The sequence below is a fragment of the Syngnathus leptorhynchus genome, chromosome 9 (genome assembly GCF_054491065.1).
Source record: "Syngnathus leptorhynchus isolate UIUO chromosome 9, UIUO_Slep, whole genome shotgun sequence".
Classification (NCBI taxonomy): domain Eukaryota; kingdom Metazoa; phylum Chordata; class Actinopteri; order Syngnathiformes; family Syngnathidae; genus Syngnathus; species Syngnathus leptorhynchus.
The window spans coordinates 13772293-14030553 of record NC_141203.1 but is presented as its reverse complement, the minus strand read 5'-3'; the positions used below and the strand labels follow the sequence as shown (position 1 = coordinate 14030553).

General features: G+C 54.2%; 34 protein-coding genes and 1 long non-coding RNA gene across 57 annotated transcripts in view; 18 read left to right on the top strand and 17 right to left on the bottom strand.

The window, feature by feature from the left end:
• The window catches only part of cerkl (CERK like autophagy regulator), a 6931-nt gene extending 1151 nt beyond the window's left edge, over positions 1–5780 (top strand). Inside the window, exons 3-14 of the mRNA XM_085920998.1 lie at positions 464–694; positions 1462–1593; positions 2146–2209; positions 2681–2811; positions 2896–2970; positions 3101–3278; positions 3353–3400; positions 3532–3572; positions 3638–3746; positions 3894–3990; positions 5095–5312; positions 5591–5780. Of these exons, the coding sequence (XP_085777124.1) occupies positions 464–694; positions 1462–1593; positions 2146–2209; positions 2681–2811; positions 2896–2970; positions 3101–3278; positions 3353–3400; positions 3532–3572; positions 3638–3746; positions 3894–3990; positions 5095–5312; positions 5591–5675 (1409 nt within the window). The 3' untranslated portion in view covers positions 5676–5780. The remainder of the gene's footprint in view (positions 1–463; positions 695–1461; positions 1594–2145; positions 2210–2680; positions 2812–2895; positions 2971–3100; positions 3279–3352; positions 3401–3531; positions 3573–3637; positions 3747–3893; positions 3991–5094; positions 5313–5590) is intronic.
• itga4 (integrin alpha 4) lies at positions 5725–13051 on the bottom strand. 5 transcript variants are annotated; one of them, XM_085920992.1, is made up of 29 exons: positions 12580–13051; positions 11748–11912; positions 11558–11670; positions 11401–11489; positions 11143–11275; positions 11000–11067; positions 10792–10921; positions 10550–10635; positions 10347–10484; positions 10125–10265; positions 9953–10061; positions 9797–9891; positions 9641–9731; positions 9503–9548; positions 9304–9428; positions 8931–9088; positions 8641–8799; positions 8439–8515; positions 8224–8365; positions 8042–8137; positions 7904–7980; positions 7744–7833; positions 7582–7669; positions 7393–7500; positions 7179–7304; positions 6976–7101; positions 6811–6909; positions 6500–6619; positions 5725–6427 (listed from the first exon to the last, which is right to left on the bottom strand). In XM_085920992.1, exons 2-29 carry the CDS (start codon positions 11906–11908, stop codon positions 6323–6325), a joined length of 3096 nt encoding a protein of 1031 aa, XP_085777118.1. In that variant the 5' UTR covers positions 11909–11912; positions 12580–13051; the 3' UTR covers positions 5725–6322. The 5 variants fall into 5 exon arrangements, with proteins under 5 accessions (XP_085777118.1, XP_085777119.1, XP_085777120.1 ...); XM_085920993.1 differs by having other exon boundaries at positions 8931–9085; XM_085920994.1 differs by having other exon boundaries at positions 10422–10484.
• Positions 13052–15198: 2147 nt separating this feature from the next.
• Positions 15199–24008, top strand: dnajc10 (DnaJ (Hsp40) homolog, subfamily C, member 10). Of its 4 annotated transcripts, XM_085920014.1 has the most exons (26): positions 15199–15581; positions 18542–18685; positions 19040–19402; positions 19605–19767; positions 19840–19890; positions 20028–20110; positions 20182–20313; positions 20380–20473; positions 20536–20613; positions 20688–20731; positions 20806–20871; positions 20937–21002; positions 21068–21157; positions 21379–21489; positions 21569–21683; positions 21765–21892; positions 21967–22083; positions 22147–22248; positions 22320–22380; positions 22507–22601; positions 22701–22834; positions 22907–22960; positions 23025–23172; positions 23253–23375; positions 23459–23566; positions 23767–24008. In XM_085920014.1, the coding sequence occupies exons 3-26, from the start codon at positions 19106–19108 to the stop codon at positions 23776–23778; spliced, it is 2472 nt and encodes an 823-aa protein (XP_085776140.1). In that variant the 5' UTR covers positions 15199–15581; positions 18542–18685; positions 19040–19105; the 3' UTR covers positions 23779–24008. The 4 variants fall into 4 exon arrangements, with proteins under 4 accessions (XP_085776140.1, XP_085776143.1, XP_085776139.1 ...); XM_085920017.1 differs by lacking the exon at positions 15199–15581 and having other exon boundaries at positions 17492–18685; positions 23253–23342; XM_085920013.1 differs by lacking the exon at positions 15199–15581 and having other exon boundaries at positions 17499–18685.
• Positions 15805–18236, bottom strand: nup35 (nucleoporin 35). The gene is made up of 9 exons (XM_085920020.1): positions 17861–18236; positions 17290–17454; positions 17100–17221; positions 16971–17022; positions 16787–16898; positions 16637–16706; positions 16430–16558; positions 16075–16197; positions 15805–15951 (listed from the first exon to the last, which is right to left on the bottom strand). The coding sequence occupies exons 1-9, from the start codon at positions 17871–17873 to the stop codon at positions 15874–15876; spliced, it is 864 nt and encodes a 287-aa protein (XP_085776146.1). The 5' UTR covers positions 17874–18236; the 3' UTR covers positions 15805–15873.
• A 1092-nt stretch (positions 24009–25100) lies between the features above and the next one.
• frzb (frizzled related protein) lies at positions 25101–28538 on the bottom strand. Of its 2 annotated transcripts, XR_015067248.1 has the most exons (9): positions 27673–28538; positions 26791–27039; positions 26509–26544; positions 26379–26432; positions 26257–26322; positions 25942–26149; positions 25727–25790; positions 25462–25587; positions 25101–25320 (listed from the first exon to the last, which is right to left on the bottom strand). XR_015067248.1 is itself a non-coding variant. In XM_085920019.1 (8 exons), the coding sequence occupies exons 1-8, from the start codon at positions 27866–27868 to the stop codon at positions 25528–25530; spliced, it is 933 nt and encodes a 310-aa protein (XP_085776145.1). In that variant the 5' UTR covers positions 27869–28537; the 3' UTR covers positions 25101–25527. The 2 variants fall into 2 exon arrangements, 1 of the variants encoding a protein (XP_085776145.1); XM_085920019.1 differs by having other exon boundaries at positions 25101–25587; positions 27673–28537.
• Positions 28539–28902: 364 nt separating this feature from the next.
• Positions 28903–31692, top strand: LOC147051445 (dual specificity protein phosphatase 19-like). Its single transcript, XM_085920021.1, has 4 exons — positions 28903–30487; positions 30570–30631; positions 30699–30851; positions 31303–31692. The coding sequence occupies exons 1-4, from the start codon at positions 30265–30267 to the stop codon at positions 31516–31518; spliced, it is 654 nt and encodes a 217-aa protein (XP_085776147.1). The 5' UTR covers positions 28903–30264; the 3' UTR covers positions 31519–31692.
• A 1883-nt stretch (positions 31693–33575) lies between these two features.
• pde1a (phosphodiesterase 1A, calmodulin-dependent) lies at positions 33576–38793 on the top strand. Its single transcript, XM_085920018.1, has 16 exons — positions 33576–34186; positions 34917–34943; positions 35131–35247; positions 35320–35502; positions 35673–35739; positions 35819–35935; positions 36166–36306; positions 36373–36473; positions 36646–36771; positions 36851–36952; positions 37032–37152; positions 37273–37354; positions 37421–37541; positions 37657–37847; positions 37977–38150; positions 38247–38793. The coding sequence occupies exons 1-16, from the start codon at positions 33576–33578 to the stop codon at positions 38282–38284; spliced, it is 2319 nt and encodes a 772-aa protein (XP_085776144.1). The 3' UTR covers positions 38285–38793.
• A 987-nt stretch (positions 38794–39780) lies between these two features.
• On the top strand, positions 39781–46481 carry LOC147051443 (SH3 domain-binding protein 4-like). 4 transcript variants are annotated; one of them, XM_085921000.1, is made up of 5 exons: positions 39781–39925; positions 42518–42664; positions 43020–45364; positions 45827–46015; positions 46097–46481. In XM_085921000.1, the coding sequence occupies exons 2-5, from the start codon at positions 42541–42543 to the stop codon at positions 46325–46327; spliced, it is 2889 nt and encodes a 962-aa protein (XP_085777126.1). In that variant the 5' UTR covers positions 39781–39925; positions 42518–42540; the 3' UTR covers positions 46328–46481. The 4 variants fall into 4 exon arrangements, with proteins under 4 accessions (XP_085777126.1, XP_085777127.1, XP_085777125.1 ...); XM_085921001.1 differs by having other exon boundaries at positions 39820–39925; positions 42521–42664; XM_085920999.1 differs by lacking the exon at positions 39781–39925 and adding an exon at positions 41088–42117 and having other exon boundaries at positions 42521–42664.
• Positions 46482–48242: 1761 nt separating this feature from the next.
• On the bottom strand, positions 48243–49258 carry LOC147051442 (trace amine-associated receptor 1-like). The gene is made up of 2 exons (XM_085920774.1): positions 49104–49258; positions 48243–49038 (listed from the first exon to the last, which is right to left on the bottom strand). Exons 1-2 carry the CDS (start codon positions 49256–49258, stop codon positions 48243–48245), a joined length of 951 nt encoding a protein of 316 aa, XP_085776900.1.
• A 2000-nt stretch (positions 49259–51258) lies between these two features.
• LOC147051441 (trace amine-associated receptor 13c-like) lies at positions 51259–53370 on the top strand. The gene is made up of 2 exons (XM_085920888.1): positions 51259–51422; positions 51502–53370. The coding sequence occupies exons 1-2, from the start codon at positions 51259–51261 to the stop codon at positions 52304–52306; spliced, it is 969 nt and encodes a 322-aa protein (XP_085777014.1). The 3' UTR covers positions 52307–53370.
• Positions 52919–56189, bottom strand: itm2bb (integral membrane protein 2Bb). Its single transcript, XM_085920891.1, has 7 exons — positions 55942–56189; positions 54240–54380; positions 54100–54168; positions 53838–53981; positions 53593–53703; positions 53367–53517; positions 52919–53267 (listed from the first exon to the last, which is right to left on the bottom strand). The coding sequence occupies exons 1-7, from the start codon at positions 56023–56025 to the stop codon at positions 53179–53181; spliced, it is 789 nt and encodes a 262-aa protein (XP_085777017.1). The 5' UTR covers positions 56026–56189; the 3' UTR covers positions 52919–53178.
• Positions 56190–56654: 465 nt separating this feature from the next.
• Positions 56655–58387, top strand: med4 (mediator complex subunit 4). The gene is made up of 7 exons (XM_085920892.1): positions 56655–56941; positions 57080–57146; positions 57238–57408; positions 57534–57591; positions 57669–57755; positions 57864–57995; positions 58075–58387. Exons 1-7 carry the CDS (start codon positions 56865–56867, stop codon positions 58245–58247), a joined length of 765 nt encoding a protein of 254 aa, XP_085777018.1. The 5' UTR covers positions 56655–56864; the 3' UTR covers positions 58248–58387.
• A 644-nt stretch (positions 58388–59031) lies between these two features.
• sucla2 (succinate-CoA ligase ADP-forming subunit beta) lies at positions 59032–63879 on the top strand. The gene is made up of 11 exons (XM_085920886.1): positions 59032–59200; positions 60312–60504; positions 60686–60785; positions 60872–61034; positions 61358–61486; positions 61660–61798; positions 61863–62024; positions 62141–62283; positions 62357–62477; positions 62557–62645; positions 62715–63879. Exons 1-11 carry the CDS (start codon positions 59117–59119, stop codon positions 62787–62789), a joined length of 1398 nt encoding a protein of 465 aa, XP_085777012.1. The 5' UTR covers positions 59032–59116; the 3' UTR covers positions 62790–63879.
• On the bottom strand, positions 63485–67051 carry htr2aa (5-hydroxytryptamine (serotonin) receptor 2A, genome duplicate a). The gene is made up of 3 exons (XM_085920893.1): positions 66682–67051; positions 65781–65981; positions 63485–65211 (listed from the first exon to the last, which is right to left on the bottom strand). Exons 1-3 carry the CDS (start codon positions 67049–67051, stop codon positions 64484–64486), a joined length of 1299 nt encoding a protein of 432 aa, XP_085777019.1. The 3' UTR covers positions 63485–64483.
• Positions 67052–73206: 6155 nt separating this feature from the next.
• Positions 73207–75427, top strand: esd (esterase D/formylglutathione hydrolase). 2 transcript variants are annotated; one of them, XM_085920889.1, is made up of 9 exons: positions 73207–73517; positions 73964–74031; positions 74109–74197; positions 74290–74388; positions 74472–74596; positions 74675–74794; positions 74892–74990; positions 75056–75223; positions 75287–75427. In XM_085920889.1, exons 2-9 carry the CDS (start codon positions 73964–73966, stop codon positions 75365–75367), a joined length of 849 nt encoding a protein of 282 aa, XP_085777015.1. In that variant the 5' UTR covers positions 73207–73517; the 3' UTR covers positions 75368–75427. The 2 variants fall into 2 exon arrangements, with proteins under 2 accessions (XP_085777015.1, XP_085777016.1); XM_085920890.1 differs by lacking the exon at positions 73207–73517 and adding an exon at positions 73543–73870.
• A 62-nt stretch (positions 75428–75489) lies between these two features.
• Positions 75490–85307, bottom strand: lrch1 (leucine-rich repeats and calponin homology (CH) domain containing 1). Of its 3 annotated transcripts, none has more exons than XM_085920884.1 (20): positions 84380–85293; positions 83910–84306; positions 81229–81373; positions 81034–81160; positions 80843–80948; positions 80446–80582; positions 80250–80365; positions 80095–80182; positions 79915–80020; positions 79759–79835; positions 79584–79657; positions 79439–79516; positions 79297–79374; positions 79184–79229; positions 79050–79119; positions 78342–78451; positions 78120–78257; positions 77969–78046; positions 75817–75903; positions 75490–75727 (listed from the first exon to the last, which is right to left on the bottom strand). In XM_085920884.1, exons 1-20 carry the CDS (start codon positions 84425–84427, stop codon positions 75722–75724), a joined length of 2112 nt encoding a protein of 703 aa, XP_085777010.1. In that variant the 5' UTR covers positions 84428–85293; the 3' UTR covers positions 75490–75721. The 3 variants fall into 3 exon arrangements, with proteins under 3 accessions (XP_085777010.1, XP_085777009.1, XP_085777011.1); XM_085920885.1 differs by lacking the exons at positions 75490–75727; positions 75817–75903 and adding exons at positions 75923–77148; positions 78639–78728 and having other exon boundaries at positions 84380–85307; XM_085920883.1 differs by lacking the exon at positions 84380–85293 and having other exon boundaries at positions 75490–75903.
• Positions 85308–105357: 20050 nt separating this feature from the next.
• Positions 105358–114885, bottom strand: tbx15 (T-box transcription factor 15). Its single transcript, XM_085921099.1, has 8 exons — positions 114461–114885; positions 111465–111729; positions 110338–110439; positions 109095–109266; positions 108728–108895; positions 108588–108652; positions 107639–107736; positions 105358–106701 (listed from the first exon to the last, which is right to left on the bottom strand). Exons 1-8 carry the CDS (start codon positions 114678–114680, stop codon positions 105881–105883), a joined length of 1911 nt encoding a protein of 636 aa, XP_085777225.1. The 5' UTR covers positions 114681–114885; the 3' UTR covers positions 105358–105880.
• A 1859-nt stretch (positions 114886–116744) lies between these two features.
• On the bottom strand, positions 116745–125067 carry wars2 (tryptophanyl tRNA synthetase 2, mitochondrial). The gene is made up of 6 exons (XM_085920638.1): positions 124725–125067; positions 119949–120203; positions 119379–119459; positions 118910–118992; positions 118645–118766; positions 116745–118063 (listed from the first exon to the last, which is right to left on the bottom strand). The coding sequence occupies exons 1-6, from the start codon at positions 124827–124829 to the stop codon at positions 117615–117617; spliced, it is 1095 nt and encodes a 364-aa protein (XP_085776764.1). The 5' UTR covers positions 124830–125067; the 3' UTR covers positions 116745–117614.
• Positions 125068–127438: 2371 nt separating this feature from the next.
• Positions 127439–133562, bottom strand: wdr3 (WD repeat domain 3). The gene is made up of 27 exons (XM_085920651.1): positions 133474–133562; positions 132549–132751; positions 132176–132385; positions 131971–132089; positions 131821–131899; positions 131580–131675; positions 131392–131499; positions 131215–131316; positions 131053–131141; positions 130867–130965; positions 130569–130796; positions 130379–130472; positions 130204–130305; positions 130019–130101; positions 129723–129861; positions 129593–129649; positions 129426–129526; positions 129234–129345; positions 129026–129160; positions 128905–128955; positions 128748–128813; positions 128572–128664; positions 128437–128487; positions 128288–128331; positions 128090–128218; positions 127777–127870; positions 127439–127677 (listed from the first exon to the last, which is right to left on the bottom strand). Exons 2-27 carry the CDS (start codon positions 132720–132722, stop codon positions 127522–127524), a joined length of 2811 nt encoding a protein of 936 aa, XP_085776777.1. The 5' UTR covers positions 132723–132751; positions 133474–133562; the 3' UTR covers positions 127439–127521.
• Positions 133312–134389, top strand: asdurf (ASNSD1 upstream open reading frame). The gene is made up of 4 exons (XM_085920663.1): positions 133312–133904; positions 133977–134030; positions 134097–134172; positions 134240–134389. The coding sequence occupies exons 1-4, from the start codon at positions 133827–133829 to the stop codon at positions 134278–134280; spliced, it is 249 nt and encodes an 82-aa protein (XP_085776789.1). The 5' UTR covers positions 133312–133826; the 3' UTR covers positions 134281–134389.
• On the top strand, positions 134301–136474 carry asnsd1 (asparagine synthetase domain containing 1). Its single transcript, XM_085920652.1, has 3 exons — positions 134301–135734; positions 135826–136007; positions 136137–136474. The coding sequence occupies exons 1-3, from the start codon at positions 134301–134303 to the stop codon at positions 136441–136443; spliced, it is 1923 nt and encodes a 640-aa protein (XP_085776778.1). The 3' UTR covers positions 136444–136474.
• LOC147051429 (uncharacterized) lies at positions 136325–138090 on the bottom strand. Its single transcript, XM_085920662.1, has 8 exons — positions 137839–138090; positions 137508–137597; positions 137274–137353; positions 137088–137203; positions 136925–137022; positions 136790–136858; positions 136664–136722; positions 136325–136593 (listed from the first exon to the last, which is right to left on the bottom strand). The coding sequence occupies exons 1-8, from the start codon at positions 138028–138030 to the stop codon at positions 136473–136475; spliced, it is 825 nt and encodes a 274-aa protein (XP_085776788.1). The 5' UTR covers positions 138031–138090; the 3' UTR covers positions 136325–136472.
• LOC147051428 (uncharacterized) lies at positions 137126–140224 on the top strand. Its single transcript, XR_015067277.1, has 3 exons — positions 137126–137946; positions 138054–138190; positions 138256–140224. It is a non-coding gene; the product is annotated as an uncharacterized LOC147051428 (long non-coding RNA).
• sympk (symplekin) lies at positions 138346–145187 on the bottom strand. The gene is made up of 25 exons (XM_085920650.1): positions 144764–145187; positions 144416–144525; positions 144276–144341; positions 144105–144158; positions 143953–144026; positions 143748–143874; positions 143407–143656; positions 143095–143265; positions 142795–143034; positions 142565–142716; positions 142341–142491; positions 141918–142122; positions 141702–141852; positions 141337–141572; positions 141181–141262; positions 140843–141104; positions 140615–140775; positions 140425–140533; positions 140254–140354; positions 139987–140077; positions 139783–139884; positions 139524–139711; positions 139235–139411; positions 138840–139133; positions 138346–138695 (listed from the first exon to the last, which is right to left on the bottom strand). The coding sequence occupies exons 2-25, from the start codon at positions 144476–144478 to the stop codon at positions 138453–138455; spliced, it is 3750 nt and encodes a 1249-aa protein (XP_085776776.1). The 5' UTR covers positions 144479–144525; positions 144764–145187; the 3' UTR covers positions 138346–138452.
• Positions 145005–148930, top strand: LOC147051426 (solute carrier family 35 member F5-like). Of its 3 annotated transcripts, XM_085920655.1 has the most exons (15): positions 145016–145546; positions 145620–145764; positions 145882–146031; positions 146098–146160; positions 146244–146328; positions 146404–146597; positions 146692–146773; positions 146857–146944; positions 147018–147082; positions 147151–147255; positions 147344–147503; positions 147586–147676; positions 147734–147888; positions 147963–148050; positions 148475–148930. In XM_085920655.1, the coding sequence occupies exons 2-14, from the start codon at positions 145627–145629 to the stop codon at positions 148042–148044; spliced, it is 1458 nt and encodes a 485-aa protein (XP_085776781.1). In that variant the 5' UTR covers positions 145016–145546; positions 145620–145626; the 3' UTR covers positions 148045–148050; positions 148475–148930. The 3 variants fall into 3 exon arrangements, with proteins under 3 accessions (XP_085776780.1, XP_085776779.1, XP_085776781.1); XM_085920654.1 differs by having other exon boundaries at positions 145005–145546; positions 147586–147888; XM_085920653.1 differs by having other exon boundaries at positions 145008–145546; positions 145882–146160.
• A 305-nt stretch (positions 148931–149235) lies between these two features.
• Positions 149236–151880, top strand: gpr39 (G protein-coupled receptor 39). Its single transcript, XM_085920656.1, has 2 exons — positions 149236–150353; positions 150517–151880. Exons 1-2 carry the CDS (start codon positions 149555–149557, stop codon positions 150891–150893), a joined length of 1176 nt encoding a protein of 391 aa, XP_085776782.1. The 5' UTR covers positions 149236–149554; the 3' UTR covers positions 150894–151880.
• On the bottom strand, positions 151511–163544 carry LOC147051424 (uncharacterized). Its single transcript, XM_085920773.1, has 14 exons — positions 163392–163544; positions 162051–162190; positions 158534–158624; positions 158334–158468; positions 158157–158225; positions 158049–158087; positions 157850–157975; positions 157619–157780; positions 155373–157543; positions 155173–155287; positions 155006–155063; positions 153331–153693; positions 153022–153111; positions 151511–152957 (listed from the first exon to the last, which is right to left on the bottom strand). Coding segments are annotated over exons 3-14 (3420 nt in total). The 5' UTR covers position 158624; positions 162051–162190; positions 163392–163544; the 3' UTR covers positions 151511–152955.
• On the bottom strand, positions 163538–166528 carry ftcdnl1 (formiminotransferase cyclodeaminase N-terminal like 1). 2 transcript variants are annotated; one of them, XM_085920659.1, is made up of 6 exons: positions 166388–166528; positions 165297–166311; positions 164801–164921; positions 164564–164659; positions 164339–164499; positions 163538–164245 (listed from the first exon to the last, which is right to left on the bottom strand). In XM_085920659.1, the coding sequence occupies exons 2-6, from the start codon at positions 165303–165305 to the stop codon at positions 163601–163603; spliced, it is 1032 nt and encodes a 343-aa protein (XP_085776785.1). In that variant the 5' UTR covers positions 165306–166311; positions 166388–166528; the 3' UTR covers positions 163538–163600. The 2 variants fall into 2 exon arrangements, with proteins under 2 accessions (XP_085776785.1, XP_085776786.1); XM_085920660.1 differs by having other exon boundaries at positions 166030–166311.
• Positions 165590–167732, top strand: c9h2orf69 (chromosome 9 C2orf69 homolog). The gene is made up of 3 exons (XM_085920661.1): positions 165590–166296; positions 166446–166684; positions 166958–167732. The coding sequence occupies exons 1-3, from the start codon at positions 166066–166068 to the stop codon at positions 167418–167420; spliced, it is 933 nt and encodes a 310-aa protein (XP_085776787.1). The 5' UTR covers positions 165590–166065; the 3' UTR covers positions 167421–167732.
• Positions 167571–172575, bottom strand: stk17b (serine/threonine kinase 17b (apoptosis-inducing)). The gene is made up of 7 exons (XM_085920658.1): positions 171678–172575; positions 170654–170866; positions 170451–170589; positions 170227–170353; positions 169953–170001; positions 169685–169864; positions 167571–169270 (listed from the first exon to the last, which is right to left on the bottom strand). The coding sequence occupies exons 1-7, from the start codon at positions 171797–171799 to the stop codon at positions 169033–169035; spliced, it is 1068 nt and encodes a 355-aa protein (XP_085776784.1). The 5' UTR covers positions 171800–172575; the 3' UTR covers positions 167571–169032.
• Positions 172576–172707: 132 nt separating this feature from the next.
• Positions 172708–182306, bottom strand: hecw2a (HECT, C2 and WW domain containing E3 ubiquitin protein ligase 2a). 3 transcript variants are annotated; one of them, XM_085920648.1, is made up of 29 exons: positions 181910–182306; positions 181091–181198; positions 180933–181027; positions 180787–180853; positions 180557–180726; positions 180322–180461; positions 180152–180252; positions 179218–180062; positions 178829–179105; positions 178659–178751; positions 178341–178491; positions 178022–178134; positions 177813–177937; positions 177563–177748; positions 176967–177101; positions 176771–176891; positions 176596–176692; positions 176449–176532; positions 176272–176357; positions 176060–176180; positions 175879–175992; positions 175665–175817; positions 175489–175587; positions 175123–175252; positions 174813–174959; positions 174588–174702; positions 174254–174339; positions 174034–174146; positions 172708–173892 (listed from the first exon to the last, which is right to left on the bottom strand). In XM_085920648.1, exons 1-29 carry the CDS (start codon positions 182304–182306, stop codon positions 173781–173783), a joined length of 4581 nt encoding a protein of 1526 aa, XP_085776774.1. In that variant the 3' UTR covers positions 172708–173780. The 3 variants fall into 3 exon arrangements, with proteins under 3 accessions (XP_085776774.1, XP_085776775.1, XP_085776773.1); XM_085920649.1 differs by having other exon boundaries at positions 176771–176876; XM_085920647.1 differs by having other exon boundaries at positions 176771–176894; positions 177813–178134.
• A 2992-nt stretch (positions 182307–185298) lies between these two features.
• On the bottom strand, positions 185299–187427 carry faima (Fas apoptotic inhibitory molecule a). Its single transcript, XM_085920546.1, has 5 exons — positions 187252–187427; positions 186708–186884; positions 186422–186650; positions 186296–186345; positions 185299–186042 (listed from the first exon to the last, which is right to left on the bottom strand). Exons 1-5 carry the CDS (start codon positions 187399–187401, stop codon positions 185893–185895), a joined length of 756 nt encoding a protein of 251 aa, XP_085776672.1. The 5' UTR covers positions 187402–187427; the 3' UTR covers positions 185299–185892.
• A 4797-nt stretch (positions 187428–192224) lies between these two features.
• Positions 192225–197404, top strand: gjc4b (gap junction protein gamma 4b). Of its 2 annotated transcripts, none has more exons than XM_085919759.1 (3): positions 192225–192611; positions 194953–196132; positions 196273–197404. In XM_085919759.1, exons 2-3 carry the CDS (start codon positions 194977–194979, stop codon positions 196287–196289), a joined length of 1173 nt encoding a protein of 390 aa, XP_085775885.1. In that variant the 5' UTR covers positions 192225–192611; positions 194953–194976; the 3' UTR covers positions 196290–197404. The 2 variants fall into 2 exon arrangements, with proteins under 2 accessions (XP_085775885.1, XP_085775886.1); XM_085919760.1 differs by lacking the exon at positions 192225–192611 and adding an exon at positions 193252–194831.
• A 306-nt stretch (positions 197405–197710) lies between these two features.
• Positions 197711–203115, top strand: esyt3 (extended synaptotagmin-like protein 3). The gene is made up of 23 exons (XM_085919758.1): positions 197711–198305; positions 198735–198776; positions 198842–198976; positions 199050–199126; positions 199183–199252; positions 199341–199430; positions 199503–199558; positions 199632–199752; positions 199819–199995; positions 200055–200137; positions 200211–200259; positions 200355–200444; positions 200531–200593; positions 200660–200716; positions 201086–201157; positions 201285–201371; positions 201437–201586; positions 201682–201980; positions 202116–202214; positions 202296–202427; positions 202505–202610; positions 202678–202727; positions 202859–203115. The coding sequence occupies exons 1-23, from the start codon at positions 197907–197909 to the stop codon at positions 202938–202940; spliced, it is 2586 nt and encodes an 861-aa protein (XP_085775884.1). The 5' UTR covers positions 197711–197906; the 3' UTR covers positions 202941–203115.
• Positions 203116–203359: 244 nt separating this feature from the next.
• Positions 203360–236047, top strand: tns1b (tensin 1b). Of its 3 annotated transcripts, XM_085919755.1 has the most exons (32): positions 203360–203602; positions 210746–210860; positions 213095–213132; positions 217928–217966; positions 220783–220824; positions 222355–222404; positions 223288–223453; positions 223512–223562; positions 223636–223758; positions 223949–224013; positions 224101–224184; positions 224283–224395; positions 224486–224546; positions 224650–224725; positions 225107–225236; positions 225318–225383; positions 225472–225588; positions 228275–229564; positions 229660–229844; positions 230046–230175; positions 230627–230722; positions 231118–231298; positions 231365–232248; positions 232345–232431; positions 232509–232637; positions 232709–232801; positions 232883–232960; positions 233035–233103; positions 233172–233337; positions 233424–233492; positions 233569–233598; positions 233665–236047. In XM_085919755.1, the coding sequence occupies exons 1-32, from the start codon at positions 203480–203482 to the stop codon at positions 233801–233803; spliced, it is 5085 nt and encodes a 1694-aa protein (XP_085775881.1). In that variant the 5' UTR covers positions 203360–203479; the 3' UTR covers positions 233804–236047. The 3 variants fall into 3 exon arrangements, with proteins under 3 accessions (XP_085775881.1, XP_085775883.1, XP_085775882.1); XM_085919757.1 differs by lacking the exons at positions 203360–203602; positions 210746–210860; positions 213095–213132 and adding an exon at positions 215142–215666 and having other exon boundaries at positions 223291–223453; XM_085919756.1 differs by lacking the exons at positions 203360–203602; positions 210746–210860; positions 213095–213132 and adding an exon at positions 215142–215666.
• The last annotated feature ends 22214 nt before the right edge of the window (positions 236048–258261 follow it).

Here is a 258261-nt window from a genome sequence, read left to right as displayed (position 1 = left end):
AAGTTCTTCCTGTCAATCTGCTCGAGGATGTGCGACATGTTGTTTACCTGCAGGGAGCTTCTACATTTTTTCTTTTTTTTTGTGGTTCACGATGAGCCTAGTTAGCTTTCGTTAGCTCGCAGCGCCCCCAGTGTGGCTGGATATGGCACCATAGTTAGCGTTGAGGCGTCGAGTCAGACAAACAACACGATGGGGCCTAATATTTGGAGGCGTGTGCCTGCACGCCTCAGTGTGTCACCAAGCCCGAGATGGGAGCTTTTGCTCCATCTGGACACAGTGACATGCTGTCACTTCACATCTCTTTCCATCTGGTTGTTGCCCAATCTGTGCGTCTCTGTGTGATCATTTCACACGACTGGACGGACATGTTTGCCAATCGCTGCTGCCTCCTAACGGCTGCTGTTTGCTCTCCGTTAGTCGCGTGAGCGCTGGCCAGTGACCTTTGCGCGACGCTTTGGTGCAGGTGAGGCGTGGCCGGCGCCGCCCGCCGCGTTGATGCTGCGCGACGTCCTGGCGGTGAAGGTGAAGCGGCGGCGGTCGGCGGGGCGGCGCTCCGGCGGCCCCGTGCTGGGCCTGGCTTTGTTCTTCTGCAAGCGACGGGGCCGCCGGCTGGAGGAGGACACGCTGCACCTCCACAACGCGTCCTCGGAGCACGCCCGCGTCTGGTACGACGCCTTGAGGGAGCTTCTCGCAGGTAAGGAAGGCCCAATCTGGGGCCAAAGCCAAATTCAGCTTGTGTTGTCCCATCTGGGCAGGCAGGTTAGCTCGTCTGTCAGCTGAGACAAAATGTAGGGCTTCCCAGAACAAAGGCCCTCGCTCGCTCGCTCGCTCGCTCGCTCGCGCCCATCTTGACTGGAGCGCACGTGTGAGCGAAACCCAAGTTGTTGACATGATGGCCCGCGACTCGGGATTGTTTACCATGGCGACGCTGCGTTGCCACGGCAACCGCCCGCCCGCTACCCCGCGTGCGGGAAACCCGATCTCGGTGTGTGTGTGTGTGTGTGTGTGTGTGTGTGTGTCTGCACCTTCACGTTTTTGTCCTCATCTACATGGGCGCTCTCTGCCACAAAATGGCCGCCAAAGCCGAGTCTGCAGAATGCCCGTCGTTGACTGGCAAACGTGCCAAAGCGACGTCAGGCAGATGCGAAAGGTCGTCACGAGGCGTCGAGAAACGTCAGCGTGGACTTGGCTTCCTTTGCCTTTGTGTCCACTTGCAAGCCTCCGGTCCTGCCGGTGTGCGTGAAAGGTCATCGACAGGGTGGGAGAAGATGACATATGGAGAGAGAGCGTGTATGTGTGTGCGCGTATCGATCGGCGCGATTCTAGCGGGATCCACAACGTGGTGGCCTCTAAATCTGCCTCATGATGGGCGCCCGCGCACACCCGGCGTAACCTTTCCGAGGCTGAGCTGAGTGAAAGGGAAGCAGAATGAGAAGGAGGGAGTGACTTTGGCCTTTCCAGGTTTGTGCGGGCGGCCCAGGCGCTTGAAGGTGTTCATCAACCCCAGCAGCCACAAGAAGGAGGCCGTTCACGTCTACAGAGAGCACGTGGCGCCCCTCTTCAAGATGGCCGACGTCTGCACTGACATCACCGGTGGGTCTGCTCCTGCCTGCCTGCCTGCGTGGCTGCCTGCCTGCGTGGCTGCCTACCTGCGTGGCTGCCTACCTGCGTGGCTGCCTACCTGCCTGCCTGCCTGCCCGCCTGCCTGCGTGGCCGCCTACCTGCGTGGCTGCCTGCCTGCCTGCCTGCCTTCCTGCCTTCCTGCTTGCGTGCGTGCGTGCGTGCGTGCGTGTAGGTCCATAGGTCAGAGTTAATGGCAGTCTCTGGTTGCTAGGTAACCTGAGACAGGAGGTGGAAAGTCCATCTGTTGCCATCTGGTCTTCTCCATCATTTTTTCTTCACCTTGCAAGATCTCGTCCTTCTCGTGCTCTCCTCTCCCGTCTACGCCCATCTTGTCCTCTCCTCTGTCCGTCTGTCCAGTCCCGGCATTCTTTCCTTTCTTGTGCTCCTCGTCCTTTTCCTTCCAACAGATGGCATGGTATCTGTTGTCACATTTTTGAGGCAAACGCCACCACCGTGCTCACTTTCAACATGTCTCCATCTGTCCCCCTCCCGTGTGACCGACTGACCTGCACGTGTGTGCAGTGACAGAGAAGAGGGGCCACGCCCTGTCGGTGATGAAGGAGCTCAATGTGGATGACTTTGATGGGTCAGTTGTATATTTCTTGACTTATAAAATGGAACATCTCAAGGTGGACTTCCTATGATGTCATCACCTCACCTTCACACAGACAAAAGCAAGCTTTCAATTGGGAAGGTCCCTCCCATTTTGGGCCTCCCGCTCCCTCCCTCCCTCCCGTAATGTGCTTATGGTGCCGAGAGAAGCTTAGCCCCGGCCGGCTATCGGGCGGATTAGCGCGTCGGCGGCCGAAACCTGCATTGACCAATTAGGGCCGCTTGACGTGATGTAGGAAATTATGAAACGGGAGGGTTAGCTTGGCCATCTTACGAAGTAACACGCAAACACTTATGCGGGTGAGCCAAACGAGCACTTGCACCACGTGGAAGGAGACACTTAATATGGCTTTTACTTTGGAGTGCTTTGTCAAAAAGTCAAGCGCAAGCCACAGCCAGCCAGAAGCTGCCAGTGCGTGCGTGCGTGCGTGCGTGTGTGTGTTAGGCTGGTGTGCGTGGGCGGCGACGGCTTTGTGGCGGAGCTCTGCCACGCCGTGGTTCTGCGAGCCCAACTGGACGCCGACTATCCCCGTGTTCCAGTCAGGGCGGCGCTTCCTCTGGGGATCATCCCGGCGGGTAAGACTACCCGGCCCCGCCTCGCCTCGCTGGTACTCATCATTTTGTTGTTGTTGCCTTCCTGATGACTTGTTGTGTGTTCAGGTTCTACGGACGTGGTTTCCTGTTCTGTTCACGGAGTGAGAGATCCAGTCACCGCTGCCATGCACATCATCCTCGGTCTCATTCCCACTTTTAATCGTCTTACTCCGATTGGTTCTGCCTGCTATATGATGACAATGAAGGCATTGGCATGGGCTCATTTCCAAATGATTCAAGTTGAACCTGTGCTGTGATTTCTTGCTCTCAGGCCACGTGCAGCGGGCGGACATGTGCAGCTTGCGCTCGGCGGGTCAGCCGCCGCGCTTCGGCTTCGCCGCCATGTTCGGCTTCGGGGCGCGCAGCCTGGCTCGGGCCGAAAAGAAGCGCTGGATGGCGCCGGCGCGGCGCCGCCACTACGCGCTGCTCAAGACCCTGGCCCGCTTGAGGTCCACGCAGGTCCACACAGAGCGCCCCCTATGGCTGCGTTGACGCGTGACGTCTTTGTCTGTCCCGAATGCAGAGCGGAGGACTGTCAGCTGTCTTTTCTCACGAGCCGCGCAAACGACCAGTGAGATGCGCGCGAGCGCACACACGCACACGCACACGCACACACACACACACACACACACACACACACACACACACACACACACACACACACACACACTGTGTTCCTAAAATGTTGCATGTCTTTGCCAGGGACCCCGATCATGATGATGATGATCCAGACACCGACTCAGGTGATCAATCACATGATGAATGATATGTGTCTCAGTCAAAATGTCTGATCCATTCTTTGGCGCAGAGGGGGCGGAGTCTTGGAGCAGCGCCGAGGGCCCGTTCCTGAGCATCGGCGTGATGGCCATCCCCTGCCTGAGTCCTCACGCGCCCCGAGGGCTGGCCCCCAACACCGAGTAGGAATCGCACCCACGGCCGCGGGGGTCACCCGCGGCTTAAAATAGCACCCCCCAAAAGAAGACCGCTACGGTTCTGTTTCTAGCAGCCGCCTTGACTTTTGCGCGTCTGTGTTCTCTCCGGTCCGTCTCCTGCCCTGGCGCCAGACTGGCAAACGGCAGCGCGGCCTTGATCGCGGTGAGAGCCACGTCCAGGTCGGAGTTTGTCAAACATCTCAAGAGGTACGGCGCCCCCGGTGGCCAGGTGAGCCAAACTGGATGACCCGCTTGCGCCGCTTCCGCTAACGAGGGAGCGGATTAGCTGGCTCGCTCGCTCGCTCGCTCGCGCACACTAACCCATTTTGCAAATAGACGCTCTAAATATACCACTCAGCCACAGCGTTGACTCACTGACCCGCTTCCTGGCCCACGTAAGCAAGCACGACTGGACCGACCCGACCCGACCGGACCGGTGGGGGAAAAGAATCGTCCTAGTTCCACTTTGGGCTTCTTTTCAACGTTGTCACAAAAACGCGTCTCGGAAACCGTTCCCCCGGGGCGCCCCTCCCTCCCTCCCTCCCTCGTTGAATCTTTGCGAATGATGCACGCTCGGTACCTCTGTGGGCCACTGCCGATAACAGAACTCGGATTTTCGGAGCAAATGACTCTGCAGAGTCAAATAGAAGGTGCAAAAATGCACTCAGGTTATTAACTCGGGTTACCATTGGAAAAGGCTGACACGTTTGTTTTCAAAGTAGACAATGCACGTTCAAATAGCTAGTAAATGGGAGTATGAGGTGTGGCCCGTCTGGAATCTGCTCAAAAACGAGACGTGTTTTAAAATACTCAATTTGATGTGTGAAAAGACATCAATTGGACTGAAATGGCTTTTGAATGTCGTCCAATTGGCCTGCTGCGTTCAACCGCCCGCAACTTGCTTGCTCGCTTGCTTGTCGTGCCTTGTAGCTGCTGCCCCCTGGTGACGCTTCAATTAATTACAGGCAGTAAAGTCAACAGGAAGTCGCTGCATATGAACGAGACCGTGCTCTCACTCACTCACTCACTCACTCAGTCAGTCAGTCAGTCACTCACTCACTCACTCACTCAGTCACTCACTCAGTCACTCACTCAGTCAGTCACTCAGTCAGTCAGTCACTCACTCAGTCACTCACTCACTCACTCACTCACTCACTCACTCACTCACTCACTCACTCACTAAGTGGATGGCCATTTGTATCGTGTGTCCGGCCCTTTTGTTTGCCAATAAGTCACGTCGTCGTCATCGCCTGAGCGTCTTTCTGTGCTCGTGTGCGAGCTCGACCCAAGTGCTCCACGCTCGTTCAGCCTCGACTTTGGTGTGCGTGTGCAGTTGGACTTTTCCTTCGTGGAGACGCACGCCGTGACAGCAGTGAGGCTCCGCCCCCGTGGGTCGACCGCTTGCACGGAGGACGAAAGCGAGGACGGTGCCACGGCCCCGGCCCCGGCCACGGCCCCGTCCCCGTCCGTCATCCAGTCGGACGCCGCCCCCAGCTTCCCTTGGAACATTGACGGAGAGCTGCTGGAGTTCCCCAACGAAGTGCTCATCAGGTAAGAAAACAACTTGCAACTTCTTTTCGTACTTAGTCCCGTCGAGTGGCGAAAGTAATGCCGGCCGGAGATTCAAAGCAGGTGCACACCTTTGCCATTCACTGGGTTTGACCCCGTCGGGGATCCGCGGCCACCTTGGAATCATGACGTTATTGAAAAAGTACCGACTCATCACACTGAAAGTGATCGTGTTGTTGACGTGAAAATCAAAATCAGTGTCAGTAGTGAGAACCTGAACGCATCAGAGGCAATGGTAGGTGCGCGTGTGTCGCATTCAGGGTCCACGGGCGACTCATCGGCTTGTACGGCGAGGACGTGGATGAGGCCGAGGCCGAGTCAGCGGCGCCCTGCGGCTGCATCTGACCCAGGACGTGTCGTTTGGCCCCGTTTCCACGGCAACACAACACTCCCAAGTACTTTTTTGTAAACAAAACGAAACAGCTTTTTGTATTTTACTAGCGCTTTCCAAGAAACTCCCTGATAGCGTTTGATTTTTTTTACTGTTTTCAAAATTGCCACTTTTCACCATCAGTTGTTGTCTTTTTTAAATAGAAAATACATCAGTAGACACACCAGCAAGACTTAACAGGGGCGCAACACGGAGGGAGCATAGAATACAAATAGAACTTTGACCGTGAGGATACAAAAAGTCTGGACGTACGTACGGAGTGACGGGAAGTGGCAAGGAAGGAAAGGAAAGGAAAAGAAAGGAGGCTTGAATGAAAGCGCTGGCTGGAACGGAAGCAAAGGCGGCGGCAGCGGGCCGGACAGGCGGCGGACGTCCTCCGAAGGCCGCATTTTCTTTTTGGTGTCAAGTTGGAAATGACGTCACGCGTGTGGCCGTCGGAGGTGAGTTGCATGGCTCAGCGGGAGGTCCTGGACTCAACAAGCACGGAGGCTCTCTGGGCAAGAGATGAAAGTCACAGGACCGACCGATGATGCCAAAGACTCGCCACGGCTCCGTCTCGCTTCCCTCCCTGGTCTTCAAAAAGCGGCCCGGCCGTGGCTCCTTAGGACTCGCTCTCCCAGTTTCTGCGTTTGGGGACGTAGTCCCAGCTGTCACGCTTCAACTCCTCCTCCTTCTTCTTCTGCGAGTGGCGCTTGAAGAAACCGGCCTGCGCCCAGCACGCGCGCGCTCAGGATTAGGAGAAAACGCCTTGATGGTTTGGTTTGGAAAGCGAGCGCACCTTCCACAAGCACCAGATGAGCGCCGCCAGGATCATCAGACCCAGCAGCAAACTGAGCACGATGATCAACACCTTGATCGGCACCGAAGGTTTTTGGCTGTAGTGCCCTTCCACCAGCACCTGCGCACGCACAGGTGACGTCACGTGGGCTGACGTCACGTGGGCTGACGTCACGTGGGCTGACGTCACGTGGGCTGACGTCACGTGGGCTGACGTCACGTGGGCTGACGTCACGTGGGCTGACGTCACGTGGGCTGACGTCACGTGGGCTGACGTCACGTGGGCTGGCGTCACCGGTGCGAGTGGCCTACCTGCGCGACGGGTCGCTCCCGCTCTAGGACGGTGTGTTGGTCGTTCCTAGGCGATGACATCACCGCCCTGCTCTCCAGCTTGACCACGCCCTGGCGACCCTAAAACAAACAGCGATGAACGGCGACCCCGGCGGCGGCGCCCCGGCGCCCTTGCGACTCACTCACGGGCGCTTGCAGCAGGACGTTGGGGTTGAGTTGCACTCGCAGCCCAACGGTGGCATCTCCACCGGCCTCCACGGTGCCCAGACGACACAGCAGACGCTCGCACAGCGGGTCGCCGCGCCCGCAGAACTAGGCGCGCGCGGGCAGGCGGGCGCACGCCTGCCTCGTCAGCCACGCTAGAGGCTAATGTTGTCGGGTGCACTCACCATGTTGCGCGTGGAGGTGGACGAGAAGAAGAAGATGATTTGTTTGATAAAGGAGGCCCGTGGGACGTCGCAGTCGTCCGTGACGGGGACGGTGGCTTGGCTGACTGTGCAGGCGCCTTGCGATGACTGCAAAGCAAACGCCAGCCAGCCAGCGCATGACGACTCAGGCTAGTTTGAGCGTTAGTGTGACAAGCCCGCTAACTTTGGCCGCTACCTGCCAGTCCACCACCTGCAGCAAGCGGTGCGGGTACGGCGTCAACAGCTTTGGCAGCGTAATCTCCAGCAAAGTGTCCACCGACTTGCTGGGACCTGAATTCACCACCTGCGCAAGCACGCACGCACGCACGCACAGCTCGATTGCTGAAGCCGACGAGTGAACCGGGCTGAATGACGGACGGATGACCTTGTAAGTGTAGTTGAAGGTCTGCGAGTAGCATTGGACCGGTTTGGCGTCTTCGTCCCCAAACACAAACGACGTGGGAGTCACGAAACTAGGCAACGGAAATGAAGGCGCCGTGAATGACACTCATCTGTTTGTCTTCTCGTCGAACCGACGAGCGCTCACCCGTGGACGTTGACGTCGATGCCGTACTTGAGTGGAAGTAGCAAGGAGACGGCGTTGTCGCGGAGATACTCGGAGCTTTCCGGGTTTCGGCTGAGGACGCGCCGCGTGTTAGCGTCACGCTCGCTTCCGCCGGCGAGTCAGAAAGACGGCTTTCCCTCACCTGCTGGCGTTGGCCAGGACGACCAGGTTGCCAGGCGCGGCGCGACGGTCCACGTCCAACAGGAAGCTGACGTTCACCTGGCGGCGATGGCATTTAGTGATGAATGAAATGGCGCAACGGAGCCGGTTGAAAGCTTGCCTGGGAGCCGGACGGCAAGATGTGGCCGGAGAAGTGGCAGCTGACTTCGGTGCCGTTGGCTTCTTCCGTCACATCGCAGCTCACCACCTTGTCCTCCTGCGAGCGAGCGAGCGAGCGCAACGGTCAAGTCCGGGCGGTACCGCCACGGAGGACTCGGCCGGGCCCGGCCGGCGCTCGCTCACGTTCTCCAGCACTTTGACGTAGTGAAGGTCGCGGTGGAAACGCAGCGCCAGACGCGGCAGGAAGGCGTCGTCTCCGGCCACCGCCAGGCTGGTGTTGAGCATCACGCTTTGCCCGGCGCCCAGCGCAAAGTAGCCGCCGCTCCTGCGCACATCCCAGTCCGGGAGCTTTTCATCCTGTTCCGCGGCAACGGCGATACGGCGCGTCCGTTCCTTACCGCGGCAGGACCAGCGTGGCGCCCAGTCGCACGTCCGTCGAGCAGTTGGCCAGGAAACAGCGGCGAGCGAACAGCGTCTGATCCCGCAAAGGTGTGGCCGTATTAGCGCTAGCTCCCCTTACCCGATTGCTTGCTGACGGTATTGCGTCTGATCCCACAAAGGCGTGACGATGGTGGCCGTATTGGCGCTAGCTCCCCTTACCTGATTGCTGACGGTACGGCGGCTGCCCGCCACCTTCTGCAGGACGGGCCCGAGCGCCGCCCAAACACGCCGTTTGCCGGCGTGTTTGGGAGGCTCGCCGTCCGGGAGGCTGTAGGAAACTTGGAATCGGACCGGCGTGAAAATGTCCCGCGTGTCCTTCTGCCAGCGCAGACAAACGTGCGCCCACGTCAGCGTCGGCAAATTACTGTCAAACATCCACGTCTCTCGTGCTAACAGCTAGCAGCGTGATCATCGTGCCGACGACAGTCAGTTAGCGGAGCGGCATTTACCCTCCGCCGCGCAACGTGATTGGTGCAGCCCAGATGGCCGAGGCGCACTCTCGCGCGAGCCCTCGTACTATTGGACGAGCCGTTGCCGTGGAAATAGAAACGGTGCGGGAAGGATGGCGGGTGGAGGAGGTCGGAAGTCAGGTCGTACTGCAGATCTGCTGACAAAACAAGAAAACAAAAACGCTTGTTCACCAAAAGCCGTGATCCGACGTTAAGTCGGCTAGCTCACGCAGAATATTCATAGTCGTTATTCAATGCTTAGCATGAATGAAGGGTGCAAAGCTCAGGCTATTTATGCTACGCTCGTTTATCCGTCTTGAAGCTAACCAAGAACAAGCAGTAGCTGCTAAGTATTTGCCAAACGCTAACCAACCGACGGCTCCTTTGTAGTGTCTGGAGGTGACTCGGAAGCAGACGGTGACGTCGATGGCGGTCGCCCGCTGTTGAATGCTCTCGGGCAGGACGAGCGAGGCCGCCACCCGCAGGACGGGACGAGACCTGCGCCGCGCACAATCCTGACGTAAACGCCACGTTGCGTTCCCCGTTGGCTAACGTCTCGTTTTTTTGTTCACCTGAGAACCACGGCGGCGTCTGAGAGGAACGCACCCACGGCCACGTCTGTGGAGACACGCGTGCGTGCAAGCGTGCACACGTAATACGTCATAGGCGTGGTACGACACGAAAAGGGCAGTCCAGAAGCGCAGCATTACCTTGGTACCCGTTGTCGTCGACATCCACGCCCGAGCTCAGCGATTGGCCAAACATGCGCAGGTCGCGACCCAGCGCCGCCCCGCTGATTCTCTGTCAACACGACGACGTCATTGTTTGCGTCAGCGCCTCATCCGTGAATATGTGCGTATGTATACCTGTGAGGGTTTTGGCGAGATGCCCCGATTTCCGCTGTTGTAGATGTACACGGCCCCTTTGAGGTCGTCCTCCTGGGGGGCACCGACCGCCACTTCTACACGCAGGAGAGTTAGCAAAGCGTCGGAGCCGACATAAGGGCGAGCCGAGACGGTTACCGGGGTAACCGTCGTCGTCCAGGTCTCCCAAGTCTGCGATGGCCTCCCCGAATCGAGCGGCGTGGGCGTTGCCCCCGCTCAGCTGAAACTCCGCCTCCACTAGCTTGGCCTGAGTTAGCACGATGTCATCGCACCGTGCGTCGAGTGAGATAATGGCGGACGGCCAACTCACCTGTCCCTGGTTGAGGAAGACGTGAACGCGCCCCTCCTCCCTGCTAGCGCCCGTTGCCATGGGAGCGCCCACCAAGAGATCTGATAGGTTGTCGCCGTTCAGGTCCACCGCACGCAGGCTAGCGCCAAAATAGGAGCCCAGCTATACACGTACACGAACGATAACACCGTTTGCATCGCTTGTAAATGGCACCTGGTCAGTTAGCTGGAGCAGCGCGGCTACCACCCGTCGGAGTTTGCGTTGATGTGTGGTGCGGTGCGGTGCGGTGCGGTTTGAAATGAAGCAGCGCTGGGTCACCTCTGTTCCTGACACGTGAGCGAGCACGCGTAGCATGTGGCCGTCCATTGAGAAGACAAACACCTTGGGAGAAAAACAATATCCATATGTACACGTAGCGTATAGATGGGAAAGAACATTTGCATTACTTTTCCCCTCTGGTTGTACTGCGGGGCGCCTCCCACCACCTCCAAGCTCACAGCATCCAGGAAGTGGCCTGCGTCCACTGAGTAGCCTGAAACGTTTCATCCATTTGAATCACGAATGACAAGAAAAGTCCAAAATAGCCATCCGTGATCTGAAGCGCTTCTCCTCTAGAGGGCAAGGCAGGCTTGCGCGGGCATCCCTGCTCAACATAAGCGCTGGCCCGCTCTCTCGCTCGCTCGCTCACCCAAGTAGCTTCCGAAGCCCACCGCGTCGTCGTCGTCCAGGTAGACGGACACGCCGCCGCCGGACGTGTTGTAGACCAGCACGGAACCCGTCCAGTACGACGTCCCCGGGGCGCCCATGATGATCAGGTCCTGAACGCCGCCGCAACGTTTTGCAGCGCTCGTCATTTTGTCACAGCAAAACGTCCTTTTCTTTTTTGTTGCGCACACCTGAAAGAGTCGGTTGGACATCCCGGCCTGACAGGAACCGTACTCGTAACCAAACTTCCTCTGGTGGTCTGCGAGGCGCACGTCAAGCAATGAGCAAAGCCAACCGTCGGCGAGAGCGCTTTTGCTGGAGCGTCTCTTCGTACCTCTGTAGCAGGGGATGATGGCCTGCGCGTGGGACAGCTTGTCGTCATAGCGATAGCAAACCCCGTGCGGAAGTTTGTTGTTCTGCCCGTCCACGCTGGAGTAGAAGACGTTCTTCCAGCGGTGGGCGCACGCCTGTGCCCCCAAAACAAACGTTTGAAGATGGCAATTTAGCGCTCCAGCAGAGACGGGTTACGTATGTATGTATCTTTGGTATTTGTCGGCTAAGCTACGGAAGGCGGGCTTCCCGGGGTACCCACCAGGACGTGTCCTCCCGCTCGAGACAGGCTGACGCCCAACCACTGGTGGTCGCTCTCGGGCCGGCACGTCTTCCCGCACTGCGACACGTCTGCGCGCTAAAGCCTGTTAGCCTCCGCCGGCGTGGTGACGCAATTTCAAAAGAAAAAACGTCCTTACCGGCGGGCATGGGCTGGCACTTTTGCTCATCTGTCGCTATGGGGCAACGGTAGACGCCGCCCGGAGACGACCCAGACGAAGACGAGTTGTCCACCGGAGCTCCCGCCACCAACCTAGCACGTGGGTTGTGCGTGAGCGTGCGAATCAAAAACACCGCAAGGCAAGGCGAGGCAAGGAGACGCCCGCTCACCAGCTCCGCTTGCCGTGCCGGTGGAGCAGCACAGAGTAGCCGAACATGGAAGCGGGAGCGCCGGAGAAGAGCATGGCCTGATCCACATCCAAGGTATAGCCGCAGATGGGGAGCGGCACCAGGATCAGGACCAGGACCGCCGCCAGGACCGGCCTTATCATCTGGCTGCAGGACGTGACAAAACGCAGCCCAGTTGATTTCCCATTGGGAGGCCGAGCCATGACAAAGTGAAGCCATGACCGCCGAGTGAAGCGCACCTGCCAAAGCTAACGTGAGCGCAAACGCAAGCCAAAGCGACACCTAGCCGTAAGCGTCCAAATGACTTGACTTCCCGAGACATGGTTGCAAACATGTAGCTACAAGAATGGATTGATTGGAGGGCTCCACCCAGGCTTCTCACACCACAAAGGTCACCCAAAAACAGCATTCTGTTTGCTGAAGGCCAAAGAAACCCAAGTTAACAATGACTTGCCAAAAGTCGACAAATGTTAACTTTGTTATTTAAGCTTCGCCGTGAGCAGATGTCATTCGTGTGTCACGTGGTGCGGAGGCACAATTGAATGGGACGGCCAATCAAACAAATTTGGCCAATATTCACACGAGGTGGACACGAGTAGAGTACGTTTTGGGGCAGGGGAGCTTGGAGAATGGCCTTGAATTGAAATCAATCAATAGAAATGAAAGAAAAGGTCCCAAGCCATTCCGAGGTGTCACATGTTTCCCCTCGGGGATTCACATGGGACTTAAAATAGACGTATTTCTTGTCGTATCCAAAACTCCAGCCTAACCGAATTGGGATCATCTTAACATGCGCGCCTGCGCGTCATCTTACCGCTCCTTGTCGTGACGTACGTGTGCCGGTTCGCTTTCGGACTCCCAAAAAGTTCTGCCGGTTGGTCCCGAAGAGCCAGCCAGCCAGCCAGCCACACTTGGCGCGTGTGTGTGTCGAAGTGAAATGCGCGCGGCGCGGAGGCTCGACTCGATCCCACCCTTCTTCGGCTGCGCGTCCGCGCCCCCAACTGTGTAACACGCACACGCACGCACACACACACCGACGCGATGCGATGCGATGCGATGCGCGCGGGTGTTTCCTCTTCCACAGCCGAGCGTGTCGACGTAATCTGATTACATGGCAGACAACACTCATGACATTACATTGGGGCTGAATGGATGGATGGAAGGAAGGAATAGCCCAATATTGAGCGTACTCTCCAAAACCCCTGAAAGAAATACCCCTGACTCAAATCTGAAAATCACTCCAGAAACGCGTCAATAGTCTCAAAGGGACGAGAGTGAGTAGCCAAGTTAGATGCCCGCCCAAAGCCTCCGTCAAGTAACTCGGGATGAAAACACAGAGCGGCTCTTCTAAGTCTTGTGAAACTCTTCATTGTTCCCCATTTTAAATTTTAAAAAAAAGTTTAGCTCTCCATCTTTGAAAGAAACTCAAGTGACATCCGGTCCGCTTTAGTTCCGGTTGCCAGCGTGAATGAGATGAGTGCAGATGGGGGGAAAGGAAGTTGCAAGATTGGAAACAAAAACATGCAGCTCGCGCACTTCAAGGTAAACAACGGGTCGAGGGAGAGCCAGACACAAAAGCGTCTCTCGTCATTTCCCAAACGTCAAATGTGTGTGTGTGTCAAAAGAGGGAGCGCGACTTTTCTCCACCAGTGCCAGATGGGAAGGCCAGAAAGCGAGCGGCGCGTGGGAGGAGCTCACTTCCTGTTGACTTCCTGTTTACCATCCCGCAGGGACACGTTTCCGTCCACGACGGGGCGTCTGAGCTCGAGCCAAGCTGACGTTTGTCTCCTGGTCGCCGTGCCGAGGCCGGCGGGTTTGATTGGCCCAAAACCAGGCAAGCCCTGCAGTTGGGCTGACGGCAAAGGAATATTCTGGAACTGCGCCTCAAACAGGGCTCAACCTCGTTAGGCCGCAAAAGTGCCACCGACGGCTCCTGTTTGCTGCAGCGGACACCCACAATCCACTGAGCTGGCCTTTCTGCGCCAAGTCTGACGGCTAGCGAGCCACAGATCTACTTTTCAACCATGCGCTAGCTAGTCCTTTGAGAAAACACCGACAAGAGTAAACGATATTTTGGGACTTTGGTGTGGTTTGTCTCATTGCAGTTGCCGTAGCATGGCCTCCTCAACAGGCGCAGGCAGCCCCTTAGCAGATCCAGTACCTACACCAGCGTCATCTGACTACCACCTTTTATCTGAGGAATGTCAGTAGGTACTACCTGCTGTGTCCCTGCTCTTTTCACATCTATTGACCGCTGATTAGTCTGATCAGATGCAGACCACTGATGTGTGTGTGTGTGTGTGTGTGTGCTGAGTGTGAAAGGAAGCTTGTGTGTTGGGAGGGGCTTTTCATCCTGAATTTTATCTTTCTGAGCTTGCGACTTGCTTATCTATCTCGCTCTCCATAAACACACGCTCACGCACGCGCTCACGCACACGCTGCTCGTAACGGTCCGTTGAGCACATGCATCCGTTTCTTTCATCTGCTTTCTGGTTGGCCACCATGAGCACTTTTAGCTCCGTCTGCTGCTTGTGTATTTGAAGGCATGCAAACGCAGTTGACCTTTTGGCAAATTTCACTTCTGCGTTTGAGCATCAGAGGACACGCCAATTTATTTCTGACAAAAACATCAGGCCGCTTAAACATACGCACGTATGCGCGCGCGCACGCACGCACGCACACACACAAACACGGCCCTCAGAGCACACCATCATAGAAGTCGTGATGACTTCTTGTGGATAGCAACATGTCAAAACAGTTGCTTGCTTGACGCTAACCAGAGCGCATACTTTGCACACGCTAAGGCACATGCTAACGCACGCTGAGGACGACTAGCAACATCTGATCAGCAACTGACATCCTCAACCTGTTGACTAGTTCATGTCACATCTAGCATCACCAGGCTAACTGGAGCAAGCAAGTTAGCTGCTTGCATTTCCTGAGCTAAAAACAAAACTAAACATCCTCAAACTAAGTACTAGCCTAACATGTTCCAGCTAACCACCAGTATGTTCGGGCTCCTCGCGACCTCAGCGTGCTCATAACACACATTGGCACGTTAACAAGCGGCAGCAGCAGACTGACACCAAATCGTCACGTCTACCAAGAAAAAAAACAACCAACACAAACTGTCAGTGCGGACAAGGCTTTGCTCTAACAGGCATCAACTTTCTCACACTCACACACACACACACACACACACACACACACACACACACACACACACACACACACACACACACACAGTTGCTTTGTTCGTGTGCGCGCAGTGTGTCTGTGTGTGCAAAGGATGCAAAATGTTTCCATGGCGATAAAAACTCAAGGACATGGGAGGGAAGCATGACAGGATGTCAGAGGTCGCCACTTCCTGTTTGCGGTCAAGCGTCAAATTGCTGACATCCAATCAGAGCCTACTTCCTGTCTGTTAGGGGACGCTCCCACACGTCCGATGCAGAGGAGCGCTTGTGTTGCTGGTGTGACCAGAGGCGTTGCCAAGGCGACACACTCACACTTAAACGTCGTGTAAAACAACAACAACAACAACAACAACAACAACAACAACAACGTCCGGTGCGGTGTCACTTGACCGGACGTGACGTAGCCGCAACGTCTTTAGCTGTAATAGCCAATCAAGCAGACAGAGCTCAAAGACCGGCCGCCACGCAATGCTTCAAAAATGCCATGCGCATGTTTGTCTGTAGGAGTTGTATTCACGTGATAACAAAAGCGAGCTACTTGTAATTAATCGCCATCCTTTCGTTGACATTGATATGTCTTTGGGACATTATTTCTGGAACTTTGGCTCTTCTACCATGGGTAAGTACGTTTTGTATTTGTATAAGTGTTATTTAGCCATGAGCGTGTTTTTTTTTGCCTATTAAATGTCCGACTCGTGCCAAGCTATGTAGTTAGCTGAAATAGAAGGTCTGTAGGTTGGAGTTTTCAGAAATGAAGAGTTCGGAGAACGGCTTTATTTTGAAATGTACCGGTCATTAGCACCCTCTGGTGGCCATCAATCAAACACTCTCGCGGCATGAGCTCAAGTACAAACTTTATTGAAACATGAACAAAATGACACGAAAAGTGACACATCCATCTAGTGATGACATCACCATCCAAACATATACTCCATGGCCTTAGACACAAAGCTGTCGTCCTTTCTGGGTGTGTGTCTGTCAGTCACCACCTACACACACACACACACACACACGCACACACACACACACACACACACACACACACTCGGTTAGTTAGAAAACTTGCATTAGCACACGTGCATTTCAATACGCACACACAGATGTTGTTTCACCTGGTAATCGCTGGGGTAGTTCCTGTAGGTGGCACTAAGCGGTCTGATGGCCGAGCGTGGAGTGCAGGGGAGGGCGGAGGCGGCCAGAGGGGAGGCGGCTGCCTCGCCGCTGTCCATCACGCTCTGGCACCCAAAACACAACATGCGGAAGGAAGGTCACGTGAGCGGAAGCCATGTACATACATGGGCTCCAAAACGTGAAAGGACACAAGAATAAGCCTTTCCAATTTGCCACACATTTCTTATCAATGGAGCGACTGCTTTTGTTTTGTGGCTCAGTGGGGCAAAGCTAAAAAAGCTTTTCTGAGGAAAAGTGCGTCAGAAGCGGGAGGGCGGTCGGGTGGCTTGCGCCGACCTTGTCGATGCAGGGCTTGACGCCCACCATGATGGCGTCCCCAAAGACCTTGCCGTCTTTGGACAAGGCTTTACGAGCCTGAAGTCTCGACTGGTACTGAAGATGCATCCAGTTGCCGGGAGAGGCCATCTACACGCACGCACGCACACAATTAGGATGAGCTCACAAGTTACACCGCGTGCATGCGCGCGCGTTTGTGCATCTTACAACGTGCTTGAGGATGTTTCCATACTGAGCAAACTGCAGCAAGATGTAGGAGGCCGAAGCCGGCGGGAACCTGACGGGACGAAACGGGACACCCACGCAAAATTTGAGTGGGAAAATGTTTCCTCGGAGAAAAATACCATATTGGCAGACCCAAAGACGGTGACCCAGGTCTGGTCCAGAAGGTCCTCAGAGGACAGCGCTTCTCCCTGACTGTAGAAAGGATCCACCTGAGCGGGGGACAGGCACAGCGACGTCGGCAGCCCTGGAAAGGCGCGGGCGGGCAGGCGGGCGGGTGACTTCATGGCTCAGGCGACATCGCGGCCCGACGACGTACCTGGAGTGGACGCCTGGCGCGCCGACGGCGGAGACGACATGCTGGGGAAAGACTGCACACGGCGGTTAGGTACGCAGCGCCACGGCGAGCGGAGGGAAGCGCGCGCGCGCCGCTTTGTCGCCCGCCAACCTGTCTGTGGGGTGTGCGGAGGGGCGTTGCCACGGTAACCGGCCCATCGTGGATGCTGCGCACAGGCGGGGCGCCGCTCTTGTCCTTGGGGGTGGGGACCACCGGCTGCGGGCTGGACCCTCCTGCGCCGCACGCACGCACCCACGCTCATCAGCCTCTCATTGTGTTTGTGTCGCAGGTACGCACGCACCTTTGAGCACGGCGCTTTCCAGAAGAGACGCGGTGGCGCCGAAGGGGCGGGGCTGCGGACTGGCGGGCGCGGGCGGGTCGCCCATCAGGAAGCCCGGCAGGAACTGAGCGCCGTGGGCGGCCTTGGGGGACGTCGGGGAGCCCAGAGTCATGGGCTCCGATCCCACTGTGAGCACGCGCGCAATTCACACTCGCATTGGTTTCTCGCCGGGGTGGAATTGGCTCGCCAAGCTAACCGTGGCCAAAAAGGTAATTGCGACAAGACAATCAATCCATCCATCCATCAGTCGTCAGAAGCCAATTTGTGATAACCCGTAGCCAAACAATATCCTGCTAATCTGCAGCTCTGCTCAGCTTGTGGCTTCGGCGTGACAGTGGTTCCGTGCTGCAAAACTAAGTCTGCAATTCTTGCTCTTTGGAGACGAAAGCGTCCCACTGGGCCAGCCAGGGAGCTCTTTAAAATGAGGACGAACATGCATAGTGTCTCCTTAAAGCTGACCAACTCCGACTGATGAAATGTTAGGCTAAGGACGAGTGTGCAAATTGTTTCTTGATGTTCGAAGTTGACTTACCTTGGAGCTCCATCAGGGCTTGGTCAACTTTGGGCTGTTTGGGGCCGCGGATTTCAAATGCCGGAAGTGACGCCGGGCTAACGCCGAGCTAACGCGGCTAGCGGCGCGTTAAAACGCGTCAAAGCGTGAGACGTGGGGCGGCTTTTGGGGCCGGAACGTTGTCACCCTAGTGTCTTTGCAACCCAATTGCTACAAGTCTAGATAGGTCGGAGTTTGGAAGGCGTGTCGGTCGGGCGGGCGAGCGCGACATATACGCACACTTCTCGCCCGTGCTCCAGCCGGAAAAAAATGCCAGTTGAAAAGATTGCTTACGTTCATGGACCCACCGCACTTCCATGTTTCACTACAAAAGCCCAAGAAGGACTCAAAAAAAAAAAAAAAAAAACCAGTGTCAATTTTCACTTGTCCGTAGATCACATTGCGGTGGTCATCATGTTTTCTGTGAGAAAATATTACGATCTCTCTCGCTCTGTCTTTCATTTTTTGTTTTTTTAAATCAAATTTGAGACGAGCCTCACCGGGAAACAATCGACTGTCGAAAGAAAGTGAAGCTATACCAAGCACTGTGTATTTTCCTAGAAATGAGATTTGGCAGCCAAAAGGAACGCTTTTGTTCAGTCATTGAAGAAATGTCCATTCATTGGTCTCGCTCGGCAAAAAGACTTTCTTTTATTTTGAAAGGCTCTCAAGGGAAAATGAAGCGCGCGCGTGGCTACCGTGAACTTGCTACCGGCGAGATCCGTGTGTCTGCTGTCCAGGAGGATCTTCCCAACTTGAACTTTTTCCCAGCCTGGAGACCTCAGCGGCGATCAAGCCTCACCTTAGGTAAGCTCGCCCAGCCAAAACGTAATGTATCATGACGTCCATAGATTTCGCTTTGGTCAAACGGCCTTCCAAGCCGCCAAGCTAATTAGTTAGCTCCAAGTGGATGTTTTCACTTGTTAGCTCACTTTGGCCAGTCTTGTTCATTTGAAAGGCAACAGTAGCGAGTCGCTCGAGAACGATGAATGTATTCATTTGTATCCTTGGATGTAAGGAGTTCGGGAAACGAGCTAAAAGATCTTCCCACAAACAACATTGTAAAAAGTGTTCATTGCTTCCTGACGGACGACCGACCTGTTCAATGCTGTCACATCCGGGCTCATGTCATCTTCCCTTTTATTGAATCAACAACATCAGTGACAGCCTACCTCTGCCAAACATCATTCCCCCCTCCTTGTCTCCATTTCCCGGGAATGTCCATCCATGAAAAAGTTGGGTCCGATTGCAGTGAAGATGTCAGCTCCGCACGACGGCGTCCTCACTCCCACGCGTCGCAATTGTTCATCTCCGGCGTGCTCGGAGACGCGGGCCCCGAGAGCCGGTCCCGTCGCCGCCCTTCTGGCCCTGCTGCTCCTCGGCCCCGCCCTGCCGCCGGCCTGGAGCGACGCGGCCGGCCGGGACTACTACCAGCTGCTGGGGGTGGGCAGGGACGTCAACACGCGCCAGATCCGACAGGCCTTCAAGAAACTGGCGCTCACCATGCACCCCGACAAGAACCCGGTGAGAAATAAACCTTGTGAGAAACCGCAACTGCTCTTGAAATGAAGCTCCTCAATTCTTGATCAAGTGCTTCTGCCAAGGCTGAGTTGCCACCGCGAAGAGCGTGATGAGTTTCATCGTATTTAGTCATTGGCGTTTGGATTCCGAGCGGTTCCTCGAAAGCATTTAGCGAGCGGCGGCGGGCCGTCCAACATGTGGGCAGGGAGACGCTGAGGCCCACGACAAGTTCCTGCACATCAACAGAGCCTACGAGGTCCTGAAGGACGACGACCTGCGTCAGAAATACGACAAGTACGGCGAGAAAGGGTTGGAGCGGCCGCAAGGGGGGCGATACGAGAGCTGGAACTTCTACCGCTACGACTTTGGTGAGTCGGCGCCGCCTCATCCGTCAAAATCCAAAGCGTCCGTCGTGACCCAGCCTGAATTGTTTTGGCCAGGCATCTACGACGACGACCTGGAGATCATCACGCTGGACACTGGCGACTTTGGTAAGAAGCAATGTCGGCAGACATGACTCCCACCTTGGTTCGATCCCCAAAGAAAAACAGAATTGCATCAAATCATTCTTAGTTGGAGACGGAACGGACTTGTCATAATTGTTGCTTGCACATGGGCGTGTGTTCAGAGGCGGCGGTGAATTCCGGGGAGATCTGGTTCATCAACTTTTACTCGCCACGTTGTTCACACTGCCACCAGCTCGCTCCCACGGTAATGTCCCGCCCCCTTGGCATGCGGGCAGGCGCGCGCACAAGTGATCATGCAATATGTGCGTGCGTCAGTGGCGGGAGTTTGCCAAGGAGATGGAGGGCGCCATCCGCATCGGGGCGGTCAACTGCGGCGACGAGCACGGCTTGTGTCGACGCCAAGGCATCGGCAGCTACCCCAGCCTGTACATCTTCACGGGGGGACAAGTAGGCCAACCGCCGCGCTGCTCACACTTGCGCTCTTCTCGCAACTTTGCCGGTGACCTTCTTCAGAAAGCGGAGAAGTTCCACGGCGAGCGCCTCAAAGACAATCTGGTGACCTTCAGCATGCGCTTTATCAAGACCAGCGACGTGCAGCTGCAGCAAGGTGAGCAAAGGGCCGCTCTTGGCGTTTCCCCTCAGTTCGCTGACGGCCGCCGTCGTCGCCAGGAAACGTGTTTGGAGAGATGGAGAGCGCCTTCGCCGCCGGCCTGAGCTGGCTGGTCACCTTCTGCGCCGACACGGGAGGTAACCAACCGCTGCGCTGCGTGCTAGCCGCTAGCTTAGCCCGCGCTGACGAGGCACCTCTGCCGCTTTGACAGACTGTCTGGAGCGCGGGACGCGACAGAAGTTAGCCGCCATGCTGGTGAGGGTTGCGGCACGCGCACGCCTCCGGACAAAGGGCCACAAGCACCGACGGGCACGCGTGTGTTTGCGCAGGACGGCCTGGTGAGGGTGGGCTGGATGGACTGCGACGCTCAGCCGCAACTTTGCCAGAGTTTCCAGGTGAAAATCACCTTTGTCGCCTCATCAAAATGAGCAGCACAAAAGCGTCTGCTTGCTGTGGCCAGGTCACCGGCGGAGCCACCGCCCTCTTCCTGCCGGAAAGCGCTTTGGATAAGGAAGCCGGCGTGCTGGTGAGCATGGCCTCAGCGTGCTCTTAGCCCGGACGCGACGACCCGAGCGTCTTTTGCGCTTGCAGTGGCTCCGCACTCTGGACAGCCGGGAGATCTACACTCAGGTCCTGCGCCGCCTGCCCGACTTGCAGCTGCTCACGGCGGACCGCTTCCACGTAAGTAGCCCTGCCTGCCTGTGTGGCTGGCTGGCGGGCGGGCTGGCTGGCGGGCTGGCGGGCGGGCGGGCTGGCTGGCTGGCTGGCTGGCTGGCGGGCGGGCTGGCGGGCGGGCGGGCGGGCTGGCTGGCTGGCTGGCAGGCAGCCCGCCAGTCCGCCCGCGTGAAAGCTGCCACTCGATGTCACTTTGTGTACCCCGCCCTCCCCCTTTCTTTCCTCAGTCCAAGCTGGCCCGCCACCGCTGGTTGATCGCGTTCACGTTTGGAGAGCGCGGGCGAGACGCCGACGAGTACAAGAAGCTGCGGGCCTTCCTGCGCGACGACCACATCCAGGTGGCCGGCCTTGCGCCTTCCGGCCGCCTCGCTCGGCCGCCGTCCGCGTCTGAGCGCCTCGCCTCGCTCGTGTGTTCAGGTGGGCCGGGTGGACTGCCTCGCCGAGCCGCAGCTGTGCCGCTCCTTGTACATCCACCGAGCCTGCGTGGCCGTCTTCAAAGGCCTGGGAGTCCACGACTTTGAGATCCATCACGGTCAGTCGCTCGGCATTTGTCCTGCTGGCGCGGGCGGGGCTCCCGGCCCGCTCATCTGCCCGCCTCTGTCCCCGCCCGCAGGCAAGGACGCCGTCTACAATGTGGTGGCCTTTGCCCGGGACAGCGTGCGGGCTCAAGTGACCACGCTGAGACCCGACAACTTTCCGTCCGGCGCCAGCGAGCCGTGGCTGGTGGACTTCTTCGCCCCCGTGAGTCCCGGTCCCGGGAGAGCCTCGTGGCGCCGCCCGCTCTTTTGAGCAGTAATATGATTGTTTTGCGACAGTGGTGCCCGCCGTGTCGCGCTCTGCTTCCCGAGTTGAGGAAAGCGTCCATCCGGCTAGCGGGACGGCTCAAGTTTGGCACCTTGGACTGCACCGTCCACCGGGACCTCTGCTCCGCGGTGAGGCCGGTCCCGGCCGGTCCCGCCCCAAATATACTAAATATCCGCCCTCCGTGTCGGCAGCACAACATCGGAGCGTACCCCACCACCGTCATCTTCAACGGCTCGGCCGTTCACCGCTACGAAGGACGACACTCGGCCGACGACATCCTGGAGTTCGTCCAGGTGCGAGCGCCCCCCGTCTCCGTCGGCGCGAGAGCGCCTTCACCCTCGCCCGCTTGTTTGTGCGCCCGCAGGACCTGGTCGACCCGTCCGTGGTGGTTCTCGATCCGTCCGGCTTTGCCGAGAAAGTGACGGGTGAGCGCCGTGCTGTGCCGAGCCGTGCCGTGCCGCGCCGAGCCACGTTGTGCCACTTGCTTTGTCCCTCCCTCCCTTTGTCACTCTGCCTTTATCTTCCCCTCCGCACTCGACTCTGTCCTTTAGGTTTAGGCCAGGGTGAAATCTGGGCCATTGATTTTTTTGCACCCTGGTGCGGTCCGTGTCAGGCTCTGCTGCCCGAATGGAGACGCATGGCACGGGTACTGTACACGCACAGACGGAAAGACACGAAGCATGCTCCGCTCTGCTCTGCTCCGCTCTGCTCTGCTCCGCTCCGCTCAGTCTGTGTGTTTTTGCAGATGGTGTCGGGCCACATTCTGGTGGGCTCCGTGGACTGCCAGCGCTTCCAGTCCTTTTGCCAAAGTCAAAACGTGCGCTCGTACCCTGAACTGCGCTTGTACTCCGGCGGCGGGAGGACGGCCTATCGCCACACGTATGGCGCGACGGCCGCCGCCTCACACGCTGCCCCGCCCGCCCCGCCCATCACGTTTTGCTTTATGTGCAGGAGTTACGGCGGCTATCACAGAGACGCGCACACGCTGCGAAAGTGGGCACTCAGGTAAGTGCGCGGAAACAACTTCCAAAAAGCAAGAGAGCTCGCTTCACTCTGGGCCGCTTTCCAGCGCGTTGCCCCGAGCGTCGTCGGACCTGACGCCGAGCTCCTTTGGCGCTCTGCTGCTGGAGGCTCGCGACCCCTGGGTGGTGGACTTCTATGCCCCGTGGTGTGGACCCTGCAAGCACTTCTCCCCCGAGTTTGAGCTTCTGGCTCGGGTGAGTGTCCGCTCTTCTTATCCACCCAAAAGAAAGCGGGGGGAGGGGGGGAGCGCTCTCATTGGCAGCGTGATTGACAGGTCCTGAAAGGAGAAGTCCGGGCCGCTAAGATTGACTGCCAGGCTCATTATCAGACCTGTCAGTCGGCCGGAATCGCCGCCTACCCCACGGTACGCTTCTACCCGAGCCAGGACACCGACAGGGTGAGGACATGCGCTCGCGCGTGCGCTCGGGCGGGCGCTCGGGCGGGCGGGCGGCACATGAACCGTGAGGCGTGTGTCGACAGCGGGCGCACGACGGCGAGAACATCAACAGCCGCGACGCCACGGTAATAGCAGACGTCATCAGACAGAGACTGCGAGCCTCGTCGTCACGTTGGCACAACAACAGAAAGGTGGGTGGGCGGCTTCGCTCGGCAACGGCGTTCTCGCCAAATGCTTTCAGACGTTGTGACCTCTGTCGATCGCAGCAAATAACATGTTAGCTTGATGCTAACAGAGTAAGAAAGCCCATAAAATTAGCGTGACACATACGAAACGAGGCATACGCTGCCGCCACCACCCGACCGGCGTGACGCAGGCTTTGTCCCCTCAGGACGAACTCTGACGGACGGACGGAACGGGACGGGAGCGGAGCGAGCCACAAACACTACCGAGGCGTGCGCCGATGACACACTGGACTCTGTTATAGGCGGCTTCTGCCTCGTTTTCATGTCTTAGTTAGTTTTGTTTTTTCAACGTGGATGTACGTCTCCGTGGTCGCTATTAACTCTGTGAGCTAAAACTAAGAGACACTGTTACTGATGTGCGCAAATAAACCCCCAATCTTGTCAACTATTCCTTTCGCCATCTTTGCACGCTCGCGATGTCGACAGAAGAGCAAGCGGCACGGCACGTCAGGTCAGGTCAGGTCAGGTGAGTTGACTTCATAGGAAGGAATGAAGTTCATGAATGAAGGCTTTATGCGTTTGACAAAAAGCCTTTGAAATTTCGGAAAGACCTCCTTCCCATAAAAAAACAAATTGTTGTCTTCTCCACACATCAGCACGTGGCCAGCAGGGGGCGCCGGTGCCCTGGAACGACGCGTTGGAGCGCGTCAGCTGGGATCAAATTGGCGTTCGTGTGTTGAAGGCCGACGTCCTGGCGTCAAGCCTCCTTCCACAGGCCCGCACGGCGGCTCCACGTCCCGTGCACAAGTTCACGCGGTGTCTTCCGATCCACCTTCGATGTCCAAGAACTATAGTGCCCCCCCCCCGGGGGCCTCCAAACACGTCAAGTACGTCGCAGAGCACAATGTTGATGTCTAAAACGTTGTCACGCGTCTAAACGCAGCTAAAAGCGACACGAGCACGAGCGGAAGCTGGAGCCATCTCGAGGACGATGGCAAGGATGGATGAGGAGGCGGCGAGCATGGCCGGCCGTAAATCCCCATGCACTCAAAAACATTTGCTCTACCTCGGCGCGGCCAAGACGCAGCTGAGAAAACACGGCTCTGGGCTGGGCCGGAGGCAGGGAGGGAAATGAAGGCGGTAGGAACGGCTGGACTTGAGCCCGTACTGGCTCGCACACTCGCACGCTGGCGTTTTGCAAGCCGAATGGAGGCGGGGCAGATGTGAGCATGCGAGCTAAAACTCAAAACACAAGCTCGGGGCTTTGGTTGGGTTGGGCTGGGATAGCGCTTCATCGTCAATTTGACTGCGGCCGTTCATAAAGAAATAGATGGGAAAAAAACGCCATCTTTTTATTTCGCATGCGTTTGTTTGGCAACGAGTTGGCTCAATTTGTGAAAAAGGCCATTTTTCATTCACGGCCTCGTCAAAGCCGTTTGGGAAGCACAAACGACATATCCGACCGACCGACCGACCGCGAACCAATTTGGAATCCGCCCGCCGCCACATTGGTGGCAAATGACAATCGTGGGAACTGACAGCGATTCCAAACGAAAGCTTTATTTTTGATTTTTAAGGTTTGATTTTCATTGGGTTTCTTCCGCCTCATCCATCGTCTTTCGAAATTCAAGAGCAGCGGCGGTTCTTCCGTTTCAGAAGCAAAAGAAAAGAGTGCCCGGCCGGGTGTGTAGTGTTGTTGTTGTATGATATTGTTCAGACTGCCAAATTAAGGGTTCAACCGATGCCTTTGCTGTCTTGCTCTGTTGTCAGCACGACAGCATTTGTGAAAAGGCACAGACGAGAAAAAAAGATCCAGGGTAAGAGGCCTCTCACACGCACGCACGCACGCACGCACGCACCCAAAGTAAATGTGCAAAGATAAGTGAAGTACATTCAGCAACCTGTGCTAGTGCAATATAGACGCACGCGCGCGCGCACGCACGCACGCAGCGTTGCTCTCCTTCCTATCAGTGGCGGTTCCTGCGCTGAGCTGCTCGGGCTTTTCCCTGCAGGATCTGATCCCAACGCTACACACACACAAAGATGAGCAGCCATTAAGGAAGGCAGATGTTGTCTAATCAACAATGATCGAGCGTGACTATGGTGAGGGCGCCGGTTGGTGCTGCTCCGGACAAATAGTACACAGCAAGCCTACGGGTGCGCTACCTTGACTTTGCGTCCCATCTTGTCCTTCCACTTCTGCGCCACCGAGCCGTCAATCAGCAGCAACCTGCAATGCAGGCCCCGCCCCCCAACCCAGCGCGTGAGCCGCGCCGGTGCCAAACGCCGGTGCCAAACGCCGGCCATGCACGCACGCACGCGCGCATGCACGCACGCAAGCTAGCCAGCCAGCCAGCCAGCCAGGTGGCGCGAGCACCCACCTGGACGTCTCCTCGTTCTCGTAGCCCATGATGAGGTACTCGTCTCCGGCCGTGAGGGGCGGACACTGGCACGACGACGTGTAGTGAAGGCTCAGCGTGTCTCGCGGGATGCGCACCAGCGAAGACTTGAGGACCTCGCGAACCTCCACCACCGCCGCTGCCGGCTCCATGCCGCGTGCGCGCACCTCACGCACGCGCGCGCGGATCACTGCCACCGTGACGCGCGCGCACACACACACACACGCGCGCTCTCGCAATGACGGCCTGCGGTCCAGCAAATGGTGGTCGGTCGGCGCCGGCTGCAAATGTACTCACCGTAGTTGTAGTTGTTCTTCAGGTAGCTTTTCAGACCCATCTTGACCGTCTTGCATTTGCAGCGATCTAAATGCACGGGAGAGTGGCCGTTATCCGGGACCCCCCCAAATGTGTGATCTTACCTGCGTCCCTGCAGTGAAGGTTGTTGGCATCCAAGGGGAAGTCGGGACTGGACTCTGTCAATCACAGCGACAATTGATTTTGCCATGCGACGGCAAAGCAAACTTAGTCATTTTGGGCTGTTGAAGCGACCTGGGCTGCAGCGGCCCGGTTCCTGGGACGACGGGTCTGCAAACGCACAAAGATTTCATGTTCAAATGTGCGAGATTGAGATGGCTTATCTCATTTGAAATCTTTTGCTCCACTTTCATTTGAATTGCTCTTTTGCATTTGCACTTGATTTGGGGTGAATTTGGAAATGTCAACATACATACATGCATGCATGCCTTTCTTAGTCCAAATCATTTGAATGTTCTATTTTTTTTTTATTATTTTTTTTTGCGACTTCAGGGCGGCGGCGGCGGCGGTACCGACCGGCGGCGTCGGCCTTGACGATGGCCTCGGGCGAGATGCAGACGCCGCGGTCGTAGAGGGGCAGCTCGCCGCAGTGGAGGCTGTCGGGCCAGCTGTGGTTGTAGCGGCGCATGACGGGCTCGCAGCCGCGCCGGGCGCGCTCGCACACCGCCTTGCACGGCTTGATGGGCTCGTGCTGGAAGTCGATGGTGCAGATGGGCGCGTACATGGCGCACAGGAAGAAGAGCAGGTCGGCGCTGCAGCCAGTCCCTGCGAGAGGTGAGTGCCACGTTTCAGTCTTTCTACGTGTGTTGCGCCTGCATTTGTGTTCACGTGTCCTGCTGAGAGTTGTGAGCCCTGCGTAGTGGCTGCATCCTTTTGTGACCGATCTGGAAGTGAGCACATCCGGACGGACGGACGCGTGCGCGCGCGCGCGCGCTCTGTGCACGCTCAAAGCCAGCAACGTGACCAAACACAATATTCTGTGACTCTTTGAAGTCGCTCCAAATGTTGCAAGGCGAGAAGGGCCGTTGAGTCTGAGTTAAGAAAGCGCTGGCGCCGTCCGCACTTGGACCCACACGAGACGGTGTTTGTGCAGCGCAGGAATGTGGCAAACGTGCCGGCGAGCGGACGGGCTAATCGCCAGCGCACAAAAGCAGGCCACGTGGTATCGTCAAGCCGCAACCGGGACAAAAAGAGGACAAGTTGAGGTGGAGGCTGGCCACCGCTAAAAAAAGAAGCCCTTCTCTGGTTTGCCGTGGGCGTGGCCGTCTGAAACCACGCAAGCATGCGGCCGCAGACAGTCCAGGATGACAACCATTAGGAGGCGGACATAGCGGATGAAAGCAGCGTCCGCAAGCCTACAGTGGAAAATGTCAGCCAGGCGCTGCGCGGCATACTGACCTAGCAGTCCCTCGAACTGTTCGATGGCGAGCACGGCGTTGTCCTGCGTGCTGTGGTGCAGATGGTTGGGCATCTTGGTCATGTTCCAGGGCATGGAGCGGCACAGCGGGATCCGGACCGGCTCGCAGGCCGCCGCCCCCGCCGGCGCGGGGCACAGCGCGCAGCAGGCGGCCAGCGCCGCCAACAAGGCCAACATGGCCGGAGAGCGCCGACTTGGGACTTGGATTGGAGACTGCCAAGCGGCTCCTGTTGCTGCTGCTGCTGCTCAAGCTCAAGCTCAAGTTTGTCCTCAACTATCCGCTGGCTGCCTGTTGTAATGACGGCCAGTCTGCTCACACCCGGGATACAAGCCAGGGAGGGAGGAAGGGAGGGAGGTTGGGGAGGGGCACTGTCTGACTCTCCTCCTCAGCCCTCCCTCCTCTTCCTCCTCCCTCATTCACCTCTGCCCTCTTCCTTCCCTCCTTTCCTCACGCTACCTGCTTTCCTCTCGTTTGTCTCTCTGCTTGTCTTCTTTGCCCCAATTCACCAACGTCCGCCTTCCTTCCTTCCTTCCTTCCTTCCTTCCTTCCTTCCTTCCTTCCTTCCTTCCTTCCTTCCTTCCTTCCTTCCTTCCTTGAAACTAGTCACGTCATTGATGACTTACTGTAAGCGGCGTGGCGCGCGTCACCAACTGATCCAAGTCTGAAATGATCACTTGCAGGCAAGGCAACGCAATCTTCCGATTGCGCAAAGCCAAGGCCGTGCCATCAGACGCGGGCGGGAAGCAATTGAGCGCACCGACCGACTGACGGAAGTGTGACACCAGCCGTATTGTTTCTTTATTCGAGCAATTCGGAAGTGGGCCAAAATGCCCCGATCGAGAGAAGCGCACTTGCCACCTTGCTGGCATGCCTCATCCTTTTAGTTCAAGGAAGCCCGGCGCGTCAACGCCTGCGCTCGCTCTGTTAGTCATCCCACCGAGTGCAGAGTGCGTGCGTGCGTGCGTGCGTGCGTGCGTGCGTGCGTGCGTGCGTGCGTGCGGTAGCATAATGCTTGTCAGATGTTGCAGCAGCCGCAGCGGCAGCGGCAGAGGCAGAGGCAGCGGCTGGTGTTTGCCTTGACTTAGTGCCAACCAACACGCACGCACGCACGCACGCACGCACGGGTGCACGGGTGCACGTGCACGCTGGGTTTTCTGACTCATGCGTCAACACGCAGAAGGGAGCCAGCCGTCAGCACTTTTTGCTTCTTGCCTTGCGTCCTTCCTTCCTTCCTTCCTTCCTTCCTTCCTTCCTTCCTTCCTTCCTTCCTTCCTTCCTTCCTTCCTTCCTTCCTTCCTTCCTTCCTCTTGCGGATTTGAACAACATGGCGTCTAGAAACGGTCGGCCTTCTCCGCCTCGGACGATGCAAGTACGCAACTTGGGTGGCTAAGATGACTGTGACGACGTGTGCCCGCCGAGGACGTGGCAAGGTCCAGTTGAAGGCACTAAAGTTGCTTTCCTTCGTGGAAATAAGCGGAATGTTTCCCAAGGTAAACATGAGCACAGCTGCGCGCGCGCACGCGCGCGCGCACCCCGAGAGGCCGCTCCGAAAGGCAAGGAACGCAAAGGCGGTGCAAATGTGGCGCAGTTTATAAACAAGCGTGCGAGCGCGCGCCCTGCAAGATGTGACGTCGCAACGCACCCTCATCTGGCACAATGACATGATGGGGACGCACACGGGCTGTGACGCCATTGCACTCGATTGCGACACAATCTTGAGGGCCGGAATATGCAAAAGTGACCGCATCGCATGCAGCCAATCACGACATTGCCATCGAGACGAATCCGACTCCAGGCGTGCGTGGGTCTGTCTGTCTGTCTGTCTGTCTGTCTGTCTTCAGCTCGGTTCACGTGCCGTGGTCATTTTGGTCAGGCGCCTGCGTTTGTTTCTCGTCAGAATTTGAGGATGTGGCGCCCTCCAGTGGACACTCACCATCCGCGCATGTCTCTCTCTATTGTCATCTTTTATTTTTCCAACCGAGAATCGGACCGTGACGCTCGGGACCTGGCATCCGTTTCACATGTCATATTTTGCCTTGAGTTTGTCAAGATTAATTTGAGTTGAAGGAATACCTGAGCAGGCCGAGTCTCTCGTGTCGATGCACGTGTCATTTGTGTCGGCGGCGTCGGGTGTCACTTGCGCCGCCTCCGGGCTCGGTGTTTTCTCCCGGCCGGCCGGAGGCACAGACGGCACAAGCACCGGGGAGTACTCTCAGCCGAATCCAAAAGCTCCGGTGGCCTGCTGCTGGAACTTTCTTGCCAAAGAGTGACGCGAGCGTCCTCAGGAACGACGCGTGTCCGCCGCTTCGCTCCGGCGGTTGTTCTCGCTAACGTGATCTCTGACCTGCGGATCGGGTCGGGTCGGGCCAAGTGAGTTTTTTCCAGCTGACGGCCATCAGCATCAAGTGGGACAAAAGGGTCGAGAACGAACGGCGAGGTACGCCTGGGAGCTCCGTCGTGTTCCAGTCGCTATGCCACCTTATTTTTACGCCTACCTGCCCAATCCTTTCAGAAGTTGCGCGCACGCACGCACGCACGCACGCACGCACGCACGCACGCACGCACGACGGCCATGCAGTCCCTGGCAGAGGAGATCAGGAGTTTCTCGCGCACGCGGCTCAAGCGACAGTGCACTCGCGTGACGTCCCTGAGCGGTCGCCGCATCATCGAAACCTGGAAGGGCTCCGTGGTGACCACGCTGGAGGAGCCCGCCCCCCCGGACACGGCGCCGGGGTACGTCCCCGACACCGCCTGGGACCTCCAGGTGGGCGCCGTCCGACCTGACCTGCTGCTGGGTGAGTTGCACGCACGCAAAGCCAAGATGACGTCACCCAAATTGAGTGTGAGAGCGCGTCCTAACGGGCTGCTTGCTTGCAGGTTGCCAGGACGCGGCGCACCACTTTGACACGCTGAGGAAGCACAAGGGGAGTGCGCGTGCCGTGTGGTCCCGCCACCTGCTTGGGGCTGAGACGTCTGTCTGTCTATCTGTCTGTCTGTTCCGTGCAGGTGTCTCACATCCTGAACGTGGCCTTCGGGGTGGACGAGGCCTTTCCCGACCTCTTTGTCTACAAGACTCTGAGCATCCTGGACCGGCCCGACGCCTCGCTCCTCCCGCACCTGGCCGAATGCTGCCGCTTCATCCGGCAGGCGCGACGTGAGGTAACGCTAGCGCTAAGGCCTGGCTGCCTGGCTGCCTGGCTGCCTGGCTGCCTGGCTGCCTGGCTGCCTGGCTGCCTGGCTGCCTGGCTGCCTGCCTGCCTGGCTGCCTGCCTGCCTGCCTGCCTGCCTGCCTGCCTGCCTGCCTGCCTGCCTGCCTGCCTGCCTGCCTGCCTGCCTGCCTGCCTGCCTGCCTGCCTGCCTGCCTGCCTGCCTGCCTGACAGCGGCTCTTCCAAAGGCGTTCAACGTGTGCGTGCGTGCGTGCCTGACTGAGGGCTTTGGAAGGCTTTGTTTTTAGTCCACAAGGGCCCACTTGCATCGGCTTACAGGTGATGTGACCCTGGTTAATAATGCACTGACGTCCGCTTGCGTGTGCAGATCACATGACACCCTAACATAACAAGGCCTTGCAAGCTGAGTAGTTAAGCAACGGGGGTTGCGTTTGTGTGTCAGAAGGGCGTGGTGCTGGTCCACAGCAACGCGGGCGTGTCGCGAGCGCCGGCCGTGGCCATCGGCTACCTGATGACGTGCGAGCGGCGCTCCTTTGACTCGGCCCTGGCGTGCGTCCTCGCCGCCCGACCTGCCGCGCGCCCCAACCCTGGTTTCGTGCGCCAACTCAGGAGCGTGGACGCAGACCAAAACCAAAACCAAGACCAAGACCAGCAGTGAAGGAAAGCGCTTTTTGTCGATGGTCTTTTTTTGGCCTCGTCTTTAACCTGCTGTTCATTCATTCATTCATTCATTCATTCATTCATATTCATGCGCAATTTTGGCCGAATGCCAAATTCAAGCTGACGGCATCAGTCCGTTCTCCTGGATGTCATTGAAAATCAAATAAAATGTGTCATCAATTGAAAGGTTAACATTCAATAGGGCCTGCGCGAAAGTCAAATGATGTCATGTATCATATCGGAAGTCATTGCTTTCTATCTGGATCTGAACTCCAATGAAATGTCCATTGAAACAAAACAAAATGTCATAAGTTTGACTCAACGCAAGTGAGCTGATTTCAACGCCAAGACTCGGCAAGTTAAAATTCCAAATGATTATGAGCTCCAGACATTTCCAGACACGTGTTGCTGTTGTAGTCGTGATTACCAAGTGCCTGTTGGCAGCACATCCCATAATATGCGGCCAAGCACCCCCCCCCCCCCCCCCTCGTTTTTCGCTTCTTCCTCCTCCTCCTCCTCCTCCTCCTCTTGGTCGACTGAGGTCCTCCAACATCGGCGTTAAAGCGGCCTATTCCGCCACCTTGACCTCCGCTCGACCATGGGATCCTTCTGCTCCGGCCTAGACCCCGAGACGCACGTCACGGCCGCCCCCGCTGCACCCGGCACAGGTCAGATCTCATCATAGCGCCTCCTGTCGGGCTTCGCTGCTCGTGCACGTCCTGAACGCGTGTGCGGTCGCCGATGTTTAGACCTGTCCGTCCGTCCATCTTTTTTGGAATGAGCTTAATGTACACGATAAACAAAGACAAAGTGCGTCTTTGAGGAGTCGGCCCCTGAAGCCTAATTAACGTTATCTCGATTGGAGAGCGTCATCAACGGCCCGACCGAGCCGTCCTGCGGTTGCCACGACGATTCCTTGCCCACTAAAACAGAAAAGGGCATCATTGAGGATAGCTGCGGAATGAAAATCTCAGCAGAGAATATCTGGAGATATCAAAATGATTGCCATCACGCTTCCTTTTTCTTCATTTCCACTCAAAAACACGTGGTCTCCGGCAGGCGACCTTCTCCGGCCAACGGGAGGGCGTGGACGCAAGCGGGAGAGCAGGCGCGGCGTGAGGAGGCGGGGCCACACGCCGCCAGCCAATCACAGCGCAGAGAAAAAGTTCCAGACAAGGTGCCCGCGCCGCGTCAAACGAGAGGATGGAAAGGGCCACGACGGGAGCTTCGTGAGGAAGCCGACAAAAGAGCACTTTAGTCCAAGTCAAAGTCTGCTTTATTGTCAATTTCTTCACGTTAAGACACACAAAGACATCCATATTACGTACATTTAGCGACGGAATGAGGAAGGGGACGGGACGGGACGGGACGGGAGAGAGAGAGAAGGATGCAAGCAACAGGGAAGCAACAAAGGGGGCGAGTGCATATGGCAGGAAAGGGAGCAGATGAGAACGCAGGCGGGAAAGACCGAGTCAGCTCAGCTCAGGTCAGGAGGAAGTTTGGCAAAGTGAAAGAAAAGGAGCTGAAGGAACAAGTCACAAAGCACGTAGGAGAGCTGAAAGAAGGACAAGTGCACGCCGCCACAGTGACTGCAGGATTCCATCACTCTTAGCAACCGGCCGCTTTGGCGTTGCCATAGTAACGCCGTCCACCGTGCTCCGCTGCCGCCCACCCCCTCACTCTCTCTCTCTCCTCTCTCTTCTCTTCTCTCCTCTCCTCTCTCTCTCTCGTTGTCCGTCCTCACCGCCGTGCGCTTCCTGCCCGCGTTGCCACGGCGACACGTTCCTGGACGAGGAGTCCGACACTCGGGTGCGTCCAGACCGGTGCGAAGTCCGCAGCTCCTGGTTCTTCTTACCGATCCCTCCTCGTTTCTTTCCGCCTGTCAACTTTGACGCCTCCTCGCCTCCTCCTTGTTGTCGTGGCGATCCGTCTGTTTGTCCATCCGTCCATCCGTCCGTCCGTCCATCCGTCCCCTGACAGGAAGTTGATGAACTTCCGACATTCCTTCCTGGACTCCCCTTCCTCCTCCTTCTACGCCTCCTCCCGCACACCCGCATGAACGCCCACGGCCAAGAGGAGGCCGTGCCGCCGCCGCCGCCGCCGAAAGAGGAGGAGATGAAAGCCCAGGAGGACTCCCAGGAGCGGTCGCAACCCGCCGAGGAGGAGCGAGGCGTCCGAGAGGAACGAGTCGGAGAGGAGGGCCGACGGGCTCCGGGCGCCGAAGATGTGCAGCCAGAGGCGCAGCACGTGACGGCCGAGGAGCGCGTCCAGGAGATGCCGCAGGACGCCGGTGTGGAGCAGCTGGACCTAAATGAGGAGGCGCAGGTGGAGGATGAAGGAGAAGAGGCGCAAGAAATAAAGGCGCTGGCCCAGGAGGAGGTGCAACAGGAGGAGGCTCACAGCATGGAGCCAGAGGGGCAAGAGCATGAGGAGCGGCGGGGGCTCAAGGAGATGCCGCAGGAGGGAGAGCGGCACACGGAGGAGATGCAGGAGATTGAGGAGGAGGAGCAGCAGCAGCAGCAACAAATAGGGGACTTGCCGCAGGAGGAAGAGCAAAGGAACGCCACGGCGCAGGAAGAGGAGCAACCGATGGACGAGGAGCCGGGCTTTGTGGACCCTCTGGAGCAAAACCACAACAGTCAGGTTCTCGCTCGCCTCAGAGGAATGTAAGTAAAGAGCGGGACTGATGATGTCACGCCGTGATGTCATAGCTGGCCGCGCGCACGCGCTTGCCGTGGCGGGCGGGCGCAGGCGGGCCCAGGCGGGCGCAGGCGCTACACGCAAAAGACAAAGTTACGCGGGAGGGAGACGCATTTGGGACACCAGCGGCCCGAGTACAACTGAGATTCAGAGCAGATCCGCTACGGATTAGGTGGAGGGAGCTGCAGATACGCTTTCTGCTAGCTAGACAAGACACAGGACAGGACAGGACAGGACAGGACAGGACAGGACAAGGGCAGCTTAGCAGAACAAAGCTAACCAACATCGGAGAGCTCCACGTCATGCCGGAGGTCAGCGTTAGCGATAAGGTCATGGGCGGCGGCCACGTCGGCGCATCTTGCTCGGCACACCTGCCGTGCGGTGGCCATCTTGTCGCCTTTTTTTTTTTACATTCATGAAACAAACACATGCAACAGGCTGAGGAGGCCTGTTCTCGTTGTGCACGCACGCACGCACGGTGACTGGCTCACATCAACGTGTGAGAAACAAACAGTGAGGGAGACGCATTTGCTTCAAGCGTCTCTCACTTCCAAATGTGCCGCAGAAGTCAGCCACTTCTAAGCAAACCCGGCATGGAGAGCGCTTCAATGGACACGTGTGATGCGGCGATTGGCGTCCCGTGCCTTTTGAACAAGTCTGCCTGACGCACGCCGTTTCTTTTCTTTGTCTTCACAGGCAAAAATACAAAAGCACATCACAGAGGTAAGAAACGGTTGCTCATTTGGACTTTGGAAAAGTCTCCTTGTTGCCATGGAAACTCAAGCAGATTGCATCCAGCTCTGTCACCGTGACAACGACACAACGCCTTTGCCACGGTCCAAAGCCGTCCAGCCTCTGGGCATTCCAATTTGGAAATTGGGCTGAGCGCGCACTTTGCTTTTCTTGGCAGGCTGAAAGCGGCCACGGCGGTGTTGGACGGCGGCGGCGCACTGGACCTGGCCGAGCTGCGCCGGAACCTGCAGCTGGCCGCCGCCATGCTGGACGCCGTCTACGCCGACGAGACCAAGTCAGAATCCCCGGCCGGCCGGCCGGCTCGCGCCCGCCCGCCCGCCACCTTTCTCACGCGCGCTCTCGCCAGACGTCTGCTGGACCCCGAGGACGATCTGAGCGAGCTGCCGGCCGAGTCGGTGCCCAGGGAGGTCCGCGATTGGCTGGCGTGCACCTTCAGCCGCAAGACGGGCGTAGCCAAGCGCCGCCCCGAGGAGAAGCCGCGCTTCAGGAGCATCGTGCACGCCGTGCAGGCCGGGATCTTTGTCGAGAGGTGAGTTGCCGTCGTTGTCCCTTTTCGACAAAATGGCCTCAAAGTGGAAGCCAAAGAGGATGGGGAAGGGAAGGAAGCGGCGGCGCGCCTAATGAGGCGTGAAACGTGCGGTGCGTTTGCAGCCCGGTTGCCGTGGCAACTGACAATCGCACAATCTTCTTTCACCCCAGGATGTATCGCCGGACGTCCAACATGGCCGGCCTGACGTACCCGCCCACGGCCATCGCCGCTCTCAAGGTAACAAAGAGGACCTTTTCAAATTGAAAATCGCATTTGTGATCTGACGGCATCTCTTGTTCTCTTTTTGTTTTGCTAGAAGGTGGACCAGTGGTCCTTTGACGTGTTTTTGCTTCACGAGGGCACGGGCGAGCACGCCCTCAAGTTTCTGGTCTATGAGCTCCTGACGCGCTATGACCTCATCAACAGGTTCAGGGTACACGCGTCTTTGTGCGTGGAGTGTGCCGAGCGAGCCAGCGAGCGAGCCAGCGAGCGAGCCGGCCGGCCTGCCTGCCAGCCGCCCGGCGAGCGAGCCGGCGAGCTTGCCGACCTCGGCTCAGAAGACAAAATGGATGCGATTGTTTTCTTTCTTTCAATTGGTTCAATTTCTCACGAGCAAGCGAGGCGGCGGCGGCGGCCGCGTAGTCACATTTGCGTGTGCTTCAGATTCCGGTGCCGGCGCTAGTTCAGTTTGTGGAGGCTCTGGAGAACGGCTACAGCAAACACAAGAACCCCTACCACAACCTGGTCCACGCCGCCGATGTCACGCAGACGGCGCACTTCCTCATGCTGCACACCGGAACCATGGTAACACACACACACACACACACACACACTCAGGCATGACCTCCGGTGACTGTCCTGCGTGTGTAGCACTGGCTGAGCGAGCTGGAAATCCTGGCCATGGTTTTTGCAGCGGCCATTCACGACTTTGAGCACACGGGTACCACAAACAACTTCCACATACACACGAGGTACGCCGGACACATTTTGCGTGCGCTCGTCGTGTTTTGTCCTCTTTTGTGGCCACGCGAGCCGCCGTGTGTGTGTGTGTGTGTGTGTGTGTGTGTGTGTGTGTGTGTGTGTGTGTGTGTGTGTGTGTGTGTGTGTGTGTGTGTGTGTGCGTGTACGCACGCGCGCGCCCAGGTCGGAGGTGGCCATCTTGTACAATGACCGTTCGGTTCTGGAGAACCATCATGTGAGCGCCGCCTACAGGCTGATGGCGGAGGAAGACACCAACATCCTGGTCAACCTCAACAAGGATGACTGGAGGTAAGCGTGCGTGCGCGCGTGCGTATAGCAAGACGATAGCGCACCGACGCGTCTCGTATCGCACGTGTGTGGCGCGCAGGGAGCTTCGTGCCCTGGTCATCGAGATGGTGATGTCGACGGACATGTCGTGTCACTTCCAGCAGATCAAGACCATGCGGAACACCCTTGCGCAGTCGCACAGGTGCCGCCCCGCCCGCCCACACTGCCCAGCAAATACAAGCCCAATGCTTGATTTTCTCTGTGTGCGCGCGTGCGCGCAGCATGGACAAGGTGAAGGTCTTGTCGCTGATGCTGCACGCCGCCGACATCAGCCACCCCGCCAAAGGCTGGCCGCTGCACTACCGCTGGACGCACAGCCTCATGGAGGAATTCTTCAGACAGGTCGGCGGGCGCGCACGCAGGCGCACACAGAGGCAGCGGCGGCCGGGCCGGGCCGGGCCGGGCCAGGCCGGGCCGGGCCGGGCCAGCCCACGAATCCTGAACAGGTGCTTTGTGTGGCAGGGCGACAAAGAAGTGGAACTGGGTCTTCCCTTTTCTCCTCTTTGTGACCGCAAAGCCACCATGATCGCTCAGTCGCAGATCGGTAAGAAAGCCAGCAAGACGTTTACTGACCGGACCGGCGACGCTAACCCAATGGATTGACGCTCAGGTTTTATCGACTTCATCGTGGAGCCGACGTTCGGCGTCCTGGTGGACGTGACGGAGAAGGTGATGGGCCCCCTGATAGACGAGGAGAGGAAGGCTCGCGAGACGGGAAACCGACGGCCCAGGTGAAGCCTGGCCTGGCCTGGCCTGGCCTGGCCGGGCCGGGCCGGGCCTGGCCTGGCCTGGCCTGGCATGGCGACGTTCCCTAACGTGCAACCGCTAACACGCGCCTCTGTCCAGCCTGACAGGCAGCGGCTCGGTCACCGTGGAGTCCGTCCAGAGATGCGGCGGCGGCGGCGGTCGCCACGGCGGCCGCGATGACCGACAGACAGACTTTTCCCTGAGCGCCATTGACCTGCCTGCGCTCAGGAAGCACCTGAGCGATGTCATCGGCAGGAACAAGGACAGGTGGAAGGAGCTCTCTGTGGACGGTACGCGTCATTTACACGTATGAATCCTCCACGCATCGTACGTCAACTCGAGCAAAGGCACACGTGCGCACGCCATAACACACAGGCAATGCAAAGTGAAGCTCAAGCGTCTTCTCGTCGGCTGGACAGAATTGGCCGATAAGAAGCAAGAAGGTCAAGAGGAGGCGGAGTCCGAGAGCAAAAGCTGCTCAAACGACCAATCGCAGGGCACGGCTCGCCGCCCACCGAATGAAACGCGTAACCACGACGACCGCGAGCACAACTCATCTGACATCCAATCTGAAGACCACTCCAGACGTAACGGTAGAGCACGCACGCACGCACGCACGCACGCACGCTACACACGTGCACATTGAGTAAGTTCAACTGTCTGACGTGATGTCATAATGACTGCTGCAGGGGCGGGGCCGGGAGATGAGGAGCAGGAAAGTGCCTGAAAGCCGGACGTCTGGCCACGGCGACACATTGTAAGGCGTCGCTCGTCCCTCAAGGACCTTTGGAACTTTTGTTTTTTCCGACTGACCTTGAAGGCCTCGCAGCGCCTGGCCGGCCGGCTCCTTGTGCAAACGATGCGTTTGGCACCACACGTCGGAAGCTCGGCAGGCATTTAGCCCCTCGAGCTAGCTTAGCATGAGTGAGCCGTGACAGTGTCGTTTGGATCTTTGTCAATCATTGCATCGCTGTGGCAACCCTCTCAAAAACACTTTCAAGCCAATGAAGTGAGCACTGTGTGTGCGCGCGCGTGTTTGTGTGGGTGCGTGCGTGCGTGCGTGCGTGAATGTGTGGTACAGATATTTTGAGGTTCAAACAAAATAAACATTGTCAACGGATTGACAAGCAAGGTCGTGACGTCACTCATCCGCGAAGCTGCCACGTCATTAGCTGCTCGCGCCTAACCCGCAGGCAGCGCGCTCACGTACACGTCATGACACTCACTCAACGCTTCCACACATAAGGCAAAGTTGTACTACTGTTAGTGACCACTAGGTGCCTGTAGAGCGTCAATCACCCGAAAGAGGGAGGGCGAGGGGGAGGCCAAAGACTGCGCCTCCCTCCCTCCCTCCCTCCCTCCCGTCAGTTCAATCACGTCGTGTTTGTTGCAAAATTGCGATTTCCTGGCGTTGCTATCAAACTTGTGAAGTCATTTTCATGTGCTCAAAGCAAAACCAATTGTCTTCGTTGAGGCGCAAGAAATCATCATGACGTGTTTATCAAATCAATCGCCAGCTATTTTACTCTTCAAGTTGAATTGTCAGATTCCAGCCTCTCAAGGAGAATGAACATTTTGGAAGCTTTTCTGACGGGCCGAACCGAACCGGGAAGCGTCTTTTGTTTCGGACGCTTCCTGTCTTTCTTTGACCGACCGCAGCTGGAAGCGACGCCAACAACAACAAGAAGGTGCGCGTCATTGGGAGCCCTCCCCCCTCGAGGAGAGGAGCGCTTTGAAAAAGATGGCTGCTTTGCTTCCCGTTACCGTGACGACGCCTGTTGATCCACAAACGAGGACAACGAAGAAGCCATCCCGAGTGGACTGTCAACGCGTCTTATTGCCCTAGCAACCAAATTGGCTTCAAGCCCGTCCAAATTGGCCGGCCACGTTCCACGGAAAGGGAAGGGAAGCTCGCTTGGCAAACAAGTGGAGGAGGCAAGGCGAGCCGTTTGTCAACTTTGCAATTGCTGCTGCAATGCAACAACTGCTTTTGGACCTTTGAGGACATCACAACCAAATGGTTGACGCCATTTCACATTTGCTACGTGCCTGCCGGCCGGCCGGCCGATTGACGTCCTGCCGGGAGCCTCGCCCCCCCTCCTCCAGGAGGGGCCTCAGCCCCTCCTCTTTGGACGGGTGACATCAGCCGGGCTGGCCGCTTCTGGCCTGGCGGGCGGGCGGGAGCCCCCCCACCCCGCCCCGGTCCCTCCCACTCACTCGCTCGCTCGCTCGCTCGCTCGCTCGCTCGCTCGCTCGCTCACTCGCTCGTCCGCGGAGACTACAGCAGAAGCAGACCGACAGGCGAAGCTCCACGGCGGCGTTGTCGGCGGCGGCTTCGCTGGCGGGACGCGACGCTACGTGCTCGCCGGTGAGCTGCCATCTTTTTTCATCTTCTTCTTCTCGCCGTCGTCGTGGCGGCGGGCGTCGCGGCCGGCGCGGCGCGTTTAGCGGATTCATGGAAAGTTTGCCAGTCCGGGATCAAAGTGGGGAGGCAGGAAGACTTCCAAAACCGGACTTTGTTTGATGCACTTTGACTTGTGGTGGGTGGGGGAGTCGTGGCTACCGAAGCCGAGCCCAGCCGAGCCCAGCCGAGCCGAGCCGAGCCGAGCTTCGGCTGCTCCTCGTCCAACACGTCACGGTGTCGGAAGGTTAAGATCGCGGCGGTTGCCATAGAGATTAGGAACGCGGATGCTCCGCAGGCTTCCTCGGGCTCGTCCGGCCTTGTTCGATCCGCGATTAGCTTGATTGGAAATCGATATTTCCCGAGATGAAACGGGACGCGTCGCTTCCAGATGCTTTGGAGTGGAACGCGTCGTGTTCACTCCAGGCCAGCAGGGGGCCACCGAATGCCGCCTTCGCCATGGAAAGCAAGCTCAAACAAGCTAGTTTCGGGCTTGAGAGCAAAGAAACATGAAATATGCACGAGTGATTCGACTTCAATAAGCAACTGGTCGACGCAATTCGTCAATGATTACAATGGCTCACTTCAAATGGCAACGACGTTTTCTGCTTTTTTTACGCGTTGAGTGGGAGGAAACAATTTGACCGAACGTAATTGCGATCATGAACTCATAATTACAATGTATCTGTTTTATGTGCTCATTCGCTTTTTATGGCTTTACAACAGAAATGATCATTTTGTAGAAAAAAATAAGAAAACAAAGTCAAATAAAATACATGCCATGCCAACAATTTATGGTAGGTCAGATCAGTATCACTGACCTGAAAAGGAGTTGTTGTGCCATTGGAAGTGATGTCTCAATCAATTCAAAGGTCAATAGGTAGTGTGATTTCAGATGATCACTGAAGGCAACACGAGCAGAACATATTTGTTGGAACGGCGGTAACTCCAATCTTGTCGGATGAAAGATCGCAGACAGATGGATTCAATTCAAGCAAAAGTGCATTTAAGGCATGAAATAACAACCTACAGTTGGCATGGTGTGGTGTGAGAAAAAAAAAGGCAGTAGCAGAAAACTTTGCTTTTTGGGGAGGTGGGGGGGGGGGGGGGGGTCTGACATAGGCGTTGATCTCGGGTTGCTTCTTGAATGAGTTTCATTGTTTCCGTCAGCGCACGTGATCTTAGATAAGCCCGGTCGGAGCCTCGGCGCCCGGTCGGAGCCTCGGCGCCCTCCCTCGGGGTAGACCCCGCGTCACGGGCTGGTGTCAGCCGGCGAGCATGTGACAACCTGGCATGCAAATGTTTGTTTGCTCGCCGACGGCGCGCCTTTTGCCGGACGCGCACGCTGACCAAGCGCTTGTTGCACCAACGGCGAACACCGATTGGATTGGCCACTGCATTTTCCCGCTCTGGGCAAAGCCAGACTTTATTCCCCCACTCGACCCTCAGGTGCTTTCTTGTTGTGGCGGTGGTGGTGATATTTTTCCATCCCTAAACAATCATCAGTTCAGAAACAGTCGTCCTTAGTTTTGGAAGAATTTGAATCTCGGTGGGAGCGTGGCTGCGGCCGCTTTGCCAGCTCCTCCTAAAGAATTCATGATGTCATTCCAGGGACTGACATTCCTGGCATTCCTCCCGTCCAGATCCCACAATCTCAGAATCACACCTGGGAACGGAAGATCCGGTCAGGGCATAAAAACAAAACTCTTCCGAGGAATGCACAAGCCTTTTTTGGAAAAGGGTTAGTCGCGATTTTTTGGGTGGTTTGTTCGTCTTGGCCGAGGGCTTGTTGTAATTCCGTCCCTCCAAGAGAGGGGGCGCCACGTGGTGCGCAAAGTGCAGCTTTCAGTTCAAGGCTGATAAGTGCCTGCCTGCCCAGGGAGGAAGGGAGGGAGGGAGCGAGCGAGCGAGGGAGGATCTACCTTCCAGTGGTCTCAGACTGTCATCACAAAGGCATTTCCTCCTCAGCCGCTCACTTCCTGCTTGCCGGCCCACTGGCTTGGACGGATGGATGGATGCTTCTACTACTGCGGTGGGGGTGAAAAAAAGGATGACATTTTGGAAACATGACACTTGCAATCGGAATGAAAATAATGGCGCCACCTTTCAACTCAACAATTTGACTGCCAATCATGCGCAGACAGACAGAGGAATAAAAAGTACGTTCGGGAATGCCGCCGCAATCCAAATGATCCCAACAGAATGTATTGGCGCCGACAGAATATACGGTGCCCGAAGCGTCTCGAAAAGGAAGGTGTGCCGGCCGGCCGGCCGTCAGCGGGGCGGGGCGCGGCGCGGCGCACTTGGCCGCGGACGTCCGCTCCCGTCCCGCTGCGCACGGACACTGGGAACATTCCCCAAAAGCCGTTTCTTCTCTCTCTTTTCTTTTGCGGCCGGCCGTTGCTGAGCGGGCGGGCCAGCACGAACGACTCCCTACCACAAATGGGGGGCAAAATGCAAGCACGTAAGCCGTTCGGTGACCAGGCGGGCGCCACGACACTGTTCCAGCTCATTTTATGCAGCCTTTGCCCTCTGCTCAGCTCTGCTCTGCTCTGCCAGCAGGGAATCCATCCGCTGCGGTCATGGCCGCCCATCGAATCAGAACCACGGCCAATAGCAACGCTTTGCTGCCTCGCTGCAGGTCCGAGGGGACGCTGATCGACCTCGGTGACGGCGTGTCCGAGTCCGGCCTCGTCGATGTCAAAGGTAAGCTCGGGCCGCCGGCCGCGCAGCATTAGCGTTGGAATTGGTATTAGCGTTAGCAGGGCTCCGAGTCCAAGTCTGCTTTATTGTCAATTTCTTCACATGTCAAGACACACAAAGAGATGTCACTTCAAGTTTTTGCCACAGTCTGCTTTTTATTTCTCGTCCAAGAAAATAATGGACCTGTTGCAGACAAGTTCTTGTCTGTCCATACAAATTGAGCCGCCCGCAGCAAACAAAGTAAAAGCGTTTGAGACGAGGATCCATCGGCAAATGCGCTGCAAAAGTTGCTCGGCACGGAGCCGCTCTTGACATAGTCGCTGACTGACGACGCGGCTCGCCCTTCTTGTGTCGCCAGTGCCTTCTCCCAGTGCCTTACGCTCGGACGCCGGCGCCTGCTTGGGCACGGCCCGAGAGGTGGTGGCCATCAAGGACTACTGCCCGTCCAGCTTCACCACGCTCAAGTTCTCCAAAGGCGACCGACTCTACGTTCTGGACGCGTCGGGCGGCGAGTGGTGGTACGCCCACAACAACACGGAGATGGGCTACATCCCGGCCGCCTACGTGGAGCCCGTGGGTCTCCGAGACTCATCCTTCAGCGACAGCGGCATGATCGACGGCGACGCCAGGGAGGAGACGGCTTCGGAAATGGACCTTCTCGGAGAGTGGGCCGGCGGCGTCATCCTGACGCCTACCGCTTTCCATCCCAGAAATCCTTTTGCCGGCCCGGCACAGACCTCCACCAACCCCTTCCTGCACGGCGATCCTCAAAAGCGGCTGGACCAAAACGACAACGAGAAGTCCGCCGATCTTCTTCTCTTTGACGCTGCGTCCGCGGTGGGCTGGAACGGCTCTGGCGGGAGTGTTTTTAACCCGGCGGGGAACGGGCTGGCCAGGGATAACCCCTTTTTCAGAAGCAAGCGCTCCTACAGTTTGTCCGACATGTCGGTCCTGCAGGCCCAGTCGGACAACCCTCCGACGTGCGGCGGCGGCGGCGGCGGTTTCTTCGGCGGCGGCCTCAAAGCGCCGGCCCCGGAGCAGTTCCAGAGCAGGGAGGCTTTCCGGACAGCGTGGCTTAGCCATCGCAAGCTGGCCAGGTCCTGCCACGACTTGGACTCTCTGGGCCAAAGTCCCGGCTGGGGTCAGACGCAGCCGGTGGAGACCAACATCGTGTGCCGGCTGGACAGCTCGGGAGGCGCCGTGCGGCTACCGGACACCGACATCGGCGTCCACGTCCCCGAGGGACACGTGGCCGAGGGAGACAGCCAGCAGATCTCCATCAAGGCGCTGTTAGATCCGCCTCTGGAACTGAACACCGATCGCTGCACCATCTCTGGCCCGGTGGTGGAGCTCAAGCTCAGCAACATGGAGACCAAAAGCGGCATCACGCTGGAGATGAAAGTCTCGGTGTCGGTGAAGGCGGAAAGGCGCCAGAGCGCCCGGATCGTGTGCGTCAGGAGCGACTGTAAAGAGGGGCCGTACGCCCCCGTCTCGCAGACTTTGCTGCACGGCGACACGCTTCGGGTGTCCCTGGACAACTTGGAACCCTGCATGTACATTTGCGCCGTGGTGCAGTCCCGGTCCTCCTCCTCGTCGGCGCCGCCGGACTGCAACGTGTGGGATCACGTGGACAAAAAGTTGACGTTGGGCGTGTACGGACCCAAACACATCCACCCCTCCTTCAAAACGGTGGTGGCCGCCTTCGGTCACGACTGCGCCCCCAAGTCCTTGCTGGTGAGCCAAGCGGGTAAGCAGGCGCAGTCCTCGCCGCCGGTGGCGCTACAGCTGTGGGGCAAACACCAGTTTGTCCTGTCCGGGCCCCGGGACCTCCGCGTCGGGGTCTACTCCAACATGGCCAACTTTGAGGTGAAGGCCGGCGAGCAGGCCAAAGTCATCCGGGCTTTCCAGATCAAGCTGGGCAAAGTCAGCCGCCTGGTCTACCTGATCAGTTGCCGCAGCAGCGCCGCCGGCGATTTTTCCGACTTCACCCTGAGGATCCAGGTCAAAGACGAGCGGGATGCCATGCTGGCCCAGTTTTGCGTTCAGACGCCCACGCCGCCGCCCAGGACGGGTCCCCAGACCTCCGTGCAGCGGCGCTTCCTGAAGAAGAAGGAAGTGGGCAAGATCATCCTGTCTCCGCTGGCCGTGGCCACCAAGTACCCGGTGTTCCACGACCGCCGGGTGGCCAACCTCAGGTTCGGAAAGCTGATCAAGACGGTCGTCCGGCAGACCAAGAACACCTACCTGCTGGAGTACAAGAAAGGAGACGTGCTGGCGCTTCTGAGTGAGGAGAAGGTCAAGCTGAAGGGCCAGTTGTGGACCAAAGAATGGTACATCGGCTACTGCCAGGGTCGGGTGGGACTGGTCCACGCCAAAAACGTGCTGCTGATGGGAAAGGTCCAGGCCCTTTCCTTTAGCGGGCCCGAGCTCACCACCTCCCTGTTACTGGAGCAGGTTCTGAGGCCCTGCAAGTTCCTCACGTACATCTACGCCTCGGTCCGCACCGTCCTGATGGAGAACATCGGCGACTGGCGGGCCTTCGCCGACGCCCTCGGGTACCGGGACCTTCCCGTGACGCACTTCTGCCGGGCCGAGCTGGACAGCGAACCGGAGAGGGTGGCCTGCGTTCTGGAGAAGCTGAAGGAAGACTGCAACAATACGGACAGCAAAGAGCGAAAGTCCTTCCAGAAGGAGCTGCTCACGGTAAGCCCGCAAATGGCCCGCCGCCGGCGAAAGGCCCTCGTGCCCAAGCGCTCCGTTCTTTTTCCCTTCCTGCGCTCGCTAGGCTGCAAAAGTGGCAATTTTTGCTTTGACAGCAGACCAGAAGTAACTTGGGTGCCACCGTGTGCTTCTGAGCTATCTGGGGCCGGCAGATGTTTCCTGGCTCATTGTTCTCAATAAACACAAGAAACCCTAGCTCAACTCGCAAGTCTCGAGCGATCGCCCGCCGGCCCGCCGGCCCGCCGGCCCGCCGGCCCGCCCGCCGCCACCAACCATCTGTGTTCAGGCCAAATAAGAGTCCATTCCAGAGCCTGCTGCTGCTGCTGCTGCGGGCGAGGAGGAGAAATCTCCCGCTCGACCTCCCCGAAGCTTTCTCGTGAAAATAGATCATCTTTCTTTCATTCCCATTTTTTGACGTGTCAACCTCTTGCTGGTGTGTTTCAGGCCCTTCTGAAGCTGGACTGCCAAGGCCTGGTAGCCCGCCTGGTGATGGATTTTGTGCTCCTGACCACGGCGGTGGAGGTGGCGGGACGCTGGCGGGAGTTGGCCGAGCGCCTGGCCAAGGTTTCCCGTCAGCAGATGGACGCCTACGAGGCGCCGCACCGCGACAAGAACGGCGTGGTGGACGGCGAGGTGATGGCGCACTCGTGCTTGCTCTTGCGCGCTCTGGCCTTCTTTGGCTCCTTATCGGCCCTAACGTGCACGTGTTGTCAGGCCATGTGGAAGCCGGCATACGACTTCCTGGTGACTTGGGCGGCTCAGATGGGCGACAGCTACCGGGACGTGATCCAGGACCTCCACGTGGGCCTGGACCGGATGAAGAGTCCCATCACCAAGCGCTGGAAGCACCTGAGCGGGACCCTGCTCCTGGTCCACTGCCTGGACGCCCTCCGGAGCTCCGCCTTCAGCCCCGCCTCGGCCGCGTCGGACGACTTTGCCATCTGACGACTTTTTTCGCCTGCATTTTCTCCACGCGTGTCCGTCCGCTCAGTTGCGGTGTGGTGAGTCGGCGTCGGTCGTCACTCGGGCGCCAAATGCTCAGGACGGCAAAATCGTTTTGGAGCCTCTCTTCTTTTGAAGCTTTTGCTTTTGTCTGTCCATTTTCTCCTTTGGGAGCAATTTCTTTTAGGATCTGCTGGGTTCTCATGTAGTTGGCTGGCTCACTTTGTGATGTGAGCTGGTCAGCTTCTTGTGTGAGTTTTCTTGATGTCAGGTTGTTTTCCCATTCACATCAGATGGGACACACTGTCTTGTCTTTGTGCCAACTTTCACATTCTTCAAGTATCGGTTCCGCTGCCTTGAGGTCAGGACTCTGTGGGTTGGGTTGGGTTGGGTTGGGTCGGGCTCCGCTGCTACTGGGTCACTTCGTGATTTGATGGAATCAGCTACCGATAGCTGACGATTTGTTGAGCCTGCAGCTTTCAAGGGGACGAAGAAATGTGTGCAGAGGGCGACCTCTAGAGGATCGCAACGAGCCGTACACACAAATAGGACCGAAAAGCACTCGCCATGCGCTATTGAAACTGATGACACTTTTCAAATGGCATTGTTTTTCAATTAAAAATAATCACCTTTGACCTTTTTATGTTTTGGCATTGTACGTAATTTGTCGCTACTTTCACATGCCTCGTGGGTTTGGATTCATTTGGACAACTCCAAGTCTCAATTTTGCCCACATTTACAAATGCAATGTTATTAGGTGCGGCCAGTGAGGGTGTCCCTGATGGAGCCTCCGAGTGACGTCACAGATCCAACAGCCAATCAGGAGGTGGGGGTGAGGGCGGGTGTGGCACTTTCGCTTCAGCTCTTTTTCCCTAATGAAGTGGCCTGTGATTAGGTACACCTCATGGACACTTCAATAGGTACACTACACCAGGTAAAACAAAAAAAATAAAGAATAAATACGTGAATCAATACGAACGTTTCCTAATGATGCTCCTGCATATTTACACGTGAACGCCGGAAAAGAGAGAGCTTCAAATTGTTTGCGATACTCGCTCCACAGTACGGTAACCGAGAAAGCTCAATTCAAATAAAACCAAGCAAGGCCCTTGTCTCGACATGTCGCTGACGCAGCAGACATGATTGAGTTTTAAACTTGAATCTTTTTGTTTTTTTTTCCTTGCAACAATTCCAAGATCTCATTCCTGTAGCATCGGAGTGCTCTCACTTCCCCGCCCCTGAAGGCAGCGGCACCTTTGAGAACATTTGGTTGTCATGTCTCTCATGAGGAGAAAATAAAAAGTCGTTTCAAGAGACCGTTTTAATGACAGGCTTGTTAAATGTCACCTGGCTTACACACCTCGACTGGGGGGGGTCATAGTTGCCCATTCTTCCTTGCAGAGTTGCACAAGTTCAATCTAACTGTTGTTGTCACTTGCTGTGAATAAAAAGAAACTACAATTGTAAAGTTAAATCATCAAGAACTTTCCATTTTTGGACATGGAAATGTCGTTGAACAGTTGCAATACAAGCATACATATTTTGCGGTTTAATCGCAGACGGATGGATGGATGGATGGATGGATGGATGGATGGATGGATGGATGGGTGGATGGACGGATGGACGGACGGATGGACGGATGGATGGATGGCTTCAGTGCGGTCGGAGTCAGGTCCAATACAACGTGCAGCCGGCCGGGGGCGCTGCTACAGTTGCGGCTCAGCTGAGGGAAGGAAGGAAGGAAGGAAGGAAAGAAGCGGACGGCGAAGGAAGCGGACGGCGGCGGGGGGGAGCGGGCCTGGAGGTGGGGCCGTTCAGGCCCAGGTTCCGGGCCGCCGCCGCCGCCGCCGACGCACGGGAAGGAAGACTTGCGGCGACGGAGGCACGACTCTCTCTCGTCTCTGCTTTGCGAAGCACTCTATGCCGCGTGGCCCCCCCGGGCGCCCGGCCGCCGCAGCCCGCGCAGCGTGAGCAGGTGCTTGACCGCCGCTCGGAACCATGGGTAGAACCAGGCGTAGATCAAGGGATTCACGCAGGAGTTGAGGTAGTAGGCGTTGAGCACAAGCGTGGGCATGCTGTCGGCCGCCAGCAAGACGCAGTAGTACGGACAGAAGCACATCAGAAAGACCAGGACCAGGACCCCCAGAGTCCTGGCCGCCTTCAGCTCCGACTTGTTGGCTCCGGAACGCCGCGCTTGGCCGCCCGCCGCCCGGGAGCGCGCCGCCCGCGCCTGAGACAGGGCCGCCGCAAACACCCGCGAGTACAGAACCACGATGGTGCCCAGGGGCAGGACGAACGTCACCAGCAGATCAAAAACGCCCGCCGCGTAGTCCAGATGAATGAAGCACTGGCCGGAGCAAGAAGCGTGCTGGCCGGGGTGCGCCAGGTCCTCTCTCATTAACACGCCGCTCAGCAGAAGAGAGCTCAACCAGCACACACAAACGCAAAGTTGAATTCGCTTGACCGTCACCGTCAGGTTGTAACGCAGCGGGCGGCAGATGGCCACGTAGCGCTCGGCCGACACCAGCACCACGTGGCCCACCGAGGCCGACGTCACCGTGAAGGAGACCAGGTTGTACAGAGAGCACGGCACGTCGCCCAAAGCCCAGCAGGATTTGGACAGGTAGATCTCGCCCGGCCAGACCAGCAGCCCCACCAGCAGGTCGGACACGGCCAGCGACAGCAGGAGCAGGTTGGTGGGGGTGCGCAGACGCCTGTCACGAGAGGCAAATCAAAAAGAGCCTTAGCTAAGGTGACCGAGGAAAGGCCGCCTGCCTGCCTGAAGTGGCCGATGGAGGTGATGACCAGCAGGTTCAGCAGCACCGTCAGCGCGCACACCGAGTAGAGCGCCAGAGTCCAAAAGACACCGTGGCTCCAACCGCTCTCGGGCTTCCGGCACGACAGGTTGCCCAGCTGTGGAAAGCACAGCTCCATCAAACAAACAGCGCTCTGCCCTGCTCTGTCCAGTCTCTCTCGGAGGTGCCCATTTTGTCTACGCCGATGACTTTGCCCCTCCCCTCGCCGACGTGCCGCTTCCTCCTCTGATTGGTCGGCGCCCCGCTCCAGAATGGAGGGGGGCTTTGTGTCCTAGGTTGGCCTCAGCTTTACAGGCCTCAAATTCAGACAGCGTCCTGGCAGAGTAGCCGCCCGCCGCCAACAAAACAAGCTGGCCAGAAAGGCCAGTTCGTATTTTACCTTGGAATCCACGAGTTCAAAAGGGGCCATTTGGTCTTTCTTGCTGGCAGATGCCGGCCGGGCGACAAACCGCACGGCCGCCGAGGCACCTGCTGGGGGGGGGCAACGGTCCAAAAGAAACCGACGGACGGCGGAGGTGACACCACCACAACAGAAGCTAGCTATCGATGTTGGCGAGGGAAAAAGCAAAAAGTGGAGATGGCGTCACAAACGCCACAGGCCAAAGGAGACTTTCATGGAGCACACTCGCTGGCGTTTGCGGGAAGCCAGAATGGCAAAAAGTCAAAGTCAGCTTTATTGTCAATTTACAATGTCGCCATTGCTAAGCCATGCTTTTGCTGCTGACACCGTAGCTCTACATTTGGGCTCCCAAACGTCTTGGGGTTTTTTTTTGGACACTTTTTCTTGAAAGGAGCCTTTTCACTCCAAACAATCAAGTGGGAGTCCAGCATTTGAGCGGCGGCCCGGCCCGGCCCGGACGGACGGACGGACAAACAAAGAAAGAAAGAAATGCAACAGCGGCAACATAACATGTTTTGGTTGATGCAATGCTTTAAAGGAAAGACATCTGACAGCGAGGTGTCTCTCCCGCGAGGACGTCCGTCCCCCGAGTGGCCCGTGTTTTTTTCACACCTCAACCCATTAGCGAGCGGGCCATGTGTGAAGACAACACGACAACACGCGAGGCTCTCGACACGCTTGTTATTCTGCATCCGCCGGCTGACGTCACCGTCCCGAGGCCGAGCGACCTTTGCGACCTTTGCTGTTCGGAAAGGGAAAATGACGAATGTTCAAGGCCAACGGTCTGAAAATTCAGCCCCGCCCGCGGCCGCTTTCATCTTTGATCACGAGAAGAGGCGCCAAAAGTTCTCGAGGACTTTGGGACCATGGCGCGAGTTGTCAGGCGAAGAATGGAGACTGAACGAGCCAATCCCGGACGCGGCCGCTTGCTCTGCTTCTCTGTCTTTTCAAAATCCTAAATGGCCTCCGATGGAGGTGGCCAACGAGGAACTTGCGTTTGGCTTCATCGAGATGGAGGTGGCCAACGAGGAACTTGCGTTTGGCTTCATCGAGATGGAGGTGGCCAACGAGGAACTTGCGTTTGGCTTCATCGAGATGGAGGTGGCCAACGAGGAACTTGCGTTTGGCTTCATCGAGATGGAGGTGGCCAACGAGGAACTTGCGTTTGGCTTCATCGAGATGGAGGTGGCCAACGAGGAACTTGCGTTTGGCTTCATCGAGATGGAGGTGGCCAACGAGGAACTTGCGTTTGGCTTCATCGAGATGGAGGTGGCCAACGAGGAACTTGCGTTTGGCTTCATCGAGATGGAGGTGGCCAACGAGGAACTTGCGTTTGGCTTCATCGAGATGTCGGAGGCCTTTTGGCTCTCAGTAGCTGCCTGCTCTAGCTTGAAGCAAAGGCAAAGCCAAGGAAGAGTGACTCCAAGGTTCTGACAAGATGGCCTTTTCTCCACGGCGACTCTTGAGTCTGTGTTATCACCAGAAGGTCAAGCGAGCGAGCGAGTGAGCGAGCGAGCGAGCGAGCGAGCTCCTCAATCAACTAACTCCTGCTATCGTATTGCACGGTGTGTCAAATCCACTGTATACGGCTCACCGTGACGTCATACTTTGAAGCGACTTTGATCCCGTGGGACCGAGGGAGGGAGGGAGGGGCCCGAGCGCATAAACGCGGCGGGCGGCCGGAGGTGGCCGCACAACGCGGGCCTCGCACGGTCCGCATGGAGCCAGGGGAGGCGTGCTTCCCGCAGCTGGGCAACCTGTCGTGCCGGAAGCCCCCGTGGGCCGGCTCCCGCCGCGCGCTGCCGAGCGTCCTGCTGCCGGCCGTCTGCCTGCTCACCGTGCTGCTCAACCTGCTGGTGGTGGTGGCCATCTCCCACTTCAGGCACGTTCTTCCGGCAGGCCGAGCGCGTGGGCTCTATGCGTTATGCGGTGTGTGTGTGTGTGTGTGTGTGCGCTCGCAGGCGTCTTCGCACCCCCACCAACCTGCTCCTGCTCTCGCTGGCCGTGTCCGACCTGCTGGTGGGCCTCCTGGTCTGGCCGGGCGAGATCTACATGAGCGGCGGCTGCTGGGCTTTGGGCGAGGCGGCCTGCTTGGCGTACCACTGCGTGGCCTTCACGGCAACGTCGGCCTCGGTGGGCCACGTGGTGCTGATCTCGGCCGAGCGCTACGCGGCCGTCTGCCGCCCGCTGCGTTACAAGCTCACGGTGACGCTGAGGCGGGTCCAAGGCTGCGTGTGCCTCTGCTGGCTTTTGTCCGTCCTGCACACCGGCGTCCTCCTGAGGGCTCAGCTGGCCCGGCCGCAAAAGACCAGCCCGTGCTACGGCCAGTGCTTGATCGAGGTGGATCTGGAGACGGGGCTCCAGGACCTCCTGCTGACGTTCGTCCTTCCCCTGGGCACCATCGTGGCCCTGTACTCGTGCGTGTTTGCGGCGGCCCTGTCTCAGGCGCGGGCGGCGCGCTCCCGGGCGGCGGGCGGCAAAGCGCGGCGTTTCGGAGCCAACAAGTCGGAGCTGAAGGCGGCCAGGACTCTGGGGGTCCTGGTCCTGGTCTTCCTGATGTGCTTTTGTCCCTTTTACATCTACTCTCTAGCGGGCGGGCTGAGCTTTTCGTCGTCAGCGGCGCAATATTTGCTCTACCTGTTTGACTTCAACTCGTGCGCCAACCCCTTGATCTACGCGTTGTTCTACCCCTGGTTCCGAAGAGCCGCCGGCCACGTGGTGACGCTGCGCATACTGCGGCCGGGCTCCCGGGGACTGGCGCTGTGACGTGCGAACAAGCGCGCCTGCGCCTGCGCCTGCGCCTGCTCTGCACCAGTCAAAAGGAAGGAAAATCCAACGTTGCCAGGATCAGATGGCAAAACAAAGAACCCCGTCGTTTCCTGACATCGGCTGGAACGATGCAAGCCCGAACAGCTCGCTCTCGCTCTGGCTCTCGCTCTGGCTCTGTTCGCAGTCCAGCTGACATTTCAATCCAAAAAGGTGATTCCTTGCTTCGGAATACACTGTTATTTTGGGCACGCGTCGTCGTCCTCTTGTGCATTCTTGTGAGCAGCTCGAAGTTCCTTCCTCGTCCGCGACTGACCTGCTGGTTGCGCTTTCGTTTGCACCCGCTCCTTGTTTCGGCCCATCGGCTCGTTCCCAATCTCGTCCGTCTCGTTCATTTATTCTGTTTGTATTCGAGGGAAGCGACGAGTCGGATTATTATTATTATTGCACTGCAACGAGCGCCGAAAAGAAAAGAAATCGGCAGCAACTTGGTGAACGTTTAGGAAGGACAGTACCGCTACCTTGTGGCCACGTTTCTCATCTACGTACGCGCATCCACTTTTTTCTTCTTTGGACGCTGTGCTCTTTGAGACGCAAAAAAATACAATCAGCTCAACGGTTTGTTTTATTGTTTTTTTTTTTAACTGTACAAAGATGACATACTTATTTAACTTTCCCAAAACACACACAAACAAATGGATCAATTTGAAGTCAACAGGAAAGAAAAATCCAGTTACCGAGTCAGGAGGTGTGTTCACAAGACAAAAAAAAATAAAATACAAAAAAAAAGCCCCAGCATCCGTGGTGTGCTCACTCACAAATGTCAAGCAATCGACGCTTGAATAAGAATGGATGGAAAAGTGGGCGGCGGCCTAAAACTGGCAGATGGAGGTCTCCACCACAAACTTGCTCTCAAAGTGGCGAATCCTGCGGCAGTTGAGAACCTGGCGCTTCTGCATGCCTGTGGACAAAAGAGCACGCACCAGTGGAGCAATGGCCGCTGCTGATTGGGCCGCTGCTGATTGGGCCGCCGCCGCCGCCGCCGCCTTTCATGTCATACCCAAGATGCGCTCGCGCCGCTGCAGCTTGAAGGTTTCCTTGCCGCGGCACAACTTGCCGATGAAGTCGCCCAGCTGCTCGCTGCGCTCCAGCCGCTCCGTCACCACCATCTCCTCGTGCACCAGGTACGACTGCGGCAGGTAGATGCCCGCCTGCGCTCAACCACAAATGCCATTCATGCAATTTCAAGGCTGCCCAGATGAAAAGGCCAGCGCTGCCGGCGACACCTTGAGGTTGATCAGCAGTTCCAGGAAGTCCCTGGGCGGCACCACCACCGAGGTGTTGAGCGGGAGCACGTAGCACTTGTTGAGGCTCAGGTCCAGGTAGGCCGTCAGCCCCTGAGCACACGCACAGAGCCCGGGTCACGGGGCCCGCCGGGGCCCGCCGGGTCACGGGGCCCGCCGGGTCACGGGGCCCGCCGGGTCACGGGGCCCGCCGTCTCGCGACCGAGGCGGGTGGGGGCGAGGCTCACCCGCTGGAAGTCGTGCACAATCTCGGCCGGGTCGCCGTCCTCAAAGTCGGGCACGGGCACGTTGATGAGCGCCACCTGCTCCCGCTCCAGAATCCGGATTTGCTCCTCCAGCTGCTTCAGAGGCTTGGAGAGCTCCGCCTCCACCTGCACTCAAAACCACTCTGGCCTTCCAGACTCAGTCGCTCGCTTCCAAATAAATCCCCGCTGATTGGCTTTAGCGCCTTCAATTTGTGACTTTCAACAAAATGGTTGCTTTGCTGACCTGCTGCAGTTCCATCAGGCTGAGGTCCTCCTCGCGGTAGTTGACCCCGCACACAAACACCTCGCTGTCCTGCCGGGAAACCCCCACGACATTGTCACGTTCCGTCTGGCCGGCTGGCAAAGACCAGCGCCGCCGCTCACCTCCAGAACGTAGTAGCGGTAGAGGTAGGCCCCGCCCACCAGCATCCCCGAAACCATGAGGGCCAGACCCAGACACATGCACCAGCGCCACGCTTGGGAGCGCCGGCGAAGGAGCCCCGCCGCCATCGCCGCCTCAGCGTCCTGCCATGGGAGAGCACGTATGCATGGAGGCGCTCCAAAATGAGACAAACTTGACTTCCTGCGAGGACTTGTTGATACTTCACTTTTTGTCAACAAACAGGCCCAGAAGGAAGGGGCCCACGCACGCCACACCCGACAGATGTCGGCGTTGTGTCTGCTGACTCACAGCAAAGGCATTTTGCGAGTTGCGACTGGAAAGTGCAGGAAAAAGAGCCGAGTCAGCCCCCCCCCCCCCCCCCCCCCTCCTCCACCTGAACGCCAGAGGACGAGGGAAAATCTTTATCTGCCAGAGGCAAACTATTTAACGGCACAACGGCGGGTGGCCGCGTTTCCTTTCGGCTGGCTAGCGATTAGCTGCTCATCTCGTCCTGGCGAGCGAGCGAGCGGCTTTGCCAGATACTTTGTGGCCGCGCGTGTCCATTTGTGCGCCAGTCGCAGGCCCATGGCAAGGTTTTGAAAATTCTTCTCTGGCCTCTGCGCCACACCTCCAAAGTGTTCTTTGCTTAGTGGCAGGCATCTAACAACATCCAATAAGGCGCTTTGGAGCTGGCTGGCCTGCTTCCAAGCCTTCAAGCCACTTTGGTTAAGCACCATCAGAGCAGCTGAAAATAGCACGCCACGCCGCGCCACGCCACGCCACGCCACGCCACGCACATGGGCTGATCGATCAACCATTTGGCCTTCAGAGCAGGTATCATTGAAGGAGCCTGTCTCGCTCTGCTTTCCCACATTGAAGATCGAGCAGCTTTGCTCATGTCACGACATCCCCTGTTTATGACAGCAGGATACACGCTAACAAAGTTGTGATCAATGGCGATGATTGTGCCGATCGATAGCAATAAGTCATAAAGCAACAAAAAAGCAACCTTGTTTAACGACTGACTGACTAACTGACGCAAACACGATCGATCGTGCCGACGTGCGTGCGTGCGTGCGTGCGTGCGAGAAAGTGCAGGAAAAAGAGCCAGAACCTGACAGGAAACATCTTTCAAAGATACAAAGTCAGCAGTCGTGGCCTTGTTTGGTGCACAAAAAAAGCGGAACCGAAAATATTTGCAAATATTGAGTCATTGTCAACGACCATTGACACCGTTGACAAACTTGTTTGCGACCTTCAACGAAACATGCCCCCCGCCCACCTCCCCCTCTTTCTTTCTCGCTCGCTCGCTCGCTCGCTGAAAATAACAACAACATTGGGGCGGGTGCGCAAACCCTCGCCAAGCTTCGCAGCACAGTTATGAGATACGGACTTGAAACCCCGAGAAGCAATTTGGTCGCGACAAGACAACATTTGGGGAAAAAATGTCAATCGTGAAGTCTGAATTGAACAGACGCGCGAGACACTCGGAATGACCACTTCACGAAAACAGCGTCAAACGCTCATGGTCATTTCAATCAACTATAATCCAGGGGTGTCTAGAAAAACAAAAGAAAAGAACAGAAAGAAAGCCCTCGTGCATGTTACATAGCCAAGCGGTCACTTGAGTGCCGCACATTTGCAACTTAAGGAGATTTTAGCTGCGTTAGCCATTTTTTTTTTTTTTCTCCGCCTCGCACTCACTTTGTCCTGGTCGGAAAGGAGCGTCACCGTGTCCTTCTTCATTTCTTTCAGCGTCAAGGCTGAGTTGAAAGACACTTTAACCATCGCGGAATCTCAAAAAAATCGTTGTCAAATATGAATAATAGTGCCAGTGAAAGTAGCGAAAGAAAAAAGTTGTTGCGGCAACTTGACGTTCCACTTTGGCAGTGAAGTGAGTGGAGCTGCTTGTTGCGAGAGGAAGCGGTGGGATTGTGGCTGGCACAACGCTTCCGGTTGCCTTTCACCGTAAACGTTATTCAACGTCACTAAAGTGTGATAACGTATCGCATGGCATGGCATGGCATGGCATGGCATGGCATGGCATGGCATGGCATGGCATGGCATGGCATGGCATGGCATGGCATGGCATGGCATGGCATGGCATGGCATGGCATGGCATGGCATGGCATGGCATGGCATGGCATGGCATGGCATGGCATGGCATGGCATGGCATGGCATGGCATGGCATGGCATCATTCTTTCATTGAATCGAGTGTCGATGCGTGAGCCAAAAGCAATCCCTACGTACGGCTCGGATGGTCAAATTCTGATGGGACAACTGACTGACTGATGGTTTGTTGGGACATAAAAGATCGCTGAATGAAACAAAACCAATTCTTATGGCGCGTCAAGAAATTACTCAGCCCAGGCAGTCGCTCGGCTTTGGAGGTCCGCGGAGATAAGCAGCCTGCTTATCTTATGTTGTCTTTGCGAACTGCGTCATTGACGCGCGGTGTTTGCATATTGATTTTCCTCGATTTTATACGGGAATGAATGATTGCAGCATCTCATTCAACCCAAATTTAGGTCACTAGAATGCAGTTAAGAAAAAAAACAATTATAATTGAAAAGTCGTTTCCTCCTGATCACTTCCGTTTCGCTAGCGTCATTTCCGGTAGCTATCATGGCGACCGCCGCGATGGTGAGACCGACGAAAGAGCGTCTCTTGAATGTTTTGGACGATTTGGAGGTTTTGTCTCGGTAAAGTTTCCATCCCGTCACTTTGTGTTGTTGTCTAAAAATAGTTAGCTTGCTGCTTCTGTCGACCTCGTCATTCTTTCATCTCTCCTGTCGTTGTTTGTGAGCGAGCGAGCACGCGTCTACTCTTTTCCTTTTCAGGGAGCTGATCGAGATGTTGGCTCTGTCCCGGAGTCAGAAACTCCCACAACCCGGCGAAGACACTCAGGTAGCATACTTGAGAATTTTCCGCTTGTTCTCCTCCTTCCGTCATGCCACTAAAACGACAACAAATGGAATTTGTGACTTTTGCCGGTCAGATCCTGGAGCTGCTGGTGCAGCGCGACCGCCAGTTCCAGGACCTGATGGAGGTGGCCCAGCGGCAGGGCAAGGTGCACCAAGAGATGCAGCAGCTGGAGAAGGAGGTGGAGAAGCGAGACAGCGACATTCAGCAGCTGCAGAAGCAGCTCAAGGAAGCTGAGCACATCCTGGTGCGTGCCGTCGCCAAGCGCACGCACCCGTCCGTCCGTCCGTCCCTCCCTCATGACATTATCCGGACCCGCAGCGCCACATTGGCAATTCCGCCCATTCATGACCGGTGTGCCTCTGTTGTCAGGCGACCGCCGTTTACCAAGCCAAGGAGAAGCTCAAATCCATCGAGCGTGCCAGGAAAGGTGTGACCCGTCCACAGATTGATTGATTGATCGATCGATCCATCGATTGATTGACTGATTGGCTTTGGGCCCCGCAGGAAGCATATCGTCCGAGGAGCTCATCAAGTACGCGCACAGGATCAGCGCCAGCAACGCTGTGTGCGCGCCGCTCAACTGGCTCCCAGGTTCGGTCTTGGATTCTGTTCTTTGGCCAACGTGGCCCATTCCAGATTCAATGTGGCAGAGCAGAGCAGAGCAAGGTGGAACTGGACACGCTCTTCCCGCTCTCTTAGGCGACCCGCGGCGGCCGTACCCCACAGACCTGGAGATGCGCAGCGGCGTGCTGGGCCACATGGCCAACCTGCCCTCCAACGGCGTCAACGGACACCTGCCGGGCGACGCCCTCGCCGCCGGGAGGTTGCCAGGTACTCCTTTTATCTGCGTCTGTCCTTTCCCTATCTTGTTTGCCAGTTTGTAACACCCTTGTGTGTCCCCCACGCGCAGACGTGCTGACGCCGCATTACCCGTGGCAGTCGACGGAGCCGTCGGCCGGCATGCTGCCGCCGCACAACGCCGGCGACTTCGGCCTCGAGCCGCCGGGGCACAACAAGGAGAACGAGGACGACGTGGAGGCCATGTCCACCGACTCCTCCAGCAGCAGCAGTGACTCGGACTGAAAGACCTGTGTGTGTGTGTGTGTGTGTGTGTGTGTGTGTGTGTGTGTGTGTGTGTGTGTGTGTGTGTGTGTGTGTGTGTGTGTGTGTGTGTGTGTGTGTGTGTGTGTGTGTGTGTGTGTGTGTGTGTGTGTGTGTGTGTGTGTGTGTGTGTGTGTGTGTGTGCGTGTGTGTGTGTGTATGTGTGTGTGTGTGCGCGTGGGTCATGTTCTTATTCATGCTTGTAAATAAAACGTTTTGAGTGGGAATGTGCAATTTGTCTGCAGTTGAGTGTTTTGTACAGGAGTTTATTTTCTGATTTATAAATAAAAGAATGGGCTTTGTCAGTCAACTGAATGTTTGTCTGATTAGTGTTTTTAAAAGTCCATCAATGTAGTCATTATTTGAAAGCACCTAATTCCTGTAATAAAGCGTGTGTCTCCTTCACGGCCACTCTGGAAATAATGTATGTACGTCGATGGAAATGAAATTGTCTGTAGATTGACGAACTTTATGTGACATCCCAAAGTGTGAGTCGTGCCTATTTAGCTAAACTCCCAAGACATGATGAAGAAGCGTTCAGATTCAAACGAGAGAGAGTAAAGGCTGTTCCAATGTACGAGCTGTGTGGCCGGCCGCGATGCCTTTATGAACACCACGAGTCATTTGTTTCCTTCATTTAAAAACGTTTCTGGTTCATGGGCCATTATTTGAAATGGTTTGTAGGATACACAGGTTGCGGTGAAGGCGCTAACATCACATGACAGCGTGAGGATCAGGTTCAAGAGCATTTGGATCGTGTCCGACGTCATAGAACGCGGCACTCGTGGGAATTTACCGTGTCTTGCGCATGCGCCGCACGCGCACCACCAGGCATCCCCTGACAAGCAGACATGGCGACGTCCCTGATCTGCGGCCGTTTGACGGCAAGCCTGAGGAACTCGGGGCCCAGAGGCGCTATTAGCGCCGCTTCCAAGGTGAGTCTTTGAACACCTGAGAGCGAAGGCTTGGCTCGCCGGGTGGCCGTTTGAGTCATGCCGCCACGGCCTCCTTTGACCGCCATAGCAGCCGCTGTAGTGACAGGGTCAAACGGACATTAGCCGTATTGCTAGTTTCTAGTATACCCTAAGCGGAGCGCTGTTAGCCAGCTGTAACGCTAAGTATTAAATAGCCGTACAAAAGTCTGCTTTTTGTTGGCATTTGATGTTTGCAGCGAGCTGGCATGCTGGTGACCTCTCGCTAGGTAGCTGGACCGCTGTCCTCCACACGCAGGAGCTAAATGTGTCACCGCAGCATAGCATAGCATAGCATAGCATAGCATAGCATAGCATAGCACGGCTAATGCAAGTCAACAAGTCAGCGAATGTCGTCATTGATGGTCGTAAACGTCAACAAGGCAAGTGTCGGGATTGATCACACAGGTGCTTTGCTCGTTTTAGCATACAGCAACGTAACCCCATCAATATTTCCTTCAAAGTATTTCTTTCTGGGTGTGTGATACCTCCGGGTTTTTTTAACCTTTTATTTACGGTATAATGTCTCCAATATTTTTTTTGTTTAAACAAAGAAAATAAAAACGTGTTTTTTTTTTTTAATGTAATTCTATTTGGGTGCCAATTGTACATGACCTTTTAGAATTAACCACCAGCCAAGTTGAAATCCCTTGTCAAGATGGAAGTCCACCCTTTCGATCATAATTATTTTAGTTTCCTCAATATTTTGCATCGTGACTAGTCAATAAGGACAATGAAGGCCAATTACACATTTAGAAGCGGAAAAAAAAACGAGACAATTATATAGCCATTATGGTGAAAATAATGCTTCTCAGAATAATTTGATCAATATTCTAATCCAAATGATTTATCGAAGTTATTCATCATGTCAAGGAAAACATTTGCAATGTAATTGCACGACATGAACAAAAAAGATGCTTATTTCTCAACAAATGATTGCAAAATAAGAAAACCGTCAAAGTTACTGCTGCAATCGATCATGCTTTACGTCACTCTGGCAAAATGGTGCTCGTGACGAAAGCTTCATGACTCGGTCCGCCTCGTCGTTAGCGCTTCCTTGTGTGTGTGTGTCCAGGCTCTGGCGGGCTCTTCGGGTCTGCTGGGAGGCCACGCGTCGGCGCCGTGTCAGCAGCAGCAGCAGCAGCGGAGGAGCCTGTCCCTCCATGAGTACATGAGCCTCGGCCTGCTGAAGGACGCCGGCATCTCGGTCCCCGCCGGCATGGTGGCCAGCTCCTCGGACGAGGCCTACGCCGTCGCCAAGCAGATCGGTCAGTAAGAAAAGGAAAGCCACCCGGCCGGCCCATGCAAGGGAAATCATATGGAATAGGGATAAAGTTCAAAACAAATTCATTTTTGGGGAGAGTAATTGTTGTGTGAAGTTCCACTTATTCAGATGTCTAGACCACAAACGTGTGTGTTTGTGTGTGTGTGTGTGGGCTCGCACGCCAGGTTCCAAAGACCTGGTGGTAAAGGCTCAGGTGCTGGCAGGCGGACGAGGGAAAGGAACGTTCGAGGGCGGACTGAAGGGTGGCGTCCGGATCGTCTACTCGTAAGCCTACTCACACTTACACACGCTGCCTCATTGGCTCATTTTTAATGATGGCGTGCTTGCGTGCGTGCTTGCGCGTGCGGCAGGCCCGAGGAGGCGCGTGACATTTCCTCCCAGATGATTGGCCGCAAGCTGTACACCAAGCAGACGGGCGAGGCGGGTCGCATCTGCAACCAGGTCTTCATCTGCGAGCGGCGCTACCCGCGCCGGGAGTACTACTTCGCCATCACCATGGAGAGGTCCTTCCAGGTACGCAACAAAACTGCCAGCGTGAGAAGAGACCAAGTCTGATCTCCCCCGACGACAAAAGGAAACGTTTCTTTTGTTGGAAAAAAAAAAAAAGGTCCTTTTTTAGGTCATCAACTGGAACATTTGATGACATTGGAACTAAATGACAAGCCCCGTATTTCTCAAGCGGATCGTATCGCTCAGGGGCACCGCTAGATGGCAGCACATGCCAATGGAGCTTGCCGGCCAGATTCAGACCAGTACCCATCCGATATTGGACTTTTGGACAAAAGAAGCTGGCGGCCTTCAGTGCGCATTTGTAACCGAGCCGCCGTCTTCCGCAGGGCCCCGTGTTGATCGGCAGCTCGCAGGGGGGCGTCAACATCGAGGACGTGGCGGCGGAAAACCCCGACGCCATCGTCAAGGAGCCCATCGACATCGTGGAGGGCATCAAGATGGAGCAGGCGCTCAAGGTGGGCTTTACCAAAGATGCCAAGTCTTTTGTATTTGCGAGGCGAAAAAGCACTCCTGATTTTGGGAAGGCGACGACAGGGTTGTGATCTTACGCCTCGGTGCTGCCGTTTTGGCTCGCGTAAGAAATTGTAATTGGCCGGCCGGCCGGCCGGCCGCTGTCGCGGGCCCGCAGGTGGCGCAGAAGATGGGCTTCCCACAGCCGCTGCAGAAGGAGGCGGCCGAGAACATGATCAAGCTCTACAATGTCTTCGTCAAGTACGACGCGTCCATGCTGGAGATCAACCCCATGGTGGAGGACTCCTCTGGCATTGGTATGTGCGAACATGCGCAGCCAGGCGCACGCGACAATCAGACTCTTCCGTTTGGGGCCCGCAGTCATGTGCATGGATGCCAAGATCAACTTTGACTCCAACGCCGCCTACCGGCAGAAGAAGGTTTTTGACCTGCAAGACTGGACCCAGGAGGACCCGCGCGACCGGCAGGCGGCCAAAGCCGACCTCAACTACATCGGCTTGGACGGAACCATCGGCTGCCTGGGTACGTTCAAAAGTGGCTCGGGGCAAACTAACAGGAGCCTCCCTCGCCGCTAGCACGGGAAGCACGGGATTTCCTTGCCGGCCGCTAGCCGGGCCTGACCCGTGCTTGTCATTTAGTGAACGGCGCCGGCTTGGCCATGGCCACCATGGACATCATCAAACTGCACGGGGGCACGCCCGCCAACTTCTTGGACGTGGGCGGCGGGGCCACTGCCCACCAGGTCACTGAGGCCTTCAAGCTCATCACGTCCGACAGGAAGGTGCGGCCGGCCGGCCGGCGCAAAGCGCCACGGTGGGCGCCCGCTCAAAGGCCACGGCTTTCCGCTCCCGCAGGTTCAGGCCATTTTGGTCAACATCTTCGGAGGCATCATGAGGTGCGACGTCATCGCCCAGGGCATCATCATGGCCGTCCGCGACCTGGACCTCAAGATCCCCATCGTGGTGCGACTGCAAGGTGCCCAACGGCCATGTTAAATGACGCGGCTTTCTGGTTGGGGCTGGCTCCGCGCTAACCGGCGGGCGCTCTTCACTAGGCACGCGTGTGGATGACGCCAAAGCTCTGATTGCTGCCAGCCCGCTGAAAATCCTGGCCTGCGACGACCTGGACGAAGCTGCAAAAATGGTACGGTACGCACGTGCGCATGCCGACGTGCGCGAGCTGTGAGATGAAGGTGCGCGTGCGTGTCGGCAGGTGGTGAGGCTTTCGGAAATCGTTTCGCTGGCAAAGGAAGCGCAAGTGGACATCACCTTCCAGCTTCCCATCTGATCTCCTTGCTATAAGCAAGCACTCCCTGTTTGACTTCATGTGGACACCCCCCTCCCCCCCCCTTCTCCTCTGTGGCCTGATGGTGGCAGGCACCCTTTTGGTCTGGCTGTTTAAAGCGCACACTCCCCGCCAGTAGTGACACACTCCACCGCACTCACGCACACTGCCGTTAGCGCTCCTCACTGGGCGCAGCTGCTTGCTTCCCAATGACCATAAAGGATCATGGAAGGCATTTTGGCTGTAAGACAAGGCCCCTAGGGCTCCTGGGCCCCCCCCCCCCCCCTTTTTGGCCAGCTATTTGACACTGATAAACGGTCGCGCCATCTTTGAAGGCTCGCCATCTACGCGCTAGCTCCGATTTAGCTCCGTGCTAAAGGTCCCATTTGTCTCGTTAGCCATCTCCTCCTGGTGAATTATTCACCGCTGCTGTAATGGAACTTGTGCTCAAGCGGGGCAGGGTGGGGGGCCAGTCTAAAAATGGACTCGTCGCAACGCCAAATGACCCTGCGGGAGGGATCTGAAATGAAAAATGGATTCAAAGACGGCACCTTATTGGGCGGGAGGCCGCAACGCTTTCATTTGTCTGTTACAAGCAAACGCTGCAATTGCGCTTCCCGTCTGGCTCTTTCTTTACTTTGACTGAACCGACGCCAAAATGATCTTTGCAATATTGGAAAAAGAGTCACGGCGTCGGGCACCGCTTGTCGTTCCAGGCAAATGTCTTTGCAGTCTTTATTTATTTGGCAACTTGAAATATTTCCAGCATCTGCCAACTTTCAATTGCAACGGGAAGGTGCCGTGCGCCATACGTGGCCACAGTTCGTTGCGCCTGGCCGGCGATCTCGGACGGGTGATACGTTGTGAGCGCAATGTGCCCCCCCCCCATCTCCCCTTCTGCCGCCATCACGCCACTTGGGATTGGGAATTTGTCTCTTTGTCTTTCTTTTGTTTCTGTCACACAAGCGACGCGAGGATGACATGTACATAAGCAAAGTGACGTTCTGCCTCTGTAAGATATTTCTGCTACTGAGAAAAATAAAGATGGGACACGGGGAGGCGTGCAAGTGTGTCACATGCAAAATGCAATTTGGGAGCTGAAAAAAAAACCAACCACAGGGATCAAACCACAATTCTTTACCCTCTTCCTCACAGAATCGATCAGTAGATAACAAATGGTTCATTGAAGAGTTGCAAGATTTGACGGGGCCCAAGACAAAAGGATGAACGCTGATGGCCGGCTCAAGTGCTGCTTTGACAGCCAAATTGGGCCAAATGATGAGGGGGGACAAGCAAAGCTGCCGGCTTCTTCGTGTTGATGTTTGTCACGTGAGGAGATGATGGAGGGACACAGGGCGAGCTTTGAAAAGCCGGGATCCCCCCCTCCAGCCACCCCTTGTCACATGGCAGCGTGAGGAAAATGAGGCGCATGAGTCATCGCAGGCAGCACATTTGGTCGTCTTGACAACTGCAGTGAGGGTTCTTTTGGAGCTCCAGCACGTTTAGGGGCGCCCTTCTTACCTCTCCCGAGCATGGCCTCGCTCGCTTGGGGCGCTCGGGCTCTTTTGTTTTGCGCAAGCGGTGCACACTTCACTCACTTGAGATCTTCTTCTGGACTTTCATGTTTTGTTGTCCTCGTTTTTCCTTCATCTTTCCCAAAAGATATATTGATGAAAAAAAAAAATCATTTCTGGCGCTTACACGCAGCTTTCGTCCTCGTCTCCAGTCTGCGGGCCCCGTCGTCGGGAGAAACCGGGGAGCGGGCCTGGGACGGAGGGGTAGGCCATGGGGGGGATGGTGTTGAGCGGAATGAGCTGCAGCGGCTTGTTGGCGGGCGGCGCGTAGCGGCAGCGCAGGTAGCGCAGGAAGGCGGCGCGGTACGTCTTGTTGAACAGCGTGTACACCAGCGGGTTGACGGCGGACGACAGGTAGCCCACCCACACAAAGACCTTGAGCAGGCCCGCCAACAGGGCGTCGTCGCAGGCCGGAGCCTCGCACGCCGCCGCCAGCACGTTGGTGATAAAGAAGGGGCACCACATGACCACAAAGAGGAAGAAGACCACGCCCAGCACCTTGGACGCTTTCTGCTCGTTGCTGATGGACCGCGCGGTCCGCCGACGGCCGAAAAGGTCGTCTTCCCGCCGCGTCAGCTTCTGGGAGGATAGCGAAGCCTGCGAGAAGAAGCCCAGCGTGACCGCGGCGGCGGCGGCCGCTCCCCACCTGGGCCGCCCCGAGCGCAGCGCCGCCTCGTCGCGCAGGGCCCGGACGGTCAGGAAGTAAGTGACCACCATGATGGTGAGCGGCACGAAGAAGGCCACGAAGGAGCCGGCCAGCACGAAGCCGTCGTCCGTCAGCAGGCAGCTGCCGTCCTTGAACACCTTGGACGGGTCGCGCAGTCCCAGAACCGGGACGGGCGTGGAGATGCCTGCGCACACCCAGTCAAAGCGGTTAGCCAGCCACGAGGCCGGCAGGGAAAAATGTTCCGAGAAATTTGACACTTTGGACATTTGTCATGCAGATTTGGGGGACCCAACGATTGTCCTTACTTTTCCAAATTTGCTTCACTTGGTTTGAAAAGAAGCTATGGACGCTTGAATTAGATTGCTCCAAAGGCTGCGCACGCACGCACGCACGCACGCGTGTGAACGGTAACAAGATGAGCGCGAAAGCAGCATGGCAAGCCTGCTCGGTCGCCCGCCCGCCCGCCCGCCCGCCGCGGCAACCAGCCGACTCAAGCCATTATCTTTCAGTTCTTGTTGTTGTTGGGCCAACATAACAAATTATTGCCGATGATGAGCCGATCCGTCATGACGTGGATGCGACGTGCCAAAGCGTATAGGGGAATGAAAAAAATGAAAGGCATCTGCGAGCACCGCACCGCACCGCACGCACGCACGCACGCACATTCGGCCAGCGCACGTGGCTGGCTCGGCTAACAGATGTTATGCTAACACCGCAGATGGGTGTCCGGTCCGGATGCGCGCGTGCACTCGCCGGCAGAGATGCTCCACACGGCCACGATCTTGATGAGGGCCTTGGTGCGCGAGTTGAAGCGGCTGTGGTGGATGGGCTTGCGGATGGCCACGTAGCGGTCCAGCGAGATGGCGCACAGGTGCATGATGGACGCCGTGGAGAACAGCACGTCCAGGTAGATCCACACGGGACACAGCTCTGACGGGAGAGGCCAGCCGTAATCTGAACCAGGCACACGGGCAAATGGAGTGAGTACAAATGCTCGGGGAGCGAGCGAGCGAGCGAGTGAGCGAGCGCACGCACGACTTGACAACAAAGCAAGGACGCCTTCCCGTTCCAACGGTCGAGTGAGTCGTTCAACGTTTTAGAGTCAGTCAGTCGGCGTATAAGCGAGAACGCAGCCAAACGCACAAAGCGCCGGCTCGCAAACAGCCGTACCCCCCAACGCGCAAGAGATTACGCCGTGCGCGCCTGCCTGCGTGCGTGCGTGCGTGCGTGTTGCCATGGCAGCACTTCAAGTGCCCCATTCATGACCCGTTTGGAGGCTTTTGGCAAAGGGTGGAAAACGGAAGGAATTGATCTGCGGTCATACTTTGTTACCGTAACAAGCAGCTCGGACAAACGTGGAAGTGGGAAAGCGGAAGCTAGCTAGGAAGGAAGGAAGGAAGGAAGGAAGGAAGGAAGGAAGGAAGGAAGGAAGGAAGGAAGGAAGGAAGGAAGGAAGGGGTCTTTCTGAACCCAAGGCCAGCGACCGTTGGCCCCATCAAAGTTGCCGAGAGTCACTCAGCAGATTTACAATAGTGAAGAAATGCGTGACGAAAAGCTCAAGCTTGGCTCCGAAGATGGCTTAGGATCGCATGGTGGAGCTTACAAACGTGTGATGACACGAGCCATCAGAATGAGTCACCAAATGTCAGCTCACCGTAGAGGACAGTCACCATGGAGACCGGCATGACCAACACGCCCAAGAGCATGTCTGCCACGGCCAGAGACATCAAAAAGTAGTTGGTCGCGTTCTGGAGCTTCTTCTCCAAAGACACGGCCAGGATGACCAGGACGTTGCCCGTCACCGTGATGCCGATGGCCGCCAGGATCAGCAGCGCCGCCCAGTTTTTGCCCGCCTCGTCCCGGCAGAAGCCGGGCTCGCCGGAGCCGTTGCCGACGTGAGGACAGCCGTCGCGGCTGGCGTCGTCGCCCGTCCGGAACCCGTGCGGGGGCTCCGGGATCCGCCGGCTTTGAGAGATGAGCTCTGACACGTTGCCGCCGCCGCCGCCGCCACCGCGCAGGCTCATGCTGTGGCCGGCCACCCGGGCTCCGGGAAACGTGGCCGCGTTGGGCTCATGATGCAAGCGCTGGCTGGCTGGCCGGACGGACGGATGGACGACTCACTGCTCCTTCCCAGTCTTCATCCTCGCCTCCGTCCAGGTGCTTTTGGCTGAAGGTCTATGGAGGACAAACATCCCTTTTGCACGTCTCCAGCACCGACACCTGTAGCTCGGAGACTTTGGCAAACGTGATCCACTAGAATCTCTCCAGAAGCTTGGGGTGGGAGTTCGGAGAGAGCCGGAATGGATTTGCGCTTGTCGTTTGCTTCCCGCTGCCGCTGGCTTTGGCTCTCAAATGGGCGCTCCCCCTCCCCTCCTTCCTCCTGCCCCCCCTTCTCCTCCCTCCCTCCCTCCCTCCCTTGCTCTCTTTTACTCGGCGCGGCAGAGCGAGCGAGCGATCTGGCTCCGGCTGCAGGTGCACAAAGCGAACATCCTCCAGGTGTATTTAGCCAGCCTGACTTCCTTCCTTCGTTCATTCATCCCAGTTGCCGTGTCCATCCATCCAGCCATCCGTTTGGCTCGTCACCGTCCGTCCGTCCGACCCTCCCGTCTCGTTTGATCCGACCGACACTTGGATCCAAAGAGGTGGAGTTTATGGCGAGGGGCGGCAAAGGTATCCCGCTTTTTGATTTTCTCCACGTCCTTTGTGAAGTTTTCGACACGCTCCGTAACTCCAGTGTTGAAGCGTGTTTGACTTCCTTTGTCTTAACTTGGTTCTCATCTTAGTTCTTGGAACCTTGATTGTTTTGGACGGCTTTCATTCTTAGGTCCTTAACTTGACCTACCTTGTTTCGTCTCTCGTTGTCGCTCGCTCGCTCGGTCGGTCGGTCCTTCGAGGAGGTCGCCGCAAAAGTTCAAGTCCCAATGATCATCGTCACACACACACAACTGGGTGTGGCGAAATTAATCCTCTGCATTGAAGCCATCCCGGTGTGATTTTGATTCATCCCCTGGGGGAGAGGGGAGCAGCAGCGGAGCCGCACTCGGGAATCAATTTTTGGTGATCTAACTCCCCCAATTCCAACCCTTAATGCTGAGTGCCAAGCAGGGAGGCAACGGGTCCCATCTTTAGAGTCTTTGGTATGACCCGGCCGGCCGGGGTTTGAACCCACAACCTTCCAGTCTCAGGGCGGACACTCTACCATTAGGCCACTGAATTGCCGCATATTATTGATTGGTACTGGGTTATCGGTGTTGCAAAGGTTACGTCAGGTTTCAACCTGTACTGCGTATTTATTACTCCCAGTCTTTGCCCACCCCCTCCGACTTCCTCCAAATACCATCTGTCAATCAAACGCCCCAGGCGACTCTTGGGCGTGTATCCGAGTGCGTGTTGCCATGGCAACGGCGATGCCGGCATCAGGCCTGCTGACCTGTCACACCCAAGTAGTAGGCAAAGGCTAAGGCAACGTGGCAGAGTCTTCCTCTGCTCTCGATGTCATGAAATGCCAGCAGCCGAGGTGGTTGTTATTTTTGGAAATTGCATTCAGAGAATGAGATCAAGACAAACTTTGACGGCTGATGAAAAAGTGCGCGTGGCAGATGCTCCTAAATCCATTCAAAACAAACGGCTCGCCTCGCGAGAGAAGAGGTCGCCTCGTTGAGTTTTGCTGCCATCTGCTGGCCGAGCAAACGTTGTGACGTCGTCCAGAAGCACGCCAGGAGCGCTTGGACTTGTGGACTCTGGACAGTAGTGATGTGCATTCCAGTTCTTTTAAGTGAACTGGATCTTTAGAATCAGTTCACTCAAAAGATTCGTTCAAACGAATCGTTCAACAAATCGTCCCCCCCCCCTCACACACACTCACACACGCGCACACACGCGCACACACTGATCCTTTTTTTTTTTTTCTCCAAATAATCAATAATCATGGTCAAAGCTTCACGGAAAGTGAAAAGTGCCACACCCGCCCACACCCCCACTTTCCATTTCAACCATGTTGCTCTTATTTATTTATTATTTATTCATTGCTCTTATTAATTCATTGTATGTGCCGTCTTGTTTTTATTTTTTATATTGTTTACTTGAATGCTTTGTTTGTCCGTGGACCAATATATATATATATATATATATATATACACATATATATGTATATATATATATATATATATATACAATATGTAATATGTCTTGTCACCGTGGGATAGTATGAAACAAAATTTCGATCTCTTTGTGAGTCTTGACGTGAAGAAATTGACAATAAAGCAGACTTGGACGTTGATTGGCTGTTGGATCTGTGACGTCACTCGGACACTCTATTAGGTACGCCGCCATGTTTAGGTGGTCCTAAACACAGGTCACTTCATTAGGGAAAAATCATGGTCAAAGCTTCAATGAAAGTGAAACGTGCCACACCCGCCCTCACCCCCACTTTCTGATTGGCTGTTGGATATGTGACGTCACTCGGACACTCTATTAGGTACGCCGCCATTTTTAGGTGTTCCTAATCACAGGCCACTTCATTAGGGAAAAATCATGGGCAAAGCTTCAATGAAAGTGAAAAGTGCCACACCCGCCCTCACCCACTTTCTGATTGGCTGGTTGAGCTGTGACGTCACACTGACACAGGTGTACCTAATCACTTCATTAGGGAAAAAGCTTCAATGAAAGTGAAAAGTGCCACACCCGCCCTAACCCCCACTTTCTGATTGGCTGTTGGATCTGTGACGTCACTTGCACACTCTATTAGGTACACCGCCATTTTTAGGTGTTCCTAATCACAGGCCACTTCATTAGGGAAAAATCATGGTCAAAATTTAAATGAAAGTGAAAAGTGCCACACCCAAACAACCCCCCACTTTCTGATTGGCTGTTTGATCGGTGACGTCACTCGGACACGCCATTAGGTACACCGCCATTTTCAGGTGTACCTAATCACAGGCCACTTCATTAGGGAAAAATCACGGTCAAAATTTAAATGAAAGTGAAAAGTGCCACACCCAAACAACCCCCCACTTTCTGATTGGCTGGTTGATCAGTGACGTCACTCGGACACTCCATTAGGTACACCGCCATTTTCAGGTGTACCTAATCACAGGCCACTTCATTAGGGAAAAATCACGGTCAAAATTTAAATGAAAGTGAAAAGTGCCACACCCAAACAACCCCCCACTTTCTGATTGGCTGGTTGATCGGTGACGTCACTCGGACACTCCATTAGGTACACCGCCATTTTCAGGTGTACCTAATCACAGGCCACTTCATTAGGGAAAAATCATGGTCAAAATTTAAATGAAAGTGAAAAGTGCCACACCCAAACAACCCCCCACTTTCTGATTGGCTGGTTGATCGGTGACGTCACTCGGACACTCCATTAGGTACACTGCCATTTTCAGGTGTACCTAATCACAGGCCACTTCATTAGGGAAAAATCACGGTCAAAATTTAAATGAAAGTGAAAAGTGCCACACCCAAACAACCCCCCACTTTCTGATTGGCTGGTTGATCGGTGACGTCACTCGGACACTCCATTAGGTACACCGCCATTTTCAGGTGTACCTAATCACAGGCCACTTCATTAGGGAAAAATCACGGTCAAAATTTAAATGAAAGTGAAAAGTGCCACACCCAAACAACCCCCCACTTTCTGATTGGCTGGTTGATCGGTGACGTCACTCGGACACGCCATTAGGTACACCGCCATTTTCAGGTGTACCTAATCACAGGCCACTTCATTAGGGAAAAATCACGGTCAAAATTTAAATGAAAGTGAAAAGTGCCACACCCAAACAACCCCCCACTTTCTGATTGGCTGGTTGATCGGTGACGTCACTCGGACACTCCATTAGGTACACCGCCATTTTCAGGTGTACCTAATCACAGGCCACTTCATTAGGGAAAAATCACGGTCAAAATTTAAATGAAAGTGAAAAGTGCCACACCCAAACAACCCCCCACTTTCTGATTGGCTGGTTGATCGATGACGTCACTCGGACACTCCATTAGGTACACCGCCATTTTCAGGTGTACCTAATCACAGGCCACTTCATTAGGGAAAAATCACGGTCAAAATTTAAATGAAAGTGAAAAGTGCCACACCCAAACAACCCCCCACTTTCTGATTGGCTGTTTGATCGGTGACGTCACTCGGACACTCCATTAGGTACACCGCCATTTTCAGGTGTACCTAATCACAGGCCACTTCATTAGGGAAAAATCATGGTCAAAATTTAAATGAAAGTGAAAAGTGCCACACCCAAACAACCCCCCACTTTCTGATTGGCTGGTTGATCGGTGACGTCACTCGGACACGCCATTAGGTACACCGCCATTTTCAGGTGTACCTAATCACAGGCCACTTCATTAGGGAAAAATCACGGTCAAAATTTAAATGAAAGTGAAAAGTGCCACACCCAAACAACCCCCCACTTTCTGATTGGCTGTTTGATCGGTGACGTCACTCGGACACTCCATTAGGTACACCGCCATTTTCAGGTGTACCTAATCACAGGCCACTTCATTAGGGAAAAATCATGGTCAAAATTTAAATGAAAGTGAAAAGTGCCACACCCAAACAACCCCCCACTTTCTGATTGGCTGGTTGATCGGTGACGTCACTCGGACACGCCATTAGGTACACCGCCATTTTCAGGTGTACCTAATCACAGGCCACTTCATTAGGGAAAAATCACGGTCAAAATTTAAATGAAAGTGAAAAGTGCCACACCCAAACAACCCCCCACTTTCTGATTGGCTGTTTGATCGGTGACGTCACTCGGACACGCCATTAGGTACACCGCCATTTTCAGGTGTACCTAATCACAGGCCACTTCATTAGGGAAAAATCATGGTCAAAATTTAAATGAAAGTGAAAAGTGCCACACCCAAACAACCCCCCACTTTCTGATTGGCTGTTTGATCGGTGACGTCACTCGGACACGCCATTAGGTACACCGCCATTTTCAGGTGTACCTAATCACAGGCCACTTCATTAGGGAAAAATCATGGTCAAAATTTAAATGAAAGTGAAAAGTGCCACACCCAAACAACCCCCCACTTTCTGATTGGCTGTTTGATCGGTGACGTCACTCGGACACGCCATTAGGTACACCGCCATTTTCAGGTGTACCTAATCACAGGCCACTTCATTAGGGAAAAATCATGGTCAAAATTTAAATGAAAGTGAAAAGTGCCACACCCAAACAACCCCCCACTTTCTGATTGGCTGTTTGATCGGTGACGTCACTCGGACACGCCATTAGGTACACCGCCATTTTCAGGTGTACCTAATCACAGGCCACTTCATTAGGGAAAAATCATGGTCAAAATTTAAATGAAAGTGAAAAGTGCCACACCCAAACAACCCCCCACTTTCTGATTGGCTGTTTGATCGGTGACGTCACTCGGACACGCCATTAGGTACACCGCCATTTTCAGGTGTACCTAATCACAGGCCACTTCATTAGGGAAAAATCATGGTCAAAATTTAAATGAAAGTGAAAAGTGCCACACCCGCCCTCACCCCCACTTTCTGATTGGCTGTTGGATCTGTGACGTCACTCAGACACTCCATTAGGTACATTTTCAGGTTCGTTCGCGAAGACTCACGAGTTGATGTTTTAATTTTGTATTTGTTGGATTGTAGTTGATGGCGTTATTATACCGAATATGTTTGTGTTTGAATAAAAGGTTTAAAAAAAGTCCGTTATGCCGACATTTGTTATTGTGGGGGAACACCAACTCATATAACAACGTAAAACACATACATATTGTCATATAAAGCAGTTAACCAAATGTCTGATTTTTTTGTTTTAACAAGGAACAAAACACCAAACAAGTTTTAATATAAATGTTTATTAAAATAATAATAATAATAATAACAGTAAAATTCAAACCAGCAATCTAATGTGAAATAGCAGTAGATATATTGGACAACAATATTTAGGGTGCATATATGCATACACGTTATTTAAAAACGACTCTGTTATACAATAAAGATGATCGTTTTTTGCATAACGGCGAATCCCTTCATGCAAGAACTGAACTTGCATAAAAGAAGTGGTGTTTCAGTGAGTGGTCCTTTCTTTCTTTTCTTGGCAAATCGACATTCTGGCTTCCATAGTTCACGCCGGCCAGGAAGGAGACGCAACACGTTCGCTGACTGATCCGTTGATGCACGCGCGGGAGGGAGGCACTCGTTCGTTGGCGAACGGACGGGAAAGTCACGACTCGTTCGTGAACGGGAAGTTAGGTCATTTTCTTCTTCGTTTTGTTTTACGAGGAGGTGGCACCAGCTTCAATGCGCGTTACCGACACCTACTGGTTGAAGTCATATGAAGTGAATTTAGGACGAAACTCGTTCACTCTCGTTCACTGAAAAGATTGGTTCTTCTGAACGAATCGTTCAGTCTGACTACGAGCCAACACTCCCTTGCATGTCTGTAGCGACACAAGCGAGCGAGGGGCCAGTTCCAAGCGACGTCTTCTCTCAAGGTACGTGTCCCGTACGGCCAGCTAGCTGTCCGCCATTGCTGCAAAATGAGAGGCAAGGGAAAGAAAGAAAGAAAGAAAGAAGGAAGCCAACTTTTAAGGGAAAGAAAGAAAGAAGCCAACTTTTTGGCGCTCATTCTCGGAAAGAAGCTAAGCTTTTCGTCGCTTTGCTGCGTCTGAGGCAGTGGCAGGCGCTCGCTCGCTGGCTCGCAGGCTGGCTGGCTGGCTCGCAGGCTGGCTGCATTCGCGACTGCATGAGCCGCTATTTTGGGGATCGCCAGCACATGTTCAATAGATCTTGGCGTCATTTTTGCCATTCTAACGTAACGCGGAAGAAAGCTCAAAGTTTGCTCCAGGTTGTTCCTTCTTCAAATCTTTCTTCCGCCCTACTGTCTGCTTATTGGTGTCAAAATGTGCCATCTTAACGCAATGCTCTATCCCACCATCAGATGGCGCTCACTCAGGTGTCTTCCAACAAGTGCGCAGGAGGTTTCCAGAAGGTCTTTGAACACGACAGGTGAGGGCGCTGCGGACCGTCATTTCGCGCTCGCATTATGGCTCACCTTCTTCTTTCTTCTCGTGGTTGTCGTGCAGCGTGGAGCTCAAGTGCAAAATGAAGTTTGCCATCTTCCTGCCGCCCAAGGCGGAGACGCACAAGTGTCCCGTCCTGTACTGGCTCTCAGGTGAGAACCTGGTTTGAATTCGAACCGGGCCAGGCGTAGGTCTCGGAGACAAAGGCCAAAATGCTTTTTGAGGCTCCGTCGCCGTCTTCCAGGCCTGACGTGCACCGAGCAGAACTTCATCACCAAGGCGGGAAGTCAGCTGGCCGCGGCCGAGAACGGCATCATCGTGGTGGCGCCGGACACCAGCCCGCGTAAGTGCTGTGCCGCTTGGTGATGGATGCCTTGAAATGTGGCCGCCTTTGCTCAAGTTTAGCCAGCCGCGTGTGGCTTCCAGGCGGCTGCGGCGTGGAGGGCGAGGACGACACCTGGGATTTGGGAACCGGGGCCGCTTTCTACGTGGACGCCACCCAAGAGCCGTGGAAGAGCAACTACCGCATGTACTCCTACGTGACCCGGGAGGTACGGCGCCAGGCTTTTGCCGCCGGCGTCCTCCAAACAAAAAGCGTGGCTAAACTCTCTTTTTGCTGCCGCCCACAGCTGCCCAAAGTGATCAACGACAAGTTCCCGGCCGACCCCGACAGGATGTCCATCAGCGGCCATTCCATGGGTGGCCACGGGGCGCTCATTTGCGCCCTCAAGAACCCCGGAAAGTACAAGGTGGCGTAGCGCACGGCAGCTTGCTGCAGCGCAGGGCAGCTTGCTTCAGACGGGCCCGTTGCTCGGATGGCCAATGGGCTTTTTGGTGTTTGCCCAGGCCGTGTCAGCCTTCGCTCCCATCTGCAACCCCACGCAGTGCCCGTGGGGGCAGAAAGCATTCGCCGCCTACCTGGGCCCCGAGCGCGCCGCCTGGGAGGTACGTTTGCCACCGCCGCCGCCGCCGCTTTGAGGCCAAATAGCGTCACGCTCATCTCTCCCAAGGCCTACGACGCCACGGTTCTGGCTGCGGGCTACTCGGGCCCGCCGCTCGACATCCTGCTGGACCAGGGCCGCGACGACCAGTTCCTGTCGGCCGGCCAGCTGCTGCCCGACAACTTGATCGCCGTCTGCTCCGACAAGAAGATTCCCGTGGTGTTCCGCCTGCAGCCAGTCAGTATTGGCGTGATGCTTGCAAAATGCCCACAGTGAACGGCTTCTTTTTCCTGTCCGCAGGGATACGACCACAGCTACTTCTTCATCTGCTCCTTCATCGGCGACCATATCAAGCATCACGCCAAGTTCCTCAACGCCTGAACATGCTCGTGCCGCCCGCCGTTAGCAATAAAAGTGGCTTTGTTGCTTTTGTGGTCCCGAGCGACTTTCAACCGGCTCACTCGCCGCGCCGCCCGCAAAGTCCAAAAGAAACAAAACAAACGTACTCAACGTCAAAACGTGACGTTGACCAACACAGCTTGTATTTTCTGCTAATGTAGCAAATCGATCATAAAGCTGCAGCCAAATATTTGGAAGGTCATCCTGGCCACTCCAAGAAAAAAGTGAGTTTACAAAGGTCCTTGCAAAAATCCACACAATGATGATAAAAATAGACTTGGCAAAAATAGGTCATCATCTTCAATGTACACCAATGTGGCGTTATCCAGTTCAATTTCAGTCCTGGAAAAACAAAGTTTGCCTTTGGGGTAGCTGGGGGCGAGAAAGGTTGGGCTCGGTTGTCACGGTCAGGCACGCGGTTCAGCTCCCACCTTCTGCTCCAGCAAGGCCTGCACCATGGCGCAGAGCTTGAGAAGGCCTTTCTCCTCCAGGATGTGCTGTGGCAGGCACAGCTTGTCCTGCAAAAATGAAGGGCAAACAATTTGAAAGCCCCATTGGAAATGAGTTCATTTGAAAGCCTATCTTATGGTGGAAGCTACTTTCCGCTCAAGAATCAATCATGAGCTGTCCTGCTCTCTCTCTCACACACAATTAATTCTTCATACGTGCTCTTTGGAGCATACCGCCGCCACCTACTGTATAGAAACAGGAGTCAATTCAATGCTTTCTGGCGGCCATCCCACCGGCGAGTGCTCAATTCACCTACCATGCATGTTTTGGAAAAGCCACGGGGAGAACACGCAAACTCCGCCGGGTGAAAATGTTTTCACACCCGTGTCGGGAGGCTTTTGGGCAAAAATTGGAGCGGTTTAGGAGATTCATCTGAGCTACTTTGCTTTTCCAACTTGGATTTGGGTCATCTTCAAGCAGCTACTTTTTGGATTGAAAGTGGGAACTTGAGCTTTGCAACCCAACAACATTGCCCAGTCAGTCTGCTTTGATAGCTCCGCCTCCGGCAAAAGATGAACCACACATCACAATTCAGTGCAAATGTAAATATGGGTTCTTTGTTACAAACACCAAGGTTGACACTTTTTAAGGGCACAACACAGCACAAAATTCACATTTCCATACGGCTTCAAACGAGTCGTCCGGTTGCCGTGACGGGATCTTTGTTCTCTTCTGACTGACTATGTGCTGCTATGTTGTGTCAAGTGCTTTGCTTTGCTTTGCTTTGCTTAGGCTGTTGCGATACAAGGAAAGACTTTGAAGACCTTCTGGCGGGATTGTGCTAAATCGGCATCGTGTGGCTCCAGCGGACACTCAAACTCAGTGCTAAACGGCCAATGTTAACAATGAGGCTAGCGTGGCATTTGGACCTGCGCATGCCAGCGCTTTGGCTCCACGTCGGACGCCTTTTCTTTTCACCCTGATATTTCAGGTCGCCATTGCGGCAAAACCCGGCCCGGCGGGGACCATCGCCGCGGTTACGTCAGCTCGCTCCAAAGGTAGACGGCAAAAAGCAGCAGCAGCAGCACGCAGAAGAGGTGGACAAGGCCGCAGCCAATCAGGTCCCACCACCGCCAGGCCGGGGGCGGGGTCTGAGTGGACGCAGAGACCCAATCCGGCGGCGCCGCCGCTACGGCTTTTTTGGTCAGAGGTCGGGCGGCCTCCGCGAGCTTCCCGCCCACCAGCGTCCTGACCGTGGCGCACAGGGGCGGCAGGCGGCATTGGATGATGTCATACGCGGAGCACACAGAAGACTGGCCACCCGAGAGAAGAGAGGGAGGGAGGGAGAAACAAAGACCACCGCCACGACAAAAAGGTGGAAAATCCAGGCGGACAGCAAAAAGAGAAAAAAAGAAGGAAGAGATTAAAAAAAGGGAGCAAGGAGAGAAGAGTCGGTGACCATGGCGACAGAGATGCGCATAACCATGGCGACCAGCGGGGATGGATGCTGACCGGGAGCGGGAGGAGGAGGACCACGACGCCCGGACTCCTCCTCGTCCCGATGCGACCGGTGAGGAAAAGCGGGCCGGCCGGCCGGCCGGCCGTGTCTTAGCGCGGGGAGCTTCCAGCCTGCGCAAGCTATTAGCATGGGTGGTTCGAAGCCAGTTAGCAGGAAGTCAGCACGGCGTTTGGCACGGCTAGTTGTCGACCAGAGACCGTTTGCTAGGAGGACAACGGTCATGCTAGTGGTGTAGCGTGTGGCTAACCGTCAGGCAGTTAGCAAGCAAGCTCGACAAGCGTTAGCACCGTTCGCTTGTCCTTGGCAGTTTAGCGGCACATATGAGCGCAGGTGCGGATGCTTGACAGCAGCATTTAAAGCTAACAATGCTAATGCAGCACTTGCGCTGCTGAGTTTACGTTCAAGGGTAACACACAAACAAGTGAGCGCAAACAGGAAGTTGTCGCTCGGATGGATGAAGCAGCCACGCACGCACGCACGACACGACACGACACGACACGAGGGCGACATCCCGCGAGGAAGGCCGAGCGCTTCCGGGTTGGAGTCCCCAAAACGGGACAGATGATGCGAAAGCCTCGGCCTTCCCGCCAGGACCGTTTGTTTGGTAAGCTCACCTCGGGCACGCCCATCTTCCGACAGGCGTCCAGGAAGTTCTCCACGTTGCGGCGACACTTTGCCATGCTGAGTTTGGGCTGCGGCAAAGGAAAGCACAGCTCGGTCGAGGCCTTCCGCAGTGGCCGGGCGTGAGGAGGGGGCGGGGCCTACCACGGCGGGCGAGGGCACGTGGATGCTGGCCACAGAGCGCGGGCGAATGTGATTGGCCAGGTGGCAAAGCACCACGCCGTCCATCAGCGACGAGCCCAGGTCATCGGGAAGCACCACCTTCAGCCGGCTCTCGATACTCTGTGTGGGAGGAGGGCGAGCGTCAAATACAAAAAGATCGCTCGCTCGCTCGCTCGAGGGAGACGAGGCAGGACGGCCGCTTACGTCCCGGAGCTGTTCCATCAGCTCCAGTTCTTCCCTCAGCTGCTCCATCTTCCTCCTCATGGTGAACTGCGGGTCCACACACTCCACACTCTTATGGCTGCGTAGGAACACTGAACAACAAGGCCGAGTGGACAGAGAAGTAGAAGAAGAGGGAGGAGCTTTTGAATTTAGAGCGAGCCAGTCGTTCGCTCCCGCCGCCGGCTGCTGCTGCTGCTTTGCAAATTGGGAGCGCACAAAGGAAAGGCGCCCGGGCGGGGGCTTTTCGGTCGGGACGCCGCCCGCCGGGTCCGGACCTACCGCACTGGGGCGCGCCTCCTTTCCGAGTTCCGCAGACCTGCGAGAGACGGGTGGGGGAGAGCGGGGGCGAGCAGGGCAGCGAGCAGGGGGCTGCGAGCGAGCGAGCGAGCGAGCATGCGGGCGGGGATCATTTGCAAATAAATGGGAAGATGGCAAAACGGGAGGCCACGACACCAGACGGCACAGATGAACACACAAAAAAAAAAAGGAAAAAAAAAAGCAAAGAGCCACGTTAGCCTGACATTAGCGGTTAGCCACACGCACGTCACATGCTCAGCAGGACCCACATAAGCGCTACGGAGCTGCGCAAGTCAACTCAAGCTAGCAATTAGCACAGTTAGCTCCGACTGACAAATTTGATCTGGGGTCGGACTGATTTGATTTGGCGTGCCATTCCCGTTTACAACTCACCCGAGCGAGGTTTGAGTCCGAACGGCGCAGCGGACGTTGTGGGAAGTCTGCTCGGAGAACGGGTCAGTCGCTACCGTTGGAAAAAAAGACAAGCGTTCACCATTGGTCGAGTCACCTAGTCACCCATTTCGTACCTTTGGCGCGCTGCCGCCGTGGTCATCGTCGTCGCTGTCCTGCCCGCTGGGGGAAAGCAAAAAGGCCCGCTGGTGTCCACCCAATGCATCATCAGGGTTCACCTTTGACTTACTTGACGGAGGGATCCGCCGTGAGCCTTTCCACGGGGTACAGCCGCACGCCGCACAGCTCCTCCTGCTCCAGGTTGATTCTGAGGCGCACACGCGGCACACGTCGGCAAAGACCTCGGGGGGGGGGGGGACGAGGATGCCCACCTGCCGGGATTCCGCAGAAGCTCGGCGGCCTCATTCAGCTGGCCGATGACGTCCGAGTCGTCCCCCGTCACCTTTGACCTGCAACCAAGCGTATTCATCATCCGTATTGTCAAAACGGCTATCTGGCTAAGCAAGTTTCTCTCACTCCTGCTCTGACGTCCAGTGAAAGTCTTCGTCGATCCTCAGCGGCTCGTCCGAGTCTGCCGCCGCCGTCCGGCCCTGAAAGCCGCATTTTTCAAAACGCCATTTGTCCGATATGCGGCCACGTCGGTCGTAATGTCGTCACGTCACGTAGCAATCCTTTCCATCAAGTGAGTCACCTTGGAGTACGGGGGCTCGCCGGGCGCCCGCTCGCCGGGGCTCTCCTCCGTTAGACGCGCCGCCTCGGAGCTGGGATCTGCACGGCCACAAGACGGCCAAAGTTCCATTTGCGTGCTTGTGTGCAAAAAGCCAAGCCGTCGGGCCGGACCGCGTACCCGTCAGGGAGCTGATGTGTTCGCCGGAGTCGTCCTTGCCGAGTCCGTCCTCCTCGGTGATGTGGCTCATGGGCACGTTGAGACTCAGCGTGTCTTCGTCCGACGGCTGGCAAAATATGCAGCCGCGCTCGCACAAAGAAAGGAAGCAAGAAAGAAAAGAGCGGCGGGCGATGAGCAGACCTCGGTCGCCGACAGCCTCTTGTCTCCCACGTCGCTGTCCACTCCCGAGTCGCTGTCTTGCTTCCTCTGCTGCTCCGAGTCCTCCCCGCTGCACACCGACCAAAGGCAAATGAAGCTCCTTTCTCACGGCTGGCTTTTTGGCTCTCCCGACTCACCGCGTCAGGCCGAGGCGCTCCGCGACGGGCAGGTAGAGCCCCTCGGCCATCTTGTCGCCGCGACACGCTTCCGTGCTGAGATACTTGAAGATGTGAACTTTGCCCTTGAGACAGATCTGAGGGCAGGGGAAGGGCAACTTTTTATGTCGTATGTAGAACTCGGAGGGGAACGAGCGACCGGCCGGCCGGCCGCTACCTGTGCCGGCGGGCTCTGCAGCGGGTTGTTCTCCAGGCGCAGGGCCTGCAGCCGCGCCATTTTGCGGTAGCTCAGCGGAATGGTGGACACCTTGTTGCACGAGAAGTCCAACTTGACCAGAGGAAGCTCGGCCAGGTCTGTACGCAATGGCGCCGTTAGCCTCTGTGACGCTAAAGTCAATTCTCGACCGCGAGATCAAATAAAAAGCCCAGCATCTTCAGCTTTCTATCCTGCCGTACGCGAGCGGAGCCACAGTTAGCGTGTCACTTGTTAGCATTTCATGGCTCGTCCGTCGCGGGCTTTAAGACGAGAGCTGGCGCCGGTCCGGGACGACGCTATTCACGTGTTAGGATGGCTAACGGAAGCGGCGTCCGGGCGGGCGGGCGGGCGGACCGACCTTCCGGAAGCACGCAGAGCAGATTCCGTCGTACGTTGAGCTCCCGTAAGGCCCGAAGACGTCCGATGTGTCGCGGTAGGGTGGTGAGCTCGTTACAACTAATGTCCTGTCGGTCGGGGGGAGACAAAAGCGCCTTTTCCTTTGCTGCGACGGAGGAATCCAGAGTACGTACGCTCGGCGCGGCGCCTCACCAGCTCCATGAGGCGACGCAGTTGGCCGACGCTCTCGGGCAGGCTGACCAGTTTATTGTTGCTGGCGTTGAGGACTCGGAGCGGCAGAGTGCACAAGCAGGCCGGTAACGAGCTCAGTTGGTTGCGACTGAAAGGAGAAAAGACACCCAAATCAGGAAGGAAGGAGTGCGACTGAAATGGCCGGATTTTGCAGACCTGAGGTTGAGCCAGGTGAGCGAGTGCAGGCTGATGACGGCGTCCGGGATGCTCCTGATGCAGTTGTGGTACAGGTTGAGGCTCTCCAAGGCCACCAGGTGGCACACTTCCGAGGGCAGGTCCGACAGACGGTTCTTGGACAAATCTGGACGCACAAGAACGCTTGGAATGGGCCATACAAATGCTGCTGCAGCAGTCCACAAAACAGCAGATTTCACATGCAAGCTTGGCGTGTATTGCTTGTGTGAGGGGGAGAGAGGGAGGCAGCTGCATCCTGAGGAAAAAGGCAAGACTCACTCCTCCCCTATAATAACAGAGTCGGCCAGGCAGGGCAGGGCAGGGCAGGGCAAAAGCCCGACAACACGACTGCGCCTCGCTGTCGTTCTCCACCTCTGCTGTCGTCAGGAATTCCATTTTGTTGTCGTTCGAGACAATCCTTATTTCAAACTATATTCAAAAGGTGTCTTGCATTTTTCTTCTCTGAAATAGCTCACATTTCTTTTTTTATTTTCAATTCATGTTGAGAGCAAAATCATTTATGCACACCAACAGACCTCCAAGTGTATTTTTAGAACACGCGGTAACGTTTGAAGGCCACAGCGGAGTAGCGCGGAGGGTCACGTGACCCGAGTGAGCCCACTCGCACGAGGAGAACGTGGGCCGGCGCTAGTGCCGGCGCAAACACATAGTTGCACTCGCTCCAATTTCTATACATAGACGTCAAAATGTGTCGGCGCGGTTGCCACCGACGCGACATCAAAGACGCCACAGCAACATCTGGCCACAGCAAACTTGCCCGTATCGAGATTGAACATTTGCGGAGGGTTGGGGTCTTTGCTGCTTGCGGGAGAAGCGCGCCCGCCGTCATTCCTCGTCTGTCCCACTTTAGCGCCTGCCTGCCTGCCTGCCTGCCTGCCTGCCAGCCAGCCAGGCGAAAAAGTAGGACGAGGAGAAACTAGAGTGCCGCCGGCCGGCAGGCAGGCAGGGAGATGGCTTGCAGTCGCTACGTCTTTGTTCTCATTTTGGGGGCGCTCTTAGCTTATGCTACAAAAGACACCATGAAAAAGGCCACCAAGAAATTGACAGGATTAAGTAGAAAAGGGAAGGGGAGGGGGGTGCAAGGAACCAGACCTGTCAAAATATACACACACACACACACACACACAAGGTTGCTGCAGGCTGAGTAAAATGTGGGTCACGGGGGGGTTGTGTGTGTGATACATTAGCTGCATCAGCATCAAGTGTGGATGCGATCACCAAAATATTTGGTCAATTGAGCCGGAAGATTGTTCAAGAGAGCAAGATGAAATTTGGAGGCGGCCCTGTCCGTCTGCTAATCTCGCTCCGCCGCGTTTGCACGAGCCCCGAGAAAAAGTCTGACAGCGCACGCGCGGCCTTGATTTTGGCCTACATGGGCCCGCGCCACTTTATATGGGGAGACGGACGCCGCCTTCACGTCTTTGGGTCTGGCCGGCCCAATCTTCCAGTGAGATGCGTGGCATCCAAAAATAGATCTCAGGTCGGCGGCACGCTAGCTATTCATGTGTCTTTTTTCCCCTTGGCATATTGGGCTCCAAATGTACCCGGGGAGAGTCATTGGAATTACATTGAAAAACACTCAATGACATTTCTGAGCGAAAATCACCTTCCATTGCACTCATTTTATGAAGGAAAATGGTCACGCTCAAAGTCAAGGCTAGCCTTTAATACTTCACAAAGCATACGGCCGGCCGAGGATGACATCCTCTCCCCCAAAACCACGACGCCGTATCAACTCGGGCCCGACCGACGCAATCGAGCAAACCTGCGCGGCCGAGCGGCTCCTTCGTTGCTCTCTAACCCGTTTGGCCTTTGCAATGGTCTCCCACTTGCTTTCAAGCTGGAGCCGGCCGGCTGTTTCTGGGCTTCCGGCGGAGGAAAAGATGGCCTCCGGAAAACAATGAGCCGGCCGGCCGGCCGGCCAGGGGTGGGCCCGCTTCCCGCGGCTGGCTGGCTCGGGGGCTAGCTTCCGCAGAGGCGCTAAGCAGCCCTCTGGCCTGCTAGCAGATTTGCCCCAAACAACAAAAATAATGCAAATGCAGGCGTCAATGTCAACTTTGCCTGCTGCTGTTTCTTAGCTTGGGCCTCAGGCCCCAGGCTTGGCGCGTTCAGTCAGTCAGTCAGTCAGTCAGTCAGTCAGTTCTAAAAAGAGCTTAGCAGCGCTGTCATTGTCACTTGACAGGCAGGCATCAAACGGGATCGATGTTTGGCTCTCTCTTCGTGACCTTTTGAAATGATTGCAAGAAAGGAACAGGGCAAATGAACGTGCGCTTTTGGAAGCAGGGGTGTCGGGGAAGGGACACCCCAATGGCAATCTAGGTCACACGAGCCACCAAATGGGAAAGGAAAAAGTTGCCTTTGTTAGAGAAGAGACATCAAGCTCCGCCCACATCCCCTGTTGACAAAACATTTTGCGGTGGGCGGGCGCCTTTGTGACGACATAGACCTCCCAGGTTGACCGTGCGCGCCCCCGTGGATGTTGACAAGCCGTCACAGACAGGAAGAGACCGGGGAGGATGGATGGATGGATGGATGGATGGATGGATGGATGGATGGATGGATGGATGGATGGAAGGGAACGGGGGGGTGGGGGATACCACGAGAAGGCACACGCCATTGACAGCCCTCCCACGCCCACTCACCTGCTTCCACCGTATCGCTCAAGTCGAGTCCGGCGGCCGTCCGCGGGAACTCCTTGAGTTTCCTGGCACTGAGGTTGAGCGCGCCGCTGAGCGTCGCCTCCTCCAGCGCCCGCTCCAAGCCGCGGCTGTTCGGCGGCGCGGCCCCGCCGTTGGCGCCGATGTGGCCGGGCGGCGGCGATGCCACCAGCTGCGGCTGGCCGACGAGAGGCTCCGCTCCTGGCGTCGCCATGCTGCTGCTGCTGCTGCCGTTGCTGGCGCTGCTGCCGCCGTTGCTGCCGCTGCTTGGCCGTCGGTAGCGCTCCGCTCGTAGCTCCGCTTCCTGCCTCGTCGATGCTGTGCGAGCGGCATCAAACTCAACGGCCCAAAGAAAACATCCGCGACACGTCCGCTCGGCGCCCTTTCAAAATACAACGACCGGAAGTGCCTCGTCCACTCAAGGGTTACTTGAGCGAACCGCGCATGCGTCTTACGATGGGGAGGGGTGGGGAGGGGGGGCGAAACTTGACCGACGGCGACATCTAGTGGATGCAAAAGCTGCGTGAACTGTGTTGTCTGAAGCAGCTCGGTTTTTCCATACTTGTCGTTCCACTTTTTACCAGCAGCCTCTTGTGGTGACACCACACACACACACACACACACACACACACACACACACACACACACACACACACACACACACACACACACACACACACACACACACACACACACACACCCACACACACACACAGACAAAGAGGGACAAAAGAATTTTTGCCGCTGGGGGCGGGCGGGGTCATATCCTGCTGACCCAAACATGTCAGCTGGTGGGTGCGTCCGACGGCCCGCCACTTCCTGCCACTTGTTGCTCCGCAGTCCTCGGCTCGTCCACAAGATGTCAGCCAATACCCAGGTTTTCGCACGAGCACGCGCACAGAACTTGCTTGACTTTGCGGCTATCGTCCGGCTGGCTTCCAACGAGACTCAAGTCAAGCTGTGAAAGAGAAACAATTGGGCTCGCTCGGCAACAAACAAACAAGAGCTGGCACCTTTCATGCGCACTGCTTCCTGTCGAGACCATTCACCTTTGACCCCGACGCCTGCTTAGCATTCAAGGCGCTGCCTGGAATATATTGATGTGTTTTGTTTTTTTTCTTACACACGTCACTCTCGACACCTAACTAATGTACCCAATCATACAGCGGCGTAAACTAAGGGCAGTAAACAAGCAGACTGGCGAAGGGACTGGAAATGACGTGACTCGTTCGTTGCAAGCGCCACGCTGACAAACAACACTTTGCTTCAGTGTTTGGCTTTTACGAGGCCCGCACTTATCGCGGCGTGCGTAATTGTTCAAACGTCAACAAACGGGCCGTGTAATGACGACTCGTTAGGCAGACGCTTAATGTTCACGCAATTGTTTAGAACGGGACGTCTGTCGAGTCGCCGCTCGACGTGACCTTTGACGGGCGGGAGGGAGGGAGGGAGGGAGCGCCAAACCAAACGGGCCGACGTCAACTCCGAGACGAGTCATAAACATGTTATACGTTTGTGTTTTAGACACTTTTGTGGCCTTGTTAAATGCACCCGAAGCGCTCCGGGTGGGCGACGGTCCGAGTGGGCCCGCCTAAACTGATTCAATTCAAAGGCGCACTTTTCTTTTGTAATTCTTTGCGCATGGGTGAGCGAAGAGCAACGAGAACATTTGGTGAGCTTCATCCTTAAGTGCGTGCCATCCAAGTCGCACTGCTCGCTCGTGAAAAAGGCAAACCAATTGATCAATCAGCGGCCTGGCCTGGCCCGGCCCGGCCCGGTCCGGCCCGGCCGCTGGCCGTCTTCCTGGGCCGGCTTCTCACGTGCGCCCCCCCCCCCCCCCCCCCGTGGGGCGGCTCGGCGACGGACGGCCCGATGGACTGTGACAAGGCCTTTAATCAGGCCCGGCCCGACAATTTATGCTAATGGCTGCGGCTCCAACGGGGAGGATTTGATTACGCCGCGGCTTGATCTCGTCCACATCTGCTGCTGGCTCGGGCTGGAGAGCGGGCTTCTTTGATTTAACTGGCCCCGCCCGAGGCTCAAGCCCCTCGCAACCATCCGTCGCCGCTCGTCCCGTCCGTCCGTGGCGATGGGATGGCCTGGCTCGGCCGGGGGCCTGCCGGGCTGACTTTGGGCCACGCGGGTGGAAAGGAGCGTAGTCCTAATTTGAAAAATGGATCAGAAAGAATATATTAGATATTGCTTTGTGGCCACCAGCCTTGCGCCTTTCCAGACCTTTCCTTTTGGGAAGACGACGGCGGCGGCTCAATCCAAGACTCGCCCGCTCGCTCAGACAAAAGCGCTGTCAGGGAATGCATTTGATTAGCACTTGCTTACCTGACGGTCGGCCCCGCCATGTGTTGTTTTTTGCCAAGGCGTCCGTCCGTCCGTCCGTCCGACCGACCGCCTGTCCGTCCGGGATGAGCTCACGCGCCGCTCGCTGGCCAGCACAAAAGCAAAGACAGCTGAAGTTGGTCGAGAGAACGTGGCCTGATACCAAGACGACTTTGAGATTAACCCTGCTAGCGTCGAGCTCGCCAACTTTCTCCGCGAGGTTGGAGTCACGCCGCGGAAAATGTCAGGCCCCAAACAGGAAGGCAGACATTTTGGAAATAAAAATGGTTTTGGGAGGGGGATTGAAGAACTTTGGCAAAAATGGAACAGAATTGTGGAAGACGCAGCAAGTCTTCCACATTGGAAGACGCAGCAAGTTTGATGATGAAGATGACGATCTCATTTACTTGTTGCCGGTGTTACAAAAGCTCCGGACTTTCTCTCCTGCGCTGTGGCCACACATGTGGACCACGCCGCCGCTTTTCCAATAAGTTACAATCAGATGTCTCACGTGTTGAACAGATCCGGGATTCTTGTTTTTTTTTTTTTGGGGGGGGGGGGGCTGTGTCATCGACACGGCTCAAAATTTACGTCCGGAAGGAAGGAAGGAAGCGGCTCCTCTCCCTTTTCATCTGCGTTTGTATCCATCATCAAAGCAAACGAGCTTTGCGGCCACGTTCTCGACGACGCTCCGATAGCTGGCGTGGGAGCGCGCGCGCTTCCTGCGTCGTCTGCGCGACAGCCTTTGGACGTCAACACGGGGAAGAGGCTTGGGGCATGTGTCGTCGTTATCTCCGTGCGCCTCCTCTGGGTCCCGGTCCGGAGCCGGCCCGGAGCCTCCCTGGAAGTGGCCAAAGTGGCCGACTTGCTTGCTGTGCCTTTGACAGCGCGGCCTCGCTAAGACAAAGCGGCTTGAGTGACTGAATGGAACATCTTTTAATGGTGAGAAGGTTCACCCGGTTGTAGTTTGAGGGTGCGATCCTCGGCCGGTCGGCGGGTCGGTCTGCCGGCCAGCCGGCCGGGATCTGCGTCGCACGTGCGACCGAGAACAATGGGACAAATTTGTCATGTGCCAAGCTTAACGGGAACAACACGCCACGCAGACGCAGACGCAGAGGAGGCGCGATGAGCACGGCTCGCATTTCCGTCAGCCGCTTTATTTGTCTCTTTCGCTGTCCGTCTGTCACCACAGGACAAGCAACCAATGACTTTTGTCGATGTTGTTGTTAGCGCGGCTGCAGAAGGCAAAGGCAAGGGAACAAGTGTTTTGTAACCCCGGTCCACGCCGAAGCCCCCCACGTCCCAGGGGCCCCGCGGCGAGGCGGCCGAGCGGAGATTGGAGCCGGCACCTCCCGCTCGCTGGCTGGCTGGCTGGCTGGCTGGAGGGCTGGAGGAGGCTCGGCCTGAGGGATGGTCGAGGAAAGCAGACATGGCAGCCCCACTTCCTGTTTCCCAAATGACAGCATGCGGGCCAGAATCCCGCCTGGCTGCCCATGTCTCTCTCTCTCTCTCCCATGCACCTACGTCTCTCATCTCACACCCTTGCGTGCCTTTATCTGGCTTTCTATCTCTCCCTCCTCCGACGCTTTGGAACAGTGGCGAAATATAATCCAGATGATGGCCCGGGCAGGCTTACTCGTTTTTAGCGCGTTCCGCTTTGATTAGGGCACACCACGACGCGCCCGGAAGGGGCGGCATCAGATTTCCAAAGCAGAAGTCCAGCTTTGACGTAAAAATGAGTCGACGATTGGGAAGGATAGATATCGCTGTTTGTGTCGGATCTAATGATCCCAAACAAACGACGTCACAGAGCGAAAAGAGCCTAATGTTTTCCAGATGCCACCAGATGACTGACTTGTTTGGGCTGCAGCATCCCAAGGCTATTTTGCTTCAAATCAGCCCCATCCGCGAGGGAGGCCAGGATCTGTGTCGAGAGAAGCGACTCGCCATCAGCGTGGCCTGGCCTGGCCTGGCCTGGCCTGGCCTGCGTGCTAGCGGCCGTTCACCCGTAAAAACTGCGCCGGCCATCCCAGGGACTCATCGGTTTGCCTCACGGTGAGCCCTCATTGTTCCCAGACCAGCTGCTCGGGGGCGTCTGAGACAAGAGGCGGGAGGGGAATGGGCCGGAAGCTCCGGCGAGAGGCCGACAACTCAGGGGCCGCTTATTGCACCGCTAATTGCGCCGCCGCCTATTGTGGCTGCCCGCTGCTGCTGCCCGTTGCCGCCGCTGCCCGCCGCCCGCCGGAGGGCCTGACACATGTCGGCAACGAGCCCACCCAATGCAGCCATGCGCGCAACACGCATCATCTCCTAAAAACGACAAACATTCAGAAGAGCATATTATAAATGAAGCAACACTTTTGCTTGTGTATTTTGCCAATCCTTTGATTTTCTGTGATTCTAGAACTTTCCCTTGCTATTTGTTGAAACGCTGTTGTGATTCATATTTGTGTTTTCTATCTGCGGCGTTTTCTTTTATTTGGTTCAATAGCCGAGGAGGCTATTTTTAGCACGTGTGCGCGTGAGGCCAGAACTCTGACTCCCCATGCACATGCACGTGTCCGTCCATAAAAGCTAATAAAGCATGACTGGCTATGCTCTTCCTTCACAAGACAAACATCAGATCCTTTTTTTTTCTTCTTCGCGCGTTCTTCATAAATCACGACATGCATTGCCTGCCGTATTCAGCAAAACGCACCATGTGAGTGTGCGTCAATGTGGAAAGTGTTGCAGGCTGCACACGTTCATGTTTCACCGGTGCTCATTTATGTCGAAAAAGAAAAGAAAAGAAAAGAAAAGAAAAGGAACCCACGCACCACAAGTAAAGTCAACGGGCCGACCGGAGACGGCATGAAAAAGTACAAACAATACAAGGAAAAAGTAGCACAAACGAAAAGTCCAAGTCGTGTGAGACACCGCCAGAAAAAGTCCAAATCCATTGAAAATAAAATGCAAACACTTTGTACGACAACAGACCGGCCGGAATTGTTGAGCCGGCAGAGTGTGTCAGGTTGACTAACGAGCAGAGGAGAAAGTCTCCATCCTCTCGCGTCTCTCGTGTGTGTCATGTTCAGACCGAGCGGTCGCTGATGGATGGCCGCTCTGCTTTTAATTACGCACGCACGGATGAAGCTTCTCGCACACATTATTCCAATTTCATGTTCACCCACGTTTGTCAAGACTCAGGCACGCGCACGCAAGCACGCACGCAAGCACGCACGCGCACGCGACGCACCGCATTCTCGAAAGGAAACATGCTCAGAAGGGAACAGGAAGTCCATGGCGAGGCTGGATTCCAAACCAATTTACGAGGTATGTATAGTTACGATGGCACAGAAAGGCGACGCACATCTCGTAACAGGACGCCCCCTTCAGGAAGTCCAGCGCTGCACATACCCCAAGGATTTTGAAAGCGCCGCGCCGCGCCGCGCTCGCCACGCCACGCCACGCGCGACAAGCCGCACACGGACATTGGATACGCCGGGACTGTTGATTCTGCGCTTTTATAACCTCTCGCCCAAACAATAATGCCACTATGTGCTCCGTCCGTCGGTCCGTCCATTCGGGCCCATTACAGGCACAAAAATAAACAGCGTTCTAGACCGCTTTTGCTCCAAAAACACTTTTTACGAGGGCGGTGGCGTGGTGCATGCCTGAAAAGCTGCTGCTGCTGCCGGCTTGACGGCCCGAGGTGGATTTAGTCGACGTACGTGTGTGCGTGCGCGTGAACGAGCTGAGAGGTTCCGCCGAGGCCCAACGCGAGAAGCCTGATGTTGCAAAGCGGCCCCAGCACGAGGGGGCGGGGGGGGGGCTGAGGCCGGAACCTCAAGCGGGCAATTTGAAGCTCAGCATTGAGTTGGAGTCACTTGCCGTGAGGTGGCGTAAAAGTCGTGATTTACGAGGGCGACCGTGCGCCGCCCGCCGCCTTCCCCTTGACAGACTTGCAATTTCCTGTGCGAGAAAACACTCACTCAATCTGCGCCCAGGGGGAAGCACTCAAAAAGGCAGCAGCCCCAGCAAGAAAAATCATTCGAATCATCGCAACCACCCCAAGAAAATGTCCGACGGCTCTCACTCACTTGAAGAAAAACAACAACATTTGATGGAGTCGCGAGTTCCCGGCAAAAAAATTCATAAAGGCTGCGCGCGTGAGCGGGCCATCCCGTTGATTGATTTGGAGCGCGCCAAGGCGCACCTCATAAATAACACACAGTTGGAAACACATGGTCAAGGCATTTTCCACTCTGACGCTGCCGGCAGCAGAAGAGGATTTTTGACATTGTCGATCATGACAGGATCCACCCCAAAAATTGTGACGGAGCCACAGCTAACAGGAAGCGTGGCTACCGCTTTTTCCCGTCGACCCCTAACAGGCAAGTTGCTCATTTGCCGGACAAAAAGCTTGGAGGCAGGCAGACGACTGGCCATTTTGGACCAAAGCTTTCTTCAATGGGATTTTCACTCTTTCAATCTGAAGGTAACCTGCGCAGCTCCTGAGGAAAGGGCGGAGCTTCATGTCAGTTATTCCATTTCCACACCTTGAATTCACAACGCATCAAAGGAGAAAATAGCTGAGAGGCAAACGCTCAACCACACGCAAGACCACCCAGAAGGACACGGGCTGTCAATCATGTCCCTCAGAGAATAAACAAGAGCATGTTTGATTTCTTTCGCTTTTTTCAACACTCACCATGGCGAGAATTTCAACGCGGATGAACTTATTGACACGCGCGCGCGCGCCTTTCTTTCATTTTGGTCACACAGATGAGACACGTCTCCTGGCATCAATTTCATCTCTGAGCCGAGCTGAGACACTTTTAGGTGAGCTAATTCAATTAGTGAGGCGCTTTCAAGTGGCCCTCATAAACACACATGCGCGCACACACACACGTGCAGAAACACGACGCGCGTTTGTGTGTGTGTGTGTGTGTGTGTGTGTGTGTCTCCAGGGCAAAGTTGTCTGTCAGCACAGAGGCTTGAGCGCAGGCCTCATTATAAGCCTTCTGGCCATGCAACACACACACACACACACACACACACACACACACACACACACACACACACACACAGCCCAAAGGTGACCCGCTGACCCGGTGTAGTGTGGGTCCAGACTGTGGTCATGTGACTAATCCAAGGAGATTTTCAGTGTGTAAAACATTGTCATTTCAAAAACACGCACACAAAGGATGTGTGACATCATGAAATCCACACACACACACACACACACACACACACACACACACACACACACACACACACACACACACACACACACACACACACACACACACACACACTCATGCAGAAGTCGAAGAGGAGATGTCGGCCGCCGTGCGCGGCTAGCGACTGCTTCGCATTAGCGTCTAATCAAGTTAAAGGGGTTCTCTTCACCTCTTTGGGCTCCCAAGTGCACTAACTCAATTGGGTCGTGGCATCTCGGAGTCCACGGGCTACAACGCCAAGGCCGCCTCCTGCGTCTACCGTTTTGTTTTCTTTTCCTTATACCTGCGTCGGCCCAAACTTTTTAGCCCCGAGGACAAAAAGTTCCACCTCGCTCGCTGCCGTCTCTTTTTATCACCTTGGAAAATGCGGCTTTCCAGCAAGGGCTAGGAAATCAACGGGGCAAAATCGGAGCAATACATTTGCTTTCCACCCGCGGAATGGGGACAACCAGCACCAAAATGCATTTCTTTAAACAAGGATGAGAACTTCCTTGAAGGCTTTTAGTGTCAATGTGCAAAACAGCTCAAAAGCGCCAGCCAATTATACAAACAGGCCCCAAACCTGGCGGCGGGCGGGCGGGCGGGCGGGCGGGCGGGGTTTCTGCATCCACCCAATGTCACAAGTTGACCCTGAACCCGGCCGGCTAGGGGCTACACCCATCTACCAACATCACGGTGAGAGCTGAAGCTAGCTCATCGCTTCGCTCAAGCTGTCGCAGCTATGCCCACCCACAGGCGAGCACACACACTTTTAACAGTTACGCACCCCAATGCGCTACATCCCAGCTATGCACACGCTAGCTTTTTGAGTTAGCACATTCTTTTTCAGCAAAAGAACACACACACACACACACACCTGCTGTCCCTTTTGTTGGGACGTGGCAATTAGCGCGGAGCTCCCTCCCGTTAGCGAGCCATTGTAGCATTAGTGCATTGTCCTAGCCGCATTAGCGCTGTGACACTTTTAGGCGCAGCAAAGACACAAAAGCAAGCCGTGAGAAAACGGGGCAGGTCGAGCAAAGGAAAAGAATCCAAAAATATGGCCACCCCGGTGCGGACGGACGGAATATTTCCTCCAACGTTTGTCATGCAGTGACTAGGAATAGTAGCTAAAATTCTAGTAGGTACAGCTAGCCCCCACATACACCATTTGAGAAGGACTGCAGTGGAGGGAGCCACATTTTGGCAATCCCAGCTAGCCACGCCAATGACCTTGTTTAGAAATACTTTGCCAGGGAGGCAAGCGAGGCAAGCCAGGCAAGCGAGGCAAGCGGGGCTACGTCAGCACCCAGCCAGCCAGCCAGCCGGCCGGCCAGCCAGCCAGCCAGCCGGCCGGCCAGCCTTTAAAAATAAAATCCAGCAGATATCATAGAGAGGCGAAAAGGAGGGCCATTAGCTCGGGGCTAACGTTTGCGCATGTGGCAAGGTGTTGGGTGTAATGTTCAAGCATTAGTTTCAAGGTCTCTCACACGCACACGCATCGAGGGGGGGGGAGGGGGGGCTGTGTAATAGCCGCATCGACAGACATGAGCGACCAGCTGAGCTTGAATCCGCAAAGTTGCTCGCTGGGAGAGAAACGCCATTGAGGATTACCGCAAATGTTGACGACAGATGAGCTCATTATACCTCGTTGGGTTTGCTCGGGATTCTTTATTTTGCTTTTTGCACGTCCAATCATAACTAACATTCAATGACGGATGGAAATTCAATGACAAAATCCAAATCCATCAAATGGAGTCCATTTGCATTATTGTCGTAAATGAGGAAAAATCCAATGACTGAGGTGGCTTTGAGTAAACCACCTTCAGCACTACCACCCAAATGCTTGCTTGCTTGATTGAGCCTTTGGATTTCATGTTTAGTACGTAGATGACTTCTAGCTGATGAGTGCGCTCGTCTGTCCCGAGGGCGCCATGGCGCGCACACACAATGCACAAGTGTGGATTGCGCAACACTCGCACGCTCGGTCCGTGTTGCTTGTCCAGCTGTTTAAAGGCAAATCCCGACCCGGCGTGTTTCCACAGCTGCTCCCGTCCCGGATCAGAACAAGCAGCTCCCTTTTGCCGAGGGGGACCCCCGAGGGGAGAGCCCTCCCCCGCCTCGTCATCTTTTAGTCGGAGGTGGCATCGCGTGGAATCGCTGCGTTGTACTCGATGCAAAGGAGACGTCCCTTCTTTTCAGGCTGGGCTCTTTACCCGTTGCCGCGTTGACCTCCAGATGTTATTTGGAGGGAGGGACCCCTATCGTCCCCGCGGCATTCCCAGGCTCATCCGGAGACCCGCGAGGCTTTTTTATTTACTGCACGCAGACACGTGAAGGTCACACGTGTAGAGGTAGGCGCCTGATGACTTTGCCAAATGGACACAAAGAAAGCAAGAAAGCAAGAAAGAAAGAAAGAAAGAAAGGCTGCCGTCACCCTCGCCGGACATCTGGCTTTGTCGGTCGCCAGGCCACGGGAAGGGACGGCGAGTCGGCCCGTAAAGGGCCCTCCCTCCGAGTCGTTCACCTTGTCCCGTCTGGCAGGTGGCTTCCTCTCTGGATAATTTAGAGCGGGGCACACGGCTCGTAGAAGCAAGCGGCTGCCCGCCGAAACTCACTTGCTTTGTGATGTCAAAGGTCCGGCGTGTCAAAGACATTTTGACCTCGAATGACTTTGCTGCTGCTTCTTCAAACGTTAGCGTTGTTTGGCGTCTGGTTTTGAAGTTCTTTGAGGGAACACCTCGCCGTCGTCATTTTGCCGTGTGTCTTTTACAGGACGGGAATGTTTGATGGGGGGTGGGGTCATCCATCTCCCACTCCGTCCCTGACACCGACCCCGGCCGCGCTCACACAACATGATGGAGTGGACCACAGATGGAGCCCCGGCACAGCGGGTGCTATGGCGGGCGGGCGGGCGGGCAGGTACGCCCACTGGGCGTCGCGCAGGCCCGCACGCTAATGACTTTTACATGTGCGGGGCAGCCTGGGCTCCCGGCGGCCAAATTCCACAAATAGATTTTGCAGAGTCGAGCCGCCTTCAGCTCAGATGAAATGTCAAGGTCAGCTCTTTTCTACGCTGCTTCTGCCATTTCTTTCATTGATTGTCAGGACTAAGGATGCAATCTTATTCAGTATTTGAGTTCACACTTTGGCATTTTCCATAAGCGCAATGCGCGCACTGGACGCTGTGTGAGAAAGGTCACATCCAGACACGGGGCCGACACCTTGGGCCACACGTTCACTTGCTGCATTGAAAAACAAGTGCACAGTTGTCCAAGCGTGGTTGTGAGTGTGTGTTTTTATGAGCTGTGGCTTGATCCCATCCTGCTGCAGCTCACATCAGAGCATCCAGCTGCTCTGGAGCAGATCACCATCCATACACCTGCTGTCCGTGCCCACACGTGCACGTGCACACACGCACCACCACAACAACAAGGCAGCCCATTCATCAGCGTTTCAGGCCTGCGCCTGCATGACACGTGCGCGTGTGTGGCATGTCAAAACAAAGAACGATGATCAACGACGCCAAAACGCTACTTGCATCCTAAAAACAATGTTCAAGAAAACAATCAGACTTTAGTCCAGTTTTGAAAAATTCCGATGAAAAAGCCCGTACGTGTGCGTACAGTACGTGTAGCATAACGACAACGACAAAAAACGAGTAAAATAAAAATCATTGTAACGCACACGCACACACATATACCTGCCCGCGGCTCTTTGACATGGGACATTTTAGCATTTGAGCGCCGGCCGGGCCAGCTCCACCAAAGACGACATTTTATCCCGTGTGAAGCGGGTCAATGAGAGCCGGCCGGCCCAACGTCGGCGGGCCCAGCCGTCCGCTTCATCGAGCAGCAGAACCGGACGGTGTCCACCTACTACCTGCACTGCATCACCCGCTTGTGCGAGACCAGCACCTGCGCCACCTTCATGCAGTGCAACGACCGGCGCAGGAAGAGGGAGGCGCCCGACGTCACCCGGCCGTACACCCTCACCTCCCCCGCGCTCATCACCAAGACCGAGAGCGGCCGCTCCAAGGAGGAGAGCCCGGAGGGCGGCCAGGGAGGGACGGTCCCCGACGCCACGGTGGGACTCGGCGTGGCCGTCGGCGCCCTGGCGCTGGCCTGCGCCGCCACCGTCTTCTACAAGCGCTTCAGGAACTAAGGAGGCCCAAAAGGCTCGCAAATCTCGACCGGGACGACTGCCGACGTCCGTTAGACTAGTCCGCATCCGAATCCGAGCTTTAGCGTGGATCTTTTGAAAGCAAACTCAAAGTAGCTTTGAAACTATTGTGTTTCTCTAATTTATTGGGCATGTCTTTTTACGTTTGAAGACGAAACCCAAAACGGCAAAAAGCTACAAGCCGGCGGCCACCTGTCACCCGATCCCCCTATCCTCTCCTGTCCTGTCCTGTCCTGTCCTGTCCTGTCCCTTCCCTTCCTATCCTATCCTATCCTATCCTATCCTATCCTATCCTATCCTATCCTATCCTATCCTATCCTATCCTGTCCTATCCTATCCTATCCTATCCTATCCTATCCTATCCTATCCTATCCTAGCCTGCCTATCCTAAGTCCGATCCCAAGGACAAAACGGACGTTTGTCACGTCATTGTTGTAACAAATAAACAAGTACGGAAAGCTATGGTGTGCTCTTTTTTTCGCTAGTCAGCCACAACAATAAAAAAGTGCCAAATGACGTCACCACGCCGCCATGGAGCATATACAACAAGGAGGCCATCAAAAAGTGGAGGTTGCGTCCATCAGCTCCAACAAGCAGGAGGCCCGCCTGCGCGGCCATACTTCACGGGCAGGAATCCGGCAATGACAGGCCGCTCCCTGCGGAGCCATAAACACGGAGCGCTCACTCAGCGCCGGCCGGCCGGCCGCGCCGGATCAGATGGGATGGGGATGATGAAGCGCAGCAGCTTTATCAAGTGTCGCGCCAGCCTCAAACCAAACCGTGCCTTCCCTCGTCACGTCGTTTGGGCAACTTTGCACTTTTCTCCTTTCATTCTGTCCTCACATATTTCTGGCTTCATAGGGCCCAAAGCCGCTGCCAGCAGGTGGCGCACGCAAAGGATGTGTGCCAATTGCAAAAGGCCGGCTCCACGCCCTGGTTGTTGCAAAAGGCCGTCGGCGAGCGTCCGTTGCCCAGTCGTCATCACTTTGACGATTTCACAGACGGGCCTTCGACATCATGTTCCCATTAGACGGCGCGCACGTCCTTCCTGCGGAAGCGGCACACCTGAGCTGAGCGCCGCCGGCACTATATCACGGATGCGCGTTGCCGCGGTCTCCGTGGGTGGCGCGTCCTTGGCCTTCGTAAATCTTTGCGAGCTTTCGAAGCTTTCGTTTTACGCGCGCAGCGGGAGGAAAGCGGAGCGGCTTTGAGATGCCTTTGCAAGGCAACGACTCCACAAGTTACAGACTCGGTCAGGTGCTCGCTTCAGCAAGCCAAAAAGAAACGCACGGATCAGCCACGCACGCAGGGGGTGGAAGTCGCCTCGCATGGACTTCGCTCTGATGTTCCGTTTCATTTTACAAACTGCTTGTTGATTGTGTGCGCGATTTTTTTTTTTAAACGGCAGAAAAGGAACTTTTTTTTCTCGAACCAAAAAAAGAGAGCTGGAGCGAAACCTTAAACCTCCTTTGGGAGCCGCGCGCATGCATGCATGGCGTTGACCTTCAACTTGCGGACGAGGACGTTCGTTGTGGACAAGAAGACACTTACTTGGCGACAACAGCTGCCCCCACCCAACATGCATTGCTCCTGTCACACAAAGACGAGGCGCAAATGTGGACAACGGAGGGAAGACGAAGGAGGTGACGAAGCGGAGGAAGCGGCCACGATTGCCAGAGCGGCGAGAGGCGCGGCCTTGTCCGCACATAAACACCTGACAGACACGCAAAACCATCGGCGCTAACAACACGCCGGCGGCTATTTTTAAGCGCGCCGCGGACGCGGACGGGCGGGCCAGCTTCATTTCCACGTCTCATCTGTCGTTTTTATTTCGGGCCGGTCAAGAGGGCCAAGTTACGCACGGGGCGGGGCCAAAGAGGACCGATAGTTTGTGCTTCCCGGAAAGGCCTTTTTGCTCAAAATGTAGTCCAAACTTTGTTGTTGTTTTTTCAGCAAAGACGTCGTTCTGGACACGAGCTATAAAGCTTGTTGCAACGTTTTTGTTCCGTTTATTTTCGGAGGCTTTTTCATCCGTCCATTAGACCGAGACGGAAAATGTTGACTTATTTCGCACTTGCAGACGCAGAGAAAGGCAAAGCCTCTTTTCCACAGTGACCAGGTCACATCATTCCATCCTGGTCACAGACAAATGTGCAAATCAATTTTACACTCAAGCATTCATGTCATGTGTGCGTGCGTGCGTGCGTGCGTGCGTGCCCACATAAACCATTTCAGCACAGCTGTGTTCTGCCACTCTATCTGTCCCGGGATAAGCCTTTCAAATCTCCCCCGAGCATCACGCGGCCTGCGTGCGGCCTAAACGCCTCGCAAACGTGTGTGATGTCGCCGGTCCGCGCCTAATCCAATTAGGTTTGGCGCGGGAAGTAACCCGGCACCGCTCAAACTCGCCACCTGAAGATGTTTGCGCCAATCATTTCCAAAAGGGAGGCCAGAAAAGACAACGTCGACAAGCAGACGGCCCGAACGGGACGCCGCTGCTCACGCTCACAATGATCACAGTGTCACTTTCAGAGCAGAACTTTTCACGCACTAATTGCAAGCTCGGCTAATTCCTTGGAGAAGAGGCAGGCAGGGAGGGGGGGGGGGGGGGAGCTGGGCGCAATAAAAAATGAGGAGCGGGATTGAAATCCGCACGGGGGGGGGCCTTAGCACCTGTCGCGTTCGGCCTGGGAGTCATGAATGCGATTGATGAGCCAAGCCCGGACCCCGGGATCTCCGGCGCAAAGCCGGGGGATCGGCGGACACCTGTCAATCAGTCGCACTTGGCTACCGACGTCGCAGCTGTAAGACGGCTAAGCTCCGAGCCCGAGCCGTCTTGTGACATTCTCACGGAAACCGGATCGGACGGAGCAAACGCGCAAGCTTTTCCTCGCCAGAGGACGTTTTGCTTTCCGCCCAAAAGAAGAACGGCGGCCCTCGGCCATCTCTCGTGCACTGCAGGGGTGAGCCCTGGGCCAAAAGAAACAGGAAGTGGGCCATTTTGGTTTCAAGCTGCCATTTTTCCAAGTCCGGTAGTAGTTAGCCGCGCAGAATTGTACCACAACAAATGGAGGAATACGAAGACGCACTGACAGGAATGCGGCCGTCAAAATAGAGTGGAAGGACTCGGAACGCGGACGGATCCGCTATTGCCGGCGTGATGGTCCATTTGCTCTGCGCGCATGTTACACAATACGCAATGACATCACTAATAGGTGTCGCCGATTGACGACGGCTCTTGATTTCTCGTGGTTCTTGCCAAGTCATGATTGCAATTAGCGGCCAGCCGAGCTAAACGCTATCGCTACCATTCGCCCGCCAATCAGTGGCCAATCGGAAAAGCGCTCCGCCGTCTGCTTGTTGAGGTTGATTCACGCTCGTCTCGTCGGAGGTCTCGTGACGATATATAAAACCGGATTAGAAATAAGAACAATACGATTCCGAGTGACATTTTACATATCCTATGTTCATATTTTGGAAGAGGAGTATGTTATTACATTGGAAAAACACAAGTCATACATATTTTTTCGGGGGCGTCAAGAAGCCAACAGATGAACGTGACGGTTGGCCAAAAATACAGTGGCTGTCATTGTGTGTGTGTAGGCAGGTGTCTAATGACGCCGAGGGGCGGGGCCAGGCCAAGCCAGGCCAGGGGGGTCTGACACTGCAAACACATTCACACCAGGGAGGTCTTGATGTTGCAGGAAGCATCATCGATTCAAAGAAAAGACAGGACGTCCCATGACCGTTTTCGCTTCCGAGGATTTGGCCAGTAATCCAAATCCCCCCCCCTCCCTCCACACACACACCTCCCAATCTCCTTTTGGAGCCACAACATCCACCCGCCCTCTTACCCAGCGCCGCCCGACTGGTCAGCTGCAGCTGTCCCGTTTCCCTCAAATTTTTCTCTGTCAGAATTTGCTCCTATAATTAGCAGAAAGACCTCAGCGACTGGGCCTCAAGTACCCCCCCCCCCCCCTCCCATCGGTAATCCCGCCGCTTCTTCCACGTTCCCAGCCGGGCCACCACCTGCCGGCCCCTTATTTACAAGACGGCCGACAGGTTCTCCCGAGCAAAGATGGCCTCCGCGTCCCCGACGACACCGCGGGAATAAATACACAAATAAATCAATAAATAAGAAGCCCGGGTGACGTCCGTGTCGACCGGCTAATTGTTTCCCCGCCGCATGCCGAGCAGCGCGCCGGCAAACTTGGTGGCTAGCTGGGAGCTGAGAATTCTTCAAGGCGAGGGCGCAGAGCCAATGAGGTCACCACAATTTGCCAAAACCAGCGCCATCCTTTTCCCCAAATGCGGCTTTCCCGTGGTTGGCCCGGCCGGCTTTGTTTCTTTCCCTCGCTCACGGCGGATTTGTCCGCTTTAGCGCCTTTTGGAAAGCTGAGGCGCTGCGCTGCGCAGTTACACAACCGTGTTGATTTTGGGGCTTTAATTCCACACAGCGTGACCAAAATGTGCCTTTTTCATTGAAAGCCGTGTCTCGGTGCTTGTGAGACCACATTTAGAGCCACACAAATATCATCAGGATTATTATTGGACGGACAGACAGGCGGCCCGAAATGAAAATGCATTTCAAATTGAAAATGGCAGCGAGTTGACACGGAACAAACTTTGAAAAGGGTGCGGACGCTTGTGCAACCCCACGACCCGCAGTTAATGATTGTCACTCGGAAAACACTTTGCATCTCGTCAGCTTTGGGCGGCAAATTAGCAACATTGCTAACGAGGCGGTTGGGGGCAGGCGGCGTTTGGCCGGGGGGGCGTCCGGGGACACCGTGCACGCAGCTGTCGCTTTTATTGACCCCTCGCTTCTTATACGTCGATGACAGTCGGCAGATACGAGCGGCTTTGCTAGCTGGCGGGAAAACGCTTGTAAACTTCTCGACGGCGCTCATAAAAACACGCAAATAGAACAGCGTAAGCAAAAAAGCCCAAATCACACAGCCCTCATTCATTTTCTAGAATCGTCCGATTTTTTGTCCCGCGAGAATTAAAGGCATCTCGATGCGATACTGATATGACTCTCATGGGATGAGATTTTCTCCCAATTGCTTTTCAACGCGGATACGACGACTACTCGAATTTGGTGCATTTTCCAGAACAAAGACAGATTTTTAATACGGCGGGGAATTCTTGTGCGCGTGTAACGTTAGCCGGGCCAAGTCACCAAAGCAGATGCCAACCACGCGGCTCAAATGCAGTCTGGCGGAATGTTCCACTTGACCATCCAGCGCGGCGCGGCCCGGAACGGAGTCGGCGCGCACGCGCGTTCTCGCCTTTCCGCGGACCTTCTCGTATTGCCGCGCTCGAGCAAACATTTGGGCTCATAAAACAGGAGATGCGGCCAGCTACGACGTGTTAAGTGCGGACGCGAGGAAAGGCGGCAGACGTAAACGTGCCGCAGTTCCACGTCACAGGCACATTCCTCGTGTCATCCTCGACGCTCGCTGGAGACCGTCATCGGTAGCCTACGCGCCACGCTGAGCGTCTCGGAGAGAAGGAGCCAAACGCTCGCTTGGCGCCTCTTTGCGACAAATGAGCCGGCAGGTCAACAAATTCACAAGGCAAGGAACAAAGTCTGGAAAGTGTGGCGACCTTTTTCAAGCGCTGGCAGGAGGCAACAGAAAAAAAAAAAAAATGGTCGCGACGAGAGGTTTCACGTTGCCACCGGCCGACAAGCGTTCGGCACTCGGCGGCGACCCGTCTGTCAGTGACCGCTGGACAATTAGCGCTTCATAAATCAGACCCTCAGCAACGGAACTCATGAGTGGACACAAGTATCGGGACGCAATTAACCAAAGGATAAAGTCCCTCGGAAGTCTGGCAAAAGAGAAGGGAGAGCGCCCGCTCACATTGCGACAACGTACCCGAGTACTCGCTACGGCAAACGTGGCACGCGGCCGGCGATCTCGGCCGGCCAAGGAAGCCTGGTGAAAGTCCAGCGAGTAAACAAACAATCGGTCCAAATGTCTGTCTTTCCCCCGCTGGGCCTTTGCGGGTCAAAGGCAAAAGACCAGCGGAAAGCTCATAAATCAGCCAGATTTTAGAATCTGATGACAAACCAAATTCCCGTCTGAAAAGGTCCGCGGCCCCGCCCCGCCCCGCCGAGCGGGACTGTCATCGAAGCCGCCCTATAAACATGGCAGCTGTCAGCCGGGCTCGCTGGGAGCGCCATCCGAGCGCTCACGTGCTCCTTCTGAGGGACAATTCTGGCCCGGCGAATTCCACTTTGCATTTTGTCACATTGGACTGACTGCTGAGGTGCCGCTAGTGGCTGTCACAGAAGAACGAGCGCCCGTTAAAGGTGCTCCCACCCGCAACGGGCGCCCGGCTGGGAAATGCCAAGCCGAGGTCTCGGGTTTAAACGGGTCATCGCATCGTGCTAAATGTTGTCACGGCAAAAGGCCTTTGGAGGTCATTTTGCACTCATCAAACGTTTTGGGATGGGCCAAAATCCTTTGTCACCCGGACCGCTGCGGATGCTGGCATGGCATCTTACGTGGTGGCCACTAAAGCTGGAGGAGCACATTGCTGCCACTTTGGAGCTTCGTTTGAGCGCAAAAGGATCGTTTGTGCCGTTTCCGCCTTTGGTGGCTGGATCGCAACGACTAAAGTGTCACGGTCCGACTGGGGCGTCCTGAATTCAAAGGCGCCAGCCAGTAAATTTAACTTGACATTCCGCCAGCTAGCAGGTGGGGGTGGATTAGCGTGGAGCGCTAGGAGGCGCGTGACACGGAGGGGAGGCCGGCGCTGGGTTCAAGGGTCGCCGCGTACGGTAAAAAAGGCCGCCCGCCGGTCTAAATGCATACGGCGTATAAATAAAAACACGCGCACGCGGTGGAGGCACATGAAACGGCCGTGTTCTCAAGAAGCGACACCTGCCTGCTCCCCGTAGCGACAGCGGCGCTTGCATTTAGCTAGCGCTTAACCTCAGCTAGCGCTTAGCTTACGGTTAGGAAACCTTAGCCGACTTTGTTCGATTTACGTCAGAGCTCTGACGGCAGGAAGTTGAAGCGCGGCGTGGCCACAATGCTAACGAGTGGCTCTGCCTTCTAATGGCTAAATATTGAGTCCTAATGAAGCGGCGGCACACACATGCGTGGCATAAATCTCTTTTACAACGCTTGTCACGTAAAATTGGAGTGCCGAGTGTGTCGGCTGCGTTTCAAGTGGTGGTCTGTTTCCTGGCCGCTGCCCCCCCCCCACTCCCACCCCAGTCTATCTACGGGGGGGCTCACACAAACACGTACGTACGTGCGTGTCTGAATGCGAGTCTGAAGGTGGCAGCTGAACCGGGACAGACACACAAATGCACACATCTCAAGGTCAAACAACGTTACATGCAAGAAAGTACTTGTCCTACTTTCTAATGTGGAAACTCGCCGGGGCGGGCAACTTTGGTCCCATGTCCGTGTAGGTTTGTCCAGAAGGACTTTTTAGCATTCTGCAAGCTTAAAGGGCTACGCTTGCCCACTAAAAATGAAAGGACCACCTTTCCTGACTGTTGGCACCAAAAGGCAAAATGACACGAGAAGAGAAAAGCCAGGTGATAATGGAAGCGGCCCGGCGTCTGGAGGCGGCCGGGGGGTGCAAAGCGTGTCGTTAACAAGGCGGCTCAAAGCCAGCGGCCGCATTAGCATGCGTCGCCCAACCGCCCGCCCGCCCGCTCGCTCGCTCGCCTGCCCGCCGCCGCCGCCGCCACGTCTCTTGAGGTGTGAGGTTTACACGGGCGCTAGCATGCTACCGTTCCTCGCACCCCACAAAGCTAACACCCCGACAGACACCATCGCTAACTGCAGTAGGATCTTGCTGATGCGCTTTATTGGCCAGGGGTGCTAAAAAAGTGACGCTAGCTAATGACACATTGGAATGAAAAGGCGGGCTGAATTTCATCATGAGGTTGGCCATTTTGGGTCCAAACAAGCACTTTGACCAAGCCATTCCACTTCATGAGAATTAGTCCAAGAAATGAAAACATTGGTCACCGACAGCAAAATTGGCGTGACGTTCGACCGAACGTCGGGCATTTTGCTTTGACTTGCGTGACGGCTCCCGAGGTAACAAAAGCGCTAGCTTGGCCGAGCGGCGAGCTCAAAGAGTCAGGAAGGAAGGGTGGGGGTCGGGCCGGTCACACGATCCGCTCTCGGGACCCCGCCCACCCAAGCGGACCTTTCTCATTTGGACACAGAGGTTTGTCGGCAGGGCGCCTCTTCAAATGAGAAACACCTGCCCGTGGGGGTCACGGGCATCTCCCACGTCCCCCGAGGCTTCGCTGTGCGTGCGGCAATGAGGCAAAAGACTGTGCTCCTTAGAAGCTTCGGTCTGCTGCTGGTTAGGCTTGAGAGCGCTCGGTCTTTTTGCCGTTTGCTTCCAGCAGTGATCAAAACCACCGACTCGAAGGGGGAATTTACTCTTCTTCTTTCTGCTCTGGTAATGAAGAGCGCCAAAACCTCTTTGACCGACAACAACCAAATTGTCCAAATCCATCGTGGCTTTATGCTCGACTATTTGGACTGTCATGAAATTGCAATTGATCCGAATGAGGTCAGGTGGCCGGCCGTTGAACAAATTGGGAAGCATTTGCTCCAAAATGTGGTCAGCCGTGTGATTGTCTTGTGTGGCCAAAATTGGAAATCCAGCCGAGTGGCCACATTTTCAACGTGGAAATCTTTTTAGCGCATTCCTGACACGCGGATGACGACTTCACAGATGACTGCGAGTGCCTGGGAAGCTTTTCTGGCAGCTTTTCTTTTTGATTGAACGCTTCAACACGTGTCGAAACCCGCGTGATCGCCATGATTCACGTCTGCGGAATCTCGGCACCAGGAGAACCAAGGTGAGAGGGCGAACTTTCGTCACATCCTCCAATTGGAAGCAAATTGGCGCATTGGACGCCCAAAGACAAGATGGCCGCAGACGGGGCCATCGCCGGGGGAGGGTGTCGGACGGACGCCCGCCCGCCCGCCCGCTCGGCCGGAATGATGAAAGGCTTCCCGGACCTTCTCTCCCATTCGGAGATTCTGACGGATGGCGCACGGTCCATTAAGTCATTGATGAATCGGCGGCGGCTGGAAATAACGTCCGCATGGGTGGCGCGCCGCCAAAATGATGAAATCATGTCGCTCAGAGGGGGGAAAAAAACAACAGGTGGTTCCAATCGTCTCGGCGCTTGTGATGATGGCCCGCATCTGATATTTCACGCGCGGGATTGGCTAGAAATAGGCGTGTAATGGACGCCCATTGGCCCCGCAGGCAAGAAGGAGAAAACTTTTAGTGGACGTGACGCAGCACTAATTCCGCCGACCGTGTCAATTTGATCACCGTATGTGTGAGAAGTGACTGGGTTCGGGCCCCTCGGGGCCTCTTGACGTCCGGAAAAAAAAAAAACAGCTAACGTTACGTAACGGAACATTACGCCGCACGAGTAAGCCGACGGAGCCGGCTTACTCGGGAGACCTCGGCGCAGCTTCTAATCGCAAAAAGGTGTCAGGAAAAGGAAGGGCTGACCAGTGTCCAGCAAAAGTAGCCAACGTATGAGCCAACAGGACAGACAGACAGACAGACAGACAAAGGCCAAAAACATTCTTTTGGCTACCCTTCCGGTCACTCATTCAAAGTTCCGTCCTGTCGGGAATTTCGCCAAAGGAAATGAAAACGTGCGTGAATTGAAACGTTTATTGAGCTTTTGACGTGCTTGGCACTTTTTTTTAATTTTTTTTTTTATTTACATTTGCAAAGACATTTTTTTTCTTGCTATATCACACATTTGTATAACAACCGTGGGACTGCTCAGCACATAAATACCACAAAACACACACCTGAGCAACTCTGCTTAGCTATTGCTGATAAATTCACACATTGACACTTACTGATTTGAGACATATATATATATATATATATATATATATATATATATATATATATATTGATATATATATATATATATATATATTGCTATGCTGAAAAACATATGGGTAATCCACTCCAAAATAGTGACAGCGGGTTTCAGTCTGTCAAGGGTCTTTTCTTGGGGGGTCAACGTCCCCAGATCTCCTGCCCGCAATTCCGCCTCCAGCCCTCGTCGTGCCTGCTGCACATGCCACCCCGAACATAAACTTTAATAGGAGTAAGGACGTCCCCCACAAAGCGCTTTTTAAGAAGAGGGACGCATTCACAAAGTGGCATCCTTTTGTCTTCCAAATGTTTTCCATTTGGCTTGCATGGTTACACCATGTGCATGGACATCTGGGAGGGGGCGCCGTACTGGCGAGCGTCGCAGGCGGCGGCGCCACCACCCTGCTGCTGCCCGCCGCCGCTCATGTGCATGGTGTCCACGTTGCCGTTGGACAGGTACTGGCGCTCGGCGAAGGCGCCGGCCTGGGCCGGGGGGCACAGCAGGCCCCCCTGGGGCTTCTCGGGACTGGCGGCCAGGCGGGGCGAGGCGGGGAAGTTGTATCCGTACAAGTTGTAGGGGTTGTGCAGAGAGAAGGCGTTGTAGGAGCCCTGCTGCACATGGTGGTGGTGGTGGTGGCCCCCGCCGAATACGTGAGCCGAAGACGAGGAGGATCCGGAGGGGGCGGTGGCCGAGGCGCCCGCCGACCCGCCGGCGCCGGCCTGCATCACGTATTGCAACTGCGAGGCGGGGAAGGAGCCCAGTTGGCCGCCGTAGGCATCCATTTTGCCGCCACCGGAAGCGCCTCCCTGCATGCCGATCAAGGATGAAGTCCTCTGCGGCAGGAAGGAGTCGGCGGGCTGAGCGGAGGCCACGCCCGCCGGCGCTCCCCCGCCCGCCGCCTGCAGGCGTCCGTAGGAGCCGTCGGCCAGCCCGCCGTAGCCCTGCAGCGCCGCCATGTTGCTGCGGGCGCACGGCGGGTACTCGGGCAGGCCCAGGTTGCACAGCTGGCTCTCCCGGCAGCCCACGTTGAAGGTGTTGGGCGCCAGGTGGAAGGCGGGCGGCGAGCAGGACGGGGACAGGAGGTGGGCGGCTCCGGAAGGGGAGGGCGTGCCCGTGCTGGAAGCCGTCGGGGACGTGCCCGTGCTGCCGCCTGAACACACAAAATGGCAGGCACATTTTCAGCACCGTGGGCGCTGGCTGGCGGGCTGGCTGGCTGGCTGGCGGGCTGGCTGGCGGGCTGGCTGGCTGGCCGGCGGGCCGGCGGGCCAGCCACACGTGCCGATGCGTGCAGTTTGTCCTTGCGAGGGCATTCGCTGGCAAGAGTGGCAAGCAAACCATGCGACGTTTGCTGGTGGAGCATGCGGGACGGGGCGTTTGAAATGTGTATTAAGTCATGCTTTCCTTGAGGGATGCCGGGGCGGCTCGCAGAAGGAACAAAATCGGCCAGAACAAACACCACGTCGAATCCAACATTTTCACACGGAAAAGCGGTACCAGTACCATACCTCCATGTTTGGATGTCAAATTAGGGCTCCGTACCATTCATTTTTTTCACCAGCGGTATTAAACGCCACGTGTACACGCAGGCAAAGGCGCCCGTTTTCGAGAAGGCCTCGCTCGCCGTCGGCCACGGACACTCGGCGCAAGTGAGGGAAGACGTTTGCTTGAGAGTTAAGAATGGAAATGTTCAAAAGCAGTCAAGAACGCGGCATGCAATGTAAAAGCTAATTCACAACGCCGCCGTGTACAAGCATTTCAAGGCAAGCAGGCTCGGCCACGCCACTGGCCACGCCACTGGCCACGCCACTGGCCACGGCACCGGCCTCGCCACCGGCCACGGCACCGGCCACGGCACTGGCCACGCCACTGGCCACGCCACGGCACTGGCCACAGCAATTGCAAGCTCTCAAAGTTGCAAGCATGGCATGGTGGCGTGCAAAACGCCATCATTGCTTTCTTTGCAGGACATGCGGGCAGGCAAAACGTGATTTGTTCAACTGGGTTCTATGTGCAAAGGACATTTTTTGGGGAGAAAATGGTGCAAATGATCTGTTTTGAATTGAAAAGCCCAAGTCTGCTGGACTGACCTTGCTGCTTCTGCATGTTGGTGAAGTCCTCAAAGGTGAGCGTCCTCACCGGCGGCCTCCAGAAAGCGTACGTCTCCATGATGGCCTCCAGGCCCGTCCTGAAACGCAACAAAGTTGGGATGGCTTCAGCTCAACCGCCCGCAAGTCAATTTGGAAGAAAGTCTACCAGACGGAGGGAGGTGCCGTTTGCGCCCAAGAGACCGAGCGAGCGAGCGAGCGAGCGAGCGGTCCGCTTTCAACTCCCGCTTGAGTCACCGCGTTAGCGCTAACTGGACGACAGAGTAGCGCTGAAATCTTTGACTGAGGAGTGGCAAATATATTCAGGCTCATTAGGAAAAAATGCATCCACTCTGTTTGATGGCACGCTTTTACAATTTGGAATGGCAGCACCAGATGAAAACGGCATGTTGGATTTGGGCCGTGAAATTAGGGAGCAATATTTGTCACTTCCTAAATTTGATTGCGGCCTGATCATCCTTATTGGGGTCTGGTCCCAATTGCCAGGGTACCGGAGACCAAGAGGCTCTCTCCGTTTCATTTTGACCACGTTATCGTCTCATGTGTTGCCGTTTTTCCTTTTAACGCTCGGCCATAAATCACACAGTCTATTGTTTGAAAAGCGAAAAAAGATGTCCGCGCCGCCAATAATGCGGACCAGATGACGGGGGCTGCTTTCATGTTCACCCCCCCGCCAATCCCTCCGACGCGCTGATTCAAAGACAGACAAGGAAGGTATGATGTCACCATGCGCGCAACAGAAGCCAACGACCTGCCCGTCCGTCCATCCGTCCGTCCCCCCGCCAGCCGTCCAAACAAACCGCTGCCTTGACTCGCAAACGATAGCCCCCCCCTTTCACGCAGACGACCTCAGTCTCGAACAGCCTGGTCCCGAAGCCACTAATTCCGTGGCCGGCGACGACTGCTTTGGACACAACCGCAGCGCACGCACCTGTTTCTGCCAGAGTCCCGAAAACCTTTGGCAAAGGGGTTCCGGTCGATCTTTAGTCTGGTGATCTGCGGAGAGAAGAAGGCCGACGGTAAGCGCGGTCGCACGGCCTCCGAGGAGGACGGCGGCGGCGGCGACGCCACCTGCTGGTTCTGGTAGGCGGTGACGGTGGTGAAGACGGTCTCGGGGAAGCTGAAGGTCTTGACGCCCTCGCCGGCCGGAACCGCCTTGTTGGGTGACAGCTCGCCGCTGAAGTCCTTGCGGATGACGTGAACGCGAGGCTGGTACTTGTGCATGGAGTGAAGGATGATCTGCGGGAAAAACAGCCGTCACTCCAGCCCGTGCCCGAGCGGGCCACGCTCAAACATTCAACTCCAGACGGAGACAAGGAACATATTTGCGGCACATGTCGCCAGCGCCGGATCAGCCAGAGGACGAGCGCTCTCGTCCTTGTTCGCGCTCGACGGCTCCCCCGACAATCCAAAGAGAAGCGCGCCGGCCGCCGCTTACGTGTCCTTGGTCATCCAGTTCGTTGTTGGTCAGCTTGAGCTTGTCGAAGCTGACCACCTGCCGCATCCAGGTGTCGCCCGACGCCAGCGAGTCCGGGTGGATGTAGACCCGCGGCGGCACCGGCGAGTCGGCGTTGCCCGCCACCATCCACTTGGAGCTGTGGTACACGTACCTGGGCGCAAAACAATGGTTTCACTGCCGGCCGAACCGCTGGCTCTTTAGGTTAGCGTCTCAACCGTGAAGCGGGACGCTGACGTGAGGTCACGAGACGCTCGGTTCGGAGGCGACGTACGGGAGGGAGGTCATCGAACGCTAGCGATGAGGCCAATCGGGCCGACGCCTTCCGACAAGCATACAAAACAATGTTTTCCTTTTGAAGAATAATCGTCATCATTTGACGAGACGATTGCTATCAACGTTGACACCGGTTCTGCTAATTTCACGTTTGTTTGCTTTGGCCGGTTAACGCGCACACGCGCTACTTATTAGCCACCAGCGTTAAGTGCAAACAGACGGGCGTATTCCTTCCAAATGCTTTGAAAGCTTCTTGTCCTTTTTATGGCGAGCGCGGAAAGAGAGGACAAGTACAAATGGGCCTTTTGGTGACACGCAAACCTGTCATGACCTTGGAGTCGTGTATTGTATTCCATTAACGTTGTTTTTTTATTTTCATGAAAAAAAAAACGTCTCGTGTAAAACGAACAAACGCATCTTAAAAACGTTTCAATTCATTTGTAATACATTGTGGGTGCTTCACGGACAATATTTGCAGCCAAGTGACACGTTGCTGCTTTGGCGTGTTTATTTCCGTCACTGGCGTCGACGCCCCTTGCGCATTTTCTCAGTCAAAAGTCGTTCCAAAAAAAAAAAGAAAGTCCTAAAACTCTTCGGTATGTCAGCGTTTTCAATTGAGGCTTCTTTGGCGACAAAAAATAAAAGTCGCTAGCCGAATTACGAGGGGCGAACGATATATCCTCCGCGAAATGACCGAGATTAGTGCCGTCAACGACTTCTGCAAATAGTTTCCTGGATGTCAACACATTTAATTGGTGGCAGAAAAATGACAATGAGGTTTTGCGGAAAGACATTTGAAGCGCTTTCAATGCAAATGCGTCACTGCCACGTTTGCAGTGCCGACCAGCGAGCCGGCAAAGGACGTGCGCTCCGAGCGTCGCCCGGACGTACGCAAATTCACAAGACGCAGAAACATACAAGTCGGCCCTTCGCTCGGCGGCTCACCCACCGGTAGCGCTTGTTGTCCACGGGCACGATGTCCATGGCGATGTAGTACTGCTGGTGGGGATCCAGGCCGCCGATCTTCACTCGCATGGCGGGAAACATCCTCCTGAGGCAGCAAACCGCCAACGACCATTAGCCATCGAAAACAAATAGGGAAAGGTTCGTATCGTGCGGGAGAAAACCGAGACAGATGAAAGAAAGAAAGCAAGAAAGCAAGAAAGGAAAGCAAGAAAGGAAAGCAAGAAAGCAAGAAAGAAAGAAAGCAAGCAAGAAAGGAAAGCAAGAAAGCAAGAAAGCAAGAAAGAAAGAAAGGAAAGCAAGAAAGCAAGAAAGCAAGAAAGAAAGAAAGAAAGGCGACGACTCGGCGGGATCAATAAACGTGGGAATGATCTCACGAGGGCCGAGCACGCATTTGATTGAAATTCCTCGTCGCCGTCATCGTGGCCGGACGCCGACGCGCCGCTGTTTTACTGCGCTCGTTTGGGCCGGGAGAAAGAAAGAATCAAAGAAAGAAGTGCTGATCTCGCCGTTCTTATCGCGACATGAAGAAAAGATGGAAAGGCATAAAACGAGCGTAGACGAAAACAAACTTTGCACGAGAGAGGTCGTAAAACCAGTCGGTCGGTCGGTCGGTGGTCACTTTATTAGGGAGGCCATGCAGGTTGCCATCTCATCTGGCTCCGTGAGAAGGTCGGAGGGGATATGAGGAGCAGCTGTCGCTTTGGCCGCCTTTCCAAGAGACGCTGCACGTCACGAAAAGCAAACAGCCGCTTCTGCCTGATCAAGCGGCCCACACCGCACTGCATGGGACATCATCGATCTATCTATCGATCTATCTAGCGAACCCTTATTCTTCCACCAAGCCACATTTCGTCTATTGATGCAGCTTTAACGTGTCAATATTGCATCATCTTCAAATTTAAAACAACATATTTTATGCAAGTTGTTAATGATAAACGTGGACACTATATCAAGTCGATCGAGCTATATTTTACCCCCCCCCCCAAAAAAATAGTTTTGTATTCTAATTTGATGAAACTACTTTTAAAAAAAAATTTTTTTTGAAAAATTCCCCCCAATTTTTTTATTTATTTTTTGCAAGGACGCCTCGCTGGTGTTGCTGGATTTTACCTGCCAGCCTTGGTGATGATCATCTCGGTTCCGATGTCGTGGAATCTCTTCCACAGGTCGGCGCACTGCAGCTCCACGTGGATATCGTCCATGGACGCGCAGGCGACTGAGGTCGCCGGCGGCGGCGGTGGCAGCGGCGGCGGGGGCGGGGAGGCCTCGCGCGGGCCGCCCCCGCCTCCCGCCACCACCGCGGTCAGCTCGCCGAAAGGGCACGACGTCCCGTCGATGAGGTCGGAGCCGTCCGAGCCGGGACTCGCCTCCGAGTCTGCGCCGCGAGTGGGAAGGAAGGAAAGAAAGAAAAAACTAATCATGAATTCGCCTTTTGGCGTGAGCACCGACACGCGGAAATGACGTTTGCATGACTGCCATTTAAATTGCGCCTTGTTGTTTTCCTTCATTTGAGCTGCAACTGTCTGACTGTGCGTGGATCGACTAAATGATTATTATTCATTGAAATGGTTATTTTATTGCAGCTTAATCCCGGGGAACTGAAGCAAGGCGTTTATTGAATGAATGGATGAATGAATGAACAAATTTTTTTTCCTCTACAATTTTTAATTCTTCAATTGCGGTAAACTATTTTCAAATTGGAAAAGCTCCGCTGTAATATGATTTTCACTTCTCGCCAAATATGATATTATTCTGCTTCTAGGAGCTGATGCGCGTGCATGTCCAGATGGAACTTTTTGCACCTGCTACCATGCAAATAAACAAACAAAAACAAAAGACTGGGAAATGCATGTCAACGACATTTTTCAAACAAATTGAAACGCGTGCGTCCATGCAGCGAGCAGCCGGGCCTGTCGACGTCACCACACGACAACACGCAAGCAGCTGTTTGGACACTTTAGTTGCTTCACTCGCATTTTCACGTGCACGTGCTTGCCATATTGGTTTTGAAGCTGGCGTCCAAATGGATGCGCACATGGACGACATGCACATATGGCGCACGCAGAAGTGTACATTTGGACGAGAAGTCCGAGCGCGCTGGAGCTGTCAGCGGGCCCGCCCGCCCGCCAGTGCAGCCGGCCCGCGCAGCCCGCCCGCCAGCCGGCCCGCGCAGCCCGCCCGCCCGCCAGCCAGCCAGCCCGCGCACGCACCCTCCCGCTCGCTTGTTCGACACTTGGTGGTGCAGGAAAAGGGAGCAAATGTTGCCCTTCGCCCGAGCTCCTTAGCGATTGCAATGGAAGGGAGCATTTTCCCGGCGGGCGGTTCGAGTTGGCAAACTTTCGTCGGTGGTGACAAGCCAGTCATGGCCGCCAACATGTTTGAGTGGCAAAACATCTCTTTGGAAATGCGCGAGGCACTTTTCCCGGAATTCTTTTTTGCCGCATAAACAGGTGTGTATTTGGCCTCACGCAAGGACACACGCTCGTTTGTGCGTGCATGCGTGTATTTGTAATTGGTGAGTCGCATACACGCGCATCAATGTAAAAAAAAATAAAAATTAAAAATGAACGTGCAAAAATGGTGAGTAGAGCTACTTAAGATTCCATGGTAAGTCGAGAATGGTGCGTCTTTCTTCGCGTGGCTTGTTTGTGTGCGAGGCCGAGCGGTGCAGGCGAGAGAGCAGGCCGGCGACCGCGCGCTAGGCTCGGCTCGGCTCTGCTCGGCTCTGGCGCCCGAAAGCAGCTCGGCCGCCGCCGCAGCCTGACTTTTTCTTTTGCATTTTCTTCCGCTGCGGCTTGCTGGTGTTTTAAATTCGCTTGCTTCGTCAAGTGATATCAAAAGTGACCGAAAGGAAGGACGCGCGCATCTCTTGATCGCGTCAATGTCAAATTTGCGCGCGTCGCTTATCAGTCAACAATCAATTTCATTTAGGGTCAAAGTACATTTCGTTGATAGACGAACCTTGTCATTTTTTGGAATGCTTCGGTACATTTGCTAAACGGGCAGTAAACAACTATCAATCATTGTCTTCTCGTTTGTGTCTTAAAAAAGGCTCAACCCAATGTCGGCAATATTTACACCCCAAAATATTGCAGCGCTCATTTCATGCCATTATCTTATTGATTTCTTGATGTCCGTCTTTTTCAAGCCAGACTATTTTTCAGATATTTGAATTGTATTTGGTGTTCATTTTAACATTTTTTTCCGGGACGGAGAATATTACCAGTATTGTTTCCCCCCCCTTCACATTCTTGCTAAAACTTCTGAACGGTTTGCAGATTTATTTGGAAAGCATTGACAGATTTACATTTCATACTCATTTTTTTAAACATTTTTGACCAAATAGTCAAAGAAGTGTTCCCCTTAAATATGTGTCATTAAATAACAACCTTAGATGTGTTCTTTGAATCTAGCGTTATAGGGCTATATCATTTGAAGGAATTGTGACACGCGTAAATGTGCGTGTTCATTCACGCCAATGAGAAAAAGACATGCAGGATGCTAACAACTCAAGGACATCTTTTGTTTTGGGCCGTGCGCGTTCCCGTGGGGCCGCATGCTTCGGGTCGGTCGCGCACGCGCTATCAATCAAAGCTGTCTGACAAAGACGGCCAACAAGTTGTGAAAAGAATTGTTTTGGCGTTTTTCCGTTCCATTGATAAAAAAATAAAATAAAAAAAAAAGGCACAACATATGCCAATAAGTAAAAGGCCTTCTGTTGGTGTGACGGGTCTTGAATAATTCTGCTCCTTTATCAACATTGTTGTTTGCGCGCTTTCACTGTGGGTTCTCGTCACGACGTTCTTTAACGTCATCTCGAGATCAGTACAACCCACGTTTCAATGAGCAATTCATCTGGTAGAACTTTTGCAATTTTGGGTCAATTAAAAAGTGGTGTTTTTGTTGTTTTTGAGGATTTGGGACGTGCACTTGAACGTGCGCGCTCCCGCGGGCCTGCGGTCAACTTTCGCGTACTTGCACGGTGGGTGATCCGTGCGTGCTTCCTTGCAGGACCGGTCATTTGGCTGCTCTCCGCTTAATAAACACGGCAAATGATTCGAAGAAAATAAATGTCCAAACGGCGTGTTGAGGGCATGCGTACTGACCAGGGTCGATGTCGAGACAATGTGCCGGGTCGTCCAAATGGAGGTCGTCGTCGTCGTCGTTCTTGTGGTGGTCCCAGCCGACACCGGAGGCCGCTGCAGCTGCGGCGGCGGCGGCGGCAGCCCGGAGCTTCCGCTTCTTGCTAGAGCCGATCAGAGCTTCCACGGAAAACGCGTGGGCTCGCGAGCTCAGAGCGGCGGCCGAACGCCTTCTCTCACTCATGTCGGACGGAGCACAGCGAAGCACCCACCCGCTCGGTCCAAACCGCGCGTGGCCACGGAGACGCTTTCCCCCTTCCCCAAAAAATAAAAAAGTAATCCAGCACTCAGACGGCGAAGTTGGAGCGTTGCGTGGAGCTTCCTCGGGCCGCCATGGTGGAGTGAGTGCTGGGCTCGTCGCCTCTGATTGATTGGATCGCTTCGATAGAACGAACTTGTTGGGTTTTTTTTTCTGCCGAGGGAGGGGCCGCTTCCGACGTCCAATCGGGAGTGAGAGCGAGCTCCCAGGCCAACTTTTTTCACCAATGGCGTGAGAGCCAGCCACTCCTGCCACACGACCCCGAATGGCCAAACTGGAAGACTTCACAACAGCTGTCAATCACACGCACATGGCAAATAAGCAACATAAAAACAAATATATCTAGCAAAATACGAGCTTATCAATCCACCAATCGTCACGTATTAGTTTGAAATTTCGCTGACGAATATTGATTTGAATGTTATGATAAAGCGTAAAGGAAAACCGATCATGCACGATGGGCTAAATCATCGAGAAATGGCTATATCCCCAAAACACAATCGGAACAACCACTAATTCATTCCTACCAATAAATATGTTGTGACCTACAAGTGGGAATGTAACGATTCTATGAATAATTATTCTTGATGAAAATGATGACATACATGAATACAAGTTAACGGGTGGTTGACGAAAACGTACAAAAATCCGTCACCACAAATATTTCTGCTTTTCCAAAAATAGGTCACACGACCTTTTAATAGTCACTCACATAGGATTATTGAAGGGCGATAGCAATATGTGCATGCCTTCCACATTGCCATTTATAATTAACACCACTGTGTGCCGTTGGATTTAGAATACACAATTACGAGCAAACAGCAACCAAAATAGATCAAGTATTACAAACTCCAAAAAAAACAAAAAATCCAAGCCAAGTGGGAGCATTTTTTGAAGGATGTCTGACTTGATTTTCCTGTATTTACGGAGCAAGTGCAAAAATCCCGTTGCTTTTTTTACATCTCTGTATGCATACACTCGCACATCAACACACGCTCACATGATATGAATTGCATTACACTATCCCAATGCTTATTACCTTTGGCCTATTGCATTTCAGTACAATCAAGACTCCATTTTCAATTTGGGGGGGAAACGTAAATCATGCAGGTCATTCAAATTTGGAAAAAATTGAAACCAAAATAAGAGAATTATAAATGAATAGTTTCTGCTTTCCATCGTATTTTTCTTTCAGGCATGGTTTCATGATTTGAATGAGCTGCTTGAGGACGTGGAAGCGCTGCGCCTGCGTCAAGGGAGGAAGGGCGGGAGGGCTGCTGCCGCTGGCCGCTGCCGCTGGCCGCTGCCGCCGCTGCCGCCGCTGCTTTTAATACGCAATTAGCAGAACCCTTTTGACCCCGAGCGAGTGACCCCTGTAAGTGCAACAACTAAAACGTGCTGCTGCTGCTGCAACAACAAGCAAAAAAAAAAAAAAATCATTAGACTTGAGGCCAGGGATCTCCGCAAAGCGAGCGCGCACGCACACTCACGTGCAGGACGTGTTTTATGTTCAAATAAAAGCCTGTCGGCGAGCGACATGATTTTGTGTGCATAAAAGTAACGAGATGTTTTGTTTTTCTACAAAATGCTTTGAAACAGTCATTTTTGTTTTGCAGTCGAAAGCAGCTCGCTTTCATTATTGTTCAGCGTGGTGACTTTGTTTTCACAAAACACGTTTGCACGTTTTGCTTTATTATAGACTAAAATCTACTAAATAGCACTTTTCGCGCCTTCAAACATTTTACGTTGATTTTTTTAAAAGGGTGCGAAAATGACCTTATTTAGGGGGCGGTTAACACAAAATGGGAGTGTGTGTGTGTGTGTGTGTGTTATAAAAGGGTGGCAAGAAAATTGCGGAAATGTAGAAAAATATTGGCGAAAACTTGGGATAATTTCTTTTTGGGCTACTTTCTAAACTATGTATACATTTAATGTTTACATTTGCGTCCTAGTTGAGACAAAAATTGAAAGGCGCTTAACTATGTCATTTTATTTGATTTATGGATCAAAACAATGCATGTGAAAATTGTGACTTTTGGACATAACATGATATTCTAGTATTTGAATGTAACAAAAGCCTATTTTGTATTTCTTAACCAGAAAAAAATATAAACACATAAAATGGTTTGACTCAAAACATGATGATTTAGTCTGTGAGCTGTTGTCTGACATTTTTATCAAACAGAAAAAGCGTGTCATAAACTACAAAATAATTATACATACATAATAATAATTATTATTATTATTTATCGTTTTTAAATATAACTTGCTCATTTTTGTAACCATGATCAAGGAAAAGAAGAAAAGAGGAAAAGACGTTTTGCGGAGGAAATAATCCGCAAAAAAGTCATAACTTCAACTTAAGTACAAACAAAACAAAACAGAAAACATTGACTATTCAGACATTTGTTATTATTTCTGGCAATTGTAGTCTTGAATAAAAAAAAGAAATAAACAACAAAATGAAGGCATAAAATGATGTCATTCCCAAATATAAATCAGCCAGGTGGGCATCTGTGCCATGTTTGCCCGTCAACTGTCTGATTTTGGGTGAAAAACTCATCAAGTATTTCAATTTGAATTTAGTATTTAAAAATGTGTCATATTTTTGTGACCGACCGCCGTGCATTCAAAAAGAATACAGAAAAAGAAAACATTTCAAATCAATAAAAAACCAGGTGGCATCTGGTCCAATTCTGTCTGTCAATAGTCTTGACGTCTTGTAGCAGAAAAAGAATATAAAAAAAAAAAAAAAGAAAAAAAAGAATGCATATATTGTTTGTGTTTGAGAGCCCAAAAATTTGAGGCTGGCCGGTAACCTGCAAGCAGATGGACCAATGGGGCGCTCCCAGTTCCAAGTCAACTGAATCCGACCAATCTCCTGACTTGCCGTATGGTGGGGGCTGCCAGCTCCCTGGCTCGCCGCCGCCCCTCGTCCAGCACGGCCTCCAAGTGGGCGCCATCCGCCCGGAGCCGCAGCAGCCGCTCGCGAATGGGCGCCAGCCTCTGGACCAGCACCTCGGCGACCAGTTTCTTGTACGCCGCCGTGTCCAAACCCCGGGCCCGCGACACCGCCTCGTCTACGTCGATGGCGGCGGCGGCGGCGTGGATGCTGACCAGGTTGGACACGCCGGGCCTCGTCTCCGGGTGGTACGTCACCTCCGAGGTGCAGTCGGTGACGGCGCGCCGAATTTTCAGGGCGATGTCGTCCGGCGTGTCCGTCAAGTAAATGGTCGCCGTGGTCTGGGGGTCGGACTTGGACATTTTGGAGGAGGGGTCGCGGAGAGATTTCACCTTACGGGTGGCGCCTGCGTAAGGATGGATGGATGGATGGATGGGGTGATAGAAAATGGGTCACTTATTTGGGGGTGCGCACGCGCCACTGAGATGTTCGTGCGGGGGTGCGCATCAGAAAATCTCGGATAGCGAGGGGGTGTTCTGCTCCAACGACAAAGCGAGAGCTGGGACACAACAACCGGCGCTGTTCAGCCAAAATGGCATTCTTGGGGAAAGGGCTGAAAGGTCACCCGGCCGGCTCAGAGAGCGTTCAAAATTCAAGGCTTGAATGTTTGGAGATGCGCAGCTGAAAAGCCTGGCCAATTTTCCCAAAAAAGAAAGACAGGATGGCTGGCGGCTGCAGATCAGAGCATCGCCTCCGCCGGCCGCCGATCAATCACAAGTCCCGCCCCCCTCAGCAGTCAATTATCACCCTATTGGTGGCAAAGAGGCTTCTTTCATCAAAACTGCTGACGCCATTTTGTATTTTTACGACGCTTGGGAATAAACAAGCGCGCTTGGAGCGTGTGTGCGCGAGTGTGTTGACCATGTGTGTGTTTAATTGCAAGGCTGGCGCTGCGCACGCATTTAAAAATAGGGAAGGTGTCCTTACTGAGCAAGGCGCGGGGGTGCGGGAAGAGCGGCTCGCCGTAGCGCGTGTTGAAGATGCGAGCCAGGTCCTGGGCCAGCTCCAGATGCTGGACCTGGTCCTCGCCCACGGGGACGTGCGTGGACCTGAGAGCCAAACGAGAGCATCATCTGGAGAGAACACGCGCTTGCGCAAACGTGCTCGGGCGTGGAAAGCTGCGGCGGTGGCGCATATCGCCACCTAGAGGCCTGGAGACCAAGCGCACGGCCGGGGCCGGCGACAGACTCACTTGTAGAGGAGAATATCGGCAGCCTGGAGGACGGGATACGTGTACAGGCCCACGCTGCCTTCGTTCTTCTGCGTGCTCTTCATCTGGACAAAAGAAGACATTTGGTGCCTCGTTTTCCGACCGGTGCGGTTTTTTTCTCGGGGCCCCTTCCGCGCCGCATGTGTCCGGGAAATGACGGCTATTAAGAGGACAAATCTGGCAGGTGGAGAAAGCAATAAAACAGACGAAGACGGGGAAGCGAGCTGGAAATCCGACACCCGGCGGCGGGAGGAGAAAAAAAAAAAAAAAAAACACGTGCTGCTATTCCAAAGGTTTCGTCCACTTGAACAAATAAACGCCTCGCCTCGGTTTGCACAAAATCCAAACGGCCGATGAGCAAAGCTAAACAGATGTTAGCTTGCCACAAGTTACGGCATGTGGCGTCGCTCACGTGGGGAGAAATGAGCTTGTGTGTGTTTTGCATGGCTACCTTCCACTGCGGCAGGTGGCGGAGGCGAGGCATGCTGGTCAAGCATCCGAGGATCCAGGAAAGCTCGGCGTGCTCGGGCACCTGCCGAGATCGGATAAGCTTTCACCACACCACTCACGTTTTCAAACAAGTCGGCGAGTGTGAAGGGGGCCCCCGAGTGGCGGGCGGCGGGAGGTCCTGCGCACAGGGGCAAAGGCTTACGTGGCCGACCGACCGACCGACCGCACGTCCAACCAAAGCGGTAGAAGTGCGCGGCCGGCGGTGACATCCTCCCTCTCGGCTTTGAAAAGAGTTTGCGGTGACAGATTGCAGTGGATTGTGACGTGACGTTTGCAATTTGCTCCAGTGATGAAAAGGCGCAAAATGGGGCCTCGCTCGCTCTTTCTATGGCTTGCTACTGAAATTCTTTCATGCGGTTAAAGCGGCTACTTGTCTGCGGTTTCTGTTTGTGTGTCTTTTCCATCCTGTCCTGGAGTAGGCAGGCAGGCAGGCAGGCAGGCAGGCATGCGCGAGGGTGTCGGCGGGTCAACGCGAGCCACGACGGCGACGGGCCTGCCCCAAAATGTGCACCTGCGACTGCTGGAAGAGGACGGCCTTGCGCGGGTCCACGCCGCAGGCGAGCAGGCTGGCCACCATGTCCAGAATGTTGGCGCGGAGAGCGCGCGGGTCCTGCGGCCGGGTGATGGCGTGCAGGTCCACCACGCTGTACAGCACCGCCGGGTAGCGCTCCTGCAGGGACGTCCAGTGTTCCAGGGCGCCCAGGTAGTTGCCCAGGTGGGGGATCCCCGTGGGCTGGATCCCGGAGAACACCCGCTGCGCTGCCGCCTGCCCGCAAAAACAAACTCACCTTTAGCATGAGCATTACGGACAGCTAGCAATCACTTGCCGGGGCTTAACTAGCAAAAACTATTTGAATTGAAATGTCAAGCCCGACCGACGAGCCGCTTTCTTTTCATCGGATTTCCTCGGGCCTCGGTGGCGAGATCGAGCGCCGAACGAGCGAGCGCCTGTCGCGCTTTGCAAAAACGCACCGGCGGGAACTGAGCGCTTGGCTCATTAGCCGCCGCGTGATTGCGCCCAGCCTCTTTGGAGGTCGACCTGGGGCGGGCGGGCGGGAGCGAGCGAGTGGGACCCAGAGTCTGGCTCATGTGTGTTCTCACTTCCAGCTGACATGCTAACACCCCTCTTCCCCCCGAGGGTAGCCATTAGTCACGCAGACATGCTAATGGCGTCATTTGAGCCAATCAAGTGGCGAGCAGAGTCAACAGCAGCGGCCGCAAAGCGCCCGTCACTTGGCCAGACGCCGCTGAGGAAGGAAGGAAGGAAGGAAGGAAGGAAGGAAGAAGGAAGGAAGAAAGGCCCGCCTGCCCGCTTGTTTTGTGGGAGGGAGGGAGGGAGGGCGGGGGAAGAGGTAAATCAGCCAGCGCCCGATGACAGGCCGGACAGCCACGGGTGTACGGCAATTAATTTTTATGACGGATGCCGCAACACAAGCGCAACGGTTGTAAAAGGTGATACGCTTTGAAATCACAGCGGCCGACATGATTTGTTGCGCAATATTTCACGCCTCGAATAAAATGATGGGTGAATAAAAGGGGGCGGGCTTCCTAACTTTGGAGGTTTCAAAAGGATACTGTGACAAGCACGGGCCATTTTGGCCTACAAGGTCAGGCAAAAAGTTGTCATTCTTTTTTGGGGGGTTTCACCGTTGGCCCGCTCGCCCAAGCGGGTGGGTCGCTTGCGGCGGCTTCCATTTGCTCTTGTGGTTCCGAGCTCCCAGCTTGTCCACGTGGAGTTAAACTCGGACGAGTTCCCGTGCGAGCCCTCGGCTGCAGTTGAAATGTTCCGACGCCTCCGCTCCATGCTCGCTCGCTCGCTCGCTCTCTGGCGTCTTGTATTTATTAAGCATTCTTGCGCGAGGATGTCATTTTGTTGTGGCTGATTAATGCAACATTTTCTCGCCGGCACCGCGCCGTGCGGTCGCTTGTTCCTTGGAGAACAAGAAGCCAGAGAAATGTTGGATAAGGGTTCTCCTCGGGAACCCGGGAGGGGGGGAGGCTCGTTCGCTCGCCGGCCACGGCGTTAGCGTCCCGTTCTCTCTTTGCCCTTCGGCGTGACGTGACGGCTGTTTTTCCGTCAGGTTGAGCGTGAGGCAGCTGGGGGTTTTTTTTGGGTTTTTTTAATCCAAATTTCAGATGGAGGCGCCCCCCCAGCGCACGGTACAAGCGAAGACCTATTCTGGGAAAAAGTGTGAAAACACAGCGCAAACTTAAGCTCGCCATGGCCCGCCGCCTTCACACACACACACACACAAAGCGTGTAATGTCTTCAGCACATGGCGGCCGCAAAAGAGCAAAGCTTTCGTCGCCTTGGTGACCGCTGCTGTCGAGCGGGGGGCGTCGTGGATGGGCTAGGACGTGCCGACAGTTGTCATTTTTTTCCTTTCAATTTTTGACATTTAATTTGCCAAAGAGCATTTCCTCAGCGGCAGTTGGCTGCAGAGACAATGACATCACTTTCAAGCAAAATGGCCGCCTTGCTGTCGGTGACATTGGCCGCTTGCCACCAAAATGGCTGACTTCCGATGTTGCACGCAATTTTGAGTGATCTTGCAAAAGCAAAACAAAAAGCATCCAAACTTTCAGTGCTTCTCAGCATTTGGCCACAGACCCAGGCGCCCCCTAGCGGCAGTGAGCGACCCAAGAAATCTTTTTTTGTCCAGCAGCGGTGCGCTCTTTGGCATACAGTGCCAATATGAGCTCCACGTTGGAGCGCGGTCGTTGGTTTCAACTGGGGTCACCGGCGGAGTGCATTTTCTCTCCCCGACCGAGGCTTGGCTATTGTCGCCGACTATGTTCCAGCAGAGCCGTCAAGGTTATTCATCATCCGGGCCGACAGAGCGTATCTGTTGGGCCGTGGATGTGCTCTGGGCATCCTTTCAGGGCTTCCACGCCAGCCAAGACATTTCACAGCGTGCCAATTTCAACAAGCGCGCGGGACAGCCCCCCGTCGCCGCCGCCCGTCAAGTCTTTGCGGGGGGGTGGGGGGACTCGGGCGTCACGTGTTTGCCAGCGCCGCCGCATCCCGGCAGATGGAAGGGCGGAAGGATTTCCCCCCCCGCTGCCTCGGCTCTCCCGCAGAGCATCCCGGCACAGAGGGTCCAGTGTTCCTTTTCCGTCCCGTGTTCACGGCGACGTTAATTCACCTTGACGTGCCTCCCCCCCTCCCTATCCCACTTGGTCAAGCGAACTCTACGACATGGCCTGTGTTTTTGTTCGAGGTGAGAACACACCGCAGCTCCAAAACCCGGTCGCGAGCGAAAGAGAAAAGCGGACCGTTCTTCCCAAAACCCCCTCCGTTCCAAGCCCTCATTTTGACGCTTCTTCGAAAAAGCCTTCGGTGGATTTGCACCTGCGGAATGTTGGCGTCGGGACCGTGCGGTCGGTTGGGGGGAAAGCCAAGCTGAACAAGTCGAGAATCTCCACGGCGGGGCAGAGAAGAACGCGGCTAATGAGCTCGAGGGAACAAGCGCTGACGTGGCAGATCCCACCAACGGTGCCCGTCCTCATTTATGCCCTGATATTTGGTGGCCGGCGGGTCACCGGCGAGGCCCAAAGCTCCACCGAGGGAGGGAGGCGCGCATTTGATTAAGTCTGCGTGTGAAGGCGGGAGGGACAGGTGAGATTGATGAGGTTCCTCCGAGCGTCACGCTGTGCAGCGGCCGGGCAGGAAGAGAAACGCCGCAGTGTGGCACCGGCGGGTGGGCGGCACAGCCGGCCTGATTAATGGCGAGCGCTGCCCCTTCAAAAACAGCAGCGCTCCAAAAATAACCTGCACGCGGCTTCACAAGGCTCCAGACTTCAAGACGGCCTGGAGGGAGGCCGGCGCAAGAAGGGGGGGGGGGGCTCAGGAAACAGTCATCGGTCTCATTAGGAAACTCGAGCTTTAACGAGCGTTTCCACTTTACGCAAAAGTTGATGAGGGCAACCCTAGCAAGTATATGATCTTGCCGGCCAGCGACAGACGCAATTAGGGGGAGAAGTTAGCGGGACGGCTCGGCCGGCCGGCCGGGCCCGTAAACCACAGTGACCTTCTTGCTGCTCATCCCAAGGGAACACCCACAGCGGAAAGGTTTGCCCATCACCAAAAGGAAGCCGTTTGGGCAATTCAGCGTTTTCCTGTTGCATTTTGGTGCCGAGTGGCCAGAAAAGGGGGCGGGCGCTTCAGCCTGGCGCCAACATTTGCAGGTGAGGCCGAGCGACGAGCTGCCAAATTTGGTGGAGCTGGCGGCAGAGCGAGTGTTGCTTTTCCTTCCTCGTCACGCTCCCCGAAAGGGGGCCGAGGTGTGATCCGCGTCAAACCTTCACTTCCCCTTCACGCCCTGGAAAAAAGATTGGTTTTCCTTTCCTCATTCTCCCTTTTTAATCTGGTTGCAAGATGAAGTGTCGCCTCTCCGTCACGTGTTTCACATTCTCTCTCACACACACGCACGCACGTGTGAGCAACATTTTCACAATTCTCTTCACACTTGCGCGCCAGTTTAAGGTGGAAAGTTGGACGCAAGTGGGTCAAGTCGGCGAAAAGGTGGTCACGGAGAGGAAGAAAAGATCCAACGGCATCTGGTTAGCACTGGAGAGACCTCCGGTATGCCGATGCTTGATTTTTTTCCCGTATTCCACAGCGCTACCTTGGAATATTGCTTTTGTCTTTCTGTAGGAGCCGCTGCACCCACCGGTTGCGTTCTAATGTCAAGGTCCTTCCTGCTTGCAGAAAGTGGAAAGCACGTAAGGTGGCAATCTGGCTGGAGTGATCAAATGTGTCGTTTTGCAAGCATTGGGACATCACGTCTATGGTCTTGGGCCGAAATAAACACATTTAAAACAGGGAAAGGCGGCGACTGCATTGGGGGTTTTTTTTATTGCTGTGCTTGCATAACAGATATTTGAAAACTAGAATTCAAAGAAAAAATGAAATAAACTGATAAATAACATCTTTGATGAACTTGTTGGTGAATAAATGGTTGTCAGGACGCTCATTTACTACTATGAACGAGTCAAATATTCCGATTAGATTGTTACTATTTTAAAGCCAACGAGCGTTCAAGTCAAGCTTTAAGAACCGCACACTTTAAACGCTGACTGTCAACAGGCTCACAAATACGAGCGTCTGATGTGGCACTGGTGAAGTGAGGTGAGGTGAGCCAAGTGAGGAGAGGTGAGCCAGGTGAGGTGAGCCAGGTGAGGGCAAAGAAAGTCAGGTGTCGGGCTCCGAGGAAAGAGCGCGACACACACACCCACCCACACACACAAGACGCACGACACAACAAGCCCAGATGTCCGCCTTTACCTTGTTTTCGCCATCGCAGAGAGACCTTCGGTGCACGCGCTGAAAGCTCCCGGAGAACCTGAGCAGCATATGTCGCACGAGCTTGGACCGCACCGGCAGCGCCATCTTGGAGCAGGGGATGGTGACGTCAGACCCGGCCAGCTCCTACGGCAGCCTCGCGAGGTCAAAAGCACTTGCTGAACTGTTTGGTTGGACGCGGCTCGGATTTCCTCGTCAGTTCGGTTTTGTCGTTCTTTTCTTACGTGTTTGACGGTTGGAAACACATTGCATCATTGCAGCACTTGTCATGAAAGCTTGCTTAGCGTGTTTAAGGTCATGAGGTAACAAGTCCGTTGAAGTGGAAATCAACACATTCGAGTTGAAAATCAAAGTGCCGTTGTGGTGTAAATAAGAGGCGCACAAATGAAGGTGTGATTAAGGTGGCCATTCTTCACGTTGTTGAGGCGCGCCTCGTCTCGTTGTTGTGTCTGGGCCCCGACTGGCTGGCCTTGGGTTTCCCATGACCGCTGCGCTGCGCTGAGCTGCGCTCCGCCGAGCTGAGCAGAGCTGAGCTGAGCTGAGCTCTTTTCCATGCGTGGCTGTCACCTATTATTATGATGACACACATCGCCTATACATTAGCGATCAGTCGGCACACGGGGGTCGGGTTACGCGACGGACGGACGGACGGACGGACGGACGGCGTGTCTGCGGGGCGCGCTCGCTCGCTCGCTCGCTCACTCGCTCGCTCGCCACTACCTGAGAGCTTTCATGTCGGCAACATCTGCCGCATCTGGTTGCGTTTGCCACGCAAAACGTGAGCGCGTCATTCCATATTCATTAGCGTTTCCCGAGGCAACGCAAAGCAACGACTGCCGCTGCCGTCTCCCACGCTGCTCCGCGCGTGCGTCGTCTGTGCGCGTGCGCGCGCGTGTGTGGCTCCAGCTCCTGTTTCCTGGCCACCCACCAGAAGCGCGCGCACACACACACACACACGCACACCATCGTGGGCCCAGTTGGAAATTCCTCGACTTGACTCAAGGCAAAGTTCTTTGCAACGAGGGAGACAAAAAATGCTGAATAATAATAAAACCCAAAGAGCTCGGGTTACTTGCAAGGCAGCCATGGAATTGTTCAAACGGGAATGCTACTCTAATAAAATGTGTGCGCCAGATCTGAATGAATTGCATTCGCTATGAAGCAATTGTCCAAATGCAGACGATCACTAACATCAACAAACATCTTCACCATTTTCAAGCAAGAGTAAAAATGGAAATATTGCATATTTCTAATACCATCTGAATACGAAATATGCAAATATACATGATAATAGGTGTACGTCAAGTGAAAATCCAAACATGTCAAAACTGATGTTGTAAGCAGCAGCCTTGAAAATCATGACTGAAAAGAAGGGGTGTTTAGGCGTCAAGAAACATTTGGCCTTCCGTGTGTCCCAAAGTAGTTTGACCCGCCCGAGGAAGGTGACGAGCGATAAGCGACGAGTGAACGCGTCAAAACACTTTGAGCAATAACAGAGTACAACAACAGCGCATTTGTCTTCCCGCTCCGCATCGGACACCTCATTAGGTACACCCACAACAACAGACGGACGGACGGACGGACGGACGCCATGCCAAACGCAAAAACAAGTTGAGAGGTGAACTGGAATGCGCATGGCTTAATGAAGGTCGCTCTGTGCGGGAAAAAAAAGGTGCCAATGAAGTGTCGAAGGTGGACTTGGAATTCGGGCTGCAATAGAAGCTGAGGGCTGTTGCTCTTTCATGCCTGTTTATTATGCCGGTTGTAGTTTTTCGGGGTGCCGTCCACCTGTCATAATAACGCCAGGGGGAAGGAAGGTGATGAGTGAGGCCTCAAACGTGCCCCTGTGCGCATGTGTGCGCGCATGTGCGCATGTGCGCGTGCAGACGGTGACGCTGAAAGATGGCAACCGCGGGGGGGAGGGGGATGTGACGGACGGACGGACGGACGGACGGACGCCGCACGCAAGCACACCACCCAGGTGCAGGCGGACGGAATGACGGCAAGGCAGCTTGAGGGAGGGACAGACGTGAGAAACGGCAACGACCCCAAAAGATCCACGTGTGACACTTCACATTCAGATACCCCAAAAAAATGTAAGTAACTCCCCTTGGGGAGGCCCGTTTCAGCACCTTGTCTCGTTGCCTGTCGGGGCGTCGACAGCAGCCCAAGAGTGCAAACTTGCTCCCGTGCTATGCGCGCGTTTGTGGGCTAGGGGGGAGTGCATGTGTTGACCTCCTTTCAGGCCAGGGGGGGTTGTGTGTGGGTGGGTGGGTGTGCGTGAATGGTTTCCCCCGCCCGCCCTGATCTGGGTCAAGTGTGGTTATTAAAACATGTTTCCCTCTTCCGCTCACATGAGAAGAGGTGCGAGTCCTAAACCCCCCCCCCCCCGTCAAGAGCTCACCGCGTGTCGTGAACTGACTGACCACTTCTTTAACAAGCCGTCACTTCACTCTGGAGGGAGGGAGGGAGGGAGGGAGGGAGGGAGGGAAGGGGTAAAAAACAAAAAAAAACTTGGCATCGGATATCCTCAAAAGGGAATCCATACAAACTTGGATAGGAAACGAGTTTCATACAAGCAGACCTAAGCGTATATTTGGATCTTATCTGGCTTTCAAATGTGGCTTTTACAGTCAAGTTTGCTCGCTCGCTCGCTCGCTCCTATGTCGAGGCGCCTTTGAAAAGATGCACTGGTCTTAAGTGAGAACAAAAATAAGTTTTATTGTTACGATTGGAGAGACGGCTAGAAAAAAAGAAAGAGTCTGGTTTGCCATTAGCGTCAAGCCAGAGTGAGGATGGCCCTCTCGCGTTTCCTCCGCCGTTTCTTCTTGTCGGCCAGGCGTCCCGTGGCGTCGGCGAACAACATCACCTCCTCTTTGCTCTCCAACTCGCGCTGGAGGAACTGCAGGGCGGCGCTGTTGAAGCCCATCAGGTCCTGGATGCGGGGGGGAGGAAAAAAAAAAAAAAAAAGACACCACCGTGATGACGGAGCGCAAGGGCGAGGAGGAGGGGGAGCTTCGAACTGCGGACGTACGCGGATGTCTTGCACTTTGGAGAGCGTGTTGGTGCGCAGGTCATCGATGACGGCGAGAAGCTTCTGGCTGTCGACGATCCGACCAAAATGAATCCTGGGGGGGGGGGAAGGAAAAGCGGCCTTTCAAAAACGGGCCCTTCCGTCACTTGACCGTCACTTGACCGTCACTTGACCGTCACTTGACCGTCACTTGACCGTCACTTGACCGTCACTTGACCGTCACTTGACCGTCACTTGACCGTCACTTGACCGTCACTTGACCGTCACTTGACCGTCACTTGACCGTCACTGGTCAAGGCAAGGAGTGACTCACTTGAGCAGGAAGAAGAGGCAGCGGCACACCAGCTCCACCTCCAGGCCTTCCCGGATGAAGCCGTCAAAGAGCTCCAAGAGCTCCGGAACGTACGGGAACGGCAGCACCAGCAGAGACACTTCCAGCTCGCTGACACGGCACAAAACACCAGTCCAAGAAAAAGAACATTTACTCCTGTGAAAGAAAGTTGCTTCTCACCTGGATCGGACTTTCTTGATGACGTCCAGAACGTAGCGGGACGGCTGCAAGCGCCACACGCACACAAACCAGCAGCGTGTCAAAAAATCCGGGATTCAACTCCAGAGAAATTCTACAAAGACTCTGCGCTGACAGAGGCTCACACTTACAGAGATGTTTCCAAAGGCTACCAGGATGGGATTGGCTTCGGGAAGCGCCAGCTGCAAGTCGTGGCGGGAGAGCGAGCGAGCGAGTGAGTCAAACCTCCACACGCTTGATCTCCAAACGCACGGCAAACGGCTCACCTCCTTTCCGGCTCGCCGGCAAGCGTATTTATGTTCCTCCATCTTCCTGTTCTCCCCGCGGAGGAGCTCCAGAGCCTCCATGATGCGTTCGGCCTGTTGGTCAACACGCACGCGCGGCGTCAACGTGACGAGCCACGCCCGCCGCGATTACCGACGGCTGAGCAAAGTCAACTCACAGCTTTGACCGTCTCCACCGTTTTCTTGGCGGCCGGCGCGGCTTGGCCCGGGATCTCTCCGGGCACCTGCGGAACGCGACACCATAGTGACTGCGCTGGGAAAAGCTAACAGGCGCTTTGCGAACCCAAGTGGAGAAGGAACAAGGTGGCAACTCACCGCCGGAGTGTCACCTTTGGCCAGACTCTCCTCAAATTCCGCCTCGCGCTCCTGTCAAACCCGAAAACACGCTCAGTGGCGAGAAAGTCGAAAAGGGAGATGGATGAGATCGCTTCCTCACCGTCTCCCGTTCCTCCTCCAGGATGATGGGCTCCCTGGTCCTCTCCCACAGGCGCAGAGACTTGTCATGCGACGCCGACACCACGTGGTCGCCGTTGGGGCTGATGCTCAGGCACCACACCTCGCGGTGGTGGCCCTTGCGCGGGGGAGAAGAGAAACGTCAGCGGCCGGCTCCGCTCCGCTCCCATTTTGGGTCAGGAGAGACTGACCTCCAAGGTCTGGATGTGCTCAAACTTGTCAGCGTCCCACTGCTTGATCTTCTTGTCCTTTCCCGCCGTGAAGAACAAATGCGTCTTGGGGACGAACTGCAGGAACATGACGCTGTGCGCGGGGCAATCCATGTGAGAAATTGCCAGGCGAGGAGAGTCGAGGCGAGCGCGCCGCCTGGCCGCGCGGCCCACCTGTCGTCGTGCGCAAACATGGAGCGGTGACAGTCGCCAAAGTCCAGACCCCAGATCTTCACGTTGCGATCTGCCGAGCCTGTGGCTATCAGCTTGCTATCCTGGAGGGGGGGGGGGGTTAGGGTTAGGAAGTAAAAACCATTTGATCCTGGCGGCGGGCCACTCACGTGTGTAATGTCCAGGCAGAGGACGGGCAGCTTGTGTCCGTACAGCGACAGGAAAAACTGCAGACGAGACGAGCCGAGTCATGACGTGCGTGCGGAGAGACCCTGGCCCCCGCCCGCCCGCTTGCCCCACCTTCAGTGTGTCCGTGTAGAAGACTTTGACGGTGCAGTCCAGCAGCGAGACGGCCAGCAGGCGGTGATCGGGAGACAACTTCACGCACAGGACGTCGTCGTCCAGCTGCAACGTGCGTCTGTGCTTCAACGTCAGCTTCCTGCAATGCGTTGGGTGCAAACGGCCATCGATGAAAAGGAAACGTTTCAAGAGGGAGAATGAAAAGAGAAATGGAAAGGTGAAAAGAAAAGGACAAAGACACAACGCAAAAAGAGCTTTGGCAGCTTCTGCCAGTGGAGCATTGAAAGCAGACTTACTTGTGTCCACTGACCTCGTCCTTCACCAACTCAAAGTCCCACAACTTGACCTTCTTGTCGGCGCCTCCCGTCACCACGCCCCGCTGCGCACCATGCAGATAGATTGTCACCCATCCATCCATCCATCCATCCATCCATCCATCCATCCATCCATCCATCCATCCATCCATCCGGCGTGGGCGTACCTGGTCGGGTGCCAGGCAGAGGGACCACAGGGCTCCGGCGTGGGCGTCCAGCGTTTCCAGGAGGCTCGCCGACGCCAACTCAAAGATCTGCAGAGCGCCGCTCTGCAAAAGCAAAAACTCATTGATGAGAGCGCCCCCCCCACCGGTGGGCACGACTCAGGACCGCTCAGCCCACCTTGGTCCCCAGGATGATCTGCCTGTCGCCGGGCACAAAGAGGGAGCAGAGGGCGTAGTCGCACGCCATGGTGCGCACCACCTGCAGCGTGGACCTGAGAGGAAAGCGGCGCACGCTTTGATTGGCATGCCGTGAGCCGTCGGGCCGGCCGGCCGACGCACGACCTCGCGAGCGGCGCCGCGCCGCCGACCTGTTCCACACTTTGACGGTGTCGGCCGACGCCGACAGCACGGCCAGGTTGTCGGAGCTGAAGGCCAGGGTGCGCACGTCGCTGCGATGGCCGTCCAGCGTGAGGCGCGCCGTCTTGCCGGCCGTCGCCGCCTTGTCCCGCGTCTTCAGGTTGTACGTCTCCACCGTGTTGTTGTTCAGCAGCAGCGCCACCTTCAGCTCGCCGCCGCAGCACAGGCAGTCGGCCCACCTGAGGCGAGGAATCGGCCCGTCAAGTGTCGGCGCCGGTGGCAGCCGCCGGGCCCCTGGGACTCGGTCACCTGATCTTGGAGGAGGCCTTGATGTCGCTCAGTCGCACGATCTGGTCTTTCAGCGTCCAGTCCACCTGCGGCTCCTCGCCGTCGGCGCCTCCCGCCGTTCTGAAGGAGCGAGGCGAGCGTCACGCTTTTACTCCACCCGATTGGAAGCGACCGACAAATGATCTTTGCGCCTTCATTGCCACTCACTTGGCGGCCTTCTTGATCTTTTTGTCCATCTTCCTGCGCGCGTCGCGCTCCGACAGCACGGCAAACACTTCCAGGACGGTGTCGTTGCCCTGACAAGTTGCCATATTTCATTTTGGGCGGGGGGGGGGCATTTCTTATCTTTCTTGGGAAGGTTCCACTCACGTGACAGGCGAAGATGCCGGCCTTGGTGTCGGCGGTCAGAGACACGACTCTGTCCCTGGCCTTGCGGAGGACGGAGCCCGCTTCCTCGCACCTCAAAATGCGCTAACGACGGCGAGAAACACACAGTTGGTCACACATGGGCTGCAATGGTCAAGACACGCTTAACTCGCTCCGTACGTCTTCAGGACTCTGGCCGGCGTCGCCGTCATTTTGGCTGTCGTCGTCGTCGTCCCCACCGCCGTCCGACAGACTTTTGCCCTTCTTGGCTTCGGGCTCACCCTTGGCCTGCCACGACACACACGCCGCGGGCGGGCATCAAACGCAAGGAGTCCACGTGCCCTTCAGGGCGGGCGGCGACGTCTCACCTCCGACACGTAGTTGACGTCCCACGCTCGGAGCTGGCTGTCGCCCGAGCCCGTCAGCAGCCGCCGCTCCTCGTTAAGGAAGGTCATGGCCCACACCTGATCACGAGAAACGCAAAACTGAGTCAGCAATCGAATTGGCATCAAAAGCAATGGATTTCAGTTGACGACTCCACGTGTTTGAGACGGCGCGATTTTTGGACTACAATTGCGTTGAAGAAGTGTGTTGACGGGGGACGCTCACCTCACTGCGGTGGCCCACCAAGGTCTTGAAGCAATGCTGCGTGTCCAAGTCCCACCACTTGACAAAAGTGTCCTTGGAGCTGCCCGCAGCGCATTTGGCGGTGAGATCGAGACATCGTGCATTTGGAGAAGTGAACTCAAGTAAACTTACCCGGTCACCAGGAGGTTCTTGTCTTTGAGCAAGAGCACCTGCGTGACCTCGTCTTTGTGCCCCCGCAGTCGGTACAGGCCGCACTCGTTGATCACGTCCCACACGATCACGTCCGTGTCCTGCAAGCGCAACAAATGGGAGGAGATGTGGGATCGGTCCCGCCCAAAAGTGAAGACGAGCGGGGCAAAGGTTTTTATTTGTTGACCTTGGATCCGGTGACGAGTCTGGCCCCCAGCGCGTCGTAACACATGGCCGTGACGGCCGACTTGTGTCCGTTGAAGCAGACGTTGCTCTCTCCGTTGAGCAGACTGAAGAGCCGCACGGCGCCGTCCTCGTAGCCCACGGCCACGTGGACGCCGTCCGGCGACGGCCGCAGGAACGTCACCTCGTGTTTCTGGCCCGCCAGGATCAACACCTGCACCGGGAAACGAGAGAAGAAAAAAAAAAAAAAAAAAGTCAAAAACGTGAGCAGGAAGTATCCCCCCCAAAAAAAGTCAATTGATTAGAACGGAACCATCGCTGCCTCAATTTGCCTCAGGAAAATCAAGAAGCAAGTTTGTTCATCTTCTTCTCCTCACCTTCTCCGCTTTGCGGGTGTCCCAGATGAAGACGTGCTCGCACGCAGCCACGGCCACGTAGCGGCCGCGCTCTCCGCCGCGTAGCATGACGTAGCAGATGTTTGCTTTCTGGCTGCCGATCACGCCGAACACGGCGCCCGCCACGTAGCGCAGGTACTGCTTGGTCAAGCCCATGATGCGTGGACTCCAGGTGGCGCCGATCCCTATGGACACAAACCACAGGAAAGCTTCTTGTGGCCAACGATTGTATTTGTCTGAACAATTGCAACCTACTGTGAATACTTGCTGTGTTTCAATTACTTCTTGTTCTATTCCTATAAGAAACTATTCCTTTCTAAAAGAGACCACAGCAAGGAAATAGTTGATCACAAATGTTAGCTCTGAAATTGGACGGGAAGGGAAATGCAATCTTTTGAGGACACAGTACTGCATAATGATCTGTAGGACAACCTTTTTTTGTGGCAAAATGTTGTCTTTTGCGATGAACTTGTTTGAGGAGCTAGCTAACTCGTGCATTCATGTGGGAACCAAGCACTTTCTGTGTACAAACATTGTCCAGTCATTGTAGATATACTAACAGACGAGATTTGAATTATTTTTCAATTCATTGGAGAAAATAAATGCACCGAGGGGTAAGCTAGGCTACCTTTAGCCGGAAACTGACAGTTTAACCGTAAGAAACCCCCCGGGAGGGCGGAGATAAAGCGTCAAGCCAAAGGAGCGCCGCTTAACGTTCCTAACCCCGCTCGCCCGGCTACCCCTGTGCATCAAATCGCTTGCACCCACGTGTCGACATTTCTGACTGGAAAGAGCTCATCAAGTCGCGCCCAGGATTATCATATGAGTGGGTTGTGTTGTGTAGTAATGTGAGCTCTATATATGAACGAACGTCTTCAAGAATCGGGCATATTTTTTCATGTCTTACCTCTGAAACGCACGCACGTTCTTTCCTCACTTCCTTCCTTCCTTCCTCCGCTGTTGTGAGGGGATGGAATTGCTTCAGACTAGACTGGACTAATCAATCACAGATTCGCATCAGATTTGCAGAACGATTTTTGCAGAACGACACATTGATTTTCAGCCACATTCATTTTATGATATAGTTTCTGATCAACTCACAAAGTGAAACGTAACTTTGAACTTGCGTTGATAAATTGCGATTGGCGTTCATTCGACTGCTTTTGACTGGAGGGTCAAAACCCGGAAGTGTTTTCCACCGTCTGCTCATGGGTTAGCTTAGCATCGACTTTCGTTGTGTGTACGTGTTTGGGGCCAAAAATGTCTTCGAAAGTTAACAATCAGCACCGCAACTCAGACGCACAGTCAGCCGAACGTAAAGAGGAGCTAAACAAACAGGTACTTGTATTAATAGGAAAGTAGATATTCTTTTATCTGTCCCACAAACGTTTTTTTTGTTGTTACGTTTAGATCAACGAGCAAACTGTGGTTGTGGACGAGCTTTCCAATTTGAAGAAGGACAGAGTGAGTCGGACGGACTGAATGAATGCATTCCATTCAGTCGTGAATGACTTTTCGTTTTACCTTTAGAATGTCTATGTCCAGCAGAGGAACAGCAACATCTTGTTTTTGGCGGACAGAGGGCAGACCTTGAGTTCATGCAAGAGTAAGTCCAGTTCCTGATGAATAAATAGTATAAGATCAAGATAAGATCTTTCTTTTCTCGTCCACAGAGAAGCTTGACAGCCTGACCAAGGAGTTACAGGACATGTGAAGCTGAGCAATTGCGCAAGCATGTGTGGCATCTTTTGTCTGGTGAGTCCAGCGTCCTCTCCTTTCACATGGGACAAAGCCATCTGGGAACATTTAAAAAGAAGAGGCCCCGACTCCAGCAAAGATGCAATTGTCTCGGGCTGCCAACTTCCTTATCGCTGCTTGTTCTCGGCGCACGTTCTCCACATGAGAGGGCTTCTCACAACTCAGCCGCTGCAGGACCCCGCCGGCAACATCCTGGTCTGGAACGGGGAGGTCTTTGGCGGATTACAAGTCCTCCCAACTGAGAATGACACCGCTGTCGTTCTGAAGCATTTGTCCTCTTGTAGTAACCCGTGTGACATTTTGTCATTCCTATGCACCATTCGAGGTCCCTGGGGCTTTGTGTACTACCAAAAGAGTAAAGACTGCCTCTGGTTTGGGAGGGATTACTTTGGGAGAAGAAGTTTGCTCTGGAACTATGACCAAACACTGAAAGCCTTAACACTTAGCTCAGTGGCAGCCAGGCCTGGCCGTCAATCTACCGTGCGTCATACCGCTCACCGGGAACCCGGTCACCGGTCCGGCGCCGAGTGTGAAGCTTGCCCTCGTACCGGTCCTTGCAAATGTGAACCTTGTGCATGGCAGGAGGTGCCTGCAGTCGGTGTGTACAGACTCAACCTCAAGTCAATTGTAGAATGGGGGTCACCGACCATTGAGCTTCATCCCTGGTCTCAGGTTGGAGATCATCTTGTTTCTGCCCACCTGGAGACTGGTCCGGGCGGGTGCACCATACTAAAGAACCCCCTCAGCATGCTTCGATCGCCCATCGCTCCTCTAAATACCACAGTGAACGAGGACCACGGAAACCCAGAGTCCGCTGTTGTGGAGAATCTGGAGGAGCTTCTGGACCTTATCAAAAAGGATAAGGCGGTGAATGGTCTGATAGACGTTCTCAGCGAGGCTGTCAGGAGACGCGTCCGGTCTTTGCCCGACGAATCGCAGGCCGGCGAGCGTTCCCGCATTGCCCTGCTCTTCTCTGGCGGCGTGGACTCTATGATCCTGGCCGTCTTAGCTCACCGTCACGTACCCTGTTGTCAATCCATAGACCTTCTTAACGTGGCTTTTCAACAGCACGAGGCTCGGAAAGACTCTGCCAGGGGACAAAAACCCATTGGGAGTAAGTCGGAAACCCAAACGGGCACCCCGATGTTTGATGTCCCGGACAGAATCACTGGCAAATCGGGCCTGAAGGAACTACAAGCCTTGGCTCCGCAGAGGCGCTGGAACTTTGTGGAAGTGGACGTAAGACGGGAGGAGCTGCAAGAAATGCGGCGCACGCGCATCGCTGACTTGGTGTATCCGCTGGACACCGTCCTGGACGACAGCATCGGGTGCGCCGTATGGTTCGCCGCCAGAGGGGAGGGTTTCCTGGCCCGGGACCACCACCGGACCGTCTTCACGTCTTCGGCCAAGGCAGGGCCCCACTTGACTGTATATGCCGTTTTGGCAGGTAACAGGACGGGCGACTAATCGTCAGCATCCCTCCCTCCCTCCCTCCCTCCAGGTCATTCTGACGGGAATCGGCGCCGACGAGCAGCTGGCGGGTTACGCCAGACACAGAGTGCGCTTCAAGACATCCGGACACCAAGGACTGGTCCAAGAAATCGCCATGGAGCTCGGGAGGATCTCGTCCAGGAACTTGGGAAGAGACGACCGAGCGATTGCAGACCACGGCAAAGAGGCCAGGTAAGGGCTCTTTTTTTTTTTTCCCTTGACATTTATTGTTTGTTAGTCGTGATGGCGCCGCTCGGAGGGTTAAGAAATATTGAAACGCAAATGGCCGGGGATGAAAAGTCCGTCTCGACCCTCCCTCAGGTTTCCCTACTTGGACGAGAGCGTGGTGAGCTACCTCAACTCTCTGGCCATGTGCGACAAGGCCGACCTGTCGCTCCCGAGGGGCGTGGGCGAGAAAGTGCTGCTGAGGCTGGCCGCCCGCCGGCTGGGCCTCGGGCCCGCCGCCGTCCTTCCCAAGAGGGCCATGCAGTTTGGCTCGCGCATCGCCAAACTGGAGAACGGCCGCGAGAAGGCGTCGGAGCGCTGCGGGAGGCTGCTGGCCGGGAGGCCGCCGGCCGGGAGGCCGCTGGCCGGGCCCGCCGCGTCTGTACATCAAGAGAGTCAATAAAATGTGGAAAGATGCGCCGCTTGCTTCCTCTACTTCATGTACGGCCGCGTGCCACCGAGGTGCTCTTTGAAATAGCCGTCGCACTGGACGTAGGATTGCAAGTTGCCCACGTCGAAACGCCCGCAAATCTCCTGCACGTACACTGGCTTTCTGCCAAAAGTCCAATTCAATAGACATGAGCACATGCCGCCACATGACCTTCAGCAAATGTTTTGTTTACCTCGGAATGAGCCAAGCCACAAAGTTTCCGGGGGCGTCTTTTTCCTCTATGGCCGCATCCTAACGTGATGGAAATTGGAATTGATTCAAAGGCTGGTCCGTCGTGAATTGAAATGGAAGGCGTCACCTTCTTTTCCAGGAGGAAGGCGTCCAAGAGAGGGAGGCTCTTCTTGGACAACACGTAGAAACAAGGACACTGCGGGCGGAAACGCAAGCAAGATTAGCAAGCAAAGGGGGAGGAGGGGCTTGGTATACAACTTACGGCTCTCCTCGACGTGGTCTCTGAAGGCAGCGGCTTCTCCTTCATACACAAGGCCCGAAGATGGTGATCGACTTCCACTATTCCGTATTTGGGAGTTTCTGCACCCGAAGCAGGTAAGAGAGGAAAAGACTTTTTCCACTTCACCCACCAAAGCAATGCTCACCGTCGTCTCTGCACTCGTAGGACAGCGCCACGTTGTTGTCGTCGCATTCCGCTTGGAGTTCACAAAACCTGGACTGGATCTGAGCGAGGCTGAAGTCTTCTTTGAAGAGCGTGTCGCTTGTTCGGATAGAAAAAAAGGGAAGCTGGTCAACGTTTTGCGAGCTGGTCACATATGATATGAACTCACCCTCCAATCACCATGACATGGTCCTGGATGTGAAAGTGCTTGACTGCCAGCTGGAGGCAGGCCACCGCACCAAGGCGCCCCTGGGGAGAGAGATAGATATACATATATATTATTTAAAAAAAAAACAACAACGAGTGAGCACTAAATACTAAACAGACTAAAGGCACCATCAGATGAATAGGAGGCAAAGTTGAGCTTTTTTTTTAGGTGTAAGAAAAAAATGGATGTATTTACATCATTGCTCGTGGTCTGGTCGCAGACGATCTTGACGTTTGGCAAGTGTGCGGCCCATTCTTCAAATGCTGACAGGTAAAGAGCGTTGCTCTGTGGGAAGTCAACACTTTGACTTAAACAGGGACTTCAAAGTGTCATTTTGAAACCAATTTGGACAAAACAATGGCCACGACATCAGCTTCAACGAATGTTCGTCATACTACGCACGAGCCGTTGTGTTACTGCTGTCAGTCTGTCTGTCTGTCTGTCTGCCACACACACACACAAACAACGGGAGCGCAAGGGGAGCGCAAAGTCCATTTCACTGGCGAGAAAAGTGGCCTGAACTCACCACGACGTAGATGGCGTCCAGCCCGTCGGAGGCGCTCAGTGCTTCGATCCAGTGGCTGAGGAGCGCGCGGTCGCCTACGGGCAGCAGCGGCTTGGCGACGCCGACCAGGTGAGCGAAACGCCCGCTGCGGTCGGCCGACACGTCCCGCTGGAGCCTGGTCCCGTAGCCGGCGGCCAGAATCACGGCCTTCATCGGTACGACTTGTACTTTGGCAGTGGCCCACCCGAGGCACTTCCTGGTTGCTGTCACGTGGGACTGCTATTGCCACGCCCCTCGAGGGAAAAGAGTTGCTGCTATGGATTTCGTGCACCTCTTTGCGAGAAGATTCTTTCAATTCATCAAATCAACAGATGTAAGAAAATATTCGATTATTATATATATTATAATATTCAGATATTTTTTTTTTTTTGTCCACAGTCATTCCACTCCACTCCAGCGAGCCATCAGTCAAGACAGCGCTGCAAAATGTCAAAGGATTCGAGAAGGAAAAGCACGTGACAATGTCTCTTCTTTTGTTGATTTATTACAATCCTGACACTCCAAGAACAAAAGGAAGAGAAGGAACATTACAGTCGTCCGCAAACATTTTGTTTCTTTTTTGGAGCGCTCTTCATTCAGTCACCGCCAATGTCCTGTTTGGCGTCCTCGTCCTCTTTCAACGTCGCCTGGGTCTCGCGAGGTTCGGCTTCTGAGGTCTCCATTGGCTCCTCGGCTGGTTCCGCTTCTGGCTCTGGTTCGGGATCGAGCTGGTCTTCAGGATCAGCTTTTGGTTCAAGTTCCAGTTCAGGTTCGGCTTTAGGTTCTGGTTCCACCTCAGGTCCGGGTTCAGGCGTTCCGTCGGTTCTCGCCATGTCCACCTAATGGAATTGAGATTGGAGTTGAAGTCTGCTTTTGCGAGGCGAGTCCAATTGACCCATCTTCACACAGTCTTTGCTATGAAACGGTGGGAAATCCGTCTTCTGGTTTGTTAATGGCATTCACATCAGGAAATTGGATTTTACCTGCAAGGTGGCATCGACGGTCTCCTGGCCTCTCAGTGGATTTGCTTGATCTTGCTGCTGCTCTTGCTCCATGGGCTCTTCTTCCTGCTCCTCCTCCTCCTCCTCTTCCCCCTCCGTCTCCACATTCGTGGCGAGGGCGCGCATTTCCTGCTGCTGCGCTCGCTCGGCGCCCTCGGCCGTGAGGTCGGCAGCCCTCTCGGTGTGGGGCGCCTCCTTCACGGGTTCCGCCGGCTTAGCCGCGGCTTTCTTGCTGGCTTCCAGGACGGCCATGACGGAGGCAGGGATGTGAGCTTGCTGTTGGATACACCGGAAAAAAATACAAGACAATGATGTTGCGAAGAACGATGTCGCGTCTGGAAGCTTTTCCAGATGTTTGGGCGGGGCTCAGTCCTTGCCTGGTGCGGCGTGAAGGAGCGGACGTGGTGCAGCAGGGGCTCCCTCATCTCCGGGCAGCGTTCAAAGACGCCGGCGAGCTGGGCGGGAGGCAGCTGCAGGAGGACGCTGTAGGATTGAGGTCTGGTCCTCTGGCAGCATTTGACAAAGCCCTCCCACACCTTGGGATACTTCCACACCTGAGGGGAGAGGGAAGAAGAAAAAGTGTGACCTTTCTCATATTCTGCTGGCCAAGCCACAGGAAGCAAGGTCAAGGGCGAAGCGGCAAAGGCTTTCTCGGGCAAAGCCGACCTGCTTGACGATGAGCCTGGAAAGGATGTTCATGACGAAGCCGCAGAGGCGCGGGTACATGCTGAGCGACTGGATGACGGTCCGCATCAGCAGGATGGGCAGAGGGCTCTGCTCCATCAGCTGCTGCATCACCACCGCCAGAACCTCCGAGGTGTAGACGTTCTTCTCGCCGAAGCACAGGTTGGTTGCTGCCGAATTGCAATTTGACACGTTTCAGGGCGGCGAGTCCGGCGTCTCGGGGCTCCTCCCGACTTCTAACCTTTGATGATGGACTTCATGTCGCATTTGGCCGAGTCGATGTTGTGCAGGGCGATGAGCAGATCGCCCGGCGTCAGAGGGGACACCGAGGAACTTCCCTCGCCTGAAGAACAACACGCACAATAAAGCGCACTGGCACCGGTCGTTGCCGAGCAGGGGCGGCAAAATGGATTGAGGAGGAGGAGGAGGTGGGGGAGCATCTTACTGTGCTGGGTTCCCAAGAGCCGGTTGAACACCTCCTTGACCACAATGGGGTTGAGTTTGATCAGCTTGGGGAGCGCCTGGATGACTTCGTTCTTCAACACCAAAACAAAGGCCCAACAATTCAAGTCCCTTTGTTACATTTGAAAAGTTCATCACGGACTTGATCAAATCAGTGGTTGACACATTGATGGTAAATAAATTCGAGCAAAAAATGTTTTGGGACTTTTGCATGCTTTTCTGAAATGACAAAAACGGTGCGATTTGTTACCTTTTCGAGGCCGTTGATGACCGGGATGAGGAAGCGAACGTCGGGCACACGTTTATGGTAAAGGTCCCGCACCCGCTCCACCAGTTCCGGAGACGGAGGCACTGCAAAGCGCAAAAATGCTTTGAACTTTGGCCGTCTCAAACACGCCTTCCGTCCTTCCTTCCGGCTCACCTTTGTCGGTGAGGATGTGCAGGCAGCGGGTCACCAGCGTCTCGGCACCCTTGGGGCAGTTTTCCACCAGGAGGAGCAGCTCGGGGGAATTCATGCCCATTCCGCGGATCTGCCGGCCAAAGAGGCATCCCGTCGTTATTGTGGAAACGTACGTACGTCGGCAAAAAGCTCAGAGGCCATTTTGACTGACGGGGAGCTCGATGGCTCGCAGCACGCTGCGCTTGATGTCGGCGATGGCCTCGGTGTAGACGGACGCCAGCTCGTGCACCAGCTTGTGGTTCAAGGGCAGCAGAGACAAGTAGAGGAAGAGACACTGACGCACCGTCTCTTCGGTCCAAGGGGACGCCACCTCTGCGCCGTCGAGCAAAGGCGTCAGTTTGCGAGGACCTGAAACGACGGCGTGCGTGCGTGCGCCCACCTGTGTCTTTGTCGGCCCCAAAGAGCAGCGACGGGGGGTTGGGGTGCACCAGGAGTTGCATGTAGTTCAAGGCAAACTTCTCAATGTAGTCCCGGAGGTGCTCTTTCTCGTACATGCGCTTCAGAAAGGCCAGGGCCGTCGAGCGCACTTTTTCCTTTTCGTGGGAGCTGAGATCCAGAAGCACGTGAAGGTACTGGAACTGCCTGGAGGGCCGCTTGACGATGAGCTCCTTCAGCGTGGTCATGCCTAAATAGACGCGCGACTGCAACCAGACCGAGAGCTGAGCTGAGCGGAGCGCCGGACGGACGGACGGACGGCGGAACAGGCTACCGACGCACCTCGTCCTCGCAGTAGCGCCGGATGACTTCCAGCGCCGACTCTGTGATGATGGGAGCTTCCAGGACCAGTTTGGTAAACAGTCTGACGCGCAACCAGGACACGCGTTAGGCCAGCTGACGTTTGGCCGCTGTTTCGGGAGGCTATTTGGCGCTCACCCGTCCTTCTGCTCGGGCTTCTCCTGCAGCCCGGAGAGCAGCGTGTAGAGGCACTGGTCGTAGCTGTCCAGCAGCCCCGACGGCAGCTGGCTCAGGTACGTGTTGTACTCTTGATAGAGCAGCGAAAAGGCCAGCTCGCTGCGGCTGCGGATGTCCTCCAAGATGAAGTGCAGCACGTCCTCCTTCATGATGCCCTCGAACTGCGTCACCAGCTTGGAGAGCAGCTTCACTCGCACCTGGCAAAAGACGCAACGAGCCCGGTTTTTTTTTCCTCCCCGTCGGCGCTCGTGACGTGGAGCGGGCCAGTTCTTTCGCTGGGCCGGGCCCGGGCTGGGCCGGGCCCGGGCTGGGCCGGCCCGCCTTACGTGGGACATGCCGCTTTGAGAGATGGTCTTTTCGGAATGAAGGATGCGCTTGATGGTTTTGGAGGTCAACTGCTCAATCTGCGTGTCGGATAAAGGCTGGATCACATCGGACAGCCTGAAGACTTTCTTCCTGCCGCTGGGCCCCGCCAATCTGCTCCACAAAAGAGAGTCAGTCCGGAAGAGTTCTCTTTTGCCATTATTTTGTCCGGCTCTGACTTAGTTTGCGCCGACGGAAGGATGGGCTCGGGAAGCCTCTTGACGGCGGAGACGTTGGCGGCGGGCCTCCCTTTTTCCGAGTAGCCCCCCACCACCGAGATGGCCTGGCCCACCATCACTTTGCGCTTGATGAGCGGGTCCTTGCCGGCGTCGTCTTCCTCCTCTCCGCCCGCCTCGTTCTCTCTGGCCTTGCACTGCTCGAGGCCTGCGCGTGCACCAAAAACACACTTGTCCAAAACGAGAAACAGCTTGTCAGGTCAGTGCGAAGGCGCGACTCCTATGGGTCGATGATGCCACGACACTTAATGGACGGTTGGCGGCGTTAGGTCAGGTCCACTCAAATTCAGCCTTTTCCACGCTTGTGCGCGCGCTGCTGTTTTGGTTAGCGACAGAGGTCATTTTGACAAGCGCGGTTGGACCGACCTGGCCCGATCCCAGCCGCAGTCATCTGCGTGGCCATCAGCCGGGCCAAATGCTTGATTTGGGCGTCGGTGCCCGCCGACTCCACGGGCGTGTACGTGGCCTGGAAGGACGCCGGCATGGTGTCGGGCAGATACACCATGCTGATCAGCACCTGCGCAAAGAGACGGCGGGGTCGGGTCGGGGAAAAAAAACCAACGTGAAGAGAGTTCTCGTCGGGCGCTCACCAGATTGGCCACGTTCTCCGCGTTGAGGAGCGGGCGCAGGAAGTCGGCGGTGAGGTCGATGGCGGATTGCGCCACCGGGACCGGAGCCGGCTTGGGCGCCGAAAGAGGGGCCGGCTCCTCCTTGTCCTCGTCGTCTTCGATCAGGGTCGGCTCTGAAGGCAAAGGCACTTTAATAGTGGCGAAGCGCAAACTCGGATTTGCGCAGCATTGCGGAAGGGCCACTCGCTCACCCATCTTGACCTTCTTGCCCTCGACGTACTGCTCCTGGCGCGGCCTCTTGCGCTGCTCCCGGACCGGCGGCGTGGAGCGGGCGATCTCGCTCTGGGGCATGCCCAGGTCCAGCAGCAAGGTGCCGATCTGGCCCTGGAACTCCACGCTGCACGGATGCTTGAGTACGGTCACCAGGTGCAGCTTGAGGTTCTTTCGCACGCTGCTCACCTGCGACTTGGCCAGGGTGGGCGGAAGGTTGGCTGCAAAAGAAAACAGCTCAAGCCACGGAACGCCGTGCTCCATTTCAGCCGCCGCCTCACCGTGCAAGGTCTCGTACGCCTGGACCACCTTGGACATAAACATGGGCCTCTGGCGGGCGATGGTGGCGAGGGAGCCCAGCGCGGTGGTCAGGTTAATGCTGGAAATGGCCGGATGCACCATGAACTTGAGCAGCTTGTCCAGAGCCGACTTTCCCTCCTCACACAAAACATCTACGGAAGAAAACGTGCCAACTCGTTGACTTGGATTCAGAAGATACCATCGGAGGAGATAAGTCCAATTGCGTCCCAGGAACGAGCCGGTCGAATGCAAGTCGGCGGCGCTCGGGCTCACGTATTGCGGTCAATTCCTACCGTAGCGGATGTACGCGTGGTCCTTGGGCACTTTGTCCAAGCTGATATCGCTCTCCTGCCGCTTGGGCACATCCGAGTCAGCCACGCGAGGCGACAGCGTGACGATGAGCGACTCGGTGAATTTGATGGCGTGAGTGCGCACGCCGTCGTTCTCAGAGTCCAGCAGCGCCAGGACGTCGCCTTTCATCTGCGTCACCATTTCCCAGCAGGCCTCCTGCATGTCCGACACGGCTTTGGCTCGCACCAGCCACTGGTGGGAAAAGGCGGGGGATCAAACAGCCAAAAGCCGAGATAAACCTACTGGCCAATGTCTACTATACAGGCGAGAAAGAAGGCCTTACCTGTAGCGTGACCTTGTACATCTGCGTGAGTGTGAGAATGGCTTTCTTCACCACGTTGACACTGTCGTCCTTGAGCAGCATGTTCAGGTTGGCGATTAGCCTGAGCAGCAGCTCGTTGTCACGTTTACTGCAAAGACAAACAACGTGACACGAGGCCGCCTAAGCGTTGGTTTGACGACGCTCCGAGCGCAACTCGAGCCCGCACCATGCTTCCTCGATGAAGCCGATGACAAACTTCCTCACTTCGATGGATTTGTCTGTCTGAAAGGCGATTATTTCCTGAAAGGTGAAGAAGAAAAGAAAGGCTTCATTTCACATGACAATTGGGAGAAGGTGCGTGCTCACGTGCGCCCTTACGTCCAGAAAATTGTCAAGGAGAGACGGATCTTTGTTGATGATAAGCTCTTGGACCTGTACAATAAAATGGAGGTGTCAAAAACAACTCTTGGTGTTGGGGGATCACGAAGACAACTAAGCTCTATTTTCAAGCCTGAGCAACTGGACGGACTCTTGCAGGCGAGTACGCACCTGTTTGAGCACAGCCAGCTTTACATCTGCGGGTATCAAGGCAGCCTGATTCAAAAGCTCCACTACCTGAAGGCAGACACGTAGCTCATTACACGTTCATTCTACATTTTATTGTGATGACTTCATAGACTCCCATTGACCTTTTCGCTTGTGGTCATGTTTATGACACTGGGTGTCTCTCCGTCGTCTGCGGAGAACTCCATCGTGTCCTTCGACTTCCTTTACTTACTATCACACCATATTCCCAATTCTGGTCACATAAATATAAAACCAGGGTCACGGACAGACGTACATGAATGAATTCAAGGCAACCGCGAGTAGGACGTAACAATGGACACAAGATGAAAAATCATGTTTACGGCTAATAGGCTAGCTGGCGCTATGCTAACCGCCAAGCACACAATTGGTCGCTGACGGCCAAAAAGCCCAAAATAACACACTCGCTAGTTGATACCGACATGGAACGCGCCTTGCTACAGTTGAAATACCTTAAATCGAATGAAAAGGAAGCTTAGCTCTGGAAATGAAACAGGCACGGTTCAGTAGCGGCGTTTTCTCTTCTTCGTGTAAAGTAAAACGTGTAAGCCCGCAGCCACACTGCCTCCCCAAGGCACATTGCTCATTACACACACACACGCACACGCACGAGCGGTCCAGTACTCTTTGCGTCGCATTTCAACAAATCATATCACAGTTCAACAGAAATACAAGTCGTTTTTAACCATTCGCGTCACGCAACATGCGGGTAATGATATCATAAACAGCCATAGGAGCATTCCGGAAGGCTGTCTCCTCGCAGCTGCTCGTTCATTTTGCAAAGTATGTAGCATGCAATCTACAAAACCAAAATTAAGGGTTACAATCGAGCCATTAAACGTTGTTGCTCTTGGACGTTTACATTTCTTTTATCTTGAAGCTGCATCCCGGAAGTCATGTCTCGTCGCCATTGGTTACCTTGACGCATCACTCGTCGAAAAAATGGCGGCCATGGTCACCCACAGAAGGAATTCCAACGTTCCCCACCTTCAGTTATAACGAATCAAGCGTCGGGATACTTGAAGAAGAAAAATTGCTCATTTGCTACCCCGTGCTGTCTGAAAAGTAGAAGGCGTCGGAAGCTACTTGAGGCTTGTGTCGCTATGTTTTGCTCGTCGCTGTCGTCAACAGCTGTTGAAGGAAGTGCTGAAGCAAGCAGCTCTCCTTGTTGACAACAAACACGACGTCTGCGCCCTGAACTTGCTGCCATTGAGATCTCCGGGTGAATTTGCTTTGTAAGGAAGTCCGTCTCGTCAAATGCTCCATTTGTTTGGTTTTGTGCATTTTCCGTCTTGTGTGCCCGCGCAGCGTGGCGATGGACTGCATGATCATCATGAACCGGATGGGTTCTCTGGGTAGCTCGGCTGCAGCCCAGAGGAGGCGCATGGCCCTCGGGGTAGTCATCCTCCTGCTGGTAGACGTCATCTGGGTGGCCTCCTCCGAGCTGACATCAGTGAGGGCCACGTTGGCACCACGAAGCTTGATTTGACACGGATCGATCGCTGGCTTATGACAACTTTCCTACTACCCATCGATGTGGTGAATGATCTTCTTTCTGTGCCCTTTGCAGTACATTTTCAGGCGGCAGGAGTACAACAAGCCCTTTTTCAGCACCTTCGCCAAGACATCCATGTTGGTGCTCTACCTGCTGGGCTTCCTGCTGTGGCGGCCCTGGAGGCAGCAGTGGAGCGGCTCGCTCAAACATCGACACGCTTCACGTGTAAGCGCAACCGCCAAGCCGAGACGTGTTTTCCTCTCGATTTGTTTTCAATGTGTGTGTCCACAGTTTGTCGATACGGAAGCCTACTTTGCGCCCTGCGCCAACGCCGCCGCCGTCAACGACGGTTTGGTATGTCGACGGTCGTGACTCGAGCTCAACTCTCCCACTTCCAATAAATCAAAGAAGAAAATGGTGCTCTCCTTCTCACGCAGAGCGAACCGCTCTACGTGCCCGTCAGGTTTCCGGACGCGCCCGCCGATCTCTCCGAGGGCTCGGTGGAAACGAATGGCCAATCTGGTGAGTGTTGTTTTCCCGTCGAAGCGGCCGGGAACGGTGCTTGGTCATTCACTCGGGTGTGCCTTTGTGTCCCAGCGGCCTGTAAAAAGCAGCGGGTGCGTTTCAGCGACATGACGGAGGTGCGGCGGCTGCCCTCCACGCAAGCCGTGGAAGCCAAACTGTCGCGCATGTCCTACCCGGCCGCCAAGGACCACGAGTCGGCGCTGCACGCGGCTACCAGGCTGAGCGTCCGCGACGTAGCCAAGCTCAGCTTCTTTTTCTGCTTTGTGGTGCGTCCGGATGGCGCCACTTTGGATTCCATCAAGCCATCCAAAGATTTTGCTCCTCCTCCTCCTCCTCACCTTTTGCTTTGTTCCCGGGCAGTGGTTTCTGGCCAACCTGTCGTACCAGGAGGCCCTCTCGGACACACAGGTGGCCATCGTCAACATTTTGTCGTCCACCTCAGGTGACTCCCGCTCGACGGGACGGGCGCCGTGCCGGCTGGCTGATACTCCCTCCCTCCCTCCCTCCCTCCCCGTGTGCGCGCAGGCCTCTTCACGCTGATCTTGGCCGCCGTCTTCCCCAGCAGCAGCAGCGACCGCTTCACGTTGTCCAAGTTGCTGGCGGTGGCGCTGAGGTCAGACATGGGCCAACGTCAACCGTCGCCGAGACGCGCGCTGTGCACTTGACGTCTTGTGCCCCTCTTTTAGTGTGGGAGGCGTGGTCCTGGTCAGCCTGTCAGCCTTGGAGCGGCCCGACGACAAAGGCGCCGCGGGTAAGTCCGCCCGCCGCCGCCAAAAGTTGCGCAGAGCCGGCGTGAGCGCCGCCGCCGTGTCGCCGCAGGTTCCTTGTGGTCCCTGGCCGGTGCCCTTTTCTACGCCGTCTACGTGGTCATGATCAAGAGGTGGGCGGATGGCGAGGAGAAGCTGGACATCCCCATGTTCTTGGGTAAGCTCCGGCCGGCCGCACGAGGCGAGCCCGCTAGCTAGCCCGCTAGCTATCCCGCTAGCTAGCCGGCTTGTTTTGGGCCAGACAGGCTTCGTGGGGCTCTTCAACCTGCTGCTGCTGTGGCCGGGCTTCCTGCTGATGCACTACACCGGCTTGGAGGCCTTTGAGATCCCCGGCCGGCTGGTGTGGACCTACATCTTGCTCAACGGCCTCATCGGGACCGTCCTCTCTGAGTTCCTGTGGCTGTGGTGCGGGCCCCGCCGCCGCTGGGCAGCGCCCCGTCGCGCCCCGTCGCCTTGCGTCTCAGGGCGCTTGCTCTGGCCTCCGCAGGGGCTGCTTCCTGACCTCGTCGCTCATCGGGACCCTGGCCCTCAGCCTCACCGTGCCGCTCTCCATCTTGGCCGATATTTGCACGCAGAAGGTGAGGAGCGCGCTGGCAGCTGGCGCACGCAGGAACCAAAGATTTTGGGCCTTGCAGGTGCGCTTCTCCTGGCTGTTCTTGGCAGGGGCGGTGCCCGTCTTCCTCTCCTTCTTCATGGCCACGCTCTTGTGCCACTACAACAACTGGGACCCGGTGACGGTGGGCCTGAGGAGACTCCACGCCTTTGTTTTCCGAGCACATCGCGTTCACAGGTACGTACGCTCGCGCCCGGCGCTCAAAGTGGATTTTTAACGCGTCTCGTCTCGTCTCATCCTCCCTCCCCGAGGCTCCCCGAGGACCGGGAGCTGTGCGAAAGCCTTCTCCCTTTGCACGCCGTCTCCATGAACCAAAGAAGCCCGTGCTCGTGATCTGCTGTAAGTCGGACCGCTTCGCTTCCTTCCTTCCTGAAAAAAAACCCCAAAGTTGCACGTCAGCGCAGGGCTGCTCTTCATCTGACCAGAAGCGTGAGCGTTTGTTTGTCCAAAGCGCCGATAACGGCCGTGCTGACATTCTCAGAAGCGTAACGATCTGCCGCCGCCTGAGTAATGTTTGAAGGGCGGAAGGGGGGGCAGCGTTCCAGACCGCTTGAATCACGTTGTGAGTCAGCTTTGCTCACGCGCTCGCGTTGATGGGAAAAAAAAAGGTCACCGGGCGGCCGAGCAGCCGGGCGCCTTCATCGTCCGAATCCCAAAAACTGGGCTCGCCGCTTGGACTAATCTTGATTCCCAACACATGTTGCGCCGGCCGTCTTCCTTTCCACAACACGTGCAAGCTGTTGATGTTTTTTTTGTTTCCCAGGTGTGCCGTCCGTCCGTCCGTCCGCCGCAGAGACGACGTAGCCGGCCCGTGCCTCTATTTTCAATGCTTCAGTGTGGCGGGGGCGTTTGACTTTTTGTGGCAACCGAAGGGGTCCGGGCGCCGGCGGAAGGACCGGAGCGGGCTTCCTTTTGCTTTTCCTTTGGCCAGATTAAAAGAAAGGATGAGCGCATCCATTTTGTCATTCCAGACTTTTTATTGGGTAATAATGAGAAGAAATAGAAAAGATTTTAATGGTGCCAGATGAACCTGCTGGTATTGTTTCCTGAACGGGTTCAGCACTTTAGCTTGGTGCGACACGGCGCCGTTGCTTGATTCCAGTTTCTTGTTTGTTCAGTGGTTTCGCCTTGATCATTTCTTTTTGTTGACCATCATCTTGTTCTTTGTTTTGACGGATTCTCCTTCTTGGGTTCAACACAATTAAAGACTTTTTTTTCAAAAAAATTGCTGTCAGTGGGCATTTTCTTATGGTCAAATGTGAATTACTTGTCAAAGTCGCTACGTTCCGTGTGTCCGACTCACTTTTGGATTTGTTTGGAGGACAAGATGGAATCTGGCTGCTAATCCACAGACTGCGCTTACGAATCAAGCGCTCAAGGCGGGGCGGGCGGGCGGGCGCTCATGATAAGGAAGGAGAGCAAATCCTTGTCATGGCGTTTAATGGTTAACTTGGCTGCTTTTGGGGGAGGAAGCAAGCGAGGGAGGGAGGGAGGGAGGACTTTTGTCCAAGCGCAGCCCCCTGTTGAAACACTTTTTCATGGGCAAAGAACACATAGAGGACTATTTTTGGGGGGGTGGGGGAGGCTCCCATGGAGACCAGATGAAACCTCTGACGTCGCAAGAGAGCGTCCCAGCCGCCCGTCGGTCCCGGCCGGTTCTAATCACGGCGACTGCGCCCAGAAGCTGATAAGACACAATCGATACGAGCAAAATCCAAAGCGGCGTGGAAGAGGAGATAGCCCATGAAGAATTTGGCCCAACGAGCTGCCGCAAGTCTTTAGTGCGCCGCCACGGTTTTGGCGTGCTTGTTCAATCGCAGGTTAGTGAAAGAAGGTCTTGAAAATGTCGTCCTTTGGTCCCGGTTCTCCACCCACTCACGGCAACATGGACGAGGAGAAAGATTGGAGGCGGCTGGAACCCCAGCGCGGCCTCAAAGTCTTCCTGAGCGTCTTGTACGGCCTCATCCTGGTGACGGGCATCGCGGGCAACTCCGTCACCATCCGAGTCACGCAGGTTCTCCGGCGCAACGGCTACCTTCAGCGGAACGTGACGGAGCACATGGTGAGCCTGGCCTGCTCCGACCTTCTGGTTCTGCTGGTGGGCATGCCCGTGGAGCTCTACAGCGCCATCTGGTTCCCGTTCACCACGGCGTCCGGGGGGGACGCCGCCTGCAAGCTCTACAACTTTGTGTTTGAGGCGTGCAGCTACGCCACCATCCTCAACGTGGCCACGCTTAGCTTCGAGCGCTACGTGGCCATCTGCCACCCCTTCCGCTACAGAAGCCTGAGCGGGCGCCGTACGTCGGCTTTGCTGGCCCTGGCCTGGCTGCTGTCCGTTCTGGTGGCCCTGCCGCTGCTGGCGGCCACGGGGACGCAAGGCCACGTAGCCGCGCGGGCTGACGGGCCGCTCCGGAACCTGACCTTCTGCACCAATCTGAGGGAGCGCTGGCCGATGTACCGAGTCAGCGTCTTTGTGGCCTTCCTGATCTACGTGCTGGTTTTGGCCGCCGTGGCTTTCATGTGTCGGGCCATGATCGTGGTCCTGAGGAGGTCTCTGGGCTCCTCGGACGGAAATGTCAAAAGGTCCAAGCATGAGAGTGAAAAAGTGAAGATGGCCAGGAAGCAGACGATCGTTTTTCTGTGTAGGTTTTCGGCACGCTAGCTGGCGTCAACCCGAGGCCGCCGCCCTCCAGAGGCCCGAGGCCGCCGTTCGAGGCCGCCGCCCTCCAGAGGCCCGAGGCCGCCGTTCGAGGCCGCCGCCCTCCAGAGGCCTTGCGCTGGTTGACGTTTGTGTTCCCTCCTCAGGCTTGATCGTGGGCTCCTTGCTGGTGTGCTGGTTCCCCAATCAGATCCGCCGACTAATGATGGCCGGCGCGCCCAAGTCCCGCTGGAGCGCGGCCTTTTTCCACAGCTACATCGTCCTCCACCCGGTGGCCGACACCTTCTTCTACCTTAGCTCGGCCCTCAACCCCTTCCTGTACAACGTGTCCTCCCGCCGGTTCCGCCGGGTTTTCGTGCAAGTGCTGCGCTGCCGCCTCGACGTCCGGCACGTCAACCTGCGAAGCCAGGTGACGTCGGTGCCGCCGAGCTCCCTGCCGCTGGCCGCCGACGCGATCCGATTGGAAGAGGAGCCGCAGCCGCGTGACTCGGGTCCGGGAGCAGAGGCGGACTTGGTTTTGTAGGAATTGACATGGAAAGAATGGCCACGGATGCTCAAATGGCTTGCTTCATTGTTGCCTGTCCAGCTTCGTGTGCGCTAGCCAATTGACAAGCAGTGCGATTCAATGCTCTTCCGCCAGATGGCAGTGTGTACGATATTTCTACCGTGCAAGATCAAACCAAATCATGTCGACTTTTCACACTGAGCGAGCTTCTTCGAAATCAATGCAACACTCACAAGGACTTTCCGCCTTTATTTTGGGCTGCTGGATCGTGAGAAATATCTTCCTTGGCCAAGCAAAGGGAAGGAAGGAGCAGCGTCTGTCTCGTCCGGATTTGTCTTCTTGCTTGCTTTTTTATTTTTTCACTTGCTGTCTCCTGGAATGGCTCATCTCATCCTCCACGTTTTTGGTTTTTTTTGACGCAAACATCCATCAGCTCGGCCGCCACCATCAAGCGGCATATATTGATTCATTGAAGCAATGATTGTCATAATATTGGAAAAAAACTCAATTCAATTACACACGGAACCTTCCTCCAAAAGGCCTGTCTGTCCTATATTTGCCTGTTTCTGCCATATTTTCATACTTGGCGTAGCTCGAGTTGTCCAATTCGAATAAACAGCAAACAAAATTCAGGTCAAACAGGAAACACTTTATTTGTTACTTTTTTTTTCCCCTCCAAAGTAAAACAAAGCAATTTCATAAGTGATGAGTGCAAAGGAAACGATCACCAAAAGACATCATTGTGATTAACCGTTTTTTTTTATCGATATATTTAAAAAAAAACATCAATATAAGGAAGTTACAATAAATGTGCAATAAACTGACAAGTCCACCAATCAGTGCAGTGAGTAACAAATACGAGGTAAATGTTAGAAAAATACAATATGCATACTCATTATAATGAGTCTTTTTTTTTTTTGTCCACGACCACAAGAAGAAGAATGCCGAGCTCAATCTACCCGTATGTCAGTGTTGCCACTCGCTTCCCTGATCAATAAAAACCGCCTCACGCATTTCTAAGAGCTTTGTGTTGCTACGGGTATAAATAGCGCTGCTATTTTTTTTCTTTCTCCAACATGCACATAGCAGGTGAGCATAGTTTAAGTCACGAGGTAAATAAGAGGTCTAATGCTACGGTTTGAAGCTTTCTCCCCTCAAACCTTGATATGGCTCAATAGTGGCCCGATTGATGTGGAAACCATCATTTGGTGCCAATGAACAGTGCTTTGCAAATGGGAAAAAAAAAAAAGGTGGCTTCAGGACATTTTCACATCAATCCATTCAAAGTGGAAACGTGGCAAAATGGCTTGTTTGCAACTTGACCCCGCCTGCCAAACTGCAAGCCTTTGCAAACCCAAAAAGATTTTCTGGGTGCAAAGGGTGGAGCCAGTTGTGCACAAGCAGGAGTATTAAAGTTTGCAAAAACAAAACAAAAGGGCCATTACATGAACAAGGTAACAGAGGCAACATGATTCAACAGCAACAACAACAACACGCAAAAGTAGGATGGAGCCAAAGCAGGCGCCTAAATACCAGCAAAGGGATGAGCGCACCTGGACAAGACCGCTGGCCCGGGGGAGCGAGAACAGATGCAAAGCAAAAGCTAACCCGGCGGGCACACCTGGACCAGACCCATCGCTCCACCTGACGACAGCAGATGCAAACCCTAACCGGGTGACGTCGCACCAAAAAGGATGCGAGGAAAACATGAAACCCAACCAAACGTAGCAAAAAAAAAAACCCCCCGAAATCATCAACGCCAGGCAGCGAGTGGGCAGACAAAGTCTGCAATCCTGACACAGACGTTTTGAAGGACACGTGCTTGCAATTGGACACCAAAATGTCATCACGAGGAGCTTGTGGCAAGAATGCAAAGCACACCGTTCAAACTTCAATTTGAGTCTGGACCGAACCAGGAGCGCCGCCCATCTCCACGCGAGCTTTGCCTTTTTCGCATTGAATCCGGATTCGCAAGAGGTCACAAATGCAAAGTGAGGAAAAACGAGTCTCCGAGCGACGGCCACAAGCTCCTGGGCGGGCGGGAGCGTCTCTGGCGAAGCTCTCCCACCACCACCACGTGCTCTGGAAGGCAGACGGCGAGTGAAAAGGAAGCCGGCGTTTGGGCAAAAGCTCTCGGCGGTCTTACAGTTGGCCAGCTGCAGCCTGCTCTGCTCCTTCTGCTGGGCCGTCCTGCTCTTGCTTTTCATGTAGGTCAGCCTCTTTGCTTCCATTTCACCTGGCAAAAAGCAGAGTGCAAATGGGCTGCGGGGATGGATGCGCCAAGCTTGAGGCGGAGGCCACCTTAGTCGCAAGACACAATAATGATCAAATACGGGGCGTCCCGGGCGTCCCGGGCCTAGCGCTCATACGACGCATCACCTGCCGGTGGCGTGAACGCAAAGGGCGAGCGTCCCGCTCGGCGTCTCCGACCTCCGCCGGCTCTCCTTTACTTTACCTTGCGGGGCTCTCCGGGTGGCGTCGCGGGGATCGCACACGCGGCGGGGGCGGCGGCCAGACGTCACGACGGCTTGAGGTTGGGCTCGGAGGAAGGCCACGGAGGGGAAAGGCGGCGACCGGTCGGGGGCGGACAGAGAAGGGGGCGCCCCGTGGTCCCCAAAAGCCGAGGGGATCCTCCAGCGGGGGAGCGGGGACGCCTCCTCGCCGGAGGAGCCCGCGACGGATGGCTGGGGTTCGGGCCCGGGGGTTGATGACGAGGACTTGGGGAGGAGGTGCAGGATGGAGGAGAAGAAGGAGCAGGATTCGGGGAGGGGGATGGTCCCGATTCCGCTGTCCAAGGTTCGCATCTGGCGGCCGGACCCTGGGGCACAAGCACAACGGTTGGCGGGAGGGAGGGAGGGAGGGAGGGAGGAAGGGGAGGGAGGGAGGAAGGCGAGGCAGGAAGGGGAGGGAGGAAGGCGAGGGAGGAAGACGAGGGAGGAAGACGAGGGAGGAAGACGAGGGAGGAAGACGAGGGAGGGGCCGGCGACACCGCTAACTGTGGCTGAAGTGGCTGGCACTGAATTCCGTTCTTTAGCCCACCCGCCATTATTTACATGACCGAGACGGACAACACTGCATTGGCTTCGACCTCGTTGAGCGAAAAAACCAAATCCTCATTTTTCCGTTGCGTTTGTGTCACTTTCCAAATAAGCAAAGGACTTGCCGCCACTTTATTTTCTAGCAGTGCCAATTGACACGGAGGCTGGAAAAGAGCCAATTGCAGTGAGTCCACTTCAAGCACGCACGCTGTCCGTTCCGTTTTGACATTGAACAACCAGCATGCGTCCACCACGGAATGCACCATGCCTTCAAATACACACCGCATTTCAACAAATGGCATTTTCTTACAACTGCCCGCGGCCAGACAAAATCAACCTTTCTGTCGGCGTAAGAAGCAGAAAGTAGGCAAATTCCAATTGACTTGCCCTGGCCGACGGTGGAATTGCACCCAAAAGCGCCGAAGCAAATCCGCCACGCGATAGATACGATGACGCCCTTTGCATTGAACGGAAACCTTTTTGAAAAGGGGAAAAGATGCCCAAGAGTCTCCCGCCCGCCCGCGCCGCGCCACGCCACCACACCACACACAAAAACACGACACGAGCATCGAAAGCACGACTGGCGACGGATCTAATTGAACAATTAGATCCAGAATGGGCTCACCCTGGCAACATATGAGGAGGACAATGAGGCGGGGCCAGGCCAGGCCAGGCCAGGCCAGGACAGGCAATGCGTGGACAACATGCCGCCAGGCTGAGCCAAGCGTTACCTTCACAATGCAGACTGGCCGGATTGCTCCCGAGTGGCTCCTGTCACCATCGTAAAAGTTCACCTTGTCTGCGGGACGCCTCACGCACGCACGCACGCACGCACGCACGCACGCACGCACGCACGCACACACGGCGGGCCCGACTCCAGCAAAATACAAATTGGGCTAAAGCGCTTGCTTTCACCCGTGTCGGAAGCAATGCAATCAAGCCAGTAGCAGAGGGCAAACTTAGTTGGGTTAGTGCTTAGGAGGCCTGGACTTACAGCAACATTTCAAAAGTGCTCTTTACTTCTTTCTGCAAAAAGGCAACATAGCCTCAGTGAGACTTCTTTCCCAGAGCCATTGTTGGCTGCCAGCTTACCCGTGACGGCGTCCTGCAGGGCGCTGGCCATCAGGGCTCCCTTTTGGCCCTCACCTCTCTGGCGCGTCACAGAAACCAAAGAAAAGATCAAGGTCAAGCGCGCTAGCGCAAAGAAGCTCGCCCGCCGCCACCGCCGCCACCGCCGCCACCGGCGCCGCTTCCTTCACCTGGGCCTCCCCCACCATGTCGCCGCCGCCGCCGCCATGCGGCAAGATCCCCGGGCAGGGCACGGAGATGCACGCTCGCACGGCATCGTGCGACTCTCTCCTTCCCGCCGCCGAGCTGAAATTGCAAATGGCGGCGGTCAGCGCGAGGCGGGTGGCCATTGTCATTTGGCGAACGGAAGGACGGCGACGACACGTCTCACCAATCTTTTCCGTCGCTTTTTCTCCGCTCTCTCTTCTTGTCCGTCTTGGTCTGCTTCCCCCCGGCCAGCAGCGAGCTCATCTTGGGATCCCTCTTCTCCTCTTTGGCCTTGGCCACGGCGTCCGTCTTGGCCGGAAGCTTGCCCTTGCGGAAACCGAACCAGTTGGCCAAGGCGGATCCCGACTTGTGCTTGACTTGGCCGCTCCTCTCCTGCTCCTGAGACTTGTGCAAGTTCTCCTCGATGCCGAGCATCACCTTCTCCTCGATGGCGGTGACGGGGCCCCGCCTCTCGGCTTCTTCGCAGACGGGTTCGCCGAAGGCGCTGCGGAACTGCTGCTCGATCTGCAGGCGTCTCTGGAGCCTTTCGCCCGACGAGCCCGGCCACGGAGGAAGCGCCGGGCCTTCCTCCATCAGGAAGTTGTTGAGGAGCGATCGGTTCAAGGGGCAGTGGTAGCTGACGGAGCCGCTCACGCTTCCCGGCAGAACGTCGCCCAAGGAGTTGAGGGAGCTCCCGGAGTGCGTTTTGATCTGAGTGCGCGCCTTGCCCGAGCGATTGAAGCCGCCGGGCCGCTCGGCGTAGCGAGCGCCGAAGCTCTGGCTCCGGGCCTTGGCCCCGTTCATGCCCATCACCGGCTTCAGCGGGGGTCTGGTGGACACCGAGACGGAACGCTTGAAGAGCCAGCCTTCCTCGTCCAAGCCCCAGTCCGCCGCCGTCACGCCGCCGGGCTCGGAATCCAGAGAATTGCAACGGGTCTCCGTCTTGCGCTCCTTCATCACGTGCGGCTGGCAAATGTACGTCTGGTAGCCTTGGACGCCTTTGGCCCAGGGGTCGGGATCCTCCCTGTTCTGCGAACGGGCCAAGGTGAAAAAGGTAGCGCTTTCCGCTCCCGAGATGGCCTCGTGGGATCTGGCGTTGGCGGGAAGGGACGTTTTGGCAGCTCTGGAAGCAGCACTCTGGCACTTGGCGTACGTCTGAGGCGGGACTTGGGAAAGTTTGGGCTCGCTGATGCTCTGCTGAGACCTTTGCAAAACGGTGGGCTTCGCCGCCGCCGTTCCGCCGTGGTACGCGGCGGCGGCGGCGGCGGCTCTCCCGACACCCGGTTCCGATTCCAGGCGGGGGGCGGCCGGCGGCGTTCTAGGCGAATGGCCGTTGAGGACCACTTGATTGTCGGCTGGAAAGTCGCTCTGGCGAACGGATGCGCTCTTGCCCGCGGCGGCGCTCGGAGGACCGTGTCCGGAGTCCGACGCGGTCCTGAGCAGGAGCGAAGGGCTCCGACCCGGCGGGGAGACCGGCTCCGAAGAGGACGACGGCTCGGCGAGTCGCTCCGGGTGAATGGTGGCGGCTTGCGGCTTTGAATCTTCGGCGTCGGCCGTCAGCGACGCGCTTTTGACCGGCGACGCCAGAGGGGAGCGCTGTTGCACGCGCTCCAAAGACTTGGAGTCGTCGTCGTTCTTTTCCGCCTCGTGATTCAAACTGTGCGCTTTTCCGTGATTGCTCCTTTTGTTGGGGCAGCCCGACTTGTGACCCGGGATGAGGTTCTGATGCAGAGGCGAGCGGACCTGTTTGTGCTGTTCGGCTCCGGCGTCGGCGCTCTTGCTGCGCAGGATGAAGGCCTTCCTGGCCGAGTCGCAGAGCTGCGCTTTGGGCTTGGGGTTCCTGCAAACGCCGTCGCCGTGGCGAGGGACCTCGGCCGAAGAGCTGCGCTGCCGGGCCTCGCTCACGCAGCTCAAAGCTTTGGTGGCAGAATGGCGCCCGCCGGGCTCGCCGTCTCTGGCCCGGGAATCCGTGCGGGATTTGCGCTCGCCGGACGGTTCCGGGTTGTTGTTGCTGTCGCTTAAGGTGACGCCGGAGTTGTGGCTTTCCGCTCGCGGCTGCTCTGCCGAGAAGTTGCCGTTGTCTGTGACGCTGAGAGGTTCTTCTGCCCCGTGGTGGCTCTGGACCTCTCCTGACACCTGGCCACCGGATTCCCGACTGATACGCGAGCGGTTGACGCTCTCGTGGCTGATGTTCACGTTTTGGTTTGTCCCCGACGGGCTACGTTTGACGCCCTCATCGGACGCAGTGGTGCAGTCCTTCTTCTTCTTGGAGACGCTGCTCTGAAGACGCTCGAGGTCTGCCGGACGAGCGGCAAGGGGGCCGGCGCTGGTCTCGGCGTCCCAGCCGGCGGCGCGCTGCGTCGCAAGCATCACAGTCATCATTGTCTCTCACTCGCGATGACCTTGGCTGTGTCGGAGGCTGTTTGTCACCTGTTGTTTGGACGGGCCCCGCCCCTCGGCCCAGGTGCGCGAGCCGCCGGACGAAGGCAGCTGGCCGCCGCTTCTGCTGCTGCCGCCGCGCGGGCACGTTAGACTCAAGAGACAGGGCCACCTCCCCGCGCCAATCGACACTTTTCCATTCCTTTGGATTTCCTGGACAGAAGAAAGCGTTTTTTTTACTTTCAAGCAAACAAAAAGTTCGACTGAAATCCAAAAGCAAACCTGCGGCGGTGGCAGCGGACTCGGCGCGGTGCCGACTCGCTGTTGGAAGAAGACGCTCAGGAGGCGGTTCTGCTGCTCCAAGTCAAAGACGCGCGTGCGCAGCTTGACGCATTCCTCTTTCAAGTCCTGCCAAAAGTACAAGAGGGAGGACCAGAGCGCCAGAGCCAGAGCGAGCACTTGAGTCTCCACCTTGACCTACCTTTTGAGCGAGGAGAGCCTGGACCACCTGATTGGCCACCTGCAGTCACAAACAAACGCTTGAGTACACATTTGACGGGGTGCCGCCGCCCTGGTCGTGGGGTCCTACCTCATCCAGGCAGCGTTCGTACTGCTTCCTCTGGTTGCGGTTTTCCAAGGACAGAGCCGAGTTCTCGGCCTGCGAGAGCCACAGGGACACCGGATGAGAGACCGCCAGCGCACGGGCGCTGATCATCAAGCGGAGTTGCCAGCGTGACCGGCCGAAAATGTTGTCGCCGAGTCGCACCTCCAGAGCTCTGAGACGCCGGAGCACGGAAGCGCCTTGGTCGGAGTCCTCGTCCGGAGCCCGCGGCGACGTTTGTGAAGGCGCCGGAGCCTCGAGGCTGTCCTGCTGCTTCCACATCTCCTCCAAAAGTTTGTCCTGGAAAGCAAAGCGCAGACGCGGCGTCATTTGGCCTCGGTGGATTGCGTCTCGGTCTTTTCTACCTTATATGCTTTCATCAGGTCCAGTGGGTCCACCTTGGGGCTCTCCGACGAGTCCTGGTTCTGCAGGAGGCTTGGCGCGCTCTCCTCCATCCTGCGGAAAGAAGAAAGTGACCTTTGAATGTCATTCATTTGACGCATCCTCAATGCTCATGTGCGCTTGATGAAGGGCTGATATTTGTTTTTGCGACATCATCCGTCCCCTGATCAGGCTCAACGGTTCTGTGATCACTCGCGATGGCTTGGGCTCGTGTTGAAATGCAAGCCTGCCAGCCTGCCAGCCAGCTAGCAAGCCAGCAGCAAGCCAGCCAGCCAGCCAGCAGCAAGCCAGCCAGCCAGCCAGCCAGCCAGCCAGCCAGCCAGCCAGCCATCCAGCCAGCCAGCCAGCCAGCCAGCCAGCCAGCCAGCCAGCCAGCCAGCCGCAGTGTATTTTTAGAAAGCCATTTGCATTTGAAGGAGCAAAAGAGAAGCTAAGTTGCCCGGTGCTCAACGTGCAAAACAAAGCCAAAGACTTGCTGTTCAACGCTTTGGGCTGATTGACAGGTCCTAAGTTTGACTTGATGGCTCATATTTTCTCCAACTTCCCCATATTAGGTGAGCCATTTTGGGCCAGGCTCCTCGCCGCTTTGGGTCTGTTTGCCGCGGTGCAGGAGGGGAGAAGGTTTTACCCGGCCGGCCGGTCGGAGAAGTTCTGTCGCGGCGTCACCGTCTGCCGGAGCCTCGGCCACGGGTCAGCCCGCTTCCCTTCCCTTCCCTTCCCTCCGACTGTCCGTCCGTCCGTCCTGATTGCTGCCTGCCTGCGCAAATGAATACATTGTTGTTGATTGGAAATGCGTTGAGAATTGCAGAAGGACAGATGTTGGTGAACGGGAAGCTCTTTTGCTTTGAAGCATTTGAGTCCAGCTTGATGGTTTGTGATCCTTACTGGGGAATGTGTACAAAAGGACGCATTGACACGGACGGGCCTTTACAAATGTCCATGAAGGTTCCCTCACAATGAATCCAGGTCAAGTGCCATGACACTTAATTGCGCCTCTGGCCGCTCGCGACTCACTCCGTCCGACCCATTTACACTCGGGCGCAGGCCGCACGTGAACTACTGCCGAGTTAACACCACTCCAACCCCAACGAGGAAGGCAAACGCTGACCGACCCAAATATACGTCCACACGTGCTCCTGAAAAGCGCCGAGTTTGGGCCCACGCTGAAAGGCCATCGCAAATGAACACAGCCGTTCGTTGCAAGTGAGGCTTTGTCAAATTGCAAATGGCCTCAGGTGCACGTCACTGGCAGGCAGTGACGCTTGCCAAGGAAGCGCTCGCCGCCTCTGCTGACCTACAAATCATTTCTGGGACGGAGGACACTTCCAAATCATACCGCGATGAACACGGCATGTTACAAAGTGGTATCACGCGACCAACAGGACACCGAGTGGGCTCGGCTCTGAAGACCAGACGCGTCCTTTGGAGAACAAAGCTAGAGGTGCTCTCCAAATGTCCATGGCGCACAACGGAGCCTGGCCTGGCCTGGCCTCGGCTGGAAGAAGAAGAAGAGCGGGCCGCGCCGCCTCCGCCGGCTCCACCGGGACAAATGTGGACATTGATGGCGCTTCACAATGGGCGGCAAACAAAGGCGGCACGGCACGCGCTGAGCCCCATTATACGTCTTACTACGCCGTTAAAGTGGCCATTCACGTCGGAACCCATCGGGGCGGGCCGCTCACGTTTCAACAGCTTCCAACTACGAGCGGATTGGACTCGGCCCGTGCGGGATGCATCGATGGCCGTCGGGCTAGCTTAGCTCCATTTTGTCATTCAGCGACACGGGTGTCCCTTTCAATGAATCGACTGTACCGACAATGGTTTCTTTCAACAACATCGCGGCATCTAATCAACGAGTTACGAGTTAGCCGGTCTTCCATCGAGTTGTTGCCATCAAAGGCCTAGCGGATGATGTCCATCTTTCACTTTGTATTTTGCTTGCGATTGCCCGCTGATATTTTGAGCGCTTTTTGAAGATGGTTGATGTCACAGAGGTTGTTAGCCCGCTGAGACAGACGACGTTATTCTTCTGTCGCTCTCTTGGTCTAATCTGGTCCCGCCGCGTGTTTTTATTTCTGGAGTTCAATCTTTGAGCGAGAGCTATTTATTGCTGATGTGCTTTTAAAAATATACGCGTCTTTTTTGATTGTGCTCAGACTGAACGACAACAATCAGGATTATTTCATCTTTTGACATCTGTTGTGAAAAGGATTTGAACCAATCCCTTTGGGAAGAGTTTGGACATCATTTCATTGAGCAATTTAACGTCGAGACCCGCGTCTTGCAAAAAAGGCCCCGAAACCAAATGTTCTGCTCCGACGCAGACTGGCTAAGGCGCCGAAGCCGGCCGCTTCTGAGCTCAGGTCCGTTGACAGCCGCTCGCCGCAAGCACTCGCCGGGAGCCTCAAAGAACCTCCGGGCTTTTTCCTGGGCTTGTTGCGGCGGAATCCGTCGGGCTGCCCCATCCGCGCCGGCCGAGGTCAGCGCCGCCCCACTCAATGAACCTTCGTTGAAGACGGCGGTTAACGGCGCGCAAACACATTTGCTTTTTTCTCCCGCTCAGATTTTGTGTGGTGTCAGGGCTTGATGTTGTTGGGAGGGAAACTTTCCAAGAAAGCGCCACGCCAAGAAGTGGCTTCTTGTTGCGATCAACGTGTCCGGCGGGCCAACTAGCCTGCGGGAGCCAGTCAATTATTGATGCGGGGCTTAGCTTAGCCTATTTTCTGGAGCATGCCGACTTGTTGCCATGCGTGTGTGCGTGCCACGTCTACCTGTTTGTGTATTATGCATGCAGCGTAGCAGGCTGGGCCCAAACCGCTTCAATGTGGCCGCGGCGTCTAAACGGAGGCTTTGGTCAGACTTGCTTTGCGCATGGCTTCGCTCGGGGCCATTTTGCCAACGGGGCCAAAATCTGGCTTCCAGAGCCGTATTTTGCCTCCGCCGGCAAATCCGTCAGTGTCAAAAGTCAAGAAAGGGCAAAAACGTTCTGCTTTTCCTGCTTCAACTTTGACGTTGTGAGAGTGTGACTTGTCAAAGTACGTCTGTTTTTGTCCAGATTTCTTTTCTTGAAAAAGATTCTTCTCAAAACAACTACTACCATGTATGTTTACATTGCAACATGAGGACAACGTTATTCCAGTCAAACTTCAAGGCTTTAACAAGCTCTTGAAAAATGCCAGTACGTCTTTTTTCTTGGGAACTCTCTTCTCCAAACTGTTCACCCATTCATGATTTGAAGACATACACCAATGTGAATTTGTCACGTTAGTCTTTGCATGTTTTTTTTTTTCTCTCTAATGGCTTTTTTGCCAGCCGTGCACGCATACGTGACATCACAGGACCTTTTCGGAATGTGCCAATTATGCCATAGTATGTTTGCATTGGCGGACATGAAAGCGTCGACTTGTGCTTAAGCTAAGCTAAGCAGAAGCAATGGCTTGCTTGCCGGCCGGCACGTCATGCTCCTGCGGAGGTCCTTACCTCGTCAGAGATGGACGTCACATCCCCGGAGCGCAGCGGGTAATCTGGGTCAGCGGCAGTGGCAGCGCATCCATCCGGGCCCGCCCGTGCGGACGCCCGCCCGCATCCGGCATCAGGAGCATCTGGCAGGTGCTCGCATCCTTGCGCACAAAAAAAGAAGGAAAGGAGAGCAAAAAATATCGATGAGGGGGAAGGAGAGAATTGGGGGGGAGATTCTAGTAGGGCTCTCTCTGCCAAGGACTCGGCAGCTCCGCTCCTCCTCCTCCTCCTCCTCTCCTTGGTGTTCTTCCTCCCCCCCTCGCGCTCACGGTGCCTAATTTGCCGCTTTATGGCTCTATTTGTGTCTCCCTGTGATGCTCAGCCGCGTTTCCACCTCGCCGCTCTCTCTCTCTCTCTCTCTCTCTCTCCTCTCGCTCTTTGGGTTCCTCAACTGCCCAGAGGATGGTGAACATGTGTGGATGGCGGGGGGCTGGGCCGGCTCGGAGTCGGGAGCCACGCTTCATAGGTGGTGACGCGTGTGGCGCGAGCGCATTTGGGGGGGGGGGGCATGAAAATGGATTGCTTGTTTGTTGCATGCACCCCCCACCCAGCCACCTCCCCTCCTTTAACCCAATTTTGCAGTCTGACAAGAAAAAAGGCATTGCAGACATTTGGGATAAGAACAGAAGGATTTGGGGATTGTTGAATTGGACTATTGCAAATGAACCCAAATGAAGATAGTCTTTTGCTCCTTTTCTAAACCCAAATTTCATGGGGGCAATGTGGGGATCTGTTTTTACAGCGCTACAACAGAGAGCTGCGTGTATTTATAGCTGGCTTGGCGGAGGACGACGTGAGGAAATAAGCTCCTCTATTTTCTCGCCCGCCCGCCGTCACACATGCGTGCATGCGTGCGTGCACTCGCTCGCATCTCGGGTGATACGCTGCCAGGCTGCGTTAGATCAAATCGTGTGCACGCACGCATTGCACGCACACCCAAAATGCACTTAAGTGTCTCTTTTAGGATGGAGAAGAATCGCTCCCGAGCGCGCTTAGTCACGCTGCTCTTGAGCCAAATTACAAGTCGGCTGAGCCAATATTGAGCGCGTGAACGGATGCGCTCATATGAAGATGCATGCGCGCATGCACGTGCGTGTGTGCGCGCGCCGTTGCAGAAGAATCCCTCTGGGCTTCTGCTTTGACCTAGATGGAGCCGTGATGCTCGGCGGCCTGACAGCCAGGCACGGCGTGTGCATATGCGCGAGCGGGATTGCGCACGCTCCGCCTTCAACGGAAAAGATGCAGCACAAGAAGCAGAGATGCCGGAAGCTTAGCTTAGTTTAGCTTAGCTGGATGACTTACTTTTGCTTGAAAGTCCAAGGCGGGAAGCCGGCAGCTATCTCCCACAAAACGGCAAACTGCTCACGGGGTGCTGTTCGTCCTACTCAATGGCGCGTCAAAGAAGCGGCAACGCTGCCAAAACGAAGCAAATCGCACTGCAAATCCGAGTCGTTTGCTGAAGCCCAATTTATTTTCACATGCTGCGTACACTTTGTCGCTCTTTCCAAAATTCAGCCATCCCTCGAGACAGAGCCGCCTCGGCTAAGGCCCGGCACTCGCCGGGGGTGAAGCCCGCCAAAACGGCGCCCCCGGTGGCAACCCCGTGCTCGTCCGCCAGCTCGGCCACCCTGGCGGCGATGAGAGACGCCGGAACGTGGCAGTACGGCTGACCCGCGATGCTGAAGGACGGCCAGGGCGCCGCCGTGGCGCCCCTCTGGCCCGGCGGAAGCCCCGGCACGCTCTCCACGTTGCAGGCAATTTCCACGGCCCCCTCGTGCGGCAAGGCCAGGACTTGGACCCCCGGAAGACCTCCCGGCGCCGATTCCCTGAGGGCGGCGGCGATGCGCCGGCCCACACTCAGGTCTTGAGTGGCGATAGTCACGTTGCAGTTCATGACGTAAGGACTGGCCCCGACACCTGCCATTAAAAAAAGACAAACCAGAACAATTTTCTTTTGGATCCAAGCGTCGTCGTGCCATTACCCGTGAGACCAAAGCGTTTGTCCGGCACGGCTCCGACGTCGGAGTCCGCTGTCTTCCGGAACCAGCCCATTTCCTTCCTCCGCTGAGCCAGCCCCCGTTGAAGAGGGGCATCCGCCCACCCGAAGAGGAAGACGCCGGTGCCCGGCACTCGCCGGGTGAGGCCCGTGGCGATGGCTGAGCGAGTCCGGCAAAGAGCAGAGACAGACGGGAACATGAGCGCCCCGCCCCGCCCGGACCTCCGCAAAAGAACACGCGCCCAAACAGAACCTGACCGCGAGATTCTCGAGCACAGTCGTCAGGTCCCACGTCCTCCCCCAAGGGGTAGATGGGTACCAGGTCCACGGCACCCATACACGGGTGGGCCCCCGAGTGGGCGCGCATGTCAAACAGCTGGCAGGCTTTCTCACAGGCGGACAAGACGGCCTCCCCTTAAGTGCGCACAAAGACGGCAGCTAATCAATTAAGGTTGCATCAAAGCCAACGGGGACCTACCGATGGCTTCGATAGCGGCCACGATTGTGATGACGGAGCGGTTGTAGTCGCGGTCGTTGAAGATGTTCAGCACCGCCGTCGCCTCTCTTCCGACACCTGCCCCATCGCAATGAAAACAAGAGCTGCTCAAAACCAAATGTCCGATTTGGAGAGTTGTGTTCAAAAAATAGCAGATTCCTTTTCAGCAGTCGCCTAACGACCATGCAAAAGTTGCAGAGAGTCAGAAATCAGATTTGCCTCGAGAGTCGTACAAGGCGGCCTCGGCCACGCTTTCCACCAGGTCCGCCCTGCGAGCTTCCGACACGTTGAGCAGACACGTCACCAGGCGTCTTCCCAATGCAGTGGTCGACATCTTTCTCTGCAAGAAGAAATGTGTGGAATGAGGGGAAGAAACATGCTCATCTTGTGACCATGCTGATTTGGGGGGGGGGTGAACAAAGTGCCCTGAGAAAAGCCACAGAGAGCACACAATGGTCCAGCCTAGGCTTGAACCCACAACCTCCAAACTGGGAGGCAAGTGTGCTAACCAAGTCATCCACTGAGCAGTATTCTATCAAAAGAAGCTATTCAAACTCATTAAAAAGTCGCTTAACAACGACGTAACATCCATACTATCTACTATCTCGCAATCATGGTTTGTTTTCATCATTGACACTTTGTTTTCTTAGGAAAGTGCAACATTTCATATCCAAGTTAGTATTCACCGAGTGGTCAACAATCACCGGCTGCTTACCATCGCCATCGTACAGAGACTGGGCAAAGTCCAACCTGTTACCTGTCACAATACTACCGTGAAATGTGAAAAGTGGCGTGTAGACATCCTTTAATTTAATAACTCGTTTTAAGTTTTCAATTGAGCCGAATATTAAATGTAACCATGCCGATGTTACTGAGAGAGCGCATTGGATCGCGTTTAACGAGGCGACCGGATGTCGTGCTCGACACAGCGAAGACGGAAGTAAGCACAAGTGAACCATCTTGGCTTATGGTCGCTTCTGATTCACGTACTGTAGCCGATGACCTCGCATATGTTGAATATGATTTTTGCTCTCCTTCATTAGTTCCTGCGTATTCAGAGCACTGCATTTGAACGTGCCAGATTCAAAGCATTTTGTTCGACTCTTGTTTCGTCGTCTTCGAGCGAAAACGGAAGTAAGCGACGATCGTTGGTTGTGAACTATCTTGGCTTACATGGACTGGCTGGGCGGACTCTGCCACGCGCAGGAGCAGTTGACGGACTGACGGACGACGTGTTGAATTTCAAGAACGTTTCGCAATACGACACGGTGCTACCGTCCGTCCGTCCGTGGATTTAATAAACAGCGCCTCTCTGTGGGCAAATCACAAAAACAAGCAGAAGAACGCATATTGGAACAATTTTCAGGCGGGGTGCGCCCCCTGAGAGCGGAAACGTCCGTGGTCACGCAAGAGGTCCTGTGCCTGTCGCATTGGATTGAAGGATTGACCTGATTATTGTGAAAGCTGCAGCCCAAAACGCGCCGATGACAACCACGGTGGCGCCGCCGTCCTCCTCTCCGGCGTCGAGCAGCCGTCCGGTCGGACTCTCCAAAGGTCCGGACGCGCCGAGGCTCCACAAGCTACTGGCCGTGCCCGGGTGCAAAGCAAACATGCTCAACGATCTGCTCCTCCTCCGGCCCGGAGACGGACACGAGTCGCAGGCAGATAACAGCAGCATTAGCAGGCATCTGGTGTTTTTCCACGGGGACATTCAGGTGAGCACCGCTCCACTGCATTGGAGGGAAGGGGGCGCTGGCTACTAACATATCTGATTGAAAGTAAGTAAGTAAGTCACCGGGGGCTCACCTTCTGAGGAAATTGCAAGCGTCCAGCATCCAAGTGTGTGCTGCTGCTGCTGTTGCAGAACTTCCAGGAGGAGATGTCCTCGCAGCCGGAGTGCGCCCAGTGGCTGGCGTGGAGCCTGGAGCAGGTGGGCGTCGCGCTGGGCCGCCGCTTCCCCGGCCACCACGTGTGGGTGGTGCGCGCCTCCCGCATGCACCTGCACAAGTTCAGCAGCTACCGCAACTTTGTGGAGAGCAACATGTTCGGCGCCCCGCAACACGGCCCGTACTCGCCCGACGGCGGAGCGCTGCGCCAACTCAGGTCGGGGAAACTTCTTTCCTTCGAAGCCATGGCTTAGCGTGACAGCTAAATGCTAGTTCACCATGTTTGCCCCACTAATTGACTCATGTCTGCTGACCTTAGAGTCCAACTGGGCTTACACACCATCAACATTTAGCATGAGCACGACCATGATGTCATTTATAGATCAGGCACATCATTTTCAAACATACGCCAACATACGATGGTTTGAATCAACCCAGCCAAAAGCGACGCGTGAATCTTCAAGCTGACGAACCTGGACTGTGGTCGCAGGTCTCTGCTGGTCCACGGGATGGAGCGAGCCGGCCTGCCGAACACCATCCGGCCTACGGGCGGCAGCGGATTCTCCCTGACTCTGGTGGGCTTCAGCAAAGGCTGCGTGGTCCTCAACCAGGTGGTGCACGAACTGGCCGGCGCCCTGGCGGACCCGCGCCTCTCGGACTTTGCCGGAAGCCTATCGGACATGTTCTGGCTGGACGGCGGCCACCCGGGGGGAAGCGAGACCTGGGTGACGGACAGGAAGCTGCTGGGCCAGCTGGCCGCCAGCGGCGTCGGGCTCCACGCCCACGTGACGCCCTACGAGGTGCGGGACCCCGCGCGGGCCTGGGTGGGCCGGGAGCACGCGGCTTTCGTGAAGAGGCTGGAGGAGTTTGGGGCACGTCTGCGCCATAAAATCCATTTTGCGGACGAGCCGCCGTCCATTGAAAACCATTTTGGGGTCATTCGGGAATTCTGAGGGAAAGCAAAAGAGAATTAAAGTCGCAGTCACCCAGGCCGGCCGTCGTCGCTGTTGAATGTAGCAAAGGCGATCATTCCGTTTGAATTCCAATGGGTCTCAATGACCCGTCAATCACATTGAAATCGTGTCAAGAAATGAAACTCTGCATAAAACCTCTGTTTTTATTCACTTTGCTCATTGCTGGCTTCGAATGAGTGATTTTAATAGTTGCGCTGAATACAGGATTTTTGTTTGTTCGACATTTCCGCTGCAAAAATTGGCAATTGTTTTTTTACGGATCTTCAAAGCAAAAGTCAAGCATATGGGAGGGAGGGAGGGAGGGAGGGAGCGAGCGAGGAGCCACCGCCGCTGCATCATCTCCATCAGCGTTAATGAGCCCAAAATGTGCATTAGCTTGTGTGTGGCTTGATCACAAAACCTGAGTTGACCCTGGGTTCAATTGGAACCATTCCAAAAGAAACAAACATATCAGGCAAAACAGTAGACTATTGTCATCAAGACATCGAGAGAAAACGCAAGTTGGAGCAAGACTCATTTGGAAATCCAACCTGAAGAGTCCGCTCGGGGATCCAATTCAATTCATTCCACGAGCAGGCTGGCAACAAATCTTATTTTGCCACCGAAATCAATCAAAGTGTCGATCATCAATTTCGGTGCCTCCCAATTTTTTTTTTTTTTGTTAATAAAAAAGGAAGCACTTTTTTTACAGAGAGCATGAAGCTAGAAAGAGCTTTCTTGAAGGCAAAGTAGTTAAATGAAGGACAAAACTTTGATACTGGTTTTGTTGGAGCGTACAATTGAAAATCAAACAGCTGGAAGCCTCTTTGTCGAAGGAGCCAGTGAGCCAGCGAGCATGGAATGTTTGCCGAGCCGCCACTCAAGCTTCAGCTCGTGAGTAAAAAAAAAAAAAAAAAAGCCAACCGAAAGATGGCTTGTATATCCCAAAAAATCGGGTCACTCATTTCTCAAGGCACTGTTGTACATACTTGCGTCACCTATATGACGACAAAAAAAAAAAAGCAGCCTCATTCTGAGCTGAACGTTAACAGACAGTGACGAGCGCTCGGACGCATATGGTCCACATCACATGGAGTCAATTGCCTGAATTTGTCACATGGCAAACACGGAGAAGTGACATGAAAAAAGTCGACGTTAGGAATATGAAAAGTGAGCAGTGATTTTTTTTTTTTCTGTTTATGCGCAAAGAAGAGCTTTCATTTTAAAAACCTGCGTGAATGCATAAAGCGCCGCGTCGATGAGGAAGTTAAGTGCCGCACGCCGGGTTCCCTTTTCCGCGGGACGACAAAAGCGGAACCGGTTTGGCCGCCGACGTGTCGTCACCTGACAATCGGATGAACACTGAAAAGGGAAAAAGGCCATTCAAAGATTGGGCTTTCCAAAAAGTGGCCATCAAGTGTGGGAATGTGCTTATGGCGCCCGCCCGTCCGGTCCACGTGGCAAAAGAAGCGCAGAATGTGCCGCCGCCAAAAGTCCACTGGCGACAAGAGGGCCGCGATGGCGGGCGGCGAAGGAGTGAGATAGATGATTATCTTTGGCTTGCGTTCATCAACATATGGAAATGGGTCGCCCGGCGCTCTTAAAAGCCATTTCACACGTCACCGTCTCCGAGAAGCGTCTCCTCGTCCAAGCGGACGCGTTTGGCGTGAAAGTGCAGCGGCGCCGCCGACTCCAGGAAGTTCTCCTTGTCTTCGGGGTCCTCGGGCGGAGGCGCCGCCCACTTTCCGCCGCAGCTCCGCTCGCGGGCGCCGCGGACGGACGGCACCTCGGGGCCGGCCGGCTGCCACAACCAAGGGTGGGCGATGCATTCGGCCGCGCTGGGACGGTCCCTGTCGGCGACAGATACTCGTTAGAGCGGCGAACAAAGCCAGCCGGTTGAAGAATTGACAAAGGAATAAAAAATAAAACAAAAACAAAAAAAAAGCAGCAGTTGCGGTTTGACGGTGACGCTGAGAAGAAAAAAAGCGTTGAGATTGGCCTCCAGACTTGAAGCCAGCCAGCCAGCCAGCCAGCCAGCCACGGGGGATTTCCAGTGGTTCAAGCAGTTTGGACAACAGCAAGCGGAAAGAAAGTGGCCATGATGAGGGGAGGCGGCCTAATTGCTACTTCCAAGCCGCATTTGTTTGTTTGTTTGTTTGTTGATGGAGCGTGCAAGGAGCTGTTGGCAAGTGACCTCCTCCTTAAAAAATATGAAAGGAGGGCAGACGTCCGCCCTTTTGCTCTTTTCTATTGTGGCTACTCACTCGGGCGCTTTGACCAGCAGCTTTCGGATGAAGTCCACGGCCAGCTCGGAAACCCTGGAGAAGGCCTCCAGGCTGTAGTCTACGTTGACCTGGGACACGTTCAGGTACGTCTCCTGCTTGTCGTCGCCGGCGAAGGGCGACTCGCCCGTCACCAGCATGTAGGCGATGACGCCCACGCTCCTGAGGCAAACGGCGGTCGGGCTCAGCAAACAAAGCCACTGGCTGCCTTTCAAAGTGGTCGCCGCCGCCGCCGCCGCCGCTAACTCACCAAAGATCCGTGGAGGTCGTGATGGGCTCGTAATTGAGGATTTCCGGTGCTGAGTGAAGAAAAGCGGAAAGAATGCCATTTAAGGTGGACAACTTACTTCCTGCTCGAGACGTGTAAGGAAGGGCTGACTCATTGGGTTGAGTCATTCCAACCGGAGGGGGGTGCGTTCAATTGTTGACTTTTCTTTCATGTCGGAAGGAGGTTTCGCAACAGCGCGCGCGCGCTGGCTCGCTTTCTTCCGCACAAACGTGACTTGTTTTTTCTTCTGGCTTACCCACATACTCAGGTGTGCCGAGAATCTCTCGCAGCTCGCCGACCGCGCCCAATCTGCGCGCCAGGCCAAAGTCGACAATTTTGATGTCCCCGGGTGGGGAAAGGCTGGTCAGGAGGATATTCTGAGGCTGAGACACACCGCAAAGAGTCAATACGGAGGCAAAGGTGCAGCAGAGGCCCGCCCCGCCCCGGCCCCGGCCCCGGCCCGTCACGTCCGTCGGCCACCTTGAGGTCCAGGTGCACCAGGTTGCTCTGGTGAAGGTGCTGAACGCCCTCCAGCGTCTGCCTGATCAGACGGGTGATCTGGGCCTCGGGCAGCAGCTCGTCACACACGCAGTGGTCGAAGATCTCGCCGCCCGCCGCGCTGGAAAAGGCCGCAGCGTCAAAGCGTCGGGCGAGCGCACGCTCGCTTTGCCGTCGGGACTCACTATTCCAGCACCAGGACGATGTCGTGGTCCGTCTCGTATGCGGCGTGCAGGTTGACCACCCTGGGGTTGCTGCGGGCCGTCTCCAGGACGGCCATCTCGTGGACCACCTCGGCCCGGCAGTCGCGGCCCCGCCTCCTTTTGCGCAGGAACTTGGCGGCAAACACCTTGCCCGTGGCTTTCTCCACGCAGCGCTTGACCACAGCAAACTTGCCCCTTGGACAAAGTGGACACCATTAAGGTTCAGCTTGCGGCCGGCCAAAAGCGCCAGTCGAATAACAGGTCAAACAAAACGTGACACTAAAAGTAGAACGTCAATGAGAAGAGGAGATGTTCCCATCAAAGTGTCAGACTGCAGGAATGACAACTCCAAACCGCTAGAACAGGTTGGACAAAGTTCATGTTTACGGACGGACGGACAGACAAGAGCAAAGTGGAAAAGTGACCTAGATTTGCAACATGAAACCGCCTTCCACTGTAGTGTGGAGCCAAAGCAAATAGCCATGTAAACGCTCAACCAAATCTGCCCTTTCATCGTTTCCTGGGCCTAAAATAGCAAGGGGTGCTTAAAGCGCGGTCCCGGGCACCCGGCGGGGCCGCGTCGCAGCGTGGAGGTCTGCAATTTCACCCGGCGCTAGAACAAAGGGCGCACTATTGCAGGAATACAATATGACCTTTTGGAGAACAAAATGGGTTTGATTTTTTAAATGGTGCCACTCGCTGTTGGCTGAAAGTGACATCACATGTTCTCACAAGTTCTAAAGTTTCCATTGCAGCGTAAAAGGCCCGGAACTAGAGAATACACTTGTAGTTTTAAAACTGACTGCTTCTGTTTCGAAAGCCATGACCACGTCTTGGTGGACTTTAACACCGACTTGATCTCTAATTGTTTGGTCTGACATTATTTGTTGGTGGTCCTGGAAGGGCATGTCTCTTGGCCACCAGGAGTTGTGGTTAACATCTGTCACCTTTCCGCGATTAAGGGCGAGAGAAACAAATTGTGTTTGGGAAGTGCTCCTCCGCTCACCTCCCCAGCTCGCCGGTGACTTCGAACACGGCATCCAGAGGCTCCGCGCTGATCGGTGTGTGACTTTCGGCCAGCAGTCCGGCAGCCAGCCCGCTGCGGCTATCCAGCCGCCTCCGAGACATCGTCGCCTCGATCGGCAGCAGTCGGCGCAAGGAAGCGAGAGTGCGAGCGAGCGAGCGAGCGAGCGGGTCGCCGCTACGAGAAACACGGCTTCGGGGTGGCCGTGAGGAGGACTCTCGAAAAAGGGCGAAGCGAAACTAAGACCGCCGCCAGCCGCCGGCTGCTTCCATGCTAGCCCGGTTAGCTTCCGCGCCGCGGTCAGGTCAGCCCGACTTCGTCAACTTAGCCGAGGAGGAGGAACTCGACGACAAAAACAGACCATCGACGACATGTCCCTCCATTGATTAGCGCGTCCAAATCGTTACACTTTGTGGGAGACTTTCCGCTTCTTTGCTGGCTCGCTCGCTCTTTCCTTCCCTGTCTTTCTTTTTGAACGACCTTCTTGTTTGACACTTTTGTCGACGCGTCACCGCTCGGCTCGGCACATGCGCACTGCTGTTTTGCGTTTGAATAGGGGGAAAAAAATAAAAATAAAGAGTTCAAAATGAGAAAGTAACTCTTAGTTGACGCATTTTTTAAAATCTGTGCTTGATTCCAAAACCAAATGGTCACTTTTTCAGTTTTGTCTCACTGTCGTGCTGCACCCTTACCCAAAGACGCAATTTCTTATTGCCAATCACATAAGGTTCAAATTTGGCAGCAATTGAGCAAAATCTAGAGGACAAGGCTTTTGAAGGACTCCTGCAAATAACCCTATGGACTCTAAAATGGTGACTTGAAACTAAACAGCCCAGACGTTTTCAGTCAGAGCTTCCTTGGACATTCTGCTCATAATAGACAGCCACCTTCCAAATGTCTCAATCTGGCTTGTGTAGCCTCGGCGGCCCTCCTCAGCTGAATTGGATTGATTCAAAGGAGTCATTGGAAGCAGGTCCACTTGTGGAGCCTCTTTGGTACATTCAGTGCAAAATATATATTTGTACACACAACAGGACAGATATGCTGTACATTTACAGTTATGTACAAATAAGAGACAAACACCATGACTGCACACACGGTCCACATACATGTGTCGTTTTCCGAAAAAACAGCCCTATCGATCGGTTCCCACAACCACGGAGATAGGCGGAAAGTGACCTTTTGTGGTAATATGCCAGACCAGACACATTCAAACTACATTGCGCCTTGCCAAAGTGCGGAAGAGCAGCCCGGCAGCCCGGCAGCCCGGCAGCCCAGCAGCCCAGCACCCCGTCCTTATTCCTCTCAAGCGGGTCGAGCGCGAGGGCCTCGCTCGCGACAGTGATTTCCACGATGAAAAAAAAAGCAACAACTTCATCTGTTTTGTTCCTGATAACAATACCGTCATGCAGAAAAAGCTAGTAAGGACAGTCAGTGTCTTGCAAGAGCCGAGCATGCGATATCAAGCGAGAACACGCCGCCGCAGATCTTGCGGCCCCCGGCGCGGCTCACGGAGCCCACCGAGAAGCGCTCACATGCACGGGAGGATTAAAAAGTCGGTGTCTGCCGCCGCCCGCGTTAGTTAGCCGGCTAGCTACTATGTCCTCGGCCACGCTGGAGTTTCCCTTTGCATGCATATCCCCATAGAAAAAGAAGGAACGGCGACGGGACGGCAGCAAAGGGCTTTTCGCCGCCGACGCAACAGTCTGTTTGTTCCATGGCATGCTGTCCAGGCAAAAGTAGCGAGCGTCTTAGGTCCTCCGAGCGCTAGCGGCTGTCAACGACACAGTGCTAGCGGACGCTCACAAAATGTCCATTGGGTCTCAAAGCAAATGCGTGTTTGTCACCTTTGGCATGGAGCGCAAAGGCCCGTAACGTCGTCGTCGTCATTGGTCCATGCTGTGAAAGAGGAGCCATGCGCAAAATGGCTCTGGAGAGGCGTCGTCGTTGGCTGCCGTCAAGGCGTCAATCCAACTTTGTAGCACTTTGTAGGCTTCTTCTCTCTTCGCTGGGACGGGGGGGCACTGTGTGTGTATGTGTGTGTGAGAGAGAGTGAGTGAGTGAGTGAGTGTGTGTTAGGGTGGGTCACTCCAAACCAAAGGTGCTGGTCTCCTCCACGGCCGTCACCAGCTTCTCGTAGAGCATGGAGAAGGACGGGTAGGGCGGCAGGTCCAGCCGATTGAAGCAAGTGTGCGCTCTGGAGGTACACACAGGTAGACGGAGATGACATTTCAGACAGGATCCACCGGATAAGACCCCACAAGTGACAGACAGATGGCGTTTGAGCTCGGCCCACCTCTCCAGCAAATGGCTGATTGGATGGTGTGCTCCTTCCTACCTGGGTAAGGAGGTGATCTTCCCCCACTTCTCCACACAGAACCGCCGGGGTCCGTTACTTCCGCGTAGCGAGGCGAAGCCCTCATAAGGGATGCTGGACGTGCCCGTCACAAACTACATTGGAAAGAGGACACGGGAGAGAACCCGCTGAAGACGTTCTCCTTGTTTTTTGTGGAAGGCACTACGTGCTTTTGGCCAGCGGGTGGCAGCATGTGCCTCACCTGCAGTAGGCGCAGCCTCTGCTCATTGTTGAACCTCTCCACAGCTGCCCAGAACCAGCGGATCACTATGTGGTTGTCATGGTAACCTGGCCGAGGGGGGCGGGGGGATGGCGGAGCATGAGTCAGAGGAACAACAAATAAGGAGATTCCGTTGCCTTCATCTTTTGAAGGCTCTCCGCGTGCCGTGCAGATGCAGGACAGCGGCGAGACAGAGCCACATCATGTTACGGTTTAGCTTTGACGTTTCTCCATTATGATTTTTTTCAAAAGAAATAAAACAACATGTTTTTGTGTCTATATGGGATAGGTATTTCTTCTATGGAAGCCAGCTGACCTCCTCTGTACTCGGTGTTGTTCCTCCAGTCCGCCAGGTCGATCTCGGCCGTGCCGGCGATGACCAGCTCCAGCTCCCTGGCGTCAAACACCGACACCAGTCGCACGTCCACCACCTGAATGTGGCAAAGGGTTGCAATTTGGATGCGGTGGGTTTTGAGGGGAGCAGCGGCGGCGGCGGCGGCGGCGGCAGCGGCGGACCCGGCGGACCCGGCGGCAGCGGTACCTCGTAGAAGCCTCGCACCAGGCTCTCGGTCTGCTGAGCCACGCCCCTCTCGATGCGCCACTTGACCATGCGCTCGATGTACTCCTTCTTGTTCTTCTCCGACACGGGGATGCCGGCCCCGCCGGGCTTCAGCTCTCGCTCGGTGATCTGCAACGTCACACGCGTCACACCGACCCCTTACAAATATTTACTCTATTAAAAAAAAAAAGTTTAACCTGGGCAACGATTTATCCTTCACCCCTTTTTTTTGACAGTGGTTTGTTTTGACAGTTGTATTTTTAGCTATTCAAATGTGGTTGTATATGAATACCTGCCCAAAGACCTCCTCGTTGACGGTGAACGTGAGATCCAGCATGTCCTCGATGTCGTTGTCCTTCATCCACTGCAGGCTCTGGTGGAACTCCTCGTCCAGGAACTCCAGGTCGCTCAAATCGCACGGTCTGCACAAGTAAAAAAGAAAAGCGTCGTAAAACATCCCAAAGGTTGTGCGCTTTGAAATCGAAATCACGCGCGGCGGCTTGCAATCGGACCATGACAAATGCGGACAAACGTTGGCGAGATTCAAATGAAACGAGCACCGAATGCCGTGGGTTCAAATGGGATTGCGGTAAACGGACGACGGCCGCCAAATGAAAACCCGCGTGAAGCTAAACGCCCCTGCAAAACTGGTGCTTACATGCGTAGCAGCCCCTTGTAGAATGGACGAGTGAAGAAGGCATCCAGCAGATACTGATGGACCAGGGCCAGGCCCAGAATGCGGCCGCTAAAACGAAACCTACAGACACACAAACGCACGTGTCTTCACTTCCACGGGCCGCAATGAGCGGCACTTGCAAAACGGCGGCGCCAAACCATTCGTGGTGATTGTCCACAAAGGCCGACATGGGGCTGATTTGGACCGTGTAGGTGTCGTTGGCCGAGTATTCAAACAGGCCGTAGTAAGGGTTGAAAAGCTCTCTGGACACCAGGAAGAAGAACTCTCTGGAGGGGCCGCTGTAGTCCAGCCTGCGTAAAAACAAAAGGGTGAGGTCGCAGGTCGGTCGGCGCTCCGTCCATTTGCTCTCACCCGTCCTCGCCCACGAAGCTGACGTAGAGTTTACTCCTCTGCAGGTCTTTGCGGGAGTAACACATGATTTGGTTGAAGGCGTCCTCCAGGAGGTGGTCCCGCCGTATAATGAGCCTGGGTGACAAATTGCTTCAGAAAACAAACGAAGGCAATCGATGAATCGTCTTTCGCGAGCACATACTTGACTTTGCCGGGGCCCTGCCCGTATCCCTTCGTCTCAAGTTTGCGATAGAAGTTCCTCAGCTTGGCCTCAAAATCTCGCTTGTAGGGGGCGGGAGCGCGCGCGTTGGCCCGTTGGGTGCCTGACGGAGGAAACAGGAGGAAAAGGTCCGGGAGACGGAAAGGCAGAGGGGAGGGGGGTGAAAAGTCCAGCCACGCCACCCGTGTTCTCACCCGGGGAACTCTGAGGAGATGAGGACAGGCTGTAATTTGGGTGGAGCAAAGGCGGCACGTAGGACATCACCTCCTCTTCAAATAAACTGCGGACGGAGGGGGGGGAACATCCAATTTGCATGTGCGTGCGCATGTGTGTGGGCGCGCTCGCTCGCTCGCTCGCTCGCGCGCGCTGACCTGAGCAGCATGACCAGGTCGGCGTCCCCGGACAGACGGGCCAGCCCGACGGCGCCCTCGCTGCGGATAAACTGCACCTTTTCCCTGCGAGCACACAAGCGCGCGCCATTGGCTGAGTGCGAGGCTGCGGGGCGGGGCGGAACCTACTTGAGGGAGTTGTTCCTGGCAAGCTCCGGTTGTCTTTCCTGCAGCACCTCAAAGACGTTGGGCTGCCTCAGGAAGGCCACGATCTTGTCGTTGTACGCTGGAGGACGGCAACCAGAAAGACACGTCACGGCAAAGCCCGGCGTTTGCGCTCTTCCTCCCTCGGCGGGCCACGCACCGACGGGCACCGGCTCGTGGTACTGGCCGGAGCGACTGGACCCGCCGAAGGTGTTGGAAGGCCGCGGCGCGGCGGACGGGTTGCTTTGCCGAGAGTCGTCGCCCACCTGCGGCAAAAGGAGCTGCTGAAGGTTCAGCTCGCATCCCAGTTCTGACGCATTGTGGGAATGCGCCCACACGACTCCGGGATAACTCACCTCGCCGGCGCTGTGGCTGCGTTGGCGGCTCAGGTGCTGGCGGTGGGCCAGCAGCCCGGTGGAGCGAGAGCTCTGGAGAGGAAGCCGCGGGTCGATGAAGGTTGTGGAGCGACAGTTGTGATCCACGAAGAAGGGCTGACGGGGTGAAAGGCAAACTCGCTTAGGGGCTCCAAAAGTTTGGCAAGAGCGAGCAGACAAACTCATTGGAAGACACATCCATCCATCCATCCATCCATCCATCCATCCATCCATCCATCCATCCATCCATCCATCCATCCAGCCAGCCAGCCAGCCAGCCAGCCAGCCAGCCAGCCAACCATCCATCCATCCATCCATCCATCCATCCATCCATCCATCCATCCATCCATCCATCCATCCATCCATCCATCCATCCATCCAGCCATCCAACCATCCATCCATCCATCCATCCATCCATCCATCCATCCATCCATCCATCCATCCATCCATCCATCCAGCCAGCCAGCCAGCCAGCCATCCATCCATCCATCCATCCATCCATCCATCCATCCATCCATCCATCCATCCATCCAGCCATCCAGCCATCCAGCCAGCCATCCAGCCATCCAGCCAGCCACCTTGCCGGTGTGGTCGTGCTTCATTTCCCATCCGCGGGGAAGCTCCAGCTGCTTGTTGGAGAACATGTTGAGGAAGGTGACCAGGTCTCGGTTGTGCTGGTAGCGCTCAAAGTAGTGAGCGTCGCGCCGCACCTTGCTGATCATGTGCTTCAGGCAGGTGTTGCTCGTAAACATGCGGTAGGCACTCTGAACCAGAGACAAACACCACCTTAGAAAGCTCTCAAGAACCCCAAAGACGCTGGACACTGACGGGGTTAGAATGCAGCACGGTAAAGAAGTCGGGACTGCACAGGAACTTGGCGCTGGGCGACTGGAGCAGCAACGACAGACGGGAACGACCGCCGGAGTGACCCACCAGACTGTCGCGTCTGTATTCTAGGAGAAAGAAAAGAAAGAAAAAGTATGACATCACGCCGCCCATTGTTTGTCTGGGCATGGGCGTGTTGAAACAGAACAGACCGGATATGGAGTGAGGAATGAGCTCGGCTTCTGGTTCTGGTTCCGGGAGCAGCTCAGCAGGGCTTTCCTCTGGTCTATCGCTGTTGGTTATGGTTCTTCGAATGCTCTGGTATCTAAAAATACAATCAGCAATGGCAAATTGAAGCTATTCATTTGCATTTTGGGGGGAAAAAAAAAAAAACATCAGCTTGAAATTCCCAGAGGAAACCTCGAGGTCAAGGAGAAAGAAGGTGACAACATCGCAGTCCCCTGACGTCGACAAAAAAAAACTGCAAACACAGCAAAAGGGGAGAGAAAAAAAAGACATTCTCAGAAATACCTGCGGTTGAGTTGCTCCATCTGCTGAATGGAGTTGGAGCGGGTCAGGCCCTGCGGCGCGGGGGGTCCGGTGGGCCTCTGCCACGTTGTGGTCCTGTTCACGTGGTCCACAAAAAAAATCCTGCCGTGACTGTCGATCCGGGCCTCCCAGTCTGAGAGGACACGGGCACAAGTTGGTGAAACATCCGCAAAGACAACATCCGAGAGGAGGCTGGAAATGGAAATCGACAGAACCAAAAGCCGACAGAACGTTCGGGCGGGCGGCCGGCCGGCACAAAACAAACCAATGATGGAAATGCTCAAGTACATCAAGACGTACTCGGCGGCAGAGGCTCGTCCACTCGCTGGTAACGGTGAATATCGTGCCGTACGGACGGAAGCGACCGGACCGGATGGCCGTTGACGGGCGTTCCTGCGTCGGGACAAACGCAGCCGGTCCACAAAGGGAGGATTTTCAGATTGACAAAATCTTTGGGGACCTGGCCATACCTTCCTCGCCGTCTGTTTCCACGCTAACTGAGGCCGTCTCGTCTTGCGGCTTGGACTCGTCGCTGTCCGCCTCTTGGGCCACGCCGCCCGCCGCCTGCAGACTCATCTTTCTCTCGCCTATCTCCTCGGAGGCCCCAGCTGAAGCTGCTGCTGCTTCTCCTTGGGCCTCGGGACAAAGGGCCAGGCAGCCGCCATCTTCACGGCGGACAGGCGGCGGCGTGGCGGCCATCGCACCTCCCCCTGGATCGATGGCTGCATCGGCCCCTTTCTCAGCTTCCTACGAGCGGAATGATCAGAAAAGGAAACACCATCTGCAGCATCTACTCGAGTATACTCGCAAAGTCCATCAAGTTGAGCGAGCAGAAAGAGATCACTGGCTTGAAACCCACCACAGCTGCGGTCAAGGTGAGCGGACAACTATCTGACGACGACGCGACCGTCTGCCGGGCCGTGGCCATGGAGCACGTGTCCACCTCGGAAGAAGGCTCCTCGCTGGGTCCCCCTCCCACCTCCGGGGCCTCCCCGTCCTCCGGCAAAACTTTGCGGCAGGCTGTCTCTGCGAACGGCGCTTCCTCCGCCTCGGAGAATACCTCCGGCTCCAGAAGGTCGTCTTGTTCCGCCTCGGGGAGCGACTGGGCCGCCTCCGGAGCGCCGGCAAGCTCGGGTTGGTCGTCTCCGGACGGCTCGGGGACCGGTCGCGGCTCAGGAGACGCCACGTCTTCATCCGGACCGCTCGTATCCGGAGGGTCCCCGTTAAATAGCAGCGGGGACGACGTGGCAGGCAGCTCCCCGAAAGCGGAGCGCTCGTCATCCTCGTCCGAGTCGATGTGCAACATGGCGCTGAGCCGCGTGTGCGTGGGGAAGCTGGAGCGCAGTTTTGGCGAGGCTGCGCCCAAGGGCCTTTCGCCGGGCCCCTTGGGGGCCTCGATTGCATCCAGACCCTCGCTGAAAGACCTCTGGAGCAACTCGCCGTGGGCCTCCAAAAACCTGGCCCCGCCGGCTCGGACGAGCAGCAGCTCCTTTTCCGGGTAGGCCGCCGCCCCGGCCGCCTCGGCCGCCTCGGCCGCCTCGGCCGCCTGGGCTTCCCAGATACCTCGATGGCTGTGCGATCCGATGGGAGAGCTTCCTACCGAAAGCACTCCCGGAAGGTGATGAGGCAGGTCCTCGTCGTCCGAAGGTGTCCCCGGAGCGCCGTTGAAGGTGGAAAGGCCGATGATGGAATCCGGAGAGGCACCTGGGCAAAAGGAGACGATGAATATCAGCATTAGGAATCCAGCAGATTGATTGTTTCCTTATTGACGTGGCGTCTGGCTGGGTCCCTACCGTCAGGTCCGGTGGACGTGAGTTCGACCTTGAACTGCAGCTGCCCGCTGACGTGTTCCGTGGGCAGACGGCGGCACAGGGGAAAGGTGACGGGCTGGACTCTGAAAGACACGCCCGCCGGCCGCCATTCATCTTTGGCGCACGCTCCCATTTGGCGGCTGAGCACCTACCCGGGTATTTTCTCAATGAGCCGCTGCACGGGGATGGTCAGCTGGCCCAGGAAGCGCTTGATGATGGGCCGACTTTTGGCAAACTTGTCCTTCACCTCAATGTACAGGATGTCTGTCATCAGGGCGACAAATGTATATTTCTGCAAAAAAAGAGACGCCCGCCCGCCCGCACGGGGCTGGGGTTAGGTGACCTCGAGGAGAAAAAGGGCTTCCGCCTAACGGTGTTCCCACCTACCTCTCCGTGCCAAGTGGGGTTGACGGTGTTGGCGATGATGGCCGAGCGACGTTCCTGCCCGTGGTGGCTGAAGACGGGAAAGACGCTCCTCTTGCCCGGGTGGATGGACATCTTGAGGTAGGGGTCGGGATGGAAGAACATGCCTTTCTTCAGGCCGCTGGCACGCAGATCTGTGGGCCGACAGCCAGCGCTTTCATTTGCTCTTTGGCTTAGGGAGGAAACAAACCCACCTGTCAAGGTGAAGCTTATCAATTTCCGAGGATGCTCCACGCCCACCTGCTCGGCCAGACCCTCCACCTAGACGAGCGGAGAAGGTTCCAAATCACGGATGATGTCGACATATCTTTGTCATTTGGTCCCTCCGCTTGTCACAAACCAGGACGGCCGTATTCTTCACAGCGATGCAGGGGGTGGTTGCTCTCAGGGCTCCGCTCACCCCGTGGTAGTACTTGAAGCAGATCCTGGTCTCGGCTGCGAGAAGAGCAAAAAGAATCGATGCTGCCGGCCGGCGGAGCGTCTCGCTCGGGTACTCACGTTCCATGAAGTAGGGCCCGGCCTCCAGCTTCCAAACGATCTGCCCCTTCTGGGTACCGTTCACCCCTCGGTTCTTACAATCCCACACGTTTGACGGACTGGTCTCATCTGCCAAGACCAGAACACAACCTGAGACCGACTGCTCCGTCACGTGAAGACATTCCAGGAACAGACAAAAAAACAAATGTCCAAGTCTCACTCTTGCGCTTTGCAACAGCAATCATTGTATTTTTTGTCCGCAAAGAGTTGAACTCGCTGACATAGTTAACGCTCGGATCAATGAGCGAGCGTCATCGGATGTCCGCTTCGGTCGGCTGTGAAGACCTTGGCGTCGGTAATGAAGTCCTCCGTCGATATCGAGTGACCCCGTGGCACCGGGTGGCACCCGGCGGCAGACGGCGAGCTGACAGCTTTTCGCGCCGTTACGGGCTGAAAGTGAAGCCAGAGTGCTTGCTTGCTTGCTTGCTTGCTTGCTTGCTTGCTTGCTTCCTTGCTTGCTTGCTTGCTTGCTTGCTTGCTTGCTTGCTTGCTTGCTTGCTTGCTTGCAGCGAGAGGAAAGGACTTTGCCTCGGCGTTGCGATACTTTCGGAGGAGAGCGCGGGCGGGGTCTGGATGACAAATGTGCCTGTTGGACACTATTACGCGAGTATTACTTTTCAGCCCAGTCAGAGAGTTTGATCGATAGCCAGACTTGTTCAGCACTCACTCCTTCGTCCCTGTAAGCACAATTCTCAATAGCAACTAGGCTAGCCCGGTTAGCATCCATCGCAGACAGAGTTACCTTCCAAATCAAGTCCCCAACCAAATCCCCCGCCTTACCGATATGGTAGAGTCCGATCCAGTCGGTGGCGTCCACTTCCTCCTTGATGTCCCAGGATATGACCAGGGTCTGGCCCCGGTTCAGCGTAAAGTCCAGGGTGGACGCGGTCAGCGAGGACCTGGTCTGCGAGCTCACCAAGTCGGTGTCGCTGTTGGCGCGGGGGAGGCCGACGGGCCCGCTCGCCACCGACACGGCGTCCAGCGAGGCCCCGCCCCTCTCCGCCAGGCTGCGGAGGTTCTCCGGGCTGAGGGTGTGCCGAAGGTTGGGGCTGCGCCTCCGCGGGGCCGAGAGGTGCTCGCGGCTCCCCACGGCCAAATTGGGCGCGGCGGCGGCGGCGGCGGCGTTGTGCGTGCGGGTCCTGGCCGGGAGGACGGCCGTGGCGAGGGACGGCCGCATCTTGACTTTTATTGGCGATCCGGGAAGTGGGATAGCATGGCGTTGACGAAAAGCCGCTCAGTAGCCAGGAAACTGAATGGCAGGAGAGAAGTTGCAGAGCATTTGCGCCTATTTGTGTCCTGATGATGGTCCGACGTGAGCAACACACACAAAGTCACCACTAAGTCACTCAATCTGCGCCGCTTGTGCGTTTAATCTCCGTTCCGCTGCGGATTACCCATTGATTCGGGGGAAATGACAGGAGGCTCTGATTGATATGACAATCTAAAAATAGCGCCTGTGACAACACGTGTCGGCCAGACACCTGGAGAGAGAGAGAGAGAGAGAGTGGCGGCAAAACTCTAAACTCCTCTCAATTGGAATTTTCCCAAATCAACTCGCCTGGAGCGTATTTTGGACCATTTGGAAAAGCCTTGCCTTGAGGTGCTTTTGCAGGCCAAAGTGCTCTATTGATTGCAACTTTATGAATTGCACCACTGTGGAGAGCAACGAGGGAGGGATCCCTCGCTGCCGTGCTGGAGGTGACTGCAGCACTTTGTTGCGTGACACGGCGGGCACCTTGGGGAGCGCATTGAACCCTGGCCGTCCGTCGGAGGAAGCAAGAGTGGGGGGGGGGGGAAGCTTTGCTCCAGCGCAGTCGCCCCTCAAGGGTTCCTGCCGTGAGTCTGCGATGACGACGGCGACTCGATGTCACCGTCTGCTTTGGCTGGCCGGCCGGCGTGAGAGAGGGAGGGACATTAGTTTGATTTTGGTTTTGTTTGCGGGTGACGACGCAAAGGTCAAGTGGGTTAATGTTGACACTTGACACTAACACTCTCTCTCTATTTGTAATCCTGTCGCGTGGAAGTTAGGCTTGAAACCAACATTTGACTAGCACGACGTAGAACTGGAACACTACTTTGAACAGCTCAATTTGAAATGCTCGTATTTTTGGAACAGGCCTTTTTGACCCGGCAGATTCAAGAGCGTTTGTTCTGAGAACAAGCTCGCAACTCAAATGGAGTGAGTCAAAATAAATAAATAAAGAAATAATAAATCAAAAGGCGTCATGTGATTTCTGTGCAAATTGCTATTCTAACTATTGCAGGCTGTTGGCTCCAGTTGCATTTGGCGTTGGCTTTTTGTGTTTTCTTCACACGACGACAAAAGCGACAAGTCCTAAACATTGTTGAAATTGTGCTCAGCTTTGTCAACACTCTCGGGCTGTTCTTTATTTTGCATTCTATTTTTTTCCCCACATTGTTGACTGAAAGAATTGCGCCAAGCCAAATGAACAGCAAACTCGTGCACCGAGTGACTGCATGCTGCGGCCCACTCCGGATCCAATTGAAGGGAATGTGGCCCCTGAACTCAACTGGGCCTCACGGTTCCAATATTATTTGGCGCGAGGGGGAGCGGGCCCGGTATGATTCCCTGACAACTCATCCACAGGTTGGCTACCCCTTCCATCTTTGTTTACCTGCCACGCGGGCAGGCAGGCAGGCACACGACATTATTTATCATGACTACGGCACTCAGGCGAGACACCGAAGCAAGGTATGCGTTGGATGTTCCTTCAAATGGTTATTACGCAACAACTCGACCCCCGCCCCCTCCCAACCCGACAACTTGAATCATTCTCCATCCATGTGCGCTTTGCATGCATTGCATGCAATGCACACATCCATGCATGCGATGCATGGCTATTGGACTGCTGTGGGAATTCCCTACGTCATTTTCCACGCTCGATTAGAATCTTGCCAAGGGACGCATGCATGCAAACGTCGACGACACGACACGACACGACACGACACGACACCGCACGACTGCATGGAAGCCATCGCGCTTACCTTTGACGCAGAGGCAAAATCAGCAAGAGCAGCACCGAAGAGGAGGAAGATGCGCTGGCTGGCTGGCGGGCGGGCGGACTGGCAGGGTGGCAGGCTGGCTGGCTGGCTGGCTGGCTGGCGGACTGGCTGGCTGGCTGGCTCTTCTTCCCCACTTGCAGCTCGTTATCCCCGCAGTCTAAATGAGGCGAGACGGGCGGGGTGCAGCCGCGGCGGCTCTGGACCCCTCCCACACCCGCGCGCACATCCACCAGCGGCTAGGGGTAGTCACGTAGAGCGGGATGGATGGATGGATGACTGGATGGATGACTGGATGGTGGTCCCGGACAAGTAGCCTTCCCAAGCCAAAAACAAAAAGATCCAAAATAAGTCTCGGGATGACGTAGTGGTCCCTCTCTACTGCAGCTGTGCTGTAGTTCTAAGAATCCACGCATGGAATCATGACAGCAGCTTTTTTAGTATCCACATGACGTCTTCAGGGGTTCCTGTGCACCACTATTTAAAAAAAAAATGTGTGTGTGTGCGGGGGGGGGGGGGTAAACTCGTGCTTGCCGCAGAGCGCGAGGGAGTACGGTTGGCAACTCACTGGCGCCCCCTGGCAGGCCCTTGGACGACATGCAATAAGTCCATTTTTGTTATTTTAATGGGTTATTTCTCGAAAGTGTCATCTTTACGTTTTACATTTATTATTTCTTATAAATTTTTTGATTAGATATAGAAATTGTGGCTGGCAATACGATGGCAATGCAGCGCTCTCTACTGGCCAATCAGACAACGTGCAACACGTCACATTTTGTGGAATATTTTGCAATGTAGTTGTTTTTTGACTCCATATTCTGTCTACAGATTTACAAATAAGCTTTATGTCCTTTTAATGTCTACGTTTTAACTAATTTATCAAGCGTTTTTCCCTTTAGGCGTGTTTTGTTCACTTCTTATGCCTACATAACATTTGTCCACATTTTGTTGCTCGCCAGTTTGGTATCAACAAACAAGCCTTCGTTCGGAAATGATTGAAATGGAAGGATTTGTTTCTGTTGTACGCTGAAGACCTTCAGATTTCAGATCAAGAGGAATAAGAGAGAAAAGTTCAGAAGGCCAGAAAGGAGGTCGTGCCAAAGGAGACCCAAGCGGACAGTCGTTGCAAAAAAAGTCAAACAAATAAATTGATGGTACAGTACTTCAGTTTTTATTGAGATCAATACTTATTGCAGTTAGCGTAACAAAATCCACTGCTACTCAGCTACTTAACAACAAATGACTTACAAAGTCCAACCTACGCAGCTTCTCGTCACTTTAAAAGGCGCAACTATGAAAAATAGCATCCAAGTAACTCCACACGACTGCTTTATCTTCCACCGTCACCATTCAAAACACAAAGATTGACGCTAACCTGTCCGCCGTCCAATAGACGTGCTGGCCCAGTTTGGACCTCTGAAATGGCAGAAAAGCGGCGGGGTTCCCAAGCCACGAGCAGGAGCAGCCTACCAAATGGGATGCTGCCTAACAGTGGCCCAAAATCTTGACACTACTCAGGACGGCCAACACAATGCCTGTCAAAAGTGTGCGTGAATGCTGAAGAAAGAACGCTTGAAATGTTTGCAACGGGAATCTTTGAATCCATAGAGAAACACGGACAAAGGAGGAGAGAGTGATTGGTCTTGGGCTCTTCCGCATTCACGCACTAATGTCGGTGTTTTTCCAGTGTTTTGCAAAGGGATCCAAAGAGCCGGCGGCGGCCGGCTATTCGGGACGAAAGGTCACTCGGCGCATTCGGCTATCTCGGCCCCGTCCACCAACAGCGTGTGAATGAGTCCGTCTCGGCGCTTTCCGCTGCTCACCGCTTTGACGCAGCAGTTGTGCTCGCCCAGGGTGAAGTGGGTTTCCGTGCCGTCGTCCACAAACTCGCCCTTGGAGTCCACACACACACACACACTGACTTTGGAATTTGCTTCAAACAATACGGAAGTCTTTTTCTGATAGGATGATTGAGTCTGGAAGTGACAAAGGCACGCCACGCTGTCTTTACGGGTGCTCTGCCCCCGCTCTAGCCCTTTTGAAATTGGTTTTTGATACCTCTCAGGTATCCTCGATGCTTTAGCAGTATTTTGACAAAAGCAAATGACATCAATGCAATGGTGGGGGAGACATAAATGCACTTACTGCCGTTTCAATCTTCTGTCCATTACACCAAACATCCATGGTGTCTTTCTCTGCAAGACAAGAAAGGGAAGGCGGCGTTTCGCCCGTCACTTGACGCTAGGTCCCGACAGACGAGGAGGAACTCACCCAAGACCACCCTGGAATCCGTCCCGTCCAAGTTGAGCAGCCAGGTGCTGGTCACCTTGGAGCGATTCTCCTGGTACTTCTTCAGGCTCTTGCCGTTGATGTCCAAGGTGTACTCGTAGGCGAAGCCGCTGACTGCGTCGATGTTGATGGTGGCTTTGGTGTGCAGCTTGCCCACCGTGAAGGTCTCCTTGCCCACCAGCTTGAACATCCACTCTCGCCTCAGCACCTCCTAGCCATATATTTTCTCATTCTTGATCCTTAGGCTATGTTGCGAAAATGTACCTACCTTGCCGTCGACGTAGATGAGCCTCTTGCCGGTGGTGGTGCCGTGCTCGAAGGCGATCCGATGGACTCCGTCGCTCAACGCCACGTCCCACACGGCAGCGAGGTCGCCGGACATGGCGGACGTGACAACCTTGGCGATCGAAGTCACAGAGCCATCCAAAGAGCGAAGTTGACACGTCTGGACGCCCACAAAGAAGACATCGAGAGAAACAACGAGGGCAAAATTGCTTTGAGTGGAACTTGACGTTTCAGCGTCATCCCTTCAAAATAACAGCAAAGGATCCTCGCGCAAGGTCCCTCGTTGTTTGACATGCGCGTCAAATACATGTAACAGCTCGACTTGAATAACTTTTAATCATCAGTAGATGGGATTTGCATGCTTTTGGCTTTAAGCAGCCCGTCAATTCTATTCATTTGGAAAACAAAACCGGAAACACTGCACCGCTGCAAGAACAGTCGTAAGCTCTGCTATTAGCTCGTATCCACCGCTAGCTCGCGTCATCGTACATATCCAGAAAAGGTCGAGGTCATTAGATCCAACTTACTCTGAATGAATGTAGCCTTTTAACTATCGCCAATGACCTTAACTGTCTTGCGGGATGGGGTGTAGCGGGTAATAGACGACTTCCGAGCCGAAAATGCGGGGCGAGCTTGAGCTGTATGTACGGGATCGTGTAACCATAGCAACGTGACATCCGCTGACGTGTATGCTTGGCCGCGCCTACTTCAAATCCTTTGAAGCTTAACAACAGCCACAACAAAAATAATAAGAAGAAATGTCGTTTTCCTCACCTCACCCACAACAAAAATAATAATAAGAAATGTCGTTTTCCTCACCTCACCCAGATAAAAACATAATGTTTTTTTTTTTTTTACTTTCCAGTACTGTTTCTACTATATGTGAATGAGAGCATTTGGGGTTGCATTTCCCGCTTCAACCAGAGAGCGGCAGTAGACAATAAGGCTTTCTTAACGGCATTCCAATATAGGGCAGATTTTAGGAAGAGCTTCGTCTTTCCTGCAACCAGAAACCATGAAATGGAAAGTCCTTACGTGTGAATGCTGGTTTGTCTGTAAGTAGGCTACCTATCCTCCCCCCACCCCTCCCAATTGACCAGTTTAGGGTGTGTCCTGTTGCTCTGGCCAAAAGTCTGGTGGAATCGCCCCTCCAGGGAGGCTGACTCGCGGTCCGGCCGGCCGGGCTGCTTTTCCATTCCTTCATTCAGAGGAAGGCGCAATGGACTCGTAGGCTTGCGTTACATCGGCTTTGATTTGCCCCCGAGCGAGCCGCCGTCGCAATCGCGGTCAACCGCGTTTGCCGAGCGAGGAATTTTCCGGCCTCCCAGTTTAGGCCCAAATAACACGTGCGGAAATGTGCGTCCCTCCGTCCAAAACAGAGGACGCCTTGTGGAGGAGAAAAGCCAATAGGTATCGGTGTTAGCTTGACAAAGGCGCCGCTTGTCGACATTCCTGTCAAACACAGCAGGCCTTTGGAAACACACATATACAAAGATTTCAGAATACAGCCATTCTGGCATGGAGCGAGCGAAAACAGCCAACGGGTGTTATCCCCATCAAAGTTGCTCGCTCCATTTGCAATGTCACGGACTTGGTCGTCAGCCTTGCCATTTGACCCGCTCTACTGTCTGGAAATGATAGCTCGTTAGCTTTACGAGCAGCCAAACAAAACAATCGTGGAAAAGGGCGCAAAAGACATCAGTATTTCACGCAGGATGTCCAAAACAAGGACATTCGATTGGATGTGTGCAATATAGGAGGAACAGTCGAGCAAAATGGCCGGCCCTCTTAGGTGGATAAAGAAAGACAGGTGCATTCATCTTCCACAAACAAAATAGAAATGAAAACGCTGTTGTTTCGACGAGTCGGGCCGCACGGAACATATGACAAAGAACATTCTTGGGTTGGATTACAAACGTATCGAACGAAAAAAACCCGAAGGACGCTAGAGGGCGTGTGGCGAGCTCCCATTTCTAGATGGCAGGCAGCGTGGCAAAGGAAGCTAAAGTGCAAGAAGGGGAAATGGAAGCAACGATCATGCGTGTCCTGTCAACAGCTTGCTCAAACTGGAATCTTTTGCTGAGTCATGGGGCCCAAATAGCCAGACACTAATCACTGACACGCTGGAGGTGTGACAAGAACAACTTCTATTCACAAAGCGGCAAACAAAATCCTTCTACGTCACCAGGCGCACCTGATACCACTTTTCATTCCTGACAAGCGTGTTGAGGAGTTGAAATGTTTTCACCCCGCTCGCCAAGGTCAAGCGACGCGTGTCGTTCTTTGCCTCGTGATCGACCCGTCAAAATTGCCGGAACTTTCAAGGAATCGAGACCGTTGAGAAGAAGCTTTTGTTCTTTTTTTTTTATGGACCCGCCGAGACAATACGTCATAAAATGGAGTCCAAAGTCCATTGATGAAAAACCCCCGCAGTCAACGCGGATGAGTGATGAGCGTCAAAATTGCGGTTAACCAGCGAGACAATTTTGCGGTTGACACAATCTTAGCCTTGAGCAATCCCGACGTGGGATGTCTCAGTCGCCCCAGTAAAAAAACAAAAACAAAAAAACCAACCTCTCTTTGTCTTGTGTGCTTCTCCAAATGAAAAGAGATGCAATGCGTCTGGGCGTTGCTGTCGCAAGAATGTTGTCAAACAGGTCACTTTGATGGCAGCCTAATTATTTGAAGTACGAGCAATGTTTGGAAAGAAAAAAGTGTGAACGCGTGTGAAAATGCAAAGTCACAGGCAGCATTTCCAAGGAGTGATTTGTTTGCGCCAAACGGTCGGGCAGGATCGCTGCGCTGGAATGTCAACACGCAATATTTTGCAGCCGCTTGCTGAATAAACAAAGGTCTGGAGCATTTTTTTCTGGATGTAGTGCGAGAGACCTCCAAAGTGCTTCCATGTGTTTGTTTGTTTCATTTTGTTCTCGTTTTTAAATGTTGCTAAACGGTCGGCTGTAAAAATGAGTCCAATGACTCAATTGTTTTTCTTTTCTCTATCCTGTCGGCCCGCTTAGTCATGCGCTAGCTAGCGTCACGATCTGTAAAAGAGTCTCAGCACCTCATTTTGCAAAACGTGACGGAACAGGCGGTGCTACATTTTGTGTGGGAGCTACAAGAAGAGAAGCAAACGCTATGAATCAAATGAAGCTATTACGGTCGTCCTTGCGAAACTCAAAATTTTTGCGGGGAACTCTTTCAATGGTGATGGCGTTGCAAAATTTCCTTCCCAAACCATCGAAATTGTTTTCAGAGGCTCGAAACGGTCACGTCAGCTCTTTTGAATACGCAGTGTCGATGGGGCCGTTTTGATTTATTTGCTGCAAACTGGCGCTCGTCACCACTATCTAGCAAGAGGAGCATTGATTACACGCCACGTGGACTTTTTGCATGATTTTCACTCGTGTGAAGCGCAATCAAAAGTCGCGTGCGTGCGTTTGTTTGTTCGCTGCTCTGCTTGCCGGGCCAATGGATTCGAATCCCTGAATGGAAACTGAACTCGGAGGCGTGATTTTACACGGATCTTCTAAATCCCGCCATAGCCGCAGCGTCACCATCTGCTGCACGGGGGTAGGGCTGTAGTCTGTTTCCACGGCAACGCTGTACCCTTCCTCCCAAGAAGTATGGGGGTGAGGGCTTTGTTTTTGCGGGTCCCACACGTGCGGCCTTACTTCCTACCGTGCCGTGCTCGGCGACATTCCTTTCCCACCCAGCGGGGAATTGAAGGGGGCCGAGTCATGGTGAGATTAGGGAGGAAGGGAACCCCTCCCCCGCTTTACAACAAGGTGAGCGTGCAAATGGAGCACCCGTCCCGTCCCGACCCCCAACACAGAATAGTGGACTGCGAAAAGGTCCGTCAGCAGCAAGTAAAGCGCACAAACTGCTCCACATCCTTCAAATGCGTCTTCAACCTGTGGATGAAGAAAAGAAAAAACCTCATTTGGTGTTTATCACTCCAACACCGGTTGACAAATCCGCCGAGTCGGCCCGATGCGTGTGCAGATATCTTCAGGGGATGAGAGATCAGAAGATGCCAAGAAGTCGCCGGCAGGCTCGCAACGATTATCGTACTTAATGCAATTGCGGCTCGCTCGGCCAAAACCGACACGACACGTACGAGCGAGCGAGCGAGCGGATTTACGAGGGGCGGCCGGCACGCGTTTGCCTCGTCATTCCAGATACGCTTTTGGAAAAAGAAACATAACAACCCGATGCGCAAACGGAGGCCAGGCCAGGCCGGCGGGCCCGATGCGCCTCCGGATGGATGATCCATGCGCTGAATAAAAGGCCCACGCTTGACAATAGGGCTACGCCGCTCCCCTCGACCAGGGGGGAAGGGCATGGCATTCCTGGGCTGACCCCCGCTTTGCGACGCCTATGAAACCATAACCGGATTTATGCGTCCGAATCCTAACTTGCCCATTTGATTGGTTTCTCCATTCCAAAGCCGCTGCAATTTTTGTGTTGTGTCATTTGTAAAATGGGCAAAAATGCTCACGTCCGGCGCGCTTCTCTTTCACCTCATTCGTCACCCCCTCCCAGTCTCCGGAGAAAGTGCCGAGTCATCCCTCGGGGAAGAAGTGCAGTCTTGAAAGGGACGCTCGCTTTTTGATGGAGTGCAGTCGAAGGCTTTACGTTGGGCTATTGTGCAATGGGGCGGGCGGGGACTTTTATTTTCTTCAGAGTGCTGAGCTCAGGCGTCCGCCGAACTTGTGATTCACGATCCGGGCCAACTAACGTCGTACTGCGGGGCATAAATCTTTCGATGGAAATGCTGCAAACTGTACAAACGAGTCGGCCGGGCGCGCGTCACGCCTCATTCGCGTCGGCCGATGACGCCCGGCAGCCCTAAAAAGCTCGGCGACGTATCGAGGGGGACAAAGTCAGACTTTTGTCACACACAGGACCAAAGAGCGACCCGGCTCAGGCAGACTTGATAACGACGTGGTGCTCAGTCGCGCAAACGTATCAGTTGGAGCTTTGGGCCCAAGATGGCCGCCTCCTTCGAAATGGCGGCCGTGAGCGTCGACCTCAGAGAGAACGTCAGTTGACAATACAAGTAAGAAAGGTGACAAAGGCAAACAAGCAGCCACCCTCGCCAAGCGCCGACGTCGCCAGCGTCTCGGCCGGCTACTGTCGACTACTTTGAGATATTTTGCTTGCCCAACGAGCCGAGTCGAGGACACGTGTCGAGGACGCGCGTGGCCTTAAAGAAAGCCAAGTCCCACTTGTTAGCAAACCGATGCAAATTTGGATTTCAACTTTTGAAATGGTGCAAATAGACACTTGGCTTGAAATTCAGAAGAAGAAGAAAAAAGCACAATGAAGCAGTATTACTAAGGAACGACATAGCTCCAGAAGGGACATGGAAAGAACCAATTCCATTTGAATTGGTGCGCATAAATATATTTGTCATATCATGTCTGCAGGTCGGGAGAGATAACTAACTCCCACCCGCCTATGTAGTTCGAGGGCGGCCTGGGGGGGTTGCTTGCTTGCATGGAAGGGCCGGTTCGAGAAAAATGAGGTTGCATCAGGAGCAGCCAACGCGGGCGAGGCGGAGGGGGTGGTGCAGAGGCAGCGGTGAAAAGGAGGGGGACACCCACCCTGCGGGGCTCCCTCCACTCTTTGTCTAAAGCCCGCCGCTCGCGTCCAATGCACACAAAAGCCGTCGACGTCGCCGCGTAAGCACACCATCGAGCCAACTACGACAAGAGGACACAACGGATGGCTTGAAACGGGGACGCCCGTGGCGCCTTCTTTTTTTTTGTGCAACCAAAAAAACAAGAGAGAGAAGAAAGTCCGAGCAGCAGCAGCAGCGAAGAAGAAGAAGAAGCAGCCGGAGCAGGAGCCGGAGCAGGAGCAGGAGCATCGCAATCACAAGGTAAATGAATTGTTTGGCTACTTGGCGAAGGAACAAAAGCAGCTTTTGCGCGTTGGTAGCAGCAATTTCAACGCCAACTTTTCAGCCACTTTTTTGGGCTCCGTTTGAGCACGAAAAGCATTTTTTTCCCTCCGCTAACATTTGACTACGTGTAAGAAGCTACGCGCAATGTCTGGCAACACGCACACGCACAGGCACAAGCACCAACTGCTTTCAACGCAATTTGTGCCTTTTAGGGGGAAACCAGTATAAACCGCGAATCATTCTAAAAAGAAACACAACATATATCAAAGTTTCAAGTGGACGTTCGGAGTCTGAGGCGTAAAATGTGACGAAAGGGCACAAAGAAGGAGCTTTTTGTCCTCCCCATCTATCCATCCATCCATCCATCCTTCCTTTCTTCCATGCGTCCATCCATCCTCCCAACGTCAAATTGTCGATCGTCTCGCTTTGTTTTCAGACTCATTTTTGCGTAAATGTCGAGCGGGGTAAAACACGTGGAGCATGCAAAACGGACCACGAGGAACATTGCAAGCTTCCCAATCGCGTTTTCCCCTCTCGTTGTATTTGCTAAGACGCCCTACAGGATTGTTTTTATTCCAACTCGCAGAAAGGAACATAAAAAGAGCCCATTTTGGAGCATTTGTTTGGCTTCCAAAATGCACCCCCCCCCCCCCCCCGCTGAGCCTGTGGAGGAATTCTTAACTAACCTCCCAGATGTGGAAGCCACAGCAAGCTTTTTTTCTTTGCTTGGCTTAGTCAACGCTTTGTCATATTGAGTCAAGTTGTGAAAACATTTGTCACAGCCTTTAGGAACCACACACCAAAGGCAAAACATTGGAAAGTTTCTTTGACAAAAAAGTTCCGCCAACTCACTTATACTACCCTTTCTACAGTGATACTTTGACCTACTAGTTGAGTCTCATCACCTCGGTTTCATCAGCATTTCATTTATGACAGATGTTTTCTCCATCGAAAAGGCAAGATAAAGACTCTTCACATTGAAACCGGTGGATTCCTTTTTCAACCCTCACGATTTATGCGTGTCTTGGAAAATAAATCTGGTGCTGCTTCTTGGCGAGCTAAGTATTTTTTGAGGCGGCGCTTGCTGTAAAAAGTTTCTTTTACCACGTGATCGAATGTGTTCGGAACATGGCTTTCTCCATCTTAAATGTCAAGAGGACAAATGCGGCGGGGTCATTTTTCCCCATAAAAAGCAAGCCCAAATCACACTCCTTGCTGGCCGGACGGCAACATAGACGGACAACAACGAGGCACGTCAAAGCCTCCGCCTATCCTCCTATCTGGACTCGGATCTATCTCTGTGGCACGTTAGCGCTCGGGAACCGCAACATCTGTGTCACGGGGTCGCTCTGACACCTGACGACGACTTCAACTTGAGCTTTGCCGCCATTTTAGCGCCAGGGTTTCAATCGACTGCCTTCGCTTGCGAGTCGGGATTCGGTCTCTGTCAGAGTCTGTTCCGTCTCAACGCGATTGTCCTTGTTGCCGTCTTGGATGTGGCTTGAGGGTCCTCTCTGAAGTAGCAAATGCTTGTTCGGCACTTTTCCGCGCCCGCTGGTGTCGCACGTGGGAAACTTGCGCAAGCTGGGATTCCTACTTTTGCGCGTGACCAGTGAAGCGTAAGGCAGAGCAGCGTCAAGGGAAGTTGCGTATAGGTGAGAGTGGCGCTTTGAAAGAGGCGTGAAAAGGACAAGCGTGTGAAACGATACAAAGCCTAAAGAAAGCAGGAGGCATCTGATTGACTGCGGGCGGCAACGCCCAAAAGCGGCCACACCCGGCCGGCCACGTAATTGACGTCCCGGCAGTATTGCAAAGCGTTGGGATGCGCCTGTGGAGTGGGCCGCCCGCGTCTTCGCAATACCTTTGACCCCAATAGGCTTTGCAATTGGAACGGGAAGGGCAACTCTCTTTGATCCACCTCAGCTCGAGTCGGCGTCCGATCGCAACGTGTCCGATACCTGAGGCTAATTAGTCGGTCCGAGTTAGGCGCTTGGTCACAGATGGCTGGCGCAAGAGCCCCTTACTCATTGATCGTTTTGTTTTCACGATCCGCTTCCCGAGCTCAGTCGATTCCGAGCAAACTGCGTGTTGAGTAACGAGCCGAGATGGAAGGAAAGGAAGGAGGCATGTGTGAGCTGAACCAAAGCCCACCGTGGCTGTGAATGTTGTCAGTGCTCCTCTCCAAGCTGCAAACGGGTGAGACCGGATTGAAGCAGCCGGCATCAAATGGATGGAAGCAGCGGTGCCGTGGCGCCCCCTTGTGGCTCGGTTTGAAAATGCTGATGAATCTTGCGTCACAATTTGTGTCCTTCTTCAGATCTGAGAAGCGGGTCGCGGCAAGATGAGCTGGAGTTTCCTGACTCGCCTCTTGGACGAGATCTCCAATCACTCCACGTTCGTGGGCAAGATCTGGCTGACGCTGCTGATCGTCTTCCGCATCGTGCTGACGGCGGTGGGCGGCGAGTCCATCTACTATGACGAGCAGAGCAAATTTGTGTGCAACACGCAGCAGCCCGGTTGCGAGAACGTGTGCTACGACGCCTTTGCGCCGCTCTCGCACATCCGCTTCTGGGTCTTCCAGGTGATCATGATCACCACGCCCACCATCATGTACCTGGGCTTCGCCATGCACAAGATCGCCCGCATGGATGACGCCGACTACCGGCCGCGGGCCCGCAAGCGCATGCCCATCGTCAGCCGCGGCGCCAACCGCGACTACGAGGAGGCCGAGGACAACGGCGAGGAGGACCCCATGATCCTGGAGGAGATTGAGCCGGAGAAGGACAAGGAAGTGGAGGAGAAGCCCAGCAAGAAACACGACGGGCGCCGGCGCATCAAGCGCGACGGCCTGATGAAGGTGTACATCTTCCAGCTGCTGTCGCGCGCCGTCTTCGAGGTCTCCTTCCTGCTGGGCCAGTACGTGCTGTACGGCCTGGAGGTGGCGCCGTCCTACGTGTGCACCCGCTCGCCCTGCCCGCACACGGTGGACTGTTACGTGTCGCGCCCCACCGAGAAAACCATCTTCCTGCTCATCATGTACGGCGTCAGCGCCTTGTGCCTGCTCTTCACCGTGCTGGAAATCCTTCACCTGGGCATCAGCGGCGTCCGCGATTGCTTCTGCGGCCCGCGGGGCGCCGCCCGCTCGCCCACCCCCCGACACTCGGCGCCGGCCAGCCAGAGGTCCTCCATCTCCCGGCAGCCGTCGGCGCCTCCGGGCTACCACGCGGTGCTCAAGAAGGACTCGTCGGGGGGCAAGCCGGGCTTCCGGGACAACCTGGCCGACTCGGGCCGCGAGTCCTTTGGCGACGAGGCCTCCTCGCGTGAGCTGGAGAGGCTGCGCAGGCATCTGAAGCTGGCCCAGCAGCATCTGGACCTGGCTTACCACAGCGAGGAGCTCAGCCCGTCCCGCAGCAGCAGCCCCGAGTCCAACGGGACGGCGGCCGAGCAGAACCGACTCAACTTTGCCCAGGAGAAGCAGACGGCCGCGGCGGACAAAGGTCAGAGTTTTTCCCCCCAATGATTTTCTTCCGAGGCGTTGCGGCAAAGATGCGGAAGCCGGCGCGGCGCAAAAACGGTGCGCGCACGTGCCCGATGAGCATCACCTTGAACTACTCTGTCTCTCTCGCTTTCCTTGCAGGTATGCAATGTGCGTAGGCAGTGGTCAGCGCCAGCCCAGCTCAGCTGAGCCTGGAAACCGAACCTGACATCGCTGATTGGGCAGAAGGGAAACCCGCATCCATTACAATATGTCTGTCTGTCTGTCTGTCTGTCTGTCTCCGGCTTGAGGCGTATGAAGTCAGCCCCGAGCAATATCAGTGTTATGGCCGGTCCAAAAAGGAGGAGAACGGTGGACTCAACCTGACATTGCTTCAGGCAAAAAAAAAAAAAAAAAAAGTCCGATCCAAAGTGCTTTTTGCCATAAAGCGTCTCCCTCAGGGCAGCTAGAATTTTTTTTTTTTTAGACATATCTAACTATCTATCTATCTTTGTTATAGGAGACTTAGAGCTAGTCACAATTTAAGAGTTTGAAGTGTGGGAGGTTGAGTCAAATGCATCTCAGCTTTACAACTGGAATGCCACATAGTGTGAACGCTGAGCAAAGGCACCTGGCTTCAAAAGAAAGGTACTGACTGGACCAAGCGTTGCTATAGGTGACCAGACCAAGGCCCTCCAGTGATTTTTTTTGGGATACTGTTCTGTTGTTGTTGTTGTTGTTGCTGGCGGCGGCCATGCTGCACCAGCTTTGCAAACACTCCGGAGGTGCCTCCGTCCAAAGACAGACAAACCTGGGTAATGCTTGAAAACTCTTTATATTGTTCTTTATTATTATTATTTTTTATCTACAATCTTGTCAAGAAAGGCGCCTTTTTGTTTTTATATCTACCGCTATCTATATATAAATCACTGCAGCCTGATTGAGTCTGGGGGGTGAGGCAGGTTTTGACAATTTGCTTTGGTACTATTTCCTTTTTCTTTTCTTCTTTCTTTTTCTGAAATCGGTACGCAGAGCACACGCTCATTTGTTCAAAAAAAGGCATACTTGTTGTTGAATGACTGCTTGTAAACCTCTCAATCATTTCAATGTGAACTCAAGGCCTTTGGATTTTTGGGGTACGTGAAGTCGACCCGCTCAGTGCCACTTTGTGCCGACTCAAAAACAGTCATCTCAATGTATTTTTGTAGAACGATACTTTTGTACCTTTTTATACCCTTTTTGTAATGATAGTTTTTGTGGTGGTTGTTGGTGGTTTTTTTATTTTTAATAAAACATTTGCAAAAAAATGTTTGGAGTGGCTTTATTCACCGTCTCAAGTTTGTTTGGAGGACAGAAGGAAAAAAGTGTCGGTCATGAATAACTCCTCGCTGATCTGAACACTTTGGTTTGTAGAACTAAAGCAAAGACCGAATGCGCTGGATGCTGGAGGGCGTGTCCTACCTGGATGCAACAGCCAATCATTTCAGCGGAGCGTGTCCTACCTAGATGCAACAGCCAATCATTTCAGCGGGGCGTGTCCTTCTTTCCATAGTCCCGATGGCAAAAATCAATCCACTAAAAAGGGACTGAGAGCAACACGAGGCATGTGACGTGGATTTAAGACACGCAGGCAAGCGCGTCGAGTTGAAAGCGTGTCCATACTTCCATTTGGTTTCACAGCCCGTCGGCCGGCCGGCCCCACCCAAACGGGCTCAGGTGGGCCCTCCGCCCGCCCGCCCGCCCGCCCACTTGTGCAGTGCGGAAACGTCTCGGTCCACTTCTCCGCTGCGCCCTCTATGGCGTCCTCTTCGCTTCCGACGCCCGACAGCGGAGCTTCGTGGCCTGCCGGGAGCGCGAAGCCCGCGGGCGCGCTGCACCCGATGGCTCCCGCGAGCCTCGAGGAAGTGGATCTTGACGCTAGTTCGGAGAAACTCACCTCGTCCGGCGTCAACCGCATCCTGACCGAATTCTTGATGTACTTCCTCCGCGGCGCGGTGCTCTTGTACCCGGTCTACCTGACGGGCTACCTGGGCCTGAGCGTCAGCTGGCTGCTGCTGTGCATGCTCATGGTCACCTGGTGGAAGAAGAACCGCCAGTGGAAGGCATCTCGTATCGGGGGCGCCATCGACTTTGTGGACAACGAGACGCAGGTGGTGAGCACGGAGCTGAAGAACTCCCTGCAGATGGCATCGTGGGTACGTACGTACGTCCCAAGCTCAAAATAGAAGAGCACTTGATGAGGAGAATGTGCAAACCGGGGTTTTGGCACAGATCATATTCGAGGTGCGCCTTTCCCGTCCCAGCCCAGCCCAGCCCAGCCAGCAAACAAAAAAGCGCTTCCACCTTCTGCAAGACGTATTTCTGTCTTTGAAATGTGTTGAATTTCGTCAAATTGGACGCTGCTGTGCTAGCAATGGATTTATTTGCATGACATACCTGACTTGGGTTGATCCTCCGAAACTTTGCACCACACCCACAAAATGTTTGAATGTGCTTGCAGTGTTTTAAAGTGACGACAATTAGGATTCCAAATCTAGTCATTCATAACAAAAACAAGGAAGATGATTCAAAATGCCTACATCTTCAAAAACATGTTTTTTTCCCCCCCTCTTCCTCCCCCAAAGATCCAATTCACCGACGTGGAGAAAGTGGAGTGGGTTAACAAGGTAGGAATTTAAAAGCGCCGAGCTATCTTCGGCAGCAACGTAAAGCGAGCGGCGATTTTTGGAAGGTGGTGGAGCAGGCTTGGCCTTTCTTCGGGATGTTCATGGAGAAGCTCCTGCGGGAAAACATCCAGGCGGCCGTCCAGCAGTCCAGCTCCGAGCTCAAGACCTTCACCTTCACCAAGATCCACTTTGGACACATTGTGAGTGGGTCCTGGAGGCTGGCGCGCGGCCGCGTGGCCTCTGACGTTGATCTGTGCCTTTTCTGGACGGCAGCCGCTCCGGATCGTGGGAATCAAAGCGTACACGGACGAGGTGGATCACCGGGAGGTGGTTCTGGACATGACTATCAAGTGGGTGCGGTCGGCACAGTTCTCCCCCCTCCTTTCTGACGCCTTTTCCTTCCTAGTTACGAAGGCGACGTGGACATCGACGCCGAGCTCAAGTCGGCCATCACGGCGGGCGTCAAAGGACTCAAAGTGAGCCGGGCGGCCGGCCCCTCCGTGGCGAGCGCGGAAAGGCCAAAACTTGGTCAATGTGCCGCAAGCCTCAATGTCAATCTTTCAGCTGCGGGGGATGATCAGAGTGATTCTGGAGCCGCTCATTGAACAAGCGCCGCTCGTGGGAGGAGTCACTTTCTTTTTCATCCAACGGCCGGTGAGTGGGCTCGGCCGTCCGTCCGTCTGTCCGTCCACCCGGCCCATTATCACGTGGCCTCTCCTCTTTCAGACCCTGGAAATCAACTGGACGGGCATGACCAACATTTTGGACAGCCCCGCCTTCAGGTAGCGCCTCCGTTCGGCCGAGGGTCCCTTTGGGCCCGGTCAGTCTCACCCGCGCGGTCTCTCTGACGTGCAGCTCCTTGTCCGAGGGGACCATCATGGACATCATCGCCTCCCTCATGGTGCTGCCCAACCGCATGTGCTTTCCGCTCATTGACCAAGTCAAAGTGGACCAGATGCGCTTCCCCCTGCCTCGCGTAGGTCACAAAGGTCTCGCCCGGTCGCTTGCTGCGCAAATGCTAGCCGGCCCCTTTGCTCTTCAGGGTGTGGTGAGAGTCCACTTGCTGGAGGCCAGGGACCTGGTGGCCAAGGACACCTACATGCTGGGCTTGGTCAAGGGCAAGTCGGACCCGTACGCCGTCCTCCGCGTGGGCGACCGCAAGGTCAAGAGCAAGACCATCAAAGAGAATCTGCACCCCAGATGGGCGGAGGTCTACGAGGTAGCGGAGCGAACCGTCGTCGCCCGCCATTCAGCAATAGCACGTGTCCGCTTTTGCAGTTTGTGGTCCACGAGGCGCCGGGACAAGAGCTGGAAGTGGACATTTTTGATGAAGATCGAGACAAAGACGACTTCATCGGAAGGTCAGAAGAATCAAACGCGCGGATGAACGGTCTCCAGGCCTGACTACAAGCGGTCGTCGCTTTGTCCTTTCAGGTATCGCCTGGATCTGGGAGAAGTGAAGAAGGAGAAAGAAATGGATCAGGTCAGGCTGCACAATGAAATGGCGCTCGCTGCCTTGAACAGCCCAGCCCAGTCCCCTCTGGCCCCGCCCCCCCACACTTGATGTTTTTCTGCCAGTGGTTTCCTCTAGAGGGGGTCCCGAGTGGAGAAGTTCATCTGAAGCTTTGTTGGCTTTCACTCCAAAGTGACGCCACTCTGATGAAGGAGGTACGAAGCGGGCGGCCACAATCAATCCAAAAAGTGGAATGGCTTTGACGCCTGCCAATCCATTTTCCTCCTCCCCCCGCCCGCAGTCTTCCGAAGGTTACGCCTGTGCCATGCTGGCCGTGTATCTGGACAACGCCTCCAACCTTCCCGTAAGTCACCTTGATCCATTTTGCCTTCATGATGCAACGAGGATGCCTTCCAATGTATGTCTGCAGAAAGACCGCAGTGAGATCGAGCAGCACCAAAAAAGGAAGCACGGGCGAGAAGGTCGGGTAAGTGAGGTTTTTGTCGCCGTTTGGCGCGCCAGCCGGTATTTCCTGTCTTTCGACTGGCCGGCTGTCCTACTTTCTTTGGCGTGCTTCCCACTCACTCCCTTATCGCTTTTTGCACTTTTGCCGTACGTTTCACTGACGTGTGATTGGGGGGGGATGGATGAACTTTCTCAAGAAGACGTCCTGGTCATTGGGGGTTTTCCTATTTATGAGGACCCAATATTGTCGTCTCCTTCTTTCTACTGCCGCCTGCTGGACGTTTACCGAAAGTGCACCTAAAAGCCCGCGAGCCGGTTTGAGTGACAAAACACCTTGGAGAAAGTGCTTCTTTTTTTTCCATATTTCCCGACGGACCGGCTTCATTTTCAGCTCACAAGGAAGTCTGCGGGTCCGAGCTCCTTCACAGAAATTTCCATCGGTGACGACGTTCAGAAAAGCAAGGTATGGCGTACGCCGTACAGTATTCTCATTTTATTTGGAAAGTTTGACTCAAATGGCCGCAGCGCATGCACATACTGAGCTAATATTGCTAACCGACTTTGTACGACTTCTCCGCTGCTGTCCGCAGGTTGTGTTTTCCAATAAAGACCCCGTATGGGAGGAGGGCTTCACTTTCTTTGTCCATGACGTCAAAACGCAGCAGCTCATTGTTCAGGTGGGTGGACGTTACGGGCCCGCTCTGGCCCGATGAGCGTGTCCCTTGCTGATTTGTGCCGGCAGGTGAAAGAGCACGAGAAGAAGACGCAACTGGGCATCCTCCGCCTGCACCTGGCCCGCTTCGTCAACATCTCCAGCATGATGCTGGACCAGCGCTTCCAGCTGGAGCAGTCCGGTGCCAACAGCCAGATCAAACTCAAGGCCACGCTCAGGGTGGGTCCGAGGCAATAAAACGAAGAGCCGCTCACGCACATTTCTGCGACGCGCCCGTCCCCTTTGACGACAAATTCCTTTCTTTACCACGACAGGTTCTTAAGGTGGAGCGGCCAGAACCCAAAGCGGTGAAGCCACAAATGGCGGCGAGCAACGCCGGCGCATCCTCCCTCAGCGCGCTTTCTACCAGCAGCGGTCTCGCCGCTCAGGCCTCGTCGGCAGCCGTGCCGGAGGACTACTCCAACCACCGGCGGGCCTCCTATCTGGCTTCGGAGGCCTTGAGGCCGTCCCCGGCCACCCTGAGCATGCGGCGCTACGACTCGCACAGCCTCTTGTCCGAGAACGCTCTGGCGGCGTCGCGCTTGGATCTGGTGGACGGGGCCTCCTATCCCGAGTGAGTTTGGCTGGGTCAATCCAAATTTGATTGGGCCAAATGAAAGAAGTGCGAAACCTACAGCGTGTCTGTCTTATGGACGGCGCCCTATCCAGAATCAAGCATGTCACGTGAACGCTCCGTGGTTTTCCGCAGGGTCCTCCGCAAACATCGCGGCTCCTTGGGGGAGATCAGCCTGACCGTGCGCTACGCCACCTTGAGGAAAAAACTGGTCATCATGGTCAACGGCTGCAGGTATTGCCCCCTCCCTCCCTCCCTCCCCCGGTCTATGGTCGCGCTCTCTCACGCGCCGCGCCGTCCGATGGCCGTCCGCAGAGACATCTTCCCCTGCAGCGAAAACGGAACGGACTCTTACGTGCGGCTGTACCTGCTCCCGGACCAGACCTGGAGGCACCGCAAGCGGACCCACGTCAAGAAGAGGACCGTCAATCCCGTCTTCGATGAGAAGTAGCCGCTCTCGCTTTGCTTAGTATGGACAGGCGGGCGCCACCTTTTGTCTGACGCCGCTGCGGCACGTCTTCCAGATTTGAGTTTGACGTGAGCCTGGAAGAGGCCCTCACGCGCACCTTGGATGTGGCGGTGAAAAACAACAAGATGTTCCACATGCGGGAAAGGAAGGACATTGGGATGGTAGGTCGGTCGAGGCGTGGCCTTTCCCAATTGAGGTGGAACTTCATTTTGTGTTTCCCGTGTGCAGGCGCTGATCAATCTTGCCCAGCTGGATCTTGTCAAGGGTGTCAAAGACTGGTATGTGATGCCTTCTTCAAACTCTTTTCTTAGATATTTTTCTCCTCACCATTACTGTCGAGCAACCAATCTTTATTTTTTTTTTGCAAAGGATTCTTTGTGAATATTTCTTTCTTTCTTTTTCTCGTAAGGTACAAGCTCTCGTTACAAGGGCCGAAGAGTCGGCGCAACAGCACAATGGATGCTTCCAGATCAGGCTCCTTTTCCAAGTGATTTGAAGACGTTACTGTAGACTAACTGAGTGGATGTTACATATCTGAGGAATATTTTTCGGCGCTACTCTCGTTTTTGTAAGCTTTGATTTACAAGCAGTTCTGCATTGTGAAGTCAGTTTTTTATGGTGGTAAGGGATGGTAAAAAATAAACAGTTTGGAGTTGCTTTTGCAAAGTTGGTTCCCTCCAATCACTGTGTGAAAAAAAATACAAGTCCACTTAAAAATCCCGTCGGGTCGTGGTTAATTCACGTAAAGTTGTAGTCCTTGTAAAGTTGAATCCTAACCAGTGTTGGGGCGTTTTTTTGAACGTTTTCAATGTAAACATGAAAAAGAACGCCCTAGCACGGGCTTGAAAAGACACCAGCAGAGGGCAGCATCGACTCCAGAGAGAGAAAGCCAAACGCGCGCACACACAGTGAGAGAGCAAGCAGGCTCCCGACTGGGCATGCAAAGTTTTCTTCTGGAAGCACTAAATTGTGTTGTGCAGCCGCTTGGGAAGAATCCCGAGAGGCCGCCAATGGGATCGGCTCTGCTCGGATGGGATGCACGGTGAGCTTCATGTGCTGTGAAGAAGAACACTTCCTACCCATGCCTGGTGAGCTGCGTGACGATGAGGAGGACAAGACGAAAAAGAAGAGGAAAGACAGCAGCCTCCTGGGGGTGAGTCATTCCAAACCTTCAGCTGCTCATCTTCAAACTTATCAGTTGAAATCAACTGCATTTTTGAAAATTCAATTCGAGGGGACTATTTATTCCATTGAAAAACATTTGGCAAATGTTTTCAGGCACTGTTTACACAAACAGATATCAGGCTATTTGGGGGGGTTATAATAATAATAATAATAATAATAATAATAATAATAATAGGTTTCCGCAATGTGTTTTTTGCAAAACAACTGGCTGCTGACAGTAAAGGAGCCACTGAATGAGTGAGACTGCATTGAAAGCCATGTCAGGTGGCGCTCGGGAAATGCCTTTCTAATGACTTTATGACACAAATGGCGAGAAAATGGAGTGCAGACAAGCACATTCTTCGATGCTCTGCCCGTCACCTCAACTGACGTCGTCACCAGGGGTGGCCAATTCCGCTCCTCGAGGGAGTCCTGCATGTTTTCTATGTCACCCACCCTGTTGCAACACACCTGATTCAAACGCTCAGATAGATCATTAGCAAGGTCTGCAGAAGCTGGATAACAATCCTGATCAGTTGAAACATGCAGGACACCGGCCGGCCTTCCCTCGAGGACCGGAATTGCCTACCCCTGCCCTGCACGCAACGCAACGCAGCGCAGCGCAACGCAGCGCAGCGCAACGCAGCGCAACGCAACGCAGCGCAACGCAACGCAGCGCAACGCAACGCAACGCAGTGCAGTGGCTCACACTTAATTTGACAGCACTTTGCACACACGCACGCATGAGACCATGGCGACCTCACGTAGATGAAAACAAAACCTGCACCTCACTTGTGTTGATGACGAATCAATCTATATGTATCAATATACGCTCGTTTATTAGTACCCGAGGGGTTCCTATCAGTTTGTGTGTATTACACTGTCCCCTGGTGGCCAAAGAGGAGCAGCACAATGCCAATTGAATGTTTTTTTTTTTTTTTATAAGGTGATAATTGATGAGGTTGAAACTGATTCTAAAAAAACAAGGTTAGATTGAAGCGTTTGTTGGAATGAGTGGGATCTACTTTTGGGCTTTGAAAGGGATGTGGTGAAATGGGATTTTTTTTTTTTTTTGAGCAGCAGCAGCAGCAGCAGCAGCAGCGTCACGCATTCCAGTGGCCGTCGGTGGCAGACAGTGCGTCCTCTGTGCTGAGTGTGCGAGGACGGCCTATCGCTTGACTCCTACCTGCCAGCGGGCCAGAACAAGCGCCTCTCTGTCTCGTTTGCGGCGCGGCCCGGCCCGGCCCGCCTGCGACCCGGGAGAGAGGCGTGCGCTGCTCCAGCAAACGCAACCTCTGCTCATTTCCAGTGGCGGTACATTGTTGTTTGACTCGTTTCGAAACAGCCTCGTCTTTAGTTCTAGCGGGTCAGATTGACCCGTCGGTTGCTTTCGAGTGCAAAAAGGTCCACACAGATGTGTCAGGTTGGGCCGGGTCGCCCCATCATGCCCCCCCCATGGCATGCTGATTTACTTTGAATGCACAGTGGAAGAAAGAGCCCGCTTTTTTTCTTTGCCCCCACACATCTTCTTTTCATGACAAGCTTAGGCACATCGTTGACACTTTGCGCTGACTTTTTTGGGAAGGATACATGAATTAGTAGGTATTTCCACTGGAATGCACTTTCAGGTTAGCCTCTGCAAAACAAACAAACGACTCGTATTATAAAATATGACCGAGGGAAAATAAAGCCTGTTGTTGGCTTCAACACTGACCTTGGCCAAAGCAGTGCAAGAAAAAAAAGAAAAGCAACATTTTGCTTTCCATGTCGTGTTTGCAAGCTTTCCATGATGTGTATGTATGTGTGTGTGTGTGTGTTTCCTCTGCTCTGGCTAACAATGCTGCTCAGGAAGTATGTCAGGATGAGGGCCAGCCGACAGGGCTGGCTTTTGTCACTGTAAGCCTCAGCCAGAAGAACATCCAAGTGGGAAAGCTTCAAGAGTGACAGAGCGCTTGCTTTGCTTTGGATGTGTCTAAGGAGAAGGAGAGCGCGGCAATGTCGTTCTTGTTGGTGAGTGCCGTTGACGCCTGTTGCCTAGGGCGTTTTGCTTTGGCTTTTCCTTGAAAGGAGCTTCCTTTCGCTTTGTTCAAGTCGCTGGGTCAAAATGAGCAAAGTAGCTGTCTGTCTGTCTGTCATGTTGAACGTAAGAAGCTCATGTCTAGAACGCTGACGATGTTTGTGCATCGTGATCAATTCATTGCGGCTCTTTCTGATGTGTGCATCTTGGCCACTGGGCGGCAGTGTAGTACGTAGAGACAAACAAAGAAGAATGTAAATCTGCAATTTGACCTGGTTTGAGGCAAGACAAAGAGCACAGCGAAACAAATACAAATGGCAGACTGCTAATTTAGCACAACTTGCAAGCAGCTTGGGCTAAGTGTGCTTTCCTAGTTTTCACCCGTGTGACGCCAATTAGAGTTCATTTTCTCTGGCAAAAGCGATGGCTGGCTCCCATTTGCTGACTCGAGGTAGAACCTCGGTGCTTCTTCGCACTGCTAATGAAATGAGCTTTGATTTAATCCCTGATGGCTTTCTGCCACGCACTTGCCTTGGCCAAGCTCTTGAAAAAAAAAAGATGGCTGCAGTGGATCAATCGTGGGGGAGGAGCGGGAGACAATTGAAACATTAATCATAGCCGCTCGGCTGGGATGGAAAAGGACGGCCGGCTGAGCGGCCAGCCGCTAATATGATTAAAAACGCTCTCATGCGGCCGGCCGGCCGGCCAATCTTTTGGATGACCAACATTGAAAGGCTTTGCAGAAAAGAGTCCGCTTGGCACCTCAGCCTCAAGTTGGTACACTGAGGGGATAAAAAGTGCAAGCTCATCACAATGCGGGCCACTACGGAAGCAGCACCACCGCATCCGACTGATTAAAGTCACCGGCCGGCCACAACGCTTGACCCGGACCGATTGGAAGAGCCAAAGTAGCCTCCGAGGCGCGAGGAGGTCGGGCCCAGATGGACGGACACTCTGCTTCGGGAGCGTCAACCACAGACTGTTAGCGCTTAGCACGTGTGCCTCGTAATTGGCGGGGACCTGCAGCCCACTTCCGGTGGCCCGTCATTCATTGAGGCGAAACGCCATAGCGTCATCGACTCGTCCGAGTTGATCTTGGTGTGGAGGAGGAGGACACATCTGTCTTGTGTCAACCAGAGTCATTAGCCTGAAAAGCCTTCCTCCCTCCCTCCCTCCCTCGCTCCCTCCCTTTTTCATCACTTTAAGTTCCTCCCTCAGAAGACGAGCGGTCCCGCCGCCTCCCACTTGATTCGTACGACTTCTTCTTATGCTGCAAGGAGGACGGACGGACGGATGAACGTATGCAAGGCCACTCACTGGTCAGGAGTCGACCTAGGCACGTGCCTCCGCCACGTCTGTGATTGGCCGGAGCGCCCGCCAGGCCCGGCCCGGCTCGGCCCGGCCCGGCCCGGCCCGGATGGTCTGTGTGATTTCTCAGCTGATTGCTTTTGAGGCGCAAAGGGCGAGGAGGAGGATCTGCGCTCCCACGGCCGTCCCGAGAGGATGGGCAGACTCCAGCGCTGTCTGGCCGCAATCTTCAGCTGGGCCAGATTGTTCCTCTGCTGCATCTTCCCTATTTGGAAAGGCGGCAAAGGCCAACGCCAGGTATGGCTCGGCCTGCGAGCCACACTCAAAAGTCATGAGAAAACAATAGGTGCATTCAGAGAGCGGCTTCATCTTATTTTTGGCCTCCCCTTGTCCACTGTCGTATCTGTGACATTGGACCCGTGGGCTCTGTTCTAGACAAACAATCAAATATTTCTGGGAACAAATGGAAAACATTGTTTGGAATGTGTGTGTGTTTTTGAAATATCAACTCAGTTTTCGCACTTAGTCAATTGCATTTTCTTGCAGTCGGGCTTGAATGCTGGCCGTCTCCCTTGGAGACTTTGCTTCTCTCCGGGTGGTCCGCGGGAAATACCAGGAGATTAATCCTCTCGGCTTGCCGCGCGGGTGTGTGCGTCTTTCGGCACCTCGCCGGAGGTTTGTCTATTTATGCGGCCTGTGGGAAAGATGTCAAGAAGTTGATCGGGTCATGATTAGCAAAGACGCTTAGAGAGCCCAGAAATTTGCGTCTACATAGGCATGACTTGGAACTCCATGGGCTTGGAGTCTAGGGTTTGGTCAGCACCCGCAATCTCATGTCTGTGCTGGCAACGATGGGGGAGGCGAAGGAGGGGGGGGGGGGGGGGGGGTGAGCAATGAATGAAATTAAAATAAGTGCAGCCGAGAGGGGTCGGTAGAAAGAGGAGGGGCACGCAGGAGAGATGGAGAATAAGAGCACCCCACCCCCTTGGCTCCATGTGGAGAGGTCGGAGCAGCCTGACCCCCCCTCCCCTCCCCAGCCCGTTGGTTCCCCTTGTTCCCAAAAAGCTTTGTCAAACTTTGCCTTGGCAGAAGGGAGGAGCCACGGAGTGACGAGAAAGAGGAGAGGCAGTCGGGATCCAATTAGAGGACAGAGCCACTTTGACATTGGAGGGAGGGAGGGAGGCAGGCAGGGGAGGGGGGGGGCAAGTCGAAGGATCCTGACGTTCCCAAGCGTCCGTCTCGTGCTTGGCAATGGATCGGCGAGCCAGGACGGGACGTCCGGAAGCCCTCTAAGCGAGCCCTCCCCCTCCCTCACCATGCCGTCCGTCTCCTTGGGCTTGCCCAGCGTTTTGGCCGCCCCCGCTCGTACCTGGGTCTGCCTGTCCTGCATGTTCTGGGTGAGATGATGTCGCGCTCGGCGCCTCGCTCTTTCTCGTCTGGCGTGCGTGCGTGCGTGCGCGCTGCAGACCAGACCAGTGTCTTGATGACACGGGCGACTTTCTGGCTATGAACAATCGATGGCAAAGCTCTCGGGAGTGATTTGGTCGCAGACCTTCAGTCTGGATCCAGAGTCCGATGCAAGCAAGCCAAAGGATCTGTTGGGTGGTCTGCTTGCCGGGGGTTGGCTGGAGGTTGAGCTCCTTCCGCTGTGACACTTTGCAATTAGGGACTTCTTGGAGGACGGCGCATTGAGACAGGGGGTGCATTGTCTCCCGCTGGATTCAATGAGTGTGCATTTCTGCTGGCTTTTAGGTGGTGGACACACACGTAGCCTTTTTGTTGTTGTTGTTGTTGAATGGAATGGGCCGTGTGCTCGTGCAGCGCCGGCTCCTTCCGGGTCGCGAGCTTTCCTGTGTGTTTGCCCGAAAGTGGCTTGTCCTCCGTTTGACCTGCCGCCTCCGCTGTGTCAAGATCGGGTCAGATTGACCCACTGAGGAAGTTGCGGAACTTTTGCTGGATTGTTGGTCGGCTGATTTTGACACGAGAAGCCAGGGTGCTTTTTTCCCATCTCAAAGTAAAGAAGGAGCCGATCCCACTGGCGCTGGTCCTTCGGGACTTGACGAGCAGACCGGATAAGCTCGTCATCAGTTAATTACCATTCTTTCTGAGGGGGTAGAGGTGGGGGGTTGTAAAATATCCTCAAAGCGCTCAAGCAGCGGTACAGCTTTGTTTCACCGATTGAGCGCACCGTAGAACAAAGGCAGCAGCCAGCTCGCTCCCAGCCGGCCGGCTTAATTGACGCTCCATCGGGCGAGGACAAACGGCAGCCTCCCTCCAAGGAGCCTAAAAATTGGTCTCGCTGTCTGTTTTGAGAGGGAGCTCAGCTCGTATGTCCATTTTGAGTCCATCGGACGCCTGGATCCAACTGCAAAGTCACAACGTGGACATTGTCAGAGGTGGAAAAAGCCACCCCACAGCCCCCCCCCCCCCACGTCGGCCCCTCTTCCTCAACGTGTTTGCTTTGGATGACTTGCATGAAAAATCTCAAACAAGAAAAAAGGGAAGTTCAACCAGCGCTGGGTTGATTTACGAGGTGCCGGGCTTTGTGGAAGGCCCCTCCCAGGCTTTTGGCTGGCCTCAAGACCGCCCCCCCCACCCCCCAGCTCGGGCACGCTCGAGTGGGCACTTTGGCCTTAAAGCTCCCAGCGGCGGGCTCTTTTGGCATTTGCGCAATTTTCCAATTTTTCCGCTGCCTGATCCAACCAAGGCTGCTTGACTTAAGTGCACATACACTCCGATTCTTTTCGTTCCGTTCTCTTGTATCAGATCTGTTCGAAATATATATTTTTGGGGTCAACATAAGTCAAGCTTTGTCACAGTGTTTTTCTTTTTTGTGGTCTGTCACAAATGCCATTGCAGGAAATGGCTAATGACGTTGCTATGTTTTTTTTTTTTTGCAAACCGGATCCAAAAGTAACGCACGAGCGAGTTACGGCATCATGGCCGCACATGTGTGTATGCTCTTGCATCAGGATGAGTCACACAGAAGGCGAGGAAGGCTTGTGCGGGTTACCTTATGCCGCTGGAATGCGTGCCTGCGTGCCTGCGTGCCTGCGTCTTGTCAAAGTACAACATGGAGTCGTTGAACTTGTTGAAGAAACGTGACCAACCGTGACTCTGCTTAACATTTTTGGAATTGGAGGGGGGGGGGGCGCACTTTGACAGCCTGTACAAAAGTCTGACACCATGTTTGTGTGGATACATGCCCAACCGCTCCCATGTGTGTGTGCTAATGAAGTGAATGCCGAGCGGGCGTCAGATTATGCATGCGTCGCCGGGGTGAGGCCGTCTGTTCCCAGGAGCTGGGCGGGGGGGGGGGGGGGGGAGAGCCTACGCCTGCGAGCTTCGGGGATCCCATCTGCCTGAACGTCACCCCCACAAGCGGCTGGCTGGCTAACCCCAAAACAATAAACAAACTGCACCAGCTGCATCGCTAATGCGCGGAAACAATGACGGGCCCACACAAGGAAAGGTGGGCCACGCTTCAATGTCTGCACCAGGGCGTATGGCCTCCACATTCCGGAGGATGACAATGTGGAAATAGGGCCAGTGCTTGCTCCCCCCCAAACATGCACCTCCTCCGGCGTTCTGTAGAGAACCCAGCTGACGCGCGGCTGCCATTTCAGCCAAACTCGATTAAGCTAATCACGTTAAGTCGCGATGGCCGGCCGCTACGAAGGCTTGGCCGGACGGTTCCCGCCATACGCCGGCCGGCGCCGCTCGCATCATTCCATTTGTCTGTCCTAAACTACACCCGCTAAAGCGAAACATATTTCCGCACCGACACCTGATGTTTTTCTTTTGCAGCCCGAGGAATTGGAAGCGGTGCATTCCCACACCTTCCGCCAGAAGACTTTCAAGAAGCCCAAGACCTGCGGCGTTTGCAAACACATCATCGTCGGCGACGGACTCATCTGCAGAGGTCGGTCAGCTGGACTCCAAGCCGCTAGCGTTAGCCTCGTAGCCTCCTCGAACGGAAATGTCTGTTTTGGGCCCGATAACGAAGGTGCCCTTGTTTGGTTTGGCGGGAAAATGGGGAACACGCATTTGACGCTTGCACTTTATTTTTCGTATTAGGATGAACGCGCTTGATTGGCGGATTCTAGATGGACGGAAATGTGTTTGGCAGCTCCCCTCTGCTGCACTTGTTTACTAACACGGTGCAGTCACATGGTCTCCCCACGCATGACGCAAGCGTTTGGACTTCCTCCCGTTTGTCCGTCCGGCGGTTGCCAGGATACCTACCGCGTGTGGGTTACTCTCACAATAGGCGTGTTGACGCAGGTCAGCGGTGCTCTTCCAAAACAAGCAGCTCTGCAACCGGCTATTTTGGGCCACTTTGATTTTTATTGACAAAGGGGCGGCGGCGGCGACAGGAGTGCGTGTGCAATTGTTGAGCTCATCCAGCTGCTCTGTATGCATGCCCCACGCTCGCACGGTTCCAAACTTTCCAAAATATTTCTTTTCTGTGTGCGTGTGTGTGCGTGCGTGTGGGGGGGGCAGACAATAAGGACATTTGTCGGTAATAGGAACATGTTGCTCAAGATTGGTCATCATTCGTCATTGCCATTCGTGCAGCAGAACAATATCAAAATTGTCAGGATATTTTTGTGAGCATTAAGTCATATCCGGGCCGTTTTGCTGCCGCAACCCAATAATGATGACGTGATGGGAATGGTGCTTGCTGAGGAGCCGAGCTCATTTCAAGCAGTAGCAGCAGCAAAACCGGCACAAGAACGTGGCGCCAGGCCCGGCCCGGCCTTCCCTTCCCTTCCCCTCCTCTCGTAGTAAGGAAGGCAAGAGTCAGCACGCCATCTCCTGGACAGACGGGGTCATTGCAGCCATTTGCGGCCTTTGATCAGGTTGGCCTGCGTTGCGTGTTGCTAAAGAGATCCGATGCAAAAGCGTTGGCGGACTCTGACTTGACAAAGATGGAATTGCAATGCTGTCATGAATGGATTTGTCTGGACGGCTGCGTCAGAAGAGCCGAAACGCTCACGGGCCCGCCACGCTTAACACCTTTACATTCTCAACATGGCATTTGAGACAAGATCATCCATAGTCTGACTAAAAGGAGCCAAATGAAGATGGCTGAACAGGAAACAATGATGGCTCATATCCCAAGTGTCTCGGGGGGTTAAGGTTGCCAGAGTGGCCGCCGGCGGGACCGGACGGGACGGGATGAGGGAAAGTCAGAGCGCAAACGGAGGAAATTGTCCGGCCCCGCCCGGGCCATTGTGTCGGGCCTGGTACGTACGGGTAGCGGTCGGGCAGGGCCGGTCTTGCGGGACTATGCGTTGCTCGCTGGCTCGCTAGCTCGGTGCCGAAGGGCCAGCGGAAGGAAACGGGCCGAGCCTACGTCATCTTTTCCTTCCTCTCGCTCTCCGTGGCAAGCAGCAAAGTCAGGGGCGAGGCCAGGCGCTGCGCTGGGCTTGTCAACGGATTTGATTGTATTTGAGAAAATGTGCTGATTGTGGATGCGGGCTGGGCTGGGGTGGGCCGGGCCGGGCTGGGCCGGGCCCCTTGCGCAATCTGATGCTGGCTGTTTTTTGCTGGGATTTCACGGTACTACCCATTTTTGATGGCCTGTAATTAACAAGTCAAAATGACCCCCCCCCCTTCCCCACTCTGGAGGGCCCAAATAGGAACCAAATGTCTGATGATGTCATTGGATTTGGTTAACCCTCCTGTTATGCTGTGGGTCAAATTGACCCATTTTCAATGAAGCTTGGTTTAGAGGAGATGTATTTTTATGTATTTTTCCTTCCCAGATGTCTTTGGTCAGAATCGTCCCAAAATGAACAATTAAAGCACAGTTTGATCCACTCTGCTTTTTAGCGCCTGTTTTTAAGCAATAATAGAAAACGGGATGCCAATGCAACACATGCTGCAAAGGCACTTTCTGTTAAAGATGTTCTTTTTGCTGCTGGATATTCCAACATGGTTTCAGCAAAGCCCTTCAAGCACCATGACTAGAAAAGATTAGAGCCATAAGGTGGGGCCACAGTTTCTTTTTTCTGTCATGGAAACGGTCTGGTCATATTTGAACAAATATGCTTTTTTTTTTTTTTTTTTTGTCTTTTTCTCACAGTGTTTTCATTTTGCAGCTTGCTATACAACTGTGGCAATAATCCATTCTCCTTTTCTCTCCCCTAGTGTGCCGAACTCCTTGCCACAAGCAATGCGAAGCCAAGGTAAGAAGCACACGCTCGCAAATGCATCAAAACGCGAGCGGCGCCGTCTCGCCACGTGTCTCGTTGGACATTTGAAGAATTTCCAAACTTTGAAATTGTTCTCAAGTCAGGAAGTCAAACACCTGCCGCGGCGCGCTGGATGGGTCCGATGATTGCGCAACGCCCGCTTGTAGCTTTCCATTGAAATTTTGTCTGTAGCCAGCCCAGCTCACTCTTTTACTGGCAGGAAATGCCACAGGGTCTGTGCTAAATATCATTGGTGTGAGAGTGCAGGCAGGAAAGGGCAATTTGAAATATTTGGATCCAAATCCTCCTACAGAGTTAGGAGGGAGTCACGCCCGCCACGTGCCAGCCAACCAGTCTGATATTTATCTGCAAATACATTTGATGCACTTGCTCGCCGGCCATTTCCAAACACACCGTCAGCAGTCGTTTCCGTGACGACGGCTATTTCCTCCTTGGAACGACTGGCCACTACACAAATATTGCGACACGCGTTTCCAGCTCCAAACGTTGTCTTGTTTGCCATTTTGAGAAGCCGCGCTAAACCCTTCCAAACCTTGTCAAGCATTCCATGGCCCCAAACGGCAGCGGCATTTCCTTTTGCAAACATTTCCGCGTCACGGGCCGGCCAGGAAACAATTTGCCAGCCAGGCCGAGATGACGAGCGAGGGCGGGCGGGGCGGGACTTTGATGGCTTTCCTCCCGATGGCTATCGTGCGGGGCATTCTTCGCCCTCATGGCGCTCGTGGCTAATTGGATCGCTCGCTCGCCCGTTTCTTCTTCTTTCCAAGAAAGGCCTCCCCGTTTTTGCTCACTTGTGAAAATGTTTGTAGCAGCCACGTGCTTGTTTGCAAGGGGATGTGAAAAACACCTTTGGCATGTGGGCAAAATTTCACACCGAGGTGAAGACGCAACATTTGCTCCCCCTTAACTCAATAACATGTCCAAAACAAATGGGGTCCCCGCCAGCCTCAGGGATGATGCTCATCTTGCTTCATATTTGCTCGGGCCTCCTTCTGACCGCTTAAAGCTCACGTGGCGTGGCCACCTTTTGAAAAACGCCCCTTGCGCATGGGCCGCATGGATACGCCGGAGAAAACAAACAGGAACGCCCGGGCGCTGACGCGATGGCGTCATCGGGAGTTGCAGACGCCATTTTTGGCTCTGGCAACTCCTTGCTCCCTTTTGGCCACACCGGAGCAACAGTGTGAACAAAAGAAGAGAAAAAAAAAAAAAAGGCAGTGTCTTGATTCAGCTCAGATTTATGTTTCACTTTTGGACTTGACTTGAAAAGGGCGATCAAAGCAAAAGAATGCCGTGTGAGGTACGAGTGCAAAAAAGTTCATTTTGTCCATTTCACAGTCCCGGACCAACGTCAGCGGCACATCTGGCCCGCAGCGTCTGGGTGTTGGCCAAATGTTGCACATCGCTCTATCAGCTGCTTCTGCTCTTGCCTGAGTCAAAATGGACCTCACCCTGTCCCTCCTTTTGGTATGCCAGCCCTTTTGCAACAGGAAATGATGATCAGCATCAAAGTGTGGTCTCCCTCTTATCTCACATCAACAAGCATGGTGTTTTGGGGCCGTAAAAGCAAGCCCCCACCCCTTTGCCCCTCGCTTCTATCTCGACCGGCCCCACGTCGAGCAAGGTCTGACTTGAAATGATGGATGTCATGCGAGATGTTGCCCGCTCTTCTTCTTCGGACCACGTTGTGTGCGCGCTCGCGCGTGTGTTGCGAGAAAGTCGGGACAGGATTTTTTTTCCCTCCCAAGTGACTTTGAGGGAGGAAAGGAGGGCTTATATTTAACCTGTAACTTGAGACCTTGATAAGATGGACAGAATGAGGAATGGGAGTTTTTTTCCCCCTCCCTCTTTCCCAAGTCCAAGTCCAACCATGGGAAAGTCACTTTGAGTCTATTTTTTCCCCCCCACTCTCTCTCTCTCTCTCTCTCTCTCTCTCGCTCTCGCTCTCTTTCTCATGACTTGTACGCCTCGAACAAGAGGGGAGGAGAAAAGCCCAGGCAGGCAGCAAACACACTGAAGGGAAAAGGAGAAGAGAGAGAGAAAAAAAAAAAAAACCCCAAGCAAGCTGTAAGCGAGCTGCAAGCGAGCTGTGCGCCAGATTTGACTTCTTCTCTTGTCGCTTGCGGTGTGCTGCACTGCGATGTTTCCAGCGGCGGGATGTTAGCGTTTGCCTCCAGCTGCACTTCTTCTTGCGCTCTCGGCGAGACCGCTCGGACATTTTTCCGCTTCTTTTCCAATGGGAAGGAGTGAGAGCCAAGCCAGGAACGAGAAGCCAGACGAGAGCCAGACCTAGCGGCCCGGAGCTTCGACATAGGCACATCGACGCTCGCTTTCTTTTCTGACAAACACACACACACACACACTCTCTCTCTCCCCAGCGTCTCTGCGCTGCACCAAGGTAACCCTGAGCAGATTCGGCCTAACTGGAGCAAGACCATGCAGCACTAAAACCAAAAAGAAAAAAACCAAACCCCAGTCAGGAGAGGATGGCCACCGCATTGTTTCAGGTAAGTCTACCCAAGTGGCAAGGAACTGCCGCCAAATTGGCCGCTTGGAAAAAGCTGGGCTTGCCGTGGGTCGTTTTTCGAGCCATCAATCATCAGTTTGTTTGGATTTGCCGTCACGTGGCCACGACGTGTGCGCGTATTTGCGCGGGCGGCAAATCTCGTTTACATTTGCATCGTCAGGGCACGTGCGTGCGTGGTCTTCTTGCTCCACCGCAGGCAGCATTGGTGGCATCTCCGAGCAGGCAGGCAGGCAGGCAGGCCATTTTTGTGGCTCGCTCAACAAGAGCGCATGGCCTCAGCACTTTGCTTCATCCAAACTTCCTCCTGGAATTCTTGGGCTCTCTCGCATCTTTTGTGTCAGCTTGGCGTTTCAAATGTTTTTGTGCGTGTGCGGGTGCAGCAACACACTGCGCTAGGCTAGCTAGCGTACCTTGGTTTCTCTCCATTTGTTGTTTCTTTCTTTGTCAGGACATTCCAAACGGTTGTTGTAAGCAGGCTTGTGCAACGGCTGCCATTGACTTCCCGTCGCCGCTTCGAATTCGAACGAGCGCAGTCCTCGCATCAGGTCACGTCCCGAGTCGAGTGACAGACGTGATTGACTCAAAGTTTCGTGTCGTGGAGGGCCCGATCCAAAATGCAAAGTAGACAATTGCAACGGGCTGTGACAGGAGTCGCTCGTTGGCTGGCTGGCTGGCTGGTCCCAGCTTGTCCAAACTCCAGGATGGAAATCCATCTTGCTTGTTGTCTTTCCAATGAACGAATCTCCCTTGAAGCTGCTTTGAGTCTTTTTTGGCTGTCTAAATGGGTTGATGAGAGCGCCCCCATTGCGAGACACGGTCACTTAATGACACGCCACAAGAGCCCCGCTTTCACGTCTTTGTTTCCCACGTCCTCCTATGTGCACATTACTTTGAGCAGCTGCCTGATGACATCACATGGAAAAATGTTTTTACTGGCTCCGAGATGCAAAACGGAAGATGTTTAAAGGCCCGCTTCACTTTGTGAGTAGGCTCGGAAAGGGTGATGGGTGAAAACTCCTCCTTGGCACGGCTTGACACGGCCACCGCTTCGGGTCCCGAGCAAAAAAGCGCCACTTAAGCGATTGGCCACCTCGTCGCGCCTTCTCCTACCACTCAGCTGTGAGTCACACCCCGACTGTACGACCCGATTCCCTCCCGAGTCAAATGATCCGCTTTATGAGCGAGACTTTTCCATCTTGAGGGATCCCGCCCAAAAAGACAAAGAGGCAGCAGTCATGCCTGCAAGTCTCAAGTAAGATAAATCAGCAGCGTTCCGACGGGAATGGCTGCGTGAGCCAGGTGCTTGGACTCGCGTTTGCGCCGCTCTGTCCGGCCCGCTTCAGAGATTTCGGCGAGAAACCTCGTAACTCTCAAGCAAGGAAGACTCTGCCGTAAATCAAACCCCAAGATGCCCGCCGAGATTCCTTTTCTCTTCGATAAGCCTCGTTCGCACGCCGCCGAAGCCGACCGACGTACGAGCGGAATCTCTGTCGGCAGGAAACGGGCCCTGGCCTAATGTGGTTTCCACAAGCGCCTCGGGAATGCGAGCCTTGATTACATTGCGCTCGTTTGAGATAGCGTGGCCACGTGCTCTGGCCGGCCTCCTTCCCACGCAGCGCAAAGCGCGCACAAAGACTCTGTGTTGCTTTTGGCCGGCCGTGTCGCCGACGCACGTTGGGCATCGTTTGGACGGACCCCGGGTTGAAATTCAACTCCCGACGAGTGGAGGCCGAGGTCAATAAGGAAAGAAAAAGCGCTTCTCGCACGCGGCGCCCACTTTGAAAGTGCGACTGCATACGCCGGGAAAAATAATTTGCGGATGGCGAGGATGGAGACGTGAGTCGCGGCGCCCTATTTGTCTTGATGCTCACGGCCGACCGGAGGCCATTATCGGCGCGCTCTTCCTGTCCGCCGGAGTCGCTTGCTGGGTGGATGCTGGTTATTTGACGGCTGGCTTTTGTCGACTCCGTGTCAGGCTTGGGATGGAAGCGCGTGACGTGCTCGAGCCAAAGTCACTTTGGCTCGCAAAGCCAGCAATTGGCTGCCCTGTAATCACTCGGTGGTCAGGACAAGTTGCAAACATTGTTTTTTTCATCATTCGCTCAGGAAAAAAAAGCCACCCTGCTAGCTTTTGTTGTTGTTGTTGTTGTTGTCGTTGTCGAGATATTTCGGCTGCAAGCTGCTCCGCTTCCTTGACTGACAAATGAGTTTTTATTGATCAAAGTCTCCTTTTGTTTGTAGGTGTCTTCATCTTGTGTTCCGGCGACCAACTATGAGCTGGTAAGTGTGTTTTGTTTGGGATCAATGACTCTTAAACGTCGTTGCCACTCTCTTCACGTACTTTTTAGTCGGTGAATAAAAACGGCGGCCCTGAGCAAGGTGAGGTTGGTGTGCACGTGAAGGTCAGCCAGCCAGCCATTTTGCTTCGCAGCCATCTGTCTGAGACTTTGCGTGGTCCCGCCCGCTGCCAAACACGCCTCCCGAGCCATTTGGCGGGCGGGCCACCCCAAAACCATTCACTCTGCTCCTCTGGAGGATTTGTGTGGTTGTTACCAGATTTGAACATTGCATACTTGACACATAACCAAAATAAAACCTTTTCATCTCGGACAAAAAGTGTTTGTGACAAACGAGAGCAATTTTGGAAAATCTGACGTCCGGTGGCCCGCTCGGCCCGGCGTAGCAAAATATCGCCGCTTTTCAAGTTTGCACGAGGAGCAGACGTCGAAGCTTCTGCCGGGCTAAAGCAAATGGAAATCAATATCAAGCCGAAGGTTGTGAGGGGAGGCGGGAACGCTCGCTCGCTCGCTCGCTGACGACATCCTTTGCTGGATGAGTATGAAGAGAAGTCAAAACACGCTTGCCTCCTTGCCTTTTTTGGTCATGGGGCGCTACGTGCGGCAGCGGCGCTGCTACGGGCCGCTCGCTCACCCTCTTTCTGCGTGTTTTCTATTTTCATGCTTTTGGATGCTTGACAAACCTAAGCAAACATACGACCCCCCCCCCCCCCCCCCCCCGACACCGCCTCCTCCCTCCACCTCTTTCCTTTGCTCTCAGGGAAAATGCTTCCCAACGTGTCTTACGTTTCATGAAATGACGCTTACGTAATGACACAAGAACATGCTATTAGATCCCCCCCCCCCTTGAATTGAACTTGTTGAGCTTTCTGATGCAAAAAATGAGATGGAGCAGTCCTTTGGGAAGAAACGGTTTGATTGCATTTCTTTGAAATTAGATTCCTCAAGTCATTGGATCGCAAGATGAATCCTCAAAAAATCCACGGCCGAGGCCTGCCCCGCCCGCCTCTCGGACAAAAGTCAGCTGGGATCCAAGATGGAGGATGCTTTGCCACTTGACCGTGTTTACAAACGCACATTTCCTGCGGGAGTTCAAAAAAGAGAAGAAGAAAGAAATTCCTTTGGCGCCTTCCATTTGGCTTTTTGGTCAGATAAGAGGACCAGTTTGTTTATTGGGAGCGAAACGACCAAGGTATTTTGGGCTCACGCGTTTCCCACAGAGAAGACGCTTTTTTTTGAGGGAGGGTCCCGGCCGGCCGGGAGGGAATGGGAACCCCACCGACCCGTGTTTACATTTCGGGCCCAGCTGTGTCTTCATTTGGGGATTTCTTGGCCATAATCACAGCTTAGCAAAAAAGAATCCATTTTGGTCGAAGGTTGACTTTGCCTTTGGAGCCCTTGTCGTCTGTGGACGTCAGCGCCTTTTCTTGGACTTTTCCAAACGTGACCCAAAGAGGACTCGCTCACACTCTGGCAACGCTGACGACTTCTTAATGCCGAGTGGACGGTTCATAATCGAAAACATTTATTGACAAAAAAAAAAAAGAATCTCCTGCTGGGCTTTTAATGTTTTTGAGTTTACTTTCCAATATCCCATTTCGTGAATTCACCTATTTGCGCGTGAGATTGTGACCCGCCCTTTATTTGTCACTGAAAAACGTGACGTGCGCTTTCTGAAAGTCACCGCAAGATGGCGCCGCGGTGACGTCATCCCATCAGCCCGATACCTCGAGTCTTTGGCCTTGGAAAGCGGGCTCCTTTGTTGGCTGGTTGTGTCCACGTATCTTAAGGCTCAACATTGGTGATGTGAGCGAGCAGTTAGAAATCGGATCTTTATTTTGCATGTCGCGTCCCGTCCTCGCAGGCGCTTATACGTACGGTTGGTTGTCCCCCCCCGCCCCGCCCGGCCCACTCGTGTCACACACGCAGACCGAGACGGCGAGCATCTGGCTGCAATTGCAAAAGCGGAAATGCACACGTTGGTTAAAGAGAGAGAGGGAGGGAGAGAGGAGAGCGTGTTGTTTTTCTGGCTTGATGCACAATGGCTCTATTTGTGTCAAAATGCCTGCGGCGGCGGCGGCAAACTTGAGGCCTTTCCACTCGCTGATTTTAGCGCATCTGTCTGATGCTGTTGCCTTTTTGCTTCATTTCAAGGAGTATCAACCATTCACACGCACTCACGCACTCACTCATGCACGCACACTCGGTCGGTCGGGTGGCCTCCCTCAGCCACACTGTAATTTGACTTTACGCAAAGAGGAATGCTGAGCATCATCCACCTTCCCGCCCGCTAACTCCAAAATAGACTCTGTTTCTGCACCTCAATCATTTTCAGGCCTTGCCTTTTGTACCTAATGGAGCGTCCGGGCCGGCAATAGCCATTGGACGGCGCGTGCTCAGCTCAGCTCGCCGTAGCGAGGCAGCGAATGCCGGAGATGCCTTGTGGTGTTTTTCTTCCTCGCGCTCGCTCAGCGCTCATGTCTGTATAAGGCCTTGAAAAGCGGGTCGGGCCTTCTGGCTCATGGAAAAGCAGCCTTGTCTGCTGGAGTAAATATTTGCGCGGCGGGCTAATAGACGGCGGCTGCCTCAGGGGCCACATTAGGGCAAAGAACGGCGGCAAATGACGTCAGGTTAAGTTTTGCAAAGAGTGTTGCAAAGCCATCCAGATAGCCAGCTAGCCAGCCAGCCAGCCAGCCAGCCTGCCATCCATCCATCCATCCATCCATCCATCCATCCATCCATCCATCCAGCCAGCCATCCAGCGCTGACCTCACTTGTTGTCTCTTCTCTCCCAAACAGGCGCCCGCCACCGAGCTGCCTCTGCGACATGCCGATACCTCGGTGAGTCTCATTTTTCTCTGTCAAAACAAAGAGCCGAAAGCAAGTTTTCAAATGTCACAAATCATCACACTTGCTTTTAACGTGACGGCAGACATTGTTTTCCCAATGCAGACGTCACACGCTGCCATTAGCAGCTGATTTGTGACCGCTAAAATGCGCCTGCTTTCTATTTGCGCCTCACCACACACACAAGTACTTTCAAGTTCAGATGAGTGTCATCCGCCTCACACACAAGTTTGTCAAAACCGCACGTCTGCGGGAATCTTAAAGGAAATGTTCAATATTCCGAGATGCGTGCTGAGAATTGTTCTCTCTCGTAAGCACACCGAGACGTCCGCTTGGGCCGTAAACATTGTTTGGATCTTCCTCATGGGAAAGAAAGTGGAGCGGCTGTCTGTCGCTAATCTCAGCGCCGCTCTGTGTCCGCCGTGCTAATTCATATGAAGTTGTCCGGCTTTTGCCGTCGGAAGGCGGCCGTGGTTGAAGGGGCGGGGGAAAAGTTGAATCCGGGGTGAGACGGAACCAGATGGCAAAGGGAGGGGGGAGGGAGGGAGACAGAGAGAGAGAGAGAGAGAGAGAGAGAGAAAGAGGGGGGCAAAAGCAGAAGGGCTTGACGAGGACCATACGGAGGGACGACAAAGGAAGAAGCGCGGCAGCGGCGGCGGCAGCGGCCGAAGCGTGAGTCGGCTCTGCCTTTGAAATAGACAGCCGCTTTTCCAAGAACAAGTTTCCCGGCCAGAGATGGACAGAGAAGGTTCTTTGAGGAGGCGGCTGGCCTCTCTCAGGGGGGCCTGGAGATGGAGTACGGGCTACGTATTCAGGAAGGTAGGCAGGATTGCTGCTTCTGCTGCTGCTGCAAAAAAAATAAAAAAAAATAAAAGAAAACATTTGAAGCAACATTTGGACGTGCCAAGTCAAGGAAACGTTCCCTTGTTAGCGTGAAAGCAGTCAATCAGCTTCACTTGTTGTCGATTTAACTCCCGCCAACCTTGAGAGTTGGACAGTCTGGAGTCTCTTGAGCCTAAGCCGGACCAGGCCGGGCGGGCTGTCTGATGGAAGGCCTCGTCCCGTGATGGATAGCGGCCCCTCACGTGGCAGGGAGCCAAACGCCGCAGCCGAGATAACCGTTCTTTAGGCCCACCTGCCTGCACTCAAGCCACCTTGAGTAGGAATCTAAAAAAAAAAAAAAACGGAATTGAAACCCATTTGCAGCACCTAAATGGTGTGACGAACAAATGCAGGCATCATTTCAGAAAGTGGTGGTCAGTGCGCCCTCCAGTGGACAAAATCAGTAACAACAGTTGATTTGAGGGAAACATTGCAGCTTTCACAGCTCTTGCCTATGGCCAAAAGATGCGCCAAAGCACTACTTTTTTGGGGGGCGGGGGGGCAGTCTCATAGCAGCATCGAGATGTGACAGACTGGTGCCAAAGTACTACTTTTCTCTTCAACAGGACTGTGGCAATGGCCCAAATAAAAAGTACATTTGGTGCTTTTGTGATGAAAAAATGTCTCTTTTGTGTTGTACAGGCTTCAACCAAATCGTCCAAAAGCATGGAGTCACGCCGAAGAGCGTCCAGGTAGGGTCCTACTCTTTTTCTTCACTGTGGGCAGAATATGAAACATCAGAGAACACTTAGTTGATGCCTTGCTTTCTTCCTTGTCAGACACAAAACGCACTTGCGATACAAGCGCAGCCGCAAATTACACGCGTGACTTGACTGGAGCGTAACCTCTGGTGCTGAACTCCACTGAACAGCTAAAGCTTTTATTTCGTGCTGGGAAAAAAAGAAACAAAGCCGTTGATCATCTGACATTCTACCACATGTGTGGAATCCGTAAGTGGGCAGCTGTGGCTTACGCAACGCTCTGGCTCAGCTCTGGAAGATGCTCGTGACGGGACGGGCTGAATCATTTCCGCCATAAATGTCCGACAGGCCGACTGATCGATGAAAAAGAAAGTGCGAGGAAAATTTGCTGGTGGGAACATTTGTGTGGCTCCAGATGTGGAGGACCTTTGCTTGTACAGTGGGAGCGGCGGCGGCGGCGCTCTTGTGAGCAATTTCCTGTGGGCCGCTCGCAGATGACCCATGTGGGAAATATCAAGGAGCCGTCTGAGTTGGAAGCCACGGACGGGATGAATGCATTTCTTTGCAAATGCATTTGCTGCGTCGCTTTCAAAGAGCCCCCCCCCCCCCCCCCCCCCCCCCAAAAAAAATCCAAAGATAAATCAGATGCCCAACATCTCTTTTGTTTGTTGCGAACCAGTAGCACAGAGCTATGCGGAAGACATAACAATGCCGTTCTTTCTTTCTTTTTTATATCCACAATCACACGGGCTGGATTATTTCCAAGAGGCATGCATATTTCACCGTCCACTTGCAACAGGCCACCTTGAGTTGACTTTGAATTCCAAATGAACCCATTTATTTCAATGATTAACGTTCCTTTTGTTGTTGCCAGCAGGAGCGCCAGTCTACTGCAGGAGAGCTACGAGTTGGACCTGCTCTACATCACAGAGAGGATCATCTCCGTCTCCTTCGCCAGCGGCGCCGAGGAGCTCGCCTACGCCGCCAACCTGCGCGAGGTGGCCTCCATGCTGCGCTCCAAGCACGGCCACAACTACCTGGTGCGTATCTTGCTCACCCTCAAGAACCAGCAACTCCTTTACCACTTCCCCTCCTTAGCTCTTCAACCTCAGCGAGAAGCGTTACGACATCGGAGAGCTTCATTCCAAGGTAAAGGCGGGAGCGGGCGACGCGTCGGTCGTCCTCGTGGTCCTCCGTGGCCTAACCGCTCCTCTCTGGGCAGGTGTTGGACTTTGGCTGGCCCGACCATCACGCGCCGGCTCTGGAGAAGATCTGCAGCATCTGCAAGGCCATGGACACGTGGCTGAGCGCCGATTGCCACAACGTGGTGGTCATCCACAATAAGGTACGACCAAGCGTGGGAGGTCGCCGTAACAACCGCCTTGTTTGTTTTGGTGCTTGTCGCTAAGAAGGAAAATTATGTTTGGGTGTACACGCGTTGTCACATATCTTTTTTTTTTTTTGCTTCTGGCACATTCACACACAAAGACAAGTCATCTAAACCGCCGGCTGGCGTGCGTCTGCTTGCTTTTCAGGGCAACAGAGGCAGAACCGGAGTGGTGGTGGCTGCCTATATGCATTACAGCAATATATCCGGCAGGTGGGTGTTGAGACTTTTGCAATGCTCTCCGACTGTTTTCACCTGACGACCTTGCTTTTTTTTCGTGTGTGTGTGTACGCGATGCAGCGCCGAGCAGGCTCTGGACAGGTTCGCCATGAAGCGCTTCTATGAAGACAAAGTGCTTCCTGTGGGCCAACCTTCTCAGAGAAGGTCAGTTTCAGTCTCTTGAAGGCTCCAAAGCGCACTCCTAACCCCCGCTCCCTCCCTCCCTCCCTCCCTCCCTCCCTCCCTCCCTCCCTCCCGCGCAGGTACGTGGAGTACTTCAGCGGTTTGCTGAGCGGACACATCAAGATCAACAACAAACCGCTGTTTCTTCACCACGTCATCATGCACGGCATTCCCAATTTTGAGTCCAAAGGAGGTGCGCGGGCACCGCCCACTTTTGCATCTGCAAATGGCCGCCACCCCGTGCCAATGTTGTATTTTTTATTTTTTTTTCCCCTCTCCCCAGGGTGCCGTCCTTTCCTGAAAATCTACCAGGCCATGCAGCCCGTCTACACATCTGGCATCTAGTGAGTGGCGTATTTAAGACAGAATCCGGGGAAGTCCTGATGGTGCAATACAGACAGGCTGTAACACGACTTTTTTTTTTTTTTTTTTTTTCCCCCTTTGCAGTAACGTTCAAGGGGACAGTCAGACGAGCATCTGCATCACCATTGAGCCCGGCCTACTTCTCAAAGGAGACATTCTGGTGAGGACCATCGAAGCAGCTCCCCTCCTTACACGAAATGGCATGGTTTTGAGTTTCTTTTTTTTTTTTTGGTACCGTTGGATAATAAGGAGGAAATCCTGTCGTTGGTGGTGTTTTATTTCTTTTTTTCTTCCAACTCGACATTGGACGAATGTACTGAGAGCGTACTTGATGATGGCGTCGTAAAACACGCGAGCGGCCGGCCGGCCGGCTTCATTTAAAGACTTCCATTAGCGGGCAGCTTCTACATATGTCGGAAAGCATGACATCATAGAGCAAATGATTTTTGTCTTGTAGTCTTGGCCCAAGGGAAATTGGATGTCGGCGTAGGCGCGGCGAATCTCATCCCGTGGCTTTCCTCCCTCCCTCCCTCTCTAACAGCTCAAGTGCTACCACAAGCGTCATCACGGCCCGTGCCGAGACGTGATTTTCCGGGTGCAGTTCCACACGTGCGCCGTTCACGACCTGGCAATCGTCTTTGGCAAAGACCAGCTCGACGAGACCTTCAAAGGTGGGCCGGGCCAAAGTCCAAAATGATGCAACTTTGATGCCACCTGAGCAAAAGGAACATTGTCTCCTTTCTCGGTTGCAGACGAGCGGTTCCCTGAATATGGCAAAGTGGAGTTCCTTTTTTCTTTCGGCCCAGAAAAAATGTATGGTAAGCGTCAAGGAATGGTTTTGCCGCTCGTCAAATTGTCGTCCCTTATTTTGTGAGGGATTCACATGTCTCGGTACCTCTGCTCAAGGTGTGACTCACCTGGAGAACGGGCCCAGCGTCTCGGTGGACTACAACACGCAAGATCCGCCTATTCGCTGGGACTCTTACGAGAACTTCAACGAGAATAACCAGGACGCCGCGGAAGGTGAATAGAGTCAACGTAGTTTTTGTTTTTGCCAGAAAAGCCGACTTTGATTCCGGTTCTTCCAAGTCGGCGGCCAAAGTCTAGTTTTTCTTCCGCGCTGGGATTTGAAAGACAAAGTTGAGTTGAGGTTATTTTTACCTGCAGCCTGGTCGAGATGACTGGCGTGTTTTCTTTCTTTCTTTCTTTCTTTCTTTCTTTCTTTCTTTCTTTCTTTCTTTCTTTCTTTCTTTCTTTCTTTCTTTCTTTCTTTCTTTCTTTCTTTCTTTCTGTGCACGGATTTGCTTTCACTCCCCAAATGCAATGGCATGTTATTTTTACCAGGTGGTCGAATGTCAAAGGTTGCTCGCTAAGTGGTACAAGGTGGCGCGCGCATGCTGAAATAGAATTGCTGGCCTCTCCCCCCAAGAGGCTTTCTCTCTCTCTCTCTCTCTCTCTCTCTCTCTCTCTCTCTCTTCCTTTTTGAGTAATCCGAGGGAGGTGGCCTTTCCCACGCTTGCATCTTTTTATTTTTTATTTTTTGCACGCCCCGCCCAAGACGTGCGTCTTGTTTTCGGTTGGCACGGCGACAAGCGGCTTTCTTCCAGTCCATTAGTGCCGAGGCCTTTTGGGTACATTAGCTAAGCGCGCTTTTCAAGAAGATGCCCGCACGGGTAAAAATGGGAAAAGCGCTTTTTCTCCTTGCCTTGATGAAAGGGGGGCAAAAGCGTCACGCTGACCGGCAAAGGCCAACGAGGTTGTCGTGCCAACCGACGAGCCCAGCCGGCTCCTTGGCATGGGGTGGAGGTTGAGGCGCAACAATGGCGCTTAAATATAGCTGCTGCGGAGGCCAAATGTCAGCTGCGCTGCCCTGCCCTGCAGAGGCCGCTTTGGCTGGAGGCCTGGCCGCAATGGTATTTTTCGGCACATTTTGACTCCAAACATGTGGTTTGCCCCCTCTCCCCGATTTAACACAACAAGGCACTTGTTGGTCTCTGGTTTCCTGGTCAATCTCAGTCAATGCAAAATTGTGTTTCCTGCAACTTTTGTGGGTTGAGAACGTAGTTGTGCTTCTGTTGAGCTGCGTCAGGATTGCACTTGGCAGCAGGCCGGGGTTTCAAATTCCATTCTTTACGGGCAGAGAATGTTCCTATTGAATCAACAGGGCCTGTTTTTGCTCACAATCAATGATGATTTTCCTTTCTTCTCCACTTTGAAGGCGTCCTTCATTCCAGGGGCACTCACGACGCGCTCGATGGATTGATGAATATTTCATGGAATCAATGAGCTTTCTGTACTTGACTTACGCTTTGCTCTATTTCGCTGGCTTAGTCAGCCGAGGCGTGCTGGATTTTTGATGTTTGATTTCGGACGTTCCCTTCAAGTGTCAAATTGGAGCTCTGCTTTTTGTACTCCCTCCCCACTTTGAACGGCTGAGATGTACCGTCGTCCGCCTCCGACAATTGTCATTACGGCTGTAACACAGACTCGCTCGCTCGGTCTGTTGAAATAGCAGCCGCGCACTTTGTCAAGATGTTGAGCGTGTTTGCGGCAGTGTAAAACACGTGCTACGTCCGCCGCTCAAGGGGTTTTGTTGCCACAGAGTTGAGAGGTCAGATTAAAAGGTCACACAGATGCCCCATCTGCCCCCGCCTACAACCTTAAAATATCCGGCACCTTTGACGCTTTGCGTGTGTCGTGTATCTGCAGCTGTCTAGACAAGAAAATATGCCAGGTGGGATGGCTCGTGTTTTTTCTGAAAAGAGAACATGCGTAAGCGAGCGCTCACTCCAGCCAGCCAGCCAGCCAGCCAGCCAGCCAGCCAGCCAGCCAGCCAGCCAGCCAGCCAGCCAGCCAGCCAGCCAGCCAGGCAGGCAGGCAGAACGGTCACGGTCCAGCCTCAGCACTTGTTGCGTAACTGCTGAAAGCTCACAATGGTAAACATTCTCCTCCTAACTAGCGTGAGAGAAAAGAAATGCACCCCCCGGAGAGTGGCAAAAGATATCACTTCTAGGAAGCCGTTTGTGAACGTGAACGATCCCACAATGGTCTTGCGGAGGCTCCATGACAAGTAGATGAACTTGTAACGGCTCCAGTTGCTAATGAGATCAATCTGACAGCAAACAAGTAGCCGATCAACAACATTCTTTCTGTTCCTGAGAATGAAGATGGGTTCGCTTCTATGTCCCGCATTGTCCGTGTGTCTTGAGTAGGACGGAGGGCGTTTGAAGGGGCGGAAATGTCAACGGCGACATTAACATGCATGAAGGCGCTCCAGTGGCTTTCAAACCTTGCTTTCTGGAACGGCCCTCCCCATCCCGAGTGAAAGAGCTAGCTGTCAGGGACCTCCCACTCCAGTCAATGAGCGGCGAGCGAGAGGACTACTGGCCCGCACACGCAAGCAGAGTGGGCCGACGAGCGCCGGAGCGCACAGGGATTCCGTCAGGGGACTTTTGAGTTTGTCTTCGACGAGCCACTTGCGTCAGTGCGAGGAATTTGCCAGGGAAAATCAGCTTTGAAATCTAGCAGCCACATTTGAGTGTCCTGAATTGGCGAGCTCTCGCTTCGGTACGTCGCTTCGGTGATGCTTTTGAAATGCAGCCGCCGGGCTCGATGCCGTCTCGTCACCGACTCACGACATTGACGAGCACAGCGGCGAGGCCGTAACCCCGTCCTCGACTGTGACCATCTTCTCTTCTTCTTCTTGCAGACGTCGTCCACACCCAAGGTCCGCTGGACGGGAGTCTCTATGCCAAAGTGCGCAAAAAAGAATCTGTTGACGCGACGCTCGCGCTCAACGGACTGCCGCCGGCGGGGCCGCAGGCTGCTCTCGAACACACCCTGCCCGCCGTCGATCACGCCTTGTCAGTGAGCAGCGACTCGGGAAACTCCACAGCCTCCATTAAAACGGACGAAGCGGCGGCGGCGGTCCACCTTACCGTAAATCTGCCAAGCGTTCCCGCCGTAGCCCGCTGTGACGAGCAGCGACCCATCAGTCCGCAGGAGAAACAGGAGCTGGAACAGCTCCTGGGTGGTCTGGAGGGACCTACCATGCGCGGCGGACAGAGCGAGCGCACCTCGCCCGGCGTCGGCGCCTTACTCCGGCGGGTGCCCGCCCAGGTCCACGTCAACGGTCACCGCAACATGGACCGGGAAACGGACATTTTAGACGACGAGCTACCCAGCGCTCAAAAGGCAAACAGCGTGGACAGTCTGGGGACGTTGTCCTCCTCCGCCGACGGCCGAGCCACCCCGGCCGATCTCTACTACCGCTCGGAATCGGCCCTCGACGCCCAGGAGCGCGTGCCGTACCTGGAGCGCGGCGTAGCCGAAAGCCCGGCGCCGTCGCAAACGGGCTCCGCGGACAAACTGGAGACGTGTGACCATTCTGCGCCGGCCTCTCGGATTCTTTACCGTTCCCAGTCGCTGGGTTCGGATACACGGGCCATGCCCTTGGCTCCCGCCCGGACCACCAGCAGCAGGGACGCCGTCCAACGCGGCCTCAACATCTGGCAACGCTTCGGGGTGCCCGAGGAGCCCGTCACCGAAGGACTCACTTTCGGGACGCCGCCCGCTCACCGGAGCCTTCCGCAGTTCCACAGCGCGTCGCAGGAGGAGATTGAGAAATCCATCGAGACGCTCAACCTCCTCATGTTGGACTTGGAGCCGAGCCGTTGTTTGGTGCCAAAGTCGCAAAGCGTTCCTCTGAGGCCGAGCCAGGTGGTCACCGTGCAGCCGTCCTTCTCCCAGAGCCAAAGCGGAGCCATCTATGAGGTGGAGACGCCTCCCGCGTCCGGCCGACAGTCGCCCGTCAAATCCGGCTCGCCCCTGGGATGGGAAACGGGCGGAGCCGCTCCATCTGGATCCGGTCCGCTTCAGGCCGCCGCCACCGCCGATGACACCTTTGCAACGAGCCCAGGCGCGCTGCCCGCTTGGGGGGAGCTCGAACCCGACCAGCACGTCTCGAGCGTGGAAGGAGCGGTGGCGCAAAGAGTTGCAGGTAAGAGATCCACTTGCATCCCGTCGGCCGGCGCGATCCTGAATGAGCAGCCAGATGATGCGGTGCGCTAAGCTCCCTGGTGGCCACGACTGAAGTTGCAGGTGTCCGCTCCCATGCCACGTCTGCGGACGAGCCGGCGCTTTCCCCCCGCCGTAGGATCACCAGCGACGGCTCCGAAGACGCCACCTCCCCCGACGTCCCGCTGTGTTCCCCTGTCCGTTGCGTTTCCCCGGAGTTCGCCAATGCCATCGCCATGAACCCCGGCGGACGGCCCAAGGAGGTACGTGTGTGTGTGTGTGTGTGTGTGTGTGTGTGTGTGTGTGTGTATATATATATATATATATATATATATATATATATATATATATGCATCATTTTTTTTGCCTCAGTCATCTCATGCAGCAGTTTGATTGAGATTTTGCGCCGAGAAGGTCGGCGCGAGGGTCGCTAGCTCGTCACGGTGTGTCTTTCTCCTCCGCAGAGACACCTGCACAGCTACCGGGAAGCCTTTGAGGAGACGGAGTGCGGGCCCGCCAGCCCGACCCCCACAGTCGGTGGTGAGGTGCTTCCCCAAAGTCCCGCCTCGCCGCACACCCCTTACTTCAACCTGTGTAAGTCTCACGCAGAGGCATCAAAAAGGCTTTTGTCGAGCGTGGTTGTCACCAAATGTTCTGCCCATTCTCCAAATGTTTGACTGGTTAATGATGCACGTGTAAACAATGTTTGCCTCAAGTGATGTTCTGGCCTCATTTAGGACTTTGATTCTCTTTGGCAACACCAAACCTAGTTAACTTGCTGTAAATAGCAAAACTCAAGTCACGCGTGTGACACCGGAATTCATTTAAGCAGAGTCTGCAAGTCACGCTGCCCGCCGTGTCAGCAGTAAGTGGCCAACGCACGTCTCTTCCATTGTCCCGTGCCCCCGGCCCGGCCAAATCAAATCGACCCATGGCAACTCAGTTTGCCGTGGCTAGCGCATGTTCCGCACGAGGCACGACCTCGGCCAACGTCATCCCACGTGTCTGCCGCTAACTGTTGATTTCTCCTCCTTCTTCTCTTCAGGTCGCTCACCTCCGGGTCTGGCCAAGACGCCGCTGTCGGCGTTGGGCTTGAAGCCCCACAACCCGGCCCATCTCCAGCTCAACCAAACCGGCGCAGGTTGTTACAACTTCTCCTGGATTGTTTTGGCAAGACAATTAAAAGCGCGATAAGTGCTCCGATGCGAAGGTGGTTTTCAATATCCACACGCGATTGTAAATGATCACCGGCAAGATAGCAAAAGGTGACGTGACGAGGAATTGCGACCGGCGGCCTGGCTCTTACAATCTTTTGTTTCTCTGACTTATTTGCAACGACGCCTCTCAGATGATGAGCACTTCCAGGACGAAGAAGGTAAGCTAAGATGAGGTGCGATTGCCCCGCTCTGGCCAAATGCCGTCCAAGAACACCTCTTGACTTTTGACCCACCAGTCTCCCGTGTTTTACATTGCGGCCCGCTCGACCGAGAAACAAAGTTGTGCTTTAATCTCAAAGGCCTTTGTGTCCCCGTTCAGCGCCCCGAAGTTACGTGGAGTCGGTGGCGAGGTCGGCCGTGACGGGCGGAGAGCAAGCCGCCGCACCCCGAAGCCCTCAAGGAGACGCTCCGGAGCGGGCCACAAGTCCAAGTCCCGCGTGCCCCGGGGCCCTCAAGCGGCCGCTGTCCAACAGCAGCAGTCCCGAGCACGGCCGGCAGGGGTGTGTAGCGCACGTGCCCTTTCCGTCTGAGGCCACCTCACGTGACATCTTTGCTTTGTCCTGCAGCAACGCCGCCTCGGCAGAAAGCAACTCCGGCACTCCGCCCCGAGCCGCTACCGATTGGAGTTTGCTCCCGCGGGCGGCAGCGAGCGCATCCTCCACCTTCGCGTCGTCCGCTTCCCCCAACTCCTCTCATCTGGATTCCATTTCCGCCACATCCTCCTACCTCGGCACGGCGACGCCGGCCGGCCTCGGCCCCGACGTCCAGACCGAGAGCCGCGCGGATTCTGGCCGAGCCCCCTGGGCGGAGGCCTTCCGTACCGGAAGTCCCCAGTTGGGGCTGCGGGCTTGTGTCCTGACCTCTCCTGACCAGCAGCCAAGCGCCTATCAGGAAGCCTACACCGATGTCCCCGCGTCAAACGGGGAAGCGGGCTTCCGGAGCAGCCCCGTCCTCGGCCGCCATCAGTCGTCTCAGGGAAGTCAAGCGCTCACGGCGCAGGCCTCGACGGGACAGCGCTCGCGACCCAGCCCGACCCTCGGCAGACGAACGTCCTCGGGACAAGCCGCGCTGGGCGGGCACCCGTCCGTCTTCCAGTTGCAAGGGAGCCCCGGTTTGGAGCGACGCCCCGCGCGCAGCGGCTACGCCACGCCGGACGAGCGGCACGCCAACCTCTCCCGACAGAGCAGTTCCTCGGGTTACCAGGGACCGCCGACGCCCTCCTTCCCCGTTTCGCCGGCGGCCTACCAGGACGCCGGCGAAACGGCGGCCGCGGGCGGAGGCTTCCGACAGGCCGGCGCCACGCCCGCTTTTCAACCTCAGCTACCGGAAAAGAGGCGCATGTCGAGCGGCGACAGAACCAACGGAGCGCCGGCGTACGGCTCCCTGAGCGAAAAGAGCAATCCCGGCTACTTCCACACCCTCTCGGACTTCTCGCGCTTCAACATGCCCGGTAAGCGGTAGCAATCTCTTCAGCCTGAAATGCAGAAGAGTGGATTGAGCGAGCTTTATCTGGACGTCCCATCCGTCGCTTTGTCTTTTTCAACAGACGGAGGTCCAGAGAGCAGGCTGAACGTCAAGTTTGTCCAAGACACCTCCAAGTTCTGGTACAAGCCCGACATATCCCGAGAGCAAGGTAAGCGGCGGGCGGGCGGGCGGGCGAGCCGTGCGTACGCAAAGCAAAGCGTGTGAAACTTTTTTTTGTGCGAGCAGCCATCAGCGTGCTGAGAGAACGCCAACCCGGGGCTTTTGTGATCCGCGACAGCCACTCCTTCAAGGGGGCCTATGGCTTGGCCATGAAGGTGGCCTCGCCCCCTCCCTCGCTGCATCCAAACAAAAAAGGTCCGGCACCGAGAAAGCGGCCGCTCGTAGTCTTCACACGTGCACACGTCAGACTCTTGCTGTGGTCGCAGGTGACATCACCAACGAGCTGGTGCGCCACTTCCTGATTGAGAGCAGCCCCAAAGGAGTCCGACTCAAGGGTTGTCCCAATGAGCCGTACTTTGGTGCGTGGAAAGCAAAGAAAAGATACCCGCTACTCACGGGTGGCGTTGGGAGTCTCCATTTAATTTGCTTTTGCTTTCCAGGCTGTCTGTCGGCGTTGGTCTACCAACACGCCATCACGCCGCTGGCCCTGCCCTGCAAGCTGCTCATTCCTACCGCAGGTTGCCCCCCCCCCCCCCCCCATCAAGTTACTTGCAGCCAAGTCCATCACCGAAGCAATCTGTCTACTTTGCAGATCCGGTGGAGGAAGAGCCGCAAGTGGTGAAAAGCAATCCGCTGTCTGAACGACTGAAGGAAGGAGCGGGTACGTGGCCGCCATTAAAATAGAGCAACAATTGAGGCGCATTTAGCATTTAGCCTTTTGTGTGTCAGCGTGCAACGTGCTCTACATCAACTCGGTGGACATGGAGTCGCTGACGGGTCCCCAGGCCATCGCCAAGGCCATTTCGGAGACTCTGGCCGCCCCCGCCTGCCAGTCGGCCGTCGTGCACTTCAAGGTGTCCTCGCAAGGCATCACGCTGACCGACAACCAGAGGAAGTACGCCAGCCAGCCAGCCAGCCAGCCAGCCGGCCGTCGGGACGTGGCTGGGAGACTGACGTTACTTGCGCTGGTTTTGCTTTCAGGCTTTTCTTCCGCCGCCACTACCCCTGCAACACCGTCACCTTCTGTGACATCGACCCTCAGGACAGAAAGTGAGCAAGTTGACCTCATCTTGTGTGCCCGATGCTTTTTGGCCTCCACTTGACTTGTCGTTGAACGCATTTGCAGGTGGAAGAAGCCGGAGGGCGGCACGGCCAAGTAAGCGCTTTTCTTTGAATTGCCCTCAAGGCTGTTTGAGCGCCAAGCACGCCTGTTTGTTTGCAGGTTGTTTGGCTTCGTGGCGCGAAAGCAGGGAAGCACCACGGACAACGTGAGCCACCTCTTTGCCGAGATGGACCCCGAGCAACCCGCCGGCGCCATCGTCAACTTTGTCAGCAGGATGGTTACGTTGCAAAAGCGATGAGCACGCCAATTTCTTCCTTCCACTGACTCGCGCCACCCTCCTGCACCCAAAACTCTTTTGCTTACTTCTCTTTGACCAACAGACAGACAGATGGACGGACACTCCTTTCCCCCGCAAACACTTTGTGTCGCTTCTCGGCGTCGCGTCCGAGCGCGCGTTTGTCCCGTCTCGTCTCGCTTGCGCCTTTCTTTGCGGGCGGAGCTGCGGAAGTGCAGAAAGGGGGCGGAGACGGATGTGAGTAAGTGCAACATTTTTGCACTTTTGTTGACCCAGACGTCAATTGTGGCACACACACTGGAAAAAAAAGGTTGTGTTGAAATGTCCTTCATTTCATTTCACAAAACAAATCATCTGGATCCTTCCCCCCAAAAATCCGGACAATTCCACAACAAGCGCGTCACATTTTGCAAGTTGTTGACAGAAAAATGAGCCTTTTGTACGTTGCCACAATGTTTTTTTTTTTCCCTTTCCCTTCCCTTCCCTTCCCCTCCTGTGTCATGTCTGGGTCTTTGTCGTTTTGGGGATACGCCAGAAGAGAAAAGTCAAGTTGTGTGACCTTGGTGGATTGCAAATGGCAACTTTTTAAGCAAGCGCTCAACCAAAGACAGCTTTTGCGCATCAAGACACACACACACACACACACACACACACACACACACACACACACACACACACACACACACACACACACACACACACACACACACACGTGGCTGCTGGCTGAATTGTTTGATTGTGTATGTAGTGATATTGTAGGTCAATTAATCGCTCGCAAAAACAACGACAATGTAACGGCTGTTTTTTTTTCCCCTTTTCTATTTTATCAGCACTTTTGTGCTGGTTGTAAATATTTCTCGTGCCTGATTTCCTTTGATAAAACAACCTTTTTTAATTGAACAAACAAAACATTCAGCATTTCAGGATTTCCTAAATATCTGAAAGGAATGCGCAAAATTCCCATGACTTGGCTTGCTTGGTGTCGTCCCCCATCCTAAAGGCATATCTTTTGCTAGTGAAACCTGAAAGAAAAAAAAGAAGTATTTTCTGTGTCGAAGCGGCTTGATAGAAAAGCACTGTGCCATTACACTGCTGTGGAGTTTCTTTTCTGTTTTGTTCCAAACATGTTTATAGCTTTGCACCAGCTGACCAAAACATCATTTTATATATACAGATATTTATTTTCTTGCTTTGTTGCTCGATGCTCACTTGTATATGCATTATGTAAGCTGACTGAAACAATAACAGAATATATATATATACAGAATATACAGAATAGAATACATATATATATATATATATATATATATACGTGTGTGTACGTGTGTGTGTGCTCGCACATTCACGTTATAGGGTGTAAAAGTGAGTGTAACACTGATTTATTTTTACTACTCTTGTTTTTTTTCCCCCCCTACATGAAATAATGCCCTTTTGAGATGTTTCGTATGAGTCCAACCTCAAGTCAAGCACTTAACTTCAGTTGAAAAGAAGCTTTTGCATTTGAAGATTTGAAGCCCCCGTTTTAAAATGAGAATGTCCAACTCTTTTATTTTGGGCATTTTAGTTTATGTGCCATGAGATTCTTCTGAAGTAATATTGATGGGCCTTGAGTCGGCCAGTTCATCGTTGCCCTCTTGTGATAGACCGGGATCATTACAGAAAATACAAGCTCCGTGGACTTGCAAAGTGGCTTCAAAGTCCTTTTCCATGTTTCCCTCGTTAAATGCACCTGATTCAATCGATGAGGATCATTATCAGGCGTGAGGATAAATAGAGTGATCATTTGAAAACCTGCAGCCGTGCCGCCCGCCCGCCTCCCAGGCCGGTGTGATGGCAACAATTTGAACCAGAAAACAACAAATAATGATAACCCTTCATTTTGTTTGCAATGGGCAGTGACATCACCACCAATTCAATCAATGCATGTTGGTTTGAAGGCTTGCACTGAAACTGAGCGAGAGCGAGGGAGCGAGGGGCTTGAAATTGCATTTTGATACAAAGTGCTGCATGCGAGGCAAGGTGAGGCAAGGCGAGGCAAGGCAAGGCAAGGCAAGGCAAGGCAAGGCAAGGCAAGGCAAGGCAAGGCCTTGGAGTGCATGTTTGCCGTCCTTCCCTCAGTCAATGATTGGACTGCCCTGCCTCACAGTGTCTGTATAGAGAGCGCTGTCGGGATTTGGTTGGCAACATTGTATGGCTTTGACTATTTCTGATGGAAAATAAGAATTAAAAACAAAGCAGTTCAAATAAGAGTGTGTCTCTTTGATTAAATGAGTCAGACATCTTGACATTTTACATGAGGTTGAAGTCACTTAAATATGTATAATAAGGCGTTTTGGCCTGGTGGTGTCAGTGTTTCTCTTTCCTACACGCAGAGAAGGACAAGGAAAACTAAGACAGGCAGTTTCCAAAACCAAAAGTTGCCTTCTCCACCGGGGTCCCGATGACGGTGTGGGTTTGGGCTGGGCCATGTTCTATTTTGGGGCGGCGAGGCGAGGGTGCGTGACAAGGGTCTAATCCTTTTAATCTGCGTGTGCTTCTGCTTTGTGCTTTGCCTCCTCGTGATGCCTTCATTTTGAGCCCCAACAGACTCACTCGCGTCTGACCTTGTCTTCTTGGAAAGCGGCCAAGCTTGGTCTAAACGGCGTTATTTGACGATGCTTTTCTATGTGCGCAAATCAGTTTTTACTGCAATGCCGCAAGATGGCGTCAGAGCCATTTGGTTTTCAAGATCTGCTCAATAGGAACTCTTGGCAGTCGCCATTCGAGAGGAAATGTGGTTTATAGGAGAAGAAAATGTGTTTCACATTTCTAATGCCAAATGCATGTTTTCTCAAGATGCTATTTTCATGTGAGCATAGGCCACCTTGCTTTGTTGCAACGCCGATTCCTACGCTCCCAAAAAGTGAATCCTTTTTCTTGAAGATCTTTCGCTACATATTTCGAATCCGAAGACAAAGCGCATGCATTTTGCAGGAAGGTCCAATTGAAAAGTGGTCCGATTTGTGCCAATAAATGTCAAGCACGTTTCTTGCCTCTCCTTCTGGCTAAAATCAACAACACTCGAGTGGCCTAAATGCTTTAACAGAGATGTCATTCATTCATTGGCAACCCCCAAAGTGTTTTCCCAAGAGCCGAGGAAAAGGCAGAGTCAGCGTATGCGCAGACAAAACCTACTAATGTACACGTATGCACGTGTTCTTTCGATTGGGACTTTTTGGGCGCTGTGATGAGCCACGGCTCATGTCTCGTGTGACTTTGCGACTCTTTGTTGACGTCGCCGCCGCCTGACAGTCTAAATAGATGCAGTGCAGTCAGCCCGTGGACGCAAAGATCTTTAAAGCAGCCAGCAAAGACCAAGGGGCCCACAGCGGATCCTCCACAGGAGGCTGGTGTTTTGATGCCATGTTTTTTTTTTTTTTTTTCCTTCTCTCAATTGCTGCCTGCCATCAGAGAGTCCCCCAAAGGGCTGCTTGAAACCAAAAACACACGGGTACAAATAATCATCGGCCATGTGGTGACGGGAAAACCAAGCAGCGGGCTTCCAACAAATGCTGCAAATTTGACCAAAAACAAGCGTCCGAGCCCGCTCTTTACCCCGCGGCCAATGGGCCCGTCGTTCGTAGCAGATGGCCGCCAGGGTCTCCGGGGGTCATCTGGAGCGGATCGGGGGGTTGGCTAAGGTTACGCAAGGGCACAGGGGTGTTTGGGGTTGTTGTGACACGGCCCGTCTGCCTGTCAGTGTGCAGGTGGAGGACTAACATGTGCTCGTTCAGATCCCCGTGACCTCCCCCGCTCAGTCAGGGGGCTGTGATTGCAGGTCAAGGAGCTCGGGTCGCAGGGATTCCATTGACATTCTTGAGCAAGCCCCCCCAAATCACGTTTGGCTTACTCAGCAGTCCCCTCCGCTCTCTCGCACCTGCTTTGGAAAAAGGGCATCACCCAAATAAAAAGTCCAAGGCACCTGCAATGGCAAATCACTGGGCTCGCATACGTGTAACTGAGCCGTAGCTGCTTAATCTCTCGTTGGAGTTCCCGAGGTCTGACCGGACCCTGCCGCCCCCCCCAAAAAGCTAATCAAGCCTCCGAGTGTCGGCACGAAAGGGTCACCCGAAAGCCCATCTGCTCCCCGACCTTGACCCCCCGCTTTAAATCACCCCCAGCTGTGCAGACGTACGCACTTGTGACACGGGCGCTGTCACACTACCCTGAGGGGGTTTAAAAGCGACAGGGCGGGCGGGGCGGGGCGGGCCGGGGGACTATCCTGCTGAGAAGGCAGAGTGGCGGAGAGGTGACGACCTTTTGAACTTTGGCCATCGCTGTGGCGCGTCACACCCTCCGGCGGGCGGCAGGTGTGGCGACTGCTTTTAAGCTCAGGCCCGGCCGGCCTGTCTTGTCGAGCGTCGGGCGGGGCAGGGCAAGTGCAAGTTCAGTTGACACAAAATGCCAAATGAATGAAGGAAAAGAAAAAATCCCTCAACACTGAGGAGCCACAATGCTATGGAGAATAGGCTCAAATCTCGCCCCCTGGTGGTCTGCTGACTACTTCATTTGCGTCCTTAACATGCATGAAGCAATCTTCAATGAATGGAAGGTGAATTATTGGCCTATTTGTTGGCTGCAAATGTGCTTTCCCACACATGCCATTCAATGGCAACATCACTGAACCTTGGCAGACCATATTATGCTCCTTCCTCTCCCAGCAAAAAAAAATCAAATATGACTAAGTGGGAAAGCACATCAGAGAATTTGCTGTGTGCTTATAGTGTTCTTCCAAAGTTTGGGGAAAATGTGCATCCGCCGCACCTGCAATTGCTCGCTCTCAACATAGAAGAACAAGTTTGCGCCGGGAGACCTCACAGGCCGACCGATGGCAATTTGTGCAAAATTGCTCCCATTTTCTGGAAGTCTTTATGATTTCCACTAAACTTGTAAATCATTAGTTCATGTGTGCTTGCATCCTTTGAGCCAGCAGAGGAACTCCCTAATACTCAGTAGCTATTTCAAGGTTGGTCAAATTTGAAAAATGCTCTCTTGACCCGGACAGACGTTTTGATCTATTGCGCTTGTGACCAATCAATGCAATTGCAGAAAGCAAAGCAGCTTTCACGGCGATTCTAACCATCGGCCGTCCACTCGACGAGCATCTCCAGCTCAAAACAGAGCAGCAGGTGAACCATTCGGAGAGCCTACAACCATACTTCTGGGGGGGCCTGTCACAATCGGCCGTAGGCAACCCTACAAGAAGACGCCGAGCTAGCCGGCCAGCCAGTCAGTCAGCCAGCCAGCCACGAGCAGATCGATAGATAAGCCGGACTGGAATCAATTGTGCTTCTATCCACCGATGAGACAATGACGAGTCTCCGGGTGGAAAAATTCCGTCACGGAGCTCATTGCTAAACACAGCCACGCCCGCTTGGATTGTTTTGCTGCGGGTGGCGTCACTTTTCAACTTGAATGGAGCCCAACAAACGCATCCGACCGACATCCCCCTTATGAAATGTCTTTTCCACCTGACGCAGCAGACAAACGAGTTCCTTCCCTCACTCGACTCATCTTATTGGAACTTTCCTTTGTCTCTCAGGACTCTCCGCAATTCGGCCGCTGACAGGAAATACGAAAGTTGCTCTCTCTCTCTCCCTCTCTTTCTTTCGCATCTGAACAAATCTTTAAACCGGGAACGACGGGTCAGCACGTTTGGGCTGGGAACAGGCCTCCCGTCTCCTACAATGTCCGTCCGTCCGTCCGTCTCGTCAGATATGATGCTTGACCAGCGGTGGACTTTATTGTGTCCCGAGCCATTTTGCCAATCCAATTGCGGGTCAGTCTATGTTTTCTAAAGGTCCGTTTGCTGCGTGGGGGTTGGAACCGAGCACGTCCTTTGCCTTTTGCACGGCGTGGGGCACTCATTGTGACAGTCGAGCCGCTCTCGTAATATTAGGAAAGCCCTGAGAGCGGGGCTCGTCCAGATGCACGTCCGCAGGCCGCGCACCGCTGCCGGAGAGGGAGAATGACTGCTGTGATTAATGGTACAGTCATGGAAAAGCCAGTTCGGACCGTGCCAAAAATGTTTAATGAATTGGAACCGTGCAAGGGAAAGTGAGGTGGGAATGCTGGGGTAGGGGGGGAGGGGGGGGAGTCAAAACAAATCAATGATGAAAGATGGGCTTTCTGGTGATCAAACTCAAAGGACGGAAGAACACAACCTCAAAAATCCATTTTAAACGGAGGCGTGCCGCTACGATAGCCCGACACGGATTATTTGTCTTGCGGATTTTTTTCCCTCCGATTTACTGTGCGGGTGAAACTGACACGACAGAATGTCACGGGCAAGGTTTGTCTCGTCAACTTCTTGTACTCGGAGACGTACAACAGACGTGCGTTTGCAGATCCAACTTTATGTTACGGCGCTCGCTGGCTCGCTGGCTCGCTGGCTCGCTGGCCGGCTCGCTCGCTGGCTATGTTTTCCCAAACTTTTCTTCTTGTTCAAACAGACCAATGATGTATGCGTTCTGCTCATGTATTCCATTGCCTTCCTGGCAAGGTTGTGACGACCCTGCGAGAGGCTCCGCCTTCTCCAGCGACTCAACCCAAATGTTCTTATCCATACAGAAAAAGGCAACTTTTTGCAATGTTCCTTTCACATCTGGACAAAATGTAACTTTCGGCTGGCCGGCCGGCCGGCGTGTTGCTCCCATGGCAACAAAAGAAGATGAATCTTTGAACGTAAGACGCGAAACAGGGCAACTTAAGGCAATCAGCGAATGATCTCAACACCAATGGACATGAGATCAAAACCACTGAACCATCAACATGCGAAACACACTCCAAAAAACAATCTGTCTTTGATTATGAGACGGTGATGCTGTCCGTCCACACCTACACTTACGATTCTTCTTCCCTGTTGACTTATGCTCTCAATTCTATCGATATTGTTTCTTTTTGACGTTGTATTGATTATTTTCCGGTATGGCAGAAAATGATGGTCAAGGTGAAGACACCTGTCTAAATTGAAGACACCTGTGTTAATTGAAGACACCTGTGTTGAGTGAAGACACCTGTCTTGATGAGGTGGGCGTGGTCACTAAAGAGCCCTCCCGTACGCAAATATGTCAACCATAGCATGTTGCATTGGAATCAACAGAGTCTTCAGTGTGGCCGCACAGAAAAGTCTTGCAAAAACACACGGAGAGATGGTCATGTTTGGGTAGACGTCAGAAACCAAGAAGCATGCCATCTTTCAGGTCATAGAAATGAGATGAAATTGACAGTTGGTGGCTTCTGGCCATTCAAGGGACCTGAAAGCTGACACTTTGAAATTGAAGCATATATCTGGTGAATTTTTCCATTTGTTAGCAACATTTCTCTTCAGTTTGAAGGCACGTTGAGACAATTGGCGCACGATTGGGCTGCGATATCTCGAAAGCAGGGGAGCGCCGTGTTTTTCGAAGCCCGCTAAACTCGGACAATGGCGTCGCGAGCCAATGTTGCTAGCTCTGCTTGTGGCGCAAAAGCCGGTTTCGTGCCAATACGGGCAAATAGCTTGTTTTTGTTTGAAGTGGAGCTTGTCCATTGACTTGGGCCATGCGTGAGGAGCAGGCACATCCGACCAAAGCGTGAAGCCAGGGCTCGTGTCGATGCTGATATGCCCGCTTGGGATACCAGGAGAGGGGCCGCCGGATCCTTCTGATTTTCCTGGAAAAGGGTGATTTATGAACGTGAAGATGACCTGGGCCATAAAATGAATCATCAAGTCAAGAAAATTGACTGCCATTGGACACGTTGATGGGCTCTTGGACTCGACGGGTAACTAAACACGGACACCTCCCGGAATATATCGTGTAAGCGCATCCGACAGAGGAGTGAGTTGGAGCAGCTGCTTCTAATTCCACTGCGACCGACTCTGGGAAAACACAGCTGATCAATAGACAAGGAGAAGAAGAAGAAGGAGGACGCGCCCAGACGCTCCATACGCTCTGTCAACATGGGCCAAAAGGGTGTGGTGGCCCCTTCTTGCTCTTGCTCCGTTGTTCTTATTATTCCAAAGTTGAAACGCATCCCGTGTCGTCTGTGACGATGCCCGCCCGCCCGACGGGCTGGCCTTTCCCACCAATTTCAAGGTTGACGTACTTGGAATTTTGCTCAGCGCTGCCCGTTGATAGGAAGCAGGTCCACCCACACGTGTCGAAGAAATTGCTCGCGACTGCCGTATTTCAAGAGCTCGGTCGGCTCGCAGTGTCAATATTTCGAGGGATTAATGAGAGGTCGACGTGTTCTCATCTGAGCCAAGTCCTGGACTTTTGGGTGTGCAATGGTGTGCCGATCACATTTTCCCTTTGACGAGCGCGCCCGTCTGTCTGTCCGTCCGTCCATCTTCCTCTGGGCAGCGGCAGGAAGGAAGGGAAGGGAAGGTGTAGGCTGCCGTGACGTCAACGTGAAATAGAGGCCACTTGATTTCATCTTGACTTTTGCCTTTGTGACCATTCCGACAATGTCCTTAAGCAGCATAAACAAGCAGGGCTGGAAATATGAAGCTCTTGAACTGGAGTAGCCCAAAGAGGCTAATTGCGTCTGACCCCCCCTTCCCTTCCCAACTCATCATGTTTGAAAGTGATTTTAAGGCTCCGTGCTTTCCCGTTGACCTTGTTCAAAGCTTTTCTTCGCGGTGCCTAATAAAGTCCCGCACCGACGTGTGCTTTCAAGTTGTTGATGTAACATGTTTTTTTATGATCCTTTTTTTTTTTTTTGTCTCTCCCACTAATGACCGCTCTCTCACCTCACTGCAGCCATCTTGCTTTGATTGCACTTCCTTTTGCCGGGCATCGGCGTTATGAGGATATTCATCACTCTACCCTCAGTGGCTGTGCTTGAACGTTTTCCAAGGAGGAAATTCTTCTCTTGCTTGTAAAGCAAAGAGCTTTACCATGTGTTCTCACACCTGTCCTGTGCTAGCCTAGCCTAGCCTTTGTTGCTAAGCTTGTCCACTTTGATTTCTTTTCCTAATTTCTGAAAGTTGCTGATTTCCCTCGTACATTTCAATGCAAGGAACTTGAACCCGTCGATCCGGCGAGCAGTATTTTCTTTCATGCCTCCAAAGCAAACAGCGTCGTCGACGAAGCGTGTAGCCGCGTAGAAACGAGAACACGGTTGCTTTTTTCCCTCTCGAAATATTGTTTTGCTAAGACACGAGGAAGGGAGATAACCGAAAGAGATTTCGATGAAAGTTTTCCCTCAAATTTTCCACAGTGGCGTTTGTGTGCGCAAGACATAACACAGGTAAAGGACGCGTGAACGTTATCACCGTCAATCATCTTACATAAACCAGACGCACATGCTGAGTCAAACGGATTTTCTTCCGTCAAGTAGAAAAGCGCTTTTCATAAGTTCATCTGGCTGAATATTTCCTTTTTAGAAACATGGACATTGACACGTTGACTTTAGCAAAATGAAAATGACTTTTTGGTCACGGCGGAGGCAGAGAAGAGCGACGGGGAGAACATGCACCGCCATCCTCTCATTGCGCAAAAATGTATGACGGCATAAGCGATAAGCGTGCCAACCCTTGTTTACTGCTCCTTGTTTATTTATGTGCCCACCTATGGCTTCATCTTTGCACCACATCAATCCGGTGAGGCTTTCTAATCAAAAGAACCGGGCCGTGGCCTTCCGAGCGCAGGTGTTCCAAAGGAAAAGGGGCAAAGCAGAGCGTGGCGGGGTGATGCTCTCTTTCATCACCTCCAATGTTTAACCCTTGAAGGTTGAAACTTTTAAAGCGGAACATGGGGGTGAGATGAAAGCCACGCTGGCAAGACTTTGTCCTCTTATTCCTGCATCCGTCCTATCTGAACGTAAACACAGCTGCCGTCCGTGGAGGAGCTCATGCGTGGCCCATCTATATACGTAAGCGAGAGAGCACCTTTGACCCTGGCTGCTCGTGCAGATAAATCTGCTGCCAGCCTCTTGAAACGGGCCGGGCGGCTTTTACTGCCTCGTATGCATCACGCTAGCCGATGATGTTTCTTTTGAGTGTGTGTCACATCCTTTCAAGTCAATCTTGCTGCTGAGTCAACCGAGCAAGGGAAAGACGCCCACAGCCAATTCATTTTTGATTGATTTACTTTTTGATCACCAAGCGCTGCCTCGAATCTGGTAGCTTTTCACCAACATTGCCCGATGACAGCATCAGACTGACTCATCCCCAGAAGAAGCGTGGCATCGCGTAGCCAGGCGGCATCTGACCAAAGACAGATAGATAAAGAGGAGACTAAAATGAAAACAGATGAGCTGACAAAGAAAGGGGGACGGGCGTGCCCGTGACGTGCCGAAGAATCAAACATATGCAACGTGTGGACTTGATCGAAAACAGGCATCGTGGGAAAAGCCCAGCAAGACACCCGTGCGAGGGACTGAGGTTCATCGGGGCAGCGCACAGCTTGAGCCGCTGGATCAAAACACAGCCAGGATAGCGGCGGGCGGAACAGCCAAAACAAAGTCAATCCAAAGAAACCAGTCTTTTCTGCAATCCTCGCTGCATATGCAAAGTCTTTTCAGGTTACAGAAAACGGATCGGTCGGTGCCTTCCGAAAACGGATCGACGCCTTCCCACCAATCCCACGTCTGAATATTCACAAGTCTTTATTCGGAAAGGAAATTGGCCACCTCTCACTTGTTTGAGCGCTGGCCTGAATTGGGTCAAGGAAGGGAGTGAGGTGAGGGTCCAACTTGGGCTTTGCTCTTCAGATGACTTTGTTCTCAAACTTGATCTCCTCCTGAAAGATTGATGTCTCTAAGGGAATGATAGAAAATATAAACAAATAAGTCCATGTCTATCTTTTCAGCCATTCAGCCAGATGTGTGGTCAGAGTTTAGCAATCCCTGGCTTAGCGTTGATTGTGTTTGTGAATTCCCCCCCGTTCAAATGTCGGGGTTCTGAAATGGAATCTTCTCTTGAAAGATAGATGTTTAAAAAGCAATCCATCAAATATGATTTGATACATATCTGCGCACTTGTCTGGTTGTCTTGGGAACTTAATGTCCGTCTTCTCAGAAAGCCTGGCTGATTTTCCTTAGGGACATTGAGATTTCCCAGTATTGTTGCTTGTGCTCATTTGAAAATGGTCATTGTTGATCCTTACTCTTTGTTTCTTTTCTGTATCCCGATTTAGGGTTTTGCGTTAATGGTGATCCTCCCTTTGTCTTCTTTGTTGATGTTTCTTTGAGGATCTTCTCAGCAATGTCGACTGCCTCAGAAAGCTGGCCTGCTTTGCTTCTGCTTTTGCATTCTATGATGGGTGGGGGGGGGGGGGGGATCATTTAACTCCGTCCGAGTTTAGGCCAAAAGACAAGGCAAGCGAGGGGAGTCTTTGAAATTCAATTCTCCGGAACATAACACTAACTTGAGGTAATCCACACCATTTGTGCGGATTTCTCAAGATTCAGCCAAGCGCTTTTTTTCCACCCGTGTTTATTGCCCCGACAGGTTACGATCTGCCAGATGAAAAGGACAAATGACATTTCCACTGGCTTCTAATGGTGGAATGAAGATTTTACACTTGTGTGATTTGAAGTTGTTGACACTCTGACGCCTTTTATGCTCCTCACAAAGAGTCGAGACAAGCAAAAATGTCGGATGAGCAAAGGAGAAGGAGCCATCGCCCACTCTCAAGCTTCCACTGAGATCCCAGAGCTGCTATTTCGTTGAACTTGAGGACAAGCGTTGGCTGTTTACCTTATGCTGTTCAAAGGTCAAGTTGTGAGCACATTGCGTAGCTCGTGATATCTCATGGTGAGCTTGTTAGCGCCTCGCTTGAAAAGAAGGTCTCACCGGCCTGCTTTGTTTATTTTGTAGACGCTGGTCTTTGGATCAACTCCCGCCTCGTTGCGCCTTTGTCTCACTTGGTCAGTTCTTGGCTTAGTTTCCTGCGCTTCTTCAACCGCTGCCGGGCCGGGCTGACGACCTTCAACTCGTCCGACCGTTGTGGATGAAAACACTTTCGGGGTTTCTCCTCCAAAATACACTGAACAAAATACATTACACCGTGTGTATTGCGCACGGACCTTGAATAGAAATGGATTTTGGCAAAGGCTTCTTACAGCGCTGCGTCGTTTGAGCAAATTCATTCTCGTGCGGATTCTCCATCGATGCAGATTCCGATTGTGAGAAGGACTGAGCGTTGGTTTATCCAAACCCAGAAGTCTTTAGACAAGTCATCGACTCCGACGCGTTAGCTCCGGAAAAATGGTATAAATGTAGTCGAGCAATGTCATCGCAAACACCAAAGTTTGATTATTAGTCACGACTGCCAACATAGCTTGTTTTGAAATCCAAAGTATACAGAAATAAGAACTCTGTGTCGCGGGGTGAGTTCAAGTTGACTCAAACAATGAGTTGAACACAATTCAAACCGCCGGTGGGCCGGTTCTGATCCAGAGCAGTTTGGGCACCTGTTAGGACGGCTTCAAGGCCACTCTGGTGTCATTGTCTGACAATTGAAAAGCATGGCAAGTGGCTTGCCTTCTCTTCCACGGGCTGGGGAAAACACGCATGACATCAAAAGCCACAAGGCAATGCAAATGTTTTCCAAGCAGTGTTGTGGGCTCCGGTTACGGAGCCAGAGCCAACTATCTGTGCACATTTGTTTGACTTGGACAAGTGCTGTGGAGGCTGGGTGATTTCAAAAGGAAAGGAAAGGAAGGGAAGGGGATGTGGAGAAAAAGGGTGGAGGGGAAAAACTGTCATTTAGACTTATGCGCTCAACTATATACGTATTGTTTCTATTTGACGTTGTATTGATTATTTCTTGGTATGACAGAAAATGATGGTGGAGGTGAAGACACCTGTCTAAATTGAAGACACCTGTGTTAAGTGAAGACACCTGTGTTGATGAAGCGGGCGTGGTTACTAAAGAGTCCTCCTGCCAGCGGCGGCGGCGACGGCAACGACGAGTGGCGTGTCAATACAGCACCTCCTCGGCTTACTTTCATTTACGTTTTGTTACGTACTGAGTTAGGTGCAAATGCAAGGATTTCACACAAGTACCTTCTGCTCTAGAAAACCTTGTTTGAACTTACTACACCCCCCCATCCGTCTACATAGTTCATGCTTTGAATGCAATGTGGAGATGCAAAACATTTGATAGTTTGATATTTTCTAGCAAATGTAGGGAGAAAAAACATCTTCCTCTGATTTGTGCAAAAGGGCGGGTGTCCTAAAACAGGCTCTCAAATGACGGCAAGAAACTCAAAGTAACAACAATCAAATCTGTAGTTGAATCAATGCCACAAAAACAAGGCAAGGCCAATTTATCTAGGAATCTAATTTGTAGAGCAAGAATTTAATTAGGATTTTTCCCGTGTGGTTCGCAAGGGTAAAGAACAAGCCCTGGCGTCAATCTAGTCATCCCGATGCGTGCGCTTTCGCATCACACTTGAAAACGACCGTTTTGTTACTCAGCCAATCGTTACATGTGCCCAACGGTACAATTTGTCAAATGAAAATCCTCGTCAGTACACGCATAAAAGAACAATTAGGCGCATAACTCTCGAGGTTATTCATTTAGCAGTTTCTAAATTTAAAATGCGAGGCTATTTTGGTGCGTCGCCTTCCTTCCTCCCTCCCTTCCCTGCAGTTGTCGGCTTGTACAAAGCCTGCGCTGCCACCGCAAAAGCCGTGCAAATGAATCAACTTTTATGGCCTTTCAAGCCCATGCGAGCGGGCCTCGCCTCCACATGTTACTTCTCTCTTTTCGAGGCTGTTGTCCAATCAACACCGGTGGCGGCGTTGACTTTGCTTGGAGTCAAACTAAAAGAGCAAACGTCCAACACGTACAGTAAAAGCTCCACGCACATGCGGCGGGAAATGCCAGCGCAGGGACGGAATCGACGAGTAGAGTAAAAAATGTCCCATCCGAGCCAATGAAGGAATTTTGTTGATATGTAAGGATGGGAAAAAATGGTGCAAGTCTATAGAAAAGCTAGCTAGATGGATAGACACTTTTGTCATGGCCACATTTGATATCCTGCAACTTGTCTAGGAATTAGCAAAGTCATTACGCAATGACATAGCCCAAGTACGTAGGTCTGGTCCTATTTCCAAAAGGTTCCCCCGCCTCACGGAAAGCGCAAGCTACGTCGTTGGTTGGTTCCACCTTTCTGCTGGAAGGCGTTGGGCTTATTTTTAGCCTTGAGAAAACAGAAGACGACACAACGCACTTCAGCACGTTCCGCTCCAATCCACTCCAAGCCCGTGTTCTGGTTTCCCTTGTTGAATTTGTCGGAACATTTCTGAGCGCTCGGTGTGAAGTAAGGTACAAGATTCCAGTCGGGGAGAAGTCGACGTGTAAACACAATGTGGCTGCCACGTCGTGATTCAGAGGCTATTTTAAGACAGGAAGTGAGAAATAGCGGTAGGAATGCAAATGAAGATGGACATTCGTCGTCGAGCGAGCGAGCGAGCGAGCGAGCGGGCTTCTTCATTTTGCTTCCTGACAAAGTAGCATCAGAGTTCAGTGTAACCTCAGCAGCAAGAATCCACAAGGTTGTAAATGTGCGCTGTATTTATTTTTACGACTCAAGGAAAGCCTAACTGCTCTGCGGTTAGTGTTGTCACCTCAATCTTTCTTCCATCTGAGATCGTTCACATTGTGGTTTTTATTCTCCCTCGTGGCGGTTGGAGTGAAAAATGAATTGGAGAAAAACCCCAGGGGGCACATTTTGACGTTTATTGACTTGTCTACGAGCTTGTATACAAGTTGCTTGCCTGTCCACCCATCAAGTGTGAAATGAAGCAACCGAGTCAATGTTTCATCTGCTTCCAAAAATGTGTCTGCTACTCTGAATTTTGTGACATGGGACACCACTTGCAAGTGTCCCAAAGCCGAATCTCTCTCTGCCCTCGACTTGACCAAAAAGTGTCGTTTCCGAGCCGGACGACGAAACGGACCTTGACCGTTCCCTCCTGAGTCGAAAGTGATCCGAGAGCGTTTACATGGGTAGCGAGTGTAACATGGGAAAAGCTAGCATGTTCTTCTGTTCATTTGATGGGTCACGACAGAACCTGCGACGTCCGTCAAACTCTCGTCAGCGTGGATACGGACTGGACTCGGTAGCCAGGCCTTCCTCCAGAGAGATGTTTTCGATCCACGTCGTGCCTGAGGTTCAAGTTAACGAGGCTGGACGTTGCGCCCCGGTGCGTGGCTGCTTTCCTCACTTTGTCACAAGAGGTGACGTTGCCTTTGGAATCCAATCATCTGCTTTTAATCAAAGTGCTATGTATTTTTACGCCATTGTCCTTTGACGGTCGGAAACGGATTGCTTCTCGACGGGAGGCCTTTCAAAAGTCAAAGTCAAAGCTCGTGTCATTTGTTCACATAACAAATGTTGTAGGATAGAGTTTTATATTAGTTGGATTTCTTCCCGGTGTGAACTCCCACCCAAAATAATTCATGACTGATTTCGCAATATAGTAAGTATAATTTAAGTTTACGTTGACGCACGTTTCGAGAGAAAGTGCTGAGCCATCTGTCCAGGAATGACATCAAGATTTATTTGTTGGATTTTCACCTTCACATGACAGGACAAGAGCAATGGGCCAAAATATCTCAAAGTATTTGAGTGCAAATGAGAGAAGAGTCCAGGAAGATAAGGCACCCAGCAGCAATTTCAGGGGTCTGGCGTGAAACGACTTACAAGTTCCAAGCTGAGAGATGGGGGGATGGAGGTCACTCATGTCACTTGGAGGACAATAGAGAGATTGTTTGGAATCTGGAAGTGTCTTTGGCCAAGAACAACTTGTCATCCATCCATCCTTCACTCCTTCATTGACAGCATATAAACTCAATCGAATCATTTGATTGCAGATCTGGAAACTTCCAGCCAAACACTTGAAGGGCTTCACCCCGAGCGACCGAGCGACCGACTTCTCTCTGGGCTCGAGAACGTTTGTTTGAACCAAATAGAAAAGAATAAACATCAGCCGCAATGGTTGCGTGAGTCAGCTCCTCCGAAACGTTGGCGTAATAGTCCGTTTCCTGCGAGCAAAATGCAAACACGTGCACACAATATCGTCATTTGAGAACGGACGCTCCGGCCCCCGAGCGGGGGCTTCCGTCGGCGCTGACCGGAGAAAATATTATCATTCTTTAATAACAAGATTGATTGTGCCAAATGCCGCCTTCCCGCGGGATTGCCCCGTTCTTCCATCGAGCGCACGGCTCCCACGCTACGGCTTCCAAAAAAGCAAAGGGGCAAGATGAGGCATCACTCGATATTACTTTCAATGTTTTCTAAATAACTGTCAGACACGTTGAGTGAAACTCAACACGGTGAAACGCAGATATTTGAGGCTTGGACAGTCAGCCTGGGGAACAACGGCTGCAAAATATTCAAACCAAGATACGGAATTTTTCATTTCTATTCCTGTGAGACACACACACACAGCCGCAAATGCGCACTCACACAGCTCATGTTTGGTCGAAGTTTTCTTAGGTCATCACAAAGCTCATTTCTCAGAAACAGCAAGGATTCTCCTGGGTCAGATTGAGCCGGCAAATAAGCAAAGGTTTCTGAAATTTGACTCATCTCTCAGGTTGGACCTATTACGCAGCAGTATTTAGTTTGTGTGTGCGGGAGGCACGCGACGGCCACAGGTGGCCTTTGACCCTTTGTGGGCTTCCCCGTTGACGACTGTTCTCCAATCTGAAAACATCTGTCTGCCTGCGCCAAGAGCAGCAAATCCACCAAAAACGCTGAGCCACAACTTTGACCTGCTGGTAGTTGCTCTGCTCTACGTTCCGTCACCAAATTGTCTTGTGCGCCGAAAGCTGGCCCTGCCTCTGCCAAATTCCCAAACGCAAAGGAGAATCAATTTGCGGACATTGTTGAATGGCGAGACGGCTCGAGGCAACAAAATGAGCGACATCGATTTGCGTCATCGATATTGATGCTGCAGTTTTATGAGCTATGGCAGCAAGCACGCTGCAGGGAAAATCCATAACGTCACCAGTCAAGGTCTGCGGCACGTTTTGAACAAAGGCAGATGTTGCGGACGGTTCCGTTCAATAACAACACGGAGGCTTTGCGTTTGTTGATTTGCTGCCGCACCGCCGTTAAAGTCGACGCCGGGCCCCCGTCCAAAGGTGCCGCCAGGGGCCCTGGCTTGAAGCAAATCGAAACAATCTTTTCTGACTGTCCACATGGGTTAGATCAAGCGGACACGTCATTGGTGGTAAATTATCTTGATGTTGCGCATACGCATATGAGACGGCGAGTGGCGCTTGTTGGATGCTTTGACTGTCAACAATATGGACGATTGCAAATGTATATCAGCTGTCGCAAAGAATGTTCCAATTTCCATGCTGCATTTCCTCAAACACGATTTCTGTTTGTTTAAATGTCAAGAAATTTCTTTGAAGAAGTAGAGCCAATGGGCCTTGTTTATGTGGACAGGTGACAGCAACTAGACTAAGCTGGCAGCATTTTCATTTTTTTTAAATATAGTTTAGCACGTTTGTGAATTTGGTCGAGCACGTTTAACCTTAGGGATGCACATCAGGCAATATGGTACCAAAAGTCGATTTTAGACTTGCTAAAAGATGGTCTAATTGGTGGCGCTGTGATGATGTTTTGCTGAATTTATTTGTGGTGCATCTCATCTCATTTTGTTCGTGTGTGTATATATATATATATATATATATATATATATATATATATATATATATATATATATATATAATCTACGCAGGGGGCAAACTTTAGCTGACCCCCAAATACGTTCCAAAGTTTGAATGTGTCTTTTGGTGTTCCTGCACTTTTTTTATTTGCTAGCTCACACACGCACTGCCGTCCGGTACCTTATTTGCCATCCGACAGGACGTCTGCACGCTACCTGCCGCCTACTGCAAGTGTTGTCGATTTTCAAAGTTTTCCATTTGGATTTATGGAGCGAATGGAGTTGCCTTTCAGAGCGTCAAAGGCAGCTTAGCTCATCTCTCTGCCAAGTTGGACCGGAGCACGGGCCATCCAAGGGCAACAGAGGCACCTAGCCTCTTCCTGAGAAAGGAAGTTGAATTGGACTATAAATGCCATCGCGTGTAGCGACTCTCCACGGAATAGTTTGGCACAGGCTGTGCTCAGGATGAGGATTCCATTCGTCATTTTGACCAAAATAGAACTTTTCGGGACCTCCCAAGTTTGCTCCGCTGAAGACTAGTCGCTCGGAGGTGTCAAATCTCCGTGTTGCTACTGTGTTTTATGTATGGCTGTTTTCAATGTGTTTTCGGTGTCTGCCTCGGAATTAGCCCATCAACATTGTCCCGCATGTTTGCACTTGACCGAGACTCGAGTGGCTTTAATTGACCCAAGTGTGACTGATTGAAGCAGTGAAGTCACTCAGTCCCCGGTTGATAGCGAAAGATGGATTGGCTTGTATTTTGCCATCACTGACAAACTGAAGCATCGGGGGAAATATGAAAGTGAGCTTTGAACTTGGCTTTGGAGTGAAAGAAAACCTAAGCTGAAACAGTAAGCACAACCAAAAACAACTCCATGTTGTGTATCCAACTTCTCCACTTTGGCAGTTCACTTTGCGCGCCTGAGGTCGTCTTGACCTGGAGCGATTATCACTCGATAGCCTTGAAATGAATCGGCAACATTAAAAAAATATCCGGAAAATTGCCAGAAGCTTGATAGACCGGGTTTGGTGCGAGGGGGGAGAGAAACTTCTTAAACAGGCAGGACGGCGGCGCTCTCGGACCGAACTTTCATACCCACGAGTTCACCAGATTCTAAATTCCATTGAAACGGCAAATAAATAAATAAATAAATAAATAAATAAATAAATAAATAAATAAATAAATTAATTAATACAGAGATCTATCTATAAAAATATATACAGATATAAAATCTCTAGATCTCTAGAAATAGATTGAAAAAAACATATATATATATATATATATATATATATATATATGATATATATGCGTGGCATGTCTGTATGTTGACAAAAGCTTCTGAGAAGGTGCAAATGCAGATTGCACTTGCGAAATCCTTTTTTCATCCTTTGCGAAGGAACATGGGACCGACCCGGAGCGTGGCGGGCAGTTCTCATCCTTAACAGAGAGAGATAATGGCCGGCCAAATTGTTCCCAGGCACCGTCTTCACTGTGCCCCAGTGAATTTGCGCGAGTACAATAATCCGATTTTTTTCCCTCCCTTTCTCTCTCTCTGCGAGCGCAAAGAAGAAGCGAAGGGGCTTAGAGATGCCGTGTCTACTTGTCACGACCCCTTTTGTGGCCCATCCGCCGAGCCGGGCCTCAGACGCCCTTTCCTTTTTCAAGAGCTCACTGTCGTCACGGCCTCAAATAAACCTGCCCGAGGTGCCAAGCCCGCTTTCCATTTTCCCCCTCTGGTTTACGCCGCGCCACGCCACGCCACGCCACGCTGCTTCTCCCAAAATGAGGAGTCTCTCATGGTTAAGCGGTGGAGTTCACGCCGAGGTTGGTGGAAATTCACCAGATCTCTTACAAACGGCCGGGCTGACGAACGTGAGTCACGCCGCTCCGCCGGGCCGGGCCGGGCCGGGCCGGGCTCCCCACAATGCGTAAGAGGCACTTGGGCTGTGTTTAGCTAAGTTGCTCCCTCCGCTGGTGACATCTTTGAGCCCAGGCGAGGCCGTGCCAATTCCCCCGCTACAAAGACAAATTGTGCTGACGGAATTGCTTGGAGAGAATCCCAAAACGGCCCCCGCTCTCGCCTGTCCGAGCGCCAGGAGCTCTGTGGGGATGCTAGCGAGCGAGGCTTGGGATGGATGCGGAATGCCCTAATTTGGTTCCGACAATCGTTTCAGGTGAACTGCTAATTTTCTCAGCAATCAGACGGTATGAGTAGTCGACGCGACGGTCGGGACATGTTGTGCTCAACCGCCACGTCAAAGCCGACCGGCGAGTTCTAATTTGGTCAAGCGTCCTTTACAGACGGGAATTGTTGTCTTGAGCAAGTTTTGGATGGATTTCAGGATGGCTAGTCCATACGTGACAGTACCTCGTCTGTTTTTGTTCACGTCATTGAGTCTTTTTGTTTTTGGCAGCGGCACAGAGGAATCACTTCATCTCCAGCGCCTCTTGCCAATCTGGATCAGAGCATCACAAAAGCAAAATGTTCTGTACATTAGAAACATGGAAAGTCGTAACACCGGGTGGTCCGAGAGATTGATTGAGGACTTACGAGCAGATTTATACGTTGCTAATGTTTCATTTCATCTCAGCTGGAGTTGTTGGGTTTTTTTTCTATGAGAAATGCTGAAGTCATGATTTTGTAAATGAAATCTCTAGCAATTGATCTTTACTGTCCCAAAAAGTCATCTGAGTTGAATGTGATGGCACGGAAAAGTCAAAGCTCTCCACCGAGTTGGGAGCCATTGCAAGGATTTCACACAAGTAGAATGGCTACTCTGCCAAGGCAAAGAATGGAGGTCTTTGACAGGAGGGGAAGGGGGGAAGCCACCGTGGACTCCCCCGTGCCCTCGCTCTGTGTCGTAAAGGCCTTCTGGAGACAATAGAACCATTCAGCGCAGAGTATCGATGATTCTCCAGGAGTAGATTTTCTTTCAGTAACTATTTGGATTGGAAATTCTTCTCACCCCGATCCGGCTGCTTTCACTCATAGCAACGCATTTTACACCGAGAGCGGATTGTCTCGGTGTTGTTGTTGTTTTCATTTTCGGGCTAGGTTGGCAATCCTTCCAGGTTGCAGTCATCCTAACAAAGACATGAATTCTTGATTTGGCCCGCAACATCACAGCAGGGCCAAAATGGACGATGAATGTTCGGAGCACCTCCCGAGCAACAATAGCCACTTGCTTGCCTCCTCCAAGGTAAACATTGGCTTGAGTCATCCCCAAATAGTGTCCTGCTCCTCCTGCTCCTCCTCATCTTCAAGCCACGGTGGGTGTAATGCGAAACCTGCTGGGCCGTAAGCTCCGCATTGCCGCTTAACACAATTAAACGCATGACAAGTTCAGGCGAGCTGCAATGGGGCACCAAATTGCACACCAAGAGGCCAGTCAGCCATTTTCCACCTCAGTGTAACTCGATCCCTCCCCACAGCTCCGACAAGAGCGGTCCAGGAGAGCGAGCCCGTTTGAGATGCGCAACACACCAAAATGCTTGCAGACAGTGAGAAGGCAGCAACGTGCTTACCTCAAAGGAGTCCGGGGGAGATTTGCGGCTTGTAAAAACAAAAAAGTGGTGCGATTGTTGCACTTGTCACGCAGCACCTGCAGCATTCTTTTGTGTTTCATCAAGCAGCAAGGCACAAAAAGAGCCTCGTCAATCCCAGGCAGGCATCGACAGGTCGCTCGCTCACTCTCATAGCCGACGGATGACGATTGAAAAGTTCTTGGCTCAAATGCCGCCTGACAAAACATTGAGGAGAGCGCCGCAAACGTAGACAGCCCCGTTTATTTATAGTCTGCCATTTAATATGTTGCCTTTCAATGCAAACAAATGGATGCAAATATTGATAGTGAGCAGAGGTTAGGGAATTTGCCTTTTGGCCACAGTTCCTCCTGAATCCATCAAACAATCTGGTAGGAGACCCGAGCCAAGTCGTAGAAGAGGAAACCATGGAAATGACATTTACAGACGTCATCTTTCAAATAAAGAACGGGAGGGCCCGTCTCAGGACTCATCTCCAAAGTTGTAAAGTTTCAGGAACAAGCATGCTCCTGAAATAATGTCACATGGAATCAATTCTTTCAAACAGCTTTTCAACAAAAAGCAAAGAAGCAACATCCCAAGACCAAGGACGTCGATCTGTTCACTGCACGCGGTGGCCATCTGAAAACGCAAATGGTCGGTCCAAGTGATATCATTTATTTCAGCAATGCGTTGAATGTCAGTTCTTATGAGAGAGAGAGAAAATTGCAAGCACCGTGTCGTTCGCGGCCGCACCGTCTCGGAGCGAGAATGCGGCGCAGGTTCAAACTGCTCTCGGGACGGATGCCAAGAACATATCCATCTTTACAGGAGGCCCAGCATCTGTCTCTTGGCACGTCTCCTTGAGCTGCTGACTGACAGCTTTAACAATGTCGACTGAGCCAAGTAACAGCCCGAGGTGCGCACAGTGTAACTTTAGCCGCGAGGTTATTTGCCTCTGCTTTTTATTCTTTTATTTTTATTATCTCTCATACCCAACATACGTTGTTTTATATATCTATATCTATATCTATCTATCTATCTATCTATCTATCTATCTATCTATCTATCTATCTATCTATCTATCTATCTATCTATCTATCTATCTATCTATCTATCTATCTATCTATCTATCTATCTATCTATCTATCTATCTATCTATCTATCTATCTATCTATCTATCTATCTATCAAGTCAAGTCAAGTCAAGTCAAGTTTATTTGTATAGCCCTAAATCACAAGCAGTCTCAAAGGGCTTCACATAGACAATCAATTGACAATTATTCTCAAATTGGCACAATCAATTCTATCTATCTATCTATCTATCTATCTATCTATCTATCTATCTATCTATCTATCTATCTATCTATCTATCTATCTATCTATCTATCTATCTATCTATCTATCTATCTATCTATCTATCTATCTATCTATCTATCTATCTATCTATCTATCTATCTATCTATCTATCTATCTATCTATCTATCTATCTATCTATCTATCTATCTATCTATCTATCTATCTATCTATCTATCTATCTATATACACATCCATCATGGATTGAGAACCGTCTCGCCATGTCAAGGATGCGCCCCGTGAAATTCACCAGCTGAGGCTTTCACGCCTTGGTGTCGTCTGTCATTAGCCATCATCTATCTGACACCGCCGTATGTCAGTGGGGGAATTGAAATGATTGTACATTTCTAATTTCACTTTCCAAAGCAACGTGCTGACGGCGGCACGCGGCTCGAGGGACAGCGCACTAACAAGTTGCGACAGCTCAAAGGCGTTTCATAGTGCCAGTCAAAGTGTCCCATTGCGATAATGTGCTTGTTAGGGATGCAACCTCTGAAAATCCACATTGGCTGCTTAATGTTGTTGCAAATCAGACGCAAAGGGTGTTTTTGGAGATGTTTATTTTTCTGACCAATTTGGATCTTTATACAAGTCAAATCGGCTCTTGTTGTCACCGCAAATGGCCGCCGTAGCCCGGCGCCGTTTGGTGCCAGCTGCACGGCGGCGGCAAAGCCAGTGACGCCGTCATGAGGTCAGATGAGGATGTAACTTGACTGCCCCAGTGGCCTCGCCCCGACCCCGGGAAAGCAGGCCATCTCGTCCAACGTCATTGTCTGTCCTCACTTGCGGATGAACGGACACAAACCATCACACGTCTTTCCAGAAGCTGTTATAGATTGGAGCAGACAAAAAAAAAAGACCTGGCGATGAGTCAGTAGTTTTACGATGGTTGTGGAGGCCCTCTTCTGAAATACCTGAGAATTTGTCCTTACCTGTTTGCAGTTATTTTCTATAGCCTCGCTGAACTTGTCCCACAACCCACTCAGCCAGCCAGCTTTTTGTTGTGGAAACCACGAATGCCTTGCTCCAGCTAACCCCAACAGTTTTTTTTTTTTTGGGGTCATCTTTCTGCTTCCACGTAGCTTTCACCTTAGTGGAGCTCAAAGTTAAGAACCACCCTGATTTAGAAGTGCACTACTAATTCCTTCGTTCCATCACACCTTGGATCACACTTGACACGCAAAATTCTGCTTGACAGACAGACAGACGGAAAATGGAGGCAACAATCACATAACCTCTTGCTCATTGACTCAGTGCCACAGGCCAGAGGCATTTTCTTTTTGGCAGCGCCGCCGCCGAGGGCTTTTCTCATAATAGACTCCGGTGCCAGCCAATAAGCAGCCGGTTCTATATTTAGCTTTTGGCGGCGCACCTTCTCGCCCACGCTCACGAGAACAAATGAGCCAATGAACTCGCACGCCGAACAAGATGGAGCAAAGTTGGGAACGGCTGTCTCCTTGGAGGCCAAACACAATGCACCAGTCCAAAATGTTGCCAAGAATATTAGCACAGGCCACAGATGAGGAGATTAGTCAAATGGAAAGATTTCAAAAGCAAGAAATTCGGTGTAAAGGTGTAACATACGACCACAAAGTCTCACGTGACATCATGGCCGTCACGTCATTTGATAGCTTACTACTCCATGACAGAAGTTGTAACGTGCCGCGTCAGTCACCAAATGCTGAGTGAGGATGTGCAAATGTGTTACAAGTCAAAGTTGAAATGATTCAAAATGAAATCGCCAGACCTTTTTTTTTTTCCTCACTCGACTTTCAAAGTCCCCAGACGGAAATTGGAAAAGATTTTACAGTGCGACTTTTATTTTCTCACTCAGCTTTCAAAGTCCCCAGACAGAAATTGGAAAAGGTTTTACAATGCGCCATTCCTACTGTGTTTTTATGCCAGTTTTCTTAATCAC

What these genes read in the sequence shown, in the direction of transcription:
- itga4 (XM_085920992.1), bottom strand. Translation starts at nt 11,908, where the DNA reads ATGATAAGGCCGGTCCTGGCGGCGGTCCTGGTCCTGATCCTGGTGCCG. An exon ending in GAGCGGGAGGACACGTCCTG is followed by an intron (nt 11,276 to 11,400) that starts GTGGGTACCCCG and finishes TTGGGGGCACAG; the next exon opens with GCGTGCGCCCACCGCTGGAA. An exon ending in GGACGACGACGGTTACCCCG is followed by an intron (nt 9,892 to 9,952) that starts GTAACCGTCTCG and finishes TCCTGCGTGTAG; the next exon opens with AAGTGGCGGTCGGTGCCCCC.
- nup35 (XM_085920020.1), bottom strand. An exon ending in ACCTGGGTCACCGTCTTTGG is followed by an intron (nt 16,707 to 16,786) that starts GTCTGCCAATAT and finishes TCGTCCCGTCAG; the next exon opens with GTTCCCGCCGGCTTCGGCCT. An exon ending in TCAAGCCCTGCATCGACAAG is followed by an intron (nt 16,198 to 16,429) that starts GTCGGCGCAAGC and finishes TTTGGGTGCCAG; the next exon opens with AGCGTGATGGACAGCGGCGA.
- dnajc10 (XM_085920014.1), top strand. Translation starts at nt 19,106, where the DNA reads ATGAAAAAGTTGGGTCCGATTGCAGTGAAGATGTCAGCTCCGCACGAC. An exon ending in GCCACCAGCTCGCTCCCACG is followed by an intron (nt 20,111 to 20,181) that starts GTAATGTCCCGC and finishes TGCGTGCGTCAG; the next exon opens with TGGCGGGAGTTTGCCAAGGA. An exon ending in ACCGGGACCTCTGCTCCGCG is followed by an intron (nt 22,084 to 22,146) that starts GTGAGGCCGGTC and finishes CCGTGTCGGCAG; the next exon opens with CACAACATCGGAGCGTACCC.
- frzb (XM_085920019.1), bottom strand. Translation starts at nt 27,868, where the DNA reads ATGTTGGCCTTGTTGGCGGCGCTGGCCGCCTGCTGCGCGCTGTGCCCC. An exon ending in GAGAACGAGGAGACGTCCAG is followed by an intron (nt 25,791 to 25,941) that starts GTGGGTGCTCGC and finishes CCTGCATTGCAG; the next exon opens with GTTGCTGCTGATTGACGGCT. An exon ending in AGATGGGACGCAAAGTCAAG is followed by an intron (nt 25,588 to 25,726) that starts GTAGCGCACCCG and finishes GTGTGTGTGTAG; the next exon opens with CGTTGGGATCAGATCCTGCA.
- LOC147051445 (XM_085920021.1), top strand. Translation starts at nt 30,265, where the DNA reads ATGCAGTCCCTGGCAGAGGAGATCAGGAGTTTCTCGCGCACGCGGCTC. An exon ending in ACAAGGGGAGTGCGCGTGCC is followed by an intron (nt 30,632 to 30,698) that starts GTGTGGTCCCGC and finishes TGTTCCGTGCAG; the next exon opens with GTGTCTCACATCCTGAACGT. An exon ending in TCCGGCAGGCGCGACGTGAG is followed by an intron (nt 30,852 to 31,302) that starts GTAACGCTAGCG and finishes TTTGTGTGTCAG; the next exon opens with AAGGGCGTGGTGCTGGTCCA.
- pde1a (XM_085920018.1), top strand. Translation starts at nt 33,576, where the DNA reads ATGAACGCCCACGGCCAAGAGGAGGCCGTGCCGCCGCCGCCGCCGCCG. An exon ending in CTCGCTCGCCTCAGAGGAAT is followed by an intron (nt 34,187 to 34,916) that starts GTAAGTAAAGAG and finishes TTGTCTTCACAG; the next exon opens with GCAAAAATACAAAAGCACAT. An exon ending in CGGCCATCGCCGCTCTCAAG is followed by an intron (nt 35,740 to 35,818) that starts GTAACAAAGAGG and finishes TTGTTTTGCTAG; the next exon opens with AAGGTGGACCAGTGGTCCTT.
- LOC147051443 (XM_085920999.1), top strand. Translation starts at nt 41,970, where the DNA reads ATGGATGCTTCTACTACTGCGGTGGGGGTGAAAAAAAGGATGACATTT. An exon ending in CGGCCTCGTCGATGTCAAAG is followed by an intron (nt 42,665 to 43,019) that starts GTAAGCTCGGGC and finishes TTGTGTCGCCAG; the next exon opens with TGCCTTCTCCCAGTGCCTTA. An exon ending in TCCAGAAGGAGCTGCTCACG is followed by an intron (nt 45,365 to 45,826) that starts GTAAGCCCGCAA and finishes GGTGTGTTTCAG; the next exon opens with GCCCTTCTGAAGCTGGACTG.
- LOC147051442 (XM_085920774.1), bottom strand. Translation starts at nt 49,258, where the DNA reads ATGGAGCTGTGCTTTCCACAGCTGGGCAACCTGTCGTGCCGGAAGCCC. An exon ending in ACCTCCATCGGCCACTTCAG is followed by an intron (nt 49,039 to 49,103) that starts GCAGGCAGGCGG and finishes CTCTCGTGACAG; the next exon opens with GCGTCTGCGCACCCCCACCA.
- LOC147051441 (XM_085920888.1), top strand. Translation starts at nt 51,259, where the DNA reads ATGGAGCCAGGGGAGGCGTGCTTCCCGCAGCTGGGCAACCTGTCGTGC. An exon ending in GTGGCCATCTCCCACTTCAG is followed by an intron (nt 51,423 to 51,501) that starts GCACGTTCTTCC and finishes GTGCGCTCGCAG; the next exon opens with GCGTCTTCGCACCCCCACCA.
- itm2bb (XM_085920891.1), bottom strand. Translation starts at nt 56,025, where the DNA reads ATGGTTAAAGTGTCTTTCAACTCAGCCTTGACGCTGAAAGAAATGAAG. An exon ending in TTGTGCACGACTTCCAGCGG is followed by an intron (nt 53,704 to 53,837) that starts GTGAGCCTCGCC and finishes GCGTGTGCTCAG; the next exon opens with GGGCTGACGGCCTACCTGGA. An exon ending in GCGGCGCGAGCGCATCTTGG is followed by an intron (nt 53,268 to 53,366) that starts GTATGACATGAA and finishes TTTTGTCCACAG; the next exon opens with GCATGCAGAAGCGCCAGGTT.
- med4 (XM_085920892.1), top strand. Translation starts at nt 56,865, where the DNA reads ATGGCGACCGCCGCGATGGTGAGACCGACGAAAGAGCGTCTCTTGAAT. An exon ending in GATTTGGAGGTTTTGTCTCG is followed by an intron (nt 56,942 to 57,079) that starts GTAAAGTTTCCA and finishes TTTCCTTTTCAG; the next exon opens with GGAGCTGATCGAGATGTTGG. An exon ending in GCCGCTCAACTGGCTCCCAG is followed by an intron (nt 57,756 to 57,863) that starts GTTCGGTCTTGG and finishes CCGCTCTCTTAG; the next exon opens with GCGACCCGCGGCGGCCGTAC.
- sucla2 (XM_085920886.1), top strand. Translation starts at nt 59,117, where the DNA reads ATGGCGACGTCCCTGATCTGCGGCCGTTTGACGGCAAGCCTGAGGAAC. An exon ending in CTATTAGCGCCGCTTCCAAG is followed by an intron (nt 59,201 to 60,311) that starts GTGAGTCTTTGA and finishes GTGTGTGTCCAG; the next exon opens with GCTCTGGCGGGCTCTTCGGG. An exon ending in CGCCGTCGCCAAGCAGATCG is followed by an intron (nt 60,505 to 60,685) that starts GTCAGTAAGAAA and finishes CTCGCACGCCAG; the next exon opens with GTTCCAAAGACCTGGTGGTA.
- htr2aa (XM_085920893.1), bottom strand. Translation starts at nt 67,051, where the DNA reads ATGAGCCTGCGCGGTGGCGGCGGCGGCGGCGGCAACGTGTCAGAGCTC. An exon ending in CATGGTGACTGTCCTCTACG is followed by an intron (nt 65,982 to 66,681) that starts GTGAGCTGACAT and finishes TGCCTGGTTCAG; the next exon opens with ATTACGGCTGGCCTCTCCCG. An exon ending in CGTGTGGAGCATCTCTGCCG is followed by an intron (nt 65,212 to 65,780) that starts GCGAGTGCACGC and finishes GGGTGTGCGCAG; the next exon opens with GCATCTCCACGCCCGTCCCG.
- esd (XM_085920890.1), top strand. Translation starts at nt 73,769, where the DNA reads ATGAGCCGCTATTTTGGGGATCGCCAGCACATGTTCAATAGATCTTGG. An exon ending in GGCGCCGGACACCAGCCCGC is followed by an intron (nt 74,389 to 74,471) that starts GTAAGTGCTGTG and finishes TGTGGCTTCCAG; the next exon opens with GCGGCTGCGGCGTGGAGGGC. An exon ending in CCGAGCGCGCCGCCTGGGAG is followed by an intron (nt 74,991 to 75,055) that starts GTACGTTTGCCA and finishes ATCTCTCCCAAG; the next exon opens with GCCTACGACGCCACGGTTCT.
- lrch1 (XM_085920885.1), bottom strand. Translation starts at nt 84,427, where the DNA reads ATGTCGCCGTCGGTCAAGTTTCGCCCCCCCTCCCCACCCCTCCCCATC. An exon ending in TGCGTCGCCTCATGGAGCTG is followed by an intron (nt 80,949 to 81,033) that starts GTGAGGCGCCGC and finishes CCCGACCGACAG; the next exon opens with GACATTAGTTGTAACGAGCT. An exon ending in CGGACTCAAACCTCGCTCGG is followed by an intron (nt 78,729 to 79,049) that starts GTGAGTTGTAAA and finishes GCTCGCTCGCAG; the next exon opens with CCCCCTGCTCGCTGCCCTGC.
- tbx15 (XM_085921099.1), bottom strand. Translation starts at nt 114,680, where the DNA reads ATGAGTGAGAGAAGGCGTTCGGCCGCCGCTCTGAGCTCGCGAGCCCAC. An exon ending in ATCATCACCAAGGCTGGCAG is followed by an intron (nt 110,440 to 111,464) that starts GTAAAATCCAGC and finishes TTGCTGCCTCAG; the next exon opens with GAGGATGTTTCCCGCCATGC. An exon ending in GTGGACAACAAGCGCTACCG is followed by an intron (nt 109,267 to 110,337) that starts GTGGGTGAGCCG and finishes TTTTGCGCCCAG; the next exon opens with GTACGTGTACCACAGCTCCA.
- wars2 (XM_085920638.1), bottom strand. Translation starts at nt 124,829, where the DNA reads ATGGCGCTGCCGGTGCGGTCCAAGCTCGTGCGACATATGCTGCTCAGG. An exon ending in GCCACCTGCCGCAGTGGAAG is followed by an intron (nt 118,993 to 119,378) that starts GTAGCCATGCAA and finishes TCTTTTGTCCAG; the next exon opens with ATGAAGAGCACGCAGAAGAA. An exon ending in GCCGATATTCTCCTCTACAA is followed by an intron (nt 118,767 to 118,909) that starts GTGAGTCTGTCG and finishes TTTGGCTCTCAG; the next exon opens with GTCCACGCACGTCCCCGTGG.
- wdr3 (XM_085920651.1), bottom strand. Translation starts at nt 132,722, where the DNA reads ATGGGCTTGACCAAGCAGTACCTGCGCTACGTGGCGGGCGCCGTGTTC. An exon ending in ACGTCAACTACGTGTCGGAG is followed by an intron (nt 131,500 to 131,579) that starts GTGAGACGTCGC and finishes GTGTCGTGGCAG; the next exon opens with GCCAAGGGTGAGCCCGAAGC. An exon ending in TCTACACGGACACACTGAAG is followed by an intron (nt 129,650 to 129,722) that starts GTGGGGCAAGCG and finishes TCTCGTCTGCAG; the next exon opens with TTTTTCCTGTCGCTGTACGG.
- asdurf (XM_085920663.1), top strand. Translation starts at nt 133,827, where the DNA reads ATGTCTTCGAAAGTTAACAATCAGCACCGCAACTCAGACGCACAGTCA. An exon ending in AAGAGGAGCTAAACAAACAG is followed by an intron (nt 133,905 to 133,976) that starts GTACTTGTATTA and finishes TGTTACGTTTAG; the next exon opens with ATCAACGAGCAAACTGTGGT. An exon ending in GACCTTGAGTTCATGCAAGA is followed by an intron (nt 134,173 to 134,239) that starts GTAAGTCCAGTT and finishes TCTCGTCCACAG; the next exon opens with AGAAGCTTGACAGCCTGACC.
- asnsd1 (XM_085920652.1), top strand. Translation starts at nt 134,301, where the DNA reads ATGTGTGGCATCTTTTGTCTGGTGAGTCCAGCGTCCTCTCCTTTCACA. An exon ending in TCTTCACGTCTTCGGCCAAG is followed by an intron (nt 135,735 to 135,825) that starts GCAGGGCCCCAC and finishes CCCTCCCTCCAG; the next exon opens with GTCATTCTGACGGGAATCGG. An exon ending in GACCACGGCAAAGAGGCCAG is followed by an intron (nt 136,008 to 136,136) that starts GTAAGGGCTCTT and finishes ACCCTCCCTCAG; the next exon opens with GTTTCCCTACTTGGACGAGA.
- LOC147051429 (XM_085920662.1), bottom strand. Translation starts at nt 138,030, where the DNA reads ATGAAGGCCGTGATTCTGGCCGCCGGCTACGGGACCAGGCTCCAGCGG. An exon ending in CTACGAGTGCAGAGACGACG is followed by an intron (nt 137,023 to 137,087) that starts GTGAGCATTGCT and finishes CTTCGGGTGCAG; the next exon opens with AAACTCCCAAATACGGAATA. An exon ending in CCTTCCTCCTGGAAAAGAAG is followed by an intron (nt 136,723 to 136,789) that starts GTGACGCCTTCC and finishes CCATCACGTTAG; the next exon opens with GATGCGGCCATAGAGGAAAA.
- sympk (XM_085920650.1), bottom strand. Translation starts at nt 144,478, where the DNA reads ATGGAGTTCTCCGCAGACGACGGAGAGACACCCAGTGTCATAAACATG. An exon ending in ACATGACCACAAGCGAAAAG is followed by an intron (nt 144,342 to 144,415) that starts GTCAATGGGAGT and finishes GTCTGCCTTCAG; the next exon opens with GTAGTGGAGCTTTTGAATCA. An exon ending in AAGCCCGAGCAGAAGGACGG is followed by an intron (nt 141,263 to 141,336) that starts GTGAGCGCCAAA and finishes GTTGCGCGTCAG; the next exon opens with ACTGTTTACCAAACTGGTCC.
- LOC147051426 (XM_085920653.1), top strand. Translation starts at nt 145,627, where the DNA reads ATGGACTGCATGATCATCATGAACCGGATGGGTTCTCTGGGTAGCTCG. An exon ending in CCGCCGTCAACGACGGTTTG is followed by an intron (nt 146,161 to 146,243) that starts GTATGTCGACGG and finishes CTTCTCACGCAG; the next exon opens with AGCGAACCGCTCTACGTGCC. An exon ending in TCTGAGTTCCTGTGGCTGTG is followed by an intron (nt 147,504 to 147,585) that starts GTGCGGGCCCCG and finishes TGGCCTCCGCAG; the next exon opens with GGGCTGCTTCCTGACCTCGT.
- gpr39 (XM_085920656.1), top strand. Translation starts at nt 149,555, where the DNA reads ATGTCGTCCTTTGGTCCCGGTTCTCCACCCACTCACGGCAACATGGAC. An exon ending in GCAGACGATCGTTTTTCTGT is followed by an intron (nt 150,354 to 150,516) that starts GTAGGTTTTCGG and finishes TTCCCTCCTCAG; the next exon opens with GCTTGATCGTGGGCTCCTTG.
- LOC147051424 (XM_085920773.1), bottom strand. Translation starts at nt 158,623, where the DNA reads ATGGAGGAGAGCGCGCCAAGCCTCCTGCAGAACCAGGACTCGTCGGAG. An exon ending in GGCGTCTCAGAGCTCTGGAG is followed by an intron (nt 158,226 to 158,333) that starts GTGCGACTCGGC and finishes TGGCTCTCGCAG; the next exon opens with GCCGAGAACTCGGCTCTGTC. An exon ending in GTCCGCTGCCACCGCCGCAG is followed by an intron (nt 157,781 to 157,849) that starts GTTTGCTTTTGG and finishes TCTTCTGTCCAG; the next exon opens with GAAATCCAAAGGAATGGAAA.
- ftcdnl1 (XM_085920659.1), bottom strand. An exon ending in CGCCTTGTACGACTCTCGAG is followed by an intron (nt 164,660 to 164,800) that starts GCAAATCTGATT and finishes GCGATGGGGCAG; the next exon opens with GTGTCGGAAGAGAGGCGACG. An exon ending in CTCGAGAATCTCGCGGTCAG is followed by an intron (nt 164,246 to 164,338) that starts GTTCTGTTTGGG and finishes GGACTCGCTCAG; the next exon opens with CCATCGCCACGGGCCTCACC.
- c9h2orf69 (XM_085920661.1), top strand. Translation starts at nt 166,066, where the DNA reads ATGACAACCACGGTGGCGCCGCCGTCCTCCTCTCCGGCGTCGAGCAGC. An exon ending in TTTTCCACGGGGACATTCAG is followed by an intron (nt 166,297 to 166,445) that starts GTGAGCACCGCT and finishes CTGCTGTTGCAG; the next exon opens with AACTTCCAGGAGGAGATGTC. An exon ending in GGAGCGCTGCGCCAACTCAG is followed by an intron (nt 166,685 to 166,957) that starts GTCGGGGAAACT and finishes CTGTGGTCGCAG; the next exon opens with GTCTCTGCTGGTCCACGGGA.
- stk17b (XM_085920658.1), bottom strand. Translation starts at nt 171,799, where the DNA reads ATGTCTCGGAGGCGGCTGGATAGCCGCAGCGGGCTGGCTGCCGGACTG. An exon ending in GTCACCGGCGAGCTGGGGAG is followed by an intron (nt 170,867 to 171,677) that starts GTGAGCGGAGGA and finishes ACTTTGTCCAAG; the next exon opens with GGGCAAGTTTGCTGTGGTCA. An exon ending in ACGACCTCCACGGATCTTTG is followed by an intron (nt 169,865 to 169,952) that starts GTGAGTTAGCGG and finishes CGTTTGCCTCAG; the next exon opens with GAGCGTGGGCGTCATCGCCT.
- hecw2a (XM_085920647.1), bottom strand. Translation starts at nt 182,306, where the DNA reads ATGCGGCCGTCCCTCGCCACGGCCGTCCTCCCGGCCAGGACCCGCACG. An exon ending in GATCGGACTCTACCATATCG is followed by an intron (nt 181,199 to 181,909) that starts GTAAGGCGGGGG and finishes TGGTCTTGGCAG; the next exon opens with ATGAGACCAGTCCGTCAAAC. An exon ending in ATCTCCTCAGAGTTCCCCGG is followed by an intron (nt 176,181 to 176,271) that starts GTGAGAACACGG and finishes TTCCTCCGTCAG; the next exon opens with GCACCCAACGGGCCAACGCG.
- faima (XM_085920546.1), bottom strand. Translation starts at nt 187,401, where the DNA reads ATGTCACGTTGCTATGGTTACACGATCCCGTACATACAGCTCAAGCTC. An exon ending in AAAGGCTACATTCATTCAGA is followed by an intron (nt 186,885 to 187,251) that starts GTAAGTTGGATC and finishes GTGGGCGTCCAG; the next exon opens with ACGTGTCAACTTCGCTCTTT. An exon ending in GACAGAAGATTGAAACGGCA is followed by an intron (nt 186,043 to 186,295) that starts GTAAGTGCATTT and finishes GTGGACTCCAAG; the next exon opens with GGCGAGTTTGTGGACGACGG.
- gjc4b (XM_085919759.1), top strand. Translation starts at nt 194,977, where the DNA reads ATGAGCTGGAGTTTCCTGACTCGCCTCTTGGACGAGATCTCCAATCAC.
- esyt3 (XM_085919758.1), top strand. Translation starts at nt 197,907, where the DNA reads ATGGCGTCCTCTTCGCTTCCGACGCCCGACAGCGGAGCTTCGTGGCCT. An exon ending in AAGTGGAGTGGGTTAACAAG is followed by an intron (nt 198,777 to 198,841) that starts GTAGGAATTTAA and finishes GATTTTTGGAAG; the next exon opens with GTGGTGGAGCAGGCTTGGCC. An exon ending in GTTCTGGACATGACTATCAA is followed by an intron (nt 199,127 to 199,182) that starts GTGGGTGCGGTC and finishes TTTCCTTCCTAG; the next exon opens with TTACGAAGGCGACGTGGACA.
- tns1b (XM_085919755.1), top strand. Translation starts at nt 203,480, where the DNA reads ATGGGATGCACGGTGAGCTTCATGTGCTGTGAAGAAGAACACTTCCTA. An exon ending in CCGGCGGACGGCCCAAGGAG is followed by an intron (nt 229,845 to 230,045) that starts GTACGTGTGTGT and finishes TCTCCTCCGCAG; the next exon opens with AGACACCTGCACAGCTACCG. An exon ending in CACCCCTTACTTCAACCTGT is followed by an intron (nt 230,176 to 230,626) that starts GTAAGTCTCACG and finishes TCTTCTCTTCAG; the next exon opens with GTCGCTCACCTCCGGGTCTG.